General features: G+C 36.6%; 1 protein-coding gene across 3 annotated transcripts; it reads right to left on the minus strand.

The window, feature by feature from the left end:
- Positions 1–23044: 23044 nt before the first annotated feature.
- Positions 23045–182189, minus strand: vib (phosphatidylinositol transfer protein vib). Of its 3 annotated transcripts, none has more exons than XM_081768845.1 (9): positions 182063–182189; positions 174626–174656; positions 131890–132053; positions 78310–78409; positions 66007–66084; positions 54222–54386; positions 53133–53254; positions 35900–35990; positions 23045–26172 (listed from the first exon to the last, which is right to left on the minus strand). In XM_081768845.1, the coding sequence occupies exons 1-9, from the start codon at positions 182077–182079 to the stop codon at positions 26125–26127; spliced, it is 816 nt and encodes a 271-aa protein (XP_081624971.1). In that variant the 5' UTR covers positions 182080–182189; the 3' UTR covers positions 23045–26124. The 3 variants fall into 3 exon arrangements, with proteins under 3 accessions (XP_081624971.1, XP_081624972.1, XP_081624973.1); XM_081768846.1 differs by lacking the exon at positions 66007–66084 and adding an exon at positions 66519–66596; XM_081768847.1 differs by lacking the exon at positions 66007–66084.
- Between the last annotated feature and the right edge of the window lie 106169 nt (positions 182190–288358).

The following is a 288358-nucleotide window of genomic DNA, read 5'->3' on the forward strand; positions in this document are numbered from 1 at the left end:
AGAGCATAAAACATAAAGCATTTTTACAAAGCATAAACAGTAACCAGAAACCGACAGAGAGATAATAATTTCCTAGGAAATTTTTACCCTCTACCAAATCTTGGAATTTAAAGCCATCTTGCCCAAAGTGAGTGTGTCTATTAAGATATACTATGGAGTGGTATCAATTTATAATGTAACATTTTTGTTTGTTTTTGAAGTAACCAGGAACCGACAGGGAGGTAATAATTTCCGAGGAAATTTTTACCCCCATACCAAATCTTCGGATTTAAAGTCATCATGCCCAAAATGAGTCCATACACTGAGAGATCTCAATCAATGATATCAACTTTTAATGTGACTTCTGACTCTTCCCTTGAAATTACCAGAAACCGACAAGGGGAATAAGCATTTCCGGGGTGTAAAACTTTCCAGGAATAAAAATTTCCAGAGGTAAAAAAAAAAAAAAAAAAAAAAAAAAAAAAAAAAAAAAAAAAAAAAAACCTGTGATAGTGGCAATATCAAAAACAGCAGGTGCTGAGAAATGCGAGAATCGCAGAATGATGAGCTTGCTTACACACGCTTCAACATTCTTGACAATCTACAGTATAGAAGATTGGAATTCAAGATAGAATAAATGCTAGCAGATGACCAGTAAGGATACAGAAAAAATGTTACATGAATAGACTTCGGGACCCAAGACAAGGGATACGGACTTAATTTTCTTCATCTTTTCCATCATTGTGAGCCCATCTGTACACGGAAGGCGTGCTGTTTACATCTGAACATTTGCCTGGACTTCATCGTCGTTTGGAGGATTTTCATTCCATCAAGTTAAGATAGGAATGTATGAACAAATCCAAAAGTGCATTATAACCTGCAATTCTCCCTTTCCTCCAATATCAGGCAACCCAAAAAACAAAGTCGTTGGGGTGGTTGAGAATTAGAATGGCGTTGGACCAAACATGAATTTCGTTACAAAAATATCAGTGTGGCAAACTGCAATTAAGAGAATAAAATATATTGTTAAGAATAACGATTTTATTATCATGAGAGCAATGGATGACATAAAAAGTTACAAAATGATCTTACTCAAGCAGTTCAAACATGATGAATGGTAAGAAATAGATATTAGAGGAAACCAGTTTCTCTCCTTTTTCCAAAAAAATATCGTGAAACAAGAAAAATGTTACATAGTGTAAAGGTTTAATATCGCAATGATAGGTAGAGTCTAAATGATGGTCCGGGCGACTTTTTCCCTTCACCAAATTTTATTACAAAGATAATAAATACAAATGTTTCTGATTCAATGTCTCCTCCTTAATGACCAAGTGAAGGAATAGTGATGTTTTGTCGGATGCCCCTTCCACTCATGTCAGTTTTCAGAATACTTAGCAGGTTGTAGGTTAGATTAGGATTATAAGTTTCAGATGGGATCCCTAGTCCAGTGCGACATAGGGTAAAGGAAGAGGTGTGCTCCTAGTCTACAGCGACATAGGAAGGTAATGGTTAAGCGATCAGTTGGTCGACTGATACTAGGTCCCTCGGTGGTTGAGCTTTTATCTGTCCTCTTTGGGTCCTTTCGTGAGGTCCGTCTTCTTTCGGCGTTCGTCGGTGTCTTCCGTGTCGGATTCTTGTCTGCTAGACTTGTTTACAAGCAATTACACGTGTTGTGTTGACATGTGCTTTTGTCATGATGTGGGGATCCTTACATCCCCACACTGGAAAAAATACTTTGGAAGATTATTTTTGAGAAAAAAATACACAATTGTTATTAGTGAGTTATGTGCACCACACCACTGATACATTTGGAGACACTTTTTGGACACTATAAAACACTATAATACACTGAAAAAGCACTATATAAAACTTGTTATGATATAGGTAGTAATAGCACTGTTCTAAGCAGGATCAAAGCAGTCACTATCATTTCCCTCAAAGTGGGCAGAAGTATACTAGTAATTAGTAAATGTATACTAGTTCACTAATTGTAGGTATTGTTTGATGATGTTGTTTATCGGTATAGTATGTATGTCGTTGTCACATCCGGAATTCACAGTCTGTATCGGTTGTCTCACTTTAGTAGTAGTAGGCGCTGATTGATTGTTTTGCTTTGTAACGGGTCTTATGAAAGATGAGTCACAAATTAATTATTAATAGAACTAATGAAAGGAGAATAATCGGGTTTGGAATTTGGAAACTTGTCTTTTAAAAAACAAAAAACAGAGAATGTTAATTTTTGGTCACTGTATGTTATCAAGAGCCTGATTTTATGAACATCCTGTATAAAGAGACAAAATGACGTATTAAGCATTCATGTACTTCGTATTGAAGAAGCGATGTTGGGAACAATAAAGCATTGTATTTCGACCTTGCAAGGATTAATGATTAAAAAAAAAGGAGAGAGAGAGAAAATGTTGATCTTGCATTTTTTCGAGAAGAACGGAAATACTAATGAGCGAAGTTAAATAACATAATGAGATACAACTTATAAAAGAAGTGTGATGTTATGTCAGTGCATCTTTGTTTTTTTTTTTTTTTTTTCGTTTGGTCCTTCTTCTGTTGCCGGTAAGTACTTGGAACTTTGTTATATTTTTCTTTTTACATTTGTACCCCTCTCTTCTTAATTTTGTGTTCCCTCAGTTTGGTCTTCGTAGAATGGTTTCAAACGGTACACCGCAATTTCTTGAATTCTGTTGCGAAATTTAGGAGGTAATTCCACACGATACAAATTTCAATTAAGCTTCTCCACAATGCGTGCTGTCCCGTTGTAATGAACGGTGAAGTGTTCAGGTAAACCAATTTTTCTTGTAAGTAGTATACTAAAACAAGGTACTCTGGATTATAAGTTGTCTGTCTATGGCGTTTGTCATAAAACTGCTTTTGTCTGTTATATGCCTGTTCCAGGTTATTTTGCACTTTCTTCCTGATGGTTGCTAATTTATCCCTATCAATTTGTATATGTTGTCTTGATTCGAGCGTACATTCTCTCGGGATCCTAGGTTCATATCCGATTAAGAAGCTGGCTGAATATTTGGTCCCTCCTTGTACGTAAGTATTGATGCCAAAAATAACGTGTGGTAACCATCTTTCCCAATCCGTATGGTGTTCTTGTACAAAAAATTTGAGACAATTATGTAATTTTATTGGTCTGTTCTACTAATCCTATGGAAGCATAATTATATGCTGGCGAGTATTTATAGGTGAAGTCGTACTTCTGCGCAAAATGTCGTAAACGAGCCGCTCCATGTACTGGATGTTGGTCCCAACACAGCGTTGTAAATGCTCCGAATTTGAGGTTGGTATCATATTCCAAAAATTTCTCTATATTTTCCGCGTTTATGGCGCCCACTGCTTTTGCAATCACATAACGTGTAGCTAATTCTGTGGCTACTAATATGTATTTATTTTTTCCTTCTTTACTTGGAAAGGGCCCCGAGTTCGTCATATACCCATCTTGTTGCTATCTCTCCTACTGGATGATGTAGTAGTTCGGCCTGTTTCTTTTGTGTAACTTCTTTAAACGTTGGCAGTCCTGGCGCGTAGTATTTTGTGAGCAAGATAGTTTTTGAGATGCGGCATGTAAAATTTCTTTATGGCGGTTTTGTACGATTTTGAAAACCCAAAATGCGGATTAGTCGCTTGGCGGGGAAATGTTGTAAACCATAAATTGACTATCGTCTTGGATATAGCTTAAGATATTGAAATGAGAAGCGGGATGTGATATATCAATGTATGGTAAAATGCAAAAAGAAAACCAATGATGTAACCGCGAAATACATATGTGTAATGGTATGAACGGGACGAAGTGTAGAAGACTCGGGCAAAACAAACGTGTATTCGAAGGACAGAATAATAGGACAAAACCCCACGACAATAGTACGTGACAAGTAACTGCAATAGTGTCTGTGCATGGAAGTGCATCCGCCTTGACACATTATGCCTTTTGAGGATATTAGGATTCCGTTTGGGACAGTGAAAACCAAAAGTTGCAACCTGCGATACGAGCTCTCGTTTGGAGACTTCATAAACTACAAAGGACTATTTCTTATGGAACAGCAATTCGGTAGCACGCTCCGGAGTGTAGGAGATATCATCTTGGATTGGTGAGCAAAAGCACGACCTACCTGGGATTGAAGCCCACTCCTGGACAACGTTTTGTATGTTTCTTTTTTTTTTTTTTTTAATTTTCTTGGTGTTTCGTGTGAACAAGGGACATTTCGGCCCATATTTGTTTAAACAACACTATCTGAAACAAAGTGTGTAAGGATGAGAAAGCCCAGCCATGTTCTAGCTTACATTTTTCACGAATGTTTCTTTTCCTTTGCGCGGTTTGCTACACGGTTTCGTGACGGTCCCAAACAGTCACAATATCAGGGAAAGGCAGCGTTCTGCATTGACTCAATGAGTTCCATGAGTTGTTGAAGTCTCCCACGAGAAGGCTAGTTTACCACACAATGAGACGACTCGAATTGTGTCTACTGGTTTCACTGGCACATATGAACGAAGTGAACGTGACAGCAGGGGCGGGCCAGTGAGAAGTGATAGTGTGTTTGTGGCATACGCATGCCAAAACGCGCAATATTTTGTGTAGTGAATGTGTCCGCAGTATCGTTAATGTACAAACACCAATGTAGAGCTGCAATGGCGAACTCTTTCAATGTGGTGTTACTGATGCAAAGTGTACTTCCAACACAAGTGAACGTCCAATCGACAGAACCGACAGTAGACGAACGACAAGCAACTGAACACATGTTGGAGATTTTGAACAACCATGATGTAACAGAAGTGAATGTGGATGAGACTCTCGGAACCAGTAGACACAATTCGAGTCGTCTCATTGTGTGGTAAACTAGCCTTCTCGTGGGAGACTTCAACAACTCATGGAACTCATTGAGTCAATGCAGAACGCTGCCTTTCCCTGATATTGTGACTGTTTGGGACCGTCACGAAACCGTGTAGCAAACCGCGCAAAGGAAAAGAAACATTCGTGAAAAATGTAAGCTAGAACATGGCTGGGCTTTCTCATCCTTACACACTTTGTTTCAGATAGTGTTGTTTAAACAAACATGGGCCGAAATGTCCCTTGTTCACACGAAACACCAAGAAAATTAAAAAAAAAAAAAAGAAACATACAAAACGTTGTCCAGGAGTGGGCTTCAATCCCAGGTAGGTCGTGCTTTTGCTCACCAATCCAAGATGATATCTCCTACACTCCGGAGCGTGCTACCGAATTGCTGTTCCATAAGAAATAGTCCTTTGTAGTTTATGAAGTCTCCAAGCGAGAGCTCGTATCGCAGGTTGCAACTGTGGTTTTCACTGTCCCAAACGGAATCCCAATATCCTCAAAAGGCATAATGTGTCAAGGCGGATGTACTTCCATGCACAGACACTATTGCAGTTAGTTGTCGTGTACCAAGGTCGTGGGGTCTTGTCCTATTATTCTGTCCTTCGAATACACGTTTGTTTTGCCCGAGTCTTCTACACTTCGTCCCATTCATACCATTACACATATGTTCTTCGCGGTTACATCATTGGTTTTCTTTTTGCATTTTACCATACATTGATATATCACATCCCGCTTCTCATTTCAATATCTTAAGCTATATCCAAGATCGCGGCTTTCAAGATGGCCGCCAAGTCAGTGTTATAACATATCAAATATCTTGATGTCATTCTCGTGCTGCCCATCATTTTCGTTTTCGATATAAACGGATATCTTGCGAGGTTTACCTTATATCATATTGTCGCGTAGTGCGTTATATTGCGGAGCATATCTCCGGTGTTCTGGACGGGGGCAGCTCTAATTTGACGTTTCTTCTTCTTTTCTATTATGTGTCCTCTGGGCGAAGTTTGAGTCGGATCTGATCCTGCCTTGTTTTGTACGTTGCTTGTTAGATAGAAAATTATTACTACTAGAACCTCCAGCATTCTAAATTTAGGCAAATTTCCTATTTAGGAAGATACCGGAATGAATTTCTTGTTAGAAAATAAATTATGAACAGTGGCGGATCCACAAAAGTAGTTTGAGAGAGGCTTCACTCACAAAGACTTAATTTTTTCTTAGAAATCACTCGACTTTTCGGGGGACTTGCAGCTTATACGTATAGGAATGACTAACATTACATTTTTTAAAAAAAAGAAATCATGCAATTTGAATCGGCTTCAGCCTGAAAGTCCCAAGCCCTATAAATCTTCCATATGCTAAACTATTAGAATGTGGTTCCTGTGCTGGTACCAAAAAATACATAATTTTCTTTACAAAGATCGATAATTCAAACTAAGTACTGATACCGATACCATCATTCTACTAATATCAATATTTGTAGACTACATGCAGTTTGGTGTAGAAAGTGAAATGTATAAATACTGAAGGGAAAACATTGCACAAAAACGTTAAGTTCGTATGTTGTGCAAAGTAACCCCGTCTTACGGTATATATATATATATATATATATATATATATATATATATATATATATATATATATATATATATATAGGCCTATATATATGTATATATCTGTTTATATATACCGTATTTATCCGTGTATGCCGCGCACCTTTTCTGTACAAAAACGAAGTCAAAAAACAGGGTGCGCGGCATACACGAGGAAATGTAGAATTGACTGAGCCACCAAGCATTTAAAATCAGGGAGAGTTTTTATTAACCTAATACTGGAATATTGTAATTTCACAAGAATAGAAGTTTTAATATAAAATGACAAGTTACAGCTCATCTTTCCTCTTTGCATTAACCGGCCTTTCAAGAACCACTTGCGGCGATTGTACACTGAATGGATGGCGACTGCAGTACACGAAACTACGCCCACTGGCCGAATTAAGAAACCTGCATTTCGCCTTTTGTGCGAATGGATTATTGAAGCATGGAATTCAATTCCAGAGGATCTTGTCGTCCGCAGCTTTAAAAAAAATGCTGCATTTCCAATGCCAGCGATGAGAGCGGAGACTTGATTCAGTCCGATGGTGATACGTGCTCCAGTTCCTCCGGAGACGACGGCGACGAAGGAAGCTAGGCACGGAAGTGATTTCTGTTCATAATTACAGTATTGTTGGATTGTCTCTGTGTATAACGATTTTAATGATTAAAAGTAGGACGCAAAATACATTGTACCGTTTTTTTTGTTTTTTTTTTAAGTTTATTTTTGAGAAAATTGATGTGCGCGGCATACACGCGTAAATACGGTATATATGATAATAAATCAGGAATATTATTATTCCTGAAATATTATTCTGAGTATTATATGGTGAAACCTACCACAATGTTGAGAAAGCAAATTTAAATGTGGAAATTGTGATCCGATAAACACTCTTTACTTTATGGAATGCGTATATGTGTATATGTCGCTAAATATCGCGAACTTAAGAGACAGGTTTGGATAAGAGCTACACAACTCAAATATATTATCTTATATTTCTTACTGGTACAGTACTTACCATGTACTTTGGTTGGTGATGAAATCCAGTTTGTGTTCTATTTGGCACGAAGAATTCAACTTCCAATGGAGTACATTTCCTTTAAGAATGAATGAAGTTTCTATTTTGTTGCACCAGAAGAGATTAGGACGCATTGACCCACACCATTCACTGTCTGTCCCAACTCCTTCCAACACCCCAGATAGTTATGAATGCTGTGAGCTGTATGCAAGTGCTGGTCTGGATCCTGGAATACGCCTGTATCTCTCTCCTAAACTTCCATTCTCCTGGATCCATCTCTTAAAATATTACTTTTACATTTGCTATTAAATTATATTTATTACTATTACTAGTTATTACTGTTCTTGTTTCTTATTGCTCATTTTATGCTATATATTTTAACTCATATACCTGGCAAGCATTTGGAGTAGATTCATTAAAACTTAACGTGGCTTCTCCCTAACCTATTCAACATTACATAGTGTAAAAGACAACAAAATATAAAACAATCTTAAATGATATAAAGAGATATTATTGTACCTAAAAATTTACAAAATGACGTTTCTGAAACTTTTGTGTATCAAAACTGTTTACGTCTTGCTTTGACATTGGCAAAATTATTAATAATGTCATCAAACTCAAGTTTAACAGTCAAGTCATTTCCGATGGCTAAAACAGCTAGATGAACCAGTTTCTTCTGAGAACGAGTAGATCTCATATAGTTCTTGATTCTTGACAGTGTGGAAAATGATCTTTCCGCCGCACAGTTAGTTGCTGGTGTACATAAAACCCTGTATGGCAATACTTTTGTTAGGATATGTCCTGAAGATTTTTCGATATGAGAAATCGGTTAAGTTGTGATAGTGACATTTCTTCAGTACTTCCCAACTTCTCTTGAGCTAAAAGCCCTTTTAAATTAAGAAACCCAACAACAAACGAAGATTCCTCGATGTCAGTTGCATACATTTCCTGCAGAGAAGTCACTGCTGTGGTGATTTCTTCGACACACTCAAGTTGCATAGATTTGTTAAACAGGAAAATTTGCTGAGAAATTTATTGTATCGGAAAGAAGCTTGTCGATGACCCCAACAAAAGGTTTCTTGAAGATTATGATCTGGGTTTTCTATCTCCTTTTCCTCTTCATCAAAGAATTGCTTCCTTTTTCTTAATCTTTTAGACCTGTTCCCTATGCATTTCACCATCAATTTCAAGAAGTCTGGATAGTCTTTTATTTTTTTTTCTCAAACCACTATAATAACTAACCGACTTATGACATGACATATGGCAATAACTATTGCTAAGACTAATCTGCTACAATATCATCGTAGTGACGGCCATTAAAAAAATGGCATTTGCTTATTTTATTGACTTGTTGATGAAATATGTACTTTCAATAGTTTTATCGTTTTTTTAAAATTTGCCGCCCAGGTCCCGGGCCCATGCCTAAATCCGGCCCTGGGTAAGGCAATGACAATTTTAATAAAAATATTTTGCAGTAATCCATATGGCACTGATTCCTGTAAAAGATTGCTTCTGATACCTTCCCATTGTTTTCTCTCACGACCTCTTTTACAATATGACCGCACGTTCAGTTACTATTTCCACAAAACATTAACGGAATTCCACTAACACACAGTAGCATACGAGCATTCAACTTTTTACTAATATGATATATTGCGAGAGCAATTCCGTTTTAACAAAATTATTTTTCTTCTTTTTAATAACTTCTTTATCTTTACACTCTAAATGAAATACAATATGCGAACGAATACTAACTTGAATGCGTGGTTCATGAGTGGAACAATACTCTACTTTTCCGAAACCACTAGTCTCTCGTAATTTACATACTACTTACAGATAGCTGTACTTGGAACGTCTGTTTCTTCATTCACGAATTGTGTTAGTACTCCACTTGAATGTGTTTTACCAATGTACACCAGAGCCCTGCAAACCCAGGCCCGAAGACGGCCCGGCCCGACCCGAATGGATCTGAAGTCTGTGCCCGGCTCGAATCTCGAGCCGGGCCGGGCACATTTCGGGCCGAGCCGGCTCGGCCCGAACACCGTGAAAGACGGATCGGAAACTAATGTTGGCAGCCTGTGTTAATCGTAATGTGTTTCGGAAATCAACTCTTTATTCAAGACTGTATAGTACTGTACTTCTACTACTCTTATTATTACTACTACTGCTACTGCTATTATTATTATTGTTATTACTTCTACTACTACAACTGCTACGACTGTCATGTTAGTTGACATGTCTGGTGGTACATACTTTACAATCTAAGTACAGAAAGGTGGGCCGCGATGGCTCAGTGGTAGAACGTTCACCTCTGGTGCTTGGGGTCCCGGGTTCGATTCGTCCCCGCCAAGTGAACTTTGTGGTGGACAAACACCGTGTGCGTGGGTTTTCTCGGGATTCTCCCGTTTCCTCCCACTTTCTTCATTCCACCATTTCATTCATTACTCATCATCACCGTCTCCTTTAGCCTACGCGGCATAACCGTGGAACGTAAAACTGAAAGATTTCATTTCATTTTCTTCTAAGTACAGAAAAAATCGAAGAAATACTAATTATGGCCAGTCTGCGTAGAATGCGAACAGTTGCTTGACGAGGGGCAATGGTGGCTCAGTAGGTAAAGCATTCACATCTGGTGCTAGAGGTCGTCGGATCGATCCCTCCCCGTCGTCGGATAGTTGATATTAAGAAAATGAAAATATAAGGTTTCCTAAGAAACCAATAGTGCAAAATGAACATCGCTTTACTGTATGTCCTTGTAGGCATCAAATAGCACGGAAACAGTCAACAGTTTCAGGCTTTAGAGCATTTCTCCATTCCTGAGTACTAAAAGCTCTTTCAGTAGACGCACTAGAAGCAGGGATAACGAGATATTGACGCGTTAATTTACACAATTTTGGTAATGTTTGTTCTTGTTGCTTCCACCACTGCAGTATATCTAGTTCTCTTACACATGATGACATGTTGAGGTAGATCTCTACTTCATCATCAAATTCACCAGAGACTGAATGTCTATCTTCCCAATCCATTAATTTATTCTTCTTGGTAGGTGGTTCCAAGTTATGCCAACTAGCCTAAAGGAGACGATGGTGATGAGAAATAAATGAAATAGTGGAATAAATAAAGTGGAAGGAAACAGGAGAACGCCGCGAATCCCCCACACGGTGTTTGTCCACCACAAAGTTCACTTGGCGAGAGCTCGGATCAAACCAGGGACCAGAGGTGAACGCTCAACCACTGAGCCACCGTTCCAGGAACACCTAATCGACCCTGGCGATTTATTTGATCATTATATTTTGTTATATTTGTAGCATCATACTATAAATAATACATGAACATGTAACACCATTCGATATTTGCCTTGCTAATTGAACATTACTGCAAATTGCACTGATCTTATGAGCACGCCAGTTCATGGTTTTGCCCTCCGTGGTCCAATGGTAGCGTACCAAATTCTACTTACTAGGTCAAGTACTTGACTTTATCGTACGTTCTTTAGGTAACTACGGCTCAGGCTGTATGGATGATGATGGGATGAATTGGTGGAAAGAAAACAATGGGAGGAAGCAGGACCACCCCAGAAACTCCCACACACACGATGTTTGTCCACAACAAAGCTCACATAGCATGAGCAGGGATTGATCCGACGACCTCTAGCACCAGATGTGAGTGTTTTTTCTACTGAGCCACTGTTTTCCCTCGTAGATCAACCATCGGTTCACATTCTACGCAGACCGGCCATAATAACTAGCATTTCTCCTTTTTATTCTGTACTTAGAAAGTAAATTCGGTACCACCAGACATGTCAACTCTGACGCGAAGTCGTAGCACTTGTAGTAGTATTAGCAGTGGTCGTAGTAGTAATAGTAGAAGTAGTAATAGATGTAGTAGAAGTAGTAATAGTAATAGTATTACCAGTACATCGCAGTCTTGAATAAAGAGTCAGTTTCCCTAACACATTACGATTAACCTAGGCTGACAGTAAGACTGTACAAACACGGCAAAAATAGAGGTAGTGGAGGACCTTAAAAAAACAAATAGGCTGACAACATTAGTTTCCGAACCGTTTTTCAGAGTATCCGGGCCGGCCCGGTCCAGTTTGATATTACTTGAAACGGGTCGGGCCGGGCACCGGGCGCGCCCGGCCCGTGCAGGGCTCTGATGTACACAGCACAAACTGGCTTTAACTTTAATGCAATGTTTGCCAACAACAGTTACCTGTTGTAATAGGCTGAAACCAAAGAAAGAATTTGCCACCTATACCTATGCGCATCTCTCGTTCAATCATAGAATGTAGATGAATTAGCGCTATCGAACAAACTCAAGTGTGCGTAACTAAAACATAAACAATAAGAGATCGTGGGAAAAACCTCACGAAAGCTCCACACAAGAAATAGCTATTTTATGCCTGAAATACATCAATTGTTTTTCAAGTACCATTTAATACGAGGAGTGATAAGAAAGTAAGGTTGCAAAGTCTGCAGTGAAACGTGTATATATTATTTCATACAAGCAATACAGCCAGCTTATAGTACATGCACATTGGTTTATTTTTCGACAATCTCGGTTGAGGCAATTATCGTATCGTGAGATGAGTTTGAAGATTCCCTCCTGGCGAAAGTCTTGTTCTTGTGTGTTCAGCCATATTGTCACGAAGTGTTTCGCCTCCTCATCTGAAGCGAAAATACAGCCTCCTAGATGTGTGCTCTTCACGTGCTGAAACAAGTGAAATTCTACTATCAGATGCCGTAACATGATCCTCCTATTGTCCTGAATCAGCTCCTGCACGCGACTTGTGTTCAAATCTGTTGATGCACGCGCTGGGTCGGCCACTGCGCTCCTCGTCGGTGACGTTTCTTTTACCAGCCGCAAACTTTCGACACCATTCTGCGACATGGTGACGAAACATTACATTCTCTTCCCAAACCTCTACCAGCTGCCGGTGAATTTCACAGAAATCGGCCACCTGAGCGGACTTCTTCGCGAGACCAGTTTTTCAAACGAGTCGCTATTTGTGTTTACCTACAACTAACGCCGTAGGTAGGTACCCTCCTCATTCCTCCATAACAGAGGAAACTACAGAAATATCGGCCTTGTAACCTTAGTTTCTGATCCTCCCTCGTATTTTATGCCCAATGGCATCTTTCACGTCATAGCATTCAGAACTTCGTTGCTGTAAAACGAACTACTCCAAGAAACGCGTTCCTTCCACCTAACACTAACCCTTACTCTGTGCTCTGAAGACGAGTGCATCAATTAACACTTGAAATTATTAGCAGAGGTTTCCAAAATTGGAACAAGAAGGAATCGATATTCTACTAAAATATAACCACATGTTGCATAAACTTTCCTATATGAAGCGAATGTCTTAGGTAAAATTACCCACTTGTACTCACATTAGCTTGTGGTCATGTTTTAGTTACAGCTTACTCCTTGTTTTGTATTACATACACCCAGTTCTGATTTATATTATATATATATATATATATATATATATATATATATATATATATATATATATATATATAGTGTGTGTGTAAACAAAAGCAAATCTTTTACTGGATACCGCAAGTGACAAGCAGACATCTACACAGCATCCTAATATAAGGTGGTGTGACGAAATTAGGTAGCACTGAATATCTTGGAAACGAATTACCCAAGATAGGTGCTAGTCAAAAAGTATTGGAAAGACCTTAATCTATAATGGATCGACAATTCTTGATAATGGTATGTATGCATTTCATATATAAACAATCCTCAACTCATGTGATCCCAGTTCTCATTCTTGGTACCTGAGCATTTGAGGTTAAGAAATAAACACTTATACCTTGTTTTGAGAGATCATACGTAGCGGTAAGAATTTCTAAAAACAAAGATAGTTAAACTAAAATTTATTGTTCTTCGGATAATGGTAAAATTTACTGTTATGTCTGGGTATAACAAACGGTTCTGCGAACTCGAAATATTTTAACAACTAGCGAACCGACTGAATACCACCACTGCATACACCATTAACAGTATCTTTCAATTAACTACGAAGAACACATAACCTACCCAGTACGTGTTGCAGTTACTTTTCAGACGAAGAAACGTACCTGGGGAAAAACAAATACGAGATACAAAAATTGGAATTTCATGTGTTTTTTGTTTTCCTTTTTTCAGTGGAAATAATATTTCTTAGATGACAAGTAATTAGTATTTCCCTGTTGTCCTGGAACATTATTACGCTGAGAATCTGCATTAAGGTAGAAGTGTCAATACCAATAGATGGAAAGGGCCTGCATTGAATTTGGTAACGTCACGAATGATGTTTCTTTGCCATACGATAAACCTGAAAATACCCGAAAAAGAAAAAAAAAATGTACTTTTCTATTTATTATGGAATAGTAACTCCTGTAAATAATTATCATCTGTGGAAGTCAAACAAACAACTATTTTCGTTGAAGTAATGGATTTTCTGAGTAGATTGTAGACGCTCAACGTGAATGATGATGGGAAGCGCAGCACACTGGAACCTATTGCTAAAACCCAATTATGAATATCAAACCTTTCAGTTTATGCCCACACTTATGCCGGGTAGATTAAAAGAAACTATACTGAGCATGAATGAACAAAGTACGAAAATATCGCGAAAACTCACGTCCACAGAAAGCAACATTTATAAATTCAAACGTTTGATCAGGATGTCAAATCTACTTCCAACAGGGCAGAAAAGTCACAAGGGTTGTAGAAAAGAACCTCCGCATCATGCTATTACTCTAATTTATTACCTTGAAGCTATTTCTCTCTTATGGTCATATATTCTAAACTATTTTGGAGCTTCACAAGAAGCAAATTGTGATCCAATCCGATACCTCAATCTCAAATACAGTGAAAGCACTCCCTTTGACAACCAAATAGAAGCTAATTTTACTAACATAACTACTGTTCCCAAAGTTGACTTTTTCCTCAACTTTATGTCTAAGATAGATTTTTCCCTTACAGCTTATGAGTCTGACAAGATTTAAGTATAATTTGAGGGTACCAAATTTCCTTCAAAACCAATTATATTGATGACTGGATAATGTGAAAAACAAAGGTGGCCTTATCGAAGCGGCGGCTTTTCAAGATGGCGTCCTAAACTATTCATAAAACTGGCAATATCTCAGCTCTTAATTATCCAATTTTACACTCTTTTTTTAAAAAACGAAAGGTTGTTAAATTTGAAATAAATTTGATTATTATTTGCCGTATCTTTAACGGTATGTGACGAAAAACAAAAAAATCATAGTCTTTTATCGCCTTTAATCTGTAACATCCGTAACATGCACAAATTTTGTGAAAAAAATACTTCAAACATACAAACAAACAAAAACAAAAAAAGAGAAAATTTCGCTTTCGTTTGATGCATTCGTTAATACTCTCACTGTAACAGTTAAAAATTTCTATAATTGAACATTCAAAGGTATCGCACCAGCACGACATTCAATGTAAACAATTTATACTAAAGCGGAACATTTTAATGCAACATCCGCACACTATTCGCGCGTCATGTAACGTCACAAAGCAATAATAGCCTATAACTTGGGTGCGTCTCAACAGTTTTAAAACATTTGAGAAATTCTTGTTGTTTTCGAAGCTTAAATCAATTAAGGATGAGAATGGGGCACTTGTTTCTTTCTGGGTACTTTACATGGATTCGATGGCGTTACTCATCATCATCATAGGTATTCTGCCTTTATTGGCAGGTCACTTGCTGCAGCTGAGAAGCTTCCATGCTCCACGGTCCTCCGCTAACCTTTTCGTCTTTGCGTATGATCTTTCTGTTTTAATATCATCCATTAATTGTAGTCTCTTTCGCCCCCTCCCTCTCTTTCCCGCCACCATACCCTCTAGGACGTCCCTCATGATACAATCTCTTCTTAGGCAATGTCCCAACCAGTTTCTCTTCCTCTTCCTAATAATATCTAAAAGTGTTCTTTTCTCATCCACCATTTCTAACACACTCTCATTCGTTTTCCGCTCGACCCAACTAATTCTTTCCATTCTTCTCCACATCCAAATTTCTAAGGCTTCCAGTCGATTTTCGTCACCTTTACGTAATGTCCACGTTTCCGCCCCATACAACACTCCACATGAAGCATTTTATGAGTCTTTTTCTCAACTCTTTGTTCAAGGTCCCACAAAACAGACTCTTTCTTTCTTTTAAAGGCTTCTTTCGCCATTCCTATCCTTGCTTTTATTTCACGTTCGCATTTCATGTCATTACTAAGAACACTACCCAGGTATCGAAAACTATTCACTTGTTCTATTTTCTCCCCCCCCCCCTACTTTTATATTTGACACAGACCCCTTCGTTCCAATCACCATGGCTTTTGTCTTTCTAACATTTATCTTCATCCCATATTCCTCAAAGCCCTTTCTCATTTTTTCTAACATTTTACATTTTATTGATTTTCTTTTCAGATTCCGCAACAAGCGCCATATCGTCTGCAAATCTTATACATCTAATCATTCTACCTCCTACCGAAATGCCATCATCATCATGTAGGCTCTTTTTCACTATTTCTTCTAGATAGACATTAAATAGTGTTGGCGAGAGGCAGCATCCTTGTCGAACTCCCCTTCCAATTGCACTCTCTTCCGTCAGTTCTTCCCCTATCCTGACACTTACTTGTTGGTTCATGTATAAGTTTCTTATGAGTCTTCTATCTTTCCATTCCAACCCTATCTTTGTTAGAACTCCCAACAACAATTCCCAATTCACGCGGTCAAAAGCCTTTTCTAGATCAATAAATACAACATACACCTCTTTCCCTTTTTCTATAAACCTTTCACCGATCACCCTTAATAATCCAATAGCATCTCTTGTGCCCTTGCCTCTTCTGAATCCGAACTGCTCTTCCTCAACATCTTTATTTGTTCTTCCATATAACCTTCTGTTCAGTATTCGGAACAGAATTTTAGCTGCATGAGATATGAGACTAATAGTTCTATAATCCTCACATCTCTTTGGGTTCGATTTCTTAGCCATCGGTATCATGATCGTTTTCAGAAAGTCTCTTGGCCATTCTCCTGTTTCATATATTTCATTGCATAGTCATTGCATAATCTGATATCTTCCGCCGTCTATTGGTGATTTCCATGTATATCTTCTTCTCTTGTGCTGATTGAACCAAGTGTTCCCAATTACTAGTTAATTCTGTCTACAGAAATTCACCAGTCCCTCTCCCCTTTCATTTCTTTCGCCTAAACCATATTTGCCTACGATACTACCTTCCTATTTTTCTCCCACAACTGCATTGAAATCTCCCATTAGAATTATGCATGCACCCTTCTTCTCCCTATCTATAATTTCTTCTATTTTCTCATAATTTTCCTCTACTTCTTCATTTGCATGCGAAGTCGTCGGTGCATATGTCTGTATCACCACTAGATCCTTCGTTTTCCCTTTAAGTCTTAACATCATAACTCTATCATCAATAAATTCTACTTTCACTACCTTCTCCTTTAAGCGCTTTCCAAGAATTATTCCTACGCCATTATGACCGCCCTTTTCATTACCTGAGTAAAACATTCTATATCCTTCGCTGTTCAATACCCCATTACCTTCCCATCTAACTTCACAAACTCCTACCAAATCTAATTTACACTTAATGGCGTTACTAATTGGACTTAATTCGACTCATGGGGAAGGTAATTGGTTACTCTATCTTTCTAGTTTACAAGAAATGATCCCATAGTGTTTTGCTTTAGATGAACTATGCTAGATACTTATTAATTCATTTGGCTGAACAGTCTCAACTGGAAAATTCAAATCCTTCTATTTTTGAGTTTTCTTCATGTGTGGTGAATTTTCTGTCCAGTTTAAATCAAAAAATCAATTTACAAGGATTCTGGATGATCAGGCTTCAGAGGAAACAGTAAAGATACACAGATGGCAGGTGGAATACAAGGATTCAGTTCAATCTTGAAGCAGTCAGTAAATTCTATTAACTGCAGAATATTGAGCTTCAGCACTTGGGAAGATACAAAAAAATGTAGAAGAAGTCATTCCAGACAGCACTACCATCTAGATCTTCACTATGCTCGTATTTTTAAAGATGAAGAGCATGTGTCGGCTTTAATTAAGCTTGTGAAGAATGAGTGGACCAACCGTTTTCACAATAATTCCTTGAATATTATGCACATTTCGACAGGCCAAAGAGGAAACAGTGGTAAAGCGCTTACCTCTGGTGTGTGGGGTCCCTGGCTCGATCCCGGCCAATTAAGTTTGTAGTGGAGTGTGGTGTCCGTAGGTTTCCTCGAGGTACTCTCGTTTCCTCCCATATTACATTCCACCATCACTCACTTGCCTTATTTATCCATCCCCTTAGCCTAAAGGGCATAATCGTAGGACGTTAAACTGAAAGATTTCATTTTACACTTCGACCGGCCAAGAAGCACCGCTGGAGGTTCAAATTAATTATTGACAAGACAGAAGAGGAAAACAGCTTGCGAAACTTCGAACATAATGGTTTAGAAAAGAATATTTTTTTTCATCCTATTAAAAAATGCAGTTGCAAACTTTCAGAAATAATAAACAGATTAAGTGTAAAACAATCAAGAAATAATTTTAAGCAGATAGGAATAGTTTTGAAATTATTATTTTGATAGCTGAAAACAGTAGCCTAAACACGGAAGAAGTTTTCACTGATTCTTTAGGTCCTTTGTCATGAAGTCTAGCAAATCATGATGGAAATTTAAAGGAAACTAATGAAGTCACACCTGCAAACTTCCTTGAGGGTTTAGTTTCACTTACCGGTACTGATTATCCGCAAAGTACATCTGCAACAGTTATTGATGCAATGGAGCTTGTTTATAAATTAATGGGAAAACTATACTTTGATGAAATATCTCCTTTAATCTACTAAAAGTTTTAAAAGTAGATCACTTCAGCACATGGTTTTCACAGACCTCTTTTGAAACTAACTTAACACCGCTCAGAGAGTTTACCAGAGATCGAAATAAATGTTAGTTTCGCAGTGTCATGTTCGGGCATTAAAACGTACAAGCCACGTTCTCTTAATTTCTGATGGGTCGTTAACCCTGTTAAGATCTTGGGTTTTTAGGGTAAATTTTAGACTCTCAGTCAAGTAATTACTGCATCGTCACTATTTACCCCAGGATCATGGTTCATACCTCATTCTCTTCAGAATAGAGCAGCCTTTCAAATGGCACCACTCAAATGTTCGTATCATATACCAGAAAAGGGGGAATTTTCTCAAAAAGCATTGTTCAGAGGAGAGAAAGGAAGAAGGGGAAGAAGCTAGCAACAAGTGCAGTATCTGGTGGTCACATGTAACACCGATATTTGCGTTGTTGCTATGCGAGAAAAAAATTTTGTTGCTAGGTTCTCTTTTTCTTTCTAGGTGAAATTGTTTTCGTCACTACCGGTATCAATCGCAGCGCAAGCTCTAAAACCTAATTAAAATTAGTTTGCAATGCTTTTGTGGCTGAAACAAAAACGGACGAACTTTAAACAGGAGAGTTATAACACAAATTACCAAAAAACATCCGTATGGCACAAATTGTACAATAAGATCTTAAAAGGGCTAAAGATGTATGTGGTCTGGCATTGTCAGCGTGGTATACGACTCCTTTCTGTTGACCAGTTCAAGCAGTTTCTTTTGAAATATTCGGTGCACTCGCGCTTCTTGCTGGCCTTCCAATCCCACAAAACACACAGTTTATGAACCTTTGTAACAAAAACACATTAGCTTAATATCACATAAATGCTCATTTCGTTACTCATATTGTAGTCGGATCCAGTTCTTTCTGTGATTGAAAAAAAAAAAAAAAAATCTTAGCCGAGTATTGGAAACAAGATGGCGTAGCAGAATATTTTTAGACCAATGTTACGAAAACTGAAAGTGTATTATTTATGAATTCCCAGTTAGAAAACATTTGGAAAGAAAACTATTTTTCCTAGTGATCTAATTTCCGAAAAGTAAGCTGGGTAATCAGAACAAAGAAATAAACCTGTTAACTTTTAAGAACTTAAACAAAAATCTAGCTGCACAGAGCAAAGAAAGAACTATCTAGCTGTACAACGCCACGAGGCACACTGAGCTTCTGCTGGGTGAGGGAAGATTGCAAGTGGCGCACTAATGACTGACGTCACCATCAGGCTCCTCTCACATTTTTATGGCGGGAGCGGTGCTTGACCCCGTTACGTGGATTTTGCATGTAAAGATTTTTTTTTTTTTTTTTTTTGCCACACAATGTACAGATGTTTTTTTGCCACACACTGTCAAGATTATTTTTTGCCGGCACTGTATATCGTAGTTTTTACTACGAAATGCTAGTGTCTTCAAAATCCGATTAAAAGAGAACTAAGAAAGCTATTTAGTTCCGTTTTTTTTTATTTTACAAGAGAGAAGGCATTGAGGAAAGCCTCGGAAGGGTCTATACGCTTCCGAGCGTCGGAACATAGGGGGTATGACGTCATCCCTTTACAAATTCCCTTCCCCTTTTTTTTTTAGTGAGGTCTAACTTCAACATTTTTTAGTGAGCTTCTCTTTAACCTAGATTTCTGAAGTTTTACACAAACAATCAGTGGACCCTTTAGTTTTATCTGAATTTTTCGGATCTCTTCGTCAACACAGAAGGGGGGTTCAGAGGGGCTAAAGGGTAAAAAAAAAAAAGTTTTTTTTTTAAAACCATAAATCCCACTTTCGCGATTGCTCCTCTCGGGTACATGATAGGGACATCTGAGAGGTATTGTCTGAAAGCCTACTCGATTCTGAACAAATCGACGTATGAATCATCATTCTACGATAATTAGGGACGTGTCAGGGATTTTTTTTACATAATATCCTTTTTTTACTACTGTAATGTGGAGCGCTTTTCCCACATGTGAAAATATCCCCTCCCCCCTTAGTATTGAAGATAGATTGGTATTTGCCACAAGTAATTAGTACCACAAGTACTATTTTTGCAAGTGATTTTCAGATCTGTATGTTTACCCAGGGCCGCGCCAGAGGGCCTCAAAATGGGGAAAAGGATTTTTTCACAAAAAATCACTATTTTCCTCAACTTAACCATCCTTAAGGACATATGAGTGGTACTGCCTGAAAGCCTACTCTATTCTGAAGAGAACGGCGTATGAATCGTGATTCTACGATAATTAGGGACGTGCCAGGAAATTTTTAAATTTTGTAGGGTGCATTTTAGGGAGATTTTGGGCGTTTTTTGATGCTCTCCCAACATGGGTAAACATTTTTCCCGCCCTTACTATTGAAGACTGGAAATTCTAACTTGTCACACGTAATTAGTACACTACGTAGCATTTTTCAGGATTTTTTCAGGTTTGTGCGCAGACCCGAGGGGGGGCGGGGGCTCAGCTAGCCCAAAACTTTGAAGTTTTTTTGTCAAAAAAATTCCGATTTTCCTTAAAAAAAAAAAAAAAAAAAATCCTCTCAAGTACATGATAGGGACATGTGAGTGGTAGTGTCTGAAAGCCTACTCTATTCTGAACAAACTACGTATGAACCATAACCCTACGATAATTAGGGATGATGCTGTACCTTCTTGACTGAAAGTCAACAAAAACACCTAAAAAACCATATCTTAAAAGGGTTAATACAACTCCGAAAACAAATATTGATGGCAAAATACAAGTTCACCGAACACGCTTTTTCTTAAACAAATTTCTCTTATAATGTAACAAATAAACCTGTGGTCTTGCTATTTGGTTATTTTGTGTGTTTTTATCAGTGGAACAAAACATTATTACGGATTTTCCCGTCATACTGCCGCTTTCCACGCAAATCCGTTTATCACGCACCCACATCGACTTCTCGAAGGTTAGTAAGGGGTCTAACTTCCGGACGCTCTACGGGGACAACCGGAAATGATCTCAACATAATCTAAACGACCTTTCACGCGGAATGTGGTGTAGATTACAGGTATCAACTTTCATAACAATCTATTGATAGGCAGAAAATGGCCCTTATCATCACCGATCCTTTATAACCATACATTCATCTCATTATTTATATATATACATACAGCGTGGTCCGGAAGTGAGCGTACCCCTAATTGGTGTTTTATGACGTTTTAGGTTTTATCCACATTTGTTTGGTAACATTGTGTGGTATTGTCTGGTAACATTGCTATCCATGTTAATTTGTTTACCGCTTGGTAATTACCTGAATCAGATGTTTCTTAGCCGCTGGATTGGAAGAGGTTGTGCATCTTCACCAGCTCCCTTTGCCTGACCTCCAAGAAGTCCCGATCTGACGACACCAGACACTGCTCTCTTGGGGTTTTATAAAGCAACAAGTAAGAAATACTCGATATCACACAACGCTGGAATTACGAGCAGCTGTGGAACACGCCTTCAACCTCGTGACTGCGGAGTATCTCCGCAAAACCATCTGCGAGAACTTGGCGCAGAATTCAGCTGTGTTATGACATGGATTGTGATCATACCGATGTTTATGACTCCTAAGACTTCAAGGTAACTGTGTACAGACATTCTACCATAACCAAGACTATACTGTTAAAACTAAAGGGGGATACGCCCACTTCCGGACCACGCTGTGTATATTATATATATATAATACGTGTGTGTGTGAGAGAGAGAGACAGACAGTGTGTTGCGAATAGATAAATGCTAATAAATGAACATTTAAAACAAGTAATTTTCAGCTTGCCGATGTATGATTAGACGAGCGAAGAAAAGAGACTAGGTCAGTGATCCTCAATCGATGTGACGCGACACACACGGCGTGTCACGCAGTCTCCTAAGGTGTCATTATATATACTAATAGGTTTCACTATTATAATAGATATTATTAGTATTATTTATATTAAAAATATCAAAGTGTGTTGGGATGTCCTGGACGTTCAGTGAAATGTCGTCAGTCAAAAACCGTTAAGAACCACTGAACTAGTTAATAAAGAAATGCTGACACTGTTCCATTAGTCATGAATCCTCGATCAGTGTATCTCCAAAACCAACGACTGCGCCATATCACCACGTTCTTCTGTCAATGCTAGGTTTGCTGCTTTCTCCTTGCTGTGTGAGTGGTTCCCTGAGAATCCAAATAGCGAACTGTGACGTCGCAGAGCATTCAGCTGGAAATGACTGATTTAAAGCATCAATGATATTGTAATAAACACTTATTACTAGACTCCCGCGAATGGTTAACGTGCGTGAGTTCAGAGTTCGAGCCCCAGTGAAAGCACACAATTTTTAAATTAATCCTACATCGTGACGCAACTAGAAAGCTATTTTAATTCAGAGACAGACGATCTAGAAAGCCAGAGATCGATGTGTTAGCCACACACCAACCAACAGACATCTGTGTTTAACATATGTAAAGCCACGAAACTGAATTTAGTTTTTGGGTAGTAGAAGAAACGTTTCTTACATTAGTGTAGGTATTTATTGTCGTCTTTCTTCACTCATACGAAATCACTTCGTATCCATAGCTTACGTCTTGTTTTAATCGTGAAACAAAGAGATCATGAAGTGCACGTAAAAGATCTGGAAAAGAAACTTGAGAGGTTTATACACAGTATAATATTTTATATAAGGGAATATTTTTTCAATATAAAATGGAAAAGAGAATAAGGAGATAGAATTAGGTTTCATTCATTTACTAACACAGCAACTGATTTTTTTTTTTTTCAATACAGAGGTTCGATATCGAACCCTTCTAACAACAATGTTTAATGATGGACTATGGAGTTCTTTCTTATTCTTGTTTTTGAACTCTATGTACATAGTGGCAACAACTTGGCCTTAATTGCAACTTACTTAGGTACATTTTTCTTTATTTGAAGGTTCAACAGAAAAATTGCGAACACTCTCAGAAACATTACGTAATTAGAAAAAACTGGCAATTATTTCCAGTCTTTGGTGGAATGCTTTGTTATTGACAAAGGAAACAACGACCTGCTTATCGATTTGCCTTACCATTTCATTCTATAAAGAAAATCAGCAGCCTGAGGGACTATATACGTTTGTTCCTAATTTAATTTGTATCCGCACTAACAAACCTTTTTTTTTTTTAATTGTTCTTATGTACAAGTCAAGGTAGGATTTGTGGAATTATTTCGAAAATATTATTCCCTCAAAAGAAAGAAAAAAAAAAGTTAATCTACATGTTACCCCATAAAATCGAAAATACATTCTTGAGTACTTTCCCCTTTTTTTTTACTTCTAATAGTGTATGATACTTTGAATTTTATTTTTCACTGGCAGTGATGACATTATTATGTACATTATTTTTGTCAAGTGTAATGGCTAATCGAAGCGCGAAATTAACAAAAACAAAAACATACGCACGCTTATCTGGAATGCATTAGAATAAAGTCACTTTACTTTTGTAAATTGGATGATGTGGATGTAAGAAGGGATTTTGTGCAGAAGACGCAAAAAAGTGTTACAGCCGTCAGCATAAAAGGGCCATTCATCCACCTCAAAAATTAATCTGACTTCACATCACCAACGATTAATACGACTTATATGGCAAGAAAAATGAATGGCCACTTTTCGTAATGCCTAGACTTATAGTAAGAAAACTGATAAGTTATTGAGATCAAATAAGGGAAGCTGCCATATATGGTGATCAATGCCAGGTATTACAGATTCTCAACCACTTTTATGTAGCCAAACAAGAAAAAATGGGGATCTTACATTATTCAGACAATTTATGTGCAGTTTCTCAACACTCGATGTAAATCGTTAAGGCCGAGGAACAAAAAGAAAGAAAAAAAAAGTTTTATATTTCATTAACAAGACTAACCTGCTAATTTGAATTATAGATGTTTCTCTTAACATCTAGATCAGTGATGGCCAATCGGTAGTCCGAGTTCTGCATAACACACACACTTCTGCAGCTTTTCATGTTCTACCAAATAACACCTTGCACTCAAATTTCTTTTTACTTTCAGAGGATACCAACTGTATAATCCTGCGTATTCAATACACCTTCTACAGAATTTCTTATTCTATTTCGTTAAGTGTCATCCTGACTAACGAAAATTCTTAAATATCAACTAGATATTCTGATCAAAGAGTTTTTACAATACCCTATAACAAAATAGGACCCTTCTTATTTTTAAGTTTCAAAATGATAATTCTATTCTTTGAATGACATCTGCTTTTTCAAACTTAGAGAGATTATGGTATGAACAATAACTGAGAAGCTCCTTAGAATATACCTCGAGACACAATGTGGCTCACACAAATGTGCTTTTATTCCAATAATTAGTATCTCTACAGCCACTTGAGCAACACAGCTAATCTGACCATCACTGATTTATATTAAGAATAAATTATTCCTGATGCTTAATTGATAATTATTTCTCTTGAACCTTGAATCAACTATGCGACAATGTGCTATTCAGAAATATATATATATATATTCACGTTAAACATGTTAAGTCTTACTTATTTTGGGGTTGCTGTTTAGATTACTTTTCAAAATTCGTCTCACAAATGGCAATTATATATATATGTATATGTATATACCTAAGACGTAGCAACAACGAATTAAACCTAAACATGTGTTACAGAACACACATGAATGCTAACGACAATTTTCTTTTAAAATAATTTTCTTAAAACGAAAAAACGAAGGAATGCAGCTTGTTCTTCCCTAATGAGTTGTGATTATATGTGCACATTTTTTTTTTTTTTTCATTTAATCTCTGTTTCTACAAGTGGAATCACAAAACCACCACTACGACCATAGGTGGTAAAACTGTCTCATCTAACCCTTTGGCAATTATTATTTTCTTAAAATTCTTCTTTGTATTGCATATTTCCTTTAATATTAAAACATTAAATTACTCCGTTTTCATCTGCAATATACATACAATCAATCAATATATATATATATTTACATACAGTTAATTATTGTATTTAACAACCGCTTGGTCACTACACAAGTGACAATTTGAACATTACTCTTCCCTTTACAGATTTTCCGATTGTGTGTGTGTGCAAGATGAATGTATTTTTTTCATCACTGCATACTATGCTACCATGCCAAGAGAAGATCATATACATAATCTAAAACACTAGTTTACATAGGATTACCAACAACTGTATACAAAGTCACTAATAAACTGACAACGTATTTTCTTCCTCTGATTAACCACAGTATATCCGCTATCAAATTCGAGATCAGAATCCACATAAAAATTACAATTCAAAAAGAAAGGAAAAAAAAAAAATCGAAAGTAGCGCAAAATAAGTGCACATGTTTTACTCTTTGTACATTTATACATCAGAAAAATGATTTTGCTATGGCAAATTCATTATTTTCCTACAACACCACGGAAACCCGACACTTGAATACTAGCTTAAAAATATCAGACAGACAAGATCAGGGAACAAACTATGTGTATGTGTGTATAACATATAATCTATGGAGTACAAAACATAAATAAACATATAAGGTATTCATTACACCACAGTCATCCGAAAAAAAAAAAAAAAAATGCACAGGAAAAATATTCTTTATTTTGAAGAGAGCCCATTCGCAAGATGCAATCCTGGAACGAAGACAGGAAATACTTTGGTGAATCAAGATCTTTATTATTTTTCCATTCAGAAACACTGCAAGTAGCACAGACTGCGAGTGACAAAATCATGATTACGATTTCCCTACCACGACACGGACATCCGTTTCAAACACACACTGCTCTATGATCAATCCGATTCGGCCTTCATCCCTCGGACTTCGCCGACGTTTCTTTGCTGGAAAAGAAAATTGAAAGTCTTATTGAAGTAACTAATAACAGTTCTACTACTACTGTGCTTAACGTATTAAATATGAGGAAACACACACATTCAAAAGCCATAATCAATGCCATCCCACACTGCTTGATGGAAAAACTACCTCATTTCATCTTTCTTTCCTACTATGCTACTACGACAGACAGGCTGTACTCCGTCTCTTTTTCTTTGTATTATATTCGAGATTCATGAGCTGTAAGTGCAATAACTAAAAAATGAATTTAGCTGATATGAATTCCACATATTCACAAACATACACCGTGAGCATAAAGTCCTGCCCTGATTATAAAAATTTATTACGGAATAACCGTTGGACAGAATAATGTAAATTCTGGTCCGTTACATAGGTTAGTATTAGAAGTTTTTTTTAAAGACCAATAGATGGCACTAGTGCTACCCAAGAGTGACGCAATACGTTACTTGGCGCGAAGCGCAATGCGTGCTGTGGTATCACCAAAGCAAATCGCCCATCAGTGTTCAGCGTAAGTTTGATTATGGTATGTATGTTTGTTTTGATTTCGGGCAATCTTGTTTCAAAATGGCCGCTGAAAATGGTTCCCATTCAGATACAAAGCGCAGTGTTAAAACTGAGTGTTACAAGCCAATATTATTACAAACACTTGTATTAGCAGTTGTTTTTACGGAGAATAGGGTGAATATTTTTATTGATTGTTTACTATGAACAAAGAAATTGTAGTACATATTAAGTATCAGCAGTTCGATTTGCATTTTCTGATAATGCCCTGAAAAGGATCAGATAGATAACGTTAGTTTTACCCACAAAAAATTTAAAATAAAACAAATTTTACTTTGTTCCCCCATTAGGCCGCATATTACAACCATTTACATGATTAATCTTATAGATAAAAAAAGAAAGTAACTTTAAGGAGTGAACACAGATGTTAATGAACAACACTCAATAACCCAAGTTCACCACAGAAAATGAAATTGTAGCCATACCTACATTTTGGCTACAAAAAAAGTCACTTTAAAAGAGTGAAAACGAATATTCATAAACTAATGTTAGGCCTATATTCCAAGACTACACCGGTTCTTTTTGTGTTGTTGTTGTTGTTCTTAAATTTTCTTATACAATGACAAAACTGACAATACCGAAAACCAAAAACATTAACGTTGAAAGTGAACATCCTCCCTCCCCTATATATATATATATATATATATATATATATATACCAAAAAAGTACAGTAAATTTACATACTTTGTTTTTTAGGCTGCAACTATTGTACCATTAGGCTATAATATTAGTAAGAAAAACTAAGTAGGACCAAACTTTTGTAAGAAATTGTAATCTAATCGTAAGTAGCCTACTCCTAACGTAAGAAACCAACCAATATGGTTATCTGTGATTTGAACCTGATTTGAATCATTTGTTTTCTTGAGTTTAGAAACCTAGAATATTTCAATCCTGCATTTTTTCAATGTTGCGAATATTGATTTTATTACTTCGTCACAACGAAAGAAAAAATAAAAATATTAAACTGTCTCATAATCACCCCGGAAAATAAAAAAATTGACCTCAAATTTCTGATATAATTAACACCGTAGTACTCAATACCTGTTGTTTTGGGCTACATTTTAATACCTCTAACTTGCCAATATTCCTATTTTCCAAAGATCTATACAGAAGTTTGCAGTAGTATGTCAAAAGTTGAAACAGCTTTTTTTTGCAACACTTTTCTACATCGTCTTGATATCATATGTTTCTAAAATGTAAATGAAACAAATCGTGCTACATGGATAGAAAAAGGGTTGTTTTCAATAGCTAAAACCAAAAATACCACTTTTGGAAGAAATTAGCCAAACTGGGAAGATGTCTCAAAATTACCTCGAAAATCAATGTCTCATAATTACCCTGAGGCATCCTATATATATAGCAGCGTACTCATGCGTATATTTTACGAAGTCGTATTTCAGAGATCTTAAATAATACATTTTCTCGTAAAGGCAAGCCGCTTCACTATCGTCCTATCTCTTTCAAGGTAAATTGCAATTCTTGTTTTTAATTTTCCAACGAAGTAGCTGTACGTAAGTGACTTGGCACTATCTTTTAAAGTCAGTGTCAAGTACTGGTAGCAGAGGCGTAGCCAGAAACTCATTAAAGGGGGAACACATACGCAAACACAAACACACACACACTCACATATATATATATATATATATATATATATATATATATATATATATATATATATATATATATATATATATATAGCTTGAAAAAAAAATACTGTTTCCATGGCGGCTGGAAATACGAATTTAGCGTCTTAACTAATTTAAAGCCAAAACATGTACGACTATGTATCAAACTTGACGCCGTGGGTGACTAAATATTTTAGTTTGACGATAGACGTTTACATAAATTACATATATGGGAGAAAAGAATGACTACCAAACAGTCTGCTCTGGCTACTGGATTCAGACTTGAAATTTCGTGTCTTGTCCATAGTATATAGTAAAGCATTATGTAGAAGTTACTGCATATACTGGCTTGAAAAGATCAAGACGGAATCAACACACTCTGGCGTCCAAGACTACTTCAGGACCCTCCCCTGAAAGAAAATGTAGTTCATGTAAATTACAGTGACCAAATTGCCGTCAACAGTGTATTCAGTATCAGTCACAGCTACACAAAATCTCATTGTTGTGTTGTACGTCTATTCGGAGGGACTATTCGAAAAGAGAAAACAATATTGTAATGTGTATAATATAGAAACGCCAACATAGGAAATTTCTAGCATAATAAATCAATTTATTCCGTAATATCTCAGTAGCCCAGTCAAATATGTGGCTTGTAACCCACCCAAGTTTCATAATAAAAATAATCTATTGTAAAAAGAAAAATTGAGAGATGAAACTCCGGCTTACTGCAAGCTGGTTAGTTTTAAATGAGTTGGAAGCACTGTGCACAAATAACCTTGGAATGGTAGAAGGCGCATGCTTCGTGTCGTTCGGGATAACGCCACGTTGCGGCCGAATTGTCTGCTCTAAGCCTTGAGCATGTTACAGTGCTACTTTGGAGGTGAGTGGGAATGGTTGATTTAGAATAATGAGGAGGAAAGAAATGGGTCTTTAAAACTTTTCCGTAAAGTTAAACATTCTTTATTTGATTCTTTAAATATAATTACGGACCCTGACTACTAAGTTTTATTCAGGTTTTAATATTATTATTATTATTATTATTATTATTATTATTATTATTATTTAAAAAAAACGAAAGAATTGCAGTATTTGTATCGTTAGTAATTCATGCATTTTGACCCATTAAAGCTTAATTTCTTTCCTCCCATTTTCCTATGCTTCGGGAAGCCACTTAGCAGTAAATTCGAGTTTCATACATTTGAGAAAAATACTGTAAAGCCTTACTATTTTCTATATTGGATGATTATTGGAATAATTATTAAATTCAAACCTTCTAAATTATTGATTAACTTTTTTTTTTAGATTTTTTAAAAAAAAAATATTTTATTTTTTTTTATAAAGAGAAAGGTTATTGCTAACAGATTTTCTATTTACTCAATTATTACTTGTTAAATGGTTAATTATTTTCTATATACAAAATTCGGATTTGTTATAATAAAAATTTTCACTTGTTACAAAATTCTTTTGACTTCACAAGTAGTCGTAGAAGTTTTCCTAGTAGTATTACTAGAGGTAAAATAATATATCTTTGAATGCAAGAATAAGCCTTGTCCAGTATTGAACCACCCACTTCGGTCGTCATTACTCTCAGTCGTGGGGGAGTGGAATTTTCCTTATCTCTCCTTTTATAATTATATATTCTAAAGGGTGAGGTGGGGTGAGGTCCGTTCCCGCGGAGCTGTGGATAGTGGGGGCAATTTAAAGGTTATATATGTGTCGTCTACACGTTACAGGCTCCAGCCTACTCAGCGCAGGCGCAAATTCGGCTTTACTACTGTCATCAGCAGTAGTATGCGGAATATGGCTGGTCAGGATAATATTCTTATTAGTTTTCTTTAGTTACACGGTATTAGAAACTAATGAAATTTGCTAACAGATAGAGAACAACTGAAGTCTTTCACGATAACAATTCAGCCAAGCATGACCTCCGCTATATACAGGGTGAGTGAAAATAAGTGTTACAAGCCAATATCTCGCGAACTATACATCAAATAAGAAAAATGTTAGAGAGTCAATGTACAATACAGAGGTTCCTAAAAAATGAATCAAACACGAGGTCCCCCTCGCCCTCCATTTTAGGTGGAGGGAGGTGAACGTGAAATTTTCAAATGGGAACATAGGTCGAGTGATACCTCGTTCGGAAGAGCTTGGAAAATTGTACAATTTTTATAGGAAACAATTTTTGATATGGAGCAACGTTTTCAAGATGGCCCCCAAAAATGGTCTTGTATCAGATAAAATTTCAAGTACTTATAAATCAGAAACGGCTGAGTAGAAAACGGTGAAACAAAAAATAAAAAAGGAAAACGCCATAGGCAACGTGGAATGGTGGTGTCGCGGCGTTCCCAGGGACACCAGGACCAACTTGAAAATTTCAAATGGGAATATAGGTTGAGTGATACCTTCAGATCATGGAAAGCCAAACAGCTTAGTACAATATTTGTTTTGATTTCGGGCAAGCCTGTTTCAAACTGGCCGCTGAAAATGGTTCCACATTCAGATACAAAGCGCAGTGTTCAAATTGAGTGTTACAAGCCAATATCCAGCGAACTATGCATCACATGTGTTAAGAGTCAATGTACAATACAGACAGGCCTAAAATACGAGTCAAACACGAAGTCCTAATTTTGTACTAAGCTGTTTATTTCAAGATCTATCAAAGAAGGTATCACTCGCCCTATGTTGCCATTTGAAAATTCCACTTACACCCCTCCCACCAAAATGGGGGGCGGTGGAACCTCGTGTTTAACCCATATTTTAGGCCGTCTGTATTGCACATTGGCTCTTAACACTTTCCTTGTTTGATGCATACTTCGCAGGATATTGGCGTGTAACACTCAATTTGAACACTGCGCTTTGTATCTGAATGTGGAACCATTTTCAGCGGCCAGTTTGAAACAGGCTTGCCCGAAATCAAAACAAATATTGTACTAAGCTGTTTGGCTTTCCATGATCTGAAGGTATCACTCAACCTATATTCCCATTTGAAATTTTCAAGTTGGTCCTGGTGTCCCTGGGAACGCCGCGACACCACCATTCCACGTTGCCTATGGCGTTTTCCTTTTTTATTTTTTGTTTCACCGTTTTCTACTCAGCCGTTTCTGATTTATAAGTACTTGAAATTTTATCTGATACAAGACCATTTTTGGGGGCCATCTTGAAAACGTTGCTCCATATCAAAAATTGTTTCCTATAAAAATTGTACAATTTTCCAAGCTCTTCCGAACGAGGTATCACTCGACCTATGTTCCCATTTGAAAATTTCACGTTCACCTCCCTCCACCTAAAATGGAGGGCGAGGGGGACCTCGTGTTTGATTCATTTTTTAGGAACCTCTGTATTGTACATTGACTCTCTAACATTTTTCTTATTTGATGTATAGTTCGCGAGATATTGGCTTGTAACACTTATTTTCACTCACCCTGTATATAGCGGAGGTCATGCTTGGCTGAATTGTTATCGTGAAAGACTTCAGTTGTTCTCTATCTGTTAGCAAATTTCATTAGTTTCTAATACCGTGTAACTAAAGAAAACTAATAAGAATATTATCCTGACCAGCCATATTCCGCATACTACTGCTGATGACAGTAGTAAAGCCGAATTTGCGCCTGCGCTGAGTAGGCTGGAGCCTGTAACGTGTAGACGACACATATATAACCTTTAAATTGCCCCCACTATCCACAGCTCCGCGGGAACGGACCTCACCCCACCTCACCCTTTAGAATATATAATTATAAAAGGAGAGATAAGGAAAATTCCACTCCCCCACGACTGAGAGTAATGACGACCGAAGTGGGTGGTTCAATACTGGACAAGGCTTATTCTTGCATTCAAAGATATATTATTTTACCTCTAGTAATACTACTAGGAAAACTTCTACGACTACTTGTGAAGTCAAAAGAATTTTGTAACAAGTGAAAATTTTTATTATAACAAATCCGAATTTTGTATATAGAAAATAATTAACCATTTAACAAGTAATAATTGAGTAAATAGAAAATCTGTTAGCAATAACCTTTCTCTTTATAAAAAAAAATAAAATATTTTTTTTTTAAAAATCTAAAAAAAAAAGTTAATCAATAATTTAGAAGGTTTGAATTTAATAATTATTCCAATAATCATCCAATATAGAAAATAGTAAGGCTTTACAGTATTTTTCTCAAATGTATGAAACTCGAATTTACTGCTAAGTGGCTTCCCGAAGCATAGGAAAATGGGAGGAAAGAAATTAAGCTTTAATGGGTCAAAATGCATGAATTACTAACGATACAAATACTGCAATTCTTTCGTTTTTTTTAAATAATAATAATAATAATAATAATAATAATAATAATATTAAAACCTGAATAAAACTTAGTAGTCAGGGTCCGTAATTATATTTAAAGAATCAAATAAAGAATGTTTAACTTTACGGAAAAGTTTTAAAGACCCATTTCTTTCCTCCTCATTATTCTAAATCAACCATTCCCACTCACCTCCAAAGTAGCACTGTAACATGCTCAAGGCTTAGAGCAGACAATTCGGCCGCAACGTGGCGTTATCCCGAACGACACGAAGCATGCGCCTTCTACCATTCCAAGGTTATTTGTGCACAGTGCTTCCAACTCATTTAAAACTAACCAGCTTGCAGTAAGCCGGAGTTTCATCTCTCAATTTTTCTTTTTACAATAGATTATTTTTATTATGAAACTTGGGTGGGTTACAAGCCACATATTTGACTGGGCTACTGAGATATTACGGAATAAATTGATTTATTATGCTAGAAATTTCCTATGTTGGCGTTTCTATATTATACACATTACAATATTGTTTTCTCTTTTCGAATAGTCCCTCCGAATAGACGTACAACACAACAATGAGATTTTGTGTAGCTGTGACTGATACTGAATACACTGTTGACGGCAATTTGGTCACTGTAATTTACATGAACTACATTTTCTTTCAGGGGAGGGTCCTGAAGTAGTCTTGGACGCCAGAGTGTGTTGATTCCGTCTTGATCTTTTCAAGCCAGTATATGCAGTAACTTCTACATAATGCTTTACTATATACTATGGACAAGACACGAAATTTCAAGTCTGAATCCAGTAGCCAGAGCAGACTGTTTGGTAGTCATTCTTTTCTCCCATATATGTAATTTATGTAAACGTCTATCGTCAAACTAAAATATTTAGTCACCCACGGCGTCAAGTTTGATACATAGTCGTACATGTTTTGGCTTTAAATTAGTTAAGACGCTAAATTCGTATTTCCAGCCGCCATGGAAACAGTATTTTTTTTTCAAGCTATATATATATATATATATATATATATATATATATATATATATGTGAGTGTGTGTGTGTTTGTGTTTGCGTATGTGTTCCCCCTTTAATGAGTTTCTGGCTACGCCTCTGCTACCAGTACTTGACACTGACTTTAAAAGATAGTGCCAAGTCACTTACGTACAGCTACTTCGTTGGAAAATTAAAAACAAGAATTGCAATTTACCTTGAAAGAGATAGGACGATAGTGAAGCGGCTTGCCTTTACGAGAAAATGTATTATTTAAGATCTCTGAAATACGACTTCGTAAAATATACGCATGAGTACGCTGCTATATATATAGGATGCCTCAGGGTAATTATGAGACATTGATTTTCGGGGTAATTTTGAGACATCTTCCCAGTTTGGCTAATTTCTTCCAAAAGTGGTATTTTTGGTTTTAGCTATTGAAAACAACCCTTTTTCTATCCATGTAGCACGATTTGTTTCATTTACATTTTAGAAACATATGATATCAAGACGATGTAGAAAAGTGTTGCAAAAAAAAGCTGTTTCAACTTTTGACATACTACTGCAAACTTCTGTATAGATCTTTGGAAAATAGGAATATTGGCAAGTTAGAGGTATTAAAATGTAGCCCAAAACAACAGGTATTGAGTACTACGGTGTTAATTATATCAGAAATTTGAGGTCAATTTTTTTATTTTCCGGGGTGATTATGAGACAGTTTAATATTTTTATTTTTTCTTTCGTTGTGACGAAGTAATAAAATCAATATTCGCAACATTGAAAAAATGCAGGATTGAAATATTCTAGGTTTCTAAACTCAAGAAAACAAATGATTCAAATCAGGTTCAAATCACAGATAACCATATTGGTTGGTTTCTTACGTTAGGAGTAGGCTACTTACGATTAGATTACAATTTCTTACAAAAGTTTGGTCCTACTTAGTTTTTCTTACTAATATTATAGCCTAATGGTACAATAGTTGCAGCCTAAAAAACAAAGTATGTAAATTTACTGTACTTTTTTGGTATATATATATATATATATATATATATATATATATATATATATATATATATATATATATATATATATATAGGGGAGGGAGGATGTTCACTTTCAACGTTAATGTTTTTGGTTTTCGGTATTGTCAGTTTTGTCATTGTATAAGAAAATTTAAGAACAACAACAACAACACAAAAAGAACCGGTGTAGTCTTGGAATATAGGCCTAACATTAGTTTATGAATATTCGTTTTCACTCTTTTAAAGTGACTTTTTTTGTAGCCAAAATGTAGGTATGGCTACAATTTCATTTTCTGTGGTGAACTTGGGTTATTGAGTGTTGTTCATTAACATCTGTGTTCACTCCTTAAAGTTACTTTCTTTTTTTATCTATAAGATTAATCATGTAAATGGTTGTAATATGCGGCCTAATGGGGGAACAAAGTAAAATTTGTTTTATTTTAAATTTTTTGTGGGTAAAACTAACGTTATCTATCTGATCCTTTTCAGGGCATTATCAGAAAATGCAAATCGAACTGCTGATACTTAATATGTACTACAATTTCTTTGTTCATAGTAAACAATCAATAAAAATATTCACCCTATTCTCCGTAAAAACAACTGCTAATACAAGTGTTTGTAATAAAACAATGTTCAATGTATTAAGTGTCTTAATATTCCACCGCATCTAGCAGAAAGTGGAAACCCTTGTCTCCTAATTACACCTTGTTTCATCCTCATAAGTGCTTTACAAACTGAGAAAATAGTCTCTCTCATAATTACCACGGGGTGTCTCAAAATTGCTCCAAGCCGCGGTAATTTTGAGATACTGATTTTCCTAATTTTCTCTACACAAAAGTCATTCTAGGCATCTTCATTAATTACTGGGAGATTTAAGCTGTTTCGTGAGGTTCCATCTGGTAGTTTTCGGGATACATCAAAATTTGTTTTTTTGTCTGATAATTACCCCGAGCCACCCTATTCCTAAAAGTTACCGTTAGTGATATATATATATTAAAAATTAAAAAAAAAATGTATATACAATGAGAAATGCCTTCTTAAAGCTAAAGTACTGTAGTCTCTCATTCCAAGTCAGCATCCTTAAAACACCTAAACGAAAAATAATAACTGAATAAAATGAATACTGGGCAACAATAATACTACGATATGAATATAGCAACCATTACTGATACATATGACCAAATATCCACCTAAAGATATTTATGTAACACACTAATTCAACAAACATTAATTACCTCATCAAGCTCCCGTTTTGTCTTGTCTTCCAACATTCGTATATCATCCATTGTCATACCATGCCATCTGTCCATCCAACAGAAAACTTGCCTTAAAATAAAAATAAAAGTCAATTACTTGTCATTCTTAACTCCAAATTATAAAATCTTAACTCCAAATTATTTTGCCTTATATTTGCGGCGCATGTCAAAAAAAGAGGCCGATAACTTTTTATGCGGGACTGATAACACTGATGAAGTTGAACATGCACAGGAGCATACTCTTGCATTCTGTGCTTACAACAGAGATAGAATCGTCCGAGTGGAGTTGCGTACATGCGAGTAGCTGTAGGGTAAAATGACAGCCGTAATACTAAATCCCACTAAATTTGAAGTGAGACCTGTTATACGATTTCTAAACGTCAAAGGACACAATGCAGCTGACACCCATCAGGACGCAAAGTAATGAGTGAAGGGAAGTTCAGGCAATGTTGCAGAGAGCTTCAGGCAAGGCGTTCAAATGTTCATGACGATGAGCGCAGCAGAAGGCATTGTATTTAGACGGACAATCTGGTGGAACGCGTAAACGAGAAAATGCGACCCAACCGCAGGTTCACAATAGCTGAACTCGCCAAACAGTTTCCAGAAGTGTTTGCGAAAACAGTGCATCAATTTGTAGCTATCACTAACTGTGTGTGAAGTAGGTGCCAACAATCCTGACAGACGCTCAAAAAGAGCTGCACGTAATTTTTTGGTCCACTGGGGGGAGGATAGGGATCAGGGTTGTTAGAATTTTCCCCAGCCCAAAATTCCTAGTTTTTTTTGGGGGGGGGGGGGGGTAAAACCCACATAAAAAACCCAAAAAAGCCACCTCAAAAAATGGATTGAAATAATAACCTTAATGTGATCATAATTACTGCTTTTTAATTGTACTTATTAGTATGTACCTCGTATCAGAATTGGCTTAAAATGTATGTTTACCACCAGAACAGAATATCACTGAAAACCAAAGAACGTTTGGAAAACATGCATTTCGATTTTGTTTGCACTCGATCAAATACGCTGTAACAGTGTTCAACTGTAATCTAGAAAAATAAACACACTACCGAACAAGACTGAACTTCAATAAAAACACATTCACACGTGACCTTTCGATCTTCTAGTCAAGATCCTCATCAGAAGAATGTACACCCGCCGCAAAAACTCTTCGGACCTCATAGCATAAGCACATTAAATACATAAAATGTATGCGAAAAGCTATTATTAATGTATCACATACAACAGACAAAGCATGCCAGGGTCATGTTGCCTTTACTTTTGAGAACAATTTGAATGCGCTTGAGCATGGAGTCACTAAGATTTCGGAAATAATTTAAGTCCATGTCATTACACATTTCCTTCAATTCTGTTTGGAGGGTCTGTAGGTTCTGAAGCTTCTATCCCAGAATCTCTTCATACGATGCAAACAATTTTTGATTAGAATTAGATCGGGGCTATTCCCAGGCCATTCTAACATCTTGATATGTTGCTCCTCAAGAAAATTCGCTACCTTTTTAACCTTGTGACAAGAAGTGTTATCATGCATGACAAATCACAGTTGTGGATATGGAGCATATCCACTAAATGGTCCTGAAGAACGTTGATATACTGATTGCGTTCATCGTCACATTTTGTGGTACGAAATATAAACCTCCTCTACCATTTTCACCTGAAAAACATCCCCAAACCATTACAGACTGGGAGTGCCTACGGTCGGAACCGTATCGACTTGATGATGATGGACGCCGAACCATAACAGTTCCCATTCGGAACAGCTGGAATATGTTTTCGTCGGAAAACATGGCTTTCCTCCACTGTGCATATTTCTTTGCGAAAGCAAGACGTTGTTTCTTCATGCGGTCTGTGAGAAGAGGATTCTTAGCAGCAGTACGACACGGCAAATACAGGTGTTTTTGCAAATGGAACTGAATTATACGAACACTAACTGTTTTCCAACAGACTTGGGTGCATTTCTTCGGTCGCTGTAAGTCGATGGTTCTTCTTTATTTGTCTCATTAGAAGAGTCTGAAAATTTCGTTGTTTTGCTTGGCCTCCCACTACCGAATTCGTTCTTTGGTACCCAGTCGGAGGCAGCTCTTTGGCGGCAGCCAGAACCTTCATTATGGTTGATTTTGCACGACCTGTACGTTTGCATATCTTCTTTAAGGGGTCGTTTTCATTTCGCTATGCAATGATGCTGGCTTTTTCCGCACTGCTACAGTACTTTCTTGGCATATCACAAATGCTCAACACAAATAAAGTACTAAATTATAAAACAAAGTGCACCATACAAAAACAAATCAATTTATCACACACGCACTATAGCAGAAAACCACCCTGCATATGTTAACCAACAATACAAAATGAACTGAACTCGCTTATCAGTAGTAATAGACTATTGTCAGATATATTCATACAGATACAATCTGTGTTCGCAACAAAACAACACTAGATACAAGAATACAAAGTGTTAGATCTCCTACTACGACAGCTTTCATATGAGGTCCGAAGAGTTTTTGCGGCGGGTGTACGTCTGATGAGGATCTTGGCTAGAAGATCGAAACGTCACGTGTAATGTGTTTTTATTAAATAAGTGCAGTCTTGTTCAGCAGTGTGTTTATTTTTCTCATTTTATTTGTAAGACGTATGACTATGATTGGATGTCATCTAGTGTGCGTCAAAAGGTCCAAGTTCACAAGTCTGCGAGTGCATAATGCCTAGTCTATTATATAAAAGTGAAGAGAATTTTGTTTGTGCTTACATTACTGGAAAACGGTTCAACTGATTGGAATGGATTTTCGGATGCAGTTGCCATGTGCCTCTAACTGGGTTTTTAATCATGTTCTATGAGGTTGTGGGGGGTCAAAATCTATGTGAAGAATTCAGTATGTCTCAATCTTTTTAAGTTAGGAAAGTGAAACTTAACTCTTCATTAAAAATAAGTGGACCTGTGTTCCAACGTTACTAAGAATTTCCATTGGGAAAGGGAATCACTTTCTATAATTTGAAAACTATATTGCCTGTTGTTTCTATCACGGGGAAACGGTTAAGCAGTTTGAAATTAACTTTTCAACATACAGTAGTTAGTACGTACCCAAAGCTGTGTTTTTATAACATTACTTTGATTCAAGAGCCCATTCTAGGGGAAGGGGGTACAGGGGGTTTAAAAATCATGTAAAAAATACATCATGTCACGAGCCTGTCAAGTTAGGAAGATAGGGGCATGTCACTTCCTGTTTTTGAAGGGAAGAAAGAGTGTTTTCTATAATTTCTTCCTGTTTGTGATCGCGTCACGGGGAAATAGTTGAACAGTTTGAAATGAGTTTTTCAACATAGTTAGTATCTACCTCAAGGTGGGAATCTTATCATGCAACCTTCCTTAATAGAGAGCATATTCTAAAGGAGAAAAGGGTTCAAAATTCATACAAAAAATAGAATACCTTAAGGAGTTTTTATTACAACACTTTCATTGGTATGTGTATCGTAAGGGAGAGAGCAGGGTCAGATATTTTCCATGAACCGAATTCTCCCCATGCAGATATAATGTTTACTCCATAGGATGGTGATCCAGATAGAGCAAGCATTATATTTGATAGTCGTAAATAGGACGTTTGCTCGAGCGTTGACGATGAAACAAGTTATCCGAAGAAAGCTCCTTTCAACGCCAACTACACATAAGCAAAAATTCTACGTACAACTTTTAGAGACACAAAAGATTCAGCATCATATTTTCGGAAAATTAACAAATTACACAAATAATAAGTAAAAAGTAAATTTTGCACCATGCACTTAAACGAATCACCACGAGGCGTGAAGGGATGACATGCACAATCGCAGAAAATACTCGTCAATCGATTCGAAAATTTTAATTATATTGATACTTACATAGCCTTAGAGTGGGATATAACAATTAAGGTAATACGACATATAGATGTTTCTTATGTTGTGAGAAATAATTCGATTCTGTTAAGTGTAGAACATAATTACGCAGTGTCTTGTTGCAGCAGGGTAGAATGTGCTGTTATATGTCCATCTTGTTGGCGCCAAGTAGTTTGTCTCCCGCTAAATCTCTTCAGCTCTCGCTGTTCGCGTGGGTTTCACGCGTTAAATGACGTAAGAGAGGACAGAGCTGTGATTGGCTGAAGAAGTGTTGATCAAGGTCACTCCGCCCACATGCGTCCGATGAGTGAGAACACACACACACTCACACATACAAACGTCGTCTGCTAGTATATGCGAGTCCTTTTAAATTAAAAAGAGAATTAAACTGCTTGAGCTGCATATTACCAAAATAATGAATAAATGAGTTTATGACAAGTGGCACCCGAACAGCTGATAGGTAAAGTTCTGGTGAGATACGTTTATCCTAAGAACCCTGGCAACACTTATAGTTTGTGTCTGCGTATGACGAGGACACACTGTATAAAGTTTTTGAAGCACTCTTCATTTGGGTTATAGTTCACATTAATGCTTGGTTAACACTGCACTCACTAAAATAAAATGTCCATTCAGTCCATAAATATGAATAAATGTATGGATATGTATTCATTGTAACCTATTAGTTCAAATGTAAATTCACTCAATACTCAATACAAATTTAACACATACACTAAAATATTGCAAATAATGTGAATAAAATGAGAAAACACTTCAAGCAATGAATTAATTTCAACTTTAGGAACACTTTCACCTTTGCAATTAATTGAACAAAACAAAAAAAGAATGAGTATATATATATATATATATATAATTTTAGTTCGAATAACAACACTTCACAGTTCAGTTATAGCACACTGTTTATACTTTTACTATCTGCACACGTCACACTGTCCATGTTGTCCACTATTCACAATCTACACCATGTTCCAGAACAATGTCTAGTCCATAGGCCATCCTCTTCGTTCATTCTCTTCCGACTGAATGAACACTCGGCGATTAAATCTTCTGCTCCTATCCTCTTCCCATTGGATAGGGCTAGGTCCATCGGTGGAAGTTCTAGAAGGTCTCTGCAGGCTATAGTCCTTTAATAGCGCTGGACTATTTTTCAAAATTCGGCGCCAATATGAAGATGCATGGAATACTATAACTTATTGCGTATAAACTTATTAACGTATAATTTGCATCTTCCTTTCCTTTCCTTTTTTTTTTTTTGACTGAAAATGTGCTGCATTTGCTACTGCTGCATTCGTATTAAGTGGAGGTGAATAGAATGTGTGTTCTTCTTATTGTTTGGACTTACGTGTGTTCTTCCTTGTGTTGTATTCTTCGTGTATGGATATCAAGTATATGTTTTTACGTGTTACATGTAATTACTATAATAAGGTTAAAATAACATAATTATGGTTAAAAGGAAGTTGACTTGGGATGGGTTAACAAAAGAAATGTAAGTATTTCTTCCTTCATTCATTTTTTTTTCTTCCAAATCACTTCACGAGTACAAACTACGACAAGCACGTCCCAATCCTCAACGCCTTCGTGCAACTTCATCAAATAAGTACATGGTACATGATAAATTAATATTGAAATATACCTATATAGGACATGATGCTGAATAAAATATATATATAGATAATATAATAAGCCTATAGATATAACCTTAATGATGACTATTACATGAATACTATAATGAAGAGAGAAATAAACCAATATAAGCTCGAATGATGGAGAATTATATTGAGGCAATGTCAGATGTCTACAGATGCCAACCTGTATCCATCTTAGGGATGGGTCTGACGACTAAATGAAGAAGAGCCAACCCACAAAAACCATATAAACCTACCCACTATAAATACGACCACGAAGACACACAGAGATGTGGTTAACAAAAATAAGTTATACTAAGGAAACCCCATAGAGTTTTATAGAAGACAAAAAGAAAACGTTGCACATGAAATTCATGGCGAAATGTGGTCGTAGGTCTTAAGGTAAAACTTCAATGTTGTTCCAATAACAACAAAAGGAATACTCTAATAAACGTGTATATTACTCTAATATCTCCTAACATGTCTCTAAATTCAAACTGACTTCTTCGAAGTGCTAATGGTAATACTTCTCTAATAAAATCAATAACTTTCGTTCATCTAAATAACCATGTCGTACATACCACAAAATATTTTCGTCGACAAAACTAGAATGTACTCTCACTTCTTGACCTTCATTATTGATACTACACAATTGATCTTCTTTACTTTCCTCTTCTTCTTCGTTCATGTAATCTCCGTTGGCTTCTTTTTCGGCTCTCTCTAAAATATCACTGAACTGTTCTTCATCCACATGCTTCTTCAGAATTTCTAGCCACTTTTTCCTAGTAGCTGGTGTTGGTCTCCACAGCTTCATTCTAGAAACATTCTGAAATCCTATATATTTGCCACTTTGCGGATCTAATACTTCAAACACATTTTCACCAACTTGTTTCCACAACAAATAAGGTCCACGGTACACTTCACACAGTTTGGCTATACGTTTGTCTACCAAGCTACTAATATTATACTGACGTAAGAAAACTAAGTCACCTTCACACAAAGTTCTTCGAGCTCTCTGATGAACGTTCAACTTTTCGTTACGTTGCTGAATGATTTTCTTCCGCCGTAAGTCAGCCATTATTAATTTTCCATTCCAATCTATACCCTCTTGCTCATCAACTGCTTCGTTGCTTTTCACAATTCCAAAATGTGACAGTGTAAATTCTTCTGGCTTGATGTTAAGATGTAATTCTGCAGGCGCTATTCCCAAACTGGCACTAATAGTATAGTTCAACAACAAACAAGCTTGCACAATATATTCTGGCCATGAGGAATGAGAATCGCGGCACAACACACGCAAAATTCTCTCTAAATCGGCATGGAATCTTTCGATGACATTTCCTTGTGCGTGATAAGGCGTAGTATAATGTATTTTGATGTTATATGCTTCCATAGCTTGTACAAATTCCTTACCAATAAACTGTGGTCCATTATCTACTAAGATGTTCATAAAAATACCAAGATGAAGCATGTATGACTCAGTAAGACATTTTGCGACACTTGCGCTTGTTGCACGACGAAGTGGATATGCTACCAAATAACGTGAGTATACATCACACACTGTTAATAGGTAAGTTTCACCATGTTTACCTCGAGGTAGAGGACCAACTAAATCTGCAGAGACTAAATAACGTATGTTTTTCGACGGCACTGATTGCATTAAACATTTCACTGGGTGATGGTCTACCTTCGTCCTCATGCAGACTTCACAATCAAGAATGTACGATTTAATGTCACTACGAATTGTTTTTCAATAAAACATACGGGAAATGATATTAAACACTTTCATAAATCCAAAGTGACCGTAATGATCATGGTAGCCAATTAAAATATTTTTCACTAAACATGGAGGTACACACAATTTTAATCTGTCTGGGAAGTGAAAATCTCTCACCATCAAAATAACATTTTCCAAAGTGTAATTTTGTTTCCAATTTCGAGCACTACTACGAAAAGAATTCTTATTTGCACTGCTTTCACTTTCACTTATATTACCTTGTAAGTAACTAATAATAGGACGGTACTCGTCACATTCCCATTGTAATTTCGCAATTGTAGACGGATCTAAATCGAACACTTCTGATTGAACAGCCTGTATAGGATTCACATTCACCATTAGATCTTCCTGTGTTGGTAACATACGAGATAAACAATCACGTAGTGTGTTAGTCTTGCCTTTGATGAATTCTATTTCATAATCGTAAGATTGAAGTTCAAGAGACCATCTCATAAATCTTGCATTCCAATTACGCATACGTTTTAACTACACTAAGCCTTTATGATCTGTTCGTATGTATATTTTCGCTCCTTTAAGCCAAACATGCCACTTACGAATACACCACACGAACGCAAGACACTCAAGCTCAATTATGGCATAGTTCTGTTCGTGTTTGTTAAGAGTACGGCTTGCATATTCTAATACACACTTCTCACCGTCAATAATTTGATAACACACACAAGCCAACCCGAGTTTGCTTGCATCACTTTCGAGATAAAACGGCTTATCGAACTGTGGATGGTGTAACTTCACATCTTTCACTAATTCAGCCTTTAATGATTTAAATGCCTTTTGGTGTTCTTCTTCCCACTTCCATTTCTTTTTCTTCCCTAAAAGTTCGTAAAGGGGTTTAGCGATAACGGCATGACCTTTAATTGTTCGCGAATGCCACTGCACAGCACCAAGGAATGAGCGTAACATTTTTAAATTTTTGGGCACTGGTAACTTCTCGATTGCTTCAGCTGATTTCGGATCCTTTCGTATGCCTTCTGAAGATACGTAATAGCCTAAATAGTTAATTTCACTTACACCAAAAATGCACTTCGATAAATTTAGCGTCATGTTTGCATCACTTAACAAACTAAGCACTTCATCTAACTGCTGTAAGAATTCTGGTACGCTTGTACAGCCAAGAGCTACATCGTCCATATACCTGACTAATTTCTCTTGTAGCGGTAAAGGGAACACTTTATTCAAGCACAACTGCAATACAGATGATCCATTTTTCACACCGAACACCATGCGTGTGTACTCATATAACGTTCCTTCAAACAAAAAGGCTAAGTATGGCATAGAATCTTCTGTAATTCCACATTGTTGATACGAACTAGTAAAATCAAGAGTACCTAGCACACGTTTTCCACTAAATTTAGCAAAGAGGTCGGACAACTTTTCTACACGCTGAGCTGGATTCTTAATGTGCACATTCAATGCTCTACAATCTGTTACTATCCTCAACGCTCCACTCTTTTTCAATACTACGTGCAACGGTAATAGATGACATGAAGAACTAGGTCTAATTACACCCCACTTTAACAATTTTCGGATCTCTTCACGCACTCCTTCCTTATATTTGTGCGGGATATCGTAAGGACGAGCAACAATGGGTTCATTTGTATCCACTTCTAATCGGTACTGAAATTTGTTACACAGGCCAGGAAAACGGGCGAACACTTTCCTATGTTTCATTAACAACTGAAATAATTCTTCTTTTTCGTTTTCAGTAAACAGCGTAGCGCGTGTAACTGCATCTCTTATTTCATCTACTGTGAAATATAGATCCGGTGGGAAGTCCTCCACTAAGTCACTAGCTTCAATTTTCTCTAAAGGCTCGGCGCACCCACTGCGGAACACATTCACAGTTCTCGCATAAAAATCATTAAGGTCCCTTATCTCGGACAACACAACAATAGGGGCTACCTTGCACTTAATTTCACTTACATTAGCTACAATGACATTTTCACTATTTCTCTTATTAAAGGCACTTCACCACTAATTCCTTGAAATTCAACACGCAAGTTACTTCGCTTAAAATCGATGACACTGTTTAATTTCTCTAGAAAGTTTGCACCGAGTATTACATCTTCATGCAGTTCTGGTAACACAAGAAACTCAACTGGCACTTCCACGCTTTCAATTCGTACCGGTAAAATAACCTTTCCTTTTACGTTCTTTTTCTTTCTTCCTAGAAAATCGCACAAAACGATATGCTCTCCTTTTTGTAAATGCACGTTTGCTACACACTTTGTTACTTCTCGGAAAATATTGTACCGTAATAGGCATAGTTCTGATCCACTATCTAACAGACAGATTTTGGGTTGATCGTTTAACAAAATTTTTACTCTCATTGTATTATGACCTAATTCACATTTGATCACTTCTTCATTATCATTGCTTATATCATCTTCTGCTTGTAAATATTCCTCGTTGCACATACGTGGAAAAGTAATCCGGTTTACACTACTGAAATCCCTCCCCTTTGCAGCGACCAAGTGGGAGGGCGCTACTAGTTTAAAGGCACAGAACTCTGCGGGTAAAAACCACTTTGTTGGTATGGATATTGACGTTGCTGATTGTTACCGTTATTTACTCCAGGACCTCTATTAAATGTTGGAAACCAATTATTATTTTGATTCGGGCTACCTGGAGAAATCGACGTACTACCTTGGTTTTCATTTGCCCTTGCACCTTGCGTTTCATTTCGATTTTCATTTGCACTCGTGTTTTGTCGGCCATTACCTTGCGACTGATTACCGCCGTTCGAATTATTATTATTATTTCTGTTAAAATTACCTCGTCGTCCACGTCTATGAAATTTCCTTTTCCATCCCTGTTTGAAATTCGGACGTGCACTATTATCACTACTCACTTCACTACCATGTTCTACTTTCACATTATTCACACTAACGCCGGCACCACCTTGCTGTTTCTGCTTATTACGCTGATTATCGTACATATTAGTAATTCCTGACAATCCTTCGATGGACTGCACACTCGCAAGAAACTGATTTATGTTATCAGGCATAGAACCCACCATAGCTAATTGGTACCGCTTGGGCAGGAGAGTGATGATGTGTGACAACGTAATGGTTGGATTTTCATATTCTTCCAGAGCTTGAATTTGACTAAAACGCTCTGTCACAAAATCAACAACACTACTATAACGTTTTGGGTCAAACGGAATAGATCGCAAGTTGCGCAGACGCGTAGCTTTTACTAAGGGACTCTCACATGCATTCTGAAACTCTTGAAAAGCTTGACACTTCTTACCGTGTAAATCGTACCACTTAAGTGCACTGTCCTTAAGAATCAACGGCATGATCGTTAAATATTCACTTTGAGGCACTCCGGCGAACGACATTTCTCTACCGAAATTTTCCAAAAATGCACTTGCACTTTCCTTCATCATATCACCTGAAAATGTGGAGAGTTGTTTAATGTCCGCTAATCGCAATGAACAACGCCTTACATTCACTTCACTATTTCTTGCACGCTTAATACGCGGACTTTCTCTTTCGGTTTTGATTCTCGGCACGGTTCTCCTTATTACATCACTTTCCTCCTCTGTATCAGACACCGTTTGAGACTCACTGCTCGATTTCCTCTCGCGCTTCACACTGTGCACGGAACCTGTGTTTCTTTGTGATATATTACTTCCAGTATCATGGCGCTCATTTGCTAATTCTATACGTTGCACACGCTCTGATAGTCGTTCCACATCTTGCTTAGTCCGTTCACTTAATTCACTGGTGCGGAGACACGTTTCAAAACACTGCTGGTTAAATTTACCCTGCTCGTGGCACACTTGAATACACTCTTGCACTGCTATACTATATTCACCTTGTTTAGTCTCGCACTTCTGAATTCTGCTTTCACGGTACTTGTCGAGACTTTCGACCAAACGCAACCTTTTTTCATAATCATCCACTCTATTGTAACATTCATTTAATTGACGTTGTTGGTCGTTTACTTGGCGCGTATTTTCTTCAACTGTGCCCCGTATATCATCCACTGCATCTGCTAATTCACGTACACTTCTACGTATATCCTCACTCGTGTTAAAACACTTTGATTCGACTGCTTCAATTCGTTCTATCAATTCATGTCGCACTGCACTAATACACTTATTCACATTCTTAATTTCACCTGACAAATCATCTTTACATTGGGATATGTTTTCACGACACTCGCTACGTAATTCATTGATATCGTCTTGCATTTTCTGTTGGTTTACATTTATCGCCTCAACGCTTTCACTCACACGCTTTTGATTATCACTCAATTCATTTTGACTTTCATTCAACTTATTCTGATTTTCTTTAATTTCGTTAATTGATGCGCTCAGTTCTCTTTGCATTGCGAGGAGAACTGTTCTAAAATCACCCTCAGCCATGATGTTGCAAATATAACAAACTCGCTAACACAAATAATTGACTAATTTCTGCAAAAATCTAAGAATGCAAATAATAAAAATATTCTAATTTAGACAGGATTTAGGCTTCAATATGCAAGGATGAATGCACTGGATAAGGATATAATGACACGAATTTCATGTACTTGTTAGCTTTCTGAGATGGCGGCAAAAATTACGCAGCAAGTTTTGAACATCAAGAATACCTAGGCCTATGCTCATAAACACAAAAACTGAACATTTATACAAAAAGAAAGGTTTCTGCTTCGATATATATATCCCGGCACCATTTTATAATGTTTACTCCATAGGATGGTGATCCAGATAGAGCAAGCATTATATTTGATAGTCGTAAATAGGACGTTTGCTCGGGCGTTGACGATGAAACAAGTTATCCGAAGAAAGCTCCTTTCAACGCCAACTACACATAAGCAAAAATTCTACGTACAACTTTTAGAGACACAAAAGATTCAGCATCATATTTTCGGAAAATTAACAAATTACACAAATAATAAGTAAAAAGTAAATTTTGCACCATGCACTTAAACGAATCACCACGAGGCGTGAAGGGATGACATGCACAATCGCAGAAAATACTCGTCAATCGATTCGAAAATTTTAATTATATTGATACTTACATAGCCTTAGAGTGGGATATAACAATTAAGGTAATACGACATATAGATGTTTCTTATGTTGTGAGAAATAATTCGATTCTGTTAAGTGTAGAACATAATTACGCAGTGTCTTGTTGCAGCAGGGTAGAATGTGCTGTTATATGTCCATCTTGTTGGCGCCAAGTAGTTTGTCTCCCGCTAAATCTCTTCAGCTCTCGCTGTTCGCGTGGGTTTCACGCGTTAAATGACGTAAGAGAGGACAGAGCTGTGATTGGCTGAAGAAGTGTTGATCAAGGTCACTCCGCCCACATGCGTCCGATGAGTGAGAACACACACACACTCACACATACAAACGTCGTCTGCTAGTATATGCGAGTCCTTTTAAATTAAAAAGAGAATTAAACTGCTTGAGCTGCATATTACAAAAATAATGAATAAATGAGTTTATGACACAGAGAATGGTCATTTTAGTTAGTATGGAATGAGTAATACGACTACATTTCCGAAATTACTAAAGATGTACCTCTCAACACTAACGGTAATCAGATAGTGAAACTCCCTAATTCTTCTTGCTTATCTGGTGAAGCATATGAAGCACAGTTTAATTGTTGTTTGTGAGGGGAAAAAAGTCCCTCGACCATAAAATCTATTTTAAGAGCAATTTGGCAACTGAAAATTAGAAAAAAAAAAAAAAACATTTCCAACATTTCAGTTTACAAAAAATACTTTTTTTATTTATTTTAGGAAAACGACATCCATGAGTCATTTTATATCTGGCTCCTGAACTTATGGTACTATTCTCGTATTTACCTGGCCTGCTTTGAAGGAAACTGAAAGAATCTTTAGTCAGGACGGCTGGTTCAAGGATTTGAATCCTGAGTGTGAGAGGAGATTTTATTCTTATTCTGTATTACATAAAATTATCCACCACTTTGTTACTCTAGAAAATCGTGTACGTTCTTTTTTCTAGAAATCGAAATATAAGTGTTAGGTTAGGAATTAGATTACTGGGCTTTTGGCATCTGTCGCGATGTTAGTCCGTCACGTATGAGGATGACGTCAACAGCCGATCACGCTATCCGAGGAAAGGGTAGGAATAAAGAATTGAGATCGGCCTGAGACGTGTATGTTACGTACCATCCCGGCATTTGCCTAGTGTGAAAGGAAAGCCCAGGAAAATCACACTCAGGATGGCTGGTCTGAAAAAGCTTTTACACTTCCGAATGAGTGTCCATACCGGGAAATATAAGCGAATATCAGTGGTGCAAGGTGTATCCCACAAAACGCGCATGAGCCTCACGGATTTCGCGACATTTTTCTTTTGTTATTTTTAAGTTTATTTCAATTTCTCATGATTATGAACCGGGACTAAAGAGGATGTGAGGATATTAATGATAATGGTGGCGTGATGAAAGTGGGAGGAAACAGGAAAGCCCCAAGAAAATTCTTGCATACGGTATTTGTCCACTACAAAGTGCATTTGGCGGAAGCTGGGATCACTAGGAACCTGCGCCAGAGGTCAATCACTGCGGCCCCACAAATAATTTCATAGTTTCATTTGTACAATAGAACATGAATACTCATATGGAATTTTAAGTAGGAATATGGTTTTAAATATACGTACAAAATTTAATAAAACCCAATATTGCCCAATAAAACCCACCGGGCCGGGCTTTAAAAAAAACCTGGGTTTTTCACAACCCTGATAGGGATGCTCTTTTTTCTCACAGTGATGGGGGATGAAACCTGGTTATCGTACGCCACTGGAGTCGAAGCAGCAGTCAATATAATGGCGGCATTCTGGTTCTCCTAAAGAAAAAGAATTCAAACGCATCAGTTCACAAAATCATGGCAATCATGTTTTGGGACCAAACGAGTGGGATTCGTGAGGAATTCTTGGGGCCAGAACGATAAATTACAGTGATGTGTATTTCCAAACACTGAATAATCCGCAACGTGTCATCCAAAATCCGTGCAGAAGAATGCTACGCTCTAGAATTCTTCTGATCCACGAAACGTCTGCTCACACACAGTTGCTCGTACTGTTGAGGCAATTCGAAGATTTCGATGGAAACTATTAAACCATTCCCCTTTTAGCTTCGACCTCACCCTCAGAATTTTCATTCTTTTTCTTCACCTGAAAAAATGGCTTGCATCGAAAAGTTTTATCGACAGTAAAGTACTCAAGACATCAATTCTGTACTGGCTGCACTTACACGCGACAGATTTTTATACAGAGGGTATACGGAAGTTTGTGCCACACTTCCAGAAATGTCTGAAGGTTCATTATCACTACGTCGTAAAACAGCCAAGGTACGTATTTGTATATCAATCACAATAAATTTCTTCTATCATTTTCTTTTTCCTTTCTTTCTTTTAATATCAGCCTTTTTTCTGACATGTGCCTCGTATAATACCTTGAAGTCATATTCAAAACACATATACTTACTTTCAAGTGCTGCCTTTTCTCATGATGTGCGTATACATTACCACGAAAAATTTTAAAGGAACGAAATATACGTAAATTATTTAGTCTTGGAATTCAAAGTGGCCTGAAGAAAGTGGACGCTTTATCACAATTATTCTCTGACTTTGCTTTGGAATACAACACTGGCGTTATCAGAGTTCCAGAAAGAAAGAAGAAGAAAAAAAATAATGCGAACATGACTTGAAGGCAAGTTGAAATATCAACATAATCTAAAAGCAAAAGATCAAGCGTGCAAAGATAAGCTTTGTCATTTTATTAATTTAAGATACACCCAGCAGCATCTATCACCAAATATACAGTCTGTGAACTAATTTAAATGCTTAGATGCACCTGTAACAAGAATGAACTATATATATATATATATATATATATATATATATATATATATATATATATATATATATATATATAAGCCGGGAGATGAATTATACTACCTGGTACAGAAACGAATCTGCGCGACTAAGCATAGTAACGCCTATAATACTTTACAGGTGAAAATGCTGGTCACCAGCACAAAAAGTCGAATACAGGCTAACAAGAAGAAGGCAGACTTTGATAAGTGAACTTTGTGGACATTTTTTGCGAGGTGGTAGTGCACATTTAAAGATTTAATATTACAAACTGGTAGAGCGCAATGGGTAAAAATAACGGAGAAAAACCGTCTTCAAAAAGTTTTCAACGCGGCACATATACCGTAAGACGCGCAAATTGATGAAGTGATGGCGTGGCAGAGTGAGGAAATTGTGCAACTTATATGCAAAGGGTCCACCAAAACGCACTGCTAGCGTCACGCAACCTCGCACAGAGCAGGCAGACAAGCCACTGACGCGGTCTGACTTTGCCCAACGGCTCCCCGAGTCGTCAGCGCTTCATGCGGCGCAAACGGATACCACTTTCCGGATGGCCCTTGTATATTTAGGTCTGTATTTAGGTAAGTGCAATTCTATGCTCGAGCACAGGGCGGCAAAATTTTGGATTTTTTAAAATGAAATGAATAAGTTTTACGTTCTACGGTTATGCCGGCGAGGCTAAAGGAGACGGTGATGAGGATGAATGAAATGGTGAAATGAACGTGGGAGGAAACGGGAGAACCCCGAAAAAACCCACGTACACGGTGTTTGTCCACCACAAAGTTCACTTGGCGCGAGCTGGGATCGAACCAAGGACCCCATGCACCAGAAGTGAACGCTATACCACTGAGTCACCGCGACCCTCAGGATTTTTTAAAGATTCAAAATAAAGTAATATTTAAAACCAGCAACTTGCTGAGTCTCGCGCAAGTGCGAGAAAATATGTTAGTGTTTAATTTGCTCTACAGTAGTTACTAATTAGCTACTTTATCTGATTATTTTTTAAAAAACTCACCTTCAATAAAAGGGGTGAGGATGAACATCATAAAAACTGATACCGTTAAACTCAGCGACATCAAAAATTATGAATTCAACACTAATATCTGTCGTTTTCGAGTACTTTGAAAATCTCTCCCCCTCCCTGGAGAGTGGAGTATGACATTGAAGTTGAACTGGATTAAAACTGTCACTCTTCATCTCAGCGATCCCAAAAACTACGTATTCAACTCCAATATTGGTCGTTTTCGGGGAGGGGAGAGGAGGCAAATTATTTGGAGCACAGGGGTGCACAATATATAAATATGGGCCTGTAATATATATACACACAAAGAGGAGGGTACACATTCTTCATTTCTACTATTTCACTTACTACGCTCTTCCAAATTACGTATTACTTCTAATGTACTTCAACTCAAATATTAATACTCATGATTATAGAAAATGTTCAAGATTCTTCAGTAGCTCTTCCACACTATAAACTAGATATGTCCAAAGTCGCGAGTTCGGCTCTTGGCTCAATCAGTCATAAGCTTAATAACAGAGTGAGCCCGTGCGACAATGAGCTCTGTAAATGTAGAGAGGCCCAGAGCTCTTATCCGTTTAACACGCGGAAGTATTACAAAATATTCTCCTGTCCTTTTCTATCCTAATTCCTTCTAAGATTCCAAGCCTTAGGTTCGTTCCTTTCTTTAATGATATGTTAACTTTACTGTTATATAGCATTTAGAAAGTAATCTTGATTGAAAAAATCTTCTTTTTTGTTTTACAATCAAGATTTTCGAACGGGGAGATATCAGAGGGAAGAATAACTTTGTATTAACTTGAGTCTTGCTGAATGGAGTCCAAGCTACACTAGTCCCCCCCCCCCCTTCTACCCAATGAGGAAAAAAGTTGAAAATTCAAACAAAAGAACGCTACAATGTGTCTATTGACAAGAATACCAAGTTGCGTAAAGCTAGGACGGTACATGTTAAGATTAAGTTTGATTTATACTCATGCAGATGTCTCTAAAAACTGTAACGGAAGATTTTGATTACACTATTTTTAATACCTGTGAAAATTAGTAAATAACCGCCGTTCAGATTTTTGGATGAAATGTTCCACACGATTTTGTAGACCAAACCATTTAAATTCCACTTGCACTAATTTGTAGCATGTCATCACTGGATTCACCTGAAAAGATAGTCTTTCGTAAGTCATACGGATCTAAGAAATAAATTATGAAATAAATACATGCAAATACACACTTTATGATAAAGTACAATTATATTTTCAAATTAAGGAAACTTAATATCTTTTCAAACAAAGCATATTAATTCTTCTTGTGAACTAAAGCAGGAGTATAGGATCAATCTATTCTCTTTCGCTGGAAACTTATTTTGGTTAAATCTTGTATTAATGTTATATAAATTAAAATTATTTAAATTTCAGTTATGTAAACTATTCTAAGTTTTGCTTACTAAAAGTCATATGATTCAAACTGCAAGAATTGTATTGTCGAACTTTGATATCTTAGATGCGAAACATTAATTCTTGATATATCAGATGAAGGAATTATTTATTATACCATGTCATTCTACTTCGACTTCTTTAATTTGTATGTAATCCTTAGTTATTACTTTTCATGATGAAATAAGCCATCAACCTCCTTCTTTATCTCTGAATGCTTTTCGTAAAATATTACATAAATTTTTACTACTCATTCCTCTTGAGCCAACGTCCTGGGCACGTTAGTCTCTTGGTTTTCGCGAGGAGTCAAGCGACGCTGGGCTTGATCAATCTTCAGATGGTGAACCACTAGAACTCCAGCTGATGTTGGCATTCCAATGTTGTGATAACAATTGGAAAGCTACTTGAATGAAAGAAGTAGCAACTACAGTGAAGGGTAGTCCAAGTGCGTATCACACATCACTCTTCAAAGTGACCCAATCCGGGTAGCAGGCCTACGATTAGTACTCTGCGAAGTTAACTTTTTAGTTTTCACTCCTCTCGGAGCGAGCTTGATTATCAATATGTCTTTCATATAACTTAACCCATTATTATTTTCACTATCTAGTTATTAGTCAATTTTAATGTATAAGAGGTGACATCCTCCTATTTTGTATTAGCTGCAAATCAAGGCTACATATCAAATACTTACGGTTTCCATCCATTTCCCAGTTAGAGGTCCCCTCCCCGTCTTTTGTGATTTGAATTTTAATGGATCCTCGTCCGGTTTATAGTCACTTGAAGACACTGGATCATTGGCAATATCTATATGAACAACTTCTCTGCATTTCAATTTTTCAGGTGGTAACTCATGAACCTGTTAAGTAATATAAATTATAAGAAACTAAAGAAAATACTGAAATTTATAACGTTAAGCTTTGCTACATTATTTATTTCCATTATAAACTAGTGTACACACAATTCTGATACATTTGCCAGGTGCGACGAAAATTTTAGAGAATATATTTAAAAATATTTATAGTTCGTAAGGTTCACACCCGTTTGCTTTTTACTTAATGTTCTACAAGATAATTTTCCTAGATACTAGACCTAAAATAATGTAAGTCGCATGGAAAGAACATGCATTACAAGAACACATACATTACTAAATTTGAAAGTGTCAATATTACAGGAATTGCTGAAAATTCGTGTCACGAGACGAATGCGGTATTGTATGTTTGCACAAATAAACTGAAAGTAATCCTCATGATCACAGGAAATTTACGATCGAATGTTGCTTCCAGCTCCTGTATTTAACAAGTAACTTATAAACTAAATATTTAGGTAAAACCGCACATCGTCTGAACACTATGTAACGTAATGTCCTTGGCTGTATTTAACTGTATTCATTTCTGCATGCTGGGGTTTCAATTTGGTGCAAAACAAAGCACGCGCAATGAGATGTATTTGACAATGTCCGTATTTATACTCTTCCTTTTGCATTTTCCAGAATTTAGTTCCGAAATCGTGGTATATAAATGACTTCTATTAATAATGAAGACTCACAGGGAAAAATTCGCACACCTTTTTTATTTCGGTTTAAAGCATCGGAAATCAAGCCCATCCTCCTGCGAAGTATGGAATTAAATAACCTGTTGAAGCTTTCGAAATCTGAAGAAAAAATCCTTATATATGCTAATAAACGGACAAATAACATTGAAAATAATCTCTGACGCCACATTTGTAATGTGACGCTTGGCACGTTCTTCCCGTTCAAATGATCAAGAGCAAAAGCTTGTCTCTCTCAATCTTTGCGGCATGCGAAATATTTCTTCGAAAGTTAGTAATTAGGAAAGAGGGAGGGGTTACTATGTCGAAAAGCTGCTAGTGAACTTTGCAATAATGATTTTATAATTTTGATTGTGCTTAACGTTCATGTTTAACAGCCAAGTCATAAAGGTCAAGTTATTAAAGTCACATACCAAACACTATTCGAGTTTGCATCCAAAGCTACGTACGTATTTTCAGCATGGTTTGAACTGTGAAGTGGCAGAACAAAAACGAACACTTCAGAAGAGTGGACGTGGGAGATTTCTATTCGTAACAATTTTATTTCAATTCCAATGATGATGATCCAATCTGCCTCCGCAAAGTTCTATTTTGCTTAAGTATTAATAATTCAGGCTTATGTTTCAACACCAATAATAGTGATCAAAAATTACGCAATTTTACACGACTGATCAAAAACTACAATATTCGAGAGAAACTTTCATTCAATACTACTTTATTTATACCTCTGGTAATATTTACCTAATCCATTTTACATAATATTAGTGTGTATAAGATAGTATGATAAACAGTAAATTTCTATCGCTGGATTCGTCATGTCTAATTTTTTATAAGAGAAAAATCTTAAAATTTTCATGTTGCCCAGCAACCTATGGTTGAGGAGAACAAGAATATATATACACGAGGGCTGATCAACAAAGGCTGAGACTGATTATTGTACCGCAGTTTCGTTTGTTGCCGAACGCCGGCACGTTTGATAGTTGAGAGTTGAGTTTCATGTATACTCTCACCAGTTGGCAGCATTGTTGTATCGGTAGGTTGGGAGTAATCCGCTGCGTTTTAGACACTGCTTCCATTTTGCCTCATAACGTGCTGTGTATATACATACAATGGAAGTTACACTAGAAGAACAGTATGGAGCAATAAAGTTTTGTTTTCGCTTGAACCATACTGCTTCTGAAACATACGAAAAGCTCAAGCAAGCTTACGGTGAAAGTGCAATTACCTAGAGGAATAGCGTTTCGGTGGTTCAAAGAATTCAAAGAAGGACGAGATTCATGCTTAAGCAAGGTGGAACTGGTGTTTCGGCCTCTGCTGTGACAGAAAGAAACATCAATACTGCTGCTGTGATTGTTCGTGAGGATCGAAGGATAACATTACGTAAACTAAGTGAAGTGTTGGGAATTTTATATGGTAGTGTTTTTTCAATAATGCACTATCACCTCCATGTGTCCCGTGTTTGTATCCGTTGGGTACCACGACTTGTGTACCACATCCGCCTTATAGTCCCAAACTCGCTCCGTGCGTTTCTTTGTTTTCATCTCTTAAGGAAAAGCTCCGTGGTACTCATTTTAAGAACTCTGAAAAAGTATGAGGCGATTCTGAAGGACATATCAAAAAATGGTATGCATCACGTGTTCCAGTAATGGCAGGAACGTTATAGTTATAAAAAGTGCATTCACTCAGGAGGGAACTACTTTGAAAAAGATCATATGAACACTGAGTAATAAACACAAGTTTAAAAGATCAATCTCAGACTTTGTTGATCAGCCCTCGTATATATACACAAGACATTTACTTCGTTACCTTGATGTTTGATTTCAGCATTACGCTCTCCATCATTTGTACACATCGATTTTTCAATGTGGATCTACAATTCCTCACCACACGATTTATCTATGCTGATTACTTACTCTGTGATTGTAGATCCCAGTTTTTTTATGCATGTTTAAAACTTCCAGAAGACTTAAAGGGGGAATGTTTCAGTAACCAGTCTGTACCTAAATTTAGTAATAGTGATTTCTGTTTAAAATATACCACCATTTCAAAGAAGAAGTTTGGTTAAGGTTAAGAATTCGAAAGTCCGAAATGAACTGAGTACAAGCAGAGTTCTATCCTCAACAAACATTCCAAATTCGTATGGGGTGAACATATCGTGGTTTTTTTTTTTGGCAATTTCGTGAAATTATCATCTACTCCGGTAATTGGTGGAAATCAACGGAGGCTCATTCCACATCAAATCACCCAGGTCATGTCACCCACCAATTCAGATTTTGAGGAAACTTCGTGTACTTGTTAACACTACTAAGGCATGAAGACCTGTAAAATTTTTCTTCCGAAATCCTAATAGTTTGTGAGAAATACGAGAACAAAGTTTCAGAATTTCAGGCATCCCGGTCGTTCTCGAGGCCATCTAATATTTCGTAGAGCTTAATACAAAATTTATATCTCAGCATCTACGCAATGTATCACTTGGAAATTTCTACCCGAAGTTTATGTAAGTCTGTAGAATTAATAATAATAATAATAATAATAATAATAATAATAATAATAATAATAATAATAATAATAATAATAATAATAATAATAAACATCAAGATTGCTGTACATTAAGCGTGAAAAATGCACCCATGCACTTCAAAATAGTTATTTTTTGTGTGAATTTCTAATTTTACGTAATGCGCATTATCGCTGTGATGCGGACCAATTACCTTGCCGCCTTCTCTTTTTTTCTTTTTTTTTTTTTTAATTGAACCTTAAGGTATGTTCTAAGAGACTGTAAAATATTTTTTTTTTTTTTTTTTAATGCTTCTGTTAGTAATTCTCGTTTAACCCTTCAAGGCCGACGCGCCAGCGTTTCGTGTCTCTGTAAGGTGTTATTGCCATTGATGCAAGCAAGGTATTGGCACATTATTGCTCGATTCAGTCATAAAGGTCTGAAGTAACCACTAAGTATGCATGTTATTTGTGTTGAAGTGTCTGGGGTCCAGAGAAGGGGAATAACCAGGCTAGAAACATTCATTTTCGAAATTTTATAGTATTTTTTTTTCTGTTTGTCGAACTATTATATAATCAAAGTGAATTTAATGTTAGAATTGAATTAATTTTTCAACTCTACAGTCCATTATCTTTCAAATAAAGTAGAAATGAAGGTTATATGACAGTCAAGGGGAAGTCGGTGCCAGACACAAATCCTGCCAACCGCACGAACTAAAGTGCAAGCTTTTAGTCATAATGCAAAATTTGTATGACTTGAAGAGTACATATTTATTTAATATATTTGTTATGTATGTATCTATAGTGTCAAAGATCTTACATTTGTAGTTGTTAAAATATAGCTTGTCTCAAAAGGCCCCTGATATAGAGTAACTCTGTTGTTATCAGAGTTACAACAAAATGTACGAGGGAAAACGGTTTCCAAATATGATATTTTCAATCTAAAAAGGAATATTTTAAATCGGATTAGCCGTTTGGGCTGTACACTCTTTATGCGCCAATGTTATATGAAAATGCAACGTTGCCACTAAGAAGGGCTAGGAGAAGTGGATGAATTTTGTAAATGTATGGTGAATGGAAAATGTACGCATGAAGAAGCGATTATTACTTATAAAAAAAAAAAAAAAAAAAAAAAAAAAAAAAAAAAAAAACCTGTACTCCTCATTTAAACATCCAACATTAAAACTGGATTTTCTAAATTTTGCACATTACGTCCTAAGTGGTATGTATTAGCAGGTTCTTCTGGGACACATTCAGTATGCATGTGTACAATACATTAAAACGTTATTCTTCTACTTCATGCATGTCATATAGAAGAGACATATCAAGACTTGATCCGTCATCTAGTTTGTTCTGTGTACAGTCGGGATTGCATCCTGAGGCACTGTTTCGAGTGTCCCTCCAGTGAAAATTTGAGGCAGCTTCTGATTGCAAAATTCGAGGATTTTGATCCTGGGGAGGAAATAACATATTACCAGTGGGTATCAACGGACAGAACAGAATTGGTGAAAAGTACTGTCACACTGGACGAGTATGTGACAATTTTGATAGGAAAGCTTGAAAAGCTTGTGCCACATTCATTTGTTTCCAAAGCACAGTCACATTTCTTAAAGGACAGAAAGAAAAATCTTGAGCCAGAGACACGTCGTTCTGATGGACTTCAGTGAAAATTATTCCTACATAATTCAAGACGAAGTTCAAGGGTATCACTGGTCTACTGATTCCTGTACCCTACATCCAGCAGTACTATATACACGTCTTCCTGGCTCTGCAGACCTGACCTGTTTCTAGTTTGTGTGTGATATCAGATGACTTGGAACACGATGTCGCGCTTGTTTATGAGACTCAAAAACAAATAACTTCTTTTCTGAAAGAGCCATTTCCATATGTTAAAAATGTAAATTACTTTAGTGATGCATGTGCTGCGCAGAAGAAGAATTGTAAAAACTTTATGAACTTGTGTTACCATTATGAGGATTTCTCCTTAAGTGCATCATGGTCATTTTTTGCTACAAGCCATGGTAAATCCCCATGTGATGGCATTGGTGGGACAATTAAATGTCTGCTTAGTAAAGAAAGCTTTCAAAGATGTTCTGATTTTTTAAATACATCAGAAATTTTTTCAGCTTGCTGAAAAAAAGACACACTCATAGATACACGCAAAAACTACAAAATTGTTTTTCTGGTGCACAAACAATTCCTGGAACACGATCATGTCATCAGTTCTCTCCTTTAAGCCAAACCTCGATTGGGACAAAGCGAATCAGTGCTGATCCACATACATGTTATTTTCATTCCTTTGTTTAAGGATTGCTGTTACAGAACTTATTATGAAAGAGAGGAATATATTTACCTCTCTTTCACAATATTTGTATCAAATGTGTTACGAAACACAGTGACACTGTTCATAATCACTTCACACACTTTCAGCACAAACAATTAGTCAATAAATTATTTTTCCTATTTCAATTATGCACTTCCACATGTATATGACAGCAATCCTGAAACAAAGGAATGAAAATAACTTGTATCAATGTACCCAATATAAATTTAGAAACATCCATACTGACTAACAAGAATAATGACCTGTATTGAGTACTGTTCGGAAACGTAATACCTGTCTAAGTAACTCGAAAGGTGGATAATTGCGTAAATTCAAATGAATACATCAAGAAACAAATGAAGTTAAATATAAATTCCTTTGATGCTGCACGTAAATAGCTACAGGCAAATAGTTATCGATTTGAACCCAGATATTCACATGGTCAATATCTTGCAATGTTTAGTTTATGTTGAATTTTGAATAGGGTCCCATTGAGTGCCCAAAATGCAACTTTGTGATGTTTTAGTACACATATGAGACTACAATCTACAGCAATCTTTAGGCTTTCCAATGGTGTTTGTTCCACGCTCTAGTGCACATATTAACCATTTTACGACAATTTTTAATCAACTGAAAAAATGATATTTTTTAGAAATTTTTCACCCTGTATGGGGACACTTTCAGGAGTAGAGAGGTAATATTTAGAGTTCTTTTTCATCTCCCTCTGTAGTAAGGCTGTGCATCAATTTTTACGAAAATCTGAGATGGTCAAGTCTGATGACTTGTTGATTTGACATGGAATGTCCCAGTAGCAAATTCCTTCAGTCTTAAATAGTGAAATCCAATTACTGTGATTGGCATATGCTGAGGTAAGAAATTGATTTCATGCACAAGGAGTTTTACATGTTTCTTTGGTTATGACTTTTCAATTTACTGTAGTGGAAAAATTCAATCATTATTTCTATTCTGTTTTGAAGACTAAAATATAACTGTCGTAAATGTCTATAAAAAGTACGAAATTGGGTTTTGATCTGTACTTGGTATTGGTTCTGTTGTTCCTATTTGTAAATTTCGTTTATGAAAGTACGTCTTCGCAATCGAAAAATAATCCGGTATTGCGCCCCCCCCCCTCCCGACTCCCATCCTTCATTTCTACGTTATTTGGAAGATAATGTACTGTAGTTTTGAAAAATTAATTCAATTTTAACATTAAATTCACTTTGATTATATAATAGTTTGGCAAACAGAAAAAAATTCTATAAAATTTCGAAAATGAATGTTTTCAGCCTAATTATCCCGCTTCTCTGAACCCCTACACACTTCAACACGAACAACACGTACATTTAGTAATTACTTGAGACGTGTGAGACTCAATCGAGCAATAATGTGCCAATACCTTGCTCGTATCAAAGGCAAACAACACTTTACAGACGACACGAAAAGCTGGCGCATTGGCCTTGAAGGGTTAAACGAGAATTACTAACCGAAGCATTCAAAAAATCACTAATTTTATTTTACAGTCTCTTAGAAAAAACATTAAGGTTAAATTAAAAAAAAAAAAAAAAAAAACCGGCAAAGTAATTGGTCCGCCTCAAAGCGATAATTCGCATTACGTAAAATTAGAAATTTACACGAAAAAATAACTATTTTGAAATACAGGGGTGCATTTTTCACCCTTAATGTACAGCAATGTTGATTTAAAAAAAAAAACTCTACAGACTTACATAAACTTTGGGTAGAAATTTCCAAGTGATACATTGCGTACATACTGAGATATAGATTTTTGTATTAAGTTCTACGCAAATTAGATGGCCTCGAGAACGACCGGGATGCCTGAAATTCTGAAACTTTCGTCTCGCCTTTCTCACAAACTATTCGGATTTCGGAAGAAAAATTCCATACCATAGTAGTGTTACCAAGTACACGAAGTTTCATTAAAATCTGAATAGGTGGGTGACATTTCGGATTTTTTCTGGGTGATTTGACGTGGAATGGGCTCGGAAACTATTAGTCTATTTTTCCATAAGTTGCAGACCACAGAAACAGAATATGTAAAATGGTCTTTCGCAGGTCAAAATATAATTCCACAGGTAAAATATCCCCATTCAGTTCTCCAGGCGGAAATACGAGGACTGCTGGAGAAATTTCTGAAATCAATATGAAGTAAGACGTAAAAATTTGGAACTAATTTTATTGTTTTTAGGCGGAAATACGAGAACTGCTGGAGAAATTTCTGCAATCAATATGAAAAAAGATGTAAAAATCTGGAACTAGTTTTATTGTTTTTCAAAGTATTCACCTACAAGCTCGATATACTTTTATATACAATCAAACCAATTTTGAAAGCATTTTTTCCACTCTGAGACTGCTATCATAAAAACCAATGTTCGGAATTCATCAATACGTGATTCGGGCGACCCAAATCACTCTCTTACAATGCATACCATTTTTCATGTGTGGGGAAAAAAAAGAAGTTATTAGGTGATAATAAAGGTGAGTCCAGTAATTCAACATTTTTACTGGACAAAAAAATCAACAGTTTGATGTGTTGAGTGAGAACTGGCGTTGTCATGATGAAGAATGAAGCGATGATTTGTTTTGGTTTTACGCAATTCATTAATCACTAATGACCTCTGGAAAAGGAATTGCAGTATAGCACTCGGCATTTACGATCCTTCGAGCTTCTAAAGCTGTGCTTACAACATGTTCGCTTTAACCAAAGAAACAATTTTTGCTTGGCAGCACTCCTCGAACGAACATCTTTTATTGATTTTGACTCACTTTGAAACACCCAAACAGTTGATGAGCTTCAGGTTAGTATGAATAGATCCAAGTTGCGTACCCTGTAACGTCGTACTATCTCAAATTTAACTGAATGTTTTAAGCATTTGAGCTTCGGTCAAAATGTGTGGGATCCAACGGCTTGGGTTTCTGTATGTTTAAGATGACCATGCAAAATCACATGAATTGCTTTTATATCGATGTTTAAATGTGACTGAATGTTACGATGTCACGTGTCCACCTCTCTCGATCATTTCGCGCAAAGCACCAACATTGCTGGCAACAACAGACATGGACAAGCGACCTCTACGAGATTCATCACTGAGAAATATGCGACCACACTGAAATTCGGAAAACCAATTGTTCGCAGTACTATTCGATGGTGCTTCTTCCCCAAAAGCCAAATGGTGTTTTGCTCGATGCATTGTTTCGGTGTTAAACTACATTTGAAATAATAATAAAAAATATTCTTCGAAGTGTTTGAGAAATTTTTATTTCACAAGAAACAACTACTTCAAATTACTGGGGAAAAAAAAAAAGGAAGGAATAGGCTTAGACAAAGCAAACGCCTATTGTTCCTAATCTTATAATACTAGCGTCACTGCTAGTAGTAGCTTGCAGCAGTCCTCGTATACTGGGAAAGACCATTGAATGAACAGTAACAATGTGCTAAAGATCGTTGGAGAGGAAAGGATAAGCAAGAGCGAAAGAATTAGAATGAGAATATGGAACTTATATATTATGTTATTAGGGAAAAAAAGGAATCTTAAGAAGAGAAATGCCAAATAATCAACATTTCGTGCGAGTTTGTGAAGTTACATGGGAAGTAGTTGGTTACTGAGTAGCGAAGAATATTGAATGTTGTATTCAAGGTAATGAGGAAAGTAGCCGTAACTAACATGAACCTCAGCTCAACATTGGATCCGAACACGAGTTTTTTTTATTGGGAATCGAACCCGGATCTCCCACACCAGAGACGTATACGCTAGTCATATAACCACGAGCGGGTTCGACAAAAAGGATTACAAAGAATTGCGAAATATGAAGACCTAAATCTATGTAATTCGGAGGAAATAAGGAGATATTACAGTAGAAAATAAAAATGAGAAGGTAGCAGCAAGAGGAACGAAGTCTTACGAAAACGAAAATATATTGACGTCTTATATGAGGGAAAGGGTAGGTCGTACAGATTATACTGTAGATGTTGAAGAAGAAAGACAGTGAGGATGATAAAGCCTTTCCTATACTTCGAGACGAGTTTGAAGAAGCTGTACCGAATATGAAGAATGGACAGGCAATCAAAGTAGATAATATGCCAATCAAATTCATCCAGAACATGGGGAAAAGAGTAAGGAAGAATTGTTTCGACTCGTAATAAAATAAATGAAACATGAGAGTGACGGAAAATTTCTTGAAGACAATAATGATACCGTTGGCTAAGAAACCGAACTCAGAAATGTAAGGAATACAAAAATATTAGTCTCATATCGCATGCAACAAAAATCATGCTTCGGACATAGAATACATGATTGTATGAAGAACAAATTGAGAAGGAACGGTTTGGGTTTAAGAAGGGCAATAGGTACAAAATTATTATTTCTTAAGAGTAATAGGTGAAAAGTTCATAGAAAAAGTTATTATCCTTAGAAGTTGCTTTACTGATCTAGAAAAGGTTTTCTAATACCATTAAATAAGTGTTAAAAAGGGATAGAAAAGACAGAGGAAACTGCAACTGGAAGGAGATTTCGACAGCGATTTGAATCTCACTAACCTTACTTAATATCCATCTAGAACAGATAGCGAAGATAGACCTCAATAAGAAGGAAGCGGTATTTCGGTAGCAGATAGAAGGATTGGCTCTATATCGTTTGCAGATATGACGCTTGTCGCGAAATCTTAAGGGAAAAAAAAATGTTGGAAGCCTTGAGGGAAAGCGAAGAATACGGGATGAAAACAAACATTAGAAAAACAAAAGAATGATAACTTGAATGAAGCGGCAGTATCAAATATACAAATAGGAGGGAAGAAACATTAGGACATGTGACATGTTTTTGGTACCTGAGTAATATTTTTAATGAAGACATGAGGTACGAATGTGAAACAAATCTAGGATTGGAATGCCAAAAGCGTAATAAGAAGAAATGTATTTGGTGAAATACAGTTAGAAAAAATACTCGTAGAATGTTTTGTGTGGAGTATTGTACTCTATGGAACAAAAAATGGACACTACGCAAAAGCGACAAAAAAAGACGCTTTCTAAATGTTGGCATGGAGAATAATGAAGAAAATCAGCTAGGTCGAATGAAAATCCAGTAAGGAGGTTTTATGAATAGTAGGAAAGAAAGGAATAATTTTAGATGTAATTAGAAGGAGGACGAGAAACTGGTTAGAGCATTGACTGAAAAAGTTATATGGGAGTGATAAAAGGTAACGGTAGAAGACAAAAGAGGGACAGCGGGACGATATTAAAAGAGAAAATTGCTATATCAAAACGAATAGGTTAACTTAGGACTATGGTTCATAGATAGTTTGTCAAGTTTGAGGCAAGTGATCTGCCACTACTGTCAGAATATCCATGATGACTGGCTAGGGTTCCAGGAAGGTTTGGCAGTTTTGAGGTAGGAGAAAAAAAATTAGATGTATCGAAAAAGACAGCGAGAAACTGGTTAAGACACTGACTGAAAAGGAACTGTAATTATGCAGGAGTGATAGAAGGTATCAGTGGAAGAAAAAAAGAGGGAACGACACTACAATTAATACAAACCACACAAATATATAAGTGAACAGATGATTGATTATATCTAATCACCTTGGCAAATGTTACTTACAAGTTACTACTAAAAGTTTAATATACGATTTTAGCTTAACGTCTAACAGCTAGATATTTTTTTTTATTAAACGGCTACCGTTAACACACTTAAAACAAATTCAAGAAAGTAAATACAGGGAATCATACACATGTAACTTTACATCTATGGTACGAAGTCATGCATTTGTAAGACCAGAATAGTTCTTGATTGGGAAAACTGTTCCACGAGCTGAACACAAACAGAAAAGGGGAAACAAAAGCCATGCAAAACATGAAGCAGGAGAAGCAACATACATACATACATACATACATATATATATATATATATATATATATATATATATATATATATATATATTTAAAAAAGTTAATTTTCTTGTAGAAAGCACAAATACAACACAACATGTTCATGCAAGTTAATGAAATACAAGTGCATAAAAACAAAATAGGCTGAGGGTTACTGCAACGCCAGAATGGAAGACACTGTGAGTGGCTGCTAATGTAAGACATTCCACTTACGTTATTTTGTAGACCTCGATCTCCTATATGCATGGATTCTATAACAATAATAAAATTTTCTTTCATATACCCTGGATTCTGCAGTACCCGATGGGACCAACGGCGAATGCAAGGAAGAAAAAAGAAAAGAACCATGAATAACCACCATCTGTTGCATGAGTGTTGCCAAAATACCAGAATATTAATTACTGACACCTTCAAATTACGTATGTCGCTTTGCTTGTTACGACTATGATTGGTTCGCCAATCTAAGCAAGCGCAATGGCACCCAAGTACATACAGTTCACGACATCATATTTTAATTCAGAATGTAAGATAAAGTAATTTGTCCTTTTAATATCGATATGAACATAATTATATTATTTATCCGGACGTGTTGCGATATCTATAGCTAATATTTGTTTTCAAATGACAAAACCAATCATACTTCACAATCAAAGCCGCATACAGTGGTTACAATAAGATAACTATATATACATAGAATACACTTCCCTTCCATTTCTTACACTCACATTTTCACAATGGCCTCTATCGGGCAAATGGTATGAAAGTAAAATGATTTCAAAAGAGTTTTTCATGTAACCAGGATTCTGTAATTGAAGAAGAAAGTGACGTCACCAATATGAACATTATAACAACACTACAAAATTATATATATATATATCAACTATCCTGCAAAAAATACTACCATTTACATACAAAATGATCTCTAGAATTTCTGCACAATGTTAGGTTTATATACTAACTACAATTAAGATGCATCTATACTCCTATTTATTGTATTCAACCAACACACATAATAAACACACTACACACAAAAACAAACATTATGCATGCTTTTGATATTTTTTTTGATATAACAATCAACTCAGTGTATTTAATTACGCGCATTTATGAGTTTCTCAAAAGGCAGTTGAGAAATGAAAAAGGTAAACGGATCCAATAAAATGTCATTGCATTGATTAAGTGAAGTTCCCCCCAAACTAAATACAGACTTCTTCGAAAATTTCATACCTAGTATTTTTTTTAAAACAAATTTATGCAAGATAAAAAAAGATATCCCATATATATAACCGTGTGTGTGTGTGTGATGGAAGGCGGTTCACTGATTAATGCTTTATATGTACTAATGCGAGGAGTGACACAAGCCGATGTTCAGCAGATAGCCGGTCGTACAGATGCTGAATATCTGATATATTGGTCCCACGCTCACTTAGGTCTTGGGAGTAGCTGGGGAATAATCGTTTCCAGAGACCAATAGGTGTTCAGGCGCCGTCCAACAATGTCTAACACGTGCTCAATAGGACTTAGGTCCGGAGGCATAGCAGGCCACATAGCAGAGCGCAACGGGATGCACTGGTGGTACGAAAATGCGCGCTATCCTCCTGGAAGACGGGAGTTCCGCAGTGTCCGCAAAAGGATGAGGACAAGGGCGTCTATAAGGGGAAAAAGGAGGGAGTGTCCCCACTGGTACTCCAAACTTTTTTTTTTTTTAAAAAAATACATCGCTTTGAGAAGCTTCTACGCCACACTGTCTTTCTCTAATCTCTTCGTCTTCACGGACAATTTTTCTGTTTTGGTATCGTCCATTAATTGTACCCTCCTTCGCCCAGTCCCTCTCTTTCTTGCCACCATACCCTCTAGCACAGTGATTTCCAAAAGGTGGTCTGCGGACCTCTAGGGGTCTGCTGGAGGTCACCAAGGGGTCCTTATTGTATTAATAAAAGTAATCAAATCTATATTCATTCTTAGGGTTACCTATATTCATTCTTACGCTTATTCTTACGTATGACTTATTTTGTTACCGGCCGCCACCTTACAAAACACCAGACTAAATTAATAATAAAAATAAAAAGATTATGTTTGGGTAAGTAAATAATGATGTTCAATTCAGTAAGTGTATTAGAATTTAAATTTGAGTTGAAATCGATTTGGGATTTTAGGGGGTCCGCGACATTAAGGCGAAGATGTGAAGAGGTTCTCAAAGAGAATTTATTGAGAACCGCTGCTCTAGCACGTCCCTCATGATACAGTTCCTTCTTAGCCAATGTCCCAACCGGTTTCTCTTCTTCCTTTTCTCCCTACCATTTCTAATACCCTTTCATTCGTTTTCCGCTCGACCCAGCTAATTCTCTTTATTATTCTCCACACCCATATTTCAAAACCTTCCAGTCGCTTTTTATCCTTTTTGCGTAATGTCCATGTTTCTGATCCATACAGTACAATACTACACGAAGCATTTTATTAGTTTTTCTCAACTCTTTATTCAAGGTCCCACAAATTAGTATTTTCTTCCTTCTAAAGTCTTCTTTCGCCATTCCTATCCTTGCTTTTATTTCACGTTCACACTTCATATTATCACTAATAACACTATCCAGGTACCAAAACATCTGTTCTGTTCCCCCCCCCCCTCCTTCTACATTTGACCGACCTCTTCGTTTCAATCACCATGACTTTTGTCTTTCTAACATTCACGTTCACACCATACTCTTCACAGTCCTTCCTCAAGTTTTCTATCATCTTATTGATTTTCTATTCAGATTCTACAAGTGTCATATCATATGCAAACCGTATACACAATCATTCTACATCCTACTCTAATGCCATCTTGATTTTCTGGTCTCTTTTTTACTCTCTTCTAGATATATACTATATTAAATAATGTAGGCAAGAGACAGCATCCCTGTCGAACTCTCCTTCCAACTGCACTCTCCTCTATCAGTTCCTCCCTTATTCTAACACTTATTTGTTGGTTCATATATAAGGTTCTTATGAGTTTTCGATCTTTCCATTCCAACCAGAACTTGCAACAACAATTCCCAATTTACACAGTAAAAGGCATTTTCTAGATCAATAAATACCTCACCGTATCACCTCTTTCCCTTTTTCTATAAATTTTTCAACGATCACCTTTAATAATCCAATCGTATCTCTTACGCCCTTATCTCTCCTGAACCCGAACTGTTCCTCCTCAACTTTTTCATTTGTTATTCCGTACAACCTTCTGTTCAATTATTTATGTGCATCTGAGTAAAAGATTAGGAAGTAACTTTTGTCAGTTATGAATAAATCACCCGCACATTTTCGTAACTTCAAAATTCTTTGAACACAATGTAAAGTTGGATTGAGATTTGAATCAATGCTAACTCATGGCAGATAAAAAAGAAACTGTAATCTTGAAAGTAACTACGTAAAACATTTTTTTTTTAACGAAATATACGTATTTTATTTATGTTCGAAAAACCGTATGAAGACACTGTTTATCGTAAGAGGGACAAAAAACTAAGAAAAATCTTACCGCTAATACAAATTTATCTGACTTTTTTCACAAACATGTTTTTTCTAACTGTTTCTACCAACAGGGAGCATCTTCAAACTAACCCCACTTTAGTATAATGAGTTGATTATAGTTATCACAAAAAAAAAAAAAAAAAAAAAAACTCTCTCTTCAAGAGCTAAGAGTAATATTATTTAAGGAAAGAGCAGGTGAGTCTCTCTTATGACAATGAAAAACTGCTAACCCCGTAATGGAGGCAATATCCGACTCATTGACAGTCTACGCATAGCTTCTTGTGGCTTTCTGAAAGTATTACTACTGATACGGAAAGTTGGTTGAGTTATAATTCCACTACAAATGCAAACGGGGAATATAAGATATGCATGGGATTCGTAAGTGTTTCAGTTCTCTACAAAACGTTGCCCACGATAAAAATTGCTGACTCTGAATCCCTTACCTGACTAATAAATCCCCGACAGCGTAGTTTCCACTGTAGCAAACTCATGCGTAGAATGGGAAGGGCAATGTCTCGTCATACCGTTTTGGCAATTTTCCCGAAGGTATGCGGACAACGTCTAGCAAATGTCAGAGAAGTTCAAACCCACAGCAGCCCATCGGTGAGGCAGACTTCCGGGGATATCACAGAAATGAACGAAGCTGGGATCACTGGATTTCTCGTCTCCTCCGGCTTCCTTGTGTAGAACGCCTGGGATGATCTAGCGGTACGATTGGAGACCTTGTCCATGTGGCTCCAAACATTTGTAGTATTCTCACTGTACAATTGGGGGGTTGTCTTTAAAGGTAAATAGTCTCCATTGGATCTGGTAATGTACGGTTGACCTCTCACGTAAGAAGAGGTAGTTCCGTATTGTTCGAACGACCCTACCGAAGGAAGGGTATGGGTGTCCCTTTTAATGGTGGCTTACACGTACCATTGGGATTCGGACAAGTAGCTTAGCTACAACGTGTACGTGGTACCTAAACACGTTAAAGATAGGTAGCCCCGTATTGTTTGGGCGGGCCTACCAGGGGAGACACGGCCCCAAATGACAATGTCTGCCTTGAGCAAACGGTCTACATCAGTCATTGGCTCTGGTAATGTACGGTGTACCTCTACTGTAATCAGAGGAAGTCCCGTATTGCTTGGACAACCCTACCGAAGGGAGTGTCGGATTCCTGCCTGCTGGGGGACCAAACGGAGGTGGTGGATGGGCCAATCCCAGGAATCTGGGTAACGGTTCTGATCCCGCCAAAGGGAGGAAACTGTAGATATGGGCCGGTACCAAACTCAAATGGTGACTTAACACGTACCATTGGGCCCGGGATGAGATACGGGAGTATCTCGACGTGTGCGTGGTACCTCTACACGACAAGGAGGTTGCCAGTTGAACGATAGAGGTAGGCAGGGCCGGGATTGAACAAGCCCCCTCGGGCATAGCCTGGGGCCCCAGATTTGGGTTGGACTCTGCCGGGCTGTGATCATACCGTGGGATTCAGTAGCTTGTGGGAGCCAATCCCAGGAATCTGGGTAACTGTGAACACGGGCGGGAGGTGAGCTTGCCTTATAACGCTCGGGCGCCATGCCTGCAGAGCATGGTAGAACTGGCTCGCTAGCAGTCTGCCTCAACCAGTAGGTTAACTGGTAGGCACTCAGGACTTGGTCCGGCCGCACAGTGGGCGTATCCCACTCCCTCAGTGAATGGGGGTTACATCGCTTTGACGAGCCAGAATTAGGGGACAAATTCTGACGGTACACGTGCACATGGATACAATAAAGTATCGAGGAACTACGGGCGGGGTACCTCTTTTGGCGGAACTCGTCCATCAAATAGACCGAACGGTCGCGGGCATGCTCTCCATGCATGCAACTAAGCGTGGCAGTAGTAGACCATTAGCAAACAATATACAAATGGGGGACGTTTTTTTTTCGAAATCTTGTTACCCTTAGTGGCCATTTTTGGTCAAATGTGGTTAATAGAACACACAAAAAATTTCAAATCGATACCTCAATTTTTTGAGGTGCCACCATCGAAAAATGAAATCTTTAAGTTTTACGTCCCACGGTTATGCCGGTTAGGCTAAAGGAGACGGTGATAATGAGAGATGAGTGAAATGGTGGAATGAAGAAAGTGGGAGGAAACGGGAGAACCCCGAGAAAACCCACGAGCACGGTGTTTGCCCACCACAAAGTTCACTTGGCGGGGGCTGGGAGGTGCCACCATCGACTTGAATCTTTCGTAGTAATAATTGTTCTCCAGATAGTCCCAACGCGTATAACGTAAAAAGATTTCAAGACACTAATTCAATTTTTTGAGTTGCCACCATCACTCTGAACTGTGCGGGAAAAGTCAATGATCTTGTGTATTAACGTATATTTGTAAAAATTTCACCAAAAATATTTAAACATGTTAGTGATTTTTCTGTCAGGTATCAGACGACAAAACTGAGTCAAAAATCAATAAAATGAAATGTAATCAAGTTTTCATGCATTTGGAAAACGTGTAATATTTTAAAAGTTTCAGAAAACTCGCTGAGACACATTACAGTTTCTGCAGCTCTTAGCTCATTTCCAAGTAAATTTATTACATTGGAAATAACCCAGAACTCACCACAATGAGGTGGCTGCAGTTCGAGTTCCGCAATCTCTCCCACTCCTGGACTTATCTTTAATTTTGTAGTTGCAGATTACTGGTTCTCAATTGTTGTCTAATATTTACGTTCAGGTACTCATTTTTAACTTGTATTCTGTTTTCTTTGTGAACTGTGGCATCCGCTCCCGAGATTTTATAAGTTGCCAAAATAAGTTCATGGTGAGCGTCTGCACCACACACAGAACTAGCGTTTTCTGTCACTAATTTTCTCATGCGCTCTACTGATTGTGTGGCAAGGAAAACTTGTTCACTTGCAACTGTGGCAATTTTCATGTTATGTTGTAGCTCATCTTTGCTTAGGTGTTGTGTTAGTAATGGCTCCGTCGAGATATACTCAGATCAGTTTATCATATCAGTGTAGGTTTTCGCGTCTAATTTGACTTCAGGAACTTTGAATTCTCTCACACTGGCAGATAAGGACAATGTTCTTGCTTTCAAAATTCTTCTCCAACCGAGCCTTCATATGTTCGCATCTGTGTCCGATATTACTGCCCGAAGTAAATTCTCAGCATGACTAAACCATGCATTTCGTATTATCACTGGATTTATGATTGATTTAGTATTTGAATCCATAGAGCTTCCATAAATGTGTAGCTCCTTGTGTGCATAATGGTTCGCTTTTAATATAAAATCATAAGGAAGAATAAATATTCATTATGTAGAAAACCATAATATTGAGATCTGTTGACAGATTTTCCGTCCCGAAGTAAAGGTGCAAAATTCTACTACCATCTCGCCTGATGTAGATTTCCTTGGTCCTCGTTTAAAGTTTGTTTAGATTGTTTTAAATGTTTATTTCCACGTTTTTTTGGTTCTTTTATACCGCTTCATAAGCCGTTTTGATTCACTTTTGTCTATTCCTCCTAGAAGAAATGGCACCTCTAACTTTAGCACTCGTCTTTCTTTTTTACATTTACAGTGAATCAGTGGATCAACACATTCACACCAAGCAATATCAAATAAGATTTCTCTGGCAAATTTTTGAAATTGTACTATTTTGGCATCACATCTAGAGTTGGATTTTTTTCAATGATTTTAGGAGCTGACGAACTTTCTCGTGATATTGAAGAATTAAGGTAACAATTCGTTGCTGACTTAAAGTAGCTTTCCCACGATACAAGCAAAACAATTGCACTCACAAAAATATACAGAGTAAACCACAGGCTTGTAAACAATAGTATCACGCTACCAAACTAGCAATCAAGAAAACAGTATCACGCTACCAAACTAGCAAAAGCACAACACTCAAATGTGTTCACCTCAAACCGATTGTTATGTCTGAGTAAGCGAATCCATTTGTTTCGACAATTGAGTTACAGGGGAGACAGGTGCCACACACGAACATTATAAATTTCTCGATTTTCTACGAAGTCAAAGCGATGGTGGCACCTCATAAACAAGGGCTAACGATTTCAAATTTCTTTTCTCATTATATTTGAACTATTTGGAAAACAATTATTACTAAAGGTAATACTGTATAAAGTAATACATATTTCACTTATTGTATTAAAAATCTGCGATTTTATAATTTTTTTTTTCGAATTCCAAGCCCATGGCGGCACCTCAAAAAATTGAGGTATCCTTTTGAAATTTTTTCTATGTTATATTAAACACATTTGGACAAAAATGGCCACTAAGGGTAACAAGATCTCGGGAAAAAAAAAAAAAAAAACGTTTTTTCGATATACCCTAATGTGTGTGTCATACAGAAGGTTCATGACGTTCTACTGGAAGTACACTGCGTTGAGTTTGGTGTTGAAAGTCACTTCGACTAGTGGCAGCGTTCCCCGACTGCAATATCCAACCACCACCGCCACAAGTTTTACCTGCACTGCAGCACAGTGAGAACAACTCTTATGGTCCGTTCTACGGTAGAAAATGGATCGGCTCTGTTGACCTTATCAAGCGTGAGCCACCCCTCATCCAGGGTACACACTCATTTCCACTTCTCCACAGCTATGTTTTATACAGTTTTCCGGATGATGTCGGAAACTGCGCCATTTGAGATGGCATGTTGTATGACGAAAATTCCCTGCGTTGGGGAATTCTCCTGTTTCACTGCTCTCCTAATGGCACGCACTGTGCTGGAGTTTCGAGCGGGCAGGGGCTGTGTGTTCCTCAAAATTTTCGTCCGACCACGTACTGCAGAGGCTTGCTGGGCAAATCGTCGGATGACGAGACTCTCACCAGTTTTGCTGACGATTAAACCCTCTTCTTTGTATCGTTTCACTATTGCTAAGTAGATATAATGGGCGAAGTCCACAAATGAATCTATCCCATATAGCTGTTACTTCTATCTTCACTGTTCCATGGATCGGATCGTCACGAAGTACAGGCGCCAGTATATAGCCGGCAATATATCGCGACAATGGCAGTTAAATGCGTAGTTCGGAAGGGATATGAAGAGACTAATTTTATTGTCGACAAACTTCTGCTATGTTCGAGTTGATAAAAGCTTCTCTAATTCTATTCCTAGATAATTCGAAAAACCACAATTAAGTGAAACATTCATCCATTGCAGAGTTCTTGCTGTCTTCTGAAAACTCTCAATACATTGATAAGCATTTGAATGAACTCATACCTAAAGCAGTCATCAATTCTTGTTTTAAAATTATTAAAATGTATTAAATATAATTTATTAATATCTACATCCCATCTCACCCCATTCCTTTCCTGTTGTGGGGTTAATGTATCCTAGATTTTGTGTAATTTAGTAGTACTGAAACAGAAAAAAAGCTTTTATGGTTAAATCGAAGAGCATTAAGTAAATATATTATTTAAAAAAAAAAAAAAAAAAAAAACTTATGCTGTTAGTGTAATTATTTTAGTTGCGACATAGCGTATAACGTGCTATCTATGTTTTGTTTCGCATGACATTTTAATCTGAAGACACAGGTCAATGTGATAACTTAATGAATCACTCGAAGCCTTTCCTCTCTCTTGTCTTCCCCCAACTGGCATACATCAAGTAATATCAGCTCTCTCATTTTTTTTTTTCAAAATATACGAAAATACCTAAAGCATTTCGAATACTGGAATAAAGCTATTTATTTATTTTAAATTAGTAGTGTAAATTTTGTATTAGTAATTGTGCTTTTGAGAAAAAGTCATCTCTACGTGAGACCGTATTTTCTAGAATGGAATATATGATCGACACTAAAGGCGTGAGTGAGAACCATTTGGTTATATCAGAGACTCAATGGATGGGATGCGTTCTTTTAGGTGTATGTCATACATTATGTATATAGGCTAATGAAGACTAAACCTTCATAGGCAATCGAACCCACAACTCACACATTACAGGCGATATGTGATGACTGATTCAAATTTAATTATATTTTATTTGCTCTGTAGTTTCTACTTATGCTTTAATGTTATCGTGCCAGCAATTTTAAAGAAATTATTTTATGTAATTAACTGTGGGACTTTCTTTATTGTTTTAATTACAAATATTTTTTCAGCCTATATCGAATTCCCTGTTTGATTATTTATTCAGTAATAAATTTTCAACCGAAAAACATCTAGAATGGAGAGTGAGGAAGATGTCCAGGATCTTTCATTTATCACTCATCACGGTTTCAAAATCAAGAAAGTATATGCCCATTTTCATCCATGGATGTATTGATTCCTCGATAAATCTTCCAATACTTTCAATCCTTCGCTCATCTATTGATCCATGTGATTCCACAAGTTCGAATCAATTTAGTACAGGGTTGTACTCTTTTCATACTTCAATCATTCAACATTATTATCTTTCATTTGATTATATGTCTAGTCAGCTCCATTACTTCGAATTTTATTATATTTATTTTTCTTTATGTACATCCACTTTTCAAGAATCTTTAGTACACAGACGTTTGCAGATGGAATAATATAAGGAACTTCTTAACAAGTGGATATCACACGATTTATTTTGTCTATTAACCCTTTTAAGTTTTTCCGGTCGTTTTCGACCGATATTGTAGTGTCTTAAAGATTCGATTAAAAGAGAATTAAGAATGCTATTTAGTTCCTTTTTTTTTTTTTCCAAAAGAGGAGGCATTCAAGAAAGCCTTGGAAGGGTCTATACGCTTCCGAACGTCAGAACATAGGGGGTATGACGTCATCAATTTACAAATTCCCTTTTTTTACTGAGGTCTAACTTCAACATTTTTTGGTGAGCTTCTCTTTAATCCTAGAATCCTAATATTTTCCATAAACAATCAGTGGACCCATTAGTTTTTACGAGAATTTTTTCGTATCTCTTCGTCAACACAGAAGGGGGTTCAGAGGGACAAAAGGGTAAAAAAAGGGATATTTTTTTGACCAAAAATCCCACTTTCACGATTCTTGCTCCGCTCGACTACATGATAGGGACATTTGAGTGGTACTTTCTGAAAGCCTGCTCGATTCTGAAGAGAACGACGTATGAATCATCATCCTACGATAATTAGGGACGTGTCAGGAAATTTTTGAAGTTTGTATAGTATCCTTGGGAAATTTCGAAAATATTCGCAGAAGAGGAAAATATTTTTCCCGCCCTTAGTATTAAAGCTAGGAGATTGGTATTTGACACAAGTAATTAGTACCATAAGTAATATTTTTTAAAGTGATTTCCAGATCTCTATGTTAACCCAGAGCCGCGCCAGAGGGCCCCAAATCGGGAAAAAGGGACTTTTTCTGCAAAAATCCTATTTTCCTCACTTGTAACTCCTTAGGAACGTCCTAGGGACATGCGGGTGATACCATCTAAAAGCCTGCTCTATTCTAAAGAGAACGACGTATGTATCATCATCCTACGATAATTAGGGACGTGTCAAGAAATTTTTGAAATTTATATAGGGTATTCTGGGACATTCTGGGAATATTCGCAAAAGAGGAAAATATTTTTTCCGTCTTTAATGTCGAAGATAGGAGATTGGTATTTGGCACAAGCAATTAGTACACTACGTAGTATTCTTGAAAGTGATTTCTGGATCTCTATGTTTACTCAGGGCCGCGCCAGAGGGCTCCAAACCGGGAAAAAAGGGATTCTTTCAGCAAAAATCCCTATTTTCCTCAATTTTTCCCTCCTTCGGGACGTCCGAGGGACATGCGGGTGATACCATTTGAAAGGCTACTCCATTATGAACAAAACGACGTATGAACCATAATTTTACGATCATTAGGGACGTGTCAGAATTTTTTTTTTTAATTTGTAGGGTGCATTTTAGGGAATTTTTGGGCGTTTTTTTGATGCTCTCTCAACATGGGTAAAAAAATTTTCCCGTCCTTACTATTCAAGACAGGAAATTCGAATTTGTCACAAGTAATTAGTACACTACGTAGTATTTTTCCTAATTTTTGGAGGTTTGTGCGCAGATCCGGTAGAGCCTCAGGGGGCCTCAAACTTTGAAGTTTTTTTTGGCAAAAAATCCCGATTTTCCCTCAAATAATTCCCTTCTGGTACATCATAGGGACATGTAAGTGGTACTGTTTGAAAGGCTATTCCATTCTGAGAAAAACGAGGTATGAACCATGATCCTACGGCAAATAGGGATGACACTGTCGCTGCTTATCTGAGACTCAAGAAAAACGCCGAAAAAGGCAAGAATTTAAAAGGGTTAAGGCACTTTGAGAGCTCACCTCTACATTTTGAATTTTGGTGAACAACCTGAAGACAATGAAGAATGTCTAAAATGAAGAAAGTGAGCCAGATAGTATCTGCAAAATGCTATTAAATAAATTATTCTTACAGATCGGAAATTTGAGGGTGCAGTTCATGACGTCATACCTGATAGGCACTCAAATTTCTTAACTGCACGAGGTCTTGAAAACAATTATTAATTTAGCTAATAGCTATGTGGTTTTATTTCTAAATTTGAAATTTTCTTCACTGCCTAAGTTGTTCGCTAAAATTCAAGAGTGGAGGAGGGGGGAGTTTCACGATAGAACTATTTGAATACACACTTTTAAAAATTTGACATGTCCGTAGTACATACTATATTAAAATTGTCCCATTTTCTCAGGGATAGATGAGAAAATGTAACATGAAAAAATGTTATTTCGGATGAGTATACATAAATTAACAGTTATAAAAGAAAAAAATTAGCAAAAATAATGAAATTGACTGCAAATCCACACCTAATGTTTGTAACAGAATCTGGTATATTGACATTCACACACACAGTTGAGTTTCAACAAAGAGAAACTCTGTAAAAGCATCGCACTCAACTTCACGCAGACAATAAGCGACACTGTCGTTTAATGTCTTACGTATGTTGCTTCGCATTTTACCCGCTAAATGTCACCGAGGATAACGTAGTGGTGACTGCAGTTGTCCAAAGCGAACGTACTTTATTATACTTGTACAAAGAGAAAATAAATAATGACAACACAATAGCTGCAAGTACTTACAGATATTACTGTCCTACAATATGGGTATGCATTCCATGCTTCTTCATGGATTTCTAGAGAATTCTTTGGTGCTAACAAACGTATAAATCCTGGAACTTTACTGAAAAACAAGGAAAGAAAGTGTCAAATAGTGTGAAGCAATAAGTATGAAAATTATCTATCTTACTATATAAGAACTGAAGTACATTATTATTTTCAAAACTGGCTTGGTAACCATAATGGAGTACAATGAGTTCCGAACACTAGATCTTAAAATAAATAAATAAATAATAATAATAATAATCATAATAAAACATGGAATTGCCTCGAACAGCGACCTCAGTGCTCACAAATAACAGTGCATCAATTATTGGAGAGGTGGGTTTAAAATTAATGAGAAACGTATCTTTAAGCCAACATGATCTGAGATATTCACACCAAACCAACATTATAAATATCAACTGTATACAATGGACGGGATTAGTTCTTGTCCGTGAGATTTGCAAAAACCTATATTAAGTACGTTTACACGTAACACCAACACAACGTTCGCAGTTCTTCGCACGGGAAGAATAGGTTTATGGAAATAATTGAATCTCCTTTCCCCTTAGGATACATATTTCAATGAAAGTGTAAAGGTAAAAATAAAGAAGATACTCTACTTTTGGCATAAATTTTGAAATATCCTGCTCCCTTAAAATACGCCCTGTAATCAAACTATGACTTTAAAAACAAAGCGTGTGGTAAGCAATGTGTTCTAAAAGTAATTTCAAATGTGTCAGCAGTTTTCTCGACCCCGAAAATTAGGGTCCATGACATTTGGGCGCAAAACCTTTTATCCAAATAGGTCTACCTACCTATATGTCATAGTGAATTTCATAACTAAAGAACGGGTATTTAGGCACCGGAAATTTCGAGATACTTCCACAAATAATTTTGCAAAAAATAAAAAATAACATATTGAACACAGCAAAGTTTCTTCACGTCATGCACAACTTGCCTCTACTAGCTGAAAAGAAACAAGAAGGAACTGCAGCAGACTCTCGACTATCCGAGTCGCGATATCCGTACTCCGTACCATGTGGCTTAGTTTTTTTTTTTTTTTTTTAATTCTTTTTAATAAAATAAGACATATGTAATAAAGAAATGTAATTTGTGTAAAATAAACGCACTTTATTGTTTCATACTGTACTGTGTACTTGATTTTTTTTAGTCAGACATTATAGAATTTATCTTAAAATGTGTACAATACTGTACATATTTTCATTTTTGCGCTTTCATTTTCTATAGTAAATTATTAAAACGCACGGTACAAGAAAAACAGCATTATTTCCAATAAGGATATGGAATTTGTAAGACAGAGTTCTCAATTATCATAGTTAAGAACGAACACAACGCCGAAGCAGCTCATCGTGAACTGCAATCGGAGCTTCAAAATGGGTCATCCATCGATTAGGTGCTTTTTTGATGCACTTAGGACACACACACACACACACACACACACACACACACACACACATATATATATATATATATATATATATATATATATATATATATATACTGTTCTATAATTCGTGGAATTTTCTAGAGCACTGGCAGGAGATGAAGTTTTCACTCTACTACTGTGAAATTTGGCATTCTTCTTGGAAAATGTCTGAATTTTTTAAATTTCAAAAGTAAATAAGAGAAAATCACTCTTTAGTCCTACTTTTGGGGGCGTAAACACAAAAGTTCATTTTCCTTATGGGAGATTCAATATTAAATTTTGCAAGCAGTTTTCTCCAATGATTATTGCTAAGGATTTTGGTACAAATGAGTCTTATTTGATACAAAATGCAATCATCCGCAATGCTAGTGAAGTCTTCTCAAACATTATTTTGGGTAAGGCTCCGCCTTTGGGGAGCAAGGGGGGATAAAAAGTGGGTGGAGTGTTACCAAAATCCCAAATTTTGTTTTGGGAACGCCAGTAAGCCTAAGATTAATCACAAATGCCACGGAACTAATATCCTGATGCTCCTTGCATGTGGCTGTAACATATATGGGGCTACAGCCCCGCATCGAAAAGTCACATTGAAAAATCAGCGTAATTATTTTTTGCACGGACATACGGGTAAAAACTATTTTGTTTTTGTCAATAAATGTGAAATTTGTTGTTATTGTAGTAGAAAGGTAAGGTTTTGAAATCTGAAATGTTATTTTGGTAACGCACCACCTGAGGAAGGGGGGAGAAGGACACAGGGTGCGTAGCATAAAATAGTAGTCTTTTGTTACACCGCCAGGTTCAGCTCTTAATGCTGCAAACCAACGGGATATGATGTTCAAAAGTGTTTCACTTAATGTAATATCCAGTTCGAGGTGCCAGATTCGAACCAGTTCCTTAGCGATTTGTCTCCTAAGCTATCTTTCCATGTACTTTTTGTGACATCATATGCCACAGATTATATATAGGATGCATATCCGGAGAATTTGGTGGCCACCATAATCTTTGGAAATTCATACTTCGAAACCAGTCCGCTACTCTCCGTGCTCTGTGATACGGCGCATTGTCGTCTTGGAAAATACATGAACTCAAATTAAGAACTGAGAAATAGTCAAGAGATGGTCGTAGTAACTTTCGGTTCAAAATGTCAATGTAATATGCCGCATTAACTTGTTTATTCCAGATTTTAATTCATCCCACTGCACGCAGTAGCACTTGAAGTAACGCATCCCCACAACATGACACTTTCATCAAATTTCCTTCTTTTGGAAACTGACTTTGGCTTCACAGTTTCTTCTTTTTTCATCCAAAATTTCATTCCACTGTCATTTCCAAGAATCATAAACTTCTCCTCATCCAAGAAAATTACGTGCCACCACTGTTCATCACTCCATGCATCGTATCTACTCACGAACACTCTTCTAGCGTTTACTGTTTATCACTTAAAAGTGGGTTCTTTCTTATAGTTTTTTCTTATGTAACGCTTTTTCATTAAATCGTCTGACAACAGTCATCCAGCTTATGTTATAACCTGCGTCAGAATAGATATACGCTGCATTCCATGCCCCTGGAAGCTCTGTCTGATAGTCAAGCGAAAAACATCTCGATCAAATCTTGCTGTTTTCATTTTCTGCCACACCGTTCTCATTCAGAAGACATGCCATGTTCTTCTTGATTCTGAATTATTCAACCAAACATAGTATAATGTATACCAAGAAATTTGGCGATTTGTCTATTTGAGTAGCTCTCAATTCGCAGCGTCAGAATTCGTATTTGTTTACAAGGGCTTTGTGTCACACACTTTTCTCATTTTATTTCGAGTTTCTAGGGACTAATGAGGTTCTCCAACGTCTTAAAATATACTTGATGCACTTCCGTTTACAACTTAAACAAAAGAAACATTCAATAATACGTAATTTTTATTAAAATTTCACTTTACACCGCTCCAGAAAAGCAGACACAACAAGCATTTTAAGTGTCAACCACACTCATATTGAGTATAGACACACCAAATGAAAATAATCTGAATTACTGTAACGCAAAATACCGCTCTGACCCTCCAAGCTTAAAGCTTTTTGGAAACACCAAGTAGATACCAGTACGTCACGGAATGGCTTATTTAAATAAGTATAATGAAACCCTTGTGGTTACTCTAAGTGGTGCCATTTTTGTGACACTTGCATATATAATATCGGGTGTTCTAAAAATGGCGCCTACGGACCACAAAGCATTATTCTACAAGTCGAAATAAAGCAAAAACTATATTTTATATATATATATATATATATATATATATATATATATATATATATATATATATATATATATATATATATATATATATATATATATATATATATATATATATATTTGTATACCTTTCGAATCCTCGTCTGGAGACAAATTCCACTACGAGGCAACGTCGCAAATAAAGAACCATAGATTAGATCTACCAATCTACCAAATAGTTATCTTGATTCTTTCCAGATGGCAACTAAAGTCAATATTGATTTACACTAGCATCACTTACTAGTGTAGTAATCGATTGAACTGCTTGTTGTATTCGTAGAGTAATGTTAACGGCTCCAAGTTAATCTGCGACGTTGTCACATTGTGTAATTTTGGTTTCCCAAAGGCATTGAAGGAGGTCCCGAAGGGCATACCATCACATAACATTTTCGCTTTATGATGAATATTGCTAGGTGGGCACCATTTTTAAAACACCCGATATATACACACTGCCGATTAAAAGTTTCCAGACAGATCAGAAAACCGTAAAATATTAAGTTAGGCTTGTAATGCAGTGTAATTTTGAACAGGATACTTGGCAGTTTACATATACAGTGATAGTTTTAACATCAGAATAGTATACTGACGTTATCCAACAACAAAAATTGGCGAATTCTTTAAATGTTCTTTTCGTCAATAAAACGGCCCTTTGCCGCTATCACACCGATCGGGGCATGCAGTTTGCAGACATTCAAGTGAAATATTATTCCAAGGCAATATGCAGAATGTCAAACATATCATCAGAAGATGCTTCACAGTCTTTTCGTACTCTTCTGTCGAACTCTTCCCAGAGAAGTTCGATGGGGTGAAGATCTGGAGACTAGGAAAGCCATTTCATGATACAACTATCTCCTTCGGCTTGTTTCTTCTTAAAATAATTAGAACAAAGTTTGGACGTGTGCTTCGGATCATTATCCTGCTTAAAATGGCATGATAACCATTTTTGTCCAGATTTTCTTGTATCTTCTAAGTCGAACCAACTCCAGAATTTGCAAAACGCCCTCAGATTATCACAGAACATCATGTTTACTAGTCGGGGTTACGCAATCAGAATGCATCTTCCCTGTAACAGATCACTTTAAACAAACTCGACGTACTTGTCCCAAAAGTTGCAATTTTGACACATCCGCCCGTAACATGCGTTTTCCACTGATCTATTACCCAACTTTTTGTGCTTCGAGGCCCACTAAAGCCTCTTTTGCTTTTTCCTCGCCGCAGCAATGGTTTCTGCACAGCAACTTTTTCCCAGAGTCCAGCTACTCTCAAACGTCTTTCATAGTAATAAAAAAAATTTGCAAGGCGACTACGATTAAATTCTGATCCGAGTTCCGATGCAGCAAGGTTCCTATTTCTTTGCTAGACATTACAATAGTACGATCTTCTGCACGTGACGTAATACGAGGCCTTCCAGTTCGCTTTTTGTCCATGTTATTGGGTTTTCGCTGAAAACGTTTGCTGGAATCACGAACAGTAAATGGAGTCAATTTCAGTTTGGAAGCAGTTTGACAAATCGGAAAGTGTGCATATGAAGTGCAAGGACTTCACCACTTGTCTACACTTAAAACCTTACTTCTGTTCATGATTTCGAACAATCTCAGCTAACACTCAGAAAAAGCAAAAAGAAAAGGGGGGGAAAAAAAAGGGCCACAAAAGCACTGTTCAAGACGTGACCATACTGCATCTTATAATATTGTTCACTAATAATGAAAACTTCCGACATTATTTATGTCTAATAAGGCACATCTACCACTATTGTACTCCAGGGATTTCTATCAAAAGAAATTAATTGGTAACATTTAACATACTTCAATCAGGCAAGTTATTTCATGAGTTTGATCACGTTATTTTTATTTAAAACCATCTTTCTTTTCAGCTAGATATAAATATACTGCAAAAGGGTGAGACTTCTATTATCCTCCTGAGACATTATAGACTTACACAAATATAATATTTCGAATTGGTAGCTTTCCCTATCGAGAATATATTGATTAGTTCGTTGAAATGTAAGTTCAAGCGTCTGCCTTTTGACCGGCTGTGTATATACATACATACATTCATACACACACACACACACACACACACACACACATTATATATATATATATATATATATATATATATATATATATATATATATATATATATATATATATATATATATATATATATATATATTCAAATTTCCAACATAGATGAGGTTCGGGCCTAGGAAATTCTTTTATCATTTCACTTTGACGGTAGAACTCATGGGAGGGTGAGATATTTAAAAATTATCGAAAATGACCGATATTAGTGTCGAATCCATAGTTTTCTGAATCGTTGAGATGAACAGTGACACTTCCGATGCTGTTTAAATCCAAATTCAATGTCCTGCAACTTGGGGTGATATATATATGATTGAATGAAAATGGTCGATATTAGTGTCGAATCCATAGTTTTCGGGGTTGCTGAGACGAACAGTGATACTTCTGATGACATTTAAATCCAAATTCAGCTATGTCCAACATAAAACATACTCTTCTTGTGCGAGGAACGGGTATTTTGCTCGTATAAAATATTTATGGGAGTATGAAAAACCAGTCGCCCTGGGAATTATACTTTAAAAACTCACCCTTAGAGCAAACTACTCCTTACGGATTGTTTTAAGAGAAAATACTTGCGCCGCAGCTTAGAATTATTAATGAAATATTTATTTACCAGATATGAACATTGCCTACGTAGTTTTTGGGAACACCTTCCCAAAACAAAAACCTCAAAAGTAAACTACCTTTTGTTGTTTTCCAGAAGAAATGTTCACATTACATTGTGTAGAGTTGTTAATGAAATATAAACATAACTGTTGGAGCCGCTTCTGTGAAAATCGTAAAAAATCCCAAGAGTTAACTACCTATTCCTTTTCCTTGATAAATTACTTACGTCACATTATAGGGTTGTTAATAAAATATTGACTTATGAATTATCAACGGATTTCACATCCAAATAGCACTTTTCAGCATGAAAGGGTCACGAAATGTGTAAATCTGTTGAAATATAGAATTATATTTTTCGACGATCAATTTTTTCTCCTATTGTAGCTCGAATGTACTAAGACCTTGAGGAAATAAAATGCATCCATTTTGGCTAGACTGAGTTGACACAAGACATGATCGAATCAAATTATGTTTCTGCCCCGATGAATTTCCGAGTTTCTTACAAGATACATTAGTTATTACTAGAGACCGGGTGTTTAGGCACTAAAAACCTGGAAAATAGGCAGGCAAATAGGCACTTAAAATTTAAAAAATAGGCAGTAAAATAGGCACTAAAATGTAACTCGAAATAATGAAGATAAATAATCAATACCATTAAAAAATAGATTCAAGTCATAGATAATGTTCAAAGAATATAGAAACATACTTGTTTGTTAAATAATATTTTCTTTTACTGTATATACAAAAACGAGGCATGCTATGCATTGCACATACTGGGTGAATCTGAAAGATGTGCACATACTTCGGGAGGTGAATCGTGACATGAAAAGAAGACAAAAAGTGCTGTTGCATGTTGTCGAATTCTGCGTCGTGTTCGAGTGACAGGGGTGCCAAATTGGAATCGAAATCGAATCCTGACAATTGGAACGGGACATAAAGGTGCTCACACACTTCAAATGATGATTCGTGAAATTCAAGAGGACTTTTATCTTCTTTTCATGTCACGAATCACCTCCCGAAGTATGTGAACATCTTTGTTCATCCTGTATATATATATTGTAACGTACAACGAGCTTGTGTTTACAAACACATAATATAAGTAAATATGTGTGTATTATGTTACGTAAATTATGTATTTTTCCAATGAAGGCTTATTTTGAAGAAAATGCATAGAATAGGCAATATTAGGCAATAAAGCAATTATTTAGGCAGTAAAGGTCGAAATAGGCAAAATAGGCAAAATAAAATTGGCTTAAATCGAAACTATAATCCCCCATATAAACTTTAAAACGTTATTTTTGATCATATCTTTAATATTAAAGAATAGGCATTTTGCCTAACATCCGGTCTCTAGTTATTACATTTGCTGGTCAAAGGGAAAAGATTTTCAGCCCTGACCAAGATTACTATTTATGTTTATATAATAATTTTGTAGTAAGTTCCTTAATCAAATAACAATGCCATCCATATGTCAGTCATAAATACAAGATTTTGTCAGTCAACCCAAGAAGCGAGAAAAGCTTCCCTTGGAACAGCTATTATAAAAGTGGGAAACATTAGATGAATTATTTTTAGCTCGCTTTTATGTGGTATACATGAGCCATTAACAGTCCATTTCGCGATGTTTCTGTATAAAGCATGAGCATTTCTCGGTTGGTAGAAATGAACATTCGATGCCTTTCGAAATACATGTTGATTTATAGAGCCGTTTTCAGTCTTAAAACAAGGCCTAAGATATTGAAAAAAGAAAAATCAATTGTTAATATTTCATATTTTACGAAATATTCTTTCCTATTATAATCTCGCAAAGTAAAAAAAAAAAAAAAAAAAAAAAAAAAAAAAAAAAAAAAAAACTTCATACTGCATATAGAGGTTACAACTAATTTCCCCATGTAGGTATAACTTTAAAACGTTTCATCAAAGTTTCTGTTTACATGTCATTTAATTGAGTCTATGATTCCTTCGTGTTAGAAGAGAGAGAGGCGTTAAAAATTTATTGAACAACATTCAATACAACTAGAAGTATAATACTCTCGTAATCGATTATGCCAGATTCTGAGCCGAAATATTTATTCTATATCTTTTTCATGAGAGCTGTCAAACTTGGACGATCATAACTGTCAGGGAACGAAACGACAAAATAATTATTCAATGAAATGTTTACTTTAACGCTCGTGTTTATGCCATGTAGGCCAAAGTAGACATGATAAAGCAAATGAATTATGACGAAAAGAACTGTTAAATGAAGAGTGAGAAAGAAGCACGGAAACTCGTGAAAACATACGGGCGGACACAATGTTCTCCACCAGCATATGGCATAGGGTCAAATCAGCGATATTTCGCAGCAGAAATGAATACCGTACCTCGGGGTGTTTGGTTAAAACTTGGGAAGATTGCAGATAATGTCAAAGAAGCAATTTGAACAATTGAACGTCAAGAAATTCGTGTGTTCTGAGCTAGTAACAATTAAAACTCTCGAAATGAATAAAGAATGACCCATAACTGGAGACGAATTGCTGGATCAAGATCCTGTCAAAGAAAATATAGAATACTTTCTATACCTGCTGTTAGACCTGTGGGATTCATGGATGGTATGTAAGGGCGGGCGGTGCAAGAGTAACCCCATAGGAAAGTAAGATAGATGAATGAGTGAATATGATTCAATGGGAGGAGGGGCATCAGCAGTGAGGCTATAATGACCCTGTCACGATATGGCCAATGACCGACACTAGCTGTACATTAAAAATTCAAAATAAAACTTTTAAAAAAGTTGTTCAAACTAAAGTACTAAAAAAGACATTAAAACAAAAAAATACAACAGAGGTCGTAGAAAAACTAGAAAAATACAATACAAAATACATAACAAGAAAATAATTTTTAAAAACAGGAGTTACCGTATCACAAAAAGATTTTTTTTTTCTCAGAGCGCGTTAGCTATCCCAATTTCACAACAAAAGTGAGAATCAGGTCACTAAAGCCAACGTTATCTTCCAGGACCTAAGATTTTCAGGCATTCTCTGAGATCTGAGTATTCTGGGAATTCTATACGTGTATATCGAATACTCAGTGCCATGATACAATCATCGCAATACGGACAGTTAGCGATACGCACTAATAAGAATGCGTGAGATGTGAGTATCCAATACATAAGTGTGTCACTATCACTTCACCTTAGCGACTAGTACTGATGATGTCTGCCAACTGCTCAAAGGTTTAACTGAGTGGAGGTTATTAGGTTATTTTCGTTCCATTCCGCTTGCCAGTGAGAGTGCATCCGTTGGAGAAATTAGCTATTAAGATCACAGCAGAGAAGAGAATGCTCTAGTTTAACCCTGCCAATGTGCTGTTCTTGGGTGCTGTGTCAGTACGTTCGTTCCTTCGATACAGACAACGATGTAACCCCATTACCTGATGGTAACTCACAAGAATCTCTTGAACTAGGTCGTGTTTACGTGTTTATTAAAGACATCCTGCAGGCTTATAATAACGCTTTGTAAATCAATGCAGGTAAGTACATGACGTAGCGAAAGCTTAAGAGCATGGTCGAGGGCACGCCTTATTGCTACCAGTTCAGCAGTAAATACTAAACACATGCGATGCACACTAAATTCTGAGCTGTCCGTGACGAAGGCACAACCAACTGAATTATTTCGATTGGAGCTTTTGTATACATACATTAAAATCGGGGTACTGCTCTAGTAACGCGCCGAACTCCTGAAGAAATTTCTGGTTGCTAATGTGCTTTTCACCGTGTAATTGTCAATTGAAGAGTAAGCACCCATGATGGAAGAGAGCACAAACATATAGCACGCAAAGAGATGACCACTTAAATTCGTCAGCGGCTTGTAAACATGGACATACCATGGGCGCGTAGCTCAAAGCTGTGCCGCATAATGGTCGTAAATCTAGCCACCACGCAACGGAAAGTGGCAGACGTCAGGAATACAATGCACATGGGCTGTGTCATTTCGGAGAATTTCACAACAACAGGCTAATGATAGTTCATTTGCTTCTGCATAAAGGCTAGAAACAGGACTAGTGTGAAAGACCCTAGTAGCTAGCCGAATACCCCAGGTGATGAACAGTGCCAAGTTGTTTCAGCAGGGAGTAACGAGCAGACGAGTACGCAACATAACCATAGTCTAACTTGGACCAAATTAGACAACGATATATAATCGTAACAGAACACGTTCAGGGCCCTGGATGACACAAAAAGTACACCAAACAAATTCAGAGCTCTGGGATTATAATATTTAAGATTATAAATGTGTGGAAGAACTAGAGCCTAATGCCATCGTAGTGAAACGTTTCCTCCGACCAGATGCGACTAAATAGCTGCAACAATGCAACCTGTGGTTTGCGTGAGACGTTGCACAAGTCTTAAGATATATAATCAATCTTTGGAAGTGTTGGACGACTCCCATTAAACAGTTGAATTCGAGAGCCGTGAAAGGGATCATAATCTTCAGTATTGGTGCTACGGAAATTTAAAGATTTTCCCTCGATACGAGTAACGATTAAATTCGACCGGATAGTGTGCACAGAGACTTTAAAAAAAAAAAAAATGTCGACCCAATATATTGGCTCTCTGTGGGCATGTTCAAGAAAAACTCAAAACTCTGGAGCCAGCACTTCTGAATCGCAAAGGGATCCTCCATTACAGAACAACGCTAAGCCCCACATGGCTAGGATGACCCGGGACACCATTCTAGGCCTTGGATGGAAAACTATTGTATCCGCCATACTCCCCGGACATTGCACCGTCCGATTATCACCTGTTCCATTCCTTGGACAATCACCTTAGAAGACACCAGTTCAAATCCACAGAAGAAGTGCTAAACGCACTTGATATCTTCTACGCTTTACGGCCCACCAAGTTCTACTACGATGGAATCCATGGCCTTCCAGAACGTTGGTAGAAGGTCGTCGATGCTGATGGGGACTATTTTTGATCTTCCAGGTAGGTCTTAGGTGACATATCGTTGTTCGAAGTCGGTGGATAAAAAAGTGACAATTTTCTTGGTTACCTTCATACTTTTAACGTACATGTTGGTCTTTCAATTTTAGGTTAATCATCTTTTTAAATGGCGTTTAGGAGATCCCAACATGAAATTACTCCTCAATGCCATTCAGTAGCCGGTGAAGTTCTATTGATATGATGACCGATCCAATGCTATCTACTTGAATCAGCTCTGCAGTTTCTTTCTCATAATGTTTCCTTTAGTCATAAGCAGGGTTTGAAAAAACCCGGGTATTTTTGAAAAAACCCAACCCACCTGGGCCCATGTGGGTTTCTTCGGGTATTTTCGGGTTTTATTGGGTTTTTTCGGGTTTAATTGGGTTTTTTCGAAATATTTCAATCTCTTTGGGGTAAAAATGTTAAAATATGATTTACATTTCATGTGTGTCATTGTCAGAACTTGCAACAACTTTCTATTCACTACTGTTTTCAAAGAATTGCCGCCATTTTGAAATTTTATATTGGATCTCCGAAAAAATCTATACAGCAAATTTAGAATGTCTTGTGCTTCTGCCCTCAAAATATCAACTTAAAAAGTCCGAAAATTGCACCTTGTAGCATGGATACCCGCTATTTTAAAAAATAGCTGCCATTTTGAAACTTTAGGCCGCCAAAATATGTACAGCTAATTTAGTCTCTCGTGCTTCTACTTTGAAAATTTCAACTTGAAAGACCTAAAGGTGCGCTTTGTAGCGTGGATATCAGCAGCGGCGGAAATTTGTCTTCAACATTGGGGGAGACGGGTAAGACGGTATATATACATGGTGGTAGGTAACTCCACCGACAAACTTTGGGAGGTGATTCCTTATATGAAACGAAAGATAAAAGTTCTGATAAACATAGGTCGAGAAACGTCTCCTTTCAAAGTTATGAACCGCCGAAAATTCGAAAAATCATGTTTCGAAAGCTCTGCCTTAGAAACTATAGGACCTATCCCAAGCGGTTTAAGGAATTACACAGGAACTAGTATGCGATCTATCTAAATATCCATGTTTTAACATCCTCCGTTATCGGCGAAACGAACGCGCCATTAGTACTTAAAGGATTATCCCTATACCTCAACTTCCTTTTTACAGTTCGTTTTGCCGATAACGGACCACGGTAGAACATGGATATTTAGATAGAGCGCATACTAGTTCCCTTGTAATTCCTTAAACCGCTTGGGATAGGTCGTGTAGTTTCTAACACAGAGCGTTTCGAAACGTGAATTTTCGAATTTTCGGCGACTCATAACTCTGAAAGGAGAAGTTTTTCATCCCATGTTTATTACAACTTTTTTCTTTCATTTCATATAAGGAATCGCCTCCCGAAGTTTGTCGGTGGAGTTACCTACCACCCTGTATATATATATATATATATGCGATGTACAAAATATTTACGAAGGCGAAAAACAATACTGAGGAGAATTACCCATGTCGGTCCCGGCGTCCTCCACAGGGGACATAAAATATGACGATATTATTATTGCTTTACAACTTTAAAATCAGACTGGTAACATTGAAAACTGTTTGGATGATCCAAATATGATCATTCCCTGTAAACAGTTTTCAATGTTGCCAGTCTGATTTTAAAGTTGTAAAGCAATAATAATATCGTCATATTTTGTCCCCTTTGTGGGACTCCGGGACAACATGGGTAGGGGATCAGAGTTGTCTTCAACACTGGGAGACGGTCAGATTTGAGGCTTATTCTGGGAGGTATCAATTTCATCTCACTTTCCTTTGTGACAGTTGAACACAAATCATCACATTTCTTCCTAAAAGACACATTTCCAATCGGATTATTGAGGGGGACAGTTCCAAGATTGTAGGGGATATGTTCCCATCATCCCCCCGGGATTTTCGCCAGTGGACATCAGCTATTTTTAAAAAAAGCGCGCCATTTTGTAATTTTACGTTAGTATGCTGCCAAAATCTAAACAGAAAATTTAGAGTGTCTCTGGTTTGTATCCTGAAAATTTAAAAGACCGAAAGTTGAACATTGTGTGGTAAAGGCAGACAAACTAACAAATGTAGATCGAGTCATCCTAGGAGCTTCAGTGACGTTCGCCAAATATGAATACCAAATAGCTATATTAATTTAAAACAGACATGATTCATCAAAATGTCTTAAATATTCTATTTTTCTGTCTATTTTGTTTATTTTTCAACATAAAATAAATGGTCATATTGTTGAAGTTCACTTTCGATCCTTTGTGGGTTCAATTGCGGGAATTTCCCGAACACTTCTTTCACGGCGGGTTTTCCCTGAAAATGCAGCTTGCTTCACTGTACATCGAAACTTCCATTAATACTGAAGTTTGAATGCAGCACTTGAAATAGTAAGCGTTACGTAGTCTCCGGAGCTCCGAGCATTAAGCTTCTTAATTTTGACAAGAATTTTTACGTTACTGCTAGTGTTGATTCTACAGAATGCTTATTTGAAGGCTAGCAACAAATGACTGAACTTAAATGTTGTTGGAAAACCAAATTTTACTGAATACTTTTGTTACCATCAAAGGTAAGAAATAATACTAATAGTTTTACTAATGTATTTACATATTTACTGTTAGTACCGGCACCTATGACCTTAAACCCGTCAACGTATGAGCTATAACGTCCCTCGGCGGCGCCGAATCAGGAAACACACTATTCACGGAAAGTATTTTCTAAAATATACAATCGCTTACTTTACTTCGAATAGGCTATAAGCATAATCGGCACATTAATTTGTTCTACAATTATCTCAAGCTAAGGTGAGGTTTTTTATTTATTTATTTATTTAGTTATTCATTCAGTGCATTTAGAGCTTTATAAAGTTCTTATGTTGAATATTGTTGTCTATCTGAACATGAAAGCGTATAATTCGCCCAAAGAAAGTTTAAAATCTAATAAAAATAACTTTCAATGTGATCACCTTAGTTATACCAATAATACACTAACAAAAAAGTCAAAAACCCAGGTGGGTTTTAAGATGGGTTTTTTCAGGTGGGTCCAACCCGAAAAAACCCGGTGGGTTTTTTCGGGCTGGGCCCACTTGGGCAAACCCTGGTCATAAGTGTCATTTTGTAGTTTCCGAACGTCTTTAACTTGTCCTGTGGTATAGGTGATATATAACTTTGTTTATAACAAAACCTGACAGGCCCTTAATGCTACTCGGACGGTTAGATCAGATGAGAAAATATAGGACTACAGGAATCGCGAAAACAGTCTTTATCACATTCTTTTTAGAAGACTGAACTTCGATCTCATCACGTCAGATTTGGACTTCTTACAAACGGGTGAACCAGGATGCGAAATTAGATAGTTTAGTCGTATTTTTTTTTTAATTAATTATTTAAAAAAAATTAAAACTGCAGTAGAAACGTATATAAGAGGGATCAAAAGGGATTAAAATGTGGCTCCGGAAAAAATGAAAAAAAAAATAAAATGAAGTTACCGTGATAAAGGACCTGGACAATTACAGAAGAAGCACTTTGATATGATGACCCACAATCCGAAAATGCATGAATAGAGTGTTACAAACTATTATAGTGCTTAGGAGGGCGGTGGAATTTTACTGCAGATGCGGTCTCGCATAGGTTTAAAGACAATTGTGAGAAGATGAATCTTGGAGCAAGCATTTTCTATGTGAAATACAACTAAGCGAAATAGGACTACAGTTGCAGTTAATTATGCAACGTCTGTATCGAAGGCATAGAAGGTCGCAATGCATTTGAGCAGATGGCAAAGAAAGAAGCTACCCACCTATCCACGCAAAATCGAGAAGAATTCGTATCTAATTAGACAAAATATAGCACATTCACAACAGATGCTCAAAACAGCACTTCCTAACTTTGATACAGGTATAGACAGGATCGTCGCAGTAAACTCTATCGTATCCACTCGAAGAAACCTAGTGTAATTCTGATTGTCACAGTTAGCGGGGATTCGTATAAGAAGCCTGCGTTCTCAATAAGTGTTTCGTTGGCAAGACTATTTACGTAGCTACAAAACAAAAATACCAAGTTAAGTCAGATCAGGAAAATGTGCCGGCCAAGGAACAAGATTTCTTCATCCGTTTCACATATTATCCACGAACAGCAGTTGCAAAGCTGACTGGGGGCACCTTATGTTGAACTTACATAAAATGACACCCTCTACTATTTCAGGGAGCATGTACAAACACTACACACACTGGTGCAATGAAGTTAGTATGCAGATTGCCACGCTCTACCCAGTTAATAAGAAGATGAAACAATCAGAACAACGGAATGACAGCCAGTGAACCACCATATACATAATATAGGGTCTCTTCCCTCTTTACGCTATGCCTCAACCAAACTTTTTCGCCTAGACATATTTTGTCAAAATTGTTCTCGTAGTTAGAAAATCCGCACTCCGAATAATCTAGTTTCCTGTAGTTGCAAATATTGTAGAATTTTTTTTAAAGTATACGAGTATTATGTAGCACTCTATGTTACATCGAAAATATGTTGTAAATTAATAATGTAATTAATAAATATTGCTAGTTTGTTAGCTTTGATATATACTGAGTATGGATCAAATATAACAAATTTTCATTTACAACTGCATGGCTTTGAGAAGAACTTATCAATATGTATGACGCATTATGTTATTTCAAGTGTGATCTTCAATCAAAAATACATTTTTACTCATTATGGGGCCTTCAAAATAATTTCAATACATCTCAATAAAAAAGTGCATGATCGACGAAAAACCATCAAGGATATAACAGAAAACAAGATTGTCATAACATAAAATTCTGTATATTAACAAAATATTAACAACAAATAACTGCAAGAAAGTACCCGATGTTAGCTCTTATAAAAACGGCGACAAAGTTGATAACTTATAACCAATATTTAACTTTCGTATACACTGAAGTTCAAGATTGACATTTGACGATGGAGACATTGGGTTCACCGCTAGGACTCAAATTAATCGAAGTAAGGAACTGTAACATAAGGAATCTCGATCCACAAAGAAGTCCAGGGTAATGACATTAGCAGGCAAAACTAGGCTGTTCTGTTTCTATTATAAAGACCAAGGTGTTGTGCTGGCAAATAATCTGCAGGAAGGCACCACATTACTCAAAAATTGATGTAATTATTAGTGGTGGGCACAAAAACCGGGTTTTCGGTTTTTAGAAAAACCGAAACCGGTTTTTGAAAATTGTGACAACCGGTTTTCTTCAAATCCGGTTCGGTTTTTGCCGGATCCGGTTTCGGTTTTCTTCAAAACCGGTTGTTTTTTTAAATTGGTTCTACTTCCGGAAATCAATTCCGCTTCAACAGAAATATTTTGTGTGTTTTCCAAAAGTTTTCATCGAAACCAGTCTGTGAAAACCGAACCGGTTTTGAAGAAAACCGAAACCGGTTTCGGTGAAAAATCGAACCGGTTTTTGGAGAAAACCGAAAGGTTTTTTATAGAAACCGGTGTCCGGTTTTTATAAAAACCGGTTTTGGCCATCCCTAGTAATTACAGAAATACATGCTGAAGATGCAATGTAGTGAAATACAGAAGGCGGTGTGCTTCTTCATGACAATGCACTATCATTTTTGCCTTTCAACGACTAAAAACGCGTCCTAAAGCGGAAAGAACGCCTGGGTAAGAAGTCATATTGCACCTGATAATGACATTATAGAAATCACAATTCAGTAGTTTGCAGAGGCGGAACCCTTTCAAAAAGCGGTAGAAATATTGGAATTATTGTAGGATTCGAGTTTCGCATTTCTTTCATCACCGAGGATATATAAGACATGGATCTACAGTTTAAGGTGGAATCCGAATCATCAACGCGTCCAAATTTCAAGACTCCCAGTGGGAACTGAACCCAGGAACTCGTACACCAAAAGCGTGTGCACTTTAGCTACTAGGCCTGTGGGAAAGGCTAGAAATGCTAAACTTCGTAGAGACTAAGTACACCAATCTTCAAGGAGACATACTGAAAATAAAGAATACTGCATTTATTAATTACTTGTTTGGTCTTGGATGGAGAATAGCGATCATTATCGTGAAATCTGACAGTTACTGCAGTACATGCTTTGACCCTCCGCCCCCCCAAAAATGTTCTATATTTCATTAGAGTCTTCAACAATGGCGGAATATTTCCTGTGGTTGATCTATCAAATAAACAAGGACAATGGAATACAAAGCTTAGGTTATTCGCCCTTTGTTAGAAAATATCGATACATGGTACCCCTGATATTCTACAGTCAATAATATCAACTCTAAATCGTCGTATCTTTCAAAGAAAGGAACAGTTCGTGAGTGAAGTTTTACAGCCGTTTCAGCAAGAGACGGGACAAACAATTTAAAGTGGGATCCGAACTACCACTAGGTTTTGTATTCGAGGCAAGCATCCTCAACGGTAGTCGAATCCAAGTCCATGCATACAGAGGGAACGTGCGATAGCCAATCGGCTACAAACGGGTATAAAAAGGGCAGTGATTTACATTCTTCTCACTCGATATTGGAGAAATATTGAATTGGAAATTAGTTCAATACGTATATTAAAAAAAATGTAAAACCATATAATTCGTGGAAACAACTGACTGTCAATAAAATAATACAATGCAAAGAACCCAGCAAAATATGAGACAGTTACTTCTTAAAAAAGTTCTCAGTGTACAGTACGTAAAGACAAATTTCCAATATTACGCTAAAGAATTTTGGAAATGTTCAATATTCAACTGCTATATACAACCCTTTCCAATATATGTATACAAATTTACAGAATTTTATACGACAGTTGCATATTGCACCTATATAGCTTCCTTTGAAAACTATTATCAAATTTACAATTCAATTAAACGGAATAAAATAAAATGTTAAAAAAACATGTGATTTTTTTTTTTTACCCTTTCACTATGTATGTCTCTCTTCATAGTATACAGGAGCTACATAATAAAAAATAAATTAAAAAATGGAATTATTATCGTCAACAAAACTCAACTTCATTACTTTAATTCTTTTATACTGATATTTCGGATGTGTGAAAATGTAACTATTAGAACTACCTTTGTAACGCGGATTGAAATCTGATTGGAACCAAAGCGCCGTTGTGTCTGGCTTATACGGGGGTGTTCCTGGACCTGCTAGCAAATTAATCAATACTGTCGCGCACCAGGCCGCTTAGCTTGGCCCACAGACCTAGATTCGTACATACAAAGTTTGACAAAGGCATCAACACAAATCTTTGCAGATTCCCTTCTTTCTGAATTAACTCGCTGTTATCTGAAGAGGAAAAAAAGTGGTGTATGCTCTTTTCCTTCACACATACCATAAAATAGTTCGTATAATGAATGTTACACATACTGGTGATTATTCAGAGCTAGGTGACCTATTTTTAAAAACAGGTCATCTAATTAGAACGCAGCATGGAAAATAGTAGTTATTGTCTTACTTTCTCATTGTACCTAACCAATAATGCAGACACACACACACACACACACACACACACACACACACACACACACACACACACAAAAAAAAAAAAAAAAAAAAATCATCTGCTATATAAACGTCAAGATCTCGAACAGAACTAAAAATCAATGTTCGGCGGGATTAACAGCAAAGGAGTACTGGAAGGTTCGAGCAAATCCTTCGCAACTTCATTTGTGTTTTTAACCTCTCAACATTGGAAGAAAATCAATACGTGCACATATAAAGTGATAACGGCAATACTAGACAGAACAAATGGTTTTTTTTTTTTTCTTACATTTTGAGCGGATTAAGAAGTCAGGTCCCTACGCTAGCCCTAGTCATGGGCCCTCCCTTATACAGTGAAACCTCTGAACAACGAACATCGACTATTCTATCAGGGCTTGTTTCCATTTTGTACTAAACACAATAATACACTGAGCAAGGCTATGTGATAATATTTAACAGAACACATAATACATATTACATTGTTTTATGTAAGAAAAAAACACTACTTAAATTTTCAACATTGTTTTTCTAAAACTGCATGTTTAGGCATATAATAAATGCATTAGTTGTGAATGTAAATATAAGCTAATATCGAAGTACTACACTCAGCATTCGAACTACAGAGGGATATCCATTCCCGTGAAGAAACGAAAGTATCGCTGAAGGATATATTTATATGGGCTGCAAAATATACTGCATGTGTGGTAATTTCTTTCTCAAGTGTATGTCATTCCGCTGTAAAAATTCCTCAATTTCCATAATAATGAACATTAATTGTGGCCAGAGAAATATTAAGTTCAGTTTGCAACTATTTTATATGGAGGTTCACTAGGTCATTGACATTTTTTGGAAGAAATTTATTTTTTCTTTTTTTAATCTAATGTGCTGCATCATAGATTTACTTTCAAACTGCAGCATTTTCTGTTTTAAATATATATGAACTGAGAACAATTTATATCCGTAATAGAGAAGTGTCTAATAATAGTACATGAACTTCTACCGGGTTAAAAAAAAAAAAGTCTATTCTGTAGATGTCATTAAGGGAAGCTTCACTGTATTACTAATATTGTTAGGTAATTACAACAACATTTCACACCTAATAATTATGTGTAAGAATTTATCTATTAATGTCTGCAATACAATAATTTAAAATCATGAATGTATCCAGTTCTTTAAAATAATGATTTTTTAATAATGATAAAACTAAACCTTACTCGAACTCTTTCCTTCAAGCTTTGTGGATAGCCAACTGATGAATGAAATACATACAATCTTATTTGTTGAGTGAAACTTTAAGGTTTGATCCACACTCTCCTATTTCAATTAATTATTAATTAAGACATCATTACTCATTTACTATCTTTGCAATTTTCAATGCCAATTGTTACAGCATCACACTCAGCTTCTATTGCAGTCTATCATGCAGAAAAATGAAATAAAATTAAATATTTCAGTTTAACGTCCTACGATTATGTCTTTAAGCTCATTATTATTAACATCCAACGATTATGCACCGAAGCTAAGGGAGGTGTTGATGAGAAACGGTAATGGTGGAATGACGGGAGAATCTCGAGAACTCACGCATAGGGCGTTCGTCCACAACAAAGAATGCCGTAACTTGTAGGGGAAGGGGACAACTTTCTTCCCATTTAAACTCCTTGATGTTGGAGAAGGACCCACTTCAAAATGAAACTTTCTTACTCCATACGATACAATAGAAACATGAGTGTATAAATAAAGCATGGAATACTACATTCGTCACAAAAAAAAAAAAAAAAAAAAAAAAAAAAATACAAATGTGATCTGGACTCATTTGAATAAATTATCTACTAATAGACCCCCCCCTCAGGAATAATATATATTTAAGGCTTTTTGTCAACTGTCCTCTCAATTTAACTTGTAAAGCACAGAATGGGCTCACCTTAACATTTCCAAAAGTACTGACAATAACAAGGTACTGCTACCCAATCATCTCAACAAAATATATTTTCTCACGATGAAATGCAAACGTAATCTAGGGCATACTACTGTAAAACGCCAACTGAGACCCCTAGGGGGAAAAGTTTACTAAAATTTTAGCCAGCATATAGTGCGGACCTTGCACATTGTTTCAATCTATCGTGCTAGCGATGTAACAACTAAGAAGAAGTTGAAACTGCAGTACACAAGTTAACCCCGGAGGATACGAACTGATATTGGCGGGTTAAAAAGCTAGCAGAAAGGTAATTTCAGATGGTACAACAAGGTGATATTACTTTGAATTGATAATCAGCTTTTGTAACTTGACGCATAAAGTAAGTGATCAAGGCTAAAGGAGACGGATAATAAGTGGAAGTGAATGGTTATATAAGAACTGGTGCAACGAGAATATGGGAGAAAACAGAAGGCCGAGAAAACCCATGAATACGAATGATGAACTTCGAAATATTGTATTTAGTTGGACCGGATTGGTGATGGTTGAATATGAGATTAATATTCCTTGCAGTACCGAGGCTATACGAGACGTGGACCTAGCTTAATGTGGGATCCGAATCACTGAGTCGCAGCAGGGAATTGAACCCGGATTTCCATCGCCAAAGGTACACACGCTAACTATATACCTCTTAGTTGGAATGGAATTTAACATCTCTTGCCAGCAGCGATGCTATACGAGAAGTGAACATGTAGCTTAATACCACATCCGAAAAACATGAGATCTCACTGGGAACAGAACACGAATCTCACTGTATATAATGAAAACATTTGTCACTATATCTCTCTTTCATCTCTGCATTTAAGATAAAATTGATTTATTAACGCCTGGGCTCACCAAGCGATGCAATCGATGGATATCTTTAGCTTTATGTTCCATGACCCGTTTTTCATAGCCAACAGACACACTAAACAAATGAATGTCGATGGAGTAAAATGAATGTGAAACATCAACAGGATTTCTGACAGGGCTTTTGCAGCTTCAGGATACATTACTTTATTATTATCATTTTAATCAGTTGGGCATGATTGTTACTTGAATGAAACTTACTTTACCACCAAGCAAGCTGATCACCGCAGCCTACCTTGGAATGTTTATCGTTATATTTGTCTACATGAAAATAGTACAGGATTCCTACTAATCTGGAGAAATCTATATCCCTGACTTCTCCCTGACCTTTGGTAGGAAATTCTCTGACTTTCATGACAGGTCTCGGATGGCGTTGACATACAAATAAGAAATAAATAACGGTGAATATTTATATATGAGAACATTTATTCTATAGACAAAAATAATAATCAATTACTCATACGTGCATTCCACTTACTACCCATAAAAATCTGAGCAACATTCCATACTGTGATCATTAATGGTTGGCTAAGCTGAAATAGGTGTACAGTTAATGTTGGCAAAGATATATTTTATAAAATTTCCACGACTTTCCCTGATTTCCAGTCTTTTCCCCTGACTTCCCTCACCAGTAGGAACCCTGTAATATAAATCTCATACTCTGGTGACGTTTGCATTACGTATGAAGCAATGAAATACGTTCTGTAAAAGCAGTATCTCCACCAGAAGAATAATTACATTATAGAAGATCATCCGAGTTCCAGAAATGATTCTTTTAATATGTTCTACGTGTCTATTAGCAAAGATCATTTAATACACTTAGAGATCGCATAATCCAAAAAATAATACGTTCAACTTGGAAACAAAACAGTTTAATGAATTTTCTCCTAGAAATCAATCCTCTAACAGGTGATAGGGAAGAATCACTGGATAACGTTCAACAGTTATACAGGATAAGTAAAAAAAAAAAAAAAAAAAAAAAAAATCCCTGGACAACCTTTTCCGAAACGCGGGTCTGGCCATTCCGATTTCACCATTACACATCAGGATATTTAGGAGTAATTCAAGCTGATGACCACCTTCTTGAAATTCATCAAATTGGATCAAGATTGGATTTTCACTCAGAAAGATCATGTGGTGTACCAAATAAGACTAGAAGGATACTCGGAATCTATGTAAACAGGTTTTACAGGTGTTGTCATTGGAGAATTTAGGATACCAAAGTTCAACAGAATTTGCACTGCTCACGTCCACAAGTTCTTGCAAAGGAAGCTTACATAACAAGCACTGGCGTATGTTCGTGTACAATTACAGGATACAAGTACGTTTGATGTATTGTCCGTAATGCATGCATAATACAGATGAAGACGTTTCAATCAAACTGCACTTATCGGAGAATCTGACATATATCAGAAGACTGCAATATGCGGTGTTGAAGTTAATATCTGTCATACCGACTTTTACACTAATTATAAAATTGCTTCTTTAAGGTCGACCCAGAAGTCAAGAAGATGAGGTCAGATGACCTAGGTAGCCATTCCATTGAACCTCGAGGTCCAATCCAATAACCAGTGAATTGAATATAGAGCCATTCAAGAAACTCCAGTGAAGTTCAACCTGTTTGGAGAACAGAGGAAGATCCTACTTTCATTTACAGGAAAGCACAGACTGATTCTTGTAGCATTTCCGAATACCGCTCAGAGTCGATGAATACCAGTCAATGAGATTGGTATCCCATATATCATGATGCGAATTTTACGGCCACCAGGTCGCCAAAACTATTTTATTTAATGAAAAAGAAGTACAATTAAAAAGGCATCTACCCTTTACTTTGTCTGCCTTCGAATTGCGAAGAAAAAAATGACGACCGAAGTCTCTGATCTAGCTACCTGAAATTTCGATTCTGTCATATTACACCATAACTCTGAAGCAACATATTTGGGGCGTCCGTCCAGTGTGACTTTAATCCCTATTGTTCAGACAGTTAATCTCCTCACTGACGAGAAAAAAAAATCTATGAACAGAATCCCCTTAGCGAATGAGGTATTGGTCTATAGTCCAGATCTCCATAAGTCTGTCATTCTTTGGAACTTTCTGCTGCAATTGGATTTTAAATGGGTACTACTAATTTGAATGCAAAATCTGTAGAAACGTCTGGCTCAATCCTAATTATGAGGAGCATTCATTTAATTCGTACTCACCCCGTGAAATGAATGGAAGCTGTGCGAAGCGTGTAACGATGCTTATACCGGCTTGTAGCAGTTTCTTTAAAGGCTCGTAGATGGCGGCACGGTGGTTATCGATGAACGGGAAAAGGAAGGTGGAGCTGCAAAAAGGGCCAGTTGTGAGTCAGCGTCGTCCAAATACGTGTTTTTAGTCGAAGGACAAACAAGCTGGTTCGCGGAAAATGGAGGCCGATAAAGTGGTGCAGTGTGCTGTTATACGGTTTCTTACCGCCGAAGGTGTTGCTGTACGGGCAATGCACAGACGAATGGTGAGTGTTTACGGACAGCATGCATTATCACTGCCAGCAGCCATCAAATGACGCAAACAGTTTACAGAGGGTCGAAAGACTCAAAGACGACGTTCGTCCGGGGCAGTCCGTAGTGGGGACGCCACAGATTACTTTACGAGTGGACGAGATCATCCGGGAGAACCGGAGAACTACGGTTTAGGAGGTGGCGACGGAAGTGGGCATCAGCGTCGGATTGGCGCATTCCATAATCACCCGCACGCTTCATTTTTGCAACGTTTGTGCCCAATGGGTGCCCCACAGCATTATCGACGCTCAAGAAAAGGGAACAATGGAGGCGTCCAAGTCGATTAGAAGTTGAGGGTGAGGTATACCTATAGGAAATCATCACAGGGGATGAAACGTGGTGCCATCACTACGACCCAGAAATCAAACGCCAAAGTTGCCAGTGGCGTCACACCACCTCTTCCCTTCCAAAGAAGTCCAAAGCGATTCGAACCTAAGGGAGAGAGGTTTTCGACGTTCGAGGATTACTGCACACGGAATTTTTGGAGCACGGGCAGACAGTGAACGCCGCACGATACAGAGAGACGAAAGAAAGTTCATCAAGTCCAAATCCCCAAGGAAACTATCGGCGGGTGTGATTTTGCTTCATAACAACGCTCGGCCGCATAGGCCAAAGTGACGCAAGGAACTTTGACAAGTTTAAGAGAGAGGTTCTCCGTCACCCGCCCTACAGTCTCGACCTGTTCCCTTGCGATTTTTACCTGTTTGGTGAGTTGAAAAAAGCTCTGCGTGGACACCGTTTCCATTCGGACAAGAGATCATACAAGAGGTAATGTTGTGGCTTCGCCGGCAGCCCAGAGCCTTCTATCAGAAAGGCATACAGTGGCTCGTGTCACAGTGGACAAAGTGTGTTGCTGCCAGATGTGATTACTTTTAAGTTAGGTGAACAATTTCCCACATTTGTACAGGGTGACTACGAATTATATGAATCATCCTTATATATAACACCGGCGTGCACTGCTCGTTTGACCCAAGATGCTGTCAAACCCTTTGTGATGTTCCCTCACCAGTAGCAGGCAGTTTTAGGCCTGCCACTATGAAGCATGGTCAAAATACTTTGTTTCATTCAATTTTGCGATTCAGAATGCAACAGTTCTATGTGAAATTGGTGATCTACCTAAATGAGGTTGTTCAAGTGAACAGCTACGGCAGGGCACCTCAGTTTCCCCACACATTCGGATCACTTCAATCCTTTAGTCTCTCAATGCTTAGAATTCTCAAATGGCAGATGTAAAAATTTGACAAATACCGGTAGACTCAGAAGAACTTTCTAGTGTTATCTGATTCTCCACATGAGACCCTTTGCATTTTAAAAAAGAAAAAAGAATGGTTTCTGCCCAATATGGTGACCATGAAACGCGCAAGTATCCTCAAAAATAGAGAATCTATCCCAATGTATAATGATAAAAATTTGAATGACCACCATCGCCTCCCTTTCTAACAAAGACGATGTACTACACTTTTGATTCACCCTGTACTCTATAAAATATAGGACACAAAGATCTGAAAATAAATTATTACGTAATTATTAGCAAGAAGAGGAGAATGTCCCACACCAGTTGTCTACCCCAAAAGCTATATAACACGATATCGGAACTGCTTATTACGGATGGTTACACACCAGGAGTGCATCTACGGGGGGAAGGGGTCCACTGGGTCCAGACCCCCCAAACTTCGTTACTCAATACATTTATTCACTTTCTTATTAAAACTATACTTGTTTGGCAGAGAAATTATTGATATAGCCTAAGAATTGATCTTACATTTCATCTGTACTTTTTCTTATGAAACAATCTAATTATGCTTTCTTTAGTACTTAATAATTACTCCATAGTCTTTTTGGGTATAGTATAATACCAGTTCAATACTACATAGACGTACTGTCTTATAATATTGGTAGCCCCCACAAACTCTGGACCGCTTCCAACAAAAAAATTCTGGGTGCAACTGGCCATTAAACTACCGTGACACGTTAAATTGTAAGATGCAGTAAGAAGAAACGGTAGTGTTGCAAGAAAATTATGAAAAAAATTGGAACAAGCTCTACTCTAACTTCGACCACGCATTCCCGAAGCATACCCTTTGCAACTGAGTCTCCGCAAACATACACATTAGAACTGCACACCATAAAATATGAACACAATTATCCAAATATATATATTTTTTTCTTTTCAAAGCTTTGCGCAGAACGAAGTATGCTAGTCAATAATTTTCTTCCTACCAAACAAAGAAGTCTTCACTCGAAGTTTCCGATTTAGTAATCGTGGAGGCGGAGACATTCTCATTCTTTTGTATTCAACGGCTTCGATCGAACTCATCGGAGGAGGAAAAAAAAATATTCATAAGCGTCAAACTTCGCACACCAATGAAGGAGTTCAGCTTTCAAACATCATGAATCGAATACAATACCAGACAATGACATACTCAATTCGTTCATAATATGGATTCCATACTGAAGAGATGGTTATTTGCAAAATTACTACTTTTAGCACTTTTTAAAATACAATAACATTTTTTAAAGCTTAAATATACATGTATTTATAGACAATAGCTCGTGTAACGGTTCTGCTTTTCACGTCTCAGGAGTTATTCCGTTGGAAACAATTTTCGTTTGAACCAAACTTATCTTTGATAAAATGTACAAAGTTCAATATTTTAAGTGAGGAATGAACTAACGACCGACTGAAACGTTTATCTAACAAACCCTACTACTAACTTCCATGTAAGAGGATGTAAGTGTGTGTGAGAGGGAGGGCAAGTTGTTACATAAGGGTGATATTGTCATTTCCTTTGTCTAAGTGTTGAAAAGGGAATTCCACGTTCCTTTTCAGCACTGCGATATGAGAAATGGATTGGAGTCTGAGCTACACGTATTTCCACTACGAATCAAATCTGGGGCTTATGCACGAAGACAAGAACGAGCGATTGATTTACAATTACACCCTATGTTAATACGCTGGTGAAGAAACCGTCATTTCCGCTTCCGTTTGGCCAACTGGTTACAAACAAACCAGCTTTGAGCGGGTTTATATGAAGTTTACGTGGTACTCGCCTCTGAAAATGATTTGTTTCGCTTTCGGATATATCCATAACAGTTTAAAAGATACATGCAATATTTTTTTCATTTTCCCAAGAATGAAATTAGAAATATTATATTATATAGTATATTAAAGAGAAACAATAACAAAGCCACACTGTACAACAAGCGATACAATGATTAGGGGGGAACAGATATATATCAATCTTTTCGAAGGACACACTCTCCTTGCATATTCTGCAAGAAAGAAATTAAAATTCTCATATTTTTACTAGTGATGAGCGCAAGAGTCTTGGTCTTGCAGTTTTTGCAAGAGTCTTGCATGCAAGACCAAGACCAAGACCAGGAATCCCGATGCAAGACCAAGACCAAGGGGTGCAAGACCAAGACCATACCTGCAAGACCAAGACCAAGACCAAGACTCTTGCGCAAGAGTCTTGCACAAGTACCGGCTCGGTGGTAGAGCAGTCACGTGTGGTTATACGGGTCCCTGGTTGGATTCTAGCTTGCGCCATGGGAACCTTTTGGTGGGCAAACACCGTGTGCGTGGGTTTTCTCGGAGTTTTGATGTTTCCTTCTACTTTCTTCATTTCACCATTTCATTCATTTCTCATCATTATCGTCTCCCTTAGCCTCGATGCATAACGTGGGACGTTAAACTAGATGTTTCGTTTCAAAACATATTAGTGGTGTTTTTCTTCCAAAACTAAATAGAAATGTAGTATTGAACATTCATAATACTGTACACCATAGGTGTCGACTACATGGGTATGGCCTTGGCTCCGAGACTCCAGCATCCGTTGGAAATTTTTAATGTGTGCTCATAAAATTAATATCGAAGTAACATTTTCATGACATTGACAAAAACTTAGCACATGTGACCGCAAGTTTGATTTCATGGGCATATGAATATACGTTGAATAACTGTTTATCAATATAACTTTTAGCCTCCTTAGGTATACGACACATCGAGGATTGAGCGATGTAACATTATACTACAACAATAAATCTATACTATAAAATTGAAAGTGACTATTTTTGTGGTCTCTAATCTCTTGAACCACTCGACCGATCTCGATCAAATTTTCAACATAGATGCAGTTTGGGCCTGGTAGTGTTTTTATCATTTCACTTTGACGGTGAAACTTAGGGGAGGGGAAAAGGGGAGTTATAAAATAATAAATAAAACTTAATAACTTGAACCAAACGAGCAATCTCGATCAAATTTTTAACATAGATGAGGTTCAAGCCTGGAATGTTATATGTCAGTTCACTTTGACGGAGCAATGTAGGGGAGGGGAAGGTGTCCAAAAATCAATATGAATAAAAATAAAAGTGACTAAGTTTGTGACTCAATAACTCTTAACCGATCTCAGTCAATTTTTTAACATGTATGAGGTTCTTTCCTGAAATTTTTTTTAGAGTTTTTTTCACTTTGATGGTAGAACCTAGGGGAGGAGGAGGGAAAAGGGATATATATATATATATATATATATATATATATATATATATATATATATATATATATATATATATATATATATATATATATATAATAAAACTTAATAACTCTTGAACCACCCGACCGAAGTCGATCTCGTTTTCAACATAGATGAGGATCGGATCTGAGATGATTTCTGTCATATCACTTTGACGTGAGGGCAGGGGGAGGGGAAAGATATTTAAAAATGATCGAAAATGACGAATATTAGTGTCGAATCCATAGTTTTCGAGGTCGCTGAATTGAATACTGACACTTCCGATACCGATTACGACCAAATTCAGCCTCGTAACTTGGGGGAGAGGGACATACATAATAAAGTTCAAAAAATACCAAATATTAGTGCAGAATCCATAATTTTCGGGGTCTCTGACAAGAACAGTGACACTTGTGATGCCATTTAAATCCAAATTCAGCCCCGCAACTTGGGGAGGAGGAGGAGAGAGAAACATAAAAATAATCGAAAATGGCCGATATTAGAGAGCGCTTTACTAATAGTAAAAAAGTGATTGACTAACGAAATATATTATTATTATTTTAGTTTAACCCAACGAAGTGGGTACTTAATGCTAGTAATCCATATTCACAAGTGAGACTTCAAATAACTTGGAGTTTCGTGCCCTTATTTTGTATTTCTAATACAGGTAAACAATATTTATATAAATTGAGTTTACACAAAAGACATAGACAGTTGAGTCGTTTTCAGTTTTCACTCAAATTATTCTAAAATATTAAGAGATTTGATTATTATTTTAATTTTCTCTCCTTTTTTTGGTCAATATTGCTAAACATATCATCATCATAATAATAGCTATTCTGCCATTATTGGCAGGCTATTTGCTTCAAGAGACAAGGTTCGACGTTCGGCGGTCCTCAGCTGGTCTCTTTGTCTTGACGTAGCAATTTTCTGTTTTAATACCTTACTTCAACTAATCTGCTTCGCTCCCTCCATCTCTTTCCTTCCACGATAGTCTCTAGCACGTCCCTCATAATACAGTTCCTCCTAAGCCAATATCCTAACCAGTTCCTCTTCCTCCTCTTAACAATATCTAAAATTCTTCTTTTTTGCTCCTAGTGCTAATATTTCTAATCCTTCTCATTCGTTTTCGTTCAACACAGCTAATTCTCTCCTTTTTTCTCCATGCTCATGTTTCGAAAGTTGCAATTTTTGAATCGCTTTTGCGTAATGTGCCCCATAGAATACATATTGGAATCAGTAAAACAAAGTTTCAATATTTAACTGGAAGTTTGTTTAATACAAGGATAAGCTAATCGTGGTTTAAGAGAAAAATCTGACGCCTTTAGAGTGTAAAAATTAATTTGCAATTCATGGTATTTCAATAATCTGTGCCGTCTGATTTTCTTTCATGTGCCTCAGGGGTAGCCTCCCCAGTTTGGGAACCAGTGTAGTGTTGAATCTGTTAAAAAAAATATAAACACATTACGAAACGTTGGGATTTAGGCATATCTTATAAGTAGTGAAGCGTGGGCACCCATTAAAAAAAATATCACCTATTTGTACACTATCATCATACTTACACGACGTTAAATTATATTACATTTAGAAATATACATTGTATTTCCGTTACTACTGGTGCATTGTAGAGTCTATTATCCGTTATATCCATAGTAAAATTTACCTATGAAAAGCTTGAGATTTCTTGAATGCAAGACTTGCAAGACTCTTGCATGCAAGACCAAGACCAAGACCAAGACTGGGTGTGCAAGACCAAGACCAAGTGTTCCAGTGCAAGACCAAGACCAAGACCACCCCGGTCTTGGTCTTGGTCTTGCATTTGCTCATCACTAATTTTTACCTAAAGCTCCCTTGCTGTATTTTTAGTTTGTGACATTTTAAGGCTAATATCGCTAACCGTTTAATATGTTAATAATCAGGGAACATTGTAATATAGTTTCTTAGTAAACTGGTAACTGAATCATACGTTTAAAGACATACTGTAATCTTCGAACAGCACCAACTCCAGCATGGAATGTAATACTCGCTTGCCTCCGCTCTTTCAAGCTTCACCAGCGCAAGTTCAATAACAATTTCACCCTTGTGGTAACATATATGTGCAAAAATTTGGAACTCTTTATACAACTGAGATTTGCAGATAATAGATGATGTTAAAATTGGTAAATCTGAGTTACGCATATATGTAAGACAACTGCATTTCAGTAAGCAGAAGCTAACCTAACCGTACCTTATCGTAGATGAATGTTGGTAAGAGTACTACGATATACAGGCAATATAGTAATGTTTAAACCGGACTTGCAAATTTGTCTAATTTCGTTTGACAAACTATAATTGTTCATCCTATCGATCTACGCTAAGTGCATATGAAGAATACGGAATATTTTTTGAAAATTTACATCTAAAATTTACGTCTAATCTACGAAAATAATTCTGTGCAAAAAATTATTTATATAGAAGGAGAACACAGAAACAATGTTAAAAAAAATATTATGGTTACTAAGAAATTGAAATGCAAAATCCACTTGTAGTGATTACTAGCCCAGGCTGGTGTATGCTTTTCGTACTTGTCTGTCTTTTCACGCATACCCATTTTAGTGATCCGTCTGGTCCCTACAGGTGCGTCCTTACATATGGTCGAGCTTCAAGATGCCCAGAATAATCATACATGTAGTGTTACGTGAAGTGACCACCAAGCGTAAGTTGGTACGTGTTTTCCGTATGAATTTTAATCAGGGTTGGCTGGTTTAAACCAAAAAACGAAAAATGTTCGTAAAAGTGGTGTTTGTAAAATCTTGATGAACATACATTTGTGGGTTATCACGTTTCACTCCCATACATTATTCGTATAATATTCAGACCTAAATTCCCCATTCATTACTCAAAAAGATTATACTACAAAAGCGACTTTTGTTTTTTTTTAAATAAGTTTATGAAGGCTTGTTTTATGATTTTTTTTTTAGTTTGTTATTATTGTTATGTAATTGCAATCAAAGAAAAATTCTAAATATTGTTTCGTTTCAATATTTACTATTGATAAAATACATCGAAATGCCGTACTTTTGTGTGTGGGGGGGTGGGGGGGATCATAAAACCCTACGAGAGGCATTTATTGAAATGAGAAGTATCTTTGGTATCTATTTATGTATAAATGAGTCTGAACCAAAGTGGACTCAAATAATTCGTATCTTTATTCACTTTTCTTACTAATATGCAAATTAAGTCGTTGCATTTCTTTAACTTGGACTAATAACATCGTTGTTAACTAACTTGAACTAAATTAGTTCTTCTGTACTCTGTAGTACTTTGAAATTGCCCATATGTAATCCTGTATAATTGTTTCTCTTGTGCAACTGTTTATCTTTTTGTCCTTTTGAAATTACTCTTGACAATTATATTAACAAATATGTAAAGATCAGTACAACGTATTTTTATCAGGAGTCCTTCGTAAGTGAGTCGGCGGGCGTATTGCATTTGTAGCCAATTAGTCCTGGTTCCGAGTTCAAATGGAGGACAATTTCTCTCGGATGTAACTTGAGAAGCGGTTTAGATTCCGCTTTAAGCTTATGTGCCCCTTCCAGGATAACCCGGTTGTTGCATAATAATACCAAGGAGAAACAAACTTATTTTTGTCCATATATGATATGAATACATAGAGCAAATTATTTAAACCAAAAAACGGGTTTAAACCCCCCCAAAAAAACTTTGGGGGGTCAATAAACACCATGTTTTTTGCCACTAGATCTGTACTTCTTTGCTCCGAATATCTGATAATTTTAAAAAATAAAGTTTCTTCATATTAAACATTTTCACTGAAGATAAACAAACAATATGACAAAGGCATATAGCATAACAATTTTTAATAATTTTAAGTAAACTCAATCTAAAATTATTATTAAGCAGCGCTCATGTACATGCTTGGGATTGTCATTCACTTGTTTTGCAAGTTATTGACGATTGCAGTAATTAAAATGTACAGTAATTTTGTTTTATATTCTGATAAATATAGATTTCCTATATGTATAGAGTAAATATATTCACTTCTATTCGTGAAAATTTTTGCCTTTTTTCGTAATTTTAAATTCGTCTTTCACAAGACTCACAGGTGCTACATACGACGCCATTGAAACTGCCTTATCAACCACCCTAACAACAGTTTGATTGAAACCAATATGTCTGCGCCCAGTAAAATTCATAACAGACGACTTTACAGCGTACAGCCGTACAATGAGGCTGTGAAGGACGAGACCTAAAATTTAAAGTGCAATGTGAACCACTGTAGTAGGGATGACCAAAATTTTTCGGAATCGGAAATTTCACTTTCCGGATTTCGGAAAATTGTGGAATTCAGAAAAATCCTGATGTCGAAAAAAAAAATCCAGAATTCAGAAAAATTCAGGAATTTTTCGGAGTTTCACAATTTTTCCGATTTTACTTTCTGGATTCCAGAAAGTAAAAATTCCGGAACTGGCCATCCCTACACTATAGAGTGTAATGCATTCGATACTCTTCACCGGAAATCGAACTCGGGACCTCGTACACCAATGGCATCCGCGCTAGCCATTAGACCGATGAAGAGGGTTTAAGCGAGAACGGTACCACCAGGAATATGTTACGAATAATATACAAGGTATCCCAAAAGTAGATATACACCCCTGTGTTGATCTAGTATAACATTCTAGTTTATGGGTTTAATTGCTTCGTCTGTTTCGAGCTTAAGATATAAGTAAAAACACATTAAGAACAAATAATTAAGAAACTAAGTCTACCTGATGGATAACATTAAGAAATGATATAACATACAATGAGCTGATTAGTATGGTACTGTGTATCTACTTTTGGGCCACTCTGTATATAAGGTACTGAAAATTTATTTAGTAAATATGGAGACGATGCACGCGCTTCCTACACTTTAGAGCAGTAGTTCTCAACCTAATTCCTATCATGACCCCCATTTTATCAAATCCTCTTGCCAGCGAGCACTTATAATTTATGGTTTGTAATAAGCTTGTGAGGGATTTTTAATATGCCTATTGCAGAGATCTCACGATATCCATCTATTTCTATAATAGTAGAATCAATTTCTTGTATATAGTGGATACAGTAACTTCTATAAAAATGAATGGATTAAAACCAACAAGTCCTTGCAACTGCCTTTCTGTACCGACAACTTGGACAAGTTCTGGCTGAAGAGCAAAGAAGAATATCCTGGTCTGGTATCTGCTGCTTTGAAAGCAATAATTTCATTTGCTACACCGTACCTGTGCGAAAGTGGCTTTTCTTCCATGGTAAGCATTAAAACAAAGACAAGAAATCGCTTATCAGTTGAATATATCTTGATAATGTGCGTCACGAATATTGAACCGGACACTGCCGCACTAATAAAAATCTCACGTGCTCAGATATCTCATTAGATTTCAATTTTATTTGTATTTCAATATGCAGGTTTTGTTGCATTTTTTTTGGTATTTCAATATGCAATTCTCATTAGTTTCATATCGTACCTTTCTCATTTAAATTGATTTTTAAACAACTCTGCACCTGTTGAAAATGTTTAGTGGATCTATTTTTTATTGTTCTTGATCGTATGTATAAAAATAAAAATATGCCTATCAGAACAAAATTCAAAATATTTTTTAAAAATATTTTCCGGTATTACATTCTAATCATATTTCTCTCTTCCGTTTATCTTCGCGACTCCCAGGTTGAGAAACCCTGCTTCAGACGTATAGGGAAAGCACAGAAAGTAGTGTCTTCTTTTTGTAGTCTGCTGGTTGTAACCGCACAGTCAATGAGGGAAATCGGTGACAGCACACCAGACTTGTAACTCTAAACAGTGTTACAGGGTGTCTACTAAAATTGCAAAATGAAATTTCGTGACCTTTTCTTTGCCAAACCATAAAATTTTTAACATTCTCAAGAGCGAATTTGGGTGCGAATTAGGCTGAATTTTCATGTATACGATAGAAGTGTGCTTTGCTTGCGATTTGGTAGTGTCTAAAGTCAACCATAGACATTTCTGGTGGTGAATTTTCACGTTTGATAGAACAAAATTTTAGTCTGCACTTATATTTGTTCAGATTAAAAAAAAAAAAAATGACCCAAAAGCTAAATTTCGTGACTTTTTCTTGACTTTCATGACCGCATTCTGATTTCGTGACGTTTTCGAGACTTTTGTGACCGATAGACGCCCTGTGTTATACAGGCCTGTATCGCTTGCAACAGTCATTTCCAACTGAATGCTTTATGACCTAACAGTTTATTGCTCCCATTCTCAGTAAACCACGTGAAGACGTGAAGGAGCTAGCACGTTAACTCAATTCACAAAAGACGGTTGCGAGGGTTAAATAACAACGATAGCGCTGTCGATGGTTTTCCAGGTACTGTAAGTCAGTCCATGGACTATTCGTACACTGCCAACAATTTAGTCCATTATCCTACTAAAACTGTGGTCCGCTGACTGTGGCCTGAGAACTGAATAATACTCTAAAAATCCGGGAAAAAATAAAATTCAAGTGACCTGCGTATTATATACTATAGTCTAACATGTATAATTATCCAATTTAAGAAGGTAAATATTATGCAACTTCTGAAAGTCTATATAGATATTATAAAATATTCTTGATAACTGACAATTGCACAAAAATGAATTTTTGCTATTAGTACAAATATGAAATTAGATGAATTTTAATAAATACTATTTTTCGAAGGGATAAAAGTAGGGTGGTCCACAGAACATTCTAATAAAACTGGTCTCAATTTCAAAGTAGTTTGAGAAACGGTGCCCTACCTTAACCTTTCATTGATCAACGCGCTTCTCAGTAAGATTTGTCTTTGTAAAAGCGCATCCCTAAGTCAAACATTGGCCAGATTGGTAAATGTTATTTGGTTTCAATGCAGTGAATCAATGGACACTATTATGGTGCTTTAATAAACTTAATAGACTGAATTACTCCGGGACATCACGCATGTCTAACAAGTTACAGGTAAGGCGAGGTACTTAACCCTTTTAAGATCTTGTGAATAATTTGTACCATACGGGTGTTTTATGGTACTTAACGTTATAACTCCCCTATTTGAGCTTTTTCGTCCGTTTTTTTTCCCCCCCAAGTCTAGAGGCATTGTAGAATTCGTTAAGTACGGCTTCACGCCTTCCTGCTTTGAAATATAGGTGATGACTTCATAACTTTCGCACTTAGAAGATTGAAATTTTCCACAAATATTCAGTCCACCGTGTAGTATTTATCAGTTTTTTTTTTTAAAGATCTCTGCGTTAGCACAGGGGGGTCCAGAGGGGGAAAAGTGTTTAAAAATGGATATTTTGTTACCAAAAATCCCTTTTTCGCCATTTTTACGCCTCAGATACATGATAGAGGCATGTGAATGGTACCGTCTGAAAGGCAGTTCTATTCTTAAGAGAATGGTCGGCGACCTCTGATTCTAGGGTAACTAGGGATGTCTCAGGAAATTTTTACCCAAGATCCTTCTTTATACGAGAATTTGGGGCATTGTGGGTATTTTTTTGGGGGGGCGGGCTTACTTTTGCACCTAGAAGATTGAAATTTTGCACATTCAGTCTACCGAGTAGTATTTATCAGATTTTTCAAATCTCTGCATTAAAACAGGGGGGTCCAGAGGGGGCAGAAAGTTTAAAAAGGGATATTTTAACCCAAAAAAATCCGTTTATTCGCGATTTTCCCGCCTCAGATACACGATAGACACATGTGAATGGTTTGAAAGACAGTTCTATTCTGAAGAGACTGGTGGACGAACCATGATTCTAGGATGAATATGGATGTCTCAGGATTTTTTTCCCCCTGAGATCAGGGTCTTTTGCAGTAATTTTGGGCATTGTGGGGATTATTGATAAATATATTCCCGCCCTTACTATTCAAGATAGAAGCTTGAAATTTGGTACACACATTTAGTCTACCGAGTAGTATTTATCAATTTTTCAGATCTCTAGATTCACACAGGGCCGTTCCAGAGGGGCCGAAAGTGTGACAAAAAATTTCCCCTTTCCCCTCAATTTTTCCCTCTTCTGGTATATGGTATGGGCATGTGAGTGGTAACATTTGAAAGCCTGCTTTATTCTTAAGAGAAAAAGGGGTATTAACCATTATCCTAGGATAAATTGTGACGATGCAGTAGCTGTTTGAAAGTCTAAAAAATACCCCCAAAACCCAAGATCTTAAACGGGTCAAGGCAGTTAATAAGGCCGATAATGACTAAACATCTGAAGGAATGTGAGAAGCATTCAATTGCAATGCAGAAACTATTCGCCATAAACTCCACCAGCTTGAAAAATAGTATAAAGGTGATTGAATGATATCTGCCACATAAATTCAGAAAGCAAATGCCTTTGTTGTTTCCTTAGGGAGAAGAAAATGTTTGTGGACAAAGTGCCGACATGTGAAAACAACTGGGCTCTTAACGATTGAAGCAAATGCACGAAAAATTGGAAAAAATGAATCTAGTATGAGAACTGCAGTCGTAGTATTCTTAAGGATAACGTGAAGGAACAACAATCCCACAAGACATTGTACTGGCGGATTATTATTTGTCCGATTCGTTATACAAACATCTGTGGGATGACGGTTCTAAATTCCTGGTAACATAACCCACGCAAATTTTGACTTTTTTGGTTTACGTTCGACTGAGTTCTACTACTGTGGAATTCATGGTCTACCCAAGTACTGGAGACATATTACTGCTGGTAATGGAAATTACTTCTGATTTTTAAAGTGCATTTTACATCGTGTTATCGACTTTCTCTTTGTACGGTCAAAATCCAACAATATTTTGGGAGGTATTTAATTTGGGGAACACACAATTACTGTCTCATAATTTTATTAATATTGAATAACAGACATTTAATCATATTCATCGCAAGTAACCAGAAAATAGTATCAACTATTGTACTATCTAAACGTAAATCTAGCACATTTTTTCAATAAATGTTCACCTAAGCTGGTAATAAATAAGAGAAATGTATTGAAAGAAAAGTCTGGTTGATTGTGTTTAAGCCTCTTCCCAATACCTAGCCAATATGAGACGCGATCCTACAGCTTAACATGGGATCCGAACTACATGAGTTCACACCAGAAGTAGAACTTCGTAATCAAGCAACTTGGCTATAGTGTTAGTTCAAGAGTGTTAGGCCAAGTTCAATTATGAACGAGATTTTAGCTCTTCCTCTTGTCTGTTGCATATGACATTCCCAATTCAATTCCTATTTAACTACTTTTCCCATTAGCATTAGTTACGTACTTTATAGCAGCTCTGTCCACAGCGGCGTAATTACACCCTTGGCATGCTTTCCTACCGCTCTCCGACACCAAATTTAACTTTGCTGACAATATTTCAAGACAAATATATTTTCCTGGTGATTTCCTTAGATTAAATAATTTTACTGGTATTTTTATATCGCTTTACAAAAACATAGTTAAGAAACAATGCTTCTATGTAATAAAGCAAAAATCGCCCTTTAAACTTTTTTTTTTTTTTTTTTTTTTTTTTTTTAAAGAATCAAATACTGATTTCTGCATATTTGATTCAAAAGCAAATATAGGCCTACTGCAACAATAATTGCTCTCCAGAAATCAAGACTTGGTACAATATTTCTATTTAAGGGGCGTGGATCAAAATAGTAGGTATAGATTTCTTAGTACCAATTCATGTAGAATCGGTACGTTGAAGTGAATAATTAAATTACTATTATTATCAATAATAATAATAATAATAATAATAATAATAATAATAATAATAATAATAATAATAATAATAATAATAATAATAATAATAACAGGGCTATTTTTCTAGAGAACAAGATACCGGTATTCACCATGAATGATATTCTACTCGTTCTGATTGGTTGCAATGGCAAGCGTGAAAATCTAAGTAAGTGGAGGAATACCAGAAGCTGCCACCTATTGATCATATTATATTTTCGTTCTAACCACATTCATCCTATCTGGATGAAACTTGGCATGGTTGTACGCCCTGACCTGCTATATAAAAAGTATGTAAAATAATATGTGCAGACATTTGGCTCCTAAGATATACTTAACATTAAAAAATAAATAATGAAGTAAGATTTTTTTGACCATATGTAAGTTTTCCTTGTTCCAGTCTTTAACTGGTTTAAATTGAAAAATCAATTGATAAATAGACATTTAAAAAAATGACTACAGAAATCGTAACCTGAAGCTAAGAAAAGTGCCAGTACTACACACTGTTGCGTAACATCGGAAAAAGTGAACTGTCACATTAATTATCTCATCTTAAGTTGTCTAGTGGTCCCTATAAGGGAATCGATGAGAGATTACGCGAATGATGAAAATGAAAAATGAAACGAAATCTGAGTTTTACGTCCCACGATTATGCTGCCTAGGCTAAAGAGACTGATTATGAGAAATAAATGAAATGGTGGAATGAAGAAAGTGGGAGGAAACGGAAGAATCCAGAGGAAACCCACGTAGATTGTGTTTGTCCACCACAAAGTTCACTTGGCGCGAGCTGGGATCGAACCAAGGACCTCATGCACCAGAGGTGAACGCTCCGCGGACCCTAGGTGAATGATGAGTGATATCACTTCGGAAGACAAGTAAGATAAGAAAACCCCACAAATGGTGTACAACACAAGCACGATTCCAATGGACCAATGGTAAGAAGAATTAGAAATTAACCGTACGGATCGTATCTAGTACTTTGTGACAAAAACTAGCACAAATGACGGATGATCAACACTAATTTCAATATAGTTATTACACCATATGGTCTTCACAATTTGGTAAACAAGTGAGAAAAAAAGTGCTTTCAACAACTGCCAGCATACCTAAAAAAATATATATACGAGCAAGTGCACAAGAAGTTTATTTATTTACACAATGTGAAGCGATTGCGAATAACGATGTCAGAAATTGAAACAGCATATGAGATTTACGTCAGAATCTAAGAACTCAAAGAACGCCGGAGTAAATTTTTTCCATTCTTTCATTGTATCAAGATGAGTAGGCTTATCTGGGTCAAGAAAGTCAGGAGAATGAACGACCGACGCGCATGATTATTACATCATCACAAACGAAGACTGGGTTTCCTCCACACATCGACACGGAACAGAACTTTCAATTCAGATATAATTAACAGCATCCCAATTGGGAGCCGGCCACCATCGTTTTTTTGAAGAACGCATTGCGTTGCATGCCTCAAATAAAAGGAACAGAATCATTCTCACTTCATAATCAAAAATCTCAAGTTCATTCTCGGAACTTGCTTTCCGCAGTACCATTGAACGATTCTGAATAATGCTACCTAAGATTGTCCGTATCTTTTATTGGGCGCGGTTGCTTAGTGTTACAAAAAACTGTTGAGAAGGAATATCATCAAGAGAACTTTTTCTTTCTTTCTTTTTCTCTCTCTCTCTCGCTCTGCATTCTTGGAGTTCTCCCTTTTTCCTCACAATTTCCAATTTCACCATCTATATGGTGACGACAGTCTAAGGCGGAAGATACGAGTTCGATTTCCGGTTGGACCCTACATTAAGCCATAGTTCCACGCTCTACATAATTTCGGTGCTGAAAACGGACATAAGCTCAAAACAAATAAAATATATTCTAATAATTCATTTGCACTTATTATCAGTCTCTTTTACGGCGATAACACTGATCAAAACCAGCCCAAGCCACGTCGGCCCAGATGTATCTTTCCAGTTTATATTATTATTATTATTATTATTATTATTACTCTTTTGATACCTTCGGAACAACTCTAAACCCTGTTCCATGTTTTAACATACACAACTAAGGAACTACCGGATAGCCGAGCGATCAAATCCCAGTGAGAATTTAGTTTTGATATTTAACAGTACTATTGCATTAGAATGATCTTCCAGATTACAAACTTTACTATCACGCACATATATGAGTGATATCAAATGAAAAAGAAACTCAGAAAGTCCAGTTTCATTACACACTTATTTTTCAGATCACATGTGTTCAATATGAGCACCTTTTGTAACTCGACACATCACCGGGATCGAACCCGAGACCGCTCGCGCAAAAGACGTTTCTTCATTCATTATTAACGTCCTCGGTGCATAACAATGCTACGTTAAACTTAAAAAGAATTCAATTATTAATATGCAATCTATTATACCATTAAGTAATTACATAGGTGAATATCTAACTTTTCTGGCGACTTACAAAATGTCTACAAGCAGTTTATATCGTGCGTGTATGCTGTAGTGTACTCTTGAGCCATCAAGTCAAGTCAGTTATCATGATGCTGAGAAAACAGGTCTCACGTAGCTAATAAATTACACCACATGCAAAAGTTACTGGTCAATTTTTCGAAAACTACCAAGCTAAAAGACTATGATACAAAGAATAATGAACTCTTGAAACTTGAGTTTTTAACACGATAGCCAAATGCTGTAGGCAACTTCACACAACACGCCATAATTCGAGGCTGACAGTGATTAACGCGGCTTCAGTATTTATTTATGGCTGGGAGATTGTCGTTTTACTGGTCACAGACAATCTGAGTTTCCGTAATTATGCGAATAATCTATCTGTCGGTGCTAAATCCCATAAGCTTAGTATTACAACATGAATGAGAACTATACACAAAGCTTAAATAGCGATAATGTACGATGTGAAAAAAACTATTGAAAATAATGTTAAATAGAATAACAATAGACAATAACTGTACAGATGTACACAATAAGAAATTATGAATATCCAGACGTTACAATGTTCTGAGTGGAAAATCAGTCAAGTATGGTAAACAGAATTAAGCAACTCCGCACAGATTCTGAAAGTGTGAAAATTCTTTTATCGATGTTTTGAATTATAAGAAAGCTAAAAAACACAATCACTTGAACTGGAGAAAAATGGCGAATGTCAATCCTGTTAGGATTTTATATTATTCAAACTAGCCCAAGCAAAAGAACACTAATATGGATTAAAGCATGGGAATCATCTTTGATTGGAATATTACAGGGTGACAAACAATGAACTATATGAAATAAAACCGCTATAATATCTGAACGGTTCGCGTGATGACGTCCCAACTGCGTGGCCGACTACAGCGCATGATGGGAATTCGCATGCGTACGCAACGTGATAATGTCGGCCATTTGCAAGCGAAAATGCAAAATTGGCGCATTTGGGGGACTGAGAATCACAATGGAAAAGTCTCTCCACCCTGAACGGGTGACGATGTAGTGTGCACTGTCCAGCTATGGAATATTCGGTGCGACATTCCTTGATGGCACGGTGACTACTGTATGATACGTGACGGTTTTGGAAAATGATTTCATACCCATTATTCAAAGTGACTCTGATTTCGACACCATCGGACCATGAGTATGTTTGACGTCCTGAAGGAGTATTTTTGGGATCGCACTCTGGTTCTGGGATACCCAAAGGCCACTGGAAGGGGACTCGCTTGACCGCCATATTCCCCGCATCTGAACCCATGTGACTCATTTCTGTGGGGCTATGTTAAGGCCAAGATGTACAGCAATAATCCCAAAACCCATTGCCGAGCTGAAAACCGCCATTCAGGAGGTCATCGATGTTCCGACACTTGGAGTCATGCAGACTTTTGCTGTTCGTCTACGCCACATCATCGCCAGAGATGGCAGACACATCGAAAATGTCATAACCTAAATCCGAAAGTCTGTAGTGCCGTTTACATGTGCAATACAGTTTGTGTACTACGTAGTTTGTTAAAAATTTTCGTTTTATTTCATATAGTTCATTAACTGTCAACCTGTATTTACGAATATTTAAAGTTATCTGGCAAGTTGCCTTTAATATTCAAATTTCCCTCGCACCTTTGGCCTCTCATAAACACGTTTCCTACATATTAGTCAGCCATCTATCATGGTTTCCTTACACAAGCGGGGAGTTACCGACATCATATTTGCACACGTAACAGTTTACTCGGTAAGATAAACATCTATGATGGTGAAGTAGTAAGTCATATCTACTGTACACACGGCAATATCGCTTGTCGTTGTCTTCTTATTTCAATGACTAATCCAACAAGTACGAGGATCGGCTGATAAGTTCTAGGCCCGACCCCCTTCCGAATGTACTACCCTGGTGTAATTGATGTCATGTGAAATGTTGATCTTTTATATGTTTAAGTACCAAATTTCACGATTCTACCACGAGCGGTTTTTATTTTACAGGTAATTGAATGAACCATGGCGCAGCCAGATGTCAAATTCACCAAAGAGGAGTTCCGAGGTGTAATGAAGTTATTCTTCCTGCAACAGAAGTCGCCCAAAAAAATCCATGGTTGCATGCTAGACACATTGGGTGGACAGTGCCCTTCATACTCCACTGTGAAGAAATGGTGTGCGGACTTCAAGCGTGGTGAATTTTCAACAGAAGATGGTGACAGGTGTGGCAGGCCACTGTCAGTGTCAACTCCGAAAAAAGTGGACCAGATTTTGAACAACAGACGGATTTCGCTTCAGGAGATAGCTGCAGGGCCGGCGCGAGAGAGGGTCGAGCCGTGCCACCGCCCAGAGCGGCAAGTCTAATGGGCGGCAAAATTTGAAAAAGAAAAGAATACTATCAAAATATAATGCTTCGTAATAGGCTCACATGGAAAAATAAGATTGTGTTAACCTGAGAATGTAATTGAACTTACTTTACTCACATTCAAGAAAATACTCTCTCAGGAAATTCAGAGCATTCCTCCTCGTTTTCAATTATCAAACTACTAGCCACAGGTATCTCGTTCAATATTTCCCTTGCAGCAGTGTAGATAGGATTTTGAGCTAGAGTGCATAAGATTATCACGGTGTCTTTTTATATTTTTTTTATATTCAATAATGTTCTAACGCTCCGCTCCAAGTATGCAAAAGGTACACTCCCACTTGAGACAGGCCGTTCTAGCCTGTAGCATCCAGGGGCGGATCCAGGACGGACTTCTGGGGGGGGGGCGGTGGGTTGTAATACTGCTACTTAGAGCTACTTTTAAGAGCGTCAAAAAATAAACTATATATTTTATTTATATATAAAATAAAAAAGTTTCCTTTTCTGGGGGAAAGTTTCCCCCTGGATCCGCCCCTGGTAGCATCTAGAGACATTTAGGTTCTAATAGCGAGTTTTTGACCAATTTACAAATTGTTCATTCCGAATATAGTAAATCGTACAGCGTATTATTTCTTGAGAAATGTCTCATTTTTTGTATAGCGAAAAAAAAGTTTATGACTTTTTTTTCTGCGTCAGTTCAACGTTAGGCCATACTAGAGGAACATATTAGTAGTCTCACTTTAAAATCATAATCCACCACAAGGTGGGAGAGCCGAATTGATGCTCTGACTCAGTTATCAAATATAGGAAGTTTATGATGCCTTACTTCAAATAAGTAATGACAATAGAACCGATAGAATGGTCGTCCACGATGCTCTGTGTATAGCAAACCAGCTGAGTTACTTTTCTTTCCTTTACTCACTCGTTGTCTGATATGACTTTAAAGCATTGATTCTCATGTGTTGGATGCAGTAGGATTTCTTGAAAATATATCTGGGTACTTTGAGAGGAGCAGAAATTATGCAAAGTTTAAATCTTACTTAGTTGATACGATGGACTTGGCATCAGCATTAGATACGGGTGATCCACTGATACGTAATACAGTGCAAGCTCGAAGTCGAAAGAAGAGACAGTTTCAGTACGAGGCAGAGGATGAAGCTACTGAAAACATCCACAAACAAGATACAAGATCGATTTTTATTACAAAGTTCTAGAAGTGATTGTGTTAGCTTTTAAGAGAAAGATTTGAGCAACTTAAACATCACAGCGAGTATTTCAATTTTCTTTGCGATATAAGTAATCGTAAAGATATAGCCTACCACCTGATTTTTTTGTCTGAAAAGTGTACTAAACTTACCATCATTTTAACACACGAAGAATTGAAAGATATTAACCCCAGTGATTTGAAAGACAAACTGAAAGTGTTATCCACTATAATTAAGCCTGTGAAAGTTCAACAAAAAAAAAAAAAAAAAAAAAAAAAAAAATTAGGAACATGACTTTGCTCCCAATGTTAGTATTGCACGTAGAATTTTGTTAATCTTGCCTGTAACAGTGGCAAGTGGAGAAAGAAGTTTTTGGAAACTTAAGTTTATTAGAAACTATCTACACTCTTCTATGCCTGAAACACGCTTGAGTGGTCTAGCGACGATATCAATAGAACACAAATTGGCTAAAACATTGGACTACGTGATGTGATAAAGGAATTTGCTCATATCAAAGCAAGAAAAGTTTCTTTCAATTAAGGTATGTTAAATTTATGTATGTCTATTGTGTTTTAGTACATTATAAGGCTTAAGCTAATCACTTACATTTACCATAATATCTGATTTACTGTATTATCTTCTTGCTCCATACTCTGTTGAAAACGCCTTTTGATATAAAATAAGCCTAAAAATTAAAATTCTTAGTCATGATTAAAGTATATTTTTAAAATTTTATTTTCTGTATGCGCTGCTCTATATTACAGATATACAGCGAAATCGAGCATACTGAATATTGTGTCAGTATAGAGTCGTTTAAATATTACGTGAACATTCCAGAAAGGTAGTTCTTTTTTTTTTTTTTTTTGTTTGTTTACTTTTCCATTTTATACATGTTTTTAAATGACACTTGAACGTTATCTGTCAAAATAAGGTTTGCGGATTAAAGGGGCGGCATGTGAAAGCACCGCCCAAGGCGGCAAAATTGCTAGCGCCGGCCCTGGATAGCTGACAAAGTGCACATATCCAAAGAACGTGTTGGGTCAATAATCCATGATCAGTTGGACATGCGCAAACTTTCTGCGAAATGGATTCCGAAATGTTTGAACGCGGATCAGAAACGCGAACGTGTGAAATCATCGCAGGTGATTTTACGGCATTTTGCGAACTCCAAGAACGATTTTTTGAATCGGCTTGTTATCCAGGATGAAACGTCGTTGCATTACTTTGATCCGGAAACCAAACAGCAGTCATGCGAGTGGCGCCACTCAGGATCTCCAAGGCCCAAAAAATTCAAAGCACAAAAGTCCGCAGGAAGGTGCTTAGGTGCTTGCCTCAATATTCTGGGATAAGGATAATGTTTTGCTCTCAAACTACCTTCCAAAAGGGCCAAACCATAACTGCAGAGTATTACTGCAGTCTGTTGGCTAAGGTAAAGGACGCTATTAAAGAAAAGCGCCGGGGAAAGTTGACACGAGGTGTCTTGTTCTTGCAGGACAATGCTCCCGTCCAAAAGCCTGGAAGAACAATGGATTTTCTGAGGGACCTAGGGTTTCAATGCATTGACCACCCACCTTACTTGCCAATCTTGCCCCTTCTGATTATTTGTTTCCAAAACTCAAAACAGCACTGAAAGGACAGAAATTTCACAGTGATGAAGAGGTGATAACAGTTGCGGAACAGTTTTTTGCAGACCTTGAGATTTTTTTTTTTTTTTTTTTTTTTTTTTTTTTTTTTTTTTGAGGGGTTGGAGAAGTTGCAGCATCGAAGTGCCAAGTGTGTTGACCTTCGAGGGGACTATGTTGAATAGCCTCACACTTTCATGTCTGCAGCTCAAGTCCTTCTGGGTCGGGCCGAGAACTTATCAGCCCACCCTCGTATTAACACAATGCTGAACCCTAACAATAGAAATAATAACAATAATAATAAAGCATTCACGTTCTCACAGCTCAAATGTGCTAGTTACATAATTCATCACATACGTCGTAAACTTTTACCCAAAAAATGCACATTCTGATATCCTATTATCCGACTTCCACATAAAATTCTTGAAAAGACAAGCATATTTCACTGGAAAGACAAGCATAAGTAAGTGTAAACTGAGAAAAATACTTTCAATGGTTGAGAACGACGAATAAAGTAAAAAATAATAATAATAATAATAATAATAAGTTCAGCTTAAAAATAAGCTTAATATATATAAACTCCCACATACAGAGAAGCACGTGTCTAAAAAGCAAAGACTGTGGTCCATTTGGTCCCCGGGATACCAGGTTCGATTCTTGGCAGAGCATCGAATTTTGAACGCAATATGGTTTGGATTTCACCTCAAGAGGCCCCATCACGGCGAAATTAAAATACCGCTAATTTTACAGTAATTATGTGATATCTTCAAATAGATAAAAGATAATCGAATGGAACAAGAGCCCGCTAGACAATATAATTTTGCATGAGATACCATTATCACGACTCACTTATCTGCTTTCGATTTCCAGTCATTTAGAAAATCGGCATTTATTTTCGCGTTTATAAATGGCTGCAAACTGAAAGCTACTAGGTGGCTCGTGATAACGGCACCTCATGCAAAATGATATTGTCTAGCGCGCTCTTGTTCCACATTTCGATTATCTTTATCTATTTGAAGATATCACATAATTACTGTAAAGTTAGCGGTATTTTAATTTCGCAGCGACTAGGTCTCTTAAACCATTGATCTACGTCTCCTACACTTTCACGCTGAACTCCAACCAGGCAACCAAGTCAGGACGGTAATTAATTTGAAACAGACTTGGAGCGTTGAGGCTGGGTAGAATCAATGGTCTATCTGTAGTATACACAATGTGAGGAAGATAATTACTACAGGAAACGTAGCCCCTCCTATAGCCCTTGCACAGCACTGACGAGCCTCCTGAACAGAAGGTTCATTCGAGTCGCCCAAAAAGACAGGAGGCGACCGCCACAGCAACTATAACCACTATAGGGCCCCATGTAACTGCACGAACACTCGGGTATTGGAGGCAAATGTGCGAACCCGCGTTTCGCTACGATTATCCGTGACACACAGTCATCGCCGAGAACATCTCGGTGTAGGGAAGGATTACAGTAGTAAGGCGAATACAAGATGCGGTCGTACTCAGCAATGAGACGAGTTGTGAAAAACTCACTTATTTGTAATAGTCCAGCCCAGTGGGTTTTATTAAATTTTGTACATACATTTAAAACAGTTTTTCTACTCAAAATATCATTTGAACATGTATGTTCTATTGTACACATGACACTATGGAGTTACCTTGTGAGGCCGCACTGGTTCGTTCAGTGATAGAACGCTCACCTCTGGCGCGTGGGGCCCCTGGTTATCCCAGCTTCGGCCAAGTGGGCTATTGTGCATGAGTTTTCTCGGGGTTCTCCCGTTTCCTACTACTTTATCATGCCTCTACTATCATCCATCTTATCATCGTCGTCTCTTTTAGCCTCGGTGCATAATCTTGAGATATTGAAATAAACTTTAAAAAACATAGAAAGAGAATTTGTGAACCTCCATCCACATTTCCTCGGAGTCTCAGGTGGACAGGTCATGCAGCTAAAATGGAAACAAGCAGGAACGTTTTCAAAATTTTGGCTGAAAACTCAATTGGGAATAGACCGCTACCCAGACCTACGCGCAATGAAAGGACAATTTTAAGATGGACCTTGCAGAAAAAGTAATACACATTAGAAGCTGATCCAGCTCACTAACGACAAAAGTCAATGGATAGCTTTTGTGAATGGAGCATTGAATTATCGAGACTCACAGGCCATAAAGTGAGAGTAGCCGAAAAGAAAAATCCATATGTTCGCACTTGCCATGTAACACCCATACCAAGCATTCTGATACAAGTGTAATAAAAGAAAGTACACACCCCGTTCGCCTCTGGTCTTCAATTAGAGTATGACTAGTAGATGCGGGGACTTCTCTCCTTCGAACTCCTTGCTGCATCAATAGCTAATCCTCCTCTTCTGGGGCCCTTGAATGTCTAACACCATTAAAACAGAACAAGTTACCTTACTAGATCTTTCGATTTCAACGAAAACCTATACAAAAGTTTTGGTAAGTTAATGATATATTGATTAACGGTTTCGCCATCGTTTCTGTAACACCCTCGTTATTCTGCATTAAAAGGTCCAGCTTAAGCTGGATACCTGCAAGATATTGTGCATCGTATAATGAAAATTGTTTTGATTTAATATTTAAATAATCTTCATATTTTCAGCATTACTTGCATTTTAACAATACGAAGGCGGGATTAAGCCAACTTTGCTACTAATATGAAATTTTAGCACATTTCTCACATGCACAAAGTAAATAATAGGGTAATTTAAAAATTTAGTAACAAATTATATGAGCTTAAACTTGGAAGCAATCGGTGCCTCCAAGTTGGAAGCAATACAAATTATTAAATGTTCTTTTTTTTTTTTCTCAAACTCAGAAGGAGGGGGCAATTGCCCCTCTGCCCTCCTCAAACGGCGTCCCTGGTCAAGCAATGATAGTATTAACGACAGTGATGAAAGAGACCACTTAAAATAGAGGCAGTGAATGTTTTTCTGTATGTATTTTTTTTCTTTCATATTTATAGTTACACAGATAAGAGTGTCCGGTAAAAAGACCTCCGGTACTTGGAAAGGCTGCTGTGTGAGTTGTAGTGGGGATATGGCGGCGGGGAGGATATAGATCGATCGCAGTATACGTGCCATTTTCAGTAGCGGTGAGAATCGTGCGTTTGTTGCGGAGGAGTATTTTTGTAATGATAGTTCTGTAGTTACTACTCAGCGGAAATTTCGCAATCGGTTCGGACTTGGCCAACATGATTCTGTTCTGAATAGAAAAACTATTTAAGTTTGGGTATCAAACTTCAGAGCAACAGGTTCTGTACTGATAATAATAATAATAATAATCAGCGTTTAGCGCTTAAACAGATCGGCCAGGCGATTTTTTTCTCAGTACAGAACTTGTTGCTCTAAAGTTTGATACCCAAACTTGAAGTTTTTCTATTCAGAACAGAATCATCCCGGCCAAGTCCGAACCGAATGCGAAATGCTCGCTAAGTAATAATCACAGAAACACCATTACGAATATACTCCACCACAACAAACGCACGATGCTCACCGTGCCAAGCAAATGCGACAACTGAAAATGCCACGTATACCGCTATCGATCGATGCCCCTTCCACAACTCAAAACAGCACCCCCTTCAAGTATGGGAGGTCATTTTGCCGGGCCCTGTACATATCTGTGTATGACAACACTACTGAAAACAAAAGGTTATTAAAAAAAATTAATTTTTTTACGTTTATTAGCTATAAGTCTAAATTTATGCAAAATTTGTAATCTGAAGCAATAGTGGTATCAAACCAACCTTGTTTTGAAATTATTCTATATGTGAACTATCCAATATTATAATAAATGTGAAATTCGGAACATCTTGCTTTCTAGAGGTTTACTTTCGCATTCGCTTTCTCTAGGACATTTATTTACTATATCTCCTAAAAACTGTCAAACTTTTAGACAACTGTTTTGACACACAATAAAGTACACATATTTACATAAAACTTTCGGTGGTTTTATAACAAATCTGGTTCCATTATATACTGGTGCTTAATGGGTTAAGTTATAACTTTGTTTTATGAACTTGAATTCGAGAGATTCATTTCTTTTGAAGTAAATCCTGAGATCAGTGTGCCTGAATTTACTTCTAATACATTATTATTTGTATATTATTCAAAGCAATCCGTCTGATACCCTAAACTCAATAAACTGGGAGAAAAAATAATTTTACCTCGCCAGATAACGAACTTGCCACTGTGAGGAGTGTCCCGCTCGATGTGCATTTATTTTTATTGTCCCATAATTATGCAAGAAGGCTAAGGAAGACGGTGATGATGAGATGTATGATAATGGTGGAATGGCGAAAGTGGAATGAAACCCCGAGAAAAAACCCATGCACCGCGGTGATTGTTCACCATAGAGCATATCTGGCGTGAGCTGGGATAGGACCAGGGACTATACGCGCCAGCGGTGATTGTTCTATTACTAAACCCCCGCGTCCACCGATGTGATTGCAGTAGTTTAGTTGGAATTCCCTGTATGTTAAGTTCTGGTAAACTAATCGTGTCGAGACTATCGCGTTTTCCACGCAGCAGCGAATTCTGATATTGGAAGAATATGTACGGACAGCATCAATTAAGTACACACAAGATGCCTTCACTGCCATGTACCCAGGAATACCTGCAGAACGCTGTGTTCAGAACCTGGTGCAAAAATGACGTAAATTGTCTGTGGCGAATATGAGATGAAAATGAATGTTGTTATAACACCGGAGGTCCTAAGAGGTATTCAGCACCAGATATCACGAAGTTCGTAAAAGTCTACCCGAAAACTGTTCTAGTAGATCGGTGTGTCCCGAATATATCATTGTGTGCTGAAGGCTCTGACACTGAAACTTTAACGAGTAACATGTATTCAGGACGGTCTGCGTACTGCAACTGGTTACTACTAAAGATTGTGAACGATCGTTTGGACCTTCTGCTGTACTTCTGTATGTATATTCGACGAAGCATGGTTCCATTTATCGCCTCACGTAAATGCGTAATTACATTCCACTGGCCTGCTGAGAATCACCATATTTTGCACGAAACATTCCTCCAAGATCACAAAACTGGTGTTTGCTGCACAGTTTTAAATGCAAGTGTAGCGTGTTCAGTGCTCTTTGAATCAATAGTGAATTGTGTGGTTTATCATGGCTTCCTGCAACAGTTTTACGATGACCTGATACCACAAGAAAGATTATACTCCTACTTCCAACAAGATGAGCAACATGCTACACTTCAAACGAAATAACGCTGCGTACACATAAGCGCACAGTAATGAGGGCCCTTTCGTTCCATGGATTAGTCCTCCTGTGATTTTTACCTCGGGATATTTAAAGCGCAGGTGTATGCAAATAAATCCCATACTCTGGTTAAACTGCAGCAAAACATTACACACACCATTCAGAGCATCATCCGTGAAGAGATACAAGAAGTGTCAAGCAAATATCGTGCGATGTGCGTAGAAGTGTCTCGACGTTGACAAGGACAACTTTTAGCATCTCTTTAACGTTAATTTTCATTTCTCAATTATTTCGACCAATATTCGATTATTATAACGCTGGATCATTTTTATGTGAGCTAACCTGTACTTTTTGATTTATGTACAATGTGGGGTTGAAACTTACTGTACGTATCTTGAAAAATTACTTTATTACTAACAGGATGTGATAATTTATGTCTCTGGGGCATAAACAATAACATCCAAATAATAATAATAATAATAATAATAATAATAATAATAATAATAATAATAATAATAATAATAATAATAATAATAATAATAAAGTAGCCACCAGAGGTGACCACTTAGACCTAACCTCACTCAACCTCACGCTCACAAACTCATTTCGACCTCACGCTCACATAACCAGTCTGACCTCACGCTCACACCACCGGTCTGCTCTCACGCTCACACCACCGGTCTGATCTCACGCTCACACCACCAGTCTGACCTCACACTGACTCAACCTCACGCTCACTTCGTGAGGTTGAGGTCGAGTGAGCGTGAGTTCCGAACTCGTGAGCGCCGATTTCGTGAGTTTGGGCACAGCTCTTCCCGCTAGCCTATTGGCAAGCACGCATACCTTTGGGGCACAGGGTCATGGGTAGGACTTGTGATATTTCGATGTATCGATCGGTATTTGAAATGTCGGGATTTTTCGATAGTTTTGAGTATTTGGGTAGCTTTCGATGTTTTCTTGTTTTCAATATCAAGGTATACCACTTTCTCAACATAACGAAAACTATTCATATAACACAACCTAGACTTTCAATACTTCAACGTTCTCTGTTCCACAGGACTACTACCTAATACAACCAAATATGACAAACACACGTCGATTTATCAGGATCACCCAAGTGGGATTTACAATATTGTAATATTAGTTCGTACGCCCGAACGACTTTTGCTTCACACACGAACTACTAAATGCAAGTGAATTATTGAATTCAGTCTCCTGGGATCGATAGCTAAAATAATTATTTCGAAAAGTTCGTTAATGATGATGATTTACCCATGGGTAGAGGTAGAAATTAGCCATTTTCGGTTTAACATTGATTACTATAGAGCAAAGACAGTAACATATAGCGAGGCAGTTTCTTGCAATGGATCCAGCGCCCCAAGAAGACCTTTCATCTCCACCTTTAACAATGTACTAAAGTCGGATGTGATAAATTTACTACAATTTCCAGTCTCAGTACTGATCTACATAGTTCAAAAACTATTTTTAAAAAAAAGATAGTGGGTTTTTTTTTTTTAAAGAATCGATTTAGTTTTCTAAGAAAAGTTCTCACATTCACTCTTAACCTTCTATTCAAACTGAAAATGGCAGAAATCAACCACGTCCGGTTATAACGTTAATCACTATAAAGTAAAAACAGTAACAGAGATAAACTTTTTTTTTTTTTTTTTTTTTTTGCAATAAATTAAACATCCCAAAGAATACTTTTAGATACCATCCTTAGCTTTCGACCGAAATCGGAAATGATGGAAGTACATTACAACTTGCGGATTCAATACATATTGCAAAAAAGGTAAGAACTAGCGAGAAGTAGGTTTTGGAATCTGGTTAGGCATCTAAGAATAGTTGTCATCTCTCGTAACCCTGAATTCTAAATGAAATCTTTGAGTTTAACGTCCCACGTTACGCCGGTTAGGGCAAAGGAGACGGTGATGATGAAATAGTGGAATGAATAAAGCGGGAGAACCCTGAGAAAACCCACGCACACGGTGTTTGTCCACCACAAAGTCCACCTGGCTGGGGCTGGGATCGAACCCGGGACCCTACGCACCAGAGGTGAACGCTCTACCAATGAGCGACCGCACACGAAAACTAATTAAGAATATGTTACGCAAATGCCACACTAGGGTTATCTTGATTAACCACTTATGAGAACCAATAATACTATCACAAATTTATTACAAGCATGTAGTATCGTTGCAAAGGAACTTACCTTGCAAGATGGTATATTTTGTATGTATATTGACCTTTAGAGTATTTGCCTCCTAGAAGAGGATAATTGTCAAAAGGTTCATTTTTTAACACCTCTATGCCTTCTCCGCCCCCGGTTTCATTTTTACTTGCTTCTGCTACCGAAAAAAGCTGAGCAACTTGGTACTGGAAAGAGAAAAAATATCAGCATTTACTTTAGTTACTAACATAAGCTAGTTACTTTAGTTACAAATGCTAAATATTAATCACAGCAGAGTAGTGTGTACTAAGTAAAACAAATTTCGTCTCGAGTTGACTTTCTGATAATGTACTATTATTATTGTCTCTAGTTTCAACTCTAAATATTTAATTAAATTAACGGAAAACAACTTGGATACACCAGTAGTTGGAAAACTTGATCATTTTCAGCACTAACTCCCTAGCTAGTTATATCTCAAATGTTACTTTGAACAGCAAGTTTTTTCCAATACACCATAATGGTTATTTCTTGCTTAACTTGTACCTTCAGATCCAGGCAATACGAGATGAGAATTTAAGAGTAGTCTTTCCGGGGATATATATCAACTCTCGGTTATTTGTGAGCCTCAGCAAACCTTGCTCATAACTGTCACTTTCTTCCAAAGGAAGGCCACCCCAATTCATTGGGTTCTTTTAAATTACACAGCGTTCTTTATCATTATCCTCAAAATTAACGTGTTCCTTCTTGAAACTTGTAAGATTCTTTCCCTAGAGTTCTCTTATCCGAACGCAAACGTAAATACAAGATATAGGGGTGGATGTGTGTGTGCGAGAGAAGTAATGCAATGTTTTTCTTCTTGTGAAGGGTAACCAGAAATATTTTTGAAAACAGTATATTAGCATAAACCAACACGGAAATGTGAACTTATATCTTCATTGATTGCTTGGTATGGAGTTTTTAAGTGTTCGTTTAAGCACCGAGGCTAACGTGGGATCCGAACCCACTTCAGCTCCCACCAGGAATCGAACCCGGATCTCCCGCACTAAATGCATGAACAAGAAACACTGAGCCACGAGGGAGCTCACTGATATCTTCGTAACTACAGAGCCTGTTAAATCAGTGAAAACAGTTCAAATTGTTTGCTTCCTCACCTGAGTGCGGTTGCAAGAATGAAATGTTAACCCACCGTTTGTTAAAATAATTCATTTATTGGAATCTTAAGTAATTAACAACTTTTGAGTTTGGATGTTTTTATTCGAATCATTTTGATGCAACACACAAAAAGATTAAGTAACGGTTTTGACGATTAAATAAATAAAAAAAAAAGTACATAGTATCTGAACTGCCAAAACAGTACATCTGGTGGTCACCCTGTTCTTATCACATACACGACTACTTCGTTATACTAAATGGTATCAAAGCCAATAGGCTGGAAACCATATGAGCAAGTCAGTTACATGCGTAGCGGTTTGCGTTGAAGGAAGTGGCAGAGGTTACTTTCAGTACTTTAAGTAATTATCACCCGAAAAGCTCTTATCCAGCTGAATAAATGTTCTTCATTGAGAAGGGTGAAACTCGTGTTAACGTATTTCCGGGTATAAATTTTTGAACACAGATAATCTACTTTATCTTCTAACTTCCTGGTGTTATGGCCGGCCTGATGGTTTCTACTTGAAAGATGTTATTAAGTACATTGGTTCTCATTGCCACTATTTCTGACTTTCTATATTTCCTCAACACATTGGAGTGAAGCTCTTCTTTACCCGACTTAGGCGTTCGTTTGTCCGGATACTCCTCCGAGATGACTGAAACGTTCTGAACCCTTTTCAGTTAATGAATTATAGCTAGAAGCCCATTCACTCCATTGATGCGGTTAACACGTTGTTTTTAGAAGAAGGATGTGGCAATTTTATGGCGTAAATTTGACTGCAGTGTTGCCAACGGGAGGGAAATGTAGGAGTGAAAATTCACAAAAATTCCCTAATCAAATATTAAGATTTTTTGGAACTGGCACCACTGTTGCCACATGGGTTCAAGTTAGCTCAGAAAATTCTTGGGTGTGTCGACAACGCACACTGAAAACCGAAAGTCGTTGGCTGCCATACAAAGAAAAAATTCATCGTACACACGAAATTTTTACTCTTTTTCCGCCTCAGAAGCAAAAATCAAAAGTTATGCAGGTGCTGCTACTTCCCTAATTGTCCTATTGAAACTTTCTATGGTGCAATGTCTTGGCCAAGCACGAGGATTTCAGATACTGGTATGGGTGTTCCAATGTGGTCATCAAGAGGGAAATTATTGAGGGAAAAGTGGGATATGTTCCGACTTTTCACCTAAAATCAGGAATTAAAATTCTCTGTGGCTCGAAACACTGTTACCAGACAAGGTCAAATTATCTTAAACTTTGGTACACCACTATTATATCCTAAAAGTATCATGACTATATCTAATAACCTAAGCATGTCATCAAAAAAATCTCATTCTACCAACAAAAAAATCACATTTATCTTTCCACTTAGAGAATAAGATCTACTGTGAACCTCAACTGTACTTCTCCTAATTATCATACTGAAACTTTTTATGGTATGTTGTGTTGGGCAAAGACGAGACTTTCAGATACTGGTAAGTTTGTCCCGATGTAGCCAACACGAGGGAAAAGGGATTTTTTCCGATTTTTCCCTAAAATAGGGAATTAAAACTTTTCTACGGTTGGAAACAATGCTACTAGACAGACTCAAACTATCTTAAACTTTGGTACACCACTAATATATATCCTAAAATTATCGTGTTGATATCTAAGGAAGCTTGTAATTAAATAAAACAGATTATGGTAGCTAAACAGAAAAGTGAAAAAGGGGATTTAGAGTTCTGGACTTTCAGCATCTACGGCCATTTAGCCCGTCACGTTTTGAGGGATGACGTCCTTCGGTAAGCACACTATCCGGGTAAAGGGAAAGAAGAAAGGATTGGAGAAGGAAGGAAGCGGCCTGGGACATAAGTTAGGTACCACCCCCTCATTTGCCTGATGTGGATGAGGAAATCCCAGGAAAAGCTCATTCAGGATGGCTGGTCTGAAAAAGCGTTTTACATTTTTCGACCGAGTGCCCCTCACCGGAAGAAAATTTTAAAAAAAGTTCAGAACTTAAATTCGAATTTTTCATGCGCAACCTAATTACCAACTTGTAACGATCTGTATGTACTTGCTTTTGTTCAGTAAGGACCGATGTTGGACTGGTGTAAGTTGGCTTGCGTTCGTACGTATAGGTACGGTTTTATAAATTTCGAAAACTTAAGAAATTTTTGACCGAAAAATAAGAAAAATTTAATTTCCCTACTTTGCAACACTGAGTTCAAATTGGTCTAAAAATTGTGTATCCATATGGGGTATATACTTGACAAGTCCCAAGAGGATCTCTCTAAAACGAAGGAAGTTATACTCAAAAAACTTAAAAAGGAAACGGTAAATTCAACACTCACGAAAAAAACAATTACCATCAGGATAAACTATGGTCCAACCATATTTGGCATAGAAAAAAATCATCCCGATATCTTAGTGTTCACACAGGAGAGGATTAGGGAAGTGGTCACACCGATGGGGGCACTTTGGCCACCCGGTCTTCAAAGGGTTTACCAAATTACATGGTGATTCGAGAGCACGCGCTGAGTGTCGTAAGGGGTCACATGTCCCGATCAGACATACCATTGAGGAATAATCATCGAAAAAAGGGATGCTTATAAACTTAACCTTGGGAAAGCATTTTTCGTGCGTATTCTCATTGTAAACAATTGAAAACAGAATTTTCAGCATCAGAAATAGGGTGAAGCCCTTTTCATTTTGTTTTGCGAACACAGTTTTTCAAAGCCATTATGCTTTTCGCTGATTCAACTATTTGCATGTAGTGTTCGTTCACGAAAACACTTGATGCACTAAAATATTCTATGAATAATCAATAATGGTCGATCGCTTCGCTCCAAATTCGGAATTATAGATACCTAGTTTAATAGCATTTTAGGTACAACCTCACAACATTTAATGTCAAAAAATTCACGATGTTCATCACCTACGTCGTTTTTGTTTTAGAACAGAAAATTATTGAACTGAAATTTTAACGATTTCTTCCTTCAATCTTTTTAAAATGCTCCTTACTTCATAAAAATATTTTATTTCATATAAGTTACATATTTAACAATCCAATTTAAGTAATATTAAATCTCTATATAAATGTATTTTTGAAAATGAGTAAAATCACTTAATTAAAGTTTCAATTCATTTCAAGCACAGAAAAATAATTTCACAAATATAAATAATAATTAATGGATTAAGGAACTAATAATCATCGTTATCGTGGAAGATTTCTTGAAAGACGCCAAGGGCTACACCACATAGCATTTGCCTGATGGAATTGAAGAAAATAATGAAACAAAAATGGAAAACCCCACTTAGGCCGACCGACCAGAATGGATTGATTTAAATCAGTCTGATTTAAAGATTCAAATTACTTGATTTTTAAAAAAATAAAAATCGTTGATTTAAATCGAATTCCGAAATAAATTAATTTAAAGAGAAAATAAGTAAAATCCCGTTTCTGTTCTGTTATTTCGCTTATGGAAGTTAATAATCATAATACAATGAGACTCAAATGTACAGTATAGTATGAAAACAAGTGTCATGCAGAGGATGATTAGGGAAAATCCCGTTTTGAACAGGTAACGGAGCAATCCTGCTTTCTTCTTTTCGTAACACTGGGTTTGGGTTTTAAAATCGTTAACTATTCCAACGAGGAAATCACCATCGACATTTCAAGACGAAATTTCTTTTTTGTTCGTGTCTGTCTGTTCCCAGATAATAGGGCGTATTTAGAGGGGTCCTATCCCCTCTATTTTTTTTCTTTTTTTGTTAATTTTATAACTTTAGGCGGAATTTATGTATTTCATGCCGCAAGCTAGTTCTGAGTTTTTAAAAATAGGCCCCTGCCAAATATCAGTAACTTTTGTGAAAAAAAAAGTGTCATTTTGATAAACGTTGCTGTACTTTTTCCTTAATGCTTAACCTTTTAAATTATATCACCTATTTTTAGGTGATAGGATATCGATTAAAAAAGTGCAATAAGGCTTTTTACTTAGTTTTCTTTAAGACTGGAGGCATAGTGTGTAATGTCATAAATTTAAAAAGATATTTTTTGTTATGCGTATTATTATTATTTATTATATTATTATTATTATTATTATTGGCGGGTTACATTTTGCATTCAGAAGACTGAAATTCTGCACACTCGTGCAGTGCACCCCTTAATAATTTTCAGATGTTTTTAGATTTCTGCATGGAAACAGCGAGGTCCAGAGAGGCAAATATGTTTAAAAAAAAAGATATTTTTAACAAAAAAATAGTTTTCGTGATTTTTTCGCCTCAGATGGAGACATATGAATGGTACGTTTGTAAGGCTGTTCTATTCTGAAGAAAATGATGTACGTACTATGCTCCTAGGATAGAGATATCAGGAAACTGTTACCTGAGATCTTGTTTTATACGGGAATCTGGGGTATTTGGGGAATATTGCTTTTCGCGGGCTTCCTTTTGCATCTACAAGATTGAAATTTTGCACATTTAGTCAGTGCACCCCTCAGTATTTTTCAGATTTGTTTCAGACCTCTGCCTTAAAACAGGGGGAGGGGTCCACAGAGGTAAAATTAAAAAAAATATATATATATATCTAACAGAAAATTCCTTTTTTCGTGATTTACCCGGCCGATACATGATGGAGACATTTGAAGGGTGCCGTTTGAAAATTTGTTTTATTCTGAAGAGAATAATGTACAAATCATGATCCTAGGATAAATATGGAAATTTTTATATTACATCCGGGTCGTTTGGGGCATTGTGGGAATGTTCTTAGCTCATTGTTAAATAGTTTCCTCACCCTTACTACTTAAGATAGAAGCTTGAAATTTTGTACACATATTTAGTACACCCCTTAGTATTTCCCAGTTGATATTGAGATCTGTGCGTTAACACAGAGGAATCCAGAGGGGAATCAAATTTTAAAAAAAAGTAAAAAAAATGCCGATTAATCTCAAAATTTCCCGCTTCAGGGACATAAGGAAATGTGAATGTTACAGTTTCAAAAGCTGTTTTATTCTAAAGAGAGTGATGTGTGTACCATGATCCTAGGATAAATAGGGATGATGCTGTAGCTGCTTGACAAAGTCCATAATTTACCTTTAAAAGGATCCATAATTTAAAAGGGTTAAGAAACATTGTTTGGGATTAATATAGATTAATGATTGGGGATAATTCAAAATTCAACCCTAATACTTTCACTTAATGGCATAATTAGCATTTAATAGTAATTCCTAATGCTTTTTCTTCAGTTCGCGACTTGTATTATACAAGGAGAAAGATTTGATTTAAATAAAAAAAATCGATTAAAATCAAAAAATCAAAAATGATTTTTAAAAAAAATCATGATTTTTTTCGACCCTGGTTAGAACCCGTGGGTGACTCCCTGTCGCCAAGCGAAACAGCTGTTCATCTGCGGCTCCCTGAGTTAACTATGGACTAAAGGTGCTATTTCTTGATGCAGCTCAGAGCGATGTTTCAAGTCGTCCATTCGTTTACATGATCTCAAATAGGGTTTATATTATTTAAATGGCGGCCATTTTTGTTGAGTACGGCGTACCAATTACTAACTTTGCAGACGTCGCGTAAACTTGTATATACTAAGACTGGATTATTTAAAAATATTACAACAAACACCATTTTCTTCAGCTCTTCCTCTTCTTTAATTTTGACACTTAGCATGAAAAGCCTTAATTAAACCCTAATTGGTGAATTAATATTCCCTTAGTATTGAAATATAGCAAATTCCACGTGTTAACAGCTAAAGCTTATAATGAAGGGATGAAGCACCATAGTTCTTTATTTTTATTATAATTACACATAGTACTATACTCACTATAGCTAGAGTAAGAACATTACGTGCTTCCTACATTTTTTAAACTTGAAATTTTGTAATTTTTGTGAAGTTTCACGTGTATCTGTGGTGAGACATGGAAAAGAAAGACTATATATTATAGAATATACATCTACATCAGGAAAAGCTATGCTAAAAAATTTAACTTATATTTGACTGTGAACAAAGTCGTAAATTTTCAAAAACTGCACGCAAATCGCATGTTTACCCTACTCTCAACCATTTTTCTGAACTAAATTTTATAAAGTTGAACCATTTTTTTTTTCTTGGGACATTTTAATGTTGAATGACTTACACCTTAGAATAAGCTTATAACATTCAAAGAGTAGTAAATTAAAAGTAGTAATAAATAAAAAGAACATTGATAACATAAGAAAAACAGGAGGTAAAAGACCTTGTCTCTGCATGATCATTATAAGTACGTACAAGAACAGTTTTATGATTGCATGGAAAGTGTGTGAAAAGTGCCCACGCAAATAAAGCGTCATTGAAATGTTCAAGGATTCTGAAGAAAGTAACGTAAAATTTAAGAAATGTCTGACAACAGACTGGGCTGAAATGGTGACTTATAAAACTGCAAGATTAGTATCACTAATTGGAAAAATAAAATTGAAATTATACAGCCAATTGTTTTACATTTTAAAGATACCAATACTAAAATTAAAAGTTATTCCATTTTTATCTTACGTGATTATTTAGATCATAGGACGCAAGTAGTTCATACATTACAAACTCATGTCATAAATTATATAAACAAGAATTTGCTTAAGTTGAAAGCATTCTTTATTTTTCGGATAGAAGTAACAGTTAATATTATAACAATAGAAATCATACTCAAACGTTTGCAATCATAAAAGATTTTGGACAAGATGCTGAAGTTTTTTTTCTTCTTTTTCTTTCTTTTCATAGCACGAATGCCTGCGATGGAAGGAAAACAGCCACAATAAAGCGCAAAATAAGTAAAACTAAGTTGCAAAGCACAAGATAGCAGGGTTTTAAAAAAGCCGGGTATTTTTGAAAGCCCAACCCACCCGGGCCCACATGGTTTTTTTCCGGATATTTTCGGTTTTTTTTTTTTTTTTTTTTCGAAATATTTCAATGTATTTGAGGTAAAAGTGTTCAAATTTGATTTATATTTCAAGATTGTCATTGTCGCAACTTGCAACAATATTATGTTCACTACTGTTTTGGAAAATGGCCGCCATTTTGAAATTTTACATTGAATCGCTGAGAAAATCTACACGGCAAATTTAGAACGTCTCGCTTCTATCATCAAAATTTAGGCCTAAACTTAAAAGTCCGAAAATTGCCGTTGGATGGCCGCCAAAATATATATACAGCTAATTTAGTCTCTCTCGTGATTCTACTCTGAAAATTTCTATTCAAAAGATCCAAAATTGCACCTTGTAGTGTGGATAACCGCTATTTTGAAAAAAAAAAAAAAATGTCGCCATTTTGAAATTTTACGCTGGTATGCTGCCAAAATCTATACAGGAAATTTTCTGCCTGTACCCTGAAAATTTAAGACCGAAAGTTGTACCCTGTAATGTGTGTGCGGTACAGGTAGACAAACGAACAAGTGTAGATCAGTTCATCCCAGGAGCCTTAGTAACGTTCGCCAAGTATGAATGCCAAATATATTAATTTAAAACAAAGATATCATTCATGGCAAATATTTTACAGCATAAAATAAATGGTTTTGTTTATGAAGTTCGCTTCCGATACTTTGCGCGTTCAATTACGGGAATTTCCCTAGCACTAGCAAGACGGTTCTTTCTTGAAAATGAATTTAAAACAATGAACACAGAGATAATTCACATTTTATAAAGTAAGTGTTTCAAACTGCCTTAAATGAAATTAAATATCTTTCAGCTTAACATAAATAGTTTTATTGTTGAAGTATTCACTTCCGATGCTGTGTGCATTCAATTGCGGGAATTTCTCGAGCACTTCTTTCACGTGTTTTCCCCAAAAAAGGAAGCTTTCTTTACTGTACATCGACACTTCCATTAATACGGAAGTTTGAATTTAGCACTGGAAATAGTAGAGTTACATAGTCTTCGAGCATTAAGCTTCTTAAATCTGACAAGAATTTTTACGCTATTGCTGGTGTTGATTCTACAGAATGCTTATTTGAAGAGTAGCAACTAATGAAAGAACTACACTACTGTTCTTGGAAAATAAAATTTTACGTAAGAATACTTGTGTTACCATCATATGTATGAAATAATACAAATGTATTTACATATTTACTGCTGGTACAGGCATCTATGACCTTAAACTCGTCAAATGTATGGGGGGATAACGTCCCCGGCGTCACCGAGCACACTATTCACGGAAAGTATTTTCTAAAATATAAAATTGCATATTTTACTTCAAGTAGGCTATAAACACAATCCATACATTAATTTGTTCTATAATTATCTCAAGCTAAAGTAAGCTTTTTTATCCGTTTAGTGCAATCAGAACTTTATATAGGTCTAATGTTGAATGTTGTATACTTGAACATGAAAGCATCTAATTCGCCCAAGGAAAGTCCAAGATCTGATAAAAATCACTTTCAATGTGACCACCTTAGTTGAACCAGTAATATACCACTAAAAAGTTCAAAAACCCAGGCGGGTTTTAAAGTGGGTTTTTTCAGGTGAGTCCAGCCCGAAAAAACCCGCCGGATTTTTTCGGGCTGGGCCCACTTGGGCAAACCCTGCAAGATGGTGAAAGATTTTTACATAGAATTGAAGTTATTACCTCGTATTTTTTCGTCACACACGAAAATTTTAAGATCTTATTTTTATTACTTTTACTAATGGACTTACTCTTTAAAGAGAGTTCCTGTTGATATACATATGCTCCAGCAAAACTCTGGAATGTTTGGACAATTTTACCAAACCTTGGTACACATATTACGCACAAACTGGAAACAGTATCGTGGGGGTAATACCTTTCTGGCACACTTAGAGTGCAGGGGGAGGGGTGATATATATAAAAATGACCGCAAACTACTGATATTAGAGTAAAATTCATAAATTACAGGGTCGCTGAGATGAACTATGACAATTAAAAATAATGAGAAACGACTGATATTAGTGTCGAATAAATAGTTTCCACATTAGCTAAGTTAATTGGTGGCAGTCCCGATGCCATTTAAGTGAAGTCCAGCCCCAGTGAGGATAAGACCCTCTAAGACTCCTAGGGGAAGTGGGACGATGAGATAATCGAAAACTAATAATATTAGTGTCGAATTCATAATTTTCGGTGTCGCTGATTGGTGACAGTTCCGGTGCCCTTTAAGTTTAACTCCTAGCGCCCATAGGGTTGTAGGAAGAGGGGGGGACAAAAACAATCGAAAATTATCGATTTTAGTAGTTTTCGGTGTCGCTTAGATGCCGTAATCGACATGAGGAATGAGAAATTGAAATGTCGAAGATGACCGGGATTACTGTCGAACCCATCGGGTTTCTTCGTTGTTGATTACTGTGTTTTCGAGATCGCTTAGCTGTTGGATGCCAATCCCGATGACATTTAAGCCCAAGCCTTGACAAGAAGAGGCATCTCAACTGGCTCCAGAAGTTGCAGAAACAACAACTGTTGTTCTCGTTCTTTATTCTACTCAGTTCTTTATTTTCTGAGTAGTTCTCTCTCTTCTATATAAGATCCGTATATATATTATATATATATATATATATATATATATATATATATATATATATATATATATATATATATATATATATATATATATATAATATTCTACCATAACAAATAGCTACGCAGAGTTTTTTCAACCAAACTTTGTACACGTATGATTTACAATCTGCTGTGGACTAAAACAGTCTGAGTTTTACTAGGAGTGGGAATAGATAACTAGACTTTAAAATAATCGAAAATGGCAGATATTAATGGCGAATAAATAGTTTTGGGGTCATTGATATGAATACTTACACTATTGACGCCGCTAAGTTTAGCCACCAGTGTGGTAAGACTCCTAGCACCCCATGGACGGGGTCGCAAGGGATGACATGTAAAAATAATCGAAAACGATACATTAGTGTCAAATTCATAGTTTTCGGAATCACTAAGGAGGATACTGCCACTTTCGAGGCTGTTGTAAGTCGATGTTCATTCCTCATCAGTACGGTAGGTGTGAGAGGGTGAAAACAAAATATTCAAAATGACCGAAAATAGTGTCGAATCTATAGTTTTCGAGGTCGGGAGAAGACTGATCCGTTTTAAATAACTTTTGGAAAAGTTTCTACGTCAAGATGCACTTTCACCATGTCACTTCGATTGACGTTTTATTCTATGGATGTTGTCAAAATTTATGCCAAAAGTAGAGTATCTTATGGATAATCCTAATATACTTTTAATAAAATAAGTTTCCTAAGGGGAAAGCGGAATGAACTTATTCTTTCCGGTTACGAAAGAACAGGTTAATTTATCTCGAAAGCCCCTGTAACTTTTAAACTAATTGACAAAGAAACGTGGAATTTTGAACCAAACTAATATAGGCAGAGGAGCGCTTTTTGATATATTCTGATACCATCAGATTAACAGTGTTGCCAACCCAACGAAGTTACTTTTTTCTAAATAGTGATATATCAAGCTATTGTATATTTCACATCTACATGTTAAATAAAAACTTACAGTATCAGATTTTTATTCAGTATGCAGGAATCACTCATATGTACTATCCTAATGTAGTGCCATTTGAAAAACCTTAATTTTTTACTGGATTGGCAACACTATTAATCTGATGGTATTGAAGAGTATATCAATGTCCCTTTATAGATATTTGCAAAATACCAAATTTCAATGTTAAAGTCAAATACCGAAGTTGATTTTTTTTTTTTTTTTTTGTTACGGTTTTCTGTTTAATAAATGTATAATCTGCATTTAGAAAGTATTTTTATTTTCTTTTTTAATTCCATGTCTTAATAGAGGTATCATACTTGAAACTTAGCACAAAAATTACAAAATTTCATTTAAAAAAAAATAATTAAAATTGTAGGAAGCACTTATCCGTGTTGTTACTCTAATTAAAGTGAATATAGTATGATTTTAACTTCTTTCCGAATGATCTTTTTTTCAGCGAAAAAAATAATCAGTATTGAAAAACTTATATTGGAAGTTGAAAAATTAATTAAAACTTAAATTTTAGATTTTTCACTTAATTGCGAAGAGAAATACGCACGTGCCATATATGGCGCACTATGCAATAATAATAATAATAATAATAATAATAATAATAATAATAATAATAATAATTTTATTGTCCTTGAACCAATTATGGCAATAGACAACGTCAAAATATACATCAAAATTACAATGTTAACTTTCACATTTAATTTGCGTAAAGTATTCATCTAATGAATAAAACGGTCTTTCTATTAGCCAATTGTATAATTTATGCTTAAACACATTCATGGGACTTGAAGATAATTCACTTGGCAACCCATTATACAACTTTATGCCTATTACATCATAGTTGTTCTTCGACTTATTGAGTCTCCTATATGGTACATCTATGAGTTTATTGTACCTTGTATTGTACGAATGCAAGTTGTATCTGCACTGTAATTCAGGTAGTCTGTTTTTCACGAACAAAATAGCTGTATATATATACAAATTTATCACAGTTAATATTCTCAAATTTCTAAATAAAGGTTTACAATGCGCTGTTTGATGTGAATTTGTCATAATTCTAATTACTTTTTTCTGTATTAATAAGATATCATTGATACGTGAAGCATTTCCCCAAAAGAGTATACCGTATGAGACAATACTTTGAAAGAATGCAAAATATGCAGTTCTTACGTAACCATCCGACACATAATGTTTCAGTCTTTTCAAAAGGTAGACAACTCTAGATAATTTACTAGCTATGTACTGAATATGTGGTTCCCATGATAACCTACTATCGACATAAATACCCAGAAATTTTACACTATTTGTTATGTCAATATTTGGAACTTCTCTCAAGCCGAATAACATGTGTTGTGTTTTACTTCTATTGAGATGAAAACAATTAGCTTCAAACCACTTACTTGCTTCAGTTAGAACGCTATTTGCCAAATGTACAAGGTTATCTACATCGTGGTTTATGTTCACAAAAGTGGAGTCATCAGCATACAATATTGATTGAGCTTGTACACAACTTGGTAAATCATTGATCATTATGGTAAACAACAGTGGACCAAGCACCGACCCTTGAGGAACGCCACACTTTAGACTTTTCATTTGAGACTGTATACCGTTTGTAAAGACAACTTGCTTTCGGTCTTCCAAATATGTTTGAATTAAGGTCAGTCCAGTGCCATTTATACCGTAACTAGTTAATTTATTCAAGAGTAGACTGTGGTCTACGCAGTCAAAAGCTTTGCTCAGGTCACAAAATGTAGCATGAGCAAAGAACCTATTTTCAAAAGCTTGTGTAACCTCTCTCACCAGCACGTCAATGGCGTTAACTGTTGATAGGCCTGCCCTAAAACCAAATTGAGATTCACTTATTAAATTATACTCATTAAAAAACTTACTCAGCTGAGAATACATAGCTGCCTCTATTATTTTTGAGAAAATAGGGACTAGAGAAATTGGCCGGTAACTACTTGGATCACTCTTATCACCTTTTTTATGGATTGGAACTACTTTACTTACTTTGAGCACACTTGGAAAATATCCCTCAATTAAGCATTTATTGATACAAAAAGTGAGTGGAAATAATATATGATCTATTACTTTTTTAATTATATTACTTGACAAATCATATATGTCAGTACTTTCAGAATACTTCATTTTGTTGACTATATCATATATTTCATTAGGAGTAACACTTACAAAACTAAATCTATAGTTGGTATGCTGTACACGGTTTGGTATAGTGGTGTTTGACCCTAGTGTAGTTGAACATGCTACATTGCTACGTGTTCTGTCAACAGATTCAATAAAAAAATTATTTAATTCATCGGGTGTTATAGGAATTGTTTCTTTCTTATTCTCGTTTGCAACAGAATTTATTACTTTCCATGCGGCTTTACATTTATTATTTGATGCTTCAATGTTGTTTCCTTAAAATGTGTAGAGAATGAATCGTGCCATATATGTGTCACTTCATGCAGTAATATCTATACTATACTATAGGGCTACTATATTTATACTATCATTTCTTTGGGATTCTAATACTATGCGTCAAGTATCTTACATATACATATATACTTCCTCATTATAAATGTTTACGAAATAAATTGTCACATTTGTTGCTTTCAGTATAACACTTTCTTTTTACTGCACTTTTTACAATTTTGATTATATATATATATATATATATATATATATATATATATATATTTATTTATTTTCATAGGAACAGCAGCAGTTTTTCCTTTTTTCTGCTTCGTATTAGACTACTTTTCCACTTCATTGCTTGGTCTTCCACGTTTTCTTGAACCTATTAAGCATTTTGTAAATCATGTGCCACTGATAATGTGAAGTCCATCAAAGGTATTGGTTCTTACGTATTTCTCCTACAAAGAAGCCATGCGTTGACGCACACTAAATCAAATAAGTGGAACCAAGGGTAAAAGTAGATATGAAAAGGTGGGGGAACGGTAGGTAGCGGCATGACGCCACGCCGTACATACTTTTCGTGGGGGACGGCGTCTCCCCGCACTTTTACCTCTGAGTGGAACCTTATTTTATGGTACCCTTTCTTTGATCTAATATTGATCCTATAGTACAATAGCATTGAGTCTAAAAGATCATCACCACCCATATGACTAATGTAAACGCAAACTGAGTATGGGCATGGAATAATCTTATAGGTTTTCTCTTTTCTGAAATATCTTTTTCTCATTTGTAGACTTGCTCCATGCGTATGTCGACAACGTAATTACAGTTCTGTTACTGTACAGTGTCACAAGTGGACTTTCAACCTCTTCCGCTACAGCCTCTTTTTCTTTCATTGAACCCCATTTTTTCTCTCGATTTCAGATTCAACAAGAACATCGCAATTTCGGATACGATTCGTACGCACTGTGCCTAGGGATAGAATGCCTTTCTTCTTGAGATACAATTCTAAGGGTGCATTTGTAAACCAATTTCGAAGAATATTTTATGGTTTATATTTCGAGGTACAGACTGAATCAATCAAACATCAACGTTACTACTATCGCGTAAGTCTGGAGCCGCAGTAGGAACAACATTACTTTGAGCCCAAGTAAATATTTCGAAATCATAACTGGAACCTGAAATTCCACTCAGAACAAATGCTGTATAATCCCATTTATGAGGTTTCTTTGTGTTATATTGTTTCATCGATGATCTACATTTTATGGGAATGATTTGCTCATCCACTGCCAAGAACTCTTCTTTATAGACATCTCTCAGACGTTCTCGTATGTGTTCAAGAAAAGGCATAACCTTATGAAGTATGCCATGGGCAAGTTCTCCTGCAGGAATAAAAGTTGAATTGGCATTGAAGTGAATAAATAGTTTGATCTCTTCAAACTGATCACAACTCATCACCTGATTTACCGCATCATGATAAAGCCTTCCGTTCCAGTAATGCCTAGTAGCTGCGAGTTGAATAATTGACATGTAGAAAACCATACAATAAGCTGTTCAAGTTTATTTGTAGTCATTCAAAATTATTTTGTTGGCCGAACTTGCGTTGAATATAGGTTTAACTGTTCAACGGTGTAGTGAAGTCTCTCATTGGTCAAAAAAAAGTACTTGAAATATTCAATAGGCGTTGACAGCTGTTTTATTTCTTCAGGTAAGTTCTGAGGTCCTTGAAATTTTACATCTTGGGACTTTTCCATCTTTCTAGGTCTCCGCTTGGTGTTTTTCAAATCACTTGATGACGTAACCTTCTATCCTGAGAATTATTTATGAGAGAGAGGGACATCATCAGCATCTGAATTCACTGCATTATTAGAATTGGATATGATGATCCTCCCAGGGACAGGAGCAACAGAATCTTCATTCGACCCGATAAGAAAATATTGGTATTTCTTGCATCTAGTGCTGATTCATCTTCGGTTAAATCTTTCAATTCACTATCTTCACCATTTGGAGGTTGTCTAACAGCTACTGACGAACGTCCGTCATTAAAAAAAAAAAAAAAAAAAAAAAAAAAAAAAAAAATGGATCCATTGCTGTAACAGAATTGCAGAACGACTACAGTAGTTGTCACTTCCGCACTTCAAGGACATAAAAGTACCCGTAAACGCATTGTGTGACACACATGGCACGTACGTTTTTTTTCCACATTCCTTCAATACAAACATATTATATACAGATGGTGATCAGAAAAATGGAAACACCTGAACGAAATTGCAACTTACCAGATTAATATGGTGTCGGGCCACCTTTCGCCTTCAGAACAGCCTTGATGCGACGTGGGATGGAGGCATAGAGGTCGTGAATGGTAACAAGTGGAATTTTACACCATTCCTCGTGCAGGGCATCGGTCAGTTCTGTGAGAGAGGATGGAGGTGGAAATCGTCGCCGGAGTCGTGTTTCCAAGACGGACCACAGATGTTCAATTATGTTGAGATGTGGGGATTGGGCGGCCCAGGGGAGGTGTTGAACTTCATCCCGATGTTCCTCAAACCACGCTGCATCAATGCCGGCTCTGTGAATAGGTGCATTATCATCCTGGAAGATGGCGCCATTGTCCGGGAACAACATCCGGACCATAGGATGCAAGTGGTCTCCTAAAATTGCGACTGCAATATCGTTGGCAGTGATTCGTTCGCTAAGTGCGACCACAGGACTCAATGAAAACCATGATATTGCGGCCCACAGCATCACCGAGCCGCCACCATGTTTCACAGTTGGGCGGAGACACTACAGATTATAAGCTTCTTTGGGCATTCTTTACACATAAACACGGCCCGTGGTTGGGAAAAGGGTGAAGGATGACTCATCCGACCATATCGTACGTTTCCAGTCCTCAACGGTCCAAGTTGCATGGTCGCGGCACCATTTGCGGCGTGCGAAAGCGTTATGGTCCCTGATGAGCGGATTGGCCCGTGCAACACGACCCCATAAGTTCATGTCATGTAATTCGCGGCGGACTGCGATTGTCGAAACAGGGTGGGGGAGGTGCTGATTGAGTTCCTCCGTCACTTGCTCCGCAGTGGCACGACGGTTCTGCGTGACAATGCGCTTTAATATCCGGCGTGACCTGTCACTCATGATTTTCTTCCGCCCACTGTTCCGCTTCCCCGACGTGGTTTTCCCGTGTGTTGTGTAGGCCGTCATCACCACACGACACACTTAACACAGTAGCCACTGCCGTCACACTCACTCCACATAACCGCGCACCAACAATTTGCCCTCTTTGAAAAGCTGAGAGGTCTCACATTTTACACTACCTCCGTCTGCTGCAGCCACTGGACACTGCTGTTCCACTGAGCCTGACGTAGTATGGAGACCGACCTAACACACCACCACCAGCGGTCCGGCGCTGCGGGCGCCACGACTCCACTGCCAACCCATACATGTGACGTATTGGCAACTACAGCTGTTTCCATTTTTCTGATCACCATCTGTATATATATATATATATATAAACTTACAAAAATCCATTGCTTCACAAAAACCACATGTCAAAATTTCTCCGTCTAATACAACTCACAAAGAACATGCCTGATGACACCAAAATATCTCATTCGTACACGTCAATATCTCACACAGCAGACAAAACAGTCACTTGGCACCTTTGATAAATCATACAAAAGCTGAAGTGAAAAAAAGGGGATGTGCCATATATGGCACGGCATGGGGTAAGGGGTTTTAATATATATCACCCCTTCACTATACACTTTGGCACTAAAATGTGGAATTTGTTAGATTTTGACACTAAACTTAGGGAGTACCTAATTTTTCTTATTAGCTTCTTTTAATTAAGACTTCTCATGATAAGAAACAAAATCAAAGGGAAAATGCTGAAGAAAGTTTTGTTTGTCGCAATTCTCTTGAATAATACAGTCCTAAGATATGAGAGACGCATATATATATATAATATAATCATCATGAACTCCAACACCGAGAACTTCACTGCTATTGTAAGTCGCGGAGCAAACTACCCTTTCAGGTGAGGAAACAAACAAAAAATCACTAGCGACTGTCAGGACTACATGAAGGGTAATTACAAAGTTCCTAACGAAAGTTTTAAATTGTCTCAATAGCATTCATCGCCGGTTTTGAATGGCGCATCGCAGCTAAGAGTGTTTGGCAATACATATCTGCTGGATATCAGCTGCAATCTGTTCTACTGCTTTGAGAAATCGAATCACAAGATAATACCTCTGATTTGGCGGGATTTCTATGACAAAAGTCATTTTAACTTACTGCTACTCGCACGTACTGTAAGCACAGCTTTGTTGTTGTTGCCAGTTCCATATTAAAATCAAGTTGTTTTTTTTTTACATGCATATTGTACAAGTCTACGCTAACGTTTGCAAAATAACTAGTTGGAACGTGCTGCTCAACAAAAATGATGCCCACTCATAAATGCGCAGGGATTACAATTTTAAAAACCCGTTTTGTGCTGTTAATGTGAATAGTAATTGTGTATATATATATATATATATATATATATATATATATATATATATATATAAATTAAAAATTGTAAAGCAAACAGGACTTTTTTTTTTATTATTGGATCACTTTATATGGATTGATCCATACTCCATTTCGAATTCTGCATTTTACAATTAGGATGTGGTAATGTTCCAGATAATTTATCAAAATCGGTAAATGTCAAATAGGATTACTAAAAATAAATAAATAAACTCTATAGTGTCTAAGGATAGTTACATTCAATTTCACATCCCTTAACCTATAATATGTTCAAGAAAGGACAGAACACTTTGTTTGGGAATAATTTTTTAAAGAAGTGTGAGATGTAGCATTTTTGTTATTTCTAAGATTACCAAATGCAAAGGTAATTGATTTATTCATGTTATGATTTTGTTTGTAGATGATTTGAAAAATGGTATATTCAACCAAAGAACGTGTTTTTCTAGTGAAAGCATGGCCAAGCAAATGGAAGCGCAGCGAAAATGATGAGAATTATCAACCACAAATAAAAATAATCCAAAATTATAATTGGTAGGAAACCTCGAGAAAACCGGTTCTATTTGTAATGCATATAATGGATGCGTCGGTGCACCAAGAACAGCAAGGACAGTTACCAATGTTGAACAAGCAAGGAGGACGCTGTCAAGAGAACCTTCTATATCAGCAAGAAAATTACCCGCTCAACTCCACGTTAATAATTGCTAAGAAGGACCTGTTATTTTCATACAAAATCCAAGTTCTTCAACACCTATCATTGAAAAGCGAAAGAAGTGAGAACATAATTCTTGATCTGATAGATAACAACAAACAAGATGTGGGGTCTGTGTGGTTCAGCGACGAAGCCCATTTCTGATTATCGAGGTACTACGTGAATAAGCAGAATTGACGGAAATGGAGATTTGAGAAGCCTGTTTTTTTGTGAAATTCACCTTCATCAGCCAAGGGTTCTGTTTGGGGCAGCTCTGCATCGGAATATTATATATATATATATATATATATATATATATATATATATATATATATATATATATATATATATATATATATATATATATATATTATTTATTTATTTATTTACTACACCGTGGCCAGTACAACGTACCAATACGATGGGAAACCAATCTCTTCCCCAAGATTAGTCTCTGGCTTTCGGTTTATGCAAGATGGAGCACCACCGCATGAGACTATCAATGTTCTCCGGGTTATCAATTAATATTTTGGAACACGCATTCGCTCTGCAATATCCCGATCATTATACTAGAGCTACAGAATGGTTTTCATATTCTCCCGACACTAATGCTTGTAACTTCTTCCTTTGCAGACACATCAAAAATTTGGTTTACAAATGATAGACTGCTACCGCGAATGATCTCAGATGTGATGAGAAATTATTAATACCTTTGAAGTTCGAATGCGCCATCTCATGATACACGATGGCTTGAACTTTGAAAAACTTTACAATTAATTTCCTTTTGGACCCAATGCATAACCATAAAAAGTTTGAATGTGTATTTATTGTCATTACAAATTTATTTCAAAACAAAGTGTTCGGTACTTTCTTGAACACGCTGTAAATTGAAATGTAGAAAATCTGACAAAATCAGATATTACCGAAGTATTGGCCAAATGATGGTTTTGAACCTGGACGTTTTTAAATGCAGTGATAATGCGACCTACGCTATCTTCTTTGGTTTAGTACGACAACACCCGAATTACATATATCAGAGAACCATGTAAGATGATGAAACTGAAATAAGACAAAGCTGTTCATTGATGTCACTTATCCCCCCACACCGATAGAGACAGACAGCCATTGAGGCATTCAATGTGGAGTCGCGAGGGTAAATACATACGAACTACAATCGAAGCGCCACCAAGTATGAACTATGTGACTGATTCTCTGGAATTTCAAGATCAAACAGTTCAGAAATCATAAAGCTATACCTCACATGAACCACATGATTCATGCGTTTGCCGGCAGTGATTTCCACCCTTGTCTACTCTCATCGTGTACACCGTCAAGTTTTTCCTTAAACTCTCTGCAGTACTCGTGCACCCAACCATCAATTATGAAGTTCCTGGTCGTAATCCTTATAATCCTTACAGTCGTTCGACGATAAATTGCAGGTGCATTACACCCTTCCGTCCGGTCATATCGAATTACATCACGTAGTAAACATTAGGCGGGCGACTGTACTCAGGTATTTCCCCGTTTGCTACTCCACAATATGATTGAACGGCAGAGTTCGTCTATCGCTAAGGCGGATGCACAACGCAATTCTAGACCAAAGCAAGAGTGCTCGTGTATCTTAAGATGTCCCAAAGATAACTCACGTTGACCCGGGTTCGATTTTCAGTGAAAAATCTTTTTTAAAAATTGAACGCGTTACGGTGATTTGTATTTCACCATAAACTGTAGGTCCACGTATCATATAGCAGCTGAAAAGAGACGTCAGGAGTCGTCCACATATTACGTAACGCGGCAAGGGGAAGGAGAGGGTTCAGCCTTGCATTACGAAGTGTGACAACGGGAAGGAGGGGTTTTACCTTTTTGTTATGTAACTCATGTTTCCTTTTTTTGCTGTAATATTTTGTTTTCAGGTTTATATGCTAGGTTTTAAATAAATAATTTTATTCAGTTCTTTGACGCTACTATGCAATAGTGGCAGACTGGCAACGAACCCTGCGTGTATTACAATACAATAAAACTAGGTTTTTATGGCAATCGCCGCAATGCATTTACGGTACACAAAGTTCTTCTGGAGTTAGTCATTAGCGATCGTAACCACTGCCTAAAATGCCCTCGCGTTCCCATTCGTATTGCTATTTCTGAGAACATGATTTAAAACTTTTGGTTTGAATAATTACCCACTCTATGTATTGTTCTACGGAGTTTTACATATGAAACAGAAGAAACTCTTTTTCGTGAAATAATATTTTCTGCGACAGAACGATCCATGATTTACAGAGCAAAATAAAATATTAAAAACGAAATCGTCGGCTCTTTATCTTGTACTGAATTTATGCTCTTTGGAACTGAATTTTCCTAGAGAAAACGAGTTTATTCGAATCCTGACACTAATTTAGAACAAGAATAATTTGAAAAGCGGTAAACTAAGGTCCAAAGGTCAAAGAAGATACTCGAAAGCTTGTTCACAAACGAGATGTCACTACTCCACATATGCACCCTCCTCCTATGGTCGACGAGGAAGAGAACTTCTTTACATCAACACTGGCGAACTTCAAGTATATGAAGCATCCTGGATTCCGAAAGAAGAATCGATATACGTTCTTCAGATCTTGTTTCACTTGCATCTTCCGGCAGTACTTCCTTCTTGGGAAAACAACAGTTTGTAATTTCGAAGAATTAAGACTGGTTAATTAAAAAAAAAACTTACGGCGTTAAAATATTATTACGGTACTATGATTTTCTAATACTTTGATTTGTTGGTGAAAAAACACTATAAATTCATTCGGTTTCAGTGATAAAAACGAATTTATTCGGATTACAAGCATTTTGTAATAAGTCCTGCCATTAAAATTAGTTTTTGTTATAATAACTCCCAAAAGAAGCAAAATTAATAAACAAAAAAGGCATATGGACAAAGGGGGAGGGGGTAAAAATTGGTCAAAAATAGCGTTACATAATATGTGAACGGACCCTATCTCCCACAAACAACAAACAGAAGCACAAGCCTTTGAGCTTGATTTAAAAGAGATGGTTCTGTAAGATCTACGATGTGGAAATACATAACAAAAAAAACTACTTGTTAAAATTAAAGTTTACTACTTGTTATATTACCTATATTTTCAAACACATAGTTGTCCTTGAAATGAAGGTAATTATCCTTGAGTAACTGTAATTTCCGTACACCAGGTAGTAAACTCTATCACGCATGGGAAATTACAAACAATACTGTTTCCGAGAAACATCATCTGACTTCCTTAATCAACTCAGGAATATTAGAAGCAGAATTAACTATTCTGACACTGCCTAATCCCATATTGTAACACCTTTCAACGTCCCAATCATGTCGAAGTTCGACACTGAGACATTCGCAGAAACTGAACATCGTGATCAGTAATGTCTCTAGGCTACTTTAAGTGTCGTATCAACGACAGCTCATGTAATATTTTCATCTTCAAATTCTCACTTTCCTTTCGTACTTTTCATATTACGAAACAAATATTACTCCAATTCAGAATAAGCGATAACAATGGAGAAGTACAATAAATCATACTAATTTATAACACGTGATACAAATATACTACATAATATTAAACGTTGAACAATGTTAAACTTATTTTTCGGGCAGAAAAATCATGAGTATACATTTATTTAACCAGGAAATCTCTGCATCGCAATCTCAGCGAGTAGGAACTCATTGTCACTGAATAAGTACAAGATGGTTGAGAACTAACTCCCCAATGAGAACTGTTTATAATTTGTGTAACTATTGCTGTGTTTGCCTGAAACAAAATGCAATATAATGCTTTAAGTACCAAATTTTAAATACCGATACTTGTTTGCATCCTACAGTCTCATAAGCAATTCAGTATGATGACTGACACTGAATGAGCAATGTAAGTAGACTTCCTATTTACGGTACTGTAATCCGTGAAACGAGTGAAGGGATGGTAGTGGAGTGTTCATGGCCTCTGAGCTGCTGCGGATGCCAGATCATCAGGAATTGCCACTCCAATATTACGCATGACTAGCTCGTATGTCAGGCACAGTGCCTATTTCTGGATGTTAAAAAATATGATAAAAATAAACGTGCTTAAGTTTATTTAGGTAATCTGAGCTTCAATTTCGGCAAAATTTATTTTGCCTTTTTCTCTTCTGTACTGACTATTGCTTAAATGCCGAATCTTGCCTGTTCTTTGCATTTGCTTCAAAATTAGAATTCCGCTGGGTTCACTACATAGATCTCTTCTGTGAATCAAAATTTCTGTTGCTCCCAAGAAATTTAAATATGTGAAATTATGGCCCAACTTTTGGAATTCCCTACTAAGACCGGAAAAAGTATAAGTTCTAGTTGTAATAAATGATAAGGTCAGGTATGGAACTTATTCTTGAGAAACTGAAGTCATATCAAGAAGCGAATTCTCGAGGACTTCCTGTTTTTGCTATGTGAAGATTAATATTGAAACCAGAAATGCTAGTCGATTTGTGACCCTTCCGGTTACAAAAGAGGAATAATGTCGGAGATGGAACATTTCCTTGCATTACTGAATCCATATCAAGAACTGCTTCTCGCTATCTATTATTATTTTCAGCAGACAAGCAATGTTGAAATCGTATTACAAGTTGAATAAAGGAATGAAGATCGAAATGCTACTTATTCTCAGAAATCCGTATCAAAATTCCACTTCTTCCTATATCTTACCGTTTTTGCTCTTGTAGACTAATATCGAAACCGGAAAACTAACTAACTCTATGGTCTATGGAAGATTCAATGCCGCATTCGCAAAAGTTCCCCACTGTCTTCTATCCTTTGCCAACAGGATCCAGTTTCTGCTTTGTATTCCTACTTCTGCGAGATCCATCTTAATATTGTCCTCCCATCTGCGCCTAGGTCTTCCAAATGGTCTTTTCTGATTGGTCTTCCAGTCAAGACTTTTAAGCGTTCCTACCTTCTTCCATCCTGATTATATGACCTGCCCACCTGAGCCTCCTAGATTTGATGACCCTAACAATGTTTGGTAAACCGTATAAATTATGTCTCGTTGAAACCGGGAAAATAACCATGGAAAAAGTAGAAGAGATAAAGTGAAAGATTATTATTTAAGAGTGACGTTCTGGCATTTATGTGACGCAACTGATGAAATACTGTAAAAAATCGGTAATCAATATGGTCGGCAGTGGAAAAATATTATTATATAATTATTAATATTAGATTATGACTTCATCTTTAGACTATCAAGCAAAAATGCTAATATGCATTAGTATTAGCTTATGCTCACTGGATAAGGGGAAAGTGTACGGCGGTAAAATTAACTTGGAAAATGATAAAACTCCAACAAACCAGAGGGTACTATGACAAAACCCATATGAACAGTACTTTGCGAAATTTCGATCAATATTTTTAAATATGTCAATACTGGGTATATCAATCAAGTTTCGGTTATTTCATCAATATCTATTTTAGATATCAAAATCCGCACATCATACAGCCCTAGTGTAAGGTACAGTCTGTCCACAATTAACACCGAGAAACAGTTTCGAAACGGTGATATGCGCACCAGAGGATATCTGAATTTTAATATTAAATACATTTCTAATGTTAAAATTCTATCCTACTTCTTCCCAGTTACTTTTTATAATTTACGTAGCTTTAAGAAAAAAAAAGTACTAATCATTCACACAAAACAAGGTGGTAAATACAAGAAACATGCTAGCATATTATTACGCAAACCACTTATCTAACATTTAAAAACTTCTGTTGTCGACTTCATTCTTCTGAAAATCAATTTTAAAATAGGTTAAAGTGTCTACAGGAAGTAGATAAAATAATAACCGGTTATTTGAAAAAACAAACATTACAAACTGATAAAATACATTTTGTTTGTAACAACGGTATTTCAACCTCAATTACTTTTAGGGAGAAAGGCGATATATCAGTGTAATTATTCGTATTCTTCTATTATAGAAATACCGGAAATGAATTATGCCAACTATATAACCTTGTGCATTTTTATCTTACTGTACTATCAACCAGCACCGAGGCAACCTAACAACCATCACTTTTACGAAAGCACATAACCACACAAACCAAACCGTGACTGTACTGATGCAACTTAAATATAAATATGTATTTTCGCATAAATCTATGCGAAACAGACAAGCATTACATTCATGCAGGATTTCTAGAGTGTCTCCATTAAACATGTATGTTTAAAGATTTAAACAAACCAAGGTTTTTACCGTAAGTCTGAAACATCACTTCAATGTCGAACTCACTTTCAAGGAAATTGAGAACTTCCATGTATATAAAATTAAGATTTGGTTTTGCACACTAATAAAAACGATGCTAATGGAAATTAATGAAAGAAAACAATTAGGGGCTATTAGTAAGGAAAAATGAGCTTACACAGAAAATCACATGCACAACGTGGTTGTCCATCTCAACATAGTACACATGGCGTGCACACACACGCTAATCCGGAAAGAGGAAAACAGCCACAGACTTCGCATCATACTTCAATATAGCTAGCCAATTATCTTCATAGCCTATCTCTTGTTTGAAACAAGTTGTGTTTCAGTAAAGATACATCTAGGATGAAAAAAGTAAGAGGAATTAGGAACGGTTTCAGAATTCATTTCCTGGAACTTTTAGTCACAGAAGCCACTCACACTCGAAAAATTAAGAAAAAATATATAAAATCACGCAGGGTCAATGTACAAAGGTATCATCATAGTACGGGATTTGGACCCAGAACAACCTGATTACGAAGAAAATAAGCTAAACCATATTATATATATATATATATATAGCCCTTTAGTGATTAATGAGGTGAGTGCTTGTGAAAGAAATTAATGGAAAGAGAATGTGGAAGGTAACGGCAGAACCCCGATAAAAACCAACGATGACTATGTGTCAACGGCCTAGAACCAAACCAGGCTCGCACCAGAGGTAAGCACTCAACTGCTGGGTCACCATGTCCCTTCTGTTTCAGAAGTAAGATCACCAAATATAAGAAAGGGAACAATATACGGGAAAAATGACATGAGAATCGTTAAAAATAGAACAAATCTGAGAAATCTGAAATGAAACAAATCAGTGTCAACAAAGAAAGTATACCAGTAAAGAGAACTACGGCCTACTCTAACTCCAAATATTTTTAACTCTTCCTTTCTCAAGTTGTTTAAATTCTTTTCAGACGGCCAATGTTTGATATTTCTATCCGAATTGAAAAATTTGATCATATAATGCATCTTCGAAGGAAAAGAAACATACAGAGAAAATATGCGAAAACATTGAAAGGAACAGTACTAAATTATTGATGGTGTAAATATTTTTGTCGAAATTTAATCAACTGATTTTTGCGTTGTATTATTTACCGTCCCACGATTAGGTTCCGAAGCTAAGATAGACGGCGATGATCATAGTGAACGAAATGGTGGGGCGAAGAAAGTGGGAGGAAACGGGAGAATCCACCACAAAACACCCACCCACGCACACATATGTTCATCACAAAGCCCACTTGGCGCAAGCTGGGATCGAACCTGGGACCCCATGCGCCAAAGAAGAGTATTATACTATTGAATCATTACATTTTCAGTTCATCCTCTAAATATAAAGAAAAGTATGTCTTAACGATATTAGAAAATGGCGCAGTAAAGAACGGAGTAAAGTATTTACATATTTAGAAAACTTCAAAGTATGACGTACTATTGGTAATTCAAAACAAGAAACAAGAAAACAAGAATATTCAAATCAAGAATACGATTATAGATATTAGGCAGCTGAAGTTAGTAACCAAGGTCAAAGTTTACTAGATCATAACCTACTTGAATGTAGCACACAGCTGTAGTCCACTCAGCGCGAATTTAAAATTATCTAGAGTCTAGAATTTCGACTTATGTAGAATTATTGGGATGTGAAACGAAACAGTGAGTGTCGCAGGCTACTTTGGTGAAAGCAAAAGCTTTACAACTGCATCGCATAACGTAATTATTATCGGTAATAAACGTAAATGATCTTAATTTACAGTTTCCGTTTTATTCCAATAGAGGTGGTATCTAACAATAATGAATAGTTGTGTTCAAAGTACAGTTAGAACCATGGGATTTATACCTCTGCTCTTCGTTGGAAGAGGAAATCGGGATCTGTTAGAAAAGTTTTACATCCCACAATTATACCATGAAGGATAACGAAGATATGAGATTAATGCCAGTAAATGATTATGAAAGAAATGGTGGAATGAGAATGTGGAAGAACATCCAAAAAACCTATAGCCTAGCGAGAGCTGCTAGAACTGAGTGCACATTTGAACTGCGGGACTTGTAGCTTTGCACTCGCTGAAGAATTGCACTCCTGTGAAAATGGAAGCTTTACTGTCATATTGGAACGTCGGAAAAGAAGTGATTTCTTTTTATTTTTCAAAAGTAATTTATTAAAAAAAATCAACAAATGAAACATTGCCTGTTGTGTTCGGTAACCGTTTACCATCTCTCAATGAGCTTCGTAATTCCTCGTTAATAGAAGGGCCTGTCTTTATCGAAAAAAAAAAAAACTGAACAAGGTATTGATTTATAACGGCCTCTGAATTGAACACTTACCACGCAAGGAGTGTTCAAGAGACACAAGTACAGTTGACAGCTGAGGATCATCACACTCAATCCAAGCTTCAATATTTTTTGACAATCAAATTTGGGCATAGTTACGCGTTGTCGTGATAAAAGAACTTCTTTACGATAAACGAGGTTGCACGCTCCTGGACAATGGAGTCGTTTAAACTATCAGACTGCCAACAGCACACATCTTTAGAATCCCAACGTACTTAGAACACACTTCCAGTATATTCTCAGTACCATACATCACAGAACATACTTCCTCTAATGAATGTCTGCTTTCGTCGTCTAATGAATGTCGTTTGCATTACGTCGGGACCAAGATCGTTTGCACAACACATTGTTGTAAATACATTTCTCATTACTAGTTAACCAATCACTTCAAAAGACGATCCTGTCTTCACGTTTAATGAGCACATTGCAGAAATTTATTCGCCCCGTCAAATGAACTTCTATAAGTTCATGAGCAACCGAAACATCGATTGGTTATGTATCCCAGCTTTTTCAAGTAATTATGAACTTTTGAATGATTGGGGTGTGTTTAATTCGATCAACGCTTTTACTTCACCATCACTAACCTCAATCGGACGCCCTGACCGAACAACACCTCTGTGATCAAAATCACCAACACGGGATTTCGTGTACCACGTTGGCAGAACGTTCTCGCAGAGCAGGAATCGGCAAATCTAGTTTTTTTGTGTCTGGGTGCACAGCTTTAGACCGGCGCACATCCAGGCAAGTGACACATCTACGGCAGCTAACATGTATTTTTGTTTTGAGTTCAGTGTTCGCAATTCTCGTATGACAGTACTACTTTCAACTGTTCAAGCAACGAAGAGCTATAGTTATTAGCGCAATAATCATATTTTTACTTACTGAATTTAGAAAAGGGTTATCATTTGACAACGTTCTTTAATGGTAAGACAGAATTGCTTTTAAAATAACAGCCTCGAGAAGGTGTTAGTAGATTGGCGATAACTTTTAATATGTAAAAATATTACTGCATGAGGAGTCAGAATGTGGAGCATGCGTGTGGAATGGTGTGAAGAAATGCTCGCAAGATTTGATGGAGAAAATTCTCGACGCGTCTCTGACATTGTTACTGGTGATGAGACTTGGATCTATCAATTTGACCCTGAAAATAAACGCCAGTCTACAGTTTGGATCTTTCCAGGCGAAAATCCACACACGAAAGTGAAGTGACCGCGAAGTGTGGGGAAGAAGGTGGTCGCAACTTTCTTCTCCAAATCTGGCCATGTTGCAACTGTTCCACTTGAAGAACAAAGGAATGTTACTGCTCAGTGGTACACCACTGTTTGCCTAACAAAAGTGTTCCAGACGCTTCGGGAACGCCGTCCAAGAACTGGATTGCATGGGATCCTGCTTCATCATGACAACGCGTCCACACACACGGCCAACATCACAGTTCAGTTTTTAGAATCTACGGAGGTCAAACTTATGACTCATCCGCCGTATAGCCCTGACCTGGCCCCGTTTTTTCTTCCAAGGATCAAAGATCACATGCGTGGGAAGAAATTTTGCAGCCCTGAAGAAGCTGTAGTGGCTTACGAGAATGAACTTTCAACACTTGAAGAAAAAGACTGGCAACAATGCTTCCAAAAGTGGTTTTCGAGGATGCAAAAGTGTGTCCAGTGTAATGGTGAATACTTTGAGAAAATGTAAGTGTCACATTGATTTTAATTATGTAAGTTATTTAACATCTCAAAACTTTTGTAGTGACCCTCGTACTTGAATACCATCATATAGGATGGGCTTTCATCCCCACAAACTTCTTTCATCTCTTCGTGGATCTGCTTTGCTGATTTCGCCTGAAGAGGGAGGAACTTAATGATGCTCCGTGCCTCAAGCTTGTCAATCATCGCACCTCCAGTGATTTACCAAAAAAAAAAAAAAATCTAACGAGTCAAGAATTTGCATGGTTTACAAACAAGGACCTAACTATAAAATACATGTCTGAGGGGGTTCGTAGCTCGCCACCTTTTAGGTGATTGCACAAACTTTTTGATACCCCTTCGTATATTTTATTAATTTTTCTTGCACAGAATATAAGATAATTTTCTTAGTTAAAACACATTTTATTGTTCGACAAAGAAATCGTGGTTACCAGACCTGCAGTGAGACCCTCCGATTCACTTCTTTTCTAAAAGGTAAACAAAGGGAACTAACTACTGAGAGAACATGATTTCCATCTTTCCCACCGATCGCGCGCAGATGAAGCAATTAAATCGTATTACGGCAAATTAAGATCAACTATAAGTCACATACATCAATTATTTGATTATAAAAATTGGAATCCGGATCCAGTTAGTGCTGCCGGTGGTCTACAATTATGTTTAAATTCATGAGATTTTTTTCTCTGTACTTTTTCTAGTAAAATATTTATGGTCCAACAAAAAAATGTATCATTTTCTTATTTTGCACAACGAAATATACCTCTAATGTTACACTGTGCTGCAAAGGAGACATTCAAAGATTGTCTGCGTCCAGAAGAGACTGTGTATAAATTGTTTAGATAGTTTGTTCCAGATTGGCGATAAAGAAAAGTTCAAAAGTATTATTTTATGAAATGTTGGATACACTTGCTATTTCGATGAAAACGAGTTTTCGTGATTTGCCCTCTTTGGAATTTGTAGAACTACATGATTGTGAACAGTTTCAGGATTACAAGAGTGGTATTCTCAGGAAGAAGCTCGAGAATCTTCTCACACTATATGCCATTTTCGACGTTGATGTGCTGCGGTGAACTGACCATCATCTACTAAGGTGAAAATAAATATCTTAGCCTTATTAACCTACTTCAATACATCACATCAAACGGCCTGCAAGAAATGTACACAGAATGCCTTCGCTTGTTACACGCGCGCTTGAGTATTTCAGTTGCTACAAGTATCAGGTGAGACAAGTATAAGTCCCTGAACAGAATTAAAACATTCCGAAGGAATATAATAAATAACAACAAACTTAGTTCGTTAGTTTCAATCGCTATAGGAATGAACTCTTGGAAATTAGCCACGAATCCGGCTTTCACGAACAACGTAACAGAAATATTTGATAAACACTTACGCTTCGAATTAATTTATAACTAATCCAGCTGATTCATTATAATATTAACACTGGACATATCCTGTTGAAACTATCACCCTTCGCCACAGGTCACACACCTAAAATATTTAATAAGTCACACAGTATCTGACTATCAAAGAATCTTTAGGCTCTGGGAGGAATACATAGAGGATCTATATGATCAGAAGAACCGCCCAAGATATATTGCTATTAAAGCAGAGGAAAAGATGGATGAAGAAGAAAATAGGTCCATTATATTGAATAGAGAGATGGGCAAAACCAGCTTTTATAAAAACCGGAAACCGGTTTCTAGAAAAAGACATTTGGGTTTTCTCCAAAACAGTTTTTTTTTTTTGGGGGGGGGGGAAACCGAAAAACCTGTCTTTGTGCCCACCACTAATTAAAACTGAAGCAGTGCAAGGTACAAGGTCTACCCGGAAAGTAAAATCACCAAGTCTACAAGTATGAATATATACAGGGTGTCCGGTGAGGAAATGCAAAGATTTTGGGAGGTCATTCTAAGCCAAAATGCCTATATGAACATAGGGTCTAATCCTCTTCGTTTCGGAGATATGGGTGAAAGTTTTTGCCACTTGCACTTCTCAATTTCCGTGTGAAAGCTTATAGAACACCCTGTGGGTATACCACAAACCCAGGTGAAATGTCAATTTAGTGTCTTCATTAGAAAGCAGAGAACATTTCTTACTAATCACTCTATTACAAGATTCGAATTTGCTACAGCTTATAGTGGTTACGAATGTTAATAAACGCGTGTTTAAGCAAAAGTGGGAATACAATTCTATTCTCTAACATCGACAGCTCTACATTTCTATCAAGAACAATGTTGTAATCGTGTGAATAACAGATGGTAGCAGCAAAGTCCCCGTGAAGTGAAGTACTCGTACAGTTGTCGAAGGCGGTAAATAATTATTTCCAGTACACGCAAACATTCTGATCGTCTCACGTACACGCAACAGAGACGTTGCCACGGTTCGGCCCAAATTCCTGGAAATGTTCTGGCATAGCTTGAAAGTTCCCTTTGCTATTTTGTGTCGTGAATTCATGTGATAGCTGGAGTGTCGTGACCGTTAGTAAGTGTAGTACAATGCGTGTTTGTAGACTGTGAACGAAGTTGGTGTGGTGACTGAAGACGGTGTAGTACTAGAATGCCGTTCCAATACACACACGCGGAATATGCAGATGTGATGTATGTCTACGGGTTTTGTGATGGTAATGCCAAAGGTGCTGTGGATGAATACCAGCGTAGATTTCCTGGCCGCAGAGTCCCTAATGCACGCGTCTTCACAAACGTGTATACTAAACTGCGTGAAACTGGTGAGCTTCCCAGCGTGAACTTAACGTCGGAACGACCTTCAAAATACACCCCTGAGCAAGAAGACAACGTTATTGAGGCTGCAACGCAACGTCCAACAACCCGCGTGAGGAGACTTGCTACTCAACATCAACTTCCACGTACGTATGTACATGATGTGCTTCGAGGAGAGGGGCTGTATCCGTTCCACATTCAATGAGTGCAACATCTCCATCCAGGAGACAGGGAACTACGTGTTGCTTTTTCTCAATGGGTACAGGAGCATCCGAATGTTTTGCCATTCATTTTGTTCACTGATGAGGCCACTTTCACAAGGAATGGGATAAACAACACCCGCAACTGGCATCGTTGGAGTTACGAAAATCCGAGAGCAATCACTGTTAGACAATATCAGGAACGATTTTCTGTCAACGTTTGGGCGGGGATTCTTTGTGATCAGATAATCGGTCCCTTTGTGTTGCCCCAGCGTTTGGCTGGTGACTATTATTTGCATTTCCTGCGCCACGAATTGTCGGTACTGCTAGAAGATGTGAATTTGGAAACTCGGGTGTCCATGTACTTCCAGCACGACAGGGCTCCCTCCCATGCCACACGACGTGTATGTCACTATCTTGACTCCAAGTTTCCTAATCGTTGGATAGGTCGCGGAGGACGCAGGTCGCTGATTCACTGGCCACCCCGCTCCCCGGATCTTACACCTTTGGATTTTTGCTTGTGGGGGTGGTTGAAGGACATTGTGTACAGACGGAGGGCCAACTCACGAGAAGACTACTCCAGAATATTCAACAGGCATTCAATACCGTCAAAGAGCGACGAGCAGACATCCATCGGGCAACAATGCATGTCCTGAGGCGCACTCCAAAGTGCATTCAGGAGGAAGGTGTTATCTTTGAAAATATGCTGCACGCTCCAAATAATAATGTTGAAGAGGAACGCTAGTAGTGTTACGTCTGGGTCTGCCCTCGTGCCTGCCATTGTATTCAACTACATTCCTATTGTGCTCTAATTAATGTACTTTTCGACGATCATTAAACTCATAAGTATTACAATGGTATTGATCCATGTGATTGTAGATTGACTCTTGTAAGGTCTCACAATTCTTCGAATAATACTGTAATACCAATAACATTCCAATAAGGGACATAATTACTGTATAAGTGTTCAATCAACACAATTGTTTGGTTCCAGTAGAAATCTTTCTTTTACGATTAAATTCTTTCTTAAGCATTTTTCTCTGCTTTCTAATGAAGACACTAAATTGACATTTCACCTGGGTTTGTGGTATACAGCATCGTTTTCCCCCAATTAGATCCTGCTACTCTATTGCCAGTGTTTCCACCCAGGAATGGCGAAAAATTGTTTGAAAAAGGGAATTTTATAGCACAATTCGAAAATGTTCCCTCCATTATTTCCCTCTTGTTTGCAGTACGTGGACAAACTGTATACCGTCTGAAAGCCTGTTTCAGTAGCTTTAAAACGAGGTATAATTCTTAACGTAAAACCAACCACAGAGTGTTCTATAAGCTTTCACACGGAACTTGAGAAATGCAAGCGGCAAAAACTTACTTTCACCCCTATCTCCGAAACGAAGGGGATTAGACCCTATGTTTATATAGGCATTTTGGCTTAGAATGACCTCCCCTATCACCTCCCAAAATCCTTGCATTTCCTCACCGGACACCCTATATATATATATATATATATATATATATATATATATATATATATATGGCCTATATAATTGTATAATTGAATAATACCTGCACATTAAAATTCTTTAAAATATTGTCCTACTGCATCGATATATCTTTGCCAGCGTGATTTCCAATATGCAAAGCATCCTGTAAGGCCTGTTCAGGAAGTACGTTTAAAGCCACTTCATAAGCTCTTTTTACGTTGTCAATTGTTTTGTAATGATATTCTTTCAGGGGAGTTTCAAACTGAAAAACAAGCCAGTAGGAGCCAAGTTGGGGCTGTAGGGTGGATGGGGTAGCGTTACCACGTTAGATTTGGCTAGATAGCTGTCACGATGAATTTAATGTGAGCTGGCACATTGCCATGATGAAGTTTCCAATCGCAGCTGATGTCTGGTCTGATGCACCGGATCCTTGAAACGGTAGTCCAGGAAGGTGCAAACTCACGGTGGATGATCGTTCTGATGTCACAAAAACACAATTGATCATTGTCTTGATCGTTAATTTGCTTAATCGAGTCAGGCATTCACAAAATATTCATTATAGATTGGCAGGTCACTTGCTGCAACTGAGAAGCTGGTATGCTCCATGGTCTGCCGCTAACCTCCTCGTCTTCACGTACGATTTCTGTTTTAATATCGTCCATTAATTGTAATCTCCTTCGCACCCTTCCTCTCTTTCCTGTCATCATACACTTTAAAACGTCCCTCATGATACAGTTCCTTTTTAGCCAATGTCCAAACCAGTTTCTCTTCCTCTTAATAATATCTAAAATTGTTCTTTTCTCTCCCACCATTTCTAGTATTCTCTCATTTTTTTTTTTGTTAGCCCAACCCAGGTAGTTCTCTCAATTCTTCTTCTCCACACCCACATTTCTAAAGCTTCCAGCTGTTTTTCATCATTTTTGCGTAAAGTCCATGGTTTCTGACCCTTACAGCACAATACTCCACACGAAGCACTTTTTGAACCTCTTTCTCAACTGTTTGTTCAAGGTCCCACAGAAAATTATTTTTTTCCTCTTAAAGGCTTCTTTCGCCATTCCTATTCTTGCTTTGATTTCACTTTTACACTTTATATCACTAATAATACTACTCAAGTATCAAAACAAGTCACCTGTTCAATTTTCTCCCCTCCTACTTCTATATTTGACACGAATCACCGTGGCTTCTGTCTTTCTAACATTTATTTTCATCCCATATTCTTCAAAGCCTTCCAAGAACGCCTTGTGCTATGTATGGACTTCCATTTGTGATAAACACTCATCCCCGAAAGCCTGACAAAACAGAGGTTTACGAAATCGCTCACCCTTCACCTCAGAGAGCTCCAAGGCAACTAAGCAAGCATTCGCTCCGTAGTTGACTTACACCAACATCGATCCCGACGGATAGAGCGTGCTGCAACGTACAGTCGCTTCACAATAAAATGTATGACATTACTTTCCGGACAGACGTATCAAAGACATGAGAAGGAGAACGGTCACTAGGGACAAAGACACACCAGCGAACTTCCTCAAAGGACTAGGAGACAATGCAATGAAAGCAGTAACTTGATTTATTAACAAAATCAAATATATCTCAGTGGAGAATGAGCAAAGAATTTCCTAGATGTTAGAATGGTTGCATTACCTCTTAAAAAAAAAAAAAAAAAAAAACTGCTAACATAATCAACAGCCTTACCACAAATTGTACTGGGTAGATGAGAACTGTATCAAAGCGGTTTTTTTTACATAAAAGACAAGTCGTGTTTGTGCTTCATTGACCGCGAAAAAGCTTTTGATTGGGTCAACTCGATAAAAGTACTGGAAATACTTACGTGTCCAAGTATCGGGGTTAAATGAAGAGACCAACGATTCATTTGCAATCTGCGCAAGGATAAAGAGTAAAAGTACGCCTACATCAAGGAGAAACTAATAGTATGGAGATTATGAGAGAAGTCACACACGGAATTTTATGGTCACCCCTATTACTCAACTTTTACTGAGAATGCTTAATTAACGAAACACTAATGGAACTTGGAGATTTCAAGATTCGAGAGTAGACAAGGTAAGGTGGCGGATGACACTGTTATTACAGCTAGAACTGAGGAAAGTCTATGATTCTAGAGGATAGAATAACTAACACTAGGAAACAATATCGAATGGTCACAACATCGAAAACTCAAACGTTATAAGAATATCAAATGGAAACATGCCCTTACTGATCAGAGCAGAGTAGAGAGAGCTTGAGAATGTTATTCATTTGCAGTATCTAGGAATTGTTTGGAATAGACCTGGTCACGAATTTACGTAAAGGCGAGTTCAAGAAAAAAAGATCACTCTTAGCTACCAGATTAATATGGGACTAAGGGAGAAATTGATCAAATGCTATATATGGAGTACTAGCCTTCGACTAGCTGGAGATGTCACCTTCCCCAGTCCCCTTCCATTTACTCGGCCCACGGTCTCTCACCTCATATCTCAGCCTTTCTTTTCCCACGGCAAGAATGCGACTATGGAAAAATTCTTAGGAAAAAATTTAGACTCTCTTCTCCCTTTGAACACGGATTCAATCAAAGTGAAATAATAAAAGCTCATGTTGGCCAAGTGCTGTGTTCAAAAGTTCATTTCACCCTCTCTCTTTGCCTGATGATGAAACTGACAATCTCGAAGTCGTTTTTATATAGAGAAAAATATAGAAATTACCTCTTTTGTTAAAAGTAGAATTCCCAGAAACACTGTGGCATATGCCCACCGGTTTTTAATAAGGAGTTTATACACCAAGTTCCATATTCCTAACATGTCTCTAATCTTACCGGCTTTCGAGATACGGGCATCTTATTTTAACAAATGCAACCCCATTATTTTTTTCTTTCTAATCGAAACATCAAAGCCCGCTTAAATACATCTTTAATTATTTTAAATCAAAAGCTTTATACCAACCTTCTTGACTAACATTAAGGGCTTAGTATTTATCGTGACGAGGACAAATGGCCACGTTACTGATGTGCGTATTATTATCCCCAATCAAAATAACAACATTAAGGGATTTCGATATATGTTCATCTTATTACAACAATAACTCCCACCACTTTTCTTTCTACCTTTTTTCGTCCTTCCCGGAAGAAATAATAAGAAACGTTAAAGCACTATATATTTTAAATGGGAAGTCTATATACCAATTTCATGTCTCGACTCTTTAGAGATTCGAAGAAATGGATGTTATTATAATAACTCCCATCTCTTTTCCCGTCGAATTAAAAAAAAAAAAAAAAAAAAAAAAAAAACTTTAGTGATACCTCACGTCACAAATCCTATGCAATGTATGAAAGTTCAAGTCTCTAGCTCCAGGGGGCTTTGCGTGGTATATTTTTTTCCTTTAAATCAGTCAGTCACTCACTCACAAGGAGACTTACAGAAGTGTCACTCACCGATCTGAATGAAACTTTGCACACTTGTAGAACATCGAAAAATAATCGATATGTATTGTTTTGTTTCGGCAATCATGAAGATTTAAGGGTGGAAACCACCCTTTGAACGTTAGTGGTTGTCTGCAAGCGTAGACAGAAAATACAACCTAGGTAGAAGAAAACATACTGCCAGGGGGAGGGTTAGGACAGCTGATTCAGAATATGACGTCAAAATTACAAAATTCAAAATGGCGGATCCAATATAGTGATTACAATTATAGTTGGCAGAGATTACTGCGAGGAGGTTGCAGAGCAATTTGAAGTCCTTTCCGTACTTATTTTAATGGGATGCTTGATTGAAGTGAGTCTCTGCATTTCTCACTATAACGTTTACAGGGACACAAACAGTAGAAAGTGTGGCACAAGTAATACATCTATGACTCATAGTTACGCCATACAATCTTTAATTTCTGAAAATGGTGTTGTTATCACCGTTGTTAATTATTTTGCAGGAAAAGGAAACATTTGACCCTATAGTCCAAAACAACCTCTTTTAATCTGAAATGTCCTTGTGAAAGCATCAATTTAGAGAAAATTAGCATCAGGTTTTGTGAGATCATGGTTTCAAGAGGTTTTCCTCCCAATGTCTAATGTAAAGTCCATTTTCTTATTAGATTCTTCAAGTGGTCACAATTCACCAACGTTTCAACCTATTTTAGGAACAAAAGAGTACCTCAAAATAGAAACAATTCTGCACTAACAGCTGGTAGGATTCAGCGTCTTAATGTGTTCGCCTTTAGGCAGTGAAAAAACATCGTGAGACATTTTACTGATATTGTCCCCTACAACTATAACATAAATTTGCATCTCCATAATAATGTAATTTAGATCCAAATCACAGATTCCTGATCAGTTTTCTTCTCCCAGATTTGCAAACCCTATTAGATATGCGTGATACAAAAACAGTTATTTGGAAGAAGATTGTGCTGCATGAAAAATCGGAATTGAAGAAATATACACTAGGATATTTTTAGAAAATATTTTTCTTATTTCATAACACAAAAGGCCAAGGTGAGTCCCATGGACTCGTTACTAATTTGTGTTAGATATCTGAGTTCCCGGTGGCAAAAAATGTAGATTTTTTTTTAAAACATTAATTATGTGGTACGTTATTATGAGTTGATTCTTGTGGTGCAGCTAGTGGAACTGTTAGTGTGAGTTAGTGTTGGTGGAAGTGCAGAAATGACAGCTTCTTGTAATATTGTGCGGTCAGATGAAGTAAATCGCCAGTTGTTGGAGGATGACGATATTATATGCAGTGAACTTGAAGATAGCGGAAGTGATTAGGAAAGTGAAGCGTCAAAAGTTTGATATGATTAGTGATTCTGAGAATGAAGATGTTGGGAAACAGTGCAGAACTAATGAAAATATTTTCCATGCGAAAGACGGAACCTCCTGGACAACAGAAGACGAAATCTCAGAATATCATTAGGAGGAAAGGCAATAAGGTTATCCTTCTTCCTAATAAGACAATCGAAGATCCCTTGGACGCCCTGTTATTTATTCAAGACGATATGTTGAGGACTATTGTTCGGCATACCAATGAAGAAGCAGTACGTGAACACAGAAGATGCAACATGAAGAATCAGTGGAAGCAAGTCGATTAGGGAGAAGTGGAGTGTTTCCTTGGACTTTTGTATACTGTGGGTCATCTCTAAGCAAAAAATCTGAACATAGTAGTGCTATGGGACAAAAAGTATGGACCACCAATATTTCGCGCTGCAATGAGTAAAAATAGGTTCAAGTATTTGTGCATCTTCATCCGATTCGATAACAAAACAACAAGAAGTGACAGAAGAAGCAAAGGTAAACTGGCGCCAATACGTGACTTTTAAGAAAGAATTAACCAATGTTTGAAAAAGCACTATGAGCCTGGGGTAAATCTCACTTGACAAACAGCTTGTCCCATTTCGAGGTAGGTGTCCATTTACGCAATATATGCCGTTAAAACCTGATAAGTATGGGATGAAGATATGGTGGATAGCAGACTCGAAAACATATCATACCCTTTGTATGGTATGCCTTACATTGGGAAAGAAAATAACACAGCAACCAAAAACTTGGGACAAAATGTGGTCCTTATTCTGGGAGTAAAAGAAATATCACATGTGATAATTATTCCACACATTTTGATCTCGCCAGCACACTGCTTCGCAGTGGTCTTACACTAGTGGGAAGGGAAAAAACAGAAGACCTTCGTTCCACCTGAATTTTTACCAAACAGAAGGTAGGAAGAGAAGTCATCAATGTTTGGTTACCACAAAGATTTTACATTTGTGTCTTATGTCCCTAAGAGGAACAGATCTGTAATTCTCCTCTTAAACCACGACGTGAAGTACCACGGACTCCGCGAGTAATGTAATACCTATTTATGTCCTTTTACTTTTTGTGTAGCTCCACGCCCTTCTCAGTACCTTCTAGTCAGTTGAGTTTGGACGCTGTTCTGCGGCAGGCGTGCTGAAAATTTATTTCAGTGCTGCTCGAGCGTTTGCACGGAGTCCATGGGACTCCATGTCGGGGTTTATGTAACATTCCTGTGCCATACCTGATTTACTGTTTCCAGCTGATGAGGTGGATTTAAATTGTGATATCTGTCGAAATTGAATTGTTTGGTTACAATCCACTTTGAAAATGTCTATGCCGTCCACAGTTAAGAATTCTGAACCAAAATTTGCAGAGAAAGTCGCAGGAATAATGAACGATGTGGGTAGGAACTTGTCTTATGTATTGTTTTCGGATGTAGATGATGAAAGGGTTGTCAGTCAAAGTGACCATGAAAGCAAGTCGGAGATATCAGAAAATGACAGTGACAGTTCATCTGATAAAGCTAAATGTGCTACTGATGAATTTTATTACGAACGAAACAGACAAGAATTAGAGTGCAAAAACATTGGTGATCTTTGTGCCCTGCAGGTTTATAAACTATTGTGATTGTTAAAGATGCGGTGGTTTCAGTGTGTTCTGATATCCTTTTCTAACAACAAAACAACAGTATTTTGTGTTAGAAACAGTAAATAAACTTTACAGTTATGAAAGATGAAACCAATATAATATGGCCATGTTGTTAACCTAGTTGATTTTTTGACGTAGTGTGTACCCTTTGTTTTTAACTCAATTATGTAATAATACATCATAATATACATAAAGCGTTAAAAATAAGCAAAAGAAATAAAAATTTAAAAACAGTAATTTTTACGTACAAAAATATATAGATTATATTTCGGAGTCCATGAGACTCCACGTCGGGATTTACGTTAAAAATTCGGACGTCGGGGGTTAAGGGTTAAGCATTCACCATTCTGGAGACATTCACGTAACAGAAGCAAACAAACCAGTGATAGTGTTGTATTACAATGAGACTAATGGAGGTGTAGACACGTTGGAACAACTGATCCATGGATATTCATGTAAAAGAAAGACAGATGGCCATTTGGTTTTTTCATGAATATGCTTGACGTATGCGCTGTTGCAGCCTATGTCGTCTGGAGTACGTTATATCCTGATCGGAAGACTTCCGGAAAGGGCTTTCTGACTGCAATAGCAGAAAGTCTCATCCGGCCACATATTGACAATAGAAGTGCTGTAGGTATTCACAAATCAATCCAGTCTGCTGTTGCTGAGTTCAAAAATAGTGATGAAATGCACGTTAGCGACGTAGTTGGTGAAAGAAAGAAAAAAAGATGTTACTTGTGAGATGTTCACAAAGGACGAATGCAAAGGCAAACTTGCACGTCATGCCGAAAGCGTGTGTGTTCTGAACATTTGATTGTACTTAGATACTGCAAAGAATGCAAATCAAGAAACGTGAAATGAAGGATATCTCCTGTAGTTCCAGAAGATTACGAGAACTTTCCAAACCAGCAATTATATTACTTGTATTGTTTCTAAAATTTTACAGTACCTTGTGAAAGATGTTTCTTAATAATCGTGTAGTTTGAAAAGTCGTTTCCTAGTAAAACTTTGGATTAAACTATCTTGCTTTTTTTAAATAATAATCTGAATTTCCAGCAAAAGTTTACTCCAGATGGTAACACTGACGATTTGTAAACACCAAAAGAATACGTGGCTGTTATACTTACATGTTCTGTAAGAAATACTAAAAAATATTATACGAAATTTCACTTTGCAACACAGTGTAAAATCTAATATGTTATCAACAGTGTGAGTCCATGGGACTCACCTTGGCTATTTATGTTAGGAAAATAAGTTGGCTGTTGTAGGGTTAAGTAAAGTCTTGACCCGACTTAGGTAGGTCCCATAGTATTGGAGTTATGGACCTTTAAAGTTCATATTTTCATGTTTTCGGCAGGCTGTAACTCCGAAAGGAAGCATTTGTGCACCCAGGTTGGTCTATACTTTTAGTCTTATCCTAACGTCAGGAATCACCTCCGAAATGTTGTCGGTGTTGTTTTGAAACTCCCTGTATAGGTTTTGTTACACTTTTTTTTTTTCCATCAGAAATGTACAATGTGGTGTCCTTTACCACTCGACACACATTTAGCCTGCGTTTACGTTCCCGCACCATCACGTTGTAGATTATCTGCCCCTAATGACGGCTGTGTTCATGAATGGCGGGTGGTTTGTAGCTAACACATTCACAGAAAGATCACAGAACATAATGTACGCGAAACGTGAGGTGAAGGCAGTTCAGTATCAACACGACCAGCACATCCAATCCATCCAGTAGGTAGTTACTTACTGACCTCAATTACGCGCTGAACGGTCCTGTTTATGAAACCTGGGATGTTCTGTTCCAGCTGCGACAAAAGTCACGCCTAACATTTCCACGCAAGAAAGTCTCCTCATCGAAGAAAGAAAAAAAAAAAAAAAAGTGACTTTATTTAATTTGTTTCTGCAACCAATTACCAGCCTTGAATCATCAGTCTGTTCCTCAACCTCAAGTTTTTACAAACAACTTCAACAATTTCGACCAAATCAAATTGATGTTTACCAAATCTAGATCAGAATCGACGACGAATACCCGAAAACGGCCTGAAAGCAGCAATACTAACAGATCTAGCATTAAAGTATAATGATCTTAACAATTTAAACTACTCGTAAGCTAGGGGAGCGAGACAAACTCAAGTAGCAATGGGTAGCCTCACCAAATTAATTTACTGGATGATCATGCCCGAAAATAACTTCCTACATAATAAAATCAAGCCTACATTTCAACCTGCGTGCAAAGCATATTCAGTTATTCAACGCTCAGCATTTACACCTTTCTCACTTTTGGTTAACAGTTTATACCAGGAAGAAACAGACAGACGCGTTAACTATTCGGCTATACAGAAACCCTCTAACTTCTGCTGATTTAACTTCCCTATTATAATAGTACGTAAAATTAAAATTACAGCACACTTACCTCCTCTACTGTTAAAGGGAGTGTGACTCGGCTGCAAAAAAGAGAGAAGAAACAAGTTAATTATAATTATGTGCTTCATTCGATTATATGCACAGTAGTAACTTCAGAAATAAACACACACACACACACAGAGAGAGAGAGAGAGAGAGGCTATTAAATTTGAGATATGATTCTGAAAAATCAAAATGAGAATAACTTACACAGAGTAAACAGCACAACCACTTTATTTTTGTGTCCCAAACAGTCTGAATGGGAAGGTTCTAGCACACAGGTCCCCCGATATAGGTTAGTACCTAGGTTGGTTCCTTTCTGTGCCAAAATTTAATAATTCATATAGTATTGCCGAACGAGCATAAGCGAGTGAAGGCGGGTTACAGCCTCGCAGGACTCGTGGTTTTCTGTCTTTATTATAGCTAAATGGGAAGGGGGGGGGGGCTGTGTTCTAGAACCTTGCCGTCTGAATTGAATATCATTGATTAGTTCATTTATAACACTAGAATTTTCTACACTGTTTCCTGTAAACCCATCACGTCTGTGCTTTGAAGTCCTGAAAAATGGGAAAGTCGTAACATACAAATGAAGCCGATTGCCATTTTTCCTTTACAGAATTTTGCTTGATTTCGTGGCTAGAATTGCTCCCAAACGTTCTAACAGGATTGTAAAAAAAGCCTTATACAAGTGCAAAATATGTATATATACTTTGGCAATAATCAATAATGATTATTTATATATTTGGCATTTATATATGGTATGACACTGTCAATTACTGTAATCTAAACCCCTAGCCAGAGTAAGATGTAGTTTGGTAGGGTTCATAATTGATCTTAAGAAACTTCAACTTTCAATGGAGTTGAAAAGACGTTAAATAGGACTTAACGAAAAGAGAAATAGGACACACGTATTAAGTCTATTTCTTTCAGGTTGGTAGGAAATATATGGGAACCATTTGTATAAGGACGTTTAAAATGGTACAATTCAATGCGATCGCGTTAATTGCGCTACTTCTCAATTTGTCTAAGGAAGTATCACGAGTCCCACTTACCCAACTGTAATATTTTACATGGTGACAAATTTCGATTCGTTAAAAATTATTGATATCACAACGTTTACGGATATTTTTTCCCTAGAGGGTGGTGGGACGTGAGAGAGAACGTCCGCTTATCCACAAATATGCAAAACAATGAGACCACGCGAAATCACGATGTAATGTCTTGAAGCAATATTGGAGACCTTCAACCAGCAATGAACTGACTTCCTTTTCTCCGAGTTTAAAGGTCCCACGATTATGCTCTGAGGGCAATTGAGACGTTGATGGAAGCACGAAATAATGGAATGCAGACAGTGGGAGGAAACCGAAGAATCACAAGAAAGGCCATGCGTTTTTATTTTTATTTGTCCACCACAAAGCCCACTTGGCGAAAGCAGTGATCGGGTCAGGCACTGTCAGGTGAAAGCCCTACAACTGAATCAGCACAAACTCTTAAGCGGCTGTTGGTTGATTCTTTTCTACCTTAACGTACCACGATTATGTACTGCGGTTAAAGGAGACTGTGATGATGAGTTGGACGATAGTGGTGGACTGACGACAGCAGAAGAAAACGGGAGAACACAAAGAAAACCAACACAGACAATGTTAGCGTTGCTCCCCAAAGCTCACTTGGGGGAGCTGGGAATAAACTAGGGATCTTTACGCAGAGGTGAACGCTCTACCCCTGAGCCTAGTATCTCTTTCAGCAGCGAATCTATATGAGACACGGACCTACACCCTCACGTGCTCCAACCAGGAATCGAACCCAGGTGTACCGTACCCAATAGTAGTAGTTGCTGCTGATGAATTGTATATAACGCACAAATTAAACGCTAATTTCGATTTCCATCCATATCGGATCATTTCTACTATCAACAGACAGCTTGTTCTTATCTGTATAACGAATAAACGGCCAACAGATCGATGGCACCTGTAGCACACTAAAGAGTTGATTTTATAGCTCTTCTTCACCCTGCGAGTCTTCAGTTTGCCTCAGGGGCAACAAATGGTAATTATCATGTACCCATTCGGAAAATTTTCTGCATGCTTGGAGTAATTGTGTGAAGTGCTTCGCACATTTGTCGAGTATATATGATGACTCTTGGTTGCAGTCGGAAAGGTACACCCACACCTCATTCAATGTACTATGTACTGACACCTGCTGGTTTGACAGACGCCGCTCTTACAGCTTTCGAGCGTTACAGTTGCTCTGCTATCCGATGGCGTCGGTAAGATAATAACCACTCAAAGATACATTGAGGCAATTCATTATCTGTCTAAGTCTCTTGCATTCTCTTGCACAGCCATTCTGCGAAGTTCTTTCTGCGTGCTGGTGGTGGGTTATGTGCACGTCATGTTCTAGTTTCATTTGTTGGAGGACCGAACGCTGGGACCACGGAATTCTTATACTGTTTTCACATTTTCGATTTAAAGTCAAGCTAATGTAAAAAACTTGATCTTACACTGCTTCCAGATAAATGAAACACCAAACTTCGCGTCGTAAACGGCTACAACATGACCCTCCCCAAAACGACTCAGTTTTAGTGGCAGTTTCGGCCCAGCGAGAAAAAACAAACACTTAAAGTTTCACAGCGTACTCCTTCCGAAACGGCACAGTTTGGGTGGTATTTCCAGTACAGCGAGAAAACAAATGCACTTTCACACCCTCATACTACAATGACAAAGGCGCCCGACCAATGTTAAGGCAACTTATTCTGCACATGCGGAGGGGGGGAGGGGGGAAAGGAATCAAGTTTGGCCAAACATAAATGGAACAGTCTTTCGTATCACTATCAATCAGGTATATAGCACTTAATTCGCAAAATGTGTATGTTTTAATATGAACCATATGACTAGTAGTTAAGTAATTATTGCATCTGACTTTCAAAACAATACTAAAATTCTTTAAGTATTTAAAGGATAAAGCTGTTAGTTCAGAAATAAAATAGTTTAATTCGTGCAGAAAGCACTCCAAATTCAGTGTCTGGATGAAAATATACCAACAGAAAATTTAAATAACTCGAGAATAGAACGGCCGGGATTTGTTTTTTTGAAAGTTGAGTTGAGATTTTCTTTTGTGCTCGATATAAAATTCTAATCTAATATCTTTCCGAAAAACAAAACCGGACGATTCTATCACTACTTGTTTTCGAGTTATTCAAATTTCTTATTGGTATATTTTCATTTGGATACACTGTATAACTCAGAACAGACGGTCATGAGAACGTCGAATGCTAACAGAAAATAACAAAGTTATATACCGAAAGTATTACTTGATACATAAAATATTATGTAATATTTTTAACAACATGAACACTGCAATATCCAGGATCAATTCTACTGAAGGCAGGGAATTCGCGTTATTATTCACTTTCTTGTCTTGTATTGTATGTCTGAGAAACATAATCGTTTACTCTGAGGAAAGAATGTAGACTGAAAGCTCTTGATACAATCGTGAATCGAATTTGGACCCAACAGAGGTGGAAATGGGAAATGGCGAAAATTTCATAACGAAGAACTGAAGAGTTTATATTGTCTAGTTCATATTGTTAGTATCACAGTCTAGAAGGCTCAGTTGGGCAGGTCACGTATCAGAATAGAAGAAAATAGGAACACTTTCAAAATCTTAACTGGAAACCCGATCGAAAAAAGATCATTAGGAAAACGGAGCAGATGAGAAGACAATATTACGATGGATCTCGTAGAAATAGGAGTACAAAATAGAAATTAATTAAAATTGGCAAAGACAGAATTCACAGAGAAATTTTGTGAATGCGGCACAACCTCCGGGTTGCATAAACCAGAGTAAATATTATAAATAATACCGTTCAGACATTCACTTCGAATTAAACACATGCAAGTTCTTTAATGTTCTTAAGTTTTAAGGTCAGTATTCCCCAAGAACCCAATCAATCACATTTCTAATTAATACACTTGTCACCAATAGAGATTATCAAGATAGGGAATATCCACACTGCCACAACATGGCAACAAATATAAGATTTTCTTGCAGATTCACCTCTGCTGCCCTAATAATGGTAGTTTATTATATTTACGACTGTTATCACTCCACACCATGCACATTAATTACAAATCGGCATGCATTATATTTCGGCAAACATTATGAGTACAAATATTTTTTCTGCCAATAAATACTACTTCATGTCTTCAATACTGAATTTCATGGCACAGTCACTTTTTTCCCCGAGATTTACTGCAGCTATTAGCCATTGGTCAGCGTACACATACAGTTAAATATTGGTTCGGGATATATATCCCGCAAATGGGAACCAGGATGTTTCACTTAACGATGCTTTCCTTGGTCTTCGCTAGATATGTATTCGTCTCTATTATATTACTTCGCAAAATTAATACCTTCCAACTGTTAAGTGTTGCAAACTACGCACTATTCAGAAATAACGGAAAATATGAATCCTTACCTTCTCACTTCCAACCATCACTATAAACAACACCCTACTATAGTATTATGTAAAAAGTGCTTCAGAGGGGGGATAGGGAACGGAGTCCCCTATTATTATATTCATTAGATATGAACTTCTCTTAGCAAGGAATGTACTCTTACTGCCTTAGAAAGTATTTCTGATCCCCAGAAAGCCCACGCTAATTATACCCTTAAAAGATCCAGGGGTTGCCTCTGAGGCTCCCTGCTGCATATACAAGCTACCTGAACTCACCGCGACCATTTGTATTTTCCGTCATTAATAGGAAAGGCTAGTCACTACTTTGCTATGAAATAATTTGTCAATGGTAATAAACAGTATCAAATAATTAGAAAAGTACATACTTCAATAGGAGACTCAGAGACACCCCTTGGGCCTTTATGTTAGTATAAAAAATAACGTTATTTTCTCTGAGATAAAATAAAAAAATGCTTAGGAAACGCAATCAGAGGGTGTATTTCAAAGAGAGACAAGTATTATACATCGCAGGACACGGGACGAAATATCTATTAAGAATAATAGCATTAAAAATTGACCAGGGTGCCTCCGTGGCACTCCTTGGGCCTTTACGCCAATATAAAAAATAACCCTATTTTTTTCTGAAGTAAAATAAGAAAACGTATGAACAACTCAATCAGGGGGCATATACCAAAGAGATGGAAGAATTCTAGAGCGGAAGACACGCGACGAAAAATCTATTAAGAATAATTGCATTAAAAGTGGACCAGGGTGCATCTGAGGCACCCCCTGGGCTTTCTCGGGTTAAGGGTGAAGTTGTATTAATGGATGGAGATTTACTTCAGGAGGACCCATTACAACTAAATAAAGTGCACACCCAAAAAAAGCAGTGCATAAACGACGAATTCTTTAAAACACAAACTAACTTGTACTAGGTGGCCACTAAAAATCACGAATACCATCTAACGGAGCCAAGGCAAGAGAGCAGTAGGGAGTTTTGAACATAGCGTGGGGATGCGTCTGTAGGGAGCAGGCGCGTCAGCGACAGTGTACACGTATAAACGAGGAAAGTGAAAAAACACTCTTATATGACAAAACACGTGCCTTGTGTGTGGCACAGCTTTGCAACACTTCTATGAACACTTGGTACACTGCCTTCACATGGCATTTCACTTTATCATAACTTTCTTATGGAACACTACGTGCTAAAGAATACGCTTTCCATTTTAAATTTCTACCTTATTATATATGTAAGAGAGGCAAGTCTTTACTTTAGGCAAGGCAGTGACAGGAACCGGTTCCCGTAGTTACAGTTCCCAAAAACGAAAGACAGAAAACAACGTGCCCTGCGGGGCTCTAACCCGCCTTCAGTCGCTAACGCTCGTTCGGCAATACTATGTTAATCAGGAACAGCATATACATAAGAAAATATCCACGCGAATAAGGAACAGCAAAGAGCCAGTTACAATCTGAATAACAGTGACAGGATATCACCGCCTTGCCCAAAGTAAAGTGTTACCGTAAAAGGTAACATCCCGACATATTTCGATTACCTGTATAATCCTACTGTAAAATAAAGTACGGTAACGTACTGCTTCTATGAATTTTACGTAAATATGCCTCCATAAAAGGGGATAGCATTCAAAATTATGCCCAATTTCACATTTGGTTAAGATGCAAATCTCCTCTTAGTTTCTGCTTTACATTTCTGTATTTCCCTCCATTACTACAACAATCACCCCTAGATTAGTTAATAAGACAGCAGGTCTGAAACACTGCCATATTATGCTCTACTGGATGTTTACTTAATATTGCATCAATACACGAACTCATAGAGGCCTGTTCATAAGTTAACTGATTTTCTTCCGAAGTAACCACCCTACACTGATCACCATTATCGTCTTTTGTTATTTGCATTTTGACATTTCGTCTGATTCTGTCCATTTCTTCGTATTCGTATTTCGGGGACACCATGTGCGGTAGGAGGCCCCGCGCGGTAATAGGCGCGTCAGCCGCAGTGTGTATGTACTTATACGAAGATGTTGCAAAAAAAAAAAAAAAAAAAAAAAAGTGAATTTAAACACTCCTTGCTGAACAAGAGAACGATGTAATATGCGAAACCATCTCGTTTTTTTTTTTTTTTCAAGTACTTTTGGCTCATATCTGAGGAATAAACGCTATAGCTTTTTCCAAATATCTCCCTTAGTCTTCAAAACTCAATTTAGCGACTAGCAGGGAAATATTGGAATCGGAGGTATACCAGTCGAATAGACGAATACGGCATCCAAGATGCACGAATGGGCTACTAGTTACCATCACTTACAGACTAGCATTATGGATAAGAGTATATATTTATTCTACTAAGCCGTTTATGCACTAATGGCTGTTATATTATACAGCGTTCTTGTTAACGTTTGTCTCTTTCTTTGCGTTTTACTGATGGGCGCTATTAACAATTGGCCACTTCGCGACACCACTTCTCTGAAGTAATTAAATTTTACGTGCGAAATTTCTGCATTGTAGCCACAAAAATCTCTTAATCTGTAGTCTCTTATTAATTTTAGTATCAAATAATATACTCAAAACACTTTATTGTACTTGGTTTGTAACCTTAAACCGGCTATATGACGGTTTTCATCCGGCCTTGCAACGTGTTCTTGTTATTCAGTAATATTTCTTCCTATTCGTAACGTATGTGTCTGTTCTACTGTTATGTTTTTCATTTATTCTGCATCAATAAATATCTCAGCAATTATTGGCTTTCTCTCATATTTACATTTACAAAATCCTTGAGAGAAAAAAAGAAGATATACCCAATATCAGTTGATGTATTACTTGGGTGCCAGAGCCATCATCATGCCAGGTGAAAGAATGCTCAATTATAAACGCAATGTTTTACATGATAATGACACATTAATATAACTATCTGTTATAATAATCGTATACTTCACTATTAATTCCTAAATTAAATCTATATGTAAAATTACTTACTATTCTTTGATAAGCATCGTCAGCTTCCATACACATGGGGCGGACTACAGAATGACGTAAGAAGCGCCTCACCCGGATGTTACAAAGGAAAGGTGACTAAGCCTAAACGGAAGAGCAGGAAACAAATGAAAATCGACAGTGCACAATCAGGAGCAATTAAGATTTCTTTTGTACCTTTTCCTGCATCTATGCCATGTATCTGTCGGGCTCTTTTTTTTTTACTTTTGTATATTGAAAACACTGATCTGTAATATCAGTATTTTTCAAATAGATTACATTAGGAATTAACTTGTTATAATTATTTAAAAGCCTACTATATAACAACACTTTAACTAGTAGTGTCATTCGGTCGGTTGTTATAATTTTCCCTCCCCCTCTAAACCAGTATACCGTACTTACATGAAAGAAAAAATCAATCACTAATTTTGAGAATCTAATGTACATTTCTTTTATTCAATTTTTAAGACAATTAAGTCATACTGCAGCTGAAATATGACTCTTTAATTTTCCCAGCATCTCATTAATAGGATTTTGTTGATGTGCAGTTCGTTTCTGTAATGTGTTGGTTTACTGTCAGAAACGCAATTTTTGAGTTGCACTGACGCAAACTGACAGGAAATGCAGCCTCTGATGAAATATTGCAGCTTTACGTCTCAGGGTTAAGCTAGGTTGCCATGCTGCAAGAATCTTGTAGCTGTCATTGTTTATTGTTTATTGTTTACACAGTTTACAACTTTCTGTAAGCAAGAAATACATCCCATTCATGCAGCACTGCACTCTAGTGGCCAAATTGTGAATCTTCTCATTAAAAACGCGTATTTTGGCGCGCGTTCCCTGTTCGTCCAAAAGAATCCGTCGTTTCGGAAGCGGTGGAAAAAAAAAATCTTTGTGTCAGTAGGAGGACCATAGCAGGTAGCAAGCAAGACACCTAGAAAGTTACACATGGTTTGACTCCTTGCAAGATGAAAAAGTTGTTGGATGTCCCTTTCAAGACCGTGTTTCCATTTAGAAATATTGTAGGGTAGCAAGATTTTTTTAATGACAGCTACAAAGATTCTTGCAGTATGGCAACATAGCTTTAGGCTAAAGGAGATGAATGATCATAAAAGGTAGTGATGCAATTAAAATGTGGTAGGAAACAAGAAAACCCACAGACACGATGATTTTCATCATAAACTCATTTCCCGTTGAGTTCTTGTGTTAAGGCCAGTGCCAGTGGTGCTATTCAGCCGATTCGCCGAACCGATAGTTAAAGTATTTCCAGTTCTCAGAACCGTTTCTTATATCCAGAGATAACAGTAAATTTTACCCAGATATACTCAGGAACAGTAAATTTTAATTTAATTACCGTAAACTGGGTATACTTTGGCCCATTTTTTTTTTAATTTTCAAAATTCCTATTCTAATATCTCCTAAAATTAGAGAGGTAATTTATTGACATTTCTCTTTGTTAAAACGCAATCCTTTGGCTTTCTTTTGAAAGCTTTAAATAATCAGCGTGACCAAGAGTGATGATAATAGTTTTAATTTTTTGATGCCATGCAAGATTTTTCATGGTTGGAGTAACTTTAGCCCATTTGTCAAAATGACTAATTAATACACGAAAGTATTATTGTAACATTGTATTTAAGAAACAGAAGAGAAGAACAGATTATTATAAACACATTGGGAAAATTACCAATGTTTTTACTCAATTTCAATCGAAGAGAAATATCGTTCAGTGAAAATATTTGTATTCTACTTAGGTGAATACGAAGCATGTATGAAAGAACGCTACAAATTTTTGAATACTTAAAAAAAATACCGATATTACAAACATAGGTGTGAAATCGCTTTACAAGCATAGGTGTGAAATCAATTTAGAGGCAAACAAAAATATCGTTCAATGAAAATCTCTCAAAGTGGATGAATACGAGGAAGGACCCAAAAGAAACGGGACTTTCGTTCTAAAAACAAAAAATAATAATTTATTACTTTTTTTAAAAAAATTCTTTCAGTCTCCTTCAAAGTATTCTCCATTAAATGCGATTCACTTCTCCCATCTTCTTTCCCACTGTTTGAAGCAACTCTGGAACTTTTATATCGTCCAATGCGCTCTGCGAAGTTCTTTTTACAGCCTCTACACCAACAAAACATTTTCCTTTTAGATTTTGTTTAATTCTCGGAAAATGTCATCATATTGGTCAAACAGTTTGGATCACTTTCAATCTGATTTTTCAAATCCTGGCTCAAATTCAGATGAATGATTTGATCCTGTGTGAGTAGGCGAGAAACAAACTTAGCGGCAACATGTCTCATTTGCAAAACCTCACGCTGGCATGAGCTCCAACTCACTCCTGCCTGTTTCGAAATATCATCGATCATGAAACGACGATCCTCACTGATTTTGGGGCAGGTTTGTTCGATGTTTTCGTCGTTTCGAAATGATGAAGAGCACCCAGAACGAGCATGATCTTCAACACTCATCTCACCACACTTAAAGCGCCCAAACCACTCAAAAAAATATGTGTGGTTCATAGTATCCTTCTTGAAAGCCTGTTGAAGCATTTGGTAAATTTTCGTTTCCGATTTTCCAAGTTGGAAGCAAACATACTCCTTGTTCCTTTGAATCTGCCATAACGATTTCGCAGGCGGCAAACGAGAACAGTTGAGAAAAACAATAATACACTTAAACGTTAATCTCCTACGCAGACGCCGCTTTGCCAACTGATCTGGGAAGGTCTCTACTAGACCCACCTAGCAGGAGAACTCTCTACTATTCCTAGGAACGGCAGCGCTCTTTCAATCCTGTTTCTTTTGGTTCCCGCCTCGTACTTAACATCAAAAATAAGAGCACCATATTCTTCATTGCGGTAGAGTACTTGATCGGTACCATACTGCTGAGTTTTAGGAAGAAAATTCTTGCAATTCAGGCACTGTATAAAGTCCTCGTTTAGAAGCTAGTGGAAGTTAATCTTCCTTATTACACCGTACCGTACCACTTATGCACCATTTCATCTTTAATATTGGGCCATTTCCAACACTGAAAGTATGGGCCAATGTTGCCCCACGCAATTAAACGCTTAATAATTTTCGCGTAATTGAGCGAACATTTAAGGCGTTAGCTTATTAATATTCGTTAATGAACATGTTTTTATATTGTACTTACTTGTGCATTGAAGTTGTGTCACTTTAATTCAATGAACAAAAGTTGAGGAACTTAAAATATAATAAATGTTTAGTTGCTAATAGTTGCTAGCGTTTTGATTCCCACGTTCCGGAAATAAATCACTAGCCCCAATATTCATGTGTTCTCAATGTTGTAATACTTCGATCCACAAGTTTTCTTACTGGTAAAAATAAATTAATTAATTAATTACTACTACTACTACTACTACTACTACTACTACTACTACTACTACTAATAATAATAATAATAATAATAATAATAATAATAATAATAATAATAATAATAATAATAATAATAATAATGTAGGAAAAAATAAAATATTTCTTTTCCTTTGTGCCAAAGTTGTCGTTAAAGGGTCAAAGTATACCCAGTTTAAGGTACCTTTGTTTTTAGAAATTCTTCAGCTACAGGGTTAAACTTATGATCTCTCAGAATAATCTCTTCTTTCATTATCTCAAGTGTTCTTTCTTATTTCTTAATTCCAAATGTTCAGATATCAAGAATGAGAACTGGGATCACATGAGTGTAGTGTTGAGCAAGGGTGCCCATTAGGGAAGCAAGGTGGGGCGCTCGCCCACCCTTGAAGAAATTGTACTTCGGAATATCGAAAACTCAATTGAATTTTTAGAATAGTTACAGCAAAATTTGAAACTATATTTGAAATGTCGCTTATACTTGCCTCTTCTTGGAAACCACAACATGGGCACCCTTGGTGTTGAGGGTTCTTTATGTTTGAAACGCATACACATCATTGTCAACAATATTGTTAATCCAATGCTGGATTAAGATTTTTCCAATATTTGTTGACATTCATCTAGGCCTATCTTGAATAATTTGTTTCCAAGATAGTACAATGCTACCTGATTTCGTCACACTAGGCCCGTATCCAGGGGGGTCTAGGATGGCCGGGCTACGCTTGCAAATGAACAATAATATGGCGATGAATTATCATCGGGCCCCTCTAACTTCAGCCGCTTCCCCCACCTACATTTTTGGGCTGGTTACGGGCCTGTGTGTAGGTCTCGACTTGTAACTTCTGGTGCCTGAATCGTTTACCAAAAAAAAAAAAAAAAAATAAATAAATAAAATAAAATAAAATAAAAATAAAAAGTATCTTGTTATATATTACCGTTTTTGTTCTATGGCGATAAACATTGAAACGTTAAATGGCTAATTTCAATCTCTTCTGGTTTGAATAGAGGGTTAACGAAGCAGATAGAACCTATTCTTGAGATGCTAAATCAATTGCGGAAAACTGTATTTTGACAGTATTAACCGTTTTTGCTCTACGAAAATTAATATTGAAACCGGAAGTAATGGTAAATTTGAACCACTTCCGGTTGTAGTAGAGTGTTGTAGATAGTCATGTTATGTTGTCTTGGGACACTGAATCTTTACCACAAAAAAAAACTGCTTCTCGTTATCTGTTACCATTTTCATTCAACGGCTATAAACGTTGAAACTGTTATTGAACCGGAAGTGACAGTAAATTTAAACCACTTTCGGTTTTGGTAGAATGTTGTGGATAGTCATGATGACATGTTGTCTTGAGACACTAAAATGTTTGTAGGAAACAGCTTCTCGCTATCTATGGCTCCAGAAATTATTAATTTGAACCACTTCTGATTTGAATAGAAAATAACCTGAGAAAATGGGAACTATCTTTGGGACTTGAACCGATTGCTAAAGTCGTGTTTCGATATCTCTTACCGTTTTTGTTCTGATACCTGTCAACCACAAAGTCGTTCTATAACACTTCCGACACTTATGCAAAGAATTAGCTTGGAAGTCTAACACTACGATAGACTTCCAAACTTCACAAATTCAATCTCTAACTTTTAATACATCTATAACTGCTGGCTGCAATAGAGGAATACGATCAAAGATAGAACCTGTTCCTCGGACGCTGAATCCATCTCTAAAAGGGTCGTTAGGGGCTGCGGTGGCTCAGTGGTAGAGCACTCACCTATGGTGCGGGGGGTCCCTCATTCAATTCCAGCTTCCGGTAAGTGGACTTAGCGGTGGGTTCTTCTGTTTCCTCCCACTTTCATCATTCCATCATCATAATCCATTTCGTCACCATTACCGTCTTCCTTCGCCTCGGTGCATAAACTTAAAAAAATAGCAATGGCTTTAACCAGAGATTTCTATGTTCTAACATTAAAATTGAAGGGTTTCTGACAAAAAAAAAAAAAAAACGACGAAAATCATAAAATTGCAAAAGTGAGAAAAGAACGTATATTTTCATCCCATAAGTACCGAATTTTGTGATGTTGCTTCTAAATAGTCTGTAAGCACCATTAATTTTATCGGAACGCATCGAATGATACCAAATAATATGCTTTGGCTGTGAGGATGGAAAATGCATAGGGCTATTAGTAGTGTTTTTTTTTTTTTTTTTTTTTTTTTTTTTTTTTTTTGCAGAATTAAATAAAAATTCCACTATCCAATGCATATTAATACTGGTGGGCCTACAGACTAGATGGCTCACGTTTAAAATACTGAAAACGGCGCCCCGGAGTGTGTAAATCCGCCATTTTGAAAACAATCCGTCATTTTGAAGATGTCCGTCCGATCGCCACCAAACTCAATAAGGCAAATTTAGATTAACGCGTGCTTCTTCCCACAAAATTTAAAGTGCAGAAAATGGCTCCCTATAGCATAGATCCCTGCCATTGTGAAAATTGCTGCCATTTTGAAATATTTTGTCAGATCGCTCTCAAAAGCTATACAAATGTTGAGTGTGTCGTGCTTCTATCCTCAAAACGCCCAGATGAAAGAACGAAAATTCCGCGCTGTAGCGTGGATGCCCGCCAGTTTGAAATAATAGCCGCCATTTGGACATTGTACACCGAATTGCTGAGAAAAGCTATTTCAGGTGTCTTCTGATTTCACTCTCAAAATTTCAAGATAAAAGATTGACAATTGCGCCCTGTAGCCTGGTACAGACGGAGAGACAGACAAACGAACAAAAATGTAGATCGAGTCGTCCCAAGAGCCTCGTGTTGAGCAGAGCGCTCTCGCGGCAACTGCATGAAGTACCATTGACTAGTGGTGTTGTTGCTATAAAGGTAACCAAGGTAGTTCTGTCGCTTTTTCACCCAGCACTTGGAACATCGATATGTCACCTAAGACGTACCTGGAAGATCGAAAATAGTCCCCATCAGTATTGACAACCTTCTCCCAACGTTCTGAAAGGACATGGGTTCCATCGCGGTAAAACCTGGTGAGTCGTGAAGCGAAGAAGGTATCAAGTGCATTTTGCACCTCTACTAGGGATTTAAACTGGCGTCCTCTAATGTGATTGTCCAAGAAATGGAACAGGTGATAATCGGACGGTGCAATGTCCGGAGAGTATGACAGATGCAATAGTGTTTCCCATCTAAAGCGTAGAATGGTGTACAAGGTCATCCTAGCCACGTTGCGCTTAGCGTTGTCTTGTAACAGGATGGCCCCTTTGCAATTGAGAACTGCTGGCTCCAAATATTTGAGTTTTTATTGAACATGGCTCAACAGCTGCCAGTACACAGTTGCATTGATGCACTGACCAGCTGGTAGCAATTCCCGATGCACGATGCCGCGAGCAGTCTATCAAACACACAGGAGGACCTTCTTTTGGTGCAGTACTGGTTTCGGCTGATTTGGAACCAGTTCATGGGATGCTAACCAATGATGATGCTAACCAACGTGGAGTTTCGTACAGATCCCACTTCTCATCACATGTAACACTCTGTCCAAAAATGGCTCCTTACTCAGACGAGACAACAAAGAAACACAGGCGTCTGCTCGCGTTGCCTTCTGGCCCGGAGTCAAATCATGGGATCCATTGACCCAACTTGTAGTGTTTCTCAAGTTAATGAAGGTGCTGCAGAATGGTTTCTCCACTCACACTGAATTGTAGTCCAGTTCCTCACATGTATGGCCACTGTTCACCTAAATTGCTGCCTGAAGATCTTCATTTTTTACATGTGTTGGTCTTCCAGCACGTGGTACGTCTTCGAGTGTTTCGTCACCGTCCTTAAACTTGTTAAACCACCGCTGCACTATCCGCGTAGTCACGACACCCTCACCAAAGGCCTTGCATATCTTCCGCCCCGCTGCAGCGACGTTTGACCCCAGTTTGAACTCGTACAGCATACACGCTCTGTGGAGGTCCCCTATTTTCTCTATCCTTACGCAAGTTCACTGTGTAACTGAACTGCCACAACCAGGAAGTATGTTGGATATACCCACACCAACAACTGACCCCGCCTTATCTCCATTCGCATTCAACTCGCGGTGTGAGGGCCAATTGAAAGACAGACCTCCACAAAAAGCGACAGAACTTTTTGGTTACTTTTATAGAAACGTTCTAAACTTATTTATTTATTTATTATTTATTTATTTATTTTTGCCGAATTGTCGTATTTTTAGAGGCTTCTAGAATACGAACTGTGGTGTTTTTGACGAAATTGGTTGTTTAATCCTGTGCGTAATGCTGTACACTACATGACAGCACCTCTAACTCTTTTTCGATTTTTTGTAGTTATGGGGTTTTCTGTGAGAAATCCCTCAAGTGTACGCTTCTAATCTACCATTGATTCCCTTGCTCGCTAAAATTGAAGGAGCAACAACAAAAAAGAATAATTATGTTAAAAATAAATTTATTTCAACATCTAGTTGGGAAACATGAATTGAGAGGTAACAGATTCTGATTTCCTTCTCACGTAATTGAATTCACCATCATTTTCTATCATTATCACTGGTAGGTCAATTTTGAAACAAATTTAGAAGTTTCCATCTACTCTTGTGCTCTTCATGTTGAAACACAAATTATCCCTTTTTTTATACTATCCATTAATTGAAATATTCTCTCCTTCCGCATACTTTCCATCTCGTCACATTTGTTCTCCAACAACGACTTAACTTCTTTCTGATTATCTCCAATAAGGCTATATTCTTTACCTTCTACAGGGTGTTTCAAAACCACACCGACAACGTTTGGGAGGTGATTCCTGACACCAAGATAAGACAAAAAGTATAGACCAAAATGGATGCACAAACGCTTCTTTTCGGAGTTATAGACTGCCGAAATAATAAAAAAATGAACTTTAAAGATCTATAGCTCGAGTACTATGGAACCTACCGTAGTCAGGTCAAAACTTTTTTATTTAGGAACTAGTATGTGCTCTATCCAAATATCCATGTCTCAGAATCCTGCAGTGCTTCCGCAACAATCTTTACAGAGGTTGTTGGTGAGTACTTCAAATTACATGTCCGTATTCAAACTCCCTCTATAAAAATTGTTGCGTGAGTGCCTTAGGATTTTGAAACGTGATATTTTTGGATAGCGCACATATTAGTTTCTAAGTGAATTCTTGTCCCGACTATGGTAGGTCCCATAGTATTCATTTCCCTTTGAAGTTCATTTTTTCAGGTTTTCGGCAGCCTGTAACTCCGAAAGGAAGCATTTGTGCACCTTGGTTGCTCTATGCTTTTTGTCTTGTCTTGGTGTCAGGAATCACCTCCCAGGAATCTCGTTGTCGGTGTTGTTTTGAAACACTCTGTATATTATGCTCAATACCTATTGGCTGTTCGTTTCACCCAGCTGTGTCTCTATTCTTTATATATATACAGATGGTGATCAGAAAAATGGAAACACCTGTAGTTAGCAACACGTCAGATCCATGGGTTGGCAGTGGTGTCGTGGCGAGCGCAGCGCCGGACCGCTGGTGGTGGTGTGTTAGGTCGGTCTCCATACTACGTCAGGCGCAGTGGAACAGCAATGTCCAGTGGCTGCAGCAGACGGAGGTAGTATACAGTGAGAGACCTCTCAGATTTTCAAAGACAGCAAATTGTTGGTGCGCGGTTATGTGGAGTGAGTGTGACGGCAGTGGCTACTGTGTTAGGTGTGTCGCGTGGGGCAGTGTCGAAGGTGATGACGGCCTACACAACACACGGGAAAACCACATCGGGGAAGCGGAACAGTGGGCGGAAGAAAATCATGAGTGACAAGTCACGTCGGGTATTAAAGCGCATTGTCACGCAGAACCGTCGTGCCACTGCGGAGCAAGTGACGGAGGAACTCAATCAGCACCTCCCCCACTCTGTTTCGACATTCACAGTCCGCCGCGAATTACATGACATGAACTTACGGGGTCGTGTTGCACGGGCCAAACCGCTCATCAGGGACCATAACGCTTTCGCACGCCGCAAATGGTGCCGCGGCCATGCAACTTGGACCGTTGAGGACTGCAAACGTATGATATGGTCGGATGAGTCATCCTTCACCCTATTCCCAACCACGGGCCGTGTTTATGTGTGGAGAACGCCCAAAGAAGCTTATGATCTGTAGTGTCTTCGCCCAACTGTGAAACATGGCGGCGGCTCGGTGATGCTGTGGGCCGCAATATCATGGTTTTCATTGGGTCCTGTGGTCACATTTAGCGGACGAATCATTACCAACGATTATGTCGCAATTTTAGGAAATCACTTGCATCCTATGGTCCGGATGTTGTTCCCGGACAATGACGCCATCTCCCACGATGATAATGCACCCATTCACACAGCTGGCGTTGTTGCAGCGTGGTTTGAGGAACATCGGGATGATGTTCAACACCTCCTCTGTCCCGCCCGATCCTCAGATCTCAACATAATTGAACATATGTGGTCCGTCTTGGAAACACGACTCCGGCGACGATTTCCACCTCCATCCTCTCTCACAGAACTGGCCGATGCCCTACACGAGGAATGGTGTAAAATTCCACTTGCTACCATTCATGACCTCTATGCCTCCATCCCACGTCGCATCAAGGCTGTTCTGAAGCCGAAAGGTGGCCCGACATCATATTAATCTGGTAAGTTGCAATTTCGTTCAGGTGTTTCCATTTTTCTGATCACCATATATATATATCGGGTGTTGCAAAATAAGTGTTACAACTCTTGGGAGGTGACTCCTGCTACTGAGACAAGAAAAAAAGTTCTCTTCAACTTTCTGCTATCGGACATAGTTTCAGATCTACAAGGTGCCGAAAGCGTGGGAAAATGACTTTCGGACGCCAATAGTTCAGAAACTATCCAACATAAAGAGGGCGGGTAAAAAAATCACTGAAGAAGTCATACCTGCTCTATTGAATTTTGCATGTTTCACAATCCTACCGTGCACGCGCAAAGGATTCCCCAAAGAAACATAGTGCGTTCCGGATAATCTGCCAAATGAAACTTGGTCTAAATGGATATGAATTAATAGGCTTTCTACCAGATAACAATAATTCGTTTGTATTAAGTCGATATCTGGAACAAATACAAAATGGCGGACATCTTCATGCCCGTTGTGTATGGTTGCATAATCGCCAGGTACTGATGCTGGCCAACAGTGACGTTCTGAGTATTAATTTTAGCGAATTTGTACTCAAATGCTCTAGAAAGACACCTGGAGTGTCGGTAAAGCATAACATATGAAGCAGGGTGATTCACATGTGTGGAAACACTTAACGAAAAATGCCCAGAAATGCACTCATACTCAGTAAACGTGAGTTCAAAGCGTCCGAAACGTAAGGATTAGCGTCAAGAACATGAAAGCCATTGCCAATTCACCAATAATATTCCTTCCAGCCGATGCAATATGATGTGCACGGTTGCATACCAATAAGGATGGAACAACTGAGGCCAAGTTCAAATTGTGCAATTGGACTCACAAAGAAACTGGGTAAACTAAATGAATGTAACTAGTGGGATCGCATGATCGATATTGAAATGTAGCCAATGTGTGCGTTGATATCAACATGTAGCTAATGGATAAATGTCAACATGTCCCACTACTGCTGGGACACCTTCTCACATGCGAAAACTAGGAAAATAACGTTGTACCTTCTGCTATTACATCTGGTGCATCTTTTGGTAGAACGTAACTAGAACACGATTGTATCAATGTCCCTCTTTGTTTGGGACATTGTCCCACAGTCGACACATATAAAAAGAAATCTCTTAATGCATGGTTCAAATTCTGATAGAGCGTGAAAATAACAAACTTGTATAACAAACTTATGGGAAAATAACAAACATATGACGTACTCGAAATATAGGAAAATACCTCCAGAAATTCGTATCTTACACACAGTGTACATGCCAAGACAAAGATGAAAATGAACCGATTTGGCACATTTAACACTACAGCTGGAACACCATACATATTGAAAATAAAATGACATGAGAAATAGGAAGACACGTATTAAAGCTCTGATTGTTTACAACTATGCAGTAGGAGTAACAAAATGAAACACACAAGTATGTCGGGAGCTGTACAAGAGGGCTTGCCAAACAAAGTGGGTACTCCTCAAACAAATGAATACAGAGAAAGTGAGGCTCCTCCGAACCTCAGGGCTAGAGCGCTCGCTTTTTCTCGCGTGGTCGCAGTTTTCAATCCTACTGGGAGCCCACGGCCTCAGATTCAAGACCCGAGTAGTTATTTTCCTATTTTTCGCACGTGGGACGATGTCCCAGCAGTAGTGGGACATGTTGACATTTGTTCATTAGCTACATGATGATATCAACGCACACATTGGCCACATTTCAATATCGATCATGCGATCCCACTAGTTACATTCATTTAGTTTAAACAGTTTCTTTGTGAGTCCAATTGTAAAATTTGAACTTGGCCTCAAATGTTGCATCCTTATTGGTATGCAACCGTGCACATCATATTGCATCGGTTGGAAGGAATATTGTTGGTGAATTGGCGATGGCTTTCATGTTCTTGACGCTAATCCTTACGTTTCGGACGCTTTGAACTCACGTTTACTGAGTATGAGTGCATTTCTGGGCATTTTTCGTTAAGTGTTTCCACACATGTGAATCACCCTGCTTCATATGTTATGCTTTACCGACACTCCAGATGTCTTTCTAGAGCATTTGAGTACAAATTCGCTAAAATTAATACTCAAAACGTCACTGTTGGCCAGCATCAGTACCTGGTGATTATGCAACCACACACAACGGGCATGAAGATGTCCGCCATTTTGTATTTGTTCCAGATATCGACTTAATACAAACGAATTATTGTTATTTGGTAGAAAGCCTATCAATTCATATCCATTTAGACCAAGTTTCACTTGGCAGATTATCCGGGACTCCCTATGTTCCTTTGGGGAATCCTTTGCGCGTGCACGGTAGGATTGTGAAACATGCAAAATTCAATAGAGCAGGTATGACTTCTTCAGTGATTTTTTTACCCGCCCTCTTTATGTTGGATAGTTTCTGAACTATTGGCGTCCAAAAGTCATTTTCCCACGCTTTCGGCACCTTGTAGATCTGAAACTATGTCCGATAGCAGAAAGTTGAAGAGAACTTTTTTTCTTGCCTCAGTGGCAGGAGTCACCCCCCAAGAGTTGTAACACTTATTTTGCAACACCCGATATATATATATATATATATATATATATATATATATATATATATATATATATATACAGTGGCGGATCCAGGATATGATCAAGGGAGGGGCTAAACCATAATTTGCCGTTTTATCCAGTGTAAAGCTGAATTGAAGCCCATTTTATCCAGTGTAAACCTGAGCGTCAAGGGGGGGGCTATAGCCCCGTAGCCCCCCCCTTAGATCCGCCCTTGTATATATATATACTTTTTCATTGCCTTTTCCTAATGTCACGTTTTTGCTCCTACAGACCAAAATTTTGATTTTTTTTTTTTTTATTTCCAAACTATGCTATGCATAGCTAAATGTTGGAAGTCTTATTGAATGGCTATGTCCGTCCGTCTGTCTTTCGACAGGTATCATAGAAAAAACGGTAAGTGACATCGAGATACGGTATTTTGAAATTGATTCAGCTTTCCAAGAATAAGTTCCCCCTTTTTTCTTTAACCCTCTATTGAATTTGGAAGCGTAAAATTAACCATTTCGGGATTCAGCACATATCGCCATAGAACAAAAATGGTAATGGACAGTGGTAAGCAGCTTTTTACAATCTATACAGGATGTTAAGAAAACATATCATCATAGCCCACAACACTCTACCAAAAGCAGAAGTGGTTGAAATTTACTACTACTACCGGTTTTAATACTGATTTCCATAGAGCAAAACAATAAAATATATCGAGATCATGAGCACTTGAAGGGGATCAGGGGGGTGCTCCTGGCTCACGAAAATGTATACGTAAATACCAAAATACCAGACGTAATATAGCATGAAGATGTGCCCCCTAAAAAATTTTCTTTGGGTGCCGGTGATCGAGATACAGTTTTTTAAAATCAATTCAGTTTCCCAAGGGTAAGTTCTATCTCCTTTCTTAACTATCTATTCAAGCCTGAAGTGGTTCAACTTTACAATTTCTGATTTCAACGCAGACTTTATTAAATCGCTTGTATTTCACGTTAGACCTTGTAACATTATGTACCGCGCGTTGTGATTGGTAGACGTCAGCTATGTGGTTTCTGCATCATGACAACAAATTTGGATAATCTGATAACAATGTAATTTTCCGTGTATTTTTCGGATACAGTTGCAAATCAGTTGGGCTCAAAACATGACATTTTGGTATAAATCACCCGGACGTTCGGAGTCGTTGAGTTGAATAAAGTAGTATTGCGCGAACTTCGTAAGATGTTGTCGGTTAGGGGGATGCGGCACAGGATCGACACGGCATACGACCGACAATTCAGCTCAGAAACCTGTTTCGGTCCTGTGCCGTGTCGATCCTGTGCCGTTTCGGTCCTATGCCGTGTCGATCCTATGCCGTGTCGATCCTGTGCCGTTTTGCTTTCACGCCGCTGCTCTGAAATAATTTAACTTTTAATCATGTGCCTAAAAAAATAATATTTTTATTATCTGTTTAATCTTTGCTCTTACAAATTATAAACTCCTGTCGATTCTATGCCTGTGCAAGTTATATGCATAGAATACGTACGATCGAAACGGCATAGAGCCGACACGGCATAGGAACGAAACGGCACAGGATCGACACGGCACAGGATCGACACGGCACAGGATCGACACGGAATAGGAACGAAACGGCACAGGATCGACACGGCACAGGATCGACACGGCGCAGGACCGAAACGGCATAGGACCGAAACGACGCACGATCATCCCCACTGCGTAGTATCTATAAAACCAAATATTTATTTCTCATAAAAGCAATCAGAGACCTGTCAATTGATTTTAAAATATAAGAATTATAAGATATTTACTATATGAATATTAATAATTGTGAGTGACAAAAGAATGATAGTGCTAAATGGACAAAATATAATTTCTTGTGTGCTTGGTCAAAAGCATTTCTATATGTATGGAATACTTATATTTATTATTATTATTATTATTATTATTATTATTATTATTATTATTATTATTATTATTACGTTTTAACTCGTTTTGAAATCATGGCCTGATTCCACTAAAAAGCGAAAGCCATGAGAAATGTAAGCTAAGTAGTAATATGGAATACTTTTAATGTTGCTCACTAGAGGAAACATGCTCGCATGTCTTCTCGTCTCGGTATCGAGACCACAAGAGACTTTTTTAATAAGAAGCTCAGTTGGGAAGTAATAACTGAGCCGATGGCTCGAGCCGGTTCGCTTGGGGTGAACCATCGGCTCGAGCTGGCTTGGTTGGATGAACCATCTGCTCGGTTCGGCTCATCTGGGCCGAAGGCTCTTGCTGACACGGTTCGGTGAGCTGTTGGCTCGGCTCACTTCTCGGTTCGGGTCCATAGTGAGTGAGCTGTGAGCCCAGCTGCTCAAGTTGTTTACAATTGTAAACCCGGGCCGAACAGTTTTGAAGATATTTGGCCAGTGTCCTATAACTTTTAACAATGTTTGGCTCGAGCCCGAATACTCAACCTAAACCCTCAACCCAAATTCACAAGCTCGTGAACAATATCCTTGACTCCTAGAATTCACGACTACCGAGGTTAGCAATCAACTAGTTTTTTAGTATTCAAACACAGACCGCGTTTCTTTCATGTTTAAACACAGTGTTGTTATAATTATAATTATAATTATTATTTATTATTATTAATAATAATAATAAAAGTTGTACTAGTAGTAGTACTAGTATCATTGATAACCTATATTGTCTATGCAAGATACTTGAAGAGAATACTCGAAACTACAAACCAGATTTGGTTCGACTCGACCCGAATTCGAGTCGAGTTGGAGGAAATTTTTCGAATCGCGTTCAAAGATGTCTGTTTTTAGTCGAATCGAGTTTCAAAGAATACTCGCTCGTACTCACTCGTGCCCATCGTAGGATGACCACATTCTAACAATCGAAAAGTAGGACACAAGTATAATAGTACTGTATATGATATCTTACTGCGTCGGCAATACGCATATCATTATTTCAATTAATGTTAACCTTAAGTTAATGAACATTTTTGTTAAGAAGAAGCACTGAACAAAATTATTAAAGGAATTAAACACAACTCCAAATGCTTTGATGAATAACAAATTGGTTTATTTTATGAACGTACAGTCAAAGTTCGTGTTGGGCTAAATAATAATAATAATAATAATAATAAATTTCGAAGCGTGGTATTATTTTAAGAAATGAAAGAAAATTTAGACCGGCACAAAGGAACTTCTATTTAACTTGGTTAGCATCACTGTCATAAGTTCAATAAGAAACCTTTCCTACTTTACCGATATCTCAACAAGGCCTTCTCAGTAAAAGCGATGTATTGTAAAAAATGGTTTGTTGATTGTTCTCCATCCCTAGTCTTCTGAGGAGTGTTAAAAAACACAGCGGTTCATCATTCAGGAAAAGAGTGTGTTTGATTCAAAATATTGTGAATAAAGAATGAAACATTAAGATATTGCAAATAAATTAACTCTGGACATTTCGCAGGACATTTTAAAGAAGAAGGATATTTCTCGATTTCCTAGACATCTTCGCAACACGCAGGACAGCTCTTTGAAAAACAGTACTGTACTGCGAAAATCAGTACGTCTGGTTACCCTAGCCCATCCGTACGAGTAACGCAGTATGGCATTTTAGCCAATGTTACCTTATATGAAAATATTCATAACTTATAGCTGTCAAGTAAAAATGTGTCCTTGCATTTACATAAAGCAATTCAGAAAGGGCAATAATAATAATAATAATAATAATAATAATAATAATAATAATAATAATAATAATAATAATAATAATAATAATAATAATAATAATAATAATAATAAAAGCGATAGTAATAGTAGTACGGAAAATTGAAGTGATAACATTTGTTCACATATTCTAAGTTTCAGACCTAAAAGTAACGCGTTACTTTCGAAGTAAAGTAACAGTTACTTTTTGGGGGCAAGTAACGCGTTACATTTTAGGAAAAAGTAAAGTAACTTGTAACGCGTTACATTTTTACATGTAACTTACCCAAAACTGTCCATGGGAAAATTGTTCACTGCTCGGGCCAAGATTGTTTCTGACTGTCGACAGATGGATGTCGTTTATGGCAGACCTTTGCCTGAAGTACTGCCCAAAGTTTGTAGTCCAACGGGTTAAGATCCGGGCTGCTAGAAGGCCAATCAATGGTAGAAATGAAGTGAGGGACGTTCCGCGCCAGCCAGTCCTAAGTTGGTTTCGCTGTGTGGCCTGGAGCGGAATCCTGTTGGAAGGTCCACCTTTCTCCAGGGAACATGGAAGCAGATAGTGGTTACACTATAGGTGTTAGCACTGTGTTCTGGTATACATTGGCAGATGTTTTAACACCTTGTTCGCAAAAATACAGCTGGGTTGTGCTTGAGTAGCTCACTCCCCACCAAACCATCACTGAGGCAGCATGATGTGTTGGGTGTCATCCAGAAGTCCTAAACGGCAGAACTCCTAAAAATATAGGCACTAGACCTGAATTTTAGTACTTCTGCAGTTTAGGACTTGTGGCACGGTATGATTTTTAGGATTTCTGCCGTTTAGGACTTGTGCCGCGATATGATTTTTAGGACTTCTGGCGTTTAGGACTTCTGCCTTTTAGGACTTGTGCCGTTTAGGTCTTGTGCCTTTTTCATTCACTTGCTTTAGTTCTGAAATTCGCCACCACCCCACGAAATTGCGACGATGCAGCAACTAGTTGGCAATAATGTCACGAACGTAGCTAATTCCAACAATAACAACTATATTTGTACTACTAAGATTATTATTATCACTATCTGTTCTGCACTTATACGTGAATTACATAATACAACTTATTTCATTATAAGAATTAATTACATAATTAGTTAAGAAATTCGTTTCTTTCGAATGGAGATACGAGAATCCCAAGACAAATTCCTAAAACAAAAATAAATAAATAAAAAATTGAAAAAATGTTTAAAAAGCATATTTTACCAGACTTCTGAAAGCAAGAAAACATTCAGAATTTCAATATATACTGTGTGGAGCGAATTTTATTAAGAGTAAGACAAAAATCCACCAAAGTTTACTTAATTATGACAAAAGCTCACTAGACATTTCACGAGTGAACATTAAATACCAACTGTATACATAAAGAACGCAGTAAATTTAAAACTGAACAAAGAACATTTATTATGAAATACAGTGGGTGACATTCATAAGTTCTAAACGGCACAAGTCCTAAAAATATAGGCACTAGACCTAAATTTTAGGTCCTGTGCCATTTTTGCAGAAATTACTACATAGTCATTTAGGGGTGTAGCCTGCAATTTTTTCTAGGGGAGCTTGATTTTTATATATTAAAAGCAAATCAAAAGTTTATTTTCAGATTACAAAAGCTTCAATAAGACAATAAATTTATACATATTACACATGTACATAAATACATAATATTATTGTATTTCCAGTTACTTCCTTTTTGAAACCTGGACCTTGACAGAGCGTAAATTTAAAACCACAGCTTGTGGGAAATGTACGAATAAGTTAGTTATAAGAAATCGGAAACTGTTCATGGAAGTCCATTTGTTTGACTGTATTTATCTTCTGTACTCTTATATAAAAGAGTAAAGATGAGTGATTTTTGGGCATACTACTACAAGTAGAGTCGATAAATTTTAGTTATAAAACATAATTTTCTTATGAAAGCAGTACATAAGAAAGAATTTTTGGAAATAAGTATCGTAAAAAGGGTGGGGTAAGATTTTTTTAAAGGGTAATGTATCTCGCAAGTTTCTAAAGCTAGTAAAATAAAACTTGGCATATAAGCTTTCCTATTAAAAAAAAAAAAAAACTGAAAATTGAAAATTGAACACATAAAAGGGAAAGAGCAAGGGAGCACATTTTTTTATGTTCGATTTCCCCATTACTTACTCAGAAAATATGTAAATAAATTAAGGAAGGATTTGTTTAAGCTAGATGCGTGAAACTCGGCATTTGAACTTTTAACTAAAAGTAATAAAATACTATATGTTTCAGCGTCTTGAAAATTACACTTCTAAGCGAAAGGAGGGTCAGTTTCTATAATATTAAAATATCCCACTGCTTATGAGATTTGGGCAGAAAACTCTTTTTTTCCTTTAGGCCTCGGTTCATCCAGTTAAGCAAACGAGAGTACAAAGTGGCTGATTAATTAGGTTCTTTTAATTATTTTAACATGTTGACGTAGTTTAATTCTTTTAAAACTGTATTCTTTCACATTCTATTATAAACATATTTCATTTGCTGTAATTATTAAACACGTTTAATAAACATAAAACAGACTAACCTCCGGTCCCGGCCAGAATATGTTTTTGGTGTTAAGCCATCATTTGCCGTCCGTAACATAACCTTTGATTTAAACTTCACGTACTATCAAGACTTAAGTCTCAGAAATGTAGCATATATGAAATATACTACTTCTACTACTACTACTATACTACTACTACTACTACTACTACTACTACTAAATATTAATAATAATAATAATAATAATAATAATAATAATAATAATAATAATAATAATAATAATAATAATAATAATAATAATAATAATAATAATAATGTTTTCCCAGGACATTGAACAAAGTTACCGTGTCTTGCAAAATATTTTTGTTGGAGACAAAGATCATGTTGTCATCGAGATAGTTCAATCGTCCTCAGAAACTGAGGAAAACGAAAACGAGGACATGTTTTGAACTCTTGAAGTGTTAAGTTCCAATTGTTAATTTTATCTATTTATATGAGAATTTTCAAAATAATGTTCAATCAGGTCTGATATAGTACTTTATGTGAGATTGATTCTAAGTTGCATGAAGGGCATAAACAAATAATAATAATAATAATAATAATAATAATAATAATAATAATAATAATAATAATAATAATAATAATAATAATAATAATAATAACAACATTTATAAGACTAATATTAGTGCATCACGCTAACTCCTAATAGTAAATCACGTTGATGCTCATTGCAATAATATAATACAATAATTTAGATTTGAGCATTTATATTTATGTATCCTCAAGTTCGTTGGTCGGCTACCTAAAAAAAGAAAGAAAAAAGTGAATGCAATATTATAAAGTTATGATAATAAAGTGAAACAACACATCATTTACCATAATGACAGACTAAGCTTGTTTTCATAAAAACGGGATTATCAGGTCATCCCTATTCATACGGTTCAATCGGGCAAACCCGATTCATACGGGTAAAAATATAATATCGGTCCAACGTGCGGTCCAGTTTCTATTCTATTTTCCGAGCATTACCGCAAATGCACAGTACCCGAAATGGCTCGGACGTAAAAACTATCATATTATTATTATTATTATTATTATTATTATTATTATTATTATTATTATTATTATTATTATTATTATTATTATTATTATTATTATAGGACAACAGTGATGGCTTATTGCTTGCAGTGCCTAGTAGTAGTTGTTTCCTTTCATCTTCTCAGTTAGAACTTCAGACTGCAGGTCAAAGTGAGCTTCATGGATCACCTGCAAATGCATCTAAGAAGATAGTGTAGAATCCTTCAGATGATCTCCTGAACATGTATGGTTCTATCCAAAATCTGGAACTAGAAAACTGACAGCTCGGAAAAGGAAGAGATGTGCTATTCTTACAGACACTCTAGAAAAAAGTACTTTCGAAATGAAAAAGAAGCATCTAAAAGCAACCGAAAACGTAAAATCATCAGCTGAGAAGAATTTATTCTCAAGTCGTCTGTTTGGTTTCTGAAGAACCGTACGAAGAACAGGATACAGAAGAAGACTGGGTACAGTGTTTATGTTGTGAGAAGTGGTCTCATTGGTCGTGTTCCGAGAGAAATCCGTACTACATCTGTATAGATTATAGACATTGACTGCCACAGTGAAAATGAGTGAAGCGATGTTCAAGCTGTAGATTTGATAGCATTAAATTTCTGAATCAAGTCCGATTGTTGCAACTTACCCCAGATGATGTTGCAATTTACCCCATGGGTGGGGCAAGTGTCAACAGTCGGACTTAGTTCAAAAAGTGGATGCTATCAAAACTGCCGTTCGATGTTTTGCACTTCTCTTTTTTTGGTATGTAGTTAAGGCATGTACCTTTTAGTACACTCAATATAGTTTTTATATCTATAATAATTTTCGAGTAAAAAAACAGACCTGAAAATTGTTGCAACTAGCCCCATCTTCCCCTACAATCACTTTTTCAAAAAAAAAAAAAAAAAATGTATAAAGCCAGTAAAGCAATTAACATGTAGGTCTATTTTCGAAGATAATATAGGAATTTTTCGTGCTGCTAATTATTTATTTTTAAAAAATCAGATGCTGAAACCAATCGATATAGCGCAGTTTAAGCAATTCAGTTCGTTTTATTTAAAAAGAAAACTCTCTATTTACAAATTTGATTGTTCCTATGTATTAGAGCAGTCTTCGAAAAATCAGTGCCTATTGTATTTCTAAAATATAGCTGGAGCCGCGGTGGGTCAGTGGTAGAGCGTTCACCCCTGGTGCATGGGGTCTCGGATTCAAACCCTGCTCCCGCCAAGTGAACTTTGTGGTCGATAAACGCCGTGTGCGTGGATATTCTCGGGGTTCTCCCGTTTCCTCCCACTTTCTTCATTCCACCATTTCATTCATTTCTCATAATCACCGTCTCCTTCAGCCTAACCGGCATAACCGTGGGACGTAAAACTCAAAGATTTCATTTCATTTTCTAAAATATAGCTGTATTGATTTATTGGTATATATTTACCTTCAGTTTGTTTGAGAGAAAATTATTACAAGAACTAAAAAGTGTTTCTCTAGTAAATACGTTTTCATAGTTTAGCTATTTACGTTACTAAACAAATTTGGTTTTTTTAATACATAAAATGGCGCCCGTATATATATAGGGTGTAACTTAATTAATATAACAAACGTCGTTAGGTGATTCCTGACACCGAAATAAAACAAAAACTATACAACAACCTGGGTGTAACACCCGAAAATTTGTCGGAAAAATGTATAAACCGCCATAACTCATGAACAAAACGTCGGATTGAAGTCGGGCAAAAGAATGTCCATTGTTTTTAGTCGTAGATTCGATTAGTGTACAGTGACGATGCAAGGATGACTTCCAAAGAAACTGGAGTATTCCTTTGAGTATTTTATCAAACGTTGAATGAAGAAATGATCAATCAAGTACAAGATTTAACATTAAAAAATAATAGTGAATCGTTCAAGTTAGAAGAACACTCAGAATTCGAAAGAAAGAGAGATACACATGTGTGATTCATCTATTTTGTCTCAGTACATAATGACGTCTCGGAAGAAGATTTTAAATGGAACGAAGTCTTTAACGTATCACACTTATATCTTCTAGGCTAATGGTAACGGATGATAAATGAACGGCTTCCTGTCCAAGAGTGTGTGAAAAAGGAAAAATAACTTTGATCCAGATTAGGTTTAAAACGACTGTGCATAGGACAGTCAGGCGGCATGTAAATAAATATAACATCGAAAAATGCAAAGATCATATGTGATGAACGAGTGTACAAGGAATTCTCCACATGACCCAGGGATTCCAAATATTGTGTGAATAGATATGGGGCAAAAGTAAGCTGCATTAAACGGTTTATTCCTCGTAATATGTAATTCCGTGGAATATGGTACTTCTGTGCACAGAAGCAACAAAAGTGGGGAAACAAGGGATGTTGGACACGTTGCATAACGATACCAAGAAGTGCGCTGGAATAGTATACTTGATTTATCCGTTAGATGAATCTTCTCCCAGGAATACTTTTGATGGCGTTTTCCCCTTCCTTCGAGTTGGCAAACCTCAACTTTTCCCTGAGCTATGAAAAACTTCATTGCTATTGTGAATATACCAAAATACTATCCTAGTGTAGACCACTTACATTTTGATTTTATCATTGCCGGAGAAATTTTCTCAAAGGAAGCTCGTTGAAAGTACATTTTAAAAAAAGGATAGTCTTTTTTCGACATTCTAATGTACATACCTTAGAGCTATATGGAATACCTACACGGAGGAATACCTACGGAACTATCGTCCCTTGTGTGCCAATTGCGAGTGGCTTACAGAAGGCTGTCTTGAAGTTTTATTGTGGAATGGCTTCAGTTAGCATGGCTGAGTTGTAATAAGCATCTACGCAACTTGTGAGTGATATACATAGTCAGATGCTCTACTGTTACACGTGTAATTGCTGTATAACAGGATGGGAAATGTTGTGTTCAATGGTAGAGGGTTGTGTCCAGGTATTTAAGGTCGTGTAAAAGTGTAGACGTTGGTGTTTAAGTAAAATTGATTGTGTTAACCTGTACACGCCTGCGCGATGGAAGATTACCCTGTCCACGAGCTGGCAGATATGCAACTCATTTATGGAGTAGCAAAGGGCAATAGCCCAGAAGTGAGGCGTTTATATCGTGACCGTCGCCCTCAAAAGAGAGTAACTTTCCTTGTATTTTTCCACGTCTCCATATTCGACTTCGAGAGAGGGGTCCCTTCGGTTTCTCGTACGTGAAATCGGAGGAAATAGCCCCATATGGACAGCTGAACTTGAAGACAGCGTACGTCGAATGATCAAAACCGTCTTGAAACTATCATGTGTATGGCGTAAAAACCCACATGCAACTCTAGTAAACGATCAGCAGCAGAAATTTGGTGTGGTGTGGTGGATAATTTTGTGGTAGGATCTTATTTATTATCGGTCTGCCTGTGTGGGAGTACGTATCTTTTATTTTTACGTAATTGTCTCCCAAAATTGATAGAACATGTGCCCTTGAACATAAGACAGCAGATGTGATTTCAGTATGATAGTACACCTGCACATTTTGACAGGAATATGCAGACTTACCTAAATGAAACATTCCCAGATTGGGAGAGAAAAACCTGTGTTATGACAACCTCGTTCATTCTACCTCATTGATTTTTTATTTCGGGGATACGTATGAAACTCCGGCCACGACAGTCGAAGAACTTGTAGCTCGATGTAATATCGCTGCGGCAATCATCTACGAAATTTCAGATGTGCTTGATCAGAGGCGGAAAAATTTGCTTCGCCGATGTCATCTTTGCAATGCGGTCAACGATCGACAATATCAGACTGTGAACTGTTATTCTTCATAGCTGTCTCGTGTACACATACTGCATTGCGCAAATACTGTACAAGGTACCTCTGAGTATTTCACAGTTATCCTACCTTGTACGAAACAGAATAAATCGATAATTTGAAATTGTATTTCTTTCTTTCCTTGTGCAACACGCGCAACACCTTGAGTATCGTCGAATTTCATTCCTTCTGTACTCGTAGTTATTATCTTCCACGGATTTACGCATTACGGGGAGGAAATCTTTTAATCTAGCTTACTTTGGCTCAAATTATATTCACATAATTTGTGGGAATCACTGTTGTTATGTGAAGAATCCCTTATACTCTAGTTCATCGTACATGATCTTTTGCCCCTGACTGTCTTATGCACAGTCGTTATAAACCTACTCTGGATCAAAGTTATTTTTTTCTCATTTTTACACACTCTTAAGTTGAACAGGAAGCCGTTGATTGATCATCCGTTACCATTGGCATAGAAGTTATAATTATGATAAGCTAAAGACTTCGTTTCATTTAAATTCTTCTTCCGAGTCCAGGAATCACCTCCAGACGTTCATTACATTAATGAAGTTACACACTATATATATAATGATAAAAAATAATACCGATATTAGTGTCGATGAAATAGTATTTGGAGTCACTCAGACGAACAGTAACACTCCCGATGCAGTTTAAATCCATACTCAGATTCCATTGCCCTTTATGCTCAAAATGAAACTATTCTCCCCGTGCGAAGAACGGGTATTCTGTTAATAATTTATTATTAAACATCACACCATAAAATACAAAGTGTATCACGTAATGTACACGTTATACTGTTACTTGCTTAATGTATAAATGGAGGATGAAGGACTATTATTGGATCAAAAGATCCAATATATTTCAGACAATAAATTTCTTGTAGGCTTTATATCTGGAGAACAACATATAGTGTACTCAAACCTAAACTATGACTGAACTCAGTATGATGTGCTTAGTGCCTGAATAAAACGAAAGCTCGATTTAGGGGCCATTCAAAAATTCTGTTGCCCTTGATCCAAAAAATCTAATATATTTCATTCAATAAAAAAAAAAAAAAAATCTTGTACGTCTTATATCTGAAGAACTACATATAGTGCAGCCAAACCAAAACTATCACTTAACTCAGCATGATGTGCTTATTCCGAAAGTAATACGAAACCTTGATTTAGGGACCGTCCAAACGTTTGTAGCCCCTGATCCAAAAAGTCCAATATATTTCATTCAATCAATAATTTTATTGTATGTCTTATATATGGAGAACTACATATAGTGTAACCCAACCCAAGATATCACTTAACTCAGTGTGATATGCTTATTGCGTAAAAAATATGAAAAGTCGATTTAGGGACCGTCCAAAAATTTTGTGGCCCGTTATAAAAAAAAATCCAAAATATTTAATTAATCGAAATTTTTCTTGTACTCCTTATACCTGGAGAACTACATATCTAAAGAAAACTCGATTTAGAGACCGTTCGAATATTTTATGGTAACTGATCCAAAAATTAATATTAGCCAAGATCATAATACTTTGATCCATTTTTTAGATCATTCCTAAAATTCTTGTTTTTATCCAATCTTTCTTTTAAACAGTATCACTCTCTTTGTTCTCAATTTGAAATTTATCAAGCAATTATAAAGCATTGCTTATTATCCAATTTGTATTCGGTGTAAAGCTTCAATTTTCTCAAAGTTTCAAATAAGATAATAAAATATGATTTACTATCGGAATTCGTGTCAGGTATTATTATTACTTTTATTGGTGTTTTCCTTTCTTTCAATTGTTAAAACAAGAAACTACCTTGCACTGTCATAAAATATGTGCTCTTTTCCAATACCATAATAAGTGCTCATATAATTTTGAACTTTAAAATTAAGGATTGAATCAGTACAAGAAGTACAATTTGGATAACGAATGACTTATAATTGATGTTTAGTGGCGTACTGAAGTAAAGGGATTAAGGACTTTGAAACCCCCCTTGAGCAAGGTATTATGCAAAATTAAGCACGTTTATCATATTAGGACGTTTATATATATAAACACTTGATATTATATAAACTTGTGTTCCTCAAGCCCCTGAACCCCCTAAACATTTGCGTAGAGTACTGATTGTGTTTCTCTTATTATTTTAACCGTTTTATGCTTTGAACGAAATTTGAAGTGCAGGAACCCTGTGAAGGTGACCACCTTTACTATAAAAATTTCTTTAATGGTTCTTAGTTTTTCTTCAAAACAATCAATAACGAACGAAAAATAAATGATTGAGTTTGATTTTAAATCGAAATTTGAAATACCACCAAAAAGTTGGCCCACCCAACCTTATTTTGTAAATGACTCTTAATAATTTTCAAAACAAACTATTTCCTCTTCAAACCAATCAATAAGAAAGGAAAACATGTTATTAGCTTGAGTATTGAATCGATATTTAAAAGCAGAAAAAACAGTATGAAGTTGACCACCAAATGTATCCTGGAAATAGATATATTTTACTGGTTGTTTTGAAACAAGTGATTTTTTCTTCAAAATAAGCAAACCGCCCCGAAACAAATCACCTTCATCAACATTATTTCTTAATTATATTCTTATGTTTTTCGAATCAAATTACTTTTCTTCCAAACAAGCAACAACAAATCCATATCAAACGATTGATTTTGGTCTTGAATCGAAATTTGTAAGTAAAGGAATCAGATTGAATTTGATCACATTCTAAATTTATTTTGTAAATCTCTTTCTCTATTTTTTCGAAACAAGCGATTTGCTCTTAAAAACAACCAATAAGAAACGCTTGACTTCGGTTTTGATTCGAGACTTTAAAGTGGAGCCAATATGAAATTCCATCACTCATTTCTCTTGAAAAGACTCTTTATGTTTTTCGAAACAGACTATTCTTTTTCAAAATAATTAGTAGCATACGCATATCAAACAATTGATTTTGATTTTCAATCAAAATTTTAAGTGGAGGAACAAGGGTAAATTTGGCCATATACCAACTTTATTTTGTAAACATCTCTTTATGTTTTAAGAAAGATACGATTTTTACTATTTTTCTTCAAAAAAGTCAATAACAAACGAAAAACAAACGATTGGCTTCCGATTTCAATTCGAAATTTGAAAGGAGGCAACTTAACATAGGTGCATTGCTTCGCTTAAAAAAAAAAATCCAAACGCAAATTCTAAGCCTACAGTTTTAAAATTGCAGTTACATGTACATACTTCAACTTAGTATACATAAAAAATTACAGCATTATAAAAATATCAGACAAATAATATTATTTATTAGGTATTGAAAACCTCGAATCAACTATTGGAGTTATTTAGCGTATTTTTTTTTAATATCACAAAATTAAAGGTGTATTTATTACGGCATGGATATATTACGCACAATATTTTTATACAATTTGTATATATATATATATATATATATATATATATATATATATATATATATATATATATATATATATATATATATATATATATAATTTTTTAAAAAATAGACCATTTAGAATTATTTATCCTTACAATTTTTTATATCCACAAATTCAAGGTGAGGGATATGCGATATTGATATTTTCAGAAAGTGTTGACCACCCTACAGAATGTCGATCCTGTGCCGTGTCGATCCTATGCCGTTTCGGTCCTGTGCCGTGTCGATCCTGTGCCGTTTCGGTCCTATGCCGTGTCGGCCCTGTGCCGTTTCGGTCCTATGCCGTGTCGATCCTACGCCGTCTCGTTCCTATGCCGTTTCGATCGTATGACGGTTCTCTCCTATATATCCTTGAGAAAATAATTCTTACTTAATATTGCGTAATTATAAAATAATGTATTTTTTTATTTCGATCGTATGAAAGTTCTGCTGTCGATCCTATGCCGTGTCGATCCTGTGCCGTTTCGGTTCTGTGCCGTGTCGATCCTATGCCGTGTCGATCCTACGCCGTGTCGGTCCTGTGCATGTAACCCGTCGGTTAGTAACCCTCTCAATGAAGGACAGGAATTCGTCATACTGTAAGCAGGATTACAAGGATGTATATATGTATTTAGTTGCCGACACAATTATTAATTAACTGTAGTCGAATTTCCAAGGATCAGGAAAATGTCGACTATTGAAAAAAAAGCAAGAGATAAATTTTCATTTGTTTTATGTGTCTCATCTGAGGCCATTTAGCCCGTCACTTATATGAGGGATGACGTCCTTTGGCGATCACACTATCCGATGAAAGGGAAGGAAGGAAGAAAGCGTCCGGGACCATTATGTTAGGTACCATCCCGGCATTTGCCTGGTATGAATGAGGAAAACAAAGGAAAACCTCACTCAGGATGGCTGGCCTGAAAAAGCTTTTAAACTTTTTCGACCGAGTGTCCTCACAGGGAGTCGAACGCGAGATCGCTCGCATCAAAGACGAGAGCGTTAGCGACTACGGCAAGCGGGGGAAAAAGTAGACATGGAAACACATCTATTCAATACTAGTCATTGAATATGCTTACAATACAAGGATATATATTTATTTTACGAGAGAAATAAATAAAGTTTTAAATAAATGTTATGATGCTTGTTTAGTTATTCAACAAGAAACCTATTGTTCTAACAAGGGACATCACCCAATTGTCCGGCTCAGATTTCAATGATTTTTTTCTAGCTGATAGAGGATATATATTTATTATTTGTGATGATAGAAATTTTTGCCATGGTGCATGTTTTCCATTGTTGTGATGTGGTTATTAGAGCTTACTGCAGAAGTCCCTTACTAACCTTTGTAAACGGAGCGTTAATGAAAGAACAACCATTTAGATGCATATAAGGCCTAGGGGGAAGTTGTATGGTAGGTATGACCTTGACGGCAGCCATCTTGAAATCCGCCATTTTGAATTAAGGTCAAGTTTTTAAAATAGGAATAGGGTAATATGATACACAATTTCTGGCTAGAATTTAATCAGGAAGACAATGGTGAAGCTAGTTTTGAGATACACCCATTTGGGGAAAAGTTACAGGCATTTAATTGTTCGCTTACTACGTGCGAAAGTCCCTTACCTCCGCTTCTAACCCGCGTATTGATGATAATAAGTGGATAACAGCTTCGGTAATACATGTTATGTCTAGAGGGAAGTGATACGGTAAGGGTATTCTTGACGGCAGTCATCTTGAAATCCGCCATTTTGAATTAAAGTGAAGTTTGAAAAGTGAAAACCATAGCATGTGATGTAACGCCCCATTGTAAATGATTCTACAATTGTATTATTATTAGTACAAGTTATAACTTTCCTCTTGTAATCCTTTTGTATTTGGCAACCCTGCCGAAGCATCATGTTCGCGGTCGCGCAAGGGATTCTGGGTACAGGAATTTGAAGACGAAGGCATCATGGCATGATTAATTTGGTGCGCGTTGAAAAACTATGTTAAATCTCTGAACTACAGCCGCCATCGTACGGTTAATAATTTGTGTGCTTCACTTTATCCCTCAAGGAACTGTTTCATGGATTTTGGCAAGTGTGCCACTATCTAGCATAGCATGAAATTCCGAACATAGTTGGGGAGTACTTATTAGCCCAGGCTGCCACGTGAACCATCTTTGTGAAGGTGTATTGTTTTAAGTTGGCTCTGTTCAGTTACTTCTGCATACTCAAATATCTAGTGAATAACATTCTCAGAGCAGACTGCTCATCATGTTTTCCAGTGAGCCATATTTTTACTTGCAGTCAGAAATGATGTATCCAATGTACAACTAAATCTTTAGCAGCGGGGCCCCCAACTCTTTCGCCATGTCCGTGAAGCGCATCAGAAGTAAGTACTTTCCCTATAAGTCCTATTTAGGAATACCCATGCCTTTATGTAATATGGAAGCATCAGGAGTTTATGGTAAATTTGCCAGTGAAAATATGACATTCCGGAAGTGGAATCCAGAACATTGTCATCATTGTGATTTATTCAAGTGGCAAGTACGGATACAGGTTTATCACTTGTTCCTGCTAATTTTGCTTGTGTTGTTTAGCCATTTAATCGTACGTAACCTGGTGACTTATGTGATCTAGTTCTCCCGAGCGACAATTTAAAAAGTTAAGAATTCAGTGTTCCCCCAAGAGGTTGGAGTGAAACTTTGTACATAGTCTTACAGTTTGAAGTGTCTATCCATAAGAGTTAATATCTACACGTTTAAGTTTCATCCATACACTATTTGTGTCTTTTACGAAGTGTTCAATTAATATGTTCTCAGCACGATGTTATAATAGTGCTACTTATCATTCAAAATCTCCGTTGATATTCATGATATATACTTTATCTTCATTGTCTGTTAAACTGTCCAGTGAGCGTCATGGATTTTCAGCATCAGGATCGGCGTGTTTATTTTGGCGACGGTGCCCCCCCAGCTTTCACCTGCCCAGATCGAGTTGTGTGCAAGACGAAGAATTCTCCTCATGTTCTATCTTCTAGACGTTATAGCTTAATGGAAGTTCTCCACAACAGTGATCAGTTATTCTGTCTCAGTTTCTGTGCATCGTATGCGTTTTGAATAGCAGTTAGTGTGTATTTCTTGGTGTCCAGTTGGAAATGTGTTACGTTAATAGTGCAAGTGCACTTATGAAAGGTATAGCAGTCTCTGCTTGTTTACACCTGTCAGAAGGGTAAGTACCCTGTGTTGTGTGTGCCTGCCTTCGTAGCAGGCCGACCATAATTCTGCTTTGTACAGAATTATCTTTTCTGCTGTTGATCAATTGGAATCATATTGCATAGCGCCCGTATGTGGATTCGCTGATGCCCATCTTAAGCATGTAATCTCGACGATTGTCTGTTTGCACTAATCAATGCTGAAGTAAGCCATAGGAACACCACTACCCACATGATTGTTTAGTTAACTGCTGTGTATCGAGTTTATCACTGTCAGAAGCAGGAGTGTGCTTTCAGTATTTAGGAGACACCTGGCCGTCTAGCACAAGTTGATTCAATATGTTGTCCTTTTGTTTCTACACTTAAAGCTGGTGTGACTTTTACTATTGTCAGTCTATATGGGTCACGTTACCGTCGTTTCCTTTTAAGTTCTGTCCAAATACGCCACTACTTGACGATTACATGGGTTTTGTTAGTCAGAGCATTACGTCTGTATAATCATGATGCTCACTTGTACCTGACATCCTGATCAGCACTGGCGTTCAGTAATGCATTGTCTGTTTTACTTATAATGTCTAATAATTACATTTGTCTATTTTGTCCACCTTTTATTTATATTCATGTCCTCATTCATTTGGGACGAGTCCCTTGTCTCATGTTCACATACTATGTATCGAGAACCTATCTAGCATGATGTTTCTTTGGGGTTCCTTATTGCTATGATGGTTACTAGTAAGTGCATCATATTATACTTCTGAGTATTACATAATTAGTGTAAACCCGACTAGTCGTGGTAAGTAAATCTACGTTTGCTCGAGCCATTTATCCTATTATCTGTTAGTGTCATATTACTCGTTATGCAATTTTATAGAAGTATATATATGTATATGTTCCAATATTTTTGTTTTATAAGAGTGTTGAATCCCATATCATTATTTTCAATTACAGTATAGCCGTATGATGGGTGTGAGTTTATTCAGTTAAGCAACTGAGCAAGTCAATAAGTATAACATTGCAAGGTTATCTCAGATAGCAGTCACAATGGTAATTTCAATAGTATTTCAGTGTGATAATTGTGAGATCCCGTATTCTAAATCTATGAATGTTTTCAAGTCAAATAAAATGTTGCAACACCCTACCATAAGTGTTATGTTTTGCGAAATTAACTCTGCAGCCTTGTATTTCAGGTTTGGCATTTTCATAAGCTTCAAATAGGTAAGGAAATCACAGCACAAGGGAAGGGCTGTGTTCTGTGCATTCGTAGAGTGTACAGGGGGCAGTCTCGCACATGTTGGATTCGTTTTACCGTTGTACTAAAAGTTTTTTTTTTTTTCTTTTTCTCGTTCTTTTATTAACGCATTGATTTAGCGCAATTTCATACAGTGTTAGCATCTGTTGTTATTTCTTTCCTGTGTTCCGAGTAGATCACAGGTGGCGACCCCTACCATATAATTATCATCTCAGTGCTCTGGTACTGAGCATTCACACTCAGCTGTAGCCTGCCAGGGATTGGGCCCTCTGGGGCGCTTCAGCGGTGTGTTGTTTTTGGCGACCTGATCGCCAGGATATCGGCTGGTACCTTTTGATTTTTCTTGTGTTTTAGTGGTTTCTATTTTTATCTCTCTATATAGGATTTTGTTGGTATTGTATTGCAATTCTTGTTTATCAGTATCTTGTATATCTAGCACATTTTGTATATTCCTTAGCTTCCGAAGTTGGATACCGTCATCTTCGAATGTTTCAAAAAAAAAAAAAAAAGCCTTACTGTTTTAAATCAACCTTCATCGTAGGTGAGGTGCTGCGCTCTCTGTTGACATTGTCGAATTGGGTTGGGGACCCGCATCGTATATCAGGGAAGTAAAAGTCAATTGAGTGTTTAACGTCAGATAAACTATTTTTTCAGTGTATCCTTTTAATCTTAGTGCATGTGTTAAACTGTTAGTGCCAGAATGAACAAGTCTAAGAGGAAAACTCGTCAGTGTGGTCATTCAGGCACTTTATTAGAGTGTACATCCTGTAATTCTTGGTACTGTAGACAGTGTGCAGGATTAAGTGAAGAAGCTTTTGCCGAAAAGGGCAAGCCCAATGTTTCGTGGGATTGTAATTCATGTTTGGTACAATCTCCTGATTTAGCAGATAATACTATTGAATTAGAAGATGTAAACACTGGATCTCTGGTAGAGAAGTGTCAAAGTGGAAGTAGTAGTAGTGAAATTGGTGTTGCTTCTAACTTTTCTGAGCTTCTAGCGCAGCTCACCACCCAAATAAATTCTATAAAAGTGGTTGTGACAGAAGAAGCCGTGCAGCTGAAGTCGAAGGTGATTGAAGAGACCACGCAGTTAAGGGCAGACGTAGTTAATGAAACTTCCCAATTAAAATCGGCGGTAACTGAGGAAGTCTCTCAAGTTAAGTCAACTGTAATTAGTGTGGGAAAAGAAATGTCTGAGCTGAAGGACACCGTGGATCGTCATATTAAGGAGCAGGATGCTCGTATAGCAGCCTTGAGTAACCAATTGGAAAACAATACGACGGAATTGAATCATCAGTTGGAAGTGGTGAATGAGAATTTAGCATCTCAGGAAGAAACCTTGCTTAATTGCTTAAGGGACAATAGTATGTGTAAGCGTCAATTGGAAGCGTTGTCTACCCAAGTGAAAGAAATTCATCAGACCAGCAACTCTTGTTTAGGACTACGGGACGAACTTGAAGCCTTGAAGGAGAAGGTCGATAGCCTTTTTGATCAAGATTATGATGAAGAAGTGGAAGAGCAAAGTAACCAGCTTAATTCTGATGTTGTTAACGTGGAGCGTAGACACTTCACAGACTTTGAAAGATTTTTAGGTCTTGTTAATCCTAGTACTTGTGAGAGCAGTAGTCAGTCTGAAATTCCAGTGGTTGTTTCTAGTCCTTTGATTGGAACTACTTCAGTAACCACTACCTCTTGTCTTCGCCCTGCCAAAGTCAATCTGTCCCAGGTACAGCATTTCTTTAACAATGCTAGTTGTGTTTCCACTGCTTCTGCTCATGGTATGTCGCATAGTCATTGCACTCATTCCCAGCCTGGTCATGACAAAGGTTTGAACGGTCGGAAAGCTGATGGTTTTCCTAGTTATGAGCGAAATAACTTATTCACTCCGTTTTCTTCTCAGTATGCTAAAGATAGGAATGATTTGCCTTGTATTTCATCGGTTAGTGTGGGTCGAGGTGACGCTGCCTACCCAAGAACTTCCACTTTGGAGCCAGATGTCCCCTCTTTCTTGTCAAACGGTTGTCCACTGTCTAGCATCAATGGTAACAATAATAATGGTCATGGTCTAAAATCGTTACGTCTGTCAGATTTGAGTCATTTCCCTGAGTTTACAGGTAATGTGTTGGAAATTTCTCCGCTTGATTTCTTACAACAATTAGAACAGAATTTTAAGTTGTTGAATCTTGATCCCGAATATCAGGTGTTAGTTGCTATGAGAGCTATGAAGGACTCTGCTGCTTGTTGGATTTCGCAGGTCTCGGATCAAATTCACTCATATCATGACTTTAAACGTCTTTTCTTGTCGCAGTATCTAAATCCAAAAGTTTGTAGGGCTCAGTGGAGATATTTGCTGTCTACTAAGTATAACCCCAGCATTCACGGAAAAGCTTCTGAGTTTGTGTGGAAACTTTCTAAAGGTCTAAGAATGCTTAAGAATAACATGTCACAAATAGAATTAGTGGATTATTTAATTGACACACTACCTCCAGAGTATCAATTTACTTTAAGTCAAGTAGAAATCACTTCGGTTTCTGAACTCGCTGAGCGCCTAATGCGGCTGGAAGTACCTGATAAAACTAAGTTATTAAACAGTCCTCTAGTGTCTTTAGAGTCATTTAATTTCAAACGTAAAGCAGGTAATGATAATGACACTCCTAGTAAGAGTAAGAAACGCAATGTGCATTTTGATGTTAATCTCGCCACTACTATGATCAATGAAAACAATAATGAACAAGGTAGCTCTAGTGTAAATTCCAGTTCTGAAAATAAGGTAACTACTAAAGAGAAATGGGCTCAAGTGGGCTATGCTAACGTAAAGGATTACTTAGGCAATAATCCCCCTGGTAATAGCAATAACAATAATAATAACAATAATGTCAATTTTAGGCATAATAACCGAAGAAGGTTTGGTTTTGGTAACCGTAATAATAACAATAGTAGCAATAATTTTAACAATAGACAGAGTAATTTTAACAACAGACAGGCCAATCGTAACGTAAGAAGAGTAAACGTTAGAAATAGAAATGCTAGTAGAAATGCTAACAGTCAATCAGGAAATTCTTGTGAACAGGCTGAACCTATTTCTTCTTGTTGTAATTGTAATCATTGTCCTAATTTTAGGAATAATCATGAAGGTATGGGTGTAAATTCACAAACTGTCTCTGAGCCTTATGCTCAATGTAATGCAACTTTAAATTAACAGGGCAGACTCCTGATTGGTCGCCGGGAGCCCGCCAAGATTGTAGTAAGCGACCAGAAGCTATATTATCTAACCGAACTAACGGTACGTGGTACTGCTATGTACATGGTGAATGTTGTGTTTAGAAATTTAACTCAATCTTCTTTCTTACAGTTAATGTCTAAAGAACAACAGAATGATGCTTTTGTTAGTAAATGTTTACTTAAATTGGAAGAAGGTAATTCAAATTATTGTAAACATTTAAACTTAGTGTATGTTAAGCAATCTAATGTTTGGAAATTAATTATTCCTAAAAGTTTAGTTCCTGTAGTAATAGATGAAATTCATAAGGAAGCCCATTTTGGTTCCAGGAAATGTTATTTACATTGTAGAAAACTTTTCTATTGGCCGAATATGAAGCGTGACATTGCTAAATTTATAAATGATTGTGAAATTTGTGCAACAACTAAACCATGTTCACAGGCCAAGGTACATCAAATTTGTCATGTGGAGGCTGACCGCCCACATTGTAAATTAAGTGTAGATCTTATAGGGCGTTTACCAAAGAGTAACTCTTACTCTTACATATTATCTGTTTTAGATGTCTATAGTAAATTTCTTGTGTTGTATCCAGTGAGAAATGCTAATGCTAAAGAAATTACTTCCATTTTTACTAAAAGGTATTTTTACCATTATCCTATTCCCCAGGAACTCATTACTGACAGGGGAGCACAGTTTGTTTGTTGCCTGTGGCGTCGTTTCTGTCGCAGAAATGGCATTCAACATTTGTTGTTGAGCCCGTATAATCCAAAATCTAATCCTGTAGAAAGATATCATTCAGAAGTTTCTCGTTTGTTAAGAGTATTTATTAACAAAGACCATACTCAATGGAGTCAAAAATTATCAGAGATTCAGTCACTGTTAAATAATTCTATATCTCTTACTACTGGTTACGCTCCTTCAGAGCTTTTTCTTAATTTCTCAGCTTTAGATAATTTCAAGAAAGAATTAGATTGGCCTTCAGAGTTTGGTGAAGTGGACTATAAGTTTAGACATCAGTCAGTATTGTTAAATACAAAGAAAAGTCTCAAGAAAAATGATTCTAAAGTGAAAACTAAAGGTGTCGAAATTAAAATTGGTGATCTTGTTTTCGTAAAGAATCAGAAGCATAGCTCTATGATGGATAAGACCATTAGCAAGTTTTTCTTGAAGTATTTGGGTCCATTTTTGGTCATAGGTGTAGAAAATAACGCAGTAAGTTTGGTTAATTTAAACAATGAATGGATTGGTACTTATAATTTAGATAATGTTAAGTTGTTTAACTGTTCTCTGGAGAAGCGCCAGGAATTGTTGGTGAATACGTACTTATAAAAAAAAAAAAAAAAAAAAAAAAAAAAAAAAACTATTTGGTCAAAGTTTTTTTTTTTTTCTTCAACCAGGGCGAGGTTGTAACGCCCCATTGTAAATGATTCTACAATTGTATTATTATTAGTACAAGTTATAACTTTCCTCTTGTAATCCTTTTGTATTTGGCAACCCTGCCGAAGCATCATGTTCGCGGTCGCGCAAGGGATTCTGGGTACAGGAATTTGAAGACGAAGGCATCATGGCATGATTAATTTGGTGCGCGTTGAAAAACTATGTTAAATCTCTGAACTACAGCCGCCATCGTACGGTTAATAATTTGTGTGCTTCACTTTATCCCTCAAGGAACTGTTTCATGGATTTTGGCAAGTGTGCCACTATCTAGCATAGCATGAAATTCCGAACATAGTTGGGGAGTACTTATTAGCCCAGGCTGCCACGTGAACCATCTTTGTGAAGGTGTATTGTTTTAAGTTGGCTCTGTTCAGTTACTTCTGCATACTCAAATATCTAGTGAATAACATTCTCAGAGCAGACTGCTCATCATGTTTTCCAGTGAGCCATATTTTTACTTGCAGTCAGAAATGATGTATCCAATGTACAACTAAATCTTTAGCAGCGGGGCCCCCAACTCTTTCGCCATGTCCGTGAAGCGCATCAGAAGTAAGTACTTTCCCTATAAGTCCTATTTAGGAATACCCATGCCTTTATGTAATATGGAAGCATCAGGAGTTTATGGTAAATTTGCCAGTGAAAATATGACATTCCGGAAGTGGAATCCAGAACATTGTCATCATTGTGATTTATTCAAGTGGCAAGTACGGATACAGGTTTATCACTTGTTCCTGCTAATTTTGCTTGTGTTGTTTAGCCATTTAATCGTACGTAACCTGGTGACTTATGTGATCTAGTTCTCCCGAGCGACAATTTAAAAAGTTAAGAATTCAGTGTTCCCCCAAGAGGTTGGAGTGAAACTTTGTACATAGTCTTACAGTTTGAAGTGTCTATCCATAAGAGTTAATATCTACACGTTTAAGTTTCATCCATACACTATTTGTGTCTTTTACGAAGTGTTCAATTAATATGTTCTCAGCACGATGTTATAATAGTGCTACTTATCATTCAAAATCTCCGTTGATATTCATGATATATACTTTATCTTCATTGTCTGTTAAACTGTCCAGTGAGCGTCATGGATTTTCAGCATCAGGATCGGCGTGTTTATTTTGGCGACGGTGCCCCCCCAGCTTTCACCTGCCCAGATCGAGTTGTGTGCAAGACGAAGAATTCTCCTCATGTTCTATCTTCTAGACGTTATAGCTTAATGGAAGTTCTCCACAACAGTGATCAGTTATTCTGTCTCAGTTTCTGTGCATCGTATGCGTTTTGAATAGCAGTTAGTGTGTATTTCTTGGTGTCCAGTTGGAAATGTGTTACGTTAATAGTGCAAGTGCACTTATGAAAGGTATAGCAGTCTCTGCTTGTTTACACCTGTCAGAAGGGTAAGTACCCTGTGTTGTGTGTGCCTGCCTTCGTAGCAGGCCGACCATAATTCTGCTTTGTACAGAATTATCTTTTCTGCTGTTGATCAATTGGAATCATATTGCATAGCGCCCGTATGTGGATTCGCTGATGCCCATCTTAAGCATGTAATCTCGACGATTGTCTGTTTGCACTAATCAATGCTGAAGTAAGCCATAGGAACACCACTACCCACATGATTGTTTAGTTAACTGCTGTGTATCGAGTTTATCACTGTCAGAAGCAGGAGTGTGCTTTCAGTATTTAGGAGACACCTGGCCGTCTAGCACAAGTTGATTCAATATGTTGTCCTTTTGTTTCTACACTTAAAGCTGGTGTGACTTTTACTATTGTCAGTCTATATGGGTCACGTTACCGTCGTTTCCTTTTAAGTTCTGTCCAAATACGCCACTACTTGACGATTACATGGGTTTTGTTAGTCAGAGCATTACGTCTGTATAATCATGATGCTCACTTGTACCTGACATCCTGATCAGCACTGGCGTTCAGTAATGCATTGTCTGTTTTACTTATAATGTCTAATAATTACATTTGTCTATTTTGTCCACCTTTTATTTATATTCATGTCCTCATTCATTTGGGACGAGTCCCTTGTCTCATGTTCACATACTATGTATCGAGAACCTATCTAGCATGATGTTTCTTTGGGGTTCCTTATTGCTATGATGGTTACTAGTAAGTGCATCATATTATACTTCTGAGTATTACATAATTAGTGTAAACCCGACTAGTCGTGGTAAGTAAATCTACGTTTGCTCGAGCCATTTATCCTATTATCTGTTAGTGTCATATTACTCGTTATGCAATTTTATAGAAGTATATATATGTATATGTTCCAATATTTTTGTTTTATAAGAGTGTTGAATCCCATATCATTATTTTCAATTACAGTATAGCCGTATGATGGGTGTGAGTTTATTCAGTTAAGCAACTGAGCAAGTCAATAAGTATAACATTGCAAGGTTATCTCAGATAGCAGTCACAATGGTAATTTCAATAGTATTTCAGTGTGATAATTGTGAGATCCCGTATTCTAAATCTATGAATGTTTTCAAGTCAAATAAAATGTTGCAACACCCTACCATAAGTGTTATGTTTTGCGAAATTAACTCTGCAGCCTTGTATTTCAGGTTTGGCATTTTCATAAGCTTCAAATAGGTAAGGAAATCACAGCACAAGGGAAGGGCTGTGTTCTGTGCATTCGTAGAGTGTACAGGGGGCAGTCTCGCACATGTTGGATTCGTTTTACCGTTGTACTAAAAGTTTTTTTTTTTTCTTTTTCTCGTTCTTTTATTAACGCATTGATTTAGCGCAATTTCATACAGTGTTAGCATCTGTTGTTATTTCTTTCCTGTGTTCCGAGTAGATCACAGGTGGCGACCCCTACCATATAATTATCATCTCAGTGCTCTGGTACTGAGCATTCACACTCAGCTGTAGCCTGCCAGGGATTGGGCCCTCTGGGGCGCTTCAGTGACACCTCATTTTAATAGCAAATTTTCCCAAAAAGCCAATGGTATACTTATTTTTGTTCTATAGTTAACCAGTATAAATTTAGGACTGCTTTTAATGTGCACCAAACTTCCATTATTCGATCTTTCAAATTGGCAACACTCCTAATTTTCACCGCATGTTTTAAGATTTCAACTGGCACTTTGCAATTGTTACCATGGCTCATGCTTTCTAAATTTATTACATTTTTTTTTAAAGAGTTTCTATTTGTCAGTTCTCGAATACTGTTGGGATAAGCATCCAGCAATCTTTCTGAATTTTGAAGACTTGCAACGTAATTATTTCTTTTAAACGAGAATACATGAAGAACCTATGGACCTATGTGACGTAAAGAAATACAAATGAAATTATATCAAACTGGTGTTAACACGAACAAAAAATTATCAGGAAATGTAGCCTGCATGTTGCGCAAACGAAAACAATAAAATATTTTTAATAAATACAACTTTAAAAGAACAGCAGCAATGATAGAAAATATCAAAGAGGCATAATATGACTGTTGCCAAAACATTGTACCATGAACATAATATCAAAACAGGTAACTTGTTTATAAACAGGTGTAACTTGAGTTCCCGATCAATACTGATTATAAATCTTACAAACATGAATCATCGACAACAATCGCTAGAAAACGAATGACCTTTTTGTCTGACTAGCTAAAAAATTGCCATAATAAATAAATAAATAAATAAATATACAATAAAGAAATAAATATAAAACAAAACAAAAGATTCTTGATTTACACAACAATCGTATTTGGTTTTTCTTTTTGAAGTGAATTTTCATTTGATTTTTCGTCTCATCTACTATACAAGCTACGTCTTCGGTATTACCTGAATGCAAAGTTGGAGTTGTTTCGTTATGTGATGATTCATATCAGTAAACGAGTTTTTGAAGGGCAGGTAACATATAAGAAATAAATAATTACATGGCAAGTCTTCAAAATTTAGAAAGATTGCTGGATGCTTATCCCAACAGTATTCGAGAACTGACAAATAGAAACTCTTTAAAAAAAAATGTAATAAATTTAGAAAGCATGAGCCATGGTAACAATTGCAAAGTGCCAGTTGAAATCTTAAAACATGCGGTGAAAATTAGGAGTGTTGCCAATTTGAAAGATCGAATAATGGAAGTTTGGTGCACATTAAAAGCAGTCCTAAATTTATACTGGTTAACTATAGAACAAAAATAAGCATACCATTGGCTTTTTGGGAAAATTTGCTATTAAAATGAGGTGTCACATGCTATGGTTTTCACTTTTCAAACTTCACTTTAATTCAAAATGGCGGATTTCAAGATGACTTCCATCAAGGATACCCTTACCGTATCACTTCCCTCTAGACATAACATGTATTACCGAAGCTGTTATCCACTTATTATCATTAATACGCGGGTTAGAAGCGGAGGTAAGGGACTTTCGCACGTAGTAAGCGAACAATTAAATGCCTGTAACTTTTCCCCAAATGGGTGTATCTCAAAACTAGCTTCACCATCGTCTTCCTGATTAAATTCTAGCCCGCAATTATGTATCATATTACCCTATTTCTATTTTAAAAACTTGACCTTAATTCAAAATGGCGGATTTCAAGATGGCTGCCGTCAAGGTCATACCTACCATACAACTTCCCCCTAGGCCTTATATGCATCTAAATGGTTGCTCTTTCATTAACACTCCGTTTACAAAGGTTAGTATGGGACTTCTGCAGTAAGCTCTAATAACCACATCTCAACTCTCAAAAATTATAAAAAATAGAAAACGCACCATGGCAAAAATTTCTGTCATCACAAATGATACATATATATCCTCTATCAGCTAGAAAAAAATCATTGAAATCGGGGCCGGACAATTGGGTGATGTACCTTGTATAGATGGAAGTGAAGTGGCGATAGAGGAGGAAAAGGTGCTAAATAGTGAAATGTATTGGTAACATTGATTGGGAATTTAACAGGAAATAATAATAAGATTACTGTCGATTTGAAACAATTGAAGAGTGAGCAAGAATAACATGAAATAAATATGGAAAGAAGTGAACATATTAACCACATAAAAGAAGATTAGACAATGATGTTACAATTTTTAAAATCAACTAAGAATCGTGTAACGACAATATCGGAGGAAACAAAGGAGATCCCGACAATATTGAGCTCACCGTATAGCAATGCAATTACCACCATTAGCAGTAGTCAATAAAGAGTTGCTATGAACCTAAGCAATTCATCCAATCCATCAAATAGAACCGATGTGGAAATAATAATTACTTCGAAGAATCTAACCAACAAAAACAATGAGCGTAAAGTTGGTCGACTAGGGAAGCTGTAGGCCAATTATGTAACTAACGGATCGAGATGCATTAGTAAAATAACTCAACTGAATGAAACTACGAGTCAGGAAGAAGTTCCATAATCAATTACGAAGTTGAATTCGTCATCTACGGCTACGCGATCTCCGAAATTTTCCAAATTTTGGAGGGCAACTTAATGATATGGCGAAACCGTTTCTGGATGATCTTACCCGTACGCTGGAATTGTTTTCATTATCAGAGAAGAAAAATTGGTTATAATCCAACAATGTATGATAAAAGGAGCTGCGCTTGGTTCAGAAGCGTCTACAATGACTTTAAAATTTATGATGACTTCGTACGTGGCTTCCGTCGACAGCATTTGTCACCCTGGCTACAGAAGCATTAACACCAGTACATGAGGTACGAGCGATTCGTATAAACCTTGGTCGAAAGCTATCAGGAAATAACCACCAAAGGTGATGAAGATAAAAATATTGATTTAATTTTAAATAGCATTTCTCTTGATGAGGCAAAAATCTTGCAAACTAATGCTAACAATAAATTTGACGGTCTTTTATAAAGACTTGCAGTGGTCTTAGTTTCACAATCGACGGTCGCAAGACCTACAACAACAACGAATAGAAATCAAAATAATACTGTGGACTTAGAAAATGAAAATCAATATTTTAATTTTATCGAAATCCTTATGTTTAATTCACGCACATGAATTTGTTAGTTTTGTTTCTCTATCCACTTGTTAAATTGTTCAAACAAGCCAAACAATAGCGTTATGTCTATACACAGTTGTTTGTATTCATTGTATAACTTCCGTGTCATATAAAACTGTGTATGCAACAAAATGTAAGAACTTCCTAGTTACATTATGCTGAAGAACGTATTTCTCTCAAACTGGCATTTTTCTACATATCGTTCAAGATTTCGGGCTTGAGACACCTCAAATAATTCTTTTCCACATTTCAGTGCTATTTCTTCGGTGAAATATAAACTAAGAATTTCCTGGTTTCATTCATTCGATTTCTAGTATAGTCACCCGTAACTAGCAGACCAACAGCTTGTCCTTTCAGAGATTAAACAGCCGAGTCCGCAACGCTAACTCTAAACTCAACCTATCCTATGAGAAGTAACACTCTCAGTTACGATCTATCTTCTTTCTAAGTTCCACTGAATGAGCAGTGGACTTCGCGTATCAGTCTCATTCATCGATATGCAAGAACGAACCGTTTCCAGCTTCATAAGAGGGAAGCCATCTACATCATTAACAGCAAGTTAATGAGAGAGAAATATGTTCCTTGCATATACAAATTCATTACATTTAAAAGACTATTAAACTCAGAAATAAAACATACTTCTGTGTCAAGCAATTCGTTTCTGTGAAAAGACTAAAATTACCAATACGAGATTAGTAAAGTGTGCATGTTTTTATAGCATTGAATATTGCCGTATTTATGTTCTATATTCATCCCTATAACAGTGCCATTAAGGCATATCAGCATGGCGGAGATATTGTGAGGCGTCTTTGTAACGATCCCAAATATGAATGTAACAATTCCAATATATAAAAATAATAAGTAGATTACGTAATTTTACGCTAGTGCGTAATTGGATCCTAACGATTCTGGTGGAGAAACTTAAAATAATCGATCTAATATGAGAAGGAGTTGGAACCAGTTTCAAGACTACGGACCACCCGCCATGGCTTCGTAATAGACCAAGGAATTTTCGACAGACGAATAATCGAAATACTTTTATAGTTACTGTTCCCTCAGAGCAAGAAAATACGTCTTTGTCAACAATTCCACAATCGGAGACTAATGAATCGACTAAGGCTCCTAGGGCTGGATCGGAAAACTAGTCCCGTAGCCCGAAATTCCAGTGATGAGAGGCTGCGATGAAGAGAAGTCCATTGATAATTCTCCTTATAAAATAATGGCCATTAAAACATGAACCGAAGTAATAAAAGACACCTTCCAATTACCGGTATATGGGAATTTTATTTCTGAGGAAGATATCCAGTTATTTAATCCCAAATAACTCAAAAGAAATCAAGAATTTTATATATGTTGTCAGTCATTGAGGAATAAATTGTCGAATGGTTCCAATGTGCATTCTTAGGTATATGTTGAGAAAGGACCTGTCCAAGAACATGTCATTCAACACGCTAGTTGCGCTGTTCACGCATTCATTATAATATGAGGCATATTTATTTCTGGGTAGGTGGAACTCGACTTGAAGGCATGCATATTACCAGTCCAACATTCAATAGACAGCATCAGAACCATTGATGCAGACAAGTCAACCCCCGTTACCCCATTGACACTGTGGACTAAGCTGTGCGATCCACCACAGTCACACAGGCCGAATGCCTGTCACCTCATTGTGTAGTCTCATTGCGTTGTCTACTCCCGATCATGGCTCCGTATAGTTCTCATCTATCTATTTATTTTACATAAGCATCACTTTCGAGATATAATGCCCTTCACGCCTATCAATCTTGAGGTACGAGAAGACGTCTCCCGTAGGCTGGCCATGCATATTCATTCGAACACAATCGCTTGACGTCGACAAAGCATAGTGATGCTTACTCACACTTTCGCTGTTTGCTTGCCCAGATTCCACTACTTGAGTATTGCATAAATCGCTCTCTTGCAGTATTACTGCATGCACCGAATCGAGGTCGTTGCTTGAGTCCATACATGCGCAACCCTGTTGAGATTATAATTGTTTATACGTTACCTTGTCGTACAAATTCTGTGAGTTCACTTAATCCACTCCCGTCATTTCTGAGTTGCAATTTTCGCGTACAGCAATGTATACATGTTACACTTAATACCAGTAGATTCGGAACAATGTTGTAGTATAATAAAAGCGTGATCATCGCTGAATTGCAGGCGTGTCGTTCAATGGGTGGATACTGAATGTGAAGTGGTATCAACGTCCCCTGATCATATTCTGAGTTACTTCAATATTCCTTAACATTAGATTTTCGTCACCTTACCCTTTCCCAATTGCAATCTCAACGAACAGGAGTAATTCTTAAGTTTCTAAGAAAACTCACGATTTTGTTTCATGAAAATTGATTATTCTTATAGTAATTTTAAGTTGATCTTAAAGTTGAGAAAACTTGCTCCCTTTCCTTGAATAAAAAAATGTAATAAAGAAACGCAATGTTTCATGAAAATCGTGTATTTGTTAGCAAGGTTACAGTAAACGTGCCTTTATAAATTGTTGTGAATTCACTTTCCTCTCTCTGATTAATTTCATCACTAAACGATAGGAGTAATCCTCTAATCTCAAACAAAACACACATCTTCATGATTTCTTTTAAAAAATGGGAAGATCAAAATTCATCCCCTCATTGGCATTTGGTTACAACTGGAACCGGTGGAAATGATTAGAAAACTTAGAAAATAAATGAATAAATCCTATTGAACCAAAATTGAATACATTTTAAGAAAGTTATCGTAAAATATATTTTCCAAATCGGAGAGAGGATAAAGTCACTCCTCAGTCCTCATCCTTGACTGACTTCAACTCCAAGCACTGGGAATTGTAGGAAAGCTTCAAAGAACATGTTGCAAGGCTGTGTGTTAATACCCTCCTTCCACGTGCATAATATAAACAACAGAAGCAGACGACGCCTCGTTATCATGGCATTAACATGTGACATGCAGAGGAGCACCAGGGCCCTCTTTCTACCTCAACCACCGATAAAAAAGGAGTTGCTCAACACCATTCCACATTAGTCGACGTTTGACTGGTCAACCTCACCTCCTCTTCTCCAACTGCTAGGGGCAGAAGAGACTCCTTTATCATATTCTCCAGCTGCTATGGACAGGAGAAAACTCCTATTTTCTTAGTCGCCAAACTGAGAGTCCTTGTCCAGGCTGCTGTGGGCCCGGGCATTCTACACAGTGTACCTCTTCTCCAGCTACTACTGGTGGAAGAAATCTTCAACCCTCTCTCCAGTTACTCTGGGCAGGAGAGATCCCGAGTACCGTACTACGGAACATTAGAAGATCATATATATGTTTCGCTCTTTCGCTCTTGTAATCCAATTTTGTGTAAACATTTATAGTTTTGTAATAAAATGAGGTGAGGGAACTAAAACTCGTGTACCATCAATTGACTGTACAGAAACCTAAAGAATATTACAATATGCTTTGTATTTTATTAATTTTTCAAAAGTTATCACGTATATTGCGATTTTTTTAAAGTCCGGTTGGGCTGGAGGGTAAATTTGCTCCCTCATTTTCGACTGGTTTTAAATTCAAGCGGTAGGGATGATTGGAAAGCATTGTTTACGAAACTCATCATGGAATACATATATTTGTTTAAGCTTTCGATTTCTCACTCCATCTGGAAAGGTAAATTCACCAATCATTCTTGAGGAAGTTTAGCTGCATGAAATGGGAATGACTGGGAAATCTCAAAGAAAATATACACAATTATTGAATCAAAATGAAATAATTTTACGAAAGTTATCGGAGAAAGTTATTTACTTATCATACTATTTAAATAGGAAATATCTCCCTACGCCAGCTTATCTATTTCCGATTTTAGCCGCATGAAATGGGAACGACGAGGAAAGTCCTTTAAAAAATGTATATTATATTGAATAAAAATAATTTTCTTTTAAGATATGCTGGATAATTGTTTTGTAATCATATTATATATGTCTGTCATCATGGTGGATTTTACTGCTTTCACGTTTTAATTCTTGTATTTCAACTTCGACCATAGACTTATTTATTAATTTTGGGGAAGATACATAGAAAGCTTAATTAAAATCAGATAAATTTTAAGAGATTTATCATAGAATAGGTAAACATATACACACACGAACACACATACACACTCAAATGTCAATTGATTTGAATGATATAAGCTTGCTCAACAATGAAAGTAAATTCGTAAAATACAGAGTGGAAAAAATTGCATGAAGTTCCCTTATAAGTAGTTAAGCACCGTATTTTGGTGTCTAAATAAGGTAACCGGTGTCAATGTTAATGAGCAACTGCTAATTTTCTATTCAATAGTAGAATTACAATAATATCTAAAATTTGGTTTAATTTAAGATAATGATCTACAATGAAATATTTGTTTCTAGAAATTCTGAAAATTATATTATTGATGCCAATTGTTGGTTTAGAACTATCGACAAAAATTAACAACCTGTTGACATCACAATACATTAACAAAATATAACATTATAGCATTGTTAGTAAGGAGAGCAGTGGTGGCTCAGTGATAGAGCGTTGACCTCTGGTGCATGGGGTCCTCGGTTCGATCCCAGCTCGCGCCAAGTAAACTTTGTGGTGGAAACACCGTGTGCGTGGGTTTTCTCAGAGTTCTCCCACTTTCTTAATTCCACCATTTCGTTCATTTCTCATCATCACCGTCTCCTTTAGCCTAGCCGGCATAAAAGTGAAAACTTAAAGATTTCATTTCATTTCATTGGTAGTAAAACTACTCTTAGAATCTTTTCTACGGGGTTTTTCTTCAATGGTTTTGTATACACGTCATTTACACTCTTCTTTTCATTCGTTTCAACCATTCAATTTTCACCTTTTCTTCCTAAATAACAAGTATCGTACGTAGATTGCATATTATCGTACTTGTCTTTAGCATTAAAGACAGCATTTTTTTTTTTTTTAAGTTTAAAGTTCCATGGTTATACCTTTTAGGCTCAAGGAGACGGTTCGTTAATGAAAGTGAATGATTGTGAAATTAAATGTTTGTGCTCTGCCATCGAGAATAGAAACACGTGAAGACATACCAAAGGGAGTGTTCCATGAAATATCAAGGTGTTTGCTAGAAATTGGTTTGTAGCCCTCTCAGACGGTAGCAACCTTGATGAGGTTGTGATTCTTTAAACCAACAACTGTCTGAACCGATTAATCCTTATCTTGTCTTTCGAATGCCTTCTACAGAAATTGATGTTCCCGATGAAGTGTTTCTACAAAGTTGTATATGGTGTATTTCTACATATTTACTTTATTTTCGAATGGCAATCACTTGTTCTCATACTTTCACATAATATGCTCTAACAAGTAAGTCTTTCTTTTGAGTTTTATTCTAAATAATTTATAAGTTATGTACTATATGTACATCATATATTTGAAGTATTATTCTATACTTCACTTATTCTGCATAATTATCTTACTTATAAGCATTTTGTTTATATGGATATTTTAGTTGGTTTTGTGTTTAGTTAATTGATTTCGTTTCTAAGCATTTACTTTCCTAATTAGCATTTCTGTTCTAAAATATTCTTCAGATTGCTCTTATTCATATTTTCTAGAAAATTTTGATTCATCAGTTTCTCAGGAACTAAATACAAACAGTATTTTGTCAGAACAAAAATTGTGCGGAGAGGAAGACACATGTATAACTTCAACTTATAATTTTCTGTTCCATGATTTATTTATTTATTTATTTATTTTAGTAGACAATATCGTGTCCGTGTTTCTCGGGTTCCCTTGTTTCCTACCACATTCTCGCTTCATAAGTTCTTTCGTAACCATTCATTTTCATTATTCATCTGTTACACTTAGTCTAAAAGATGTGATCGTTAAACTAGAAATTTTATTTTATTTTATTTTATTTATTTATTTATTTATTTTTGAGTTTTAAATTCCACACTTCTGCCCTTGAGACTAAAGGAAATGATCAGCATTATTTATCATTTGTACTCGAACAGGAAAGAAATCTTAATATTATTATTGTCCGATTTCAATTCTGAAGTATTGGAGATGATTCGGAAATTTACATAAAAATCAAACAAATCGAATCAAATGATTACAAGAGTGATCGTGGAATATTATTTTAAAAAATAATAACACATGTATTTGAGGATACTTCCAAGTTGGCATGATTGGAAGCTATCTTTTACTCTTTATTTTTCACCAATTTCAAGTCCAAATATTATTTATGCTTCAGGATTCTTTTCTTTATTCAGACTATACAGATAAGGATATTTTATGGATTAAGGATATAACTTTTTTTCTGGTTGTATACAACGGTATACTTACCTCCACTTTTCTAATTATCATTTAGCTGTAAAATATATTTAAAATATTACTTGTTGTTTTGAATTAAATAACAATTAGTCAATTGATTTGTAATATTCGTAATAATTTCTTTAAAATACTACGTTGTAAAAAGTAATTATCGTTTATCTTCATCAAGATATAGAATACCATATCGACCAAAGGAATCCCAGCTTGAAGTATTAAGATCAAAATAAAAGATATTTAAATGATAGTTATAAATAAAAGTACACTGGAAGAACTAAATATAATCTCTTAATTTTCAAGACACCATAGTTGCTTAGAAAATACATAAAGAAAAAGTACTAGAAATAAAGCTTTGGACTCGTGTTGCTATCAGTGGTATAGAAATATATAAAGAAAAAATATGAAAAAATAAATCATAAATTTTCATTACAACAAAATACTATAACAACAACAACTACTACTACTACTACTATTACTACTACTACTACTAATAATAATAATATAATAATAATAAAATAATAATAATAATAATAATAATAATAATAATAATAATAATAATAATAATAATAATAATAATAATAATAATAATAATAATAATAATCTGTTTTCCAATTTCTTCAACCATATTGTTTCTATTTCCTTTACTACTTCCAACTCGGCCTTTCCTTTGCATTTCGATTTATCCACATTCTCTATTATTTCACATCGAAGGTGCTATGTCTACCAGTTTCTCAGCACTGATCTCCTGTGTGCTATGCCTCCATCTAATAGAATTTTCTTCTTTCTTTATAATCTATTCGCACAACATAACATTCATAGCATTCGAGCACAACATGTGATAGTGATATGAGACTGTGAACTTCTTTTTCTTTTTCTTTTCTCCACTTCTTTCTGCAGACCAAAAACAAGACACTTAGTCTTGAAAGCAAAATGTTTAGTTTTTCATTGTGTTTTTTATTCATAACTTTCATAATAGGCACTTTTTATTTTGATTTTATCAAGGAAACAACAGCTGTGCATATAAAAATCAGAAAGATATCCACATATTAGTTATAAGCAAACATATTGAAAAAAACAATATTAAGATTAGACTCTTTTGAGACTGAATGAGTCACCATCTCAGTGCGGAAAGAAGTTAATCCTTAAAGAAACAAACACAGTTGTATTATCCAAATTCTTTTGTATTCTTAAATTTTACTATTTTGTCTTAAAGCATGAAAACTAGTCTCATTGTATCCCTGTGTACTCTGGTTACATTATGAGTCTTACAAGATACATTAATCTTTGGTGGAATCATTTGCCTTGCATTATGGGAATACCCTATAAGATATTACATGTTCTCTTCACACGAAAATCCAAAAACAACTTCTATCTTTTGTAGGGAACCACTTCACGTTATACTTTCTGTAGTAGTAGCTTGTGTGATCCTTCGGACAATTTTACCTCTTCTTTCTCTCCCCAAATAGGAAAGTGATCTACTTGACCACGTCTTTTGTTGTCACATGGTTTTAGAATAATTGTATGACAATGTTCTCCAGAGAAGAAGGTGCCTCATTACCAGATGTTCGTCCCCGCTTCTTCTCCACCTAAATAAGGCAAGTTGTGATATCTGCTTGAAATAATTTCACTTCTCAAATCTCAGCAGCGAAGTTTCCCTGCGATACAGTAGACATGCGTTATTAACTCAAATATCCAAGTATCTTTTATTTACATACACCGTTTCAGTGGCATAACATTAGTTATTTTATTGTATCTTGTAAGGTTTGCTCAGTAACACTTGTATGAAGACATTTGCACTATGCCCATAAACAACTGAATAACAACAAATGACGATTTATTGTGAAGATGAGTTGATACTCATGCTTGTTTCCTAGGTGGAATATAAATTTGTCTCATATGAAATCATTTCGAATATGCCATTGTTGAAAATATCATAAGATACTGAAATATAGAAAGTAGCTCTTCAGGGGCGGAAAATTATCTTTAGCATACTGGAAATGTTCCATCTTCCAATTATTTATTTATTTTATTTATTTATTTATTTTTTTTTATAATCATTATCATGTACACTAGCAATTTCCAAATTTTTATAGTTGTCGTCTTTATCCAAGGTCACCGTTTTCACTTTCTACTGGAATTAATGATGGACCATGGTGCAATAAATCATGATCCGAAGAACTTCCCATATCAGAAACATCAAAGAGTGGAGGAAAAATAGCTTTCTGTTTGATTCAGCGCTTCCAAGTTCCCTAAAATGTTTGAGTTTTTTTTCCTCTGTGAACAAATAGAAAATGATATTACAGCTTCGATATTAAAATATATATATATATATATATATATATATATATATATATATATATATATATATATATATATATATACTTTCACTTGATTCATACTTGTAACTAACTCAGTATCTGCTGCCATAAGTCAAGACAAGTTTACAAGGTGAAGGCCGATATACATACAAAAGCATATGTACGGAGTACGGCGTTGTATGAATGGACACTAGAAGAAGAGGAAAAACGGAGAATGGATGTCTTTGAAATATGGTGTTATAGAAGAGCGAAGGAAATTAAATGAGAGAGTATTGGAAATCGTAGGAGAAAGAAGTAGTATACTAAAGAATATTTCGAGAAGACGAGATAGGATGATTGGATACTTTTTCAGACATGAGGAAAGTGCGTTAGTAGCTACTATGGACGGAATTGCAGAAGGAAAAGTACCTAGAGGAAGGCCGCGATTGAAATATACGGACCGAATAATACAAGATCTAGAGAAGAAAAGCTACAAAGAAAAAAAAGTGTGGCTCAGGATAGAAAATGGTAGAAAGCTGACTCAAACCAATCGAGAAATTGCTGACTTGAGATGATGAATAAGAAGTTTGCTAAAACTCGAAAGCATAATATCCATATACTGTTAAGAAATTTTTGGAAAAGTAAGTTAAAGCATTTCCTCCTGCCAACGTTGTAAACTTTCGTACTTCTTTGTAAGACTTCGTTTGAAAAAGCAATATGCTACTACCATAAGGTTTCATACTTTGCCACTTTGAATATTAATGTAATTTAATTTTCAGGAGGGTTTAATGTGTCAGCATTGGGACATACGTAATATTTTACAAGCCTTCATCGATATTAAAAAAAAAAAAAAAATGTAATAGAAAAGTTCAAGAATCTTTGATTCTGCAAGAAAGAAAAAAAGAAGAAGAAAGTAAGATGAAATGAAATGAAATGAAATCTTTGAGTTTTACGTCTTACGATTATGCCGGTTAGGCTAAAGGAGACGGTGATGATGAGTAATGAATGAAATAGTGGAATGAAGAAAGTGGGAGGAAACGGGAGAACCCCGAGGAAACCCACGCACACGGTGTTTGTCCACCACAAAGTCCACTAGGCGGTGTCTGGGATCGAACCCGGAACCCCATGCACCAGAGGTGAACGCTCAACCACTGAGCCACCACGGCCCCAAGAAAGTAAGATGAGTAATTAATTAAACAAAACACTACACATATTTATTATTTAATCAAATTAGGTAATTTCAGTGTTGTCAGAACTATGCTAGAACATTTTGCATGTAATTAAGAAATCATTGTACTTATTGATCACAGTATTCATTTAAGAAATAGGAAAAATAAACACTAACACTGTCATAAGCTAATGTAACAAAAATCACTTCGTTTCAATTTGCGCCTTTAACTTACAACTTTTAATGGTTGCTTCACGTTTTTTTTTTTTTTTTAATTTTTTTATCCTCTTTATCAGATTTTACACTTCACTTTGTTCCTTTCGCAGAAAAGCCGCGCATAAAGGCTTGAATTATAAAGATAAACTTGTTAAGGCGGATCACCATCCGAAAGTCAATACATATTTAAGCTCATTACCTTAATTACTGCGCAATGAAATGTTACATATTATAAATATTGTACTATAAGATAGAATTATGTTTCAGTTACAACACAAAAAATGAAATGAAATGAAATCTTTGAGTTTTACGTCCAACGATTATGCCGGTTAGGCTAAAGGAGACGGTCATTATGAGAAACGAGTGAAATGGTGGAATGAAGAAAGTGAGAGGGAACGGGAGAACCCCGAGAAAACCCACGAGCACGGTGTTTGTCCACCACAAATTCCACACGGCATGAGCTGGGATAGAATCAGGGACCCCAAGCACCGGAGGTGAACGCTCTACCACTGATCCACCGCGCCCCCAGCTACAACACAAAACACTGATTTATTTGGTTGAGTCTCCTGATATCGAAAAAGATAACTAATAAAAGAAAATATTTGATTCGTTTTGAAATGAGCATATAAGATGGCACTTGCTGTTAGACCTTACTAGAGTGTTCAGTTTTATGAAATGTTTATTTGTACGCGTAAAGTATTTTAAAATAACGATCTTATTACGAAATAGATATATTGTTTGACCAATTTTTGTGTTGTATTTCACATTTTATTCAAATATTAATTTGCGTTTAAGGAAATAGATTTTGAGAAGAAACTTGCGCAGAACACCATAATGCGTTGTTGCTAAATTTGTACGTTTACTGTGGTAGTCACAATAAGAAAATTTCTGGATTCCAGCGTTGCAGTTCGAGAAGCTGAACTTAGCTGTGAATTGCGGTAAGGATCGAAAACTAATTTCTCCAGTAAGTATCTAAGCAGAATTCCATAATAACTTCTCGACACAATCTGGCAACGCCGCACTATTCAAGCACCGTTTAGCATAGGGCCGAGGACACCTAGTGATCCACTTTAATCGAAAGGAGCGGAAAATACAGCGAATTTCTAGCTGTTTTCTTTTATTACATTATATCAGTTTCCATAATGATGAGTTAAAATATTTTTAACATTGATTTAAACAGCATCCTATTAGTTAAGCTAAAGGTTTTTAAATATCAACATCTTTGTAATGTACTTTAGATTTGGAGATAATTTGTTGCATAACACTATATGAAGATTAAAACAAAATAAAATAAAAATAAATAAAATTTAAAATGAATAAAATAAAAATATTCAAGTCGATGGATAGGAGTAGACTGATTAGTGCCTGGTGTAGAACCAATTTCTAAATCTATTTAGTAATATTCTAAAGTTTTAATAGTTTGAAATACGTAATGCCTAATAAATTTGTTTTGTGTCGCTGCATTTATTTAATTGAGAAAATAGTTTCCTGTATAATAAGTGAAAATAAGTATTCTTCTAATAATTCTGATTGCTCTTTCTTGTAGTTTAACTAATATATATAGATCATTAAAGGTTTCAAGAGCAATCAGATTCAAAGGTTATAAATTGTGTACATATAAAATAGCATTTAATTACCATTGATTGAATATTTAATCAATATGATATATTATATATTTAAAATCAGTGACAAATCCTCTTTCTTTCTCATCGCAATGACATTCTTCATTCCAACATACCTCCCTCGCTCCTCACTTTTTCTCCTAACTTTCATTTTTCTTTTTCCTTCTGCCTTTTTCTTTCTTTCTAATGAAGCATTTTAGCGAAAGTGGTCATAATGTACATTTTTTTGTTAGCAATTATATTTTGTTTTTCATTATTTTTTCTTAAGTAATTCATTCTATTCCAATTTGGAAATTTCTTTATCTCAACCACACATATAGATAGTTATCAAATTAATAGAAACATCCATTACTGGAACACATACTTTTTGTGATTTAGTAGCACTGATCATGGATACAATGCGACAAATGTCTTATGTTAGTGTTGCGTGGTGTGATTATAAGCAGTACGCTAGCCACTCTAGTACGGATTCGTATGTACAATAGAACAGACGTTGACAGTACGAAACAGAAGACCTCTGCAAGTTTCGAAGATTGCATATTTTGGATGTGTGGTTAGTTGCAACAAGTGCATTTAAGACTGACAGCGTATTTGGTATATCGAGAGGAACAATATTCAGGGTGACAAAGATATACAGAACTCATGCCAAGACATCAGAGAAGAGAGCGGATGGAAACTAAGACCAGGTAAAACGGATAGTTGAGCAGTGAAGAGGATCGTTACAAAGAATCGTGGAGCTAATATAGCACAGCTCACTGTAGAAGTTAGTCAGCATCCGGAATAACCTGTGTCTACAATCCAAGTCCAACGAGCACTGCACAACCTCAGTATCGTAGGTCTGGTTGCGATTTCAAAATATTTGATTACCGCCATTAACGCGGTAACACAAAATGCAAGATGGTTCTGAGAACATAAAACGTGAACCGCCGATGATTGAAAAAAAAAGTAATATGGTCCAATGAATGATGTATCTCCTTGGTTCCAACAGCAGTTCAGGTTTATTTATGGCAGACGCCCAAAAAGTTGTATGTTCTAAACTGCCTATCCCAGACCATTAAATATGGTAGCTTTGTACCGGTATCGGGCAGAATTCCATGATATTCTAATGGTCCTATTATTACTCTCAAAAGACAAATTACTATCAGTGATTAGTGAGTATTTTAAGTGACCATGTGTATACTGTATAGTACAGATAATGTTCCCTAACAACAATGCCATCTTTCAAGATGACAATTCGCTCATAAACATAACCAAAGTTGTTCAGACATACTTTGAGAAACATCAGGATGAAATTTGACATTTCTTCTGACCCGATCAATCCCGATTATTAAAAAATGTGTCCAAAGCTCTTTACATGAAATTAAATGATTTAAAATAACAATATCTGTTTTTGTTCATGATCTTCAGCGACGAGAAACAATAACTCTCATTCTCTAACTGTGGAACCTGATAGTCATTTTATATTATATTAATCTTCATTTTATTACCTTTATTAAAAGACTGTCTCTCAAACTACCAGAATAATTATGAGTACTGAAGAAATACTTTATATTTAAAGCTGTATAGCTCTACTACATTATATATATATATATATATATATATATATATATATATATATATATATATATATATAGTACAACTTTATATACTAGTTGAAAAGAAAATTCTTGAACTTTCTTTCTCCTCTTAGGATACGAATTTCAGTGAAAGTGTAATGATATAAACCAGCCTTTCCCAACCTGGGGTCTGTGGACCCCCAGGGGTACGCAAGACGATCTCAGAGGGTTGGCAAAACGATCTGAGAAAAGCACACAGTGGTAGATTCGAGAAAGGTACTTCGCTTCAAAGTTTCTTCGTTTGATCCTGACATTTCTAAGTCAGTAGCTGAAAGGCAACACCAACCATCACATTGACTGAAGTTATGTATCTCGGTGTGTCATACACTTATTATCATGTTAACTTGAAGTTAGTACATTTTATTTTTTTTTTTTTTTATTTTTTCAGAAAAATACTTTTCTCTATACCTGATGGGTAGGCTATTGTGGTTTAGTTTTGTTTACCTACTGAATTTATTTATATATATATATTTGCAACATCTTAATCAAGGTGTCTGGCCCAAGGTTTGAAAACCAGGACCACTCGATTATGGAATAGGCATCATACCACTCTAACATGATTATACCACTGCAAAGAAAAAGAAAAACAAAAACATACCTACACCTCTTACCGACATAACCATGGGACGTAAAACTGAAATATTTCATTTTTATATTTCCCGGCGGGAGCTCATGTGGTTCGGATTCCACGTTAATCAGTAGGTCCACGTCTCATATAGCCTCGCTGCTGAAAGGGACGCTAAATTAAAATCAACTCAACTCAACTCATTCATTTTTATATATTTTTTTCAAAGTTACGTGATAAAAATTTAGTAGGTATTATCTACGTACTAAATTCATTTCGAACGGGCCATACGTTTTCCGCGATGCGATCATAAACAAAAGACGACATCTATTTCAATGTCGCGAAAACAGTTATTGAAATTGCCGCCTTCTTCCATTAAAAGCCGAAATGTTGGAAACGTTGGGGCACGTGTGGGAATCTCTCTCATCCCCATGTCAACTTGGACTTAAATACATCCGGAGTATCACTATTCACCTCAGCGACCCCAAAAAGCATGGAGTCGACATTAATAGACCCTATCAGTCGTTTTCGATTATTTTTACTGTGACCCCTTTCCCACCGTGTTATTTATGCATTTGGCGTTGTCCCTATCAACCAATCAAAAGCTGAGTAGTATAAATAGCAACGATCAATGTCTTCGACGTGCTTCTGTCAATTCTCGGGCTAGTTGATATCTCTGTTCTTGACTAAACTTGGACACGCATATCATCCGGACTATTACCAATCAAACTAACATCCCGAAAACTGTGGATTCGATACTATAAGCCGTTTTCGATTATTTTTACACGTTACCCTATATCACCTCGTAGGGGTGCTAAGGATGTTTTATGTCTCGAATAACCTTGAACTTAAATGTCATCAGAACTGTCCCTAAGCAGATTAGTGACCCGGAAACTATGAAATCAACAATCATATATGTTGTTTTCGATTATTTATACATGTTACTTCATTTCCGTTCCCCCTAGAGGCGATGGAGATGTTATCCCTCAGTATTCTTTTGCAGATTATAAGTAATATGTGTACCAAGCTTGGTTGAAGTTAATCCAAGTGTTCCACAGTTATGCTGGAACATACACACACATATACATACATACGTATATTTTTTTATATACATACTAGCTAAAATGTTCGTTCTTCGCACGGGAGAATATTTTATAGAAAATATTTGAATCCCCTCCCCCTTAGCATACGTATTTCAAGGAAAGTGTAATGATAAAAATACGGAAGATATTCGACTTTCGACAGAATTTTGAAACACTCTATCCCCTAGAATAGACATTCCATCAAATTGATGTGATTAAAATAATAATAATAATAATAAAAAACAACTTGAGGTGGGTACTATGTTCTGAAAGTCATTTCAAATGTGTCAGTATTTTTCCGACCCCGAAAACTATGAATTCAACACTACTCTAAGTCATTTTTTTAATTTTATTTTCCACCCTTTCCCGCCCCTTCCTCTGTCGAGGGGCTGAATTTGGACTTAAACACCATTGGGAGCGTCACTACTCATTTCAGCGACCCCAAAAATTATGGCTGCACTCTAGTATAAGTCATTTTGGATTATTTTTGCATATCACCCTTCCAACTTCACCTTGTGGTGTCTTTCTCCTTTTTTTTTTTTTTCAGATTGTAAGTCACATGTTTGGTTGAAATTGGTCCAGACATTCCAGGATTACTCTGAAAGATACATTCATATATATTAGAACGGTCCATATTTTTCAACTTCCGAGGTTTTTTGAGTCTCATCCCCTGGAATGGTTCGATATCAGATCAGAGTTACCCATGAAATAAAGAACTCAGTTGAATAATATTAAACGGTGCCCCAAACGACCTAAAATTTTAATGCATTTACAGTATAGAATGTGAGGGAAAGAACTGTAATTGATACTTGTAATTATCAATTACATTTTCTGCAGTAACTTTTGTCTTCTGAAAAAAAAATGTACTCAGTGTTTATTACAAACCCTGTTATGGTTAATATTTCCTTATGCACATATTTTTGTGTCCTAAAATATTCATTTACCTTTTACTTCTACCAACCTGTCTGGCCGATGTAACATTCGAAACATTCCCAACATACTTTTTCGTACATTCTTAGAGAATTCACTCCCAATTTATCGTTCATAGGTGGCAATCTTTGTAATTTTATTTTTTGGAATAACCACCCTTCGTATTGTATTTCTTAAAGAATCCGCTTAATCTTTAATTTGAATCTATGATGCAAGGAATCAAAACTATATCTCTGTATTCTTTTCTCTCTTTCTTTCCGTTCTCTTAACTTTTTATGTTCTCTTTTGTGCATTTTATTAATGAATAAAACTACGTACATCCATTATACGCAAGAGTTTCATGTAAATTATTAATTTCATCTTCTAAACTATATTTATATTTTATCTTTCCTACTTTAAGGAATAGCATAACATAAGAACAGTTGTTCTTTTACTTGCAGAATGATGATAAGAATCTCCATTTGAATATAACTCTATATCAGTTAATTTCCTAAGTTCTTCTCTTCTAATGTACTACTAACTTGTTTATAAATTAAGACATCCAGAAAAAGAAGATTATATTTCCCATAAACAGTCCAGAGCAATGGCTTTCAACATAACAAACATAATTATATTGGTTTAGGTACGCAGATGACAATCGTTTGTCAATGAAGTAACAAGGGATTCAAGAAGTTTCTAATCTGTTTGGGCAGTATTAACTATGGAATTCAAGTTTCCATGGATGTTGATGGAGATGGATAGAAGAAAGAAAAAGAAAATCTTAATTGTATTAAACTTTACATTTTAAATTAACATTTAAATCAAATGTTAACTTAGCAATAATACACAGAGCAAAGGCCAGTGAAAGTCCCAGGCAAGAAGTGCAATTATATGAGGCGCCAAATTTTAGGGAACTTTTTGGGGCGTCAAATTCACTGTTATGGTTAAGTTCACATAATAAGTTTTGTTTGCAAATGATAGGCTGAGAATTAAATAATTCTCGTTCAGTTTATCTAGCATCTTTGGTTACTATCTCGTGTCAGGTTTCAACCAATCTGGGTTTGTTATTGGTAAGTCCACCATAATAATTCTTCCACTCATAATAAACCTACAAGACAAAGTTTTGGAGGCGCAGTACGGAGCTGCGCAATTACTTTTTGCCCATCGCTGAAAATTTTAGCAATACTTAATAATCTTAATACTTATGTTACCTATCCTAAATAACAAATATATTCATTATTAATTGAACGTTTATTTGTAACACTTCACAGTAAATTTAGTTCCGGTAATAAAGAAAAAACCTTCGCCACCATCGCCATTATTTTCGCAGCAGCACGTACAAAGTTAAAAAAAAAAAAAATAATCAATTGAAAGCAGGGCATTCAGTTGAGGCACCCTGTCCAAATTGACAACCGTTTGTGCCTTATCTCTCATATTTCACTTAAGAATATGCAATTTCTGTAAATAAAGAGCAATTTGTATTAAAGATATAAATGTTGTATTGTTTTCTTCTGTTCAGACATCGTACTTCCTTACGGAGTTATGATCGTTTTGTTATGCAAATATTTGTAAACAAGTGTTCAATCATATGATTCAATTTGTAAATCAATGTTAAACACGGTTATAAATGATTGTTATGTTAGTTGCATCCTTCTGTTAGTTACTAATGAATTACCCACAATAATCTGTATGTTCATCCACTCGTACACCTATTCATGTGTTTTGCATATCGTTTATCAGAAATTTTCCCTTGTACAGAAACATAGAATATCCAACTTCTGCTTCAATTTCGCATTTGATTCTCTCTTTTTATTCAGTTCAACAAGTTAACCTTCAAACACAGACTATTTCAAGATAGTATAGACGCAAACTACGTTGATCAAATGAGAATCCAAAATTATTAAGCAGGTTGGGGAGGAAGCACCATATGGATGCTTTGCACTGGTGATATTTTTCCCTTGTGCCGACTCTGCACAGTCGCAAAATGAAAAGTCACACACTTGATAATTTAAGTCAACATTAATAGTTTATAATTACTTCTGACGATGCTAAGACTAAGCCAGAAACGATCGTCAGCTAATTTTTATTAAAGGGGTCTAGAGTTAGGTCTAAAATTTATTTTATTTCAATGTATAAAAATGTTTGAGACAGCAGAATGAAGTTTGAGTAATATGTCTTTGTACTTACCATTCTAGGTTTCACTAAATGCTCACTGTCTCGAGCATATTCATTCTCTTCAGGCATTAAAAGGGAACAGAAAGAGATGTAAAATTAACTACAGGGAAAATATACATTAATCAGTCTATCAGGCTAATATATATCTGAACTCAATTTTTTCCCTCGTCTTGCCCACATTTACTCGAAATCATTTAACATAAATTTCCTATCATAATCATTTTTTTTTAATTCAGGAAATTTTCATTTTTTAACTTCAAAAATGTGCAGCACATCAAAGAAAAAAGTGAGAACATAGAGTAATAATAATAATAATAATAATAATAATAATAATAATAATACTAATAATAATCCAAACTTAACAATAAAATAAAATCAATAAAATCAATAAATGAATTAAGATTTTAAAGTGGTTTTATAAGTGATTCCTAGCATTATTTGTTAGATTTGCTAATCTGTTCAAGAAGCATATTTTCTTTTGATGCTTCAACATAAGATTGAACAGATAAATTAGTCACAGAGAATGTTATATCGTTATCATGTAATGAGAACTGCAATGAATAATCTTATACTCTTGACTGGAGATAACTTTTTTTAACAAATAGGATTTTTAAAATGTACCTAACGCTAATCTAAATATACAAATTTATCTTCATTTCAGTTACGATTGAGTTTCCTTTGAAAACATAGCTTTAAAGATATTCATCTACATATACATTTAAAAAAAGGGAAAACTACCCGAAAATAATCACCAATTTCGTGAAACAATGTTATGAAAATTAAAGTGGAATTGAAAAAGAATCTCAAAATGTTTGTTATTTAAACTCTATAGTGTAGAAAAGTCAAGATTTTCATGTAAATTAAAGCTGTTATGTTTAAAGGATATTTTCCGCCATATAGGGTACTGGTCTTTTCATTCAATTCTGTGAAATATGCTGCAACCATAAATTCAATTTTAATCGATATCTTCATTTAAATGATAAAAAGCATAATAAGACTTACATAAGTAAAAGATTACCGGTTGTTTTTTTTTTCCCTTGAGAAACGAAATTTAAAGAAACGCAGCATTCTCATAAATAAATAAATAATAATTAAATTAAACTGTAAGAAATGAATAAACACTCTATTAAAGCCTCTCTACTCTGTTTAAAATTAAATATTTTGAAACATGAACTTTAAGAAACAGTTGAAAAATATGAAGATTTTTTTTTTTTTTTTTTTTGCATTGTAAAGGAACATTTAGAGGAAAATATATTGAGAGTCAAATCTCTTCTTCCTCGAAACTCTCAGTTTTACACTGGTTAACATCATTTTCAAAATAATTTCATTTTTTTTAACCCATTCTCTCTCTTCCCATTACCCAACATTTTTCTGTATGTGATGGCCTTATCACATTCTATATAAAGGTCTGTATATAAAGTTTATTAAAGAAAAATCTGAATTCAGTTCCTTAATAACATAGCTGAAAAAGAATAGTCATGAAATTCTCCAGAAGCACTTACTAAACACTAAACGTCATACAGGAAACCAGGCTACATTGTTCAAAAGAGTTTTAATGGTCATAATGCACGATAAACATTCAGTTATGTTTTGATCGAAACTAAAATTGTATTCATTTGCTCTTTGTTGTACACATTAGCATTGCCCATCTCATATTTTTAGATCCTCACACAACCGCTTTCGTTTCATAACATACAGTGAAACCTTTTCAAGGTGACCTCCCAATATATTTAACGGACGTCCTTAGGATGATCATCTTGAAACGAGTTTAATTAATTTTTGAAATCAGAAAACGAAACTCATAGAAAGGTGACTGCAATTGAGTTTCAAGATCTATCGTACCTTCTGTCTCTCTTCTTTTTTTTTTTTTTTTTTTTTTTATTTTTAAATCAGAGTTTGTAAAATGAGTAGGAAAATAGAAAGTTTTACAAGAATAATGTCACTTTAGTAGTGATAAGGGAAGAAGGAAGGAATTTACATTACTAAACTTCTTTATCATGCTATCTAAAAGACTATCGATCATTAAGCTAAGAGTAAAGAACACGCCAGATTGCAAGCTCAAGTAGTATGCACTTTATTAATGTAAAAACCTGCAGCGTGAGCATGTAAGTTTATTGTGAAACTACGCCTAACAGCGTAGGGAATCAACATAACGTCTAACTGGCACGAATTACTCAAGGAAAAACCTCGGCATCCTCCCCTGCATACTTATTTTGGAGCAAAAGACTTCGTCGTTTCACAATAAACTTATATTCTCATGTTGCAGGTTTTTTGCTGCGGACTGTACAAGTATTGATTCCTAAAGAAAGAAGAGAAACACATTCAAAAATGGCTAGGCAATTGTTTTTAGCTTTCGACAGTCATAGTAAATTCATAAAACACCAATAAACCCATTCAATGCTGGAACATTATGTTAAAATAGTAAAAACAATAGTTTCTTGAGTTAAAAAATTATAATCAGAGCTGGTGATTCTTTTATAAGGCTGTATCAATCATTTTTTGGGAACTCCTAGAATTGTATTTCTTCTTGTGAGTTCATTTCACTTCTCAGAAATTCTGTGTCAAAAGTAAAGTTTGTGTTTGTTTTTAAAATATCGCTAAGGGACAGCACATCAAAACCTTTGTGTTTACGTGAATACCCAACGAGACACCAAATATATGTTTTGTGATTTCTTAAGGTTCACACTTAGCTCACTTTGCGAAACGTGTTTGTATAGAATAGTAATTTCAACTTAAAAAAAAAAAATTTCAACTTCAATATTGCTTAGCACAATACTCTTTTTATTTATCTTGCAAACAATAAAAAATAAAAAATTAAAAAAAATAAAAGGAAATAAGCAGCAACAGGAAAAAGAGAAACAAAATTATACTCGGCGGTGACCAGCAGTTAACGATGAACTTAAAGAAAACTGTTTATTGTGAAGAGCATTCATCAATATAGAATGTATTCAACCATGAAATGAATAACATAGACTTTCATATCTTAGTATTTTACAGGTTTTCTTTCTTTCTTACTTTGTTTCTTAAGAAGTATTAATATGAACTCTTCCAGAAATTTTCCCAGTGAGATTTCAATTATGTTCTCTTATGAATCTATATGAACCTCTTCCTTCTTATCATGACAATAATTTAGTTTAAAAACAATCAAACTGTACTATGACATCATGTGACCATGCTATAATAAAATGATCACTACTTTACTTTGTATCCTGTTAATTCTTCCAATTGGAATTCATCATAAACTAATAATCGATATTAATCAATTGATTAGTTAATTGATACTCTTTACGTGCTACAGTTTGGATTAGTTGTTCTGAAGAGAAGATTAGAACAGTGACTATGGTGAATGGAAAAACTTTAGAGATTAATGACATTAAGATTGGATTAGAACGTTATTTCGACTGCTTTATAAGAAAAATTGGTGTTCGTGTATTCAGTGGATTAATAAATACAGTCCTTGCTTTCGAAATGTATGAAAGTATATAATTCGTATTTTGCACTTATTGATTTTTAAAAATAGAGACACTCGAAAGTGTATGTGCAATATGTACATTCTTAAGTAATGATCCTCTTTATTCTATTTTCAAAACTCTGGTAATAGAACTCACTACATCTTCAAAAACGCTTATTTGTCTCTCATAAGTGGTAATGTTGAAATAACTGATATTCTTAATTTGAAACAATGGCAACTTTGAGATCGAAAAATAAATTATAGACAGAAAGGGAGATTATTTGCAAAAGAAATGTCATTTCTGTTAATGCGTGTTGCGACTTTCAATTGCGTGAGTGATGTGAATAATCGTTTGCTATGCGGAATTAGGTACTGACTGACTACAATCACAGAGAACTATTCGGTACCTATATTTGATTAAATAAATCAATAGCAGTAATCCAACTTTGTCAAATTAATTTGGTTTTGTGCTTAATCTGGGTTTTTCAAACGTAATTTTAATGATCTAATTGAAAAAGTGTCAGACTTACGACTCTAAAATGCAACTTACTTTTCAGAGCCAATTAGGGTCTTTGGCGGACTGTAGGTACATGAACGACTCTTTTTTTTTTTCCATACAGTCCGCCAAAGGGGTTACATGCGTAGGATCGAAACTGCGTAGCATCGAAACTGCGTAGCATCGAAACTGCGTACGATCGAAACTGCGTACGACCGAAACTGCGTACGATCGAAACTGCGTACGATCGAAACTAAAACCGGCGTAGGATCGAAAACAGATAAGGTCTTATGATCGAACAATAAAAAAAACAATTATTTTATAATCACAGAATATTAAGTAATAGTATTTTTTTTGAAGTTATATAGGGAAAAATCGGAGTAGGATCAAAACTGTATACGACCGAAACTGCGTAGCGTCGAAACTGCGTAGGATCGAAACTGCGTACGGTCGAAACTGCGTAGCGTCGAAACTGCGTAGCGTCGAAACTGCGTAGGATCGAAACTGCGTAGGATCGAAACTGCGTACGATCGAAACTGCGTACGGTCGAAAGTGCATAGATACGAAACTGAGAAATAAAATAGTGACAAATATAATTAAATAATCATACAGGGGTGTACCCAGGAAGTTTTTCTTGGGGGACTATGACTTATTCAGGAGGACCAAAAAAGCTAAGTCTTGTCTCAACAGGGAGAAAGGAGAATCCTCCCCCCAAAAGCCACTACTTCTGATCAAGTTGGCAAATTCCTTGTTCAGAAGATTGCCGTTAAGTTCAATTGACTTAGCTTAACATTTTCTTAGTTACCTAGTTGTTGTGAATTGTCACTTCTTTTATAGACTTTGCAGGTGGCACAATCGAAGGTTCATGTAATTAGTTCAAGTTTTTGCTAGTTTGGGCTTCGTCCCAAATTTACTAACTTCCAGGGTTGTTTTGTTTAAAACAAAATATTTAAAACAAATGATTAAAACTTTTTTTTAACAATTGATTTTGTTTAAAACAAATTTTGTTTATGTTTTAAACATTTTGTTTTAAACACGTTTATTTTGAAGACTTGTCTTAAACATATGTTTATTTGCATTTTATTTTATGTTCGTAAAAAAAAGAAATCTTCCAGAGCAAGAGAACTGTCCAAAAGTGCTCCCCAATCAGAAGACTATTTTCTTCCCATGTGAATGGTTTGATTTCTCGTGTCTACAGCAGGTCAATGTGGTGATCTATAATTTATTTTGTCTCTTTTCCCCCTTATTTTTAACGTATATTGTATTGTTTAAATGCTTCTCAGTTAACTTGCGAGAAAGTGTCGTAGTCGAAGGTTGGACTACTTATAGAACTGATATTAAAAAATAAATAAAATAATTATCACGGAAACAAACTGTTGTGTTGTATTCATTGCGACGTTGAGGTTCTGAAATTAAAATATCGCAAGCATTCGTTTGTACAGTACATGTTAGTTCTGTCTCCGTACAACATGGAATCGTTTAACATGGATTATGCGTGAAGAAAAGAAGGACATGATTTGATACAAATTTATTAGAGTAACTCAAACTCAATCAGGTAAGTAAACGATCAAACGAGTTTGTCACAAAACGTGTAAGAAAGAAATGGGTGGTTTAGTTCCAAGAACGAAAATCATTATGAAAAATGCAATGCTTGGTAAAAATGGAAACCCAAACAAATGGTAAAAATGTTGATCCGAAAATTGCTTCTGATGAATCTAACGTCAGTGGTGTGGCTGAGATGCAACTGGAAACTTCAGGTAACAACTAATTTTGTATCAACAATATCTTTTTCATTATATTATGAAAATTTTATTTCGTACCTCTTCCCCACCACAGTTCTAAATTTTCTTTGAAACTTTACAACTTGGCATAGCTTGTATGAGGAGACCAGATGAGAAACGCAAGGTATGGCAGTCGATCGTGTAACTAACCAAGTGTGATACTTATTATAACGTTAGTGCTGAACGTCAAGGTGTGGGACAATTTGTTCTCAATTTGTTTGTTTGTATGTATGTACCACGCTACAGGGTGCAATATTCAGTCTTTTAACATTAATTTTTGAGGATAGAGACACGAGGCGTCGGCATTTGCTGTATAGATTTTGACTGCGATCCCACGTAAAATTTCAAAATTAGTGGGTCAGATCCCACTTTAAACAAAAAGTCCTGTCTAATATAGCCTTGCTACTGATGCAAGATGTAATCAATCAAACTAAACAAACTAATTTTATATGTTTCGAACAAACTTGGGTTGCAGGATAAATTTGGCTTCAACTCAACATTTAGAGCACAAGGGATCCAAGTTCATTTTCAGAAAGGTTCACTTTTGCTCAGCAAACGTAATATCTTCGTAGCATAGGGTATGAAATAAATGAAACAAAAAACACGGGAAAGCGTGTGGACCAGAGTTTCATAGGACAACCGCTAGACAAGGGCGTTGACGGAATGGGGAGGAGGGCTAATTTTCCCTTCCCCCTCCTTGCTCATACATTTAAGATATTAACATTATACTTGTATTGTGTATGTTGCAGCGTTGGAATGATTAACAAGTCAAGCTCCGAATGTCATAGTCAATGATGCATAATTACGTTACATAAATGCAGAATGTGTCCAAAAGAATACATCGACGTAAAATGTCATATTTTCACAACCACGAATCCGAGATGAAAGAAAGAAAAACTACCTGAAAAAAAGGAATCTAGAATTTTGTATGATTGCCGCTAGATATGGGGCGTTCGTTTAGAAATCATCCGTCTTCTACCCTGAATTTCAGATTTTTGGGGCAGTAATGCAGATTTAGAAACATTTTGCTTAGCAAAGTCCAACATTTAAAAATTGAAGTCCTTGCACCGAATAAATACGGATTTTGATCATTGGCCGTAAGGAGCTATAGGCCTATATTGCTTTCTTGTATATTTTTTTTTACCCAAGGATTTCAAAGGTGGCTCTACTTTCGAGTTTCGGGCCTGCTTAAAATTCAGGAAATTGGACCTAAGCAACTTCCCAGTTTTAATCATCTGTATGTTCTTCGTATTTATTCGGTGTAATTACCTCAGGCTTATTCTGTTGGACTTTGCTTATCAAAAGATTTCAAAACTGTCTTACCGTCCCCAAAATCTGAAATGCAGGGTGCGGATGAGGGTGGTTGCCCTCCTGTTCCACTGACGCCCTTACTAGCGGCTGTCATATGAAACTATCCCACGCCTTTTCGCATGGTTTTAGTTACATTTGTTTTGGATTCTTGACTGCGAAGTATTATTTTTTGAAATAGATTTCATTTGCTGAGGAAAACTGAAGTTTATTGAAAATGGATTTGGATCTATTGTGCTCTGAACGCCCCAAATATTACCTTTCGTCAATAAATTTTTGACTCAAAAAACAACCAATTACATAGACTTGCAGAAAATATAAAGTTAGCACAATATGAAGTGTGCTTCAAACATTACTTTTCGAAAACGTAGCCCTATTATTATAAAATAATTTTATTAGCACCAGTGTTATGAAATAGTAATCAAATTTTGCAACAAAAATCTCACCCGCCTCCACGAAACGCTAGCTTAGCCCCTAAAGGCATAACTACAAAACTTTTAGAAGCGGTAACTCGAAATGATTTTCTTTATGGTTAAAATAACCGCACAACAGCATTTCTGGTAAAATTCTAGCCCTCATGTAACATGACACCATTTGCATTTGAAATTTCGAATACTAAGCGCAGATGTTCGCCATGATGCTTGATAGCACCATCTGATGTGTCAGATCACTTCCAAGATTCATCATTCTCCCTCAACCCGTTGTCAACGCACAAGGATGGTGAGGACTTTTGTTTTGCCATGTATATTGATAGATTGTGTGAAACCTCTATAGTTGGTAAATTTTAAAATCTACCTTAAAAGCTTACTATATCCAAGAAAATACTTACTGTATGAGAGTCACTGGCAAGAGGGTGTAATAAAAGGGGTCGTTATATGAAATAAGTTGAAAATTACTAATCTATACGGAAATGTTCTGTACCCAACACTGTGTAGTCTTAAAGAGAATAAAATAAATGAAAAGATCGGTTGAAAGAGCAAAAAGTCTTAATAAATATGTGATTACACGATTTTGAAATATGTTTAAAATAATATTTTAAACTGTTCAAAATGTTTAAAACATGTACTTTTTTGTGTGTTTTTTAAAACATCTTTAAAACATTTTAAACACTTTTTTCATGTTTTAAACACGCGTTTTGTTATTTTTTTTTAAAAAAAAAACTGTATTTTTTCCAACCCTGCTAACTTTTGACCAAGTTGGAAAATTAGAATGCGTTGCTGCCAATATTTACTTAAAAGACTTCCGTTTCTTTCAATTGACATTTGGATTAGCATTTTCTTACTTACCCAGTTGCTGTGATTTTCAATTTCTTTATGAACTTGGCAATTGGCAAAATTGAATGTTTATATAATCAGTTTAGTTTTAAGTAGGTGGGAATTTGTCGCCAGATACAAAATTTCTCATCCTACGGCCTCGCGCCTCATAAACCTACTAACATACCAAAATTCCTAGTTTTTATTCCGATTTCAATTACGGTACCTAAAATATGAGATTTTGTACATCCAAAAAGTCTATTTAAATTACACAGTTTTTTGTCTCTTTAAAGCTGCTAAAAATGGAAAATATTCACTTTTGGAAATTTTCTATATAGTCCCAGGAGGGTAAAAACTTTGCCAAATTTAATCCTTGTAGTTCTACTGGAAGTGCCTATACTGTAAAAAATCGTATTATTTCAACGACATGCCTATGTGTTAGCACGATTGTGTTAAAATATAACACAAACAAGTGGTTAGAACAACTCACTCTCCGTTTGGAGTTGTGTGTCAAATGCCGCTAGTTGAAATGACACACAGCCTGTGTGTTAACACAAGTGTAGAATCTTCGGTGTTGTTTTCTGCGTGATTGCCAAATATGTTGGGTATCTAATTATAAAGGCTTATGAACTGAAGCTACAGGCAAACACAGTAGAAAGAAATACTTAAACAAATCCAAGTATACGCAAAATTTCAAAATACAAACCGCGCGATGTGTTTTCAATTGTTTTACAAAATGTTTCTGAAGAAACCCTAACAGCACAAGATGTGCTAGGCATGTACCATTTTGGTGTTCTAAATTCATCTCCCGCATTTGATGCATTTATTGCTTCTTTTTCAAAGCGGTTGTGTACTAGAAGCAACAAACGCATCAACTTTATTAGATGGCAACTGGCGCCGATCATTTGAAAGTGAATATGGAAGAACTATAATATAAAGTAAATAGACAGTCGTCATTTTGTAATAAAATTAGGTCTACATTGCGGGCAGATTTTATCCCGAACGGTTATCGTCGAATATACGCGGGTTAAAGGAGCACTCTGATTAGCCAAATTCCAAAGACCTTAAGAATTTATCCCTCTACAAGCGACGGTTTACGTGTTATAGGCTGCCAAAAACATGAAAAAAGGAATTTTAAAGGTCCATAGCTCCAAAACTATGGGACCTACCGCAGTCGGGTCAAGACTTAACTTAGGAACTAGTATGTGCCCTATCCAAAAATGCGTGTGTCAGAATCCTGAGGTGCTTCCACAACAATTTTTATAGAGGGAGTTTAACTACGGGCCTATGATATAAAGTATTCTCCAACTACCTCCATAAAAATTGTTGCGTGAGTACCTTAGGAATCTAAAACATGTATTTTTGGATAGAGCACATACTAGTTCCTTAGTGAAGTCTTGACTCGACAACAGTAGATCCCATAGTTTTGGAGCTATGGACCTTTAGAATTCATTTTTTTATGTTTTCGGCAGCCTTTAACACGTAAAGAAGGAACTGCCATTTCGCCCCGCTGCTACAACCGTCAGCGTCTTGTATCGTGTTTACTGTAGTTTTTCTTTCAGTGGTCGACGGGATTGCAATGATTGTTAGTGACTGAATAGGTAATTATTACTCCTTGTTGCACATTTCATGAGGACTTACGTAACACAAATGAACATACTAATACATACGTAAAATAAACTATAAAATTGTATTAGTTTAGCGATGCCACGTTTTTCATACTCGATACATGTGGGGTGAAACCCGATTAGAATGTACACCTGGTCTTACCCCACCATTAGGGTACTTCCGGGTGATTTGCTTTTTTGTAAAAAACATATATGCAAAACAATAGACAGAACCTATCACATTTTTGTAGTATTCACGAATTATAAGTCAAGAGTAATTGTTCTGATCATCATTCCATTTTGTTGCCAATCTTGACTTTGACAACACATCAAACCTTAGTTACCCATTTCTATCCCACTTTCCCCTATATAAAAATTACTTTAATATCCTTTTTCATTCATACATTACAATATACGACTCAATTTCATTCATATAGTACTTATATATATATAAAGCCTGCCATATTTTTTCCATGATAATACGGGACACCTTCGATCTCTTCCCCCACTTAAAGAACTTTACAACGCAATACATTTTTTTTGAAACATTTTCACTGCAATATTTGAAATGGATACAAAGAAATAGCGAACAATCTAAAGCGTTCTCAGGAAACTTTATGCTTCTGTAGAGTGTTTTTCATTTACATGAGATTTTTATTTGAAAATGCTACCCAAATAATGTTATTTAAGAATCTAGCAGACGAAAAAATCATCAATCTACAATGTCCTACATAGACATAATAGTACCCATTCTAGGATGACTCAAGAAAATTGTCTTTACCAAAAAAAAAAAAAAAAGTTGTTAATGGATTTTCACAAAGAATATTAGTACAAGAAATGTTATTCATTTATTATACGAAACATAATTTTCTTTTCTTAAACAATGAACGTTGCATCTTGCTCATATTGATATAGATAAGCTTATATTGAGAGCTGAAATGGGACGGAACTAAAATACGGGACACTTGCCTGTCCCGTCTAAATTGATGGGGACGCAGGACACTTGAGTCCAAAATCGGGACTCCCGTTTTTTACGGGACGTATGGCAGGCATTATATATATATCTATATATATAAATATATATACGATTCTCAACGTTACGCACGGGACATTTGTACACAAAAACTACTTTTTTAACAAAAATATATTTTCAATTAAAATGAAAAGTATGTCAAAATTAGGGGGGAAATTATTACTGCATAGTTAAATAAAATAAAACATACCAAACAATTGCAAATTTGAGTTATAAGCCAAAATTAAGCGTTACGCACGGGACTCAGACAAAAAGCTCATTTGACAACCTCAATTTCATTGGACATTCTCTGCGATTTTTGGCAGCATCAGCATTTTATATGCCATCGCTTATGTTCTACATTCATTCTCCTTACTGTGCATTATATTTTTAAATTGGAAAATAGAATTTAATGACCTTTATATTAAGTTTTCTTTTCCGACTCACCGTTACGCACGGGACAGAAAAGTAACCATGCAATTGTTTGGTTGTTCTAAGACTGTTATTATGCAATATTCTTACTAAAGAGATTGATATTTTATGATTAACATTTGGGCATTAACAAGCATAAAAAAATTGTATCAATAATTTAATTTAAATGAATTAAATTACATTCCAAAATATCAAAGTCGAACTTTGCTAGGCAACTTGCTCAGTGTTATTACCATGTCTTTGGGGTATTTGTTTGAGCGCTGATTGATGGCGTTCAAACCACATAATCTTGTACAACTGTTGAGCTACTCGATCCTCTGTTGTATCTACCAAACGTTGAGTCGTTTGAATGCCATTTCGGGAAAGTGAATTGAAGGGAAAATAGTTGGTTTTTGGTTATTTGGTATGATTGATTGTTACTTCACAGTGAAGATTTGCTTTAGTGTGAGTTTTCTAAGTAAGTAATATGAATTCACAGGCAAGTAACTCTGTTTCAAGTAATATTGTCACTGATGAACTGAAACGATCAACAAAAGCAATGAGTGGCGCTGAAAGGGCTAGAAAATGTCGACTTAAACATAGGAACAAGGTGAGACTAAAAATAAAGTAAGAATGCAGCGTTAAAAGATTAACCCTTTTCCTCTCACGTTCCCTTCGGGGTCAATCCACGCCAAATCATCACAGGAAAAAGAACTTTATGATAAAAGTTGTGATGAAAGTTGGTGAAAAGCTAGAGCTTGTGGAGTCAACATTTGTCAAGGTGTAAACTCCAGTGACAAGTAGTTGTCAGATAGCAGTGTTGCCAACCTGACAAAATGTGCAATTTTTCGCAAACATGTTAAATGAAAATTAATAATAACTTCGCTCCAAAGTTAAATAGAAACGTCATCGTGGGCTTGTTGTAAAGCTGAAGGAATGCCCTTTCAAAAAAATGGTGCAGACCATTTCTGGTATTTCTTGGGGTCAAGGTCACACACTGTAATCTTTCACTTCAAATATGTGAAAAAATGCATTCCTGATTTTCGTCAAAACAACACATCTTGTGTAGTGTCATGGAGTCCACCTGTTGTGCACATTTCATATTTGGATGGGTACGGAAACAGGAATCAGAAAGTAATGAACCTCGCAGACTTCAATAAAAATGCCATATTAAATGGGTGGATATGATGTGAGAATTTTTCAAGTGTGATATAAATCCCCTTGAAACAAGTAAACGTTGTGCACATTTCAAAATGGTACTCACCTACAAATGAAGAGAGTGTTGCTTTATCCTTTGCATTCTCTCTTGTGTGGTAATAAGGTCCGTAGCTGTTAAATTATATGTGCTACCAGTAGCTATGCACGGGTCCACTGAAGCAAAAACATGAGTGATTAGAACAGTCAGAACATCAGGAGGTTGGGGATGTAAGCTTTGTAGGTTGTTTGAAAATACAGAGGTCTGCTTATCAACGTACCACCACTGCCTGTCAATTATGATGTGCAACCCACCTCAAGTGTAGTGCTTCTTCCAGCAGTACACTGAATGCCCAGGAGCTGACAAGGTGAGGGACATTCTGGATAATGTTACTTTGATTTTGAGTTTAACGTTCCTTTCAGCAGCAAGTCTATATGAGACGAGACCTACAGATTAACGTAGAATCAGAACCACATGAGCTTCCGCCGGAAATCGAAGCCGGGTCTTCCACGCCAAAGCCGCGCACGCTAACCTTCTAGCCACGAAGGAGTTCGGCATTCCGGATAATGTTCTACAACATAATGCAATTTAACATGTTACCTTCAAACAGTGGGTTACAAATACATGTGCCCTTGAGACATTAGTGAAGCCAACTAACGAATTGGCTTACCTATTTATTTCTAAGTTAACACTCTCGCAGGCACATGCGCTTATTGCAACCCAACAGGCAAGGTAAAAGTAAAATCGCTCAAACCGTTCCCAGGCGGCTTCAAAAGTAGCGGAACACCATTGAAGAACACCACAGATTTCTTTATTACATGGGAGGGATAATTCAATAAGTCCTTCCAGTTGAGGGTGGCTTTCCAGTTGACCTGCTGAAAAAGAAAGCGTTGTTGCAATTTTCACCTTCTTACTGATTCTTCGGTAGTCTTCGCAGAAAGACAGATTTATCAGGTTTATCTAGTTTTTTCGTTACTTTTCTTTTTGTTGCATCCTCCTCCTTCCGTCTCTCTTAGCTTGAAGGGCATAGTTGTAGAACGTTAAACTTAAATATTTCATTTAATTTGAATTCAATTGGATTGATTCAGTGGATTGATAATAGTTTATTGTTATGATGGTGTTGATTTTATATCGAGACCTCAGAGTTAAACTAAACCAAGGGGAACGGACAGAATGGCAGGAGGACAAAATGGCAGGGGACATAATGGCAGGAAATAATGGCAGGATGACAAAATGGCAGAGGACGAAATGGCAGGCGGACGATGTTCTTTTCGGGCGCATTGTATAACAAATAAATTAGATGTTGCAATTGTAATGTATACATAGTAACAATAAGATGTCATAAATAAAGAAGAATTTCATTCAAGGTAGTTATTGAATAATTGATTTTATAGAATGGATCTTGTTCGTAACATAATCTTTGACAATTAAACACAAATCAATCTAATATAAATAATCTTTGCCTTTAACTAATTATAAATTGAATTATGATTCTTCACATTAATAAGAAAGAATAAAAATTAAACATAACCTACGTTTGAATAATCAAATGGAAGTAAATAAATTTATTTTACAGAAACAAAAGACACCCTTTTGTTATTATATAAACACATTTTTCATTATTATTGTTATTTTTCATTCTTATTTATTTGATCAAGAATGTTGGGTGCTACTAACTCTTTAACTAGATGCATTTCAAATATTTATAACCATCGTTTTCATTATTAATATTAACACAAACTTTAAAACGAAAATTCACAAGAATCGATAACCAACATGGGTTTAACCTAATTTCGTTAACGGTAATCATGTTACATTCGCACTGGCATATGAATCTAATAAAGTGCACTGTACTGCACAATCGTGATTATGTTCTACATTAGGTTGTACATGTCTTTCATCGTGATTTGAATTTTGATACGAAGTACCATCTCGTGAACACTGATTATGTCTATACATAGGATTGGTAGCATCTCTAGGATTTCGACATGTATTTCTATTGTTTTTGTGTCTACTTCGGTTGATTAGGTTAGGCGGATTCCCTACATAACCTTGTCTATTTTGTTCATTTTGATTGCTAGAGTATACTCGTCTTAGGTTCGGTTCAGTATTATTCATACTTCGGATATTCAAATTCCGAACAGGGACCAAATGATCTGAATTATTCTTATTTTTACCCATTCCTGATTGTGTTAGATTCATAGCATGGTATTGAGTTTCGTAGCATTGTACAAGCATTAATAAATGACTGAAACTCATACACTGAGTGGAAAATAAGATCTGCTGTAATTTAAATGGAAGCAAATTGCGAATCGATGCAATTATTCTTGATTCCGATTGCAAGGGATTAACAACTTTTAATTCATTATAGACATTTACAACAAACTCTACAATAGATTTGTGCAATCGAGGATTGAAATGTTGATTTCTAAGAGTGGCATCTCTGTTTGCCAGCAAAAAGTCATTTTCGTAATTCGCGATCAATGCCGCTTTAAATTCCTCATATGTACTAATGTGATCACGTATTGCCTTAAACCATAAGGAACAAGGTGGGAGTAATACATGGGGTATTAATTTCATGTATTGTGATCGGTCGATAGACATTATATTGCATTCGTCTTGGAATTTCTCTAAGAAAGAACTAGCATTTTCATTGCACTTACCACTAAATTTACTCATGGCTTTGATTTCGCTCATCTTGACACTTAACTTTACCTTTCTTTTCTCACTCCTTGTTCTTGTGGTGTGATTGTTCCGGTCCGTGGCGTGTTGTGTCATGATACCATTTATATTTCGTTCATCAGTGATCTTCGGACAATTTTCCTCTAATATAATATCCTCCTCAGATTCCGGCGAAGGCGTATTTATATCCGGTGATTGGGGAAACTCGAAGCGATCACTGCCCAGATTATTGCGATAAATGGTGTCTCTAGCCTGTAACGTTTTAATTTCTTCCTGCATAGTAGCCAACTGGATCTTTTGATGTTTAACGGAAGATTCTATTAACGTTAAATCCTTTTTTACAGCACAGATTTCATGATTTTGATGATCGTGCTTTTCTTGACACTCATTGGCTATCCTTTTTAACTTCTCTTCAAACTGTGAGGATATGTCGTTCATCACTTGGACGATTGTTTGTTTCGTATCGTCTGATTTCAGTTCTATCCGTTCTATTCGTTTACTTAATTCTTCATACTGCTTGCTAGCTTCGTTAAATTTCAGTTCTATCTTCTTTTCCATGGTCTGGTTAGCTTCATAGAACTTCAGTTCTATCTTCTGTTCCATGGTCTGGTTAGCTTCATAGAACTTCTGTTCCATGGTCTTGTTAGCTTCGTTGAATTTCAATTCTATCTTCTGTTCCATGGTCTGGTTAGCTTCATAGAACTTCTGTTCTATCTTCTGTTCCATGGTCTGGTTAGCTTCATAGAACTTCTGTTCCATGGTCTGGTTAGCTTCATAGAACTTCTGTTCCATGTTTGTGTTAGATTCATTGAGCTTCTGTTCCATGGTTTGTTTTATCTCAGTCGTCATTTGCATAATTTGTCGCTGCACAGCTAACAAAAGTCGATCCTCAGATGACAAACTTGGTGTTGCACTAATTTCACCTGGATTACTGGTATTAGATTCCTGTTGCACTATTTCACTATCCATTTTTCTTTTGATGACCTTACCGCTTCGTAATACGGTTAAGTTCGTATTCATAAATGGTAATATCCAAGTAAATTCAGCCCTACTTTCCTTCTTCGGGAACTGAATTTTCAAAAGTCCCGGGTTTGGTAGACCAAATTTTTATAACGACTCTATAGAAAAGCGTCGTCAACCTGGTTCGTCTTGTAAAATATAAGTTACGAAGCGATAATTACTTTTCTTTATGCAAAAATCAACTCAGATATTCAAAGATTATTAGTCTCACCTTTATTGCTTGATATGTCTTAAATATTCTTTTTAAGACCGTAAAATACATAAATTCACTTGACTAGGTTAACACATAACATGTACATAGCCACAACTATCCCATAATAATCTCTTACATATATTAAAAACATTCTTCTTTTCTGTTAATTTAAAATGAACATTCTACTAAGTATATTACATATTTATGAACACTTTTTGCCCAAGGTACAGGTTAATATTATACAAACTAAAGTATTTCGTTATAGTACAAAGGATCAGATACTTTCTGTGGCAAAGAAAACGAACTAAAATTGGTCGATTCGACTCGTTCCGAAGTATTTCACGAGAGGATATGTAGGATGTGTACTCATTATTTTCTGGTGACTGTCTCTAGTATTTTTAAGTCTATAAAATATGCATAGGGGCAAATTCAAGGGAAGCTCGGGGCAAAAATCATCGGAGGAAACAAATTGTAGAGTACTCACAAGAAACATAGAACTTTCGGTAGACACAGGATTTCCCATTTTCAAAATATAGGATATTATTAATTGGGGAGCAGGAAAATTCGGTGTACGGAAAACTCGGTGTAGGGAATGTTAGGTGTAAAGAAAGATTCGTTGTAGTAGGCCGTAGGATTTATTAAAAACTCAACTTTGAGGATAAATGAGCGTATTAGTTTTAAGTTCAAACTGAAGTAGACCGTAGGATTTATTAAAAACTCAACTTTGAGGATAAATGAGCGTATTTGTTTGAAGTTCAAATTTTGTGTAGAAGTACTTTTACTGTCTACTATCATTTTTACTGTTTACTGTCTATTTTATATTGCTTTATATTGAATTGTGTTCCTGAAATTATTTGAATTCTAGATTTCGACGGATTTTAACATTTTATGGCCCTTACATGATGAGAAATTTGTTTTTCGAAGTCCGTTCGTGTGATTTAGCGAAACGACCATCGCTACCAATCGACATTTAATTTAAAACTTAAGTTCTTATGCTGTTTTGGAGAATGCCTCCTAGAATTTTCTACTTCCAAAAAAATGTAGTTTACTGGATGGGTAAAGTTGAAAATTGTAGATTTTTCAAAAATGTTCTGACGATTTTATGTCTATTTTATAAATAAATATTTAAATCTAAATTCTTCAAAAATGACATTGTTTGTTTATGTTACTCAAAGGTGTAAAAATAAATGCCTCAACTAAAGTATCTACGGCTGATTGGAGGAAAATTCAATAAGGAGGCAATAGGGTTGCAGTACTTGTTTACCTTAACTTAAGGCAAACAAACTAAAGTGTCTGATTGGGGGAGAAGTCAACTATTTGTACAACTATTATCTGATAAAACCATCCTGCTTTATATTGCCCTTTCCACTAAGACTTTTTTGATCAATATATTTTTGCATCTTACTTATGTATATACAGAGTGATTCTTTCAAAACTCACGTATTTCATTTGGCTCTAGAATTTCTAACTCAAATCCGATTTTCATGCGGTTTACTGCAAATCATCAAGGAAGGATGGAAGATTTATGGGACTATGTTTACTGGTTTAAATTCATCCGGGGTAATATAGAGCAGGCCGCAAGAAAAACAGCAAATATTCGCCATTGTACGTTACAGTTCGAATGAGATATTGGATATTTGAAGCGAAATTGAAGAATACAAATTAAGTGTTAGTGGTAACCCACATAAATCACATGTTGAATAGAGATTTCTTGGGTGACTTAGAGTCGGTAACTGACATCTTCCACAACATCCGCCAGCGAGGTCCGATCCTTCCCTATCTTCCTCAGAAGCGATCCTGTTTACTGCAATTTATTCACTAACAACCATATTATGTTTCTGTCTGGGTGTCATAATTTTCCTACACCGAGTTTTCTTACACCGAATTTTCCTACACCGAAATTTCCTACACCGAATTTTCCTAGACCCGATTCATTGAATATATGTCATATGATAAATTGTATATATGTCATATGCAATTTGATAAGGTAATAGTATGAACACAAGAAAGAGCATTTATCAACGTTTAAAGATGCGCAAGTCATTACACAATTTACTTCATTAATAAATATGATTTAAGTGTCGTTATATCAATCTTTCGTGGACTCGTCGTAACCTGGAAGAATTCTGATAAATTCTACATGAAACTAAGACGGAAATCAGGACACATTTTGTACATAAATTTACAAAAAGAGACGAGACTTTTACAAACATTTACGAGACGAGACTTTTACAAACATTTACGAGACGAGACGACAAAACCTGAATTCTCATCTCGTCTCGAGGGCAACGCTATGAGCAAGCATGTTAGAAATCAAATATGCACGATCATGGTTCCTTTAAGCTGCACTAAGCTGTAAATGTACCCAATATCGCATTGGAGATGAAAGGGGAGCGGTTAAAGTGGAATGCCTGATAGTTTAAGGTTCCTCATAACTCCAGTGAAATTCAGGAAAAAATCTCTGAATTACGAAAAAAAAAATACAAAATACATTTTCAGGGTAACTCTTACAGCCAGTGGCGTATTTACGATTTTGTTTCGGGGAGGGCTTTGCTAACTTTCGGGGGAGCTTTGCCTGAAAATTAGTGATGAGCGCAAGAGTCTTGGTCTTGCAGTTTTTGCAAGAGTCTTGCATGCAAGACCAAGACCAAGACCAAGACGAGGAATCCCGATGCAAGACCAAGACCAAGACCAAGGGGTGCAAGACCAAGACCAAGACCAAGACCATACCTGCAAGACCAAGACCAAGACCAAGACCAAGAGTCTTGCACAAGTATGGTACTACTTGATTTTTTATAGAATGTAAAAAGGAAGGGGAAAAAATCATTACATCTTTCACGTGAACTTCTTGGCTCCAGTAAAAACACCACCGGAGTTAATGTGTTCCCAGTAGTTTATGCAATGCATGTGAGTCGATCTGCTCCTCTAACATATAGCTACAGTATGTCGTTTTTTGAATCGGTTGTTCACGAGACGACCGACAGCATAATTCTATGAATTGTTACAAGCTATAATAACTTCAGTGTCTGATTTACTTTGGTCATCATTTGATCATTCACGACGGCCCATGATTGGATTTTGGGAAATCATACGAAGAATAGTTGTGTCCATAAAAAGTGGATAAGCAAAAATAAACTAGAGCATGTTATGGACACGGTAGCTCAGTGGCAGAGCGTTCACCTCTGGTACATGGGGCCCTGGTTCGATCGCAGCTTGCGCTATGTGAGCTTCTTTGGTGAACAAACACCCTGTGCGTGGGTTTTCCCGTTTCCTCGTACTTTCTTCATTCCACCATTTCTCATCACCACTGTTTCCCTTAGCCTCAGTGTAATAATCGTGAGACGTTAAACTAGATACTTCATTTCGTTTCAAAGCATATTAGTGGTGTTCTTCCAAAACTTAAGAAATGTAGTATTGAACATCGGCAATTCCGTACACCATAGGTGCCGACTACATGTGTATGGCCTTGGTTCTGAGGTTCAAGCATCCGTTGGAAATTTTTAATGTGTACTTATAAAATTAATATTGAAATAACATTTTCATGACATTGACAAAAACTTAGCGCATGTGACCGCAAGTTTGATTTCATAGGTGGATGCTTATACGTTGAATAATTGTTTATCAATATAACTTACAGCCCCCTTAGGTATACGGCATATCTAGGATTCAACGATATAACATTATACAACAATAAATAATCTATATTCACAACTGAGAGTGATTTCGTACTTATTTCAAATAACTTGAAGTTTGATGCCGTTATTATGTATTTCTAATGTAGGTGAAAAGTATTTATATAAATTGAGTTTACACAAAAGACATATACAGTTGAGTCGTTTTCAGTTTTCACTCAAATTATTCTAAAATATTGGGGCCGCGGTGGCTCAGTGGTAGAGCGTTCAGCTCTGGTGTTTGGGGTCCCGCGTTCGATCCCAGCCCCGCCAAGTGAACTTTGTGGTGGATAAACACCGTGTGCGTGGGTTTCCTCGGGGTTCTCCCGTTTCCTCCCACTTTCTTCTTTCCACCATTTCACTCATTTTTCATCATCACCGCCTCCTTTAGCCTAGCCGGCATAATCGTGGGACGTAAAACTCACAAATTTAATTTCATTTCATATTCTAAAATATTAAGAGGTTTAATTATTATTATTTTAATTTTTTCTCTCTTTTTTGGTCAATATTGCAAAACATATCATCGTCATAATAATAGCTATTCTGCCATTATTGGCAGGTCACTTGCTGCAGCTGAGAAGCTTCGATGACTGTTGTCCTCAGCTAGTCTCTTCGTCTTAACGTAGCAATTTTCTGTCTTAATATCTTTCTTCAACTACAATCTCCTTCGCCCCCTCCCTCTAGCACGTTCCTCATAATACAGTTCCTCCTCAGCCAATGTCCTCCTCTTAATTACATCTAAAATTCTTCTTTTCTCCCCTACTGCTACTATTTCTAAAACCTTCGCATTCGTTTTCCGTTCGACCCAGCTGATTCTCTCCTTTTTTCTCTATGCCCACATTTCAAAAGTCTAACTGTTTCATCGTTCTTGCGTAATGTCCTTGTTTCTGCCCCATATAGTACATATTAGAATCAGTAAAACAAAATTTCAATATTTAATTGGGTCGATCAACTATCGACCAAATATTTACCATTCGCCAAATACTCGAAAAAAAAGTGGGAATACAATACCCCGGTACATCAACTATTTATTGATTTTAGAAAGGCGTACGACTCGGTTAGGAGAGAAACATTATACAACGTTCTTACAGAACTTGGAATACCGAGAAAGCTAATTAGATTAATTAAGATATGTTTAAATGAATCTCAAAGTAAAGTCGGGGTAGGAAAATTTTTGTCCACGAGCTTTCACGTCGAAAATGACCTGAAACAAGGAGATGCGTTGTCGCCATTATTATTTAACTTTGTTCTGGAATATGCTATAAGGAAAATCAAAGATAGCAACCAGCGTCTAGAGTTGAACGGTATTCACCAGGTTATGGCATATGCTGATGATGTAAATTTAATAGGGGATGATAGGAGAACAATAGAAAGAAATGCAGAGATCTTATTAAACGCTTGCAGGGACATGGGCTTAGAAGTGAATGCAGAGAAAACTAAATACGTGGAAGTGCGTCGGGACCGTAATACAGCAAATTATGGATGTGTTAAAATATTAGATAATACTTTTGATAAAGTGGATAGTTTCAAATATCTAGGATCAATATTAACAGACGACAATCATATACACGAAGAAATTAAATGTCGACTAAAAGCAGGGAATTCGTGTTACTATTCGGTTCAAAATCTCTTGTCGTCGCGAATTTTGTCGAGGAATCTGAAGCTTAAAATAGACTATATAAAACAATAATCCTGCCTGTTGTTCTGTATGGTTGCGAAACATGGTCGCTTACTCTGAGGGAAGAACGTAGACTGAAAGCATTCGAGAACAAGATCCTGAGACGAATATTCGGACCCAAGAGGAACGGGAATGGGGAATGGCGACAACTTCATAACGAGGAACTACATAATTTATACGGTTTACCCAACATTTTCAGGGTCATCAAATCTAGGAGGCTTAGGTGGGCGGGTCATGTAGCTAGAATGGAAGAAAGTAGAAACGCTTTCAAAGTCTTGACTGGAAGACCAATTGGAAAACTACCATTAGGAAGACATAGGCGCAGATGGGAGGAAAATATTAAGATGGATCTCGCAGAGATAGGAATACAAAGTAGAAACTGGATGCAGTTAGCTAAGGATAGAAGTCAGTGGAGACCTTTTGTGAACGCGCATTGAACCTCCGGGTTCCATAGGCCATAGAGTTAGTTAGTTAGTTAGTTAGTTAATTGGGAGTTTGTTCAATACAAAGATGAGCTAATCGTGGTTGGAAAGAAAAAAATATGAAGCCTTTAGAGTGTAAAAAAATTTTTTGCAATTTATGGTATTTAAGTAATCTGTGCCATCTTGGTTTTCTTTCATGCGTCTCACTGTCAGGGGTAGCCTCCCCAGTTTGGGAACCAGTGGAGTATTGGATCAGTTAAAACATATAAAAATATTACGAAATGTTGTGATTTATCTTATAAGTAGTGAAGCGTGATCACCCATTGAAAAAAAAAAAGTAAAGGTCATCGCCTATGTTGTACAGTATCATCACACTTACACGAAGGTAAAATATATTACATTTAGAAACGTACTTTGTATTTCCCTCACTATTGACGCAATGTAGGATTTATTATCCCTTATATCCAGAGTAAAATTTACTTATGAAAATCATAGATTTCTTAAAAGCAAAAATTGCAAGACTCTTGCAAGCAAGACCAAGACTGGGTGTGCAAGACCAAGACCAAGACCAAGACTAGGTGTGCAAGACCAAGACCAAGACCAAGACCGAGGGTTCCAGTGCAAGGCCAAGACCAAGACCGCATGTGCAAGACCAAGACCAAGACCAAGACCACCCGGGTCTTGGTCTTGGTCTTGCATTTGCTCATCACTACTGAAAATGTTAAAATTCTGCAAGATATTTCATATATTTTAGTATAGTAAGTAAGATTTCGGGGGGGCTTAAGCCCGGAAGCCCCCTAAATACGCCACTGCTTACAGCCATTACGTTATCATAAGAGTAATGCTACTTCTGAAACTGATTTGATTGAATATGTATTTGGATGACGAACCTACTTTCATAAGTTTTTCAAAGTACCAAGTTTGAGAAGAATGAAGTTTGTCTTCCACTGTTGTTATCTCGTTGCTCATAGATACCTGTGATGAAATAATTGGTCGAAAATCACGAGGCCGCTTCTTACATCAATTCCTGAAGAAAATTAGTTCCAATATTAGGTACATAAGTTCAGTATTAACCAAAAAAAAAAAAAAAAGCCTCTTGCAACCATGCGTAGCACATTTTAATACTTACACTTGAAATAAAAATATGACTGGATAAAGACGATTGCTTTTGTCTTTGAATTTCATATGTGAATAACAATATAGAGCTTTTCAGATAGAGAAGGGGGAGGGGCAGGTTCTATTAAACAAGATCGTACATCTGATATGTTTTAACTATAGGCAACTTGTACTTGCAGGCTAAACTCAGTCTTCTGAAGTCAAACGACAAATACCATTAAGATGTTCAAGAGAATAACGTATCAGCATTATTACATACTACAGACACAAAGATACCACTAGGCTCCCAAGTTTCAAAATTATATTGTGTGTGAAAGCAGTTAGTAGATTTAATTCTTTGTCACATGATAGCTAGACCCTGAGAGAAATTCAGAGGGAGTCCACGGGAAAATTCTTTCGTCATAAATATAAGTTGTACTACTTAGAATTATTATAAACCAAGATATCAATTGGAAGATGGTTAAAAAGGAATAAATTTAAGAAAAAAGTTAAGACATGGATAACTGATATTTACTCTCTTTTCGCTCTTGGTTCAATTTAGCTGTATTTATATGCTTTATATATTGAGGTAGAAATGACTAAATCGAGAACCGTTACCTACTAACAAACACAATAGGTGAACCCTAAAAATACGAGCCCTGGGAGTTATACTATAATTTTTGCCAAATTAACTTCCTGCCATTTTGTCCGCTGCCATTTCGTCCTCCTGCCATTTCGTCCGCTGCCATTTTGTCCTCCTGCCTTTATTTCCTGCCATTATGTCCCCTGCCATTTTATCCTCCTGCCATTCTGTCCTAAATTCTAAACCAAGTCATAATTTCCTAATTTTACAGGAAAAACCGGTTCCTTAATTAAGATCTACTTATAGTAGGTAGAGTACTGTTTTCCAAACTATACTAAGCAGTTACAAAGGAATAGGATGCTTTTAGACTTACATTATCACAGCACTAGAAAGAACATAGTCTATGAAAAAAGTATTCTAACTCAATTTGACCAAAAAGTGTCTTAGCATAGTCTACCACTAATGTTCATATATATACTGTATAAATTTACTAGGTAAGATAGGGTAAAATTGGATCCAAAATTTAACGAAAGTCGTACAGCGAAAAAAATTGACTATTTAATACTTCATGTTGCTGCAAAACTACGAAAATGAATACAAAAGAAAACTAGAAAGTTAAGAATCACTTGTTTTGGCGAGAGAGAGAAAATAGATACAGATAGCTCGAATTACCTATATACTTATATAATATGTATGTTCATGTATCGCAAGTAATTTTCAATCAATATAAAATTTAAACGTAATGAACGCACGATTGGTTTTCTCGAATAAAGATCACATGCACCGCTAAGAGCTCAAGAATAAGCTTAATCTATGTTACGGCAGTGGATATATGCGTATGTAATGCATTACAACTTTAGGAACTTGTATAAGAAACAGAATGTACTTAAATTTAGACGCGAACTATGCGAAACGTCGGACTATGAATCTAACTTGTTTCGTGATGCAACCCGAGACCACACATAGCAAAGATGAGTGCCGTAGCTCCCACCACAAAGTTCAGGAATTTCGTGTTATAAGGTGTCAATTAAACACGTAGATGTGAAACGGTAATAAAGCATTTGATCAATTTTAAACAAAATATATTGTAGTAATAATTTACCCTATTTGTTAAGATAATGAACGTTATATTCTGTTTTTAAGTTGACAGTCAAAGCAGAATGTATTGGATAATAAATGATAAGTTGTAAAATTTCAATTTCGGTACAGGGGCGGATCCAGAACTGACTTCTGGGGATGGGCGGTGGGTTGTCATTCTGCAACTTTTAAGGGCTCCAAACTTTGAAATGTATTTTATTTATATATATAAAATAAGAAAGTTTTCTTCTTCTGGGGGGGGGGGGGCGATCGGTAAGATTAAATACATTCGTCCTGCTATGTGTTGCGTTATCCATTACGAGGTACCGGTATTGAACAATTCTGATTCAAAGGAAGGAAATAAACTACTGTACAGGGTTGATATGTTTAAAACAAAATGTTTAAAACAAGTGTTTAAAACATGTTTAAAACGAGGGCTGTTGTTTTATTCAGTTTGTTTTAAACGTTTTAAACAAATTGTTTTAAACGTTTTTTTTTTCGATGCTGGTTGGACATGTTTAAAACAACTAAAATATCAGAGTGAAGAAGCTAATTTAGTTTTCTAACAAACAACCCATCCTCCGCAGGATTTGTGCATGGAGTAAATTACAAGCAGAGTTATATTCTTATTATAACAGCAATTACTAAACGAAATTCTGCACATCAATGTGCGTATAACTAAACCAAAAGAAATTCAAGCGAAGTATTTGAACATTTCTTAATTTCCAAGAATAATGGAGGTTAAACACACTTTTTACATTATTCCAATATCCAAATTCACAAATTCAAAACTTGGGTATTTTTTGATCACTATAATTTCCAATAATGAACAGTTCTCACATCATAAGTTAGAAGAAATACTCTGACAAATACAATACAACTCATAGAAAAGAGCAGTGACTAGCCTACAAGGAGCAAATGACATTTTAACTAAACAGTTTTCAAGATACATCTCTATCTGCAACGTGGATAGCTAAAAATGATTAGTGTCTACGACATAACAATTAACTCTAACCACCCGCCAGGGATTTTAACAAAACGGTAGACTCTCATGTTCGGGGCTCTGGTGACCCCCCTAATTATCACAGAGTCATGAGTTATACACCATTGGAAAGCTTATAGACCACAAGTTCCAACGAGGTAACATTCGTGAAATTCCCGCCGTATTCGTAGAAAAAGAAGACATAAAAAATCATTAAAAATATGAAAATATTGACTTTGCGGGGCCCTGGCAACCCTTGCAGTCTCCCTACGCTGACAAAATGATGGTAATGTGTAGGCCACATACTTGTGACAATAATATAAGAAATGGTAGCCATTGCTGCCATTGCGTAATTAATTCGTTTTATGTAGGAAATATTTAAAGAAAATATACGCAGAAAAACATTCATTGAATTAGACATTCTCTCCCCTCCCCCACTAAAGTATCACGTCCATATAAAAATCATTTTTGCTGCACACATCATGTATACGAACAAGAATTATGCTTCTAGACCACTTCAGTGAAATATATCTTGTGTTATATGGGACCGTCCCGAAAATAAATGTAAATTAACCAAATTTGACCCTCTATTCCTCTATAAACAACAAGTACACATACAGGTTAATATCATGTAGGGGACTACTTCATTGCTTCACATACCAATTTTTATGGATGTACCACAAAGGGGGAAGAAATACCCGCCAAAACCTGATGAAAAAAAAATTGATGAAAAAGTAAAAAAAAAAAAAAAAAAAACTTCATCCTTCCTCACTCGGCCGTACATACGTACCCCTATATACATAAAATGCAACTGACGGAAAGCTTTATCCCTCAAAAATACTTTGGTACCAAATCATCTTTCTAGCTTAATTAAGGACTGAGCTATTGATTGTTGTAAAAATAAATGTAATTTACGTCAAAAAACTCCACAAATTGGCTAACTTTGCCCCCTTCCTGCTACCCCATATAAGCAAGAAGTACAAATTCACGATATTACCGTGTAGTGGCCTACTTCATTGCTTCACATAACGATTTTTATGAATCTATCTCCCAAGAGGGGGAATGGTCCCCAGAAAACTGTTGAAAAAACAAAAACAAGAAAAAAACACGATATTTACCCTCCTCCCACATACATAAAATGCACATCAGCAAAGCTGCAACTTTCAGGAATGAATTGGTACCAAAACCATCTTCCAGCCTTAATTTGAGGTTTAAAACTGAGGCATTGAGGTTTAAAGTCCTGATAGAACGTAACACAAAGAAACTAAACTACATATTCTGTGAACGAAGATCGGGAAATTCCCGATTTCTTCCTCCGGAATTGAACATTTGGGCGGATCGAGATTAGGGAAGTTCCCGAAATTTGATCTAGCGGTTGAATATAGATGGCAAGCAATATCTAAGAGTGTTAAAGCCTATTTAGATTATTGTTTTAAACAAAATAAACATTTTAAACATGTTTTTTTGGTTTAAAACAAAGTAATTTGTTTTAAACGTTAAAAACGTTTTAAACAAAAAAACATGTTTTAAACATAAAAAACGCTTTTTTTTAAAAAAAAAAATCGTGTTTTTTTTCAACCCTGTTACTGTATAGTACTGAAGTTAATTTAATATAGTTTAATTGTATAGGCAGTTCTGACCTGAGACTATATGAGAAAGTCTCTTGCTGAAAGTGAAATGTGGGTTACTATTAGAATTATATCCCAGATATGATATCCCCACTGATGATTGAACCTGGAACACACACATGGAAGGCATCAGCGCTAGCAAATTAGCTCTGAAGAAGTACACCATAATTCTAAGTCAAGAATAAGGCCAAAAATAAGAAGCAGAAACAACAGACTGTACGATAATAATACTTTTACAATTTTAATTTCACCTCTTTATTTCGAGACTTTCGAGACGAGACCGAGGTATGGCCCTCGAGACCGAGACCGAGTTCGGGACAAGCATTTGTTGACCGAGACGAGACCGAGACCGAGACGGCGATTTTTGACTCGAGACGAGATCGAGACCGAGACAGCTATTTTTCAACCGAGACGAGACCGAGACTGTACAAAGTCTCGTCTCGTCTCGTCTCGTCTCGAGTCAAAAATCGCCGTCTCGGTCTCGGTCTCGTCTCGGTCAACAAATGCTTCCCTAATAACATTTCAAATGCGTATTTAAAGTGAAATTCATGTAGCACATTTCAAAGTAAACTTTATAATACAAGAGAAATAATATGTTAAGCTAATTTATTAGGAGGCCCTACTCCGACACCGTTAATATTGAGGGGGCTCTTCCCCCCACATCATTAACATTGGGGCGCTCCGGCCTCCCTAAGCCCCATTGATTCGGCGCCTTTGATATATCTATATATCTATATATCTATATCTATATCTATATCTATATCTATATCTATATCTATCTATCTATCTATCTATCTATCTATCTATCTATCTATCTATCTATATATATATATATATATATATATATATATATATATATATATATATATATATGTGTGTGTGTGCATGGAGATCACTGTAAATATGGATAATTATAGTAGTGTAATGTTGTTTTAATTTTTAATGGCATCAGTATATCTGTTTGAATTTAAATCTCTTCTACTTATTGTTTGGAACTTCCAGTTGTTTTGTCTTATATGCAGTTTTATAGAAATACATTACATTGGTGTTCTTCATGAACAACCCCCCCCCCCCCGACTGACTGATCCTCGTACAGGCCAAATCGCTTAAGGTAGGAACTTGAAATGTGCACAGTATGTATAATTTATGACGTAGGGTACCACTAAGGAAGGGTTTTTGGAAATTCGATGTGGAAGAGGGGGAGGAAGTGGGGTTCTAAGAATTTCAAAAAATTGAGCGTATCTCCAAATCACTTATCATCAGAAATCACTATGCCAACAGACGTATAGTCAGGCATAACCAGATTGTTCAAATTATTGAAAGACATTTCGTGTTAAGAGGCTATCAGACGGGTAAAGAGCTAGAGTTTGATATTGAGAATGTATACACAACTCCAAAAGTGCATTACCACTTGCTGTTCTCCTTTTCCTGCAATAGCAGGCAACCCAGAAAGCTCGGCGGTCAGGTTGGTTGCGAATTCGAAAGGCGTTGGACCAAACCTGAATTTTGTAACAAATATATTAGTGTGACAAACTCCAAATAAGAGAATAAAACAAATTGTTAAGAATGACAATTTTTTTATCGTGACGGAGTTGGATGACATCAAAAGTTACAAAATTATCTTACTTAAGCAGTTCAAACAAAATGAATGACAACAAACACATACCAGAGGAAGGCATTTCTCTTCCCCCAAAAAATAATCTCATAAAAACGAAAAAGTTATATAATGTAAATTTTTAATATAAAACCCACACAAAAATTTAAAAAGTTGACACCCGAAAGGCAAGAACAACTGAACCGCAGTGAATGAAATTGTGCACAGATATTTGAAACATAAAATGAGGGACACGGGTTTCGTATTTTCTTAAAAAAAAAACGGTTGGAGGGGCACGGACCCCTTCAAACACTTGATCACGAAATATCAATAGCGCTAGTAACAGTACGTCAGATGTGTGTAAAGGACAGGAAGATTTGCAACGAAACTTTACGAGTGGGCAACACGCAAAAAATAAACCAATACGGGCATTTTCATTTTCCAAGAGAAAACGGTTTTAGGGGCAAAAGCCCCACCTAAAGTTTTAAAGTTGAAGCCCGATAGGCAAAAAGAAGTGAACCGAAGTGAATGAAATTGTTCACAGATATTGCAGACGCAAAGTAAGGATACCGATTCCGTATTTTCCTGGATAAAACGGTTGGGTGGGGCACCGACCCCTCCAAACCTTTGATCACGAAATATCAAAAGTGCTAGTAACACTATGTCAGATGTGTGTAAAGGACATGAAGGATTGCAAGGAAAATTTGTGTATGGATAATAGAATTGCAACGAAACTTTACGTGTGGGCAACACGCAAAAAGTAAACCAACACGGTCATTTTTAATTTCTAGGAGAAAACGGTTTTACGGGGCAAAAGCCCCCACCGAAAGTTTTGAAATTTATGGCTCGAAAGGCAAAAAGAAGTCAGCCAAAGTGAATGAAATTGTACACAGATATTGTATATATAGAATTAGGGAATACGGGTCTCGTATTTTCCTTGAAAAGGGGGTTGGGTGGGGCAGGGTACCCACCAAACATTTGATCACGAAATATCAAAAGTGCTAGTAACAATATGTCAGATGTGTGTAAAGGACATGACGAACTGCAACGAAACTATGTGCAAAAGAAGGAAGGTATACGTTTTATTTATTTTCTTCGGAAAAACAGTTTAAGGGGGCATAAGAACCCACCCGAAAATTTTGAAAGCTGACGCCCGAAAGGTAAGAAGAAGTGAACCAAAATGAATAAAATTTGGCACAGATATTTAAAACATAATATGAGGGTATACGGGTATCGTATTGTCTGGAAAAGACGGTTAGGTGGAGCACGGACCCCTCCAAACCTTTGATCACGGAATATCAAAAGTGCCAGTGACAGTATGTCAGATGTGCTTGAAGGACAGGAAGAATTGGAACGAAACTTTGTGCATGGACAATACGCAAAAAATAAACAAATACAGTTTTTTATTTTCTGCGGAAAAACGGTTTTCGGGGGCAAAGGCCCCCATCCAAAATTTCTGATATTGACGCACGAAAATCAAAATAGGTGTACCGAAGTGAATGAAATTGTGCACAGATATTGTACACATGAAATAAGGGAATACGGGTATCATATTTTCATGGAAAAAATTGTTGAATGGGGAACGGACACCTACAAATCTTTGATCACGGAATATCAAAAGAGATAGTAACAGTATGTCAGTTGTGTATAAAGGATATGAAGAATTGAAACTAAGCCTTGTGTATGGACAATACGCAAAAAAATAAACGAATAATGTTTTCATTTTCTGCGAAGAAACGGTTTTAGGGGGCAAAAGCCCTCACCTAAATTTTGAAAGTTGACGATCGAAAGGCATAAGGAAATGAGCCGAAGTGAATGAAATTGTAGGCAGACATTGTAGACATAAAATGAGGGAATACGGGTTTCGTATTTTCCTTGAAAAAGGGTTAGGTGGGGCACCGACCCCTCCGAACATTTGATCACGAAATATGAAAAGTGGTAATAACAGTATTTCAGAAGTGTGTAAGATATGAAGGATTGCAAAGAAACTTTGTGTATGGACAATACGAAAAAATAAAGGAATAAGGTTTGTTTTATTTTCTGCGGAAAATGGATTTCAGAGGCAAAAAATAGACCCCAAAATTTTGAAAGTTGACGCCCGAAAGTTAAGAAGTGAACCAAAATGAATGAAATTTTGTGCAGACATTGTAGACACAAAATGAGGGAATACGGGTTTCATATTTGCTTGGAAGAGACGGTTAGGTGGGGCACGCACTCCTCCAAACGTTTGATCACGAAATATCAAAAGTGCCAGTAACAGTATCTCAGATATGTGTAAAAGAGATGAAGAATTGCAACGCAACTTTGTGTATGAACAATAGGCAAAAAAATAAACGAATACGTTTTTTATTTTCGAGGGAAAACGGGTTTTGGGGGGCAAGAGCCCCCGTCAAACTTTTTGAAATTTGACCCAAAAAGGCAAGAAGAAGTAAACCGAAGTGAATGAAATGTGTACAAATATTGTAGAGGTAAGATGAGGGAATACGTGTTTCGTATTTTCCTGAAAGAAAAAAAAAACTGTTGAGTAGAATGATTTTTGAGTTTCGGGAGGAGTGAACCGAAGAGAATGAAATTGTATATAGATATTGGATATGTAAAATAAGGCCTTTCGTGTTTTACAAGTGTCGTGTATTCATCCGATTTTTTCAAATTTGGCATATCAACTACAAGCACAAACAGTATAACGTACTTTATAGTATTTCAGGAGGAATGTTTAACCCTTACAATGTTTTTGTGCATAAAAAATCGTGTCAATTTATTTCCAGTTAGCTGTTGATCTGTCAAATTTAAAGCAAAACGAATTAAGACACTTGAGAAAGACGAAAGGCTTTTTTTACATTGGGTCTATATAATATCTACACACAATTTCATTTGCTTCAGTCCACTCCTTCCTGTGCTATTACGGTAATATTTACTTTTTTGTCGGAGGGACCTAGGCCAAAGCACTGTTTTTCCTCAAATATTAAAACACATTTCATTTATTGTTTTGCAAATTATCCCTATACGAAGTTTCGTTGCAATTTTCCAGTCTTTACGAGGTTCTGACGTATGCTTATTTGCACTTTCGATATTTCATAATCAACGGGCTACAAGGTCCGTTCCTCACTCAACCTTTTTTTTTTTTCAGGAAAATACGAACCGAATTATCTCATTTTATGTCTACACTATCTGCCCATAATATCATTCAATTCGCTGCATTCCTTCTTGCCTTTTGGACCTCAAATTTCAAAATTTTGGGTGGGTATTTTGCCCCCTAAAACCGTTTCTCCACAGAAAATTAAAAAACGTATTTCGTTTATTTTTTGCGTATTGTCCCTACACAATGTGTCATTTCAATTCTTCATGTCCTTCAAGCACTTCTGGCATACTATTATTAGCACTTTTGATATTTCACGATCATAGTTTTGGAGCGGTCTGGGTCCCACCTAAACGTTTTTTTTTTAAGGATAATAAGAAACCCGTATTCCCACCGGTGGTGACGAAAAAAATTCGCCTGTAGGAGGATAATTTGCTGAGGTTTTTTTTAATTTGGCCAATCAGGGCACCTTTAATTGTCTATATTCGACGATAACAGCTTTGAATCAGATAAAATGCACTCGCCATGTAATTTTATTACAAAATGACGCGTGTCTGCTTGTTTTATTTCATAGTTCTCCCATATTAACTTTCTATTGATCGGCGACAATTTCCATTTAAGAGAACTGAATACCGCCGGAATTTTTAAAATTATCCCCATTGATTCATACGGGAAGCTATTCCACTTTTTGAGCCGAAACGAGACTGAATTTCAAGGTTATGATTGTATTGATTCAAATCATTAATTGCTCCTTTTTCGTAACTGCATCTTATATTGCCATCTAGTGGCAAGCAACAGAACTCAGTGATGAGTGGATATTGGTCTCGCGGAGGAATATCAAGCTCGTATGTTTCTGCTACTCTCAAGCGCTAAATTCAAAGTTTAATACTTGTGTGGAAAAAAATCATGCCACGAATAAGTAAAAAGGTCATTAGGTTTTATCGACGAAGAGAAAGAAGGGGATTGAACTTAAAACCTTGGAGAGAAGAACAAACTTTTGTAATCGAAGTTCAACATAAAATATACAATATAATTTTTGACATTATAAAGAAACCTTGAATGTAGGTTGGAAGAATCATTCAGAAATTTCAGCTCGAATTTGTTTCAGGCGGGCTCGCGTGTGGTGTTGTCAATTCTCCTGTACGTGTTCTGAGTGCGGCACAGTCACTATTAGATCAGCTGAGGAAAAAAAGAGAAAAACAGCTCGCACAATCAGCGAGTTGTTATTATTCTCACTATATTTACGTTTTAGTTTCTTACTATATTATTGTTTATAACTAAGCCATGACCTCTGCAGATCATAGTCATCTCCAATAATCAGTGCCAGATCAGGGGAAAAGGGACAAACGCTCCGAGCAGCAATTTAGGGGACGACAAGCTGTAAAAGTAAAAAGTAAAAGCTCCTACAAAGGAAATACAATCACCTATTGAATTCAATTTGGCCTAAACGTCTTTCAAATTTCAATACCAGTATGGTCATATATTTGTAATGTTAATGCATACAACGTACCTTCCTCTGCAATTCAAAATACGTAGGCAGGTCTCCATTGAAAATTTAAAAAAAAATGGACTACATGATCCGAGGCCATGGTGGCCGTCACGTCGGCTAGTCGTGTTGTGTAGCTAATAAAAGATTACTCTTCTCCACTGCCCTGATCCGGCCCTTCAAACTTTTTTTCTTCTATCGAAGCCAGGACTGCCTATTTGGGAAAAGTCTCAATGTTGACGATAGCTAGTCATAAAAGCGATGCATCCGCCGTTCTGTTGGAAAGGGTGACGGGGTGTGGAAAGTCCCGCAAAATTCTACGTTGCCCAATGGGAAAATATCTAGATTCTACACTACCAATCTAAAACTAACTAACTAACTCTATGGCCTATGGAACCCGGAGGTTCAATGCCGCGTTCACAAAAGCTCTCCACTGAGTTCTGTCCTTAGCTAACTGCATCCAGTTTCTACTCTGTATTCCTATCTCTGCGAGATCCATCTTAATAGTATCCTCCCATCTGCGCCTAGGTCTTCCTAATGGTCGTTTTCCGATTGGTCTTCCAGTCAAGACTTTGAAAGCGTCTCTACTTTCTTCCATTATAGCTACATGACCCACCCATCTAAGCCTCCTAGATTTGACGACCCTAACAATGTTGGGTAAACCATATAAATTATGTAGTTCCTCGTTATGAAGTTTCCGCCATTCCCCATTCCCGTTCCTCTTGGGTCCGAATATTCGTCTCAAGATCTTGTTCTCAAATACTTTCAGTCTATGTTCTTCCCTCAGAGTAAGTGACCATGTTTTGCAGCCATACAGAACAACAGGCATGATGATCGTTTTGTATATTTTAAGTTTCAAATTCCTCGACAGAATTCGCGACGACTAGAGATTTTGAACCGAATAGTAACACGAATTCCCTGCTTTTAGTCGACATTTAAGTTCTCCGTGAATATGATTTTCGTCTGTTAATATTGATCCTAGATATTTGAAAGTATCCACTTTATCAAAAGTATTATTTAGTATTTTAACGCATATACACTACCAATCTATATATATAAAATTGAAAATAACTGTTTGTGAGTAAATCTCCTGAACCGCCCAACCGATATCGATCAAATTCTTAACATGGATTAGCTTCAAGGCTGGGCTGGTTTTAGGCTTTTCACTTTGATGGTAGAACTGAGGGGTTGGAGGAGGGGGTGTAAAAATAAATAAAACTTAATAACTCCTGAACCACTCGACCGATCTCGATCAAATTTTCAACATAGATGAGGTTCAAGCCTGGGATCACTTTTATGATTTAAATTTGACGCAGCACCGTTAGGGAGGAGAAGGAGTGGGAGACATATAAAAATCAATTTATATAAGACTGAAAGAGACTGTTTTGTAACTTAATACCTATTGAACTATCTGACCGATCTCAATCAAATTCTCAAGATATATGAGGTTTGGATCTGGAAACATTTTTCTAATTTCACTTTAATGGTAGATCCTAGGGGAGGGGGAGGGGGACGAATAAGTAAAAACTAATAAAACCTAATATCTTTTGAACCACTCAATCAATCTCGATCGAATTTTCAACATATATGAGGGTCGGGCCTTGGGTGTTTTTATTGTTTAATTTTGACGAGCCAACGTAGGAGAGGTGGAGAGAAAAATATATGTAAAAAATAAAAATAAAAATGACTACCTTTGTGACTTCATCACTCTTGAACCACGTGACCGATCTCAATCAAATTTCCAACATACATGAGTTTAGGGACAGAGATTGCTTTAGGTTATTCACTTTGACGATGCAAAGTAGGGAGGGGGAGGGGGAGAAAAATTTGAAAATGATCAAACATGACCGATATTAGAGTTGAATCCATAGTTTTAGGGGTCGATGAGAGAAACAGTGACACTTCTGCTGTTGTATCAATCCAAGTTCAGCCCTAATAGTTGGGGAGGGGGAGGCTGCAATGGAGGAGAGAGGATAAACATTTAAAAATGATCGAAAATGACTAATATTAGTGTCGAATCAATAGTTTTAGGAGTAGCAGAGATTAACAGTGAATATTCTGATGCCGTGTGCCGCAGCACGGAGGAGGGGTAAAGGAGCTATACAATAATAATAATAATAATAATAATAATAATAATAATAATAATAATAATAATAATCGAAAATGACCAATATTAGTGTCTAATCCACAATTTTCGGGATCATTCTGATGAACTGTAACATTTTCGATCCGGTTTAAATGCAAGATCAGCTCCGCCACTTGCGGGAAGGCGAGAAAGTGATATATATATATATATATAAAATGATCGATAATGGCCGCTATCAGTGTCGAATTTATAGTTTTCTGGGTCGCTTAGATGAACAGTGGTACTTTCTATCTCGTTTAAATTCAAATTCAACCCCACAATTTGGGGGAGAGGGAGAAAGAGAGATTTAAAAATGATGGAAAATGACCGAGTGCTGAATCCACATTTGTGGGGGGTCGCTGAGATAAACAGTGACACTTTCGATGCCATGGCCCGCAACATGAAGGAGGAGGAAATATACATATAAATGACCGAAAATGACCATTATTGGTGTCGAATCCATGATTTTTGGGGTCGCCGAGATGATCAATGATCTTTCCGATGCTGTTTAAATCAATGCCATTAAAAACGAAAACAGCATATTTCACGGGTACTAAACACATGAAATACGGAGTTGTGCATTTAAATTTTCATTTCAACTCAGCAAAGCGGGTAATATATGCTAGTAATATTAATAAAGCTCAGGCACTGTCCTTTCTCTATTTCAAAACCAGCTACAATTCTCTTTCCTAGAATAACTATTACTGGAACTATCGTTATATTTTTGTTTTTCGTCCTTATACAACACCAAGGTTATAAAGGAAGGTCTTTTTGATGTGGGTTCGCAGCTTGAATCTGATCGACCGTTCCCAACCATACTATCTCGCCTCCAGAAAAACTGGATTACACGGCAGAGTCTAAAACAAGAAATGTATATCTCTTCTGCTAAAAAAAAAAAAAAAACTTTAGTTCGCATACTAGTCACAGCACATGTTTAGAGGTTTTTCAACGAATCTGTATGAGACGAGACCTGCAAATGACACAGGACTGAAAGTTGAGCTTACACCAGAAGTCGAATCTGGTATCATTCTAAGACAAAAAAAAAAATCCTAATGGCTGACTACTTTAATGCTCATATTTCATTCTCATGTAAAAATTTAGGGTGAGCCCGGCCCCCTAGACTCCCCGTGGATTCGGGCCTGTGTGACCCCCCACCCTCGAACACAATTTTCTGGAAGAAAGCCTCTATTCTTCCTTTTGTCTGTCTAGTTTACTGAAAACATGAAAAGCAAACTAGGTTACAGAGCATAGAGTTGGAAATGATTGACATGTTGCATTGCAGACATATTTCGTACCATTGATGATTTTGGGAGGTTTTCCAGGGACAAAATTCCCCTCGAAGTTATATCTCCTATGGTGCTCAATATGCGTTGAGTTGATTTTATCGTCCCTTTCAGCAGCGAGGCTATATGAGACGGGACCTACTGATTAATCGTGAATTCCGAACTACATGAGCTCTGGTCGGTATCGAACCCGGGTTTCTCACGTCAAAGGCGCGTACGCTAACCACTTAGACACGAAGAAGCTCGGAGCTCATATTAGTAAAGAAGAAAGCACATTATAGGACTTTCAGTGCAGATAACTAAATACGACGGCTGTTAAATGAATATTTTTAATCTTGAATATATTGTGATAATTTTCAATCTTATTTGATAATGTCATTTTAAAAAAAATAGCATTCTCTTTTCTGTAACTCACTACAGTATACAAGTTAAATTTCACACAGTGTGCAAAAGAGGGGAAGTGACTACAATGTACGATGGACGTTCTTGTAAACCATTCTTGTAAACCGATGAACAAAACCTTTCTTGTAAAATTCAGCGTTGCAAAGAACCTGTGTGGTTGACTCACAGCTACACATAAACTGACAGAACGAAAGTCTTCAATTTGAGTACTGAAGCTGCCTCAGGCTAAAAGCAACCTGCCCTCAGGCGTTGTTTTGTACCTTGTAACATTGTGTTTAAAAAACAGACACAGACACAAGATAAAACAACTGATAAGGCTAGTTTTCTGTTATACAAAATGATAATTCCCAATTTGTTGTTTGAAGCCTCTTTATTCCTTATAAAAAACAACATATCCAGATTTATATTTATCATGAAAATATATTTATCATTCAGGTCCTTTATTATTATTATTATTATTATTATTATTATTATTATTATTATTATTATTATTATTATTATTAGTAGTAGTAGTAGTAGTAGTATTAGTAGTAGTAGTAGTAGTAGTAGTAGAATTGGTATTATTATTATTATTATTATTATTATTATTATTATTATTATTATTACCGCATAATATTTTTCGCTAGTCCTCACAGCAATTAATATTTAGCAGCAGGGGTAAAAGTGCGTGGGAACGCGGGGGAACCCGGCACCCCATCTCCAAAAAATGTGTGCGGCGTCCCCCGAGTTCCTAAGCAATTACCATGGGCAAACATAGGCATGGGGGACGGCGTGACGTCATTCCACTACCTACCGTCCAGATGATTCCATCCCATCTCGCCTAATCCCACCTCGTCTAACGATTAATCAGCCACTTATTTCTCCAAGAGAAGAATGTCCACCATTTTAGGCGAAATGGGAATTCCCATCTTGCCTAATCCCATCTCGCCTGATATCGCGGTAGGATGCAAGGAGGAAATTTCTGTACTAAAGAGGGAATTCCTCTACTAGCATTATAACCAGATATTTCAATCAATATTGGCAATCTCTTTAAACTACAGTATACTGTAAATATATAGCGGTAATAATTACTATACAAGAAGAAAGCATAGGGGAAGGCGATTTAGTTAATTTAGTTCACTTTTGATTTGTTTTGGGAATACTGGAAATTGATTGGCAAACAGGAGCTAATCAGAAACAGGATAGAAATATACAGGGTGTTTCAAAGCAACACCGAGAACCTTTGGGAGCTGATTCCTGAAAACAAGATAAGAACCTGGGTGCACAAATACTTCCTTTTGGCGCTATGACCAGCCAAAAACCTGTCGGGAAAATGCCCAAAATGTAACTCGAGAACAGAATGTCGGATCGAAGTCGGGGTAAAGGAAATGTATATTATTTTTAGCCATAGCTTCCGTTAATGCACAACTCTATATGGTATTTCTACAGGGGCAGCACAAAGATCACCCCAAAGAAATTGAAGAATTGTTGGGATATTTTATGAAATGTTGACTGAGGCAAGTTAACTACAATTAAATACGATATTTCAAATAACATGAATCTTAGAACACGGTCGAAGTTACAAGAACATCGTTAAAATTATAAAAAGGGAAGATGCACATATTTGATTGATCTACTTTGTCTCAGTATAGAATTGACTATCGAGAAAGAACTGAAGTTATTTGAAGTCCATAAAGTTTACATGTTATGCCTTCTAGGCTAAGGAAGACAGAGAGATCACGCATGGCTATGGGGTAGCGTGTGCGACTTTCGCATAGGAGACCCGGCTCCAATTATCAGCGGGAGCACAAGCAGTTCGGATCTCACGTTAATCCGTAGCTCCATGTCTCATGTAATTTTGCAACCAAAGAGATGTTAAACTGAAATCCGATCCAATAATAGAGAGAGATAATAGATGGAAGCTATTTTGTTGGGAAATAATTCGTGAAAGGAGAATGTAGGAGAAAACAGGATAATTCCGAGAAATCTCACGGGTACGATGGTATCCACTACAAACTTTTATAGTCTGGGATCCATCCCGCCATCCGGCATCCAAAACGGTTTTCGGGGGCAAAAGAACCCACCCCAAACTTTTAAAAGTTGACGCCCGAAAGATAAGAAGAAGCGAACCGAAGTGAATGGAATTTTGGACAGATATTGTAGACATAAAATGTTGGTATACGGGTTTCGTATTTACCTGGAAAAGACGGTTAGGTGGGGCACGAACCCCTCCAAACATTCGATCACGAAATATGAAAAGTTGTTGTAACACTATGTCAAATGTGTGTATAGGACATGAAGAGTTGCAACGAAACTTTACGTATATACAATACACAAAAAACAAAGGAATACGTTTTTTTTATTTTCTGCGGAAAAATGGTTTTAGGGGGCAAAACCTCCCACCCCAAACTTTTGAAAGTTTACACCCGAAAAATAAGAATTGAACCGAAGTGAATGAAATTTTGCACACATATTGTAGACATAAAATGTGGGTATACGGGTTTCGTACTTACCTGGAAAAGACGGTTAAGTGGGGCACGCACCCCTCCAAACATTTGATCACGAAAATATTGTAAATGTTAAAGGTGCATCCTTAAATACTATAAAATAATATTTATACTGTTTGAGCTTACTGTTGATCTTCCAAATTTGAAAAACCGGATGGATACACTTGTGAAACATGAAAGGTCTTATTTTACATATCCAATATCTACACAAAATTTTATCGCTTCTCTCCACTCCTTCCGCCACCAGACGCCTCGATCCACGCTAAAGTTTTTTTTTCTTTTAAGGAAATTACGAAACACGTATTTCTCCATCTTACCTCTACAATATTTGTGCACAATTTCATTCATTACGGTCCACTTGTTTTTGCCTTTTGGGCGTCAATTTTCAAAATTTTCGTTGGGGGCCTTTGCCCCTTTACCGTTTTTTCGCAGAAAATAAAACGTATTTTTTTTTTTATATTGCCACTACGCAAAATTTCGTCGCAATTCTTCATGTTCTTTAGGACTTCTGGCATACTGTTATTAGCACTTTTGATATTTCGTGATCAAAGATTTGGAGGGGTCCGTGCCCCACCTAACCGTTTTCTCCAGTAAAATACGAAACCCGTATTCCCTCATTTTATGTCTACAATATCTGTGCACAATTTCGTTCACTTCGGTCCACTTGTTTTTGCCTTTCGGGCGTCAACTTTCAAAATTTTGGGTGTGGGTTTTTGACACCTGAAACAGCTTTAACGGAGAAAATAAAAATACACGTACCGGTATTCGTTTATTTTATGTGTAGTATCTACCTACCAAATTTTATTAAAATCGGAGTGTTACACTGGGGAAGTGTTACTTGTCAGTCATTGTAGAATTATTTTCCTTGTTTCTCCACCAAGAAGAAATTGTCTGACAAGTAAAGGGTCCAAATGGATGAATCGAGTTGCGGAATGAGACGTAGTGTGACTGATAGAGGATGTGGAAATATGTAAGTGTGCAAAGTTATAAGGGCTAAATGTCATAAGAAACGGAGGGGGTCAAAATTGATGGGAGAAGGGCTATGCTATGTTATTGAAATACATCAAATAAACTGTTGAATCGTGAAAATAGTGAAAGATAGACAATGCAAACGATGGTAGTTTCACATATTGACAAAATGTGATCTACAATGGGCAGAGTAAATCACGAACTTCCGGCTGCACCTTGAAATCCGCCATTTTGAAATCTGTGATAATTTTGGAAATGGAAAAGTAGTGATGTGATATATCAGTTAGGGCCAGCATGTTCTCAAAAGTCAATTATGAACTTTATTGATCGTTATCTGTACTTATTTGTTACATTTAGGATAATCTTCATAGTTATTTACGAAAATTTAGGAGACTGATACTCCTACGTTGAAAGTTTGGACTATCACGAAAACACATGTAAGTTGAATATGTTCAAAGTCAAGAAAACTAACCTCGATATTTGATATCCAAGTTGTATATTATTATATTTCACTGTCGAATATCAAATTTCAGTGTTAGTTTTCTTGGTTTGTCGATATGTGAATTATTTCTTGTCCATAATACGACTAATAACGCTAAAAGACTCACAAATCAAATTTAGTTCGTACCTTTAGCATTTCTTACAATCAACGTACAATTGTAGTTATCAGCCTTTCGATAATTATGAGCCTCATAGGCTCCTTCTTTCTTACAAATATTAGTATCAAGTATTAGTATCTTAACGGTAACCCACTGATAAACTGTAAGCAACCCCTGTAAAATGAAATGAAGTATTTCATTTTAACGAACACGATTATGCTCTTTAGACTAAGGGAGACAATGATTAAGGCAAGTAAATGTTGATGGAAGATATGATGGAATGAGAATGTGAAAAAAAATGGAGTATCCCGAGAAAACCGACACACGATACGATGATGTCCACCACAAAGTTTCTTGGCTTAGGATCGAACCACAGGCCCCACGTAGCAGAGACAAGCTGTTTACCACTGGGTCACCGTGTCCTCCCCAATCCCTAAGAGACGCGGGCATCCAGTTAAGAATAACTGACAGAAAAACGTGCTTACCATTTTCGCACGAAGGAAACTCCACGAATCCCACATTCTGATCGTTTGTACTTCTTGTAGGTTGGTTTACCATACGCAATATTTAGTATATCGATACATCTGTCAGAATCATACTGTTTCCTCCAAAGTAGGGGCAGGGTGACTTAGTGATAGAGCGCTTACTTCTGGTGTGGGATGGACCTCGTTCGATTTCAGACTATAAAAGTTTGTAGTGGATACCATCGTACCCGTGAGATTTCTCGGGATTATCCTGTTTTCTCCTACATTCTTCTTTCACGAATTATTTCCCAAAAATTAGCTTCCATCTATTATCTCTCTTTATTATTGGATCGGATTTCAGTTTAGCATCCCTTCGGTAGCAAAATTACATGAGATATGGAGCTACGGATTAACGTGAGATCCGAAAATGGTGGACATTCTTATCTTGGAGATTTAAGTGGCTGATAAATCGTTAGGCGAAGTGGGATTAAGCTAGATGGGATGGAATCATCTGAAAAGGTAGAGGGACGGTAGGTAGCGGCATGAGTCACGATGTCTCCCATGCCTATCTTTGCCCATTGTAATTGCTTAGGAACTGGAGGGACGCCATACACAGTTTTTGGAGGTGAGGATGGGGTCCCCCGCGTTCCCACGCACTTTTACCTCTGCTGCTAAGTATTAATTGCTGTGAGGGCTAACAAAAAATATTCATGATAATAATAATAATAATAATAATAATAATAATAATAATAATAATAATAATAATAATAATAATAATAAAGGATCAGAATGATAAAGGTATTTTTTTTTAATTTCTTTACAATTCCTGTGGGTTTCCGTGAATCTGGTTATATTGCTTTTATAAGGAATTTATAAGGAATAAAGAGGCTCCAAACAACAAATATGATTTGTATAAAAGAAAAAAGCCTTATCAGTTGTTTCACAACTGAACTTGTGTCTGTTTTTTTTTAGACACAATGTTACAAGACACAGAAGCCACGAGTGCGAGCAGCTTGCTTTTTTCCCTGAGGGCAGATTCAGTACTCAACTTAAGACTTTCATTCTGTCAATTTATGTGTAGCTATCAGTCAATCACACAGGTTCTTTGCAACGCTGAATTTTACAAGAAAGGTTTTGTTCATCGGATAGGAAGCGAAGTCCATCATACGTTGTAATCACTTCCCCTCTTTTGCACACTGTGTGAAATTTAACTTGTATACTGTAGTAAGGTACAGAAAAGAGAATGCTATTTTTTAAAGAGAGAATGACATTATCGAATAAGATTGACCATTATCACAATATATTCAAGATGAAAACTATTCATTTAACAGTCGTCATACTTAGTTGTCTGCACTGAAATTCCCATAATGTGCTTTCTTTTTTTCTAATATGAACACCGAGTTTCTTTGTGGCTAAGTGGTTAGCGCACGCGCCTTTGGCGTGAGAAACCCGGGTTCGATTCCGACCAGAGCTCATGTAGTTCAGAATTCACGATTAATCAGTAGGTTCCGTCTCATATAGCCTCGCTGCTGAAAGGGACGATAAAATCAACTCAACGCATATTGAGCACCATAGGAGATATAACTTCGAGGGGAATTTTGTCCCTGGAAAACCTCCCAAAATCATCAATGGTACGAAATATGTCTGCAATGCAACATGTCAATCATTTCCAACTCTATGCTCTGTGACCTAGTTTGCTTTTCATGTTTTCAGTAAACTAGACAGACAAAAGGAAGAATAGAGGCTTTCTTCCAGAAAATTGTGTTCGAGGGTGGGGGGTCACACAGGCCCGAATCCACGGGGAGTCTAGGGGGCCGGGCTCACCCTAAATTTTTACATGAGAATGAAATATGAGCATTAAAGTAGTCAGCCATTAGGATTTTTTTTTGTCTTAGAATGATACCAGATTCGACTTCTGGTGTAAGCTCAACTTTCAGTCCTGTGTCATTTGCAGGTCTCGTCTCATACAGATTCGTTGAAAAACCTCTAAACATGTGCTGTGACTAGTATGCAAACTAAAGTTTTTTTTTAGCAAAAGAGATATACATTTCTTGCTTTAGACTCTGCCGTGTAATCCAGTTTCTCTGGAGGCGAGATAGTATGGTTGGGAACGGTCGATCAGATTCAAGCTGCGAACCCACACCAAAAAGACCTTCCTTTATAACTTTGGTGTTGTATAAGGACGAAAAACAAAAATATAACGATAGTTCCAGTAATAGTTATTCTAGGAAAGAGAATTGTAGCTGGTTTTGAAATAGAGAAAGGACAGTGCCTGAGCTTTATTAATATTACTAGCATATATTACCCGCTTTGCTGAGTTGAAATGAAAATTTAAATGCACAACTCCGTATTTCATGTGTTTAGTACCCGTGAAATATGCTGTTTTCGTTTTTAATGGCATTGATTTAAACAGCATCGGAAAGATCATTGATCATCTCGGCGACCCCAAAAATCATGGATTCGACACCAATAATGGTCATTTTCGGTCATTTATATGTATATTTCCTCCTCCTTCATGTTGCGGGCCATGGCATCGAAAGTGTCACTGTTTATCTCAGCGACCCCCCACAAATGTGGATTCAGCACTCGGTCATTTTCCATCATTTTTAAATCTCTCTTTCTCCCTCTCCCCCAAATTGTGGGGTTGAATTTGAATTTAAACGAGATAGAAAGTACCACTGTTCATCTAAGCGACCCAGAAAACTATAAATTCGACACTGATAGCGGCCATTATCGATCATTTTATATATATATCACTTTCTCGCCTTCCCGCAAGTGGCGGAGCTGATCTTGCATTTAAACCGGATCGAAAATGTCACAGTTCATCAGAATGATCCCGAAAATTGTGGATTAGACACTAATATTGGTCATTTTCGATTATTATTATATATAGCTCCCCTACCCCCGTGCTGCGGCACACGGCATCAGAATATTCACTGTTAATCTCTGCTACTCCTAAAACTATTGATTCGATACTAATATTAATCATTTTCGATCATTTTTAAATGTTTATCCTCTCTCCTCCATTGCACCCTCCCCCTCCCCAATTATTAGGGCTGAACGTAGATTGAAACAGCATCAGAAGTGTCACTGTTTGTCTCATTGACCCCGAAAACTATGGAGATTCAACAATAATATCGGTCATTTTTGATCATTTTTAAATTTCACTCCGTCCTCCTCCCCTACGTTGCTTCGCCAAAGTGAATAGCCTAAAGTAATCCCTGCCCCTAAACTCATGTATGCTGAAAATTTGATTTAGATCGGTCGGGTGGTTCAAGATTGAAGTCACAAAGGCAGTCATTTATATATAAAAAATTTTTTACATATATTTCCCCCTTCCCCTCCCCTACGTTGGCTCGTCAAAGTGAAACGGTAAAAAAAAACACTCAAGGCCCGACCTTCATGTATATAAAAAATTAAATCGAGATTGGTTGAGTGATTCAAAAGTTATTAGGTTTTACTAGTTTTTATTTATACGTCCCCCTCCCCTCCTCCTAGGATGTACCGTTAAAGTGAAATTAGGAAAACGTTTCCAGATCCGAACCTCATATATCTTGAAAATTTGGTTGCGATCGGTCAGATAGTTCAATAGTTATTAAGTTACAAAAATAGTCACTTTCAGTCTTATATAAATTGGTATTTATATATCTCCCCTCCTTCTCCGCCCCCACGTTGCTCCGTCAAACTTAAATTACAAAAACGATCCCAGGTCTGAGGCTCATCTATGTGGAAAATTTGATCAAGAACGGTCGAGTGGTTCAGGAGTTATTAAGTTTTATTTATTTTTACATTCCTCCCTCTCAGTTCTACCATGAAAGTAAATAGCCTAACCAGCCCAGCCGTGAAACTTCTCCATGTTACAAGTTTGATCAAGATCTGTTATGCGGTTCGGGAGATTTAGAGTCAAAAACATAATGTTTTTCAATTTTATATATATTGAAATTAGTGTAAAATCCATAGTTTTTGATATTAGTGTAAAATCCATAGTTTTCGCGGTCTCTGAAATATATATATATTAGTAGTGTCGAATCTAAATATTTTCCTATGGGGGCAAGGTAAAATTTTACGGCACTTTCCACCAGCCCCTCCCCCCTTTCCAACAGAAGGGCGGATGCATCGCTTTTACCACTAGCAATCCTCTACATTGAAACTTTTCCCAAATAGGCAGTACTGGCTTTGATAGAAGGAAAAAA

This window comes from Thermobia domestica, chromosome 8, assembly GCF_964235325.1.
Source record: "Thermobia domestica chromosome 8, izTheDome1.hap1.1, whole genome shotgun sequence".
Lineage (NCBI taxonomy): Eukaryota > Metazoa > Arthropoda > Insecta > Zygentoma > Lepismatidae > Thermobia > Thermobia domestica.

What these genes read in the sequence shown, in the direction of transcription:
- vib (XM_081768845.1), bottom strand. An exon ending in ATTGTAGGACAGTAATATCT is followed by an intron (nt 66,085 to 78,309) that starts GTAAGTACTTGC and finishes CGGGTACTGCAG; the next exon opens with AATCCAGGGTATATGAAAGA. An exon ending in TTATTTACTAATTTTCACAG is followed by an intron (nt 35,991 to 53,132) that starts GTATTAAAAATA and finishes TTTTATTTTAAG; the next exon opens with GCAAGTTTTCTGTTGGATGG.